Raw genomic sequence first — 233920 nt, forward strand, 5'->3', positions numbered from 1 at the left:
AAAGCGAGATGAGCGCCGCAACCCCAGAGTCGGCCACGACTGGACCTAATGGTCAGGGGTCCCTTTACCTTTACCTCCTGTAAGTACTGTGTTTGGAAGATTTTGGGCGTCCCATGGCAGGGCAGTGTCTCAGAGAAGGATGTGCTCCACATTTCCAGCATATTCACACCCCTCCTGTCTCAGGAGTTTCTACTCTGGCTTGGTCCACAGAATGGAAGATGGAAAGATCGCCAAAGACATGTTCTATGGCAGGGGTCAGCAACCTTTTTCAGCCGTGGGCTGGACTGTATTTTTTTTTGGGGGGGGGAGAACAAATTCCTATGCCCTAGAAATAACCCAGAGATACATTTTAAATACAGTGGTAGCTCGGGTTAAGAACTTAATTCGTTCCGGAGGTCTGTTCTGAACCTGAAACTTTTCTTAACCTGAAGCACCACTTTAGCTAATGGGGCCTCCCACTGCCGCCGCGCAATTTCTATACTCATCCTGAAGCAAAGTTCTTAACCCGAGGTACTATTTCTGGGTTAGCGGAGTCTATAACCTGAAGAGTCTGTAACCTGAAGTGTTTGTAACCCGAGGTACCATTGTAAAACCACACAGTCTTCTCATGTAAAAACACCAGGCAGGCCCTACAAATAACCCAGAGATGCATTTTAAATAAAAGGACACATTCCACTCATGTAAAAAGACGCTGATTCCCAGACCGTCCGTGGGCCAGATTGAAAAGGCGAATGGGCCACATCCGGCCCATGGGCCTTAGGTTGTCTACCCCTGTTCTATGGGGAACTAACTGGCTTCAGGCCTGTTAGCAGACTAACTCTGTTTTACAAAGATGTCCGCCAACATGACATCAAGGCTGGCAACATCAGCCCTGCTATGTGGGAATCCCCTGCAGAGGACCGTAGTGCCTGGAGACAGAGACCAGTGCCGGATTTACATATAAGCAAAACAAGCTATAGCTTAGAGCTCCACTCTCTTGGAAATAACCATTTTATTGAAAGTTATCTTTGTTTTTTCTTCGGCTTGTAAACTGCCTAGTGTAGAGTCATAGAAAGGCAGTACAGTGGCACCTTGGGTTAAGTACTTAATTCGTTCCGGAGGTCCGTTCTTAACCTGAAACTGTTCTTAAACTGAAGCACCACTTTAGCTAATGGGGCCTCCTGCCGCCGCCGCACCGTCGGAGCATGATTTCTATTCTCATCCTGAAGCAAAGTTCTTAACCCGAGGTAATATTTTGGGGTTAGCGGAGTCTGTAACCTGACGCGTATGTAACCTGAGGTACCACTGTATACAAATTAAAATTGAAATGTAACGTAATGAATCCATCAATTTAGACAGGTCTGCAGTGAGCAGGACTCAGGTGGCATTCAGCCCTGTGTACAGAACTGCACCTTCTTTTTCCAAGGCAGGTGCCAAGAGGCAGGGAACTAACTAATGCAGTGTGTTCTCCAGCCATAATTCACCCCATTAGTGCACAGCCAATTCCCTTCCCCTCCACTGCTATATTCCACTGATGCATCGATCCGCTCGGCCCATCTGCTGATGGAGATTCCCCTGCGGCTACGGCGGGGCATGCTTCGGTGCGTAGTACATGGCCGACCTTGGGAAGGGGGCAGTGGGCTGGGAGAAGGGAGGGTTACAGTGGCTAAATGCAGGGAACATTTCGGTCCCCTCTACAAGTTTGTGGCGCACGTCTGCATGCGTGTATGTTGAGGCTGGAGTGTGGGTAGAGTAAAACTCCTGGTCGGTGTAAGGTCTCTGTGGATGAGAAGCTCCAAGATATTCCTGTACTTGCCCAAGGTTCAGTTTCCTTGGCCTGAAGGTCAATGGAGACGGTGGTGTCCTTGGGATCAATGGTTAGCAATGAGTGGTACCTCAGGTTAAGTACTTAATTCATTCCGGAGGTCCGTTCTTAACCTGAAACTGCTCTTAACCTGAAGCACCACTTTAGCTAATGGGGCTTCCTGCTGCCGCCGCGCCACTGGAGCACAATTTCTGTTCTCATCCTAAAGCAAAGTTCTTAACCTGAGGTACTATTTCTGGGTTAGTGGAGTCTGTAACCTGAAGCATATGTAACCTGAAGCGTCTGTCACCCGCGGTACCATTGTACACACACACACACACAACCACACACAACCACACACAAACACATGTAACCTAAGCATAGGATGGAGGGGTTGACACCTCCTTCTCCAGATCCCACTTCTAACACCAGTGTGGCACACAACCCAATCTCCAAGCAGCATGATTCCAGGTGTGTCTGAGATTACCCAGAATTCAGCTTCCTTGGCATGAAGGTCAATGGAGACGGTGGTGTCCTTGGGATCGATGGTTTTATTTACATATATATACAACCTGACATAGGATGGAGGGGCCGACACCTCCTCCTCCAGATCCCACTTCTGACACCAGTGTGGCACACAACCCAACTCCAGGTGTGACTGAGATTACCCAGAGTTCAGTTTCCTTGGCATGAAGGTCAGTGGAGATACAGTTTTAGTCACAGATACATCCAGTACAACCTGAGCAATTGATGTGTCAATGTTAAGGTTACCGTAAGTCTAGAATTTCCCAGACGTAGCCAGGATTCATCCATCAGAAACAGTGCCCAGACAAAAATTGAAATGTCTGAGAAAATCTGGACGTATGGCAACCCGTGTTGGAGGTGTAGATTTGGGTGGATTTCCTTATAAATATGCTCAAAAACTTTTTTTTTTAGTTTTTGAAAAAATAGCTCAGCAACTTTTGCATCCTTTGTCCCCACTACTCACTGTTTCTCCAAATTAAAAAGCCCCAACATTCTTACTGAACAAATATGTGAACCAAACAAGAAAGAAGTTGAGAGGGCACTGTTTACCACTTCCTGTTTCAGCTCTATGTGCTTTCCAAGTCCCAGACTAATTCTAGTGGATCCCACTTTTACCCGGATACTTTGGAAAAGTGTGTAGAGGTGCCCTCTCTTTTTCAGGTTGTGGTGGGTTTATTTGGGGGAGGGGGAGTGAAGGGACTGGAGGGGCTATAGCCCTATCGCTCAAAAATCCAGATGTGTCCCCAAAAGCTAGCGACTCTTGGCATGTAGGATTACAGCCTTCTGAACATGCTCAGAGACCCATTCACCTTGCTTAATACGCTCCCAAGCGTATTAAGCGTATTAGACTTCTCTAGGGTGTGCCTAGATCAACATTTGCCTTCCCAAAACCTTATTTGACTGCTTCTTGGGGCCAGCTCTGGCAGGGGCAAGAATTTGGGGTCTGATCTCCAAGCCTGACGGCCTGATTTGGTGCCAACGCTCTGCCTGCTCCTCGTGCATGGCAGGGCTGATGTGATCCGGGGTGACAGCCTGCGTAATGAGCAGGGGGCCTGCCCCCATTCCGCTCGCCCTTGTCAATATCCAGAACCAGCCCAGGCGCTGATGGGCCCTAGAGCAGAGAAGCATCAAGGTCGGCGGGGTGGGCGATTGGGGAACGGCAGATACAGGGGGTGGGCAGAGCATCTCAGAGGGGAGGGGGGGTCTGCTCTGAAAGACGTGCCATTTCTAATCAGAACAGGGTAAAATGCCATTGCACACACCCTACCAAAGAGACTCCAGAGTTTGGGTTTCTTGGAATCAAGGTCAACAGAGTTTGCGGTGCCTTTATGACATTTTGTTTTATTTGGACGTATGTACAACCAGAGCGTGTGGCGCTGTGGGTTAAACCACAGAGACTAGGACTTGCCGATCAGAAGGTCGGTGGTTCGAATCCCCGCAATGGGGTGAGCTCCCGTTGCTCGGTCCCTGCTCCTGCCAACCTAGCAGTTCAAAAGCATGTCCAAGTGCAAGTAGATAAATAGGTACCACTCTGGTGGGAAGGTATACGCCATTTCCGTGCGCTGCTCTGGTTCGCCAGAAGCGGCTTAGTCATGCTGGCCGCATGACCCGGAAGCTGTACGCCGGCTCCCTCGGCCAATAAAGCGAGATGAGCGCTGCAACCCCAGAGTCGGCCACGACTGGACCTAATGGTCAGGACTCCCTTTACCTTTACAACCAGAGCATAGGACAGCGAGGCTCAGAGCATTAACACTTCAGCAGAGTTTGCCTCCTCCAATAGGTTTCCCAGGAAGCTTCAAACTCCACTTTGGGTCCAACTCGGAGCAGACATTCCTCTGTGTCCCCAGTTTCCAGCATCCGGCACAACTCTGGCTGTTGTTCTTTTACCCTACAAGGTGATGTCGCTTCCAGCTAGGCGAGAGAGCTGTCCCCTCTTCCCTTCATTTGTCTCTATGGCAACAGGGTAACCTCTTTGGCCATGCAAATGGTGGTACTTAACTGGCCAGCAAATGCCATTGGCTGGTTTGGTTGGTTTCTTCATACAGATTCTACCCTCTCTTGCGAAGGATCACAGGAGTGGAAGGGACCACAGGTATCATTCAAACTGACTACTCTCCAAATCCAAAACCATGCGAAACCAAACTAGTGGCATCAAAAGTGGCATTATTTAAGAGGGGAACAAAATATCCCCTTAAACTTTTTTTTAAAAAATAAATAAATTCAAATGCCAAGTTATTCATGAAAATTCCACAAATGAACATGGTGAGCGACTAAATAAAATGAATCAGAAAGTGCAAACATTTATCTCACAAGCACACACAGTCCCCGGTAGTACTGGGCACAATGTATGCCAAATTCTACTAACAAAGCAGTTGTGCTCATCTGAAAACCTGAGGACGTTTGTACAGTGGTACCTTGGTTTTTAAACTTACAACTGTTCTGGGAGTCTGTTCGACTCTCGGAACCGTTTGAAAACCAGGGTGCGGCTTCCGATTGGCTGCAGGAGCTTCCTGAACTCAAGCGGAAGCAGTGCCGGATGTTCAGCTTCCCAAAAATGTCCACAAACTGGAACATTTACTTCCAGGTTTGTGGCATTCGGGAGCCGATTTGTTCAGGAGCCAAGCCATTTGACAACCAAGGTATTGGTTGTATTGGAACCTGGAATCGAGGGCCGTCTCTACCCTTAGGCAAAGTGATGGGCTGCCTCAGACAGGGGAGGCGGTAACTCTCGTCCCCCCCACAGCCCTGTGTCCTTTAATCAAGCCTGATGCCCTTAGGTGTGATGGAAGACACTGTCCCATTGCCAACCTCCACCTCCGGCTGCAAAACGCCTTGGGTTCGGACAAGCAGCAGCTGGCACTCATCGCAACTGATGGCACACAGATGGAAAAACGGGGGTGCCCCTGTGAACCAACATAGGAAGCTGCCTTGTATGGAGTGGGTAAAGGACCCCTGACCATTAGGTCCAGTCGTGGCCGACTCTGGTGTTGCAGCGCTCATCTCGCTTTATTGGCCGAGGGAGCCGGCGTACAGCTTCCGGGTCATGTGGCCAGCATGACTAAGCCGCTTCTGGCGAACCAGAGCAGCGCACGGAAACGCCGTTTACCTTCCCACTGGAGCGGTACCTATTTATCTACTTGCACTTTGACGTGCTTTCGAACTGCTAGGTTGGCAGGAGCAGGGACCGAGCAACGGGCGCTCACCCCATTGCAGGGATTCGAACTGCCAACCTTCTGATCGGCAAGTCCTAGGCTCTGTGGTTTAACCCACAGCGCCACCTGCGTCCCATGGAGTGGGTATCATTTGTCTATCCAGCTCAGCATTGTCTGCACTGACTGGCAGGGACTCTCCAGGGTTTCAGGCAAGAGGTACTCCCAGCCCTAACCTGGAGATGTTGAAGATTGTATCCGGGCCCCTCTGCATTCAAGGCCTGTGCTCTGTCACTGAATCTATAGACTTTCCTCTAGGAATAATGTAAGATTCAAGTCTGCAGCGTGCAAAACAGACGTCTAGTTTAAAGAGGAACCAAGCTCTTTTATGCTGAGTGAGACCTGGGATTTGCCCAATGCAAAGCATGTGTTTTGCCAGAGAGATCCATTCCAAGACTCCTCACTTCCTGAGACTCACTTTGCCTCTTCCACCAGCCTTCTTCAACCTGGGGTTGCCAGCTGCTGCTGAACCACAGCTCCCTTCAAGCAGGCTTGGGATGATGGGAGTCCAACGTCAGTTGGGGGACCGAAGGTTGTGGAGAACTCTGCCCCGGAACAAGACCCTCATGGGTTGGCTGCAATAGGGCTGGAAGCATCCTCCAGCTGCATTTCTCAGAGAAAAGTTGCCATCTGCTGGCCGCAGAAAGGGTAACAAGCCCCAGTGGTCTGTAGCTGATTGCAACAGGAATGAATTAACATAGAGAATCACAGCGTTGGGCCGGATCTGCATGGTTTCATGGCGCTCTCATTGGGGCATTCAGTTAGCCTTTGTGAGAACGGGATGTCAGACAAAATGGGCCTTTGGCCTGATCCTGCAGACTCTTCTGTTGGCTCAGCATTGTCCAATGCACAGGGCAGGACGTGCAGTGTCTGCCTGACTTCGACGGACTGCCACCAAAAGGAGCGAACTCTGGCACAAGGGTGACCCCCTCTTAGACGACCACAGGAAACACGCCGGTAAGGATGGGCAAACATGTCAAATTCGGTTTCTCTTTAGGTTTCTCGTTTTTCCATTTCTACACATTTTTCTTAAAAAGTCATGAAAACTGGCATTTATTCCTCCTAAAATACACACATTTCCATATAACTTTGCAAAGCACACTTTCCCCAAATACAACACACTTGTGTATGTTACCATCGCTAATAGATGGTAATAAAATGGACCCTCCCAGTATATGCAGTTTCATCTAAATTCCTGGGCCAGAGGACACTTCAAAATTTGGGAGCAGTGTGAATTTTGGCTTTGTTGAAATACAATGCAAATTTTCACAGAGTTTTAAATTCAGTTATTGATGTTGAAGAATAAAGGCCCCTGAGCGAACACATTCAGAACTTCATGAGAGTGGAAATCTGGCCTTTATTCCCGATATAGCAGGGATGGAGGGACGACACCCTCCTTCCAGATGATGTTGGACTCAAACTCCCATTAGACTCGGACACAGATGATGGGAGTAGGGAGTCTAGCAACATCTGGAGGAAGGCCATAGGTTCTCCACCCCTGAACTGACACATGTCCCAACCAATCACGGGTCACATATTAAAGCAGGGAAGGGGAGCCTGTGGCCCGCCATTTTGTTGGACTACATCTCCCGCCAGCATGGTTGGGGATGATGGGAGTTGTAGTCTAACAGCATGTAGACGGCCACAGGCGCCTTACCCCCCCCCTTGATATAGCCCAGAGCAACACAAACCATGTGGGCTTAGGATGACGCAGCTCCAAGATCGGGAGTTTGAAGTCCCAGAGAACAAGGAAGAAAGCGTATGTGCTTGTGTGAGGACAACCAAGTCTGTCTCCCACCTTCAAATCTCATGCAGCCATGGGGAAGTCCCTCTCTCTAAGTCCTTAGCTTTCCTGTGCTCTTCTTGCGGGCTTACTCTCTCCTTGAAGTAGGAACCAGTCAACACTTGTGTCTTTTAAAAGCAGAGGCGGGGAATCTTTTTCAACGGCAATGTGGTGGAGGGGACACAATGCGCATCCTAGGAGGCCCTTCCAGGTGTGACTCAAAGTTCCTGGAGATGGAGAAAGTGATGGGCCTGGGAGCCTCATCCAAGTCAGCACTGCTCTTTTGCAGAAGAGATAACCAGTAGTCCATGGCTGTGCAAGTGTCTGCTTTATTAAAGAGACGTTTTCAGAAAGAGACAAGGACAGGCCGGCTCTCTCTCAAGGCTGAAGGGGGGCAAGCAAAGCTTGTTGTGCTGAGACCCAGGTTGGTAGGGGGGAATGGGACACCCCCTCGGTCGTGTGGGGGACACTGACGTTCCAGCGCATCAACGGCAAGTAGACAAAAAGGAAAACAGGGGCCCCGGCCTGACCCACGGCGGCAAGCAGCCGTTTCGTCGCGACACTCCAAAATGGCACTGCAGAGAAACAGCGGTCCCAACGTGGCTGTTTTACAACCTAATTGCCTCTTGCGCTCGTGGCTGCAGACCTTCGCTTCTTCCTCGCTGGTTGGAAGGTAGAGATGGGGAAGATTGCAAGGCAAAGCAATGGGGGAAGAATTGAGAGAGGGAAATGATATTGGGAAAGGGGGGAAAGGACAGAAACAATGTCCCCACGGTGAAAGAGGATGGAGGACGAGGCGCCAGAGTTAATAAAATGGCTAAAAGAAGGTCCTCTGCTCGTTCTTGGTGCCTTCGGCGGGCAGTAGGGAGAGAGAGGCGTGCCTGGGAGGCTGTGTCTTTTTAAATAAATAAAAGAGGTAACTGACTGATATATTTACAAGACCACACAGGGTGGGAGAGGGAAGGGAAAACTCAGGACGCTCCCCACCCCAAAGCAGCAACATGCTTCACACAGGACTGTCCACTGAAACGCCACCTGGCAGCAGCTAATGGCAGCCCAAGTGCGCAGGCAAAATAAGAACGGCAGGGTGAGAAGAGTCTTCTTGGTCCTGGCAGGCCTCTGAGAAGGGAGAAAGCCCTGGCCCCATTGTGCATGGAGGGTGAGGATCACAGGGTGCTCTCCAGCGTGTTGTAGTTGTCCTTAAAGCTCTTGAGCTCCAGAAAGTGCTTGGCTCTCTTGCTCTTCTGGCTGGAAGGTAGGTAGGTGACCTGGATGGTGGTTGGGCCGGAAAGGTCAGGCGAGAGGGTCAGGTCCTTAGCTGCGGACTGGTGCTGCCGCTGGCTGCTGCCTCCTCGGGCCTTGATGCTGCGCCGGAAGAGAGGGGGACAGGGAAATGAGCAGTTGCCGGATTAGAGAGCGGCTGCATAAGCGCTGTATCCAGTGAAGCTCATAGTAAAGGTAAAGGGACCCCTGACCATTAGGTCCAGTCGTGGCCGACTCTGGGGTTGCGGCGCTCATCTCGCTTTATTGGCAGAGGGAGCTGGCGTACAGCTTCCGGGTCATGTGGCCAGCATGACTAAGCCGTTTCTGGCGAACCAGAGCAGCGCACACAAACGCTGTTTACCTTCCCGCTGGAGCGGTACCTATTTATCTACTTGCACTTTGACGTGCTTTCGAACTGCTAGGTTGGCAGGAGCAGGGACCGAGCAACGGGAGCTCACCCCGTCGTGGGGATTCGAACCGCCGACCTTCTGATCGGCAAGCCCCAGGCTCTGTGGTTTAACCCACAGCGCCACCTGCGTCCCTCACTTACAGAAGGTATCGAGGCATAAAAATGCATACAACTGCGAAAACAAAGCATTATGTTACCTGGCAGGAGCAGGCACCAAGCAACAGGAGCTCACCCTGTTGCGAGGATTTGAACCGCCGACCTTCTGATCGGCAAATCCTAGGCTCAGTGGTTTAACCCACAGCGCCACCCGCGTCCCCTAGTGAAGCTCATAGATGCAACTAACTTGGGTTTGTTCATTTTGGGAAGAGGAGATGCCGGGATTTGAACCCACGACCTTCCCTTTGCAAGGCAGATGCTCTACCGCTGAGCTATGCAAAGTGTTGCTGGTTTGTGTGAGGGATTTACAGGTCTCCCAGCACACTGCACAGTTCTCCCAGATGGAAGGCGATTATCAAAAGAACAACCCCAGCCCCAGGACTTACATTGCCGCCAGCTCATACAGAGCTTCCTGGTACTTGAGGAATTCCGTCTTCCCGAAAGTCTGGGAAACAAACAAACACACAAAAGTGGGTCAAGAATATCAGGTGGTTTAGCACTGTGGGTCATGCCTGCCCCGGAACATCTCACTCTCCCTCCCGCCAATGAAGCATAGAGGCAAAAAGACGACATAAAGAATTCAGAGTACAACAGCATCAGCCCGTTTCATAGAGAAATGTAGCTTTCTGGTTCCAAGAGAACAGCTGATTGCGGAGTGTTCCAACCCCGTTTAGCTGGGCATTGGAGAAGGAAGGGACAAAAGATAGAGGCAAAAGGTGGCCTTGTCAGCAGCACACACATCATGGGGATGGGGAGTCAGGGCATCTTTCACTGTGCACCATACAAACACATACACACACACACACGTCCCAAACTGAAGGCAAAGATGATTTGCAAGGAACATGTGGATTCTGTCAGCTGGCTGTTGTGTCTATCAACACTGTTGTCACAGCAAAAGGCTATCCTGGCTGCTACCACAGTCGACACAGATTAAATACGCATACAAACAGAAATGCCACCTCTGATCACGCCAAGGAAGTGAACGCCTGCAACAAAAGCAGGTAGCTGGGGATCCCCCCCCCAATAGCTGCATTCCTTTCTGGGTAACACATGCCAGCGGTGGGCGGGGCCAACGGCAAAAGTGGATGGGGCAACAGATGTAAAATGTTAGGTAAAGGTAAAGGGACCCCTGACCATTAGGTCCAGTCGTTGCCAACTCTGGGGTTGCGGCGCTCATCTCGCTTTATTGGCAGAGGGAGCCGGCGTACAGCTTCCGGGTCATGTGGCCAGCATGACTAAGCCGCTTCTGGCGAACCAGAGCAGCGCACGGAAATGCCGTTTACCTTCCCGCCGGAGTGGTACCTATTTATCTACTTGCACTTTGACGTGCTTTCAAACTGCTAGGTTGGCAGGAGCAGGGACTGAGCAACGGGAGCTCACCCCGTCGCGGGGATTCGAACCGCCGACCTTCTGATTGGCAAGTCCTAGGCTCTGTGGTCTAACCCACAGCGCATAGTTCCTACACATAGCACTCTTGATTCACCACCCAGAGAAGCAAGTTCTAGGACACCGGGCAAAAATATCAAACAAGGGCACAAATCAGGCAGCTGGGGCATATGGATGGAAAAGAGGAGAATCCAGAGGGCCAGATAAAGGTTATATTTGTGTCCCCCCCCCAATGTTCACTACCCCTGATCTAAAGGGGAAAGGGGGCAGGGCCCATTTTAAGGCTGTCCGCCACAGGCGGACAAGGAGAAGCCAATGCTTTCAGTGCTGGTGCATCACTTTCCCCCAGCCCTACGCCCTCAGGGATTAAAGGAGTTGTGGTTTAACAACGTTCTTGGATTCCCATCAACCTCGGCAGTCAGCACGGCCAACGGTCAGAGATGATGGGAGCGCAGTCAGGAGTTCTCAAGATGCTTTTGAAGTCCCAGAGTCCCTAACACTCTGGGCAGAGACTACTCACCCCTGTGCCGTAACGGGCGCTCTCGTACCCATCCAGGAGTATGTCAATCAAAGTCTTGCGGACGCCTTTGAAGGGGGTGCTGGAGTTCCGAAGGTCCACCAGGTAGGCCCGGAAGTTCTTCCCGATCAAGGATCTGGAGTGCCTGCCTTCAGAGGAGAAGGGGATCTCTATGGTGTGTAGGGGGAAACAGAGAGCGTGTGAATAAGAGCAGGAACTGCAGCCACCAAGCCAGCCAGCTTAACATTTGTTTGCTTACCTGAATCCCTGATGGCATCCAAGGCCTTCATCCTGTACATGTAGTTATAGCAAACTGCAATAAAAAAAGACAGCCCAGAGGCCTGAGTCAGTTTGGCATCTCTGTGAACGTTCATGCCCTCTTCTCCCACCCCCTTGGCGTGAATTAGGAAACAGTACATGGGCTTCGAGGCGACTCCAATTGAAGGAGGCGAGTGTCGTCGTGGGACAGCAGCCGGGGCTCATACTTGATGTCCTGAACCCGTGATAGTCGGATGTCAATCTCCTCCTTCAGGCCCTGAGCAGGTAAAGGGGAAGGGTCAGAGGTGAGGGGCACAGCACACGGCACACACACCAAAACATCCCACAGGTATCCATAAGCCTAACAGTTTGCTCCCCTCTAAGTAGCACACAAAGACCAGGCACCCGAGGCTACCTCACGCTGCCTAATGGTAGTGGCAGCCCTGATCTGGAAGGCCATGGTCTTCAGCAAAAGCAGAGCCAAGAAAAGCCCATGGCTGGGACCCCAGTGGGAGAGCACCAATCAAAATCTTTTTAAATGAAGCATCATGAATATTGCAACAGCACTGCCCATCTCCCTTCCTGGGACAACTCTAAGTGCCAACCAGACATCGGTGATTGCTTTGGGTGAAGTTTTAAGATAGCCACTTCCAGGTAGGAATGCGGAAGATCCAACAGACCAATAGCAAAGCTCCTTCTCTGGGCGTTAACCCATAGGCAGGCAAAACAGCACCGTCAGAAAGGGCCATAGCTCAGTGGGTAGAGCACCTGTTTTTCAAGCAGGTTCAATTTCTGGCACCCCCAGGCAGGGCTGAGAGAGAAAGGCTCCCTGCCTGAAGTCCTGGAGAGTTGCTTCCAGTCAGGACAGGCAATACTAAGGTAAATGGACCAATGATCTGACTTGGGACAAGATACTTTCCTATCTTCCTATTGAGGCAAAAGAGGGAGGGGCTAGTCAGCTTATGTCATGCTGTGATAATAAAATGAGGGTGGGGTGGGGAGAACAATGCTTGTTGACTTGAGCAAAACGATATAGTAGAAAGAGATAATAAACAATAATAAATATTGTCAAGCATTCACAGTTTTCCTCTGTCAGTAGTCATTTCATTTTCTAAATGAAACATTCCTAAACACTTATTAGGGCTGGGTGATATATCAGCATATTGCCCAAAACTGGTCTGGAGTCCATATCGTTGTATCAGTTCCATAATTTCTGACCTGGCAATATATTGCGAATCACTGTGTGTGTTTGCTAGGCAAAAAATCACAATGTGGGGAAAACCGTGAAGCCAGGCAATGCTTCTCTTGATTCCTGCAGCCCCTGGTAACTCTGCCGGCTCAGCTCTCCGCTGTCTCCTGCAGGCGCCGGCGAATCGCAAGAGCAGGCGCTGGCAAAAATCACGATGCGGTAAAAGCTGTAAAGCCAGCCAATTTCAGACACTGTAATATATCGTATGGTTTAGCTGATGATATATCACAATGTTGAAAACTAGATATCACCCAGCCCCAATACAGTACTTATTTTTATTCATACAGCTCAATTTCAGGAGCTTATGCTCCCAACCAGGGATTATACATCAATCAGAACCAGGAAGCTTTTTCAGTCAAGAGGGCCACATTCCCTTTCAAGAAAACTGAACACCATATTTTAGCTGCAGTTCATTCATTTTCAACTTTGCATTCTTGTTATCAAAAAAGCATGCCTAGACATTCCATTGTTGCGCCCGTAACCTAGGTTTAAGGTGCCACTGAGCTCCTAGCTTTCATATCTCGGTTTCTAGTGCGGCTCCTGGGGTTTCCAGCAACTGGTATTCAGAAGCATTTCTGTCTCTGACCATGGAGGGAGAACCACCAACAGCTTTATCCTCCATGAATGTGTCTCTTTGAAAGCCAACCAGGTTGGTGGCCCTCCCTGCCTCCTGTGGAGCGAGTGCAATTGTTGATCTATGTGCTGCACAAAGAAGCTCTTTATTTTATCTGGTCTGAGTCTTGTGTAGGAAGAGAATCCCAAGGAGAGAGCCCTGGAGGGTAACATACAGTTCCTAGACCCCGAGGTTCCCCAGCCCTTCTAACCCTAAAACAGGGTTGCCTGCCAACAAACCTTTGGTGCGTGCTGCCCAACTGGCACATGGGGGCCGCGGCGGGACTTCATGGCGAAGCGCATGATCTGCCTCTTGACAAATATGAAGAGTAGCACAAAGACCTGGAAAAAAGGACAGAAAAAATGCTGAAACAGTATCACAGAACTGAAGCAATTTAGACCCCTTCCCACAATCTGCCACAGGGATTTACTTCCTCCACGCTTATAAAGTATCTATAGTGAGAATACATTGTACACGAGCCAGCAAAGCAATGCTGCGGCACAAGAGGCCGATACAATTGGGGGCTGCCGTCAACCTGGGCATCATGCCCGAGACGTGAGAAGGCACCACAGTACTGAGCACTGGAAGAGCTGGTTTCCCCGCAGAGCCGGTTCTAGGCAGTCAAGACCCATTCAAGGAAAAAGAAAGCAAAAATGGAAAGGATTCAGTGAGAGTTTTGAATCTGCAGAAGGATCCCTTTGTGTGGAATGTGAAACTGGAAGAGTTTTGACATTGTAGCTCCAAAAAGCTGGAATTCTGCTGCCCGAAAGAGGTCCACTTCCGTCTTTTTCCGCAGGTGGCATCAACCTAAGAGGGACCTGCAACGCGTCCAACCTGCCCCACAGATGAAATGAAAGACATCAAGGTGTCCGTGTAGCGCTGGAGAGGGCTAACAAAGGTTGCTCCAGTGCAGAATCCTAGAGTTGGAAAGAAACCCGAGGGCCATCTAGTCCAACCCGGTGCAATGCAGGAATCTTTTGCCCAACATGGGGCTCGAACCCACGACCCTGAGATTAAAAGTCTCATGCTCTCTAGTAACTGAGCACAAGCTTTCGTGTTGGTATGTGTGAGGGGGAAACTGATGCCGCTGCAGAATTTGTGAAGCTTTCTCAAAACGCCGCGGCTTCTTTGTAGGCTGTTCCGGCTGCTGCTACCTCGCAGGGTTGTCATGGGGGCAAATCTGGGAGCTCCTACCTCACAGAGTTGTGAGGGCAAATTGGGCGCTCCTACCTCACAGGGTTGTTGTGAGGGGAAATCTGGGATGCGGGTGGTGCTGTGGGTTAAACCACAGTGCCTAGGACTTGCCAATCTTAAGGTCAGCAGTTTGAATCCCCGCAACGGGGTGAGCTCCCGTTGCTCAGTTCCTGCTCCTGCCAACCTAGCAGTTCGAAAGCACTCCAGCGGGAAGGTAAATGGCGTTTCTGTGCGCTGCTCTGGTTCACCAGAAGCGGCATGCTGGCCACATGACTCGGAAGCTGTACGCTGGCTCCCTCGGCCAGTAAAGCGAGATGAGCACTGCAACCCCAGAGTCGGCCACGACTGGACCTAATGGTCAGGGGTCCCTTTACCCTTTACCTCGCAGGATTGTTGTGAGGGCAAATCTGGGAGCTCCTACCTCGCAGGGGCAAATCTGGCAACTCCTACCTCGCAGGGTTTTTGTGAGGGCAAATCTGGGAGCTCCTACCTCACAGGGGCAAATCTGGGAGCCTCTACCTCACAGGGGCAAATCTGGGAGCTCCTACGTCACAGGGGCAAATCTGGGAGCTCCTACCTCACAGGGGCAAATCTGGGAGCTCCTACTTCGCAGGGGCAAATCTGGGAGCTCCTACCTCGCAGGGGCAAATCTGGGAGCTTCTACCTTGCAGGGGCAAATCTGGGAGCTTCTACCTTGCAGGGTTGTTGTGAGGGCGAAACGGGAGAACAGAAAGGCATGAAGGGATAACCGAAATAGCGACGGGGCCAAAGGCGTGAATGGCAAAAAGAGAGACCCGGGGAAAGGAAGGGAGGCGCGTGTTGCCATTGCGACGCTGCGGTCTCCCCCCCCCCCCACGCGCGCCCTTCACGGGACCCCCCCCCAGCGCCTCGCCTCCCTTCAGCGCCCCGAGAGGGGCCGCCCTTCCTTCGCCGCTCTTCTCAGCCGCGTTCGCTCCGGCCGCCTTTCCCGCCCGGCGTTTGTCCTCACCAGGCTCCCGTAGGCCATGATCAGCACCACGTTCACCCCGGAGAGCCAGTTGCTGGACTGGGGAGGGGGGGAGGAGGAGGAGGAGGACGAGGAGGAGGTCGAGGACGCCGCCATCCCCGGCCCTGGCGCCTGGCCTGGCCCGGCCGCCCGAAAGGGCCACACAACATGGCGGGCGCCGAAGCCGGCCTGCGCCCCCGTCACGTGACGCCGTCCCAAACACCTCCCCGCTCGACTGCAGACTCTATGGTTTCCGGAGGGCGGGAGAAGAGGCGCGTCGGGTCAGGTGACCGGAAGGAGGCGATAACATATAGGGGAGGAGACATAAAAGAGAGTGTGTGTTGAGGGGGGCGGAATAACAGCAAATGCTGGACTGCGGGAAGCGGGTTTTGGGGAGGGGGCTGGGAATGTGAGGGTCACGTGGCCCGGCTAGTGGGGAGGTTACAGGGGGCGAGTGAAGGGCTGGGGTTACCCACTGAGTGGAATGTGAGCGGCATTTCCGGTTCCCAATGGGACGTCGCCACGTGCAGGACCAACTCAGAGAGAAAGGGATAGGGTCAGTAGGTACACAGGTAACAGAAAGGGAGATCTGTGCGCGAGATAGGGCCCATTCTCTAATTTACGAGGGGGCAATTGGTGGCCCTCCGGTTGTTGTCAGTCTCACATCCAGCAGGGCCAGTGGTCAGGGATGATGGGAATGCTTTTGAATTATGGTGCTGGAGGAGACTCTTGAGAGTCCCATGGACTGCAAGAAGATCAAACCTCTCCATTCTGAAGGAAATCAGCCCTGAGTGCTCACTGGAAGGACAGATCCTGAAGCTGAGGCTCCAAGACTTTGGCCACCTCATGAGAAGAGAAGACTCCCTGGAAAAGACCCTGATGTTGGGAAAGATGGAGGGCACAAGGAGAAGGGGACGGCAGAGGACGAGATGGTGGGACAGTGTTCTCAAAGCTACCAGCATGAGTTTGACCAAACTGCGGGAGGCAGTGGAAGACAGGAGTGCCTGGCATGCTCTGGTCCAGGGGGTCACGGAGAGCCGGACACGACTAAACAATAACAACAACAACCCACTGTACTGCTAATTTCCCCCTAACCCATGTCTTAATATTCAGTCGCTTTTATTGTTTTATAATTTATAGAAATATGTAAATATGACTTAATCAGAAAACTTTCTTGGTTGTGCAGTTAATAAACTAGGAAGAAAACACAAAAGCAGGAAAACTTAAGAAACAAAGATAGTTAACTAAACTCTACTGCTACGCTACACAAGTTTCCTAGCTGAAGTCCTCTCTCCGCCGCCTCTTCAAAAAAAGGTCTAAAACAACAACAACAGTTTTATTAACAACAACAACAATTTTATTATTTGTACCCCGTCCATCTGATTGTCTGACACTGAATTGCACCCAGTGCTTAGTCCTACTCAAAGCAGACCCACTGGAGTCAATAGACATGACTAATATAATAATACAGTACATTCAATAAATAAATATAATAATAATTTTTTATTTATACCCCGCCCTCCCAGCCAAGACCGGGCTCAGATTAAAATAGAACATTAAAACATTAGGATGTAGCCTCTTCACATAAATAAATAAACAACTTCGGCTCATGAGTTTTAACAAGGGTCTACTCTTGAGTAAAACATAGTTCTACGAAACCCGCCGTGTCCAACGGGACCCGGAAGTGGCCGCTGATGATAACGGCCCCTATCCTACAGCCCCACCTCCCCTTTTGGATCCTTGGCCATGTGAGTTCTGGCAGGGAGGCGTCACGTGGTTCCTTTAAGAAGGCGGGGCCAATGGAAACGTTCGGGGGGTGGGGAGAGGCTGCGAGGGGCGGGGTAAGAGTGCGAAAGAACGCCGGGATAAAGCCGAAGAGCGGGCGGGCGGACTCTTGACGGACAACAGAGAAGGGGGCGTGGCCCGGTCTCCCTCGCCGCCGCCCGTCACGTGACGCGGGCCGAAGCCGCGCCGCGGCCCTCCCTCCAATCCCCGCGCGCGCGCGTCACGTGGTGGGGGCAGAGGGGCGGCCCCGCGGCCGCGTTGGGTTAGTTGTCAGTGTGTGTGGCGGCGGCGGCGGCGGCGGAGGAGGCGGTGGAGACTCAGGTAAAGTTGGCGGCCGCGCCGGGAATTGCGCGCGGGCCCTTTAAGCGGCGGCCCCGCCCCTTCCCCCCCACCCACCATATCATAATAATAAATTCCTTCTTTAATACATACTTATATATGTATATATATATTTTGTGAGGGGATTTTTTCCCCCTTTCCCCTGGGCTTCAAAAAAGGAGCTTTCCGTGGAGGGTGAGTAGAAGGGGGAAAGTCCGGCCGGCAGGAATTGTTCCAGGAGGCGGTGGAGCTGCTGGGCCTTCCGAGGGAGGGAGGGGGCGAGGGCGGGGGAAGGGGGCGTGAGGAGGGGAGAGTTCCGGTCCCGAGCGCCACCGCGGCCTAGTCGGCCAGAGCGAAGCCGGGGACTTGCGTAGCGCGCCAGGCTGGGCCAGGGAGGGGTTGAGTCGGGCTGAACCAGGCGGGACCGATCCCCCCCCCGCTCAAACTTCTTCGAGGTCGATCCTTTCCCCACAACCTCTGGGTAGGTAAACTACCCCCCTTCTTCTTACTATGGTTATTACTCTCATCACTATTTTTAAAACATTCCTCCTCCTCTTCCTCGCCCCACCTTGAGGCCCTCTGGGCTGTTTCCGCTTCCAGAGAGCTCCGTGGACCGGGGAAAAGAGAGAGGAGTCTTTCTTTCCAACTCTCTCCTCCCCCCCCCCAACCACCACTCTAAATCCTTTACCGCAAACACAACCCCACCCTTGACTGCAAGCTGATCCTTCTTCCCGGACAACCAGGCCTGGGGGGAGCTTCCTGCGATCTCGGTGGGGGAGACTTTTCTTTTCCTCTCTAGAAAGCCGGATCCATTGTTCGTTACCCCCCAAGACCGCTTGTTTCTCTCTCCCCCGCTCCCCACAAGGATGTAAAAAGCTGGTAAATCTGGCTGGTGGCGGTGGGGAACTGTGAGAGTTAGACGACTTCTCTTTTCTGTCCCTACCGCCCGCAGATCTGTAAACATTCCCCAAGTAGCCCTTAAAAACCTGCACGTGGAAACGATTTAAAAATAAAAAAGTCAGGGGAGGAGAGAAAGTTCCTCAGTCTCCTCTTTCTTCTTTCTTTTTTTGTGTGTGTGGGGGGGAGAAACAACAGCTTGTGCCAAGTTTGCAGCAGTGTGAGTAACTCTGAAGCTAGGTTGGGCTCCTTCTAGCTGCAGTCCTTTGGGCGCTGAAGTAAAGAGGTAAACTCCATTGTACAAAGCGGGACTACGGCGAATGATTCTTATCAGTGGCTACAAGTCATCATGGTTATATGTTTCGTCCCATATCAAAGGCCTCTGAATGTTGGTTTCCTGAGGACCGGTGCTGCTGGAACTTCAGAAGATGAGTCTCATTGTGGCTACAAATCATCATAGCTCTGTTATGTCCTCCCTTATCAAAGGCCTCTGAATACCAGTTTCCTAAAAATCAATGCTCTTGTGCTGATGCCCATCTTGTGGGCTTCTCAGAAGTGTTTAGTTGCCACTTTGAGAACAAGGACTAGATGGGCCTTTTTCCAGATCTTGCAAGACTCTTCTCACCTTATTACTTTGTAAGTTTGAGCTGCTAGTGCATCCCTTACTATAAAGTTACCTCATGCAAGTGTTACTTAACTTCTGAATAAACTGTTAACTGGCTATAAAACTTCCCCCTTTATTATGCTAAATAATTTTCTGGACTGTTCCTTAAACTCCTGGCTGCGTCCTTGGATTTTAAAAATATTTTTGGATACTGCCCTTCCTTTAAAGAATTCAGGATGTGTTACCTTCCTCTATCTAACCCTCACTGTTTTTGCTTGAGGATGAAACAGCATAACTGGCCTTGGTGAACATTGTGACCGAACGGTGTTTCGAATCCAGGTCTCCGAAGCCTGTGTTGCACTGGTGCTGAACTTCCTTATCAGATTACTCTTGCAACTTTGTCTAGGACACTTTGCGAAGACCTCTGGTGCCAGGCAGACAGATGGAGCACTGAAAGAACCAGTATTCCCTTGGTGCCGGAAGCTTTCAATCCAAAGGGTGTGGTGTTTACGAAAAGAGACTTTCAAATACTGCAGAGCTTCTTCTTGTCCTGCCTTTAAAAGCTAACTACCACCATTCTCCTGAGGATTCGATGTCACTCAGTGGGGTTTGCGTAATGGTGTTTCTGCTTGTATTGCAGGACAGCTAGCTCATTTTTCCTCAAACCTTGGGAGTTTGTGTTGCTCTCCGTCACTCTTCTCTCATCACTGCCCCCTCCGGCCAGGCCATCTGCTCCAAGTGACCAGTACCATTTCTAGGGCCTCCACTTTCCACATGGCCATTTCAGTTGAGATTTGGTGCCTTTGAGAAAGCTGACTGCCTGCAGCTCCATGGCCAGTCCTTGCTTATCATACTGCTTCTGCCTCCCATCCTTCGAAAGGCCCTCTTTTTGTGCCAGAGAACTTGCATCAACACAGCACAAACACACGTGGTTCTGCTGTTCTTGCTATTCAGCATCTTCTCTTCTGCCTGGCTTCTTCTACCTAAGTTCTTTCTTCTCAGAAAGTGATTCTTAATAATGTACATTTCAATCCTAACCATGCCTTGATGAGGTCAATGAGGCTTGCTCCCAGGTAAGTGGGTTTAAGTTTGCAGCTTCTGCGCTTTTAAAAGACAGTAGATGGAACAGTTTAATCCTTGGAGCAATCCCTCTATAACCTAGGCTGCTGTTAATTTTTGTCTCACGGACAAGGAACAGAACCAGTGAGTGACTGCTTTGTTGTTTATTTATTTGTTTCTCCTTTCTGAGGCTTGGGATTTGTGGTAATATTCCTTTCCCCTCCCTTGCTCTTTAGAACAAGTTGTTGGACTTCAGCTCCCATCAGCCTCAGCATGCCCAATGGTTGAGGGATGATGGGAACTGCAGTTTAGCAACCTCTGCAGGGCCAAAGGTTCTCCATCCATGCTTTAGGAGTTTAAGGGCTCAGGCATCACACAATGAAAGTCAACACTTTTTCCATTATGTCTCTCCTAAGGCAGTTCTTGTAACTAACCAAAATAATACTCTAAACTTTCTCATATTGAGAAAATAGAGTCCAGCAGATAAGATCCTTTTTAGGTGTTATTACTACCACTACTACTAATGAATAAATCATATTTACAACTAAATATATATATATACTGCTGTAGACACAAAACAAGTTTCAGGGTTAAGGTGTATAGCTTTTTGTAAAGTGTGTTTTCATTGTGATCTCCTGTGCAGTCCAGTCCTATGACTCCAAACCACATCTCACTGACTTCAGTGGGGCTAAGTCACAGAAAACTGCACTCTTAGGTACAAAAAAATGTTTTGCTAAAGGGAAAGTTGCTTTGGTTTTTGTGTGTACCTGTGTTTTTCTGTCTATAGCTGTGAAGTTTGCCTGCTCAGGTTGCCAGAAGCCTAAACACCCTGTCAGCATCACTGGCCTTTCCCAGTATCTATTGTCTCCAGCAAACAATAACCATCTTTCTTGTTGCTTTGTTCTTAGAATCTTGGAGTCCCAGAAGATGCTTTCTGGGACCAGATCTCCTCTTTAACGTGGGGGTATTCATCACTAAAAGGTCTGTCAGACCCATGGCAGCCTTTCCGTCAAACTTATAAAAAGAAGACTGCATATTGCTCTGGGAGACTTTGTTTGGAACACAGAAAGCTACTCAGTCCATTAGTCCAGCTAGCTCAGTATTGTCTCCACTCTGGGTAGCAGTAGCTCTCTGTAGTTTCCAACAGGGGTCTCCTGGCCCTACCTGGGATTAAACCTGGGGTCTTCTGCAGGAAAAGGATGTGAAGCAGGGCTTTGAGGCATCTGAGGAACTTTTTCTTAGTGTAATGATTAAGCATTCAAGCTATGAGCTGAACATCAGCAGTGCTCTTGATTATCTTTGATATTATCTTTTATATATTATGTCAGATATTTAGGAATAAATTTCCATTGGGAGAGCAACACTGCCTTATCAATTCGTACTGAATAGTAATAATAGGAATCCTAGCACTGACCAATCTTACTAATTATTTTAAAGATAGTTGAAGTAGTGTGGCTGAAAGGCTTTGAGTATTGTATAAATATTGTTTCTAATGTTTAATTATCCTGAGTGAACTGAAACCAACAGCTTTTCATCCTGGCCCAAACTGTGATCTCAGATAATAGTGGCTGTTCTCCTTTAAAGAAACTCATCACATCACATCCTTCATCTCTCTTTATTTTCTTTAGCTCTCTATATCAGTATTTTCAGGCTTTCCCCTGCACACAACTTATCTGGACCTTTCTGTGTTCTTTCTGAGTTTCTTTTCTCTCTCTCTGCAAAATCTTCTCCAGCTTATCAGTGAGTTTCCGTGGTGTCCAATCTGGTGTGATTACGCTGTTTAACTCTTATTCTTGATGGTGCAGTGATCTGTAGGGACTGAGAAATCTAGTTGGATTCTCTCCAAATTCCCAGCTGTGGGTACTGAGGGCACCTGAATAGACCCCTCTAAGCCCCCAGACTTGTGTGGGAATGAAACTTCTTGTATGAAAGCAATTGATAACTATAGATTTCTGTCATTGACTCGAAGGCCTACACACGTATAAACAGGAAGTTTATTCCACCCACGAGATGGAAGCTGCTGGCGTTGTAATACAGGAAGTGCACTGAGGCTCCTTTTTATGCCAACTCAGGGAGGTATTTATGGTCAGGACCTGAGCATAAATAGCCCCACAGTGCTTCCCTTGGAAGGCCTTGTAATTTATAGGGACCGAAAAGGAGTGTAGGGGAAGAGAGCCACCTCAATGTCATCTGAGTATTTTGAAGCTTCATTATACATTAACTAATTGAAACTGCATTAATTTGTAGGATTCAGCACAGTAGAATTTGATGAAGGCTGCTGGTTTGGATAACTTTAGAAGGGGATGAGACAGATTGATGGAAGAGGGAGAGGCCTGTTAGCCATGATGGCTAATTTGGAATCTGTCTGTCTCTGGATCCCTGTTGCGCTCACTTTTCTGTCCTGTTTTTGTGGCCGTCTTGGGACATATCTGTCTGGTTATGTGGAGTAGGCTGCTAGAATGGATGCTAGACATTTGCTGAGATCCATCAGGGCTGCTCTGACTGGCAGCAGCTCCCCAAGGTCTTGGGCAGTGACGTCGTTCCCAACCTTTTTGGAAAGGTCTAAAAATAAAACTCTGTTATGACATATTGCATGCGGAACAGGTTCATGCTAATTGTTCTTAATGTTCTCCCATCTTTGTTTTTTTAAAAAGCAAAATTCAAGTAAAACAGACTCTGAACTACAAAAGCCAGCTTATTTTAACACAAACCATGACTACAGGCTGCTGGGCTTAAGAGGTTTGTCTTCAGCAAGGTTTTCGACTTTGTTGAAGCTGCGAGGATTTGGAGGGGGGCCACTCTGTCCTGAAGCCATCCTGCAGAACAGAGGGTTAAAAGTCTGTGTTCTGTATGCAGAGCTGCTTAGCTCACTGCTGAAAAGCAGTTGTTTAGCTGCAGCCTGACCTCACTTCACTGAGCTATAGCTTTTCCTCCCTGCAAGGGAAGTTGACTTGTTTCGAGTCAGACCATTGGTTCATTTAGTTCAGAATAGTCTGTTCTTGACTGGTAGCAACTCTCCAGGGTCTCGGTCAGAGAGGGGTCTTTACCAAGACATTTTACTGTTCGAGGCAAAGACAGGGTGGTGCAAAACCCTCCCATATGGAGTAATAATAATAATAACAAATTTTATTTATATCCCGCCCTCCCCAGCCGAAGCCGGGCTCAGGGCGGCTAACAACAATAAAACAGTACAAAAGTACAGCATAAACAACATTCTAAAATCATTCATTATAAAATTAATTAATTCAAGCCACTGGCAACCATTGGGCTAGAGTTCTGTGAGGATTACCAAAGGAGGGGGGTCAGGCTGTGACCTGGCCAAAGGCCTGGTGGAACAGCTCTGTCTTGCAGGCCCTGCGGAAAGATGTCAAGTCCCGCAGGGCCCTGGTCTCTTGTGACAGAGTGTTCCACTTTCGTCTGTCTACCACACTTAAGGGCAGCAGGCCTCCAAGGCCTTTCCTGCCTGCTGCCTGACTTCCTCTAATAGACAAGCTCAGTGCTAGAAATTAGCCAGGCGCCAGGTGCGTTTTGCGACTGGTGCCGGTCCGATTGCAACCACATGGAGGTCTCTGGGTGCTGGGCTAGCAACTGACATCTCCATCTGGCTGGCCCTTCCAGTTTTCTTAATCAGGTAAGCAGAAGAGCTTATTTGTGGCATTTAGATCCCACCCTTTTCTCCAAGGAGTCCGTGGTTCACCTCTCCCTCCTCAGTTAATCCCTACAATGGCCCTGTGAGGTAGGTTAAGAGGTTGCAACTGACTCAAGGTCACCCAGTGAGCTTTATGGCTGAGTGGGGATTGAACCCTGATCTCCAAAGTACTAGTCCAATACTCTAACCACTATACCACACTGGCTTACTAGAGTCCTTCTGCTACGGGGCAGCTCTATAAATTAAGTAGGTAAATAAATGTGGGGAAAGCAAAATGTCACTTGCAAAAGGAACGGAAATATTTTCTTTGAAGCTTGAATTTGTTATAATCTGGATTGTTTTATTTGATGTTTTAATGTGCTGTCAAATGTTGCTTTGACTTTTTTCTTAAGGATCTAGAATGGTATAGAAATGAAAATAAAAATATCATCAACAACAACAACAAATCTAGACATGCCATTGTGGTGACCGCAACCTAGGTTTAATCGCCATTTGGCGATTAGCTTATATATCTGAGTTTGGTCAGGCTGGCTCTACCTGCTATCCGGGATCCTTAAACCTTGTTTGCTGGGGACTGAACCAAAGACCTTCTGTGTGTGCAAAGCACGTATGTGCTCTGCAACTTGTCTTGTGTCCAGCAGCAAACAAACAGTTCAGTGGGGCAAGCAGGTCATAATGCTTGGTCCTCAGTTGCCTGTGGCTGTAGTTCATACATGAGATAAGAGTGTACAGGGAGCACTGACCTGCCAATGGGAGTTTTCGTCCATTGTTCCAGACCACTTTGTAACTTTGTCTGCCACTCCTGTGCTCAGGTGCCCCCAGTGTGTGCCACTAAGGATCCCGAGAGCCACGTGAGCCGCTTGCCCACAACTCCCATCGCCTGGGAATAATTGCTGTGTTTTTGTGGTCATTCTGCATGTAGATGCCAGAATTCCCTAAGGAAAAGTAGGTAATTGTTGGAGAAAGCCTATTTTTCAAGCATGCTTTCCTTTCTGGTGGCCCCATAGAACATTGTTCTCACATTGGTGTGAGAGAAATGGTTTCCTTCTCTCTCTCTCCTGCTCTCCAGCAATCTCTGTTGGAAGCACAGCCCCTCTACTGCAGGGATGGAAAACCTCGATCCTGGAGCATGGATGTGGCCCTTGGGACTCTTCCAAGACTGTGCCACTGCTCTGCACCCTGTTCAAGGGATTTTCCCTGATTGGAATGTACCATTTAACTGTGGCAATGCTTCTTGCCTAGCTGAATATAGAACGGTGTGTAGAAATCTTTGGTTCTTGTGTGGCTGGACTGTTGCCTACAGTATAACGCTTTTGGCCCTCCAGAGGTTGTTAGACTTCGGTTCACATCAGCCCTAGTCAGTACACCTGTGGTTAGGGAATTGTAATTCAGTAGCATCTAGGGGTCAAAATGTCTCCCCTTCCCTGATATAATGTTAACAGTTGCATGTGTTGCTCTGCCCATACCTTCCTCTGGCCCTGCACATGTGGCCCCTGGAAGGTTGTTTGTGAGGGAATGTGGCCCTTGAACTGCAAAAGTTTCCTTGCCTTCATCTGTACTGCAAGAAAAAAACACCAATATTTAGTTCTGTTGTTTCTGTTCCCTTGCAATCACCTAGTACAAAATCTGGCCGTGCTTCAGCCCATGGAGTACCAGGGCCTCTTTACTCTCCCAAGCATTTTTTTTGGAAACAGGAGGAAGGGGAGACTGATGAAAAACACTGTCCCCCCACTGGCCACAGTGTCTTGTTAACTCATGGGGGGCAAACCCATCGTTTAGTTGGATTTCTTTGTATCTGATTTGGTTAGCATTGGCCACTGTGAATAACAGCCTACTAATGAACTTAGGAAGTCAGGTCATTAGCTCATCCAGATCCATACTGTCTACACTGACAGGCAGCAGCTCTCCAGGGTTTCAGACAAGGGAGCCTTTTCCCAGCATGACCTGGGGATTGAAGCGGGTGCCTCTGAGCTGTGGTCCTCCTCTCAAACTTATTAGGTGTGGGTTTTATGAAATGTATGCTGTCTCTGATCCCTTGCATTTGTAGGCATTCTTGGTTAAATGCGTCTACCAGGGTGCAAATTTCCAGAGTGTTTGTGCCACTGTTTTTAGGCAGGGCTGCGCAGATTTATGCCACTTTATAAAGCTTGGCTTCATTCTTGTTGAAAACTGGTGTGGTCTTGGGGCCAGAATCTGAGCCCGAGGACGAGGAAAGACCCTGCTTCAACCTCTGATCTTGCGAAGATGACTCCCTGGTTACCAGCTCTGAGGGTTGCTGGATACAGCTCAGCTGGAGAATGTCGCTGCCCTGCTCTGAGATGCCAACTTGTCAAAGTTCCCTTTTTCTTTTCTTTTTTTGTTGCAACACCAACCTGTAACTTTCCATTGGTCATGGAAACTTTCCTTGAGGAGATGGGTTTTATCAAAGGCTTTTTCACCCAAAGCTGAGAACAAGCTTGGAACTCTCCCCTTTGAGAACTGGTGTGAGTCTGAAGGATTTGAGGAGTGGATCTGCACCTGGGACATGCGAGTCCTCACAAGCTGATGGTTTTAAGAAGGCAATTTGTACCGGGACGTGGGGCAGAACTGGGAGAAAGATTCTTGACCCCTTGACTTAAGGCAGGGGTGGCCAACTCCCAAGAGGCTGTGATCTACTCACAGAGTTAAAAACTGGCAATGATCTGGCAGTTCGGGTCAAAGTTGTTGAGCTTCTTTGGGGGGAGCCAGTGATCTGCCACTGGATGTGATCTACCGGTAGATCATGATCTACCTGTTGGACATGCCTGACTTAAGGGATCAGGAGTTGGTTCTTCCATGTTAATCACAAAAGGGGATGTGTTGGCAAAATGTGGCTGGGCCATCTGCTTGCTCGTTTCCTTAAAAAAACCTTTTTTTCTTCTCTCCACTCCACAGAGTTCTACCTTGTAAATACTGTTATTTGTATATACTGTAAATGATGACATCGGTGGGCACTAACCGAGCCCGGGGAAGCTGGGAGCAGACGCAGAACCAGGCACAGCACAAACAGAGGCCACAGGTGAGGGCGGAGCAGGCCAAGGTGTCCATGGAAACCAGTTGGCTTTGGGGGGGGAGGAGTCCTCTTGGCTCCCTCACCTTTTCCTTTTTCCGTTGTGACTAAGAGCACGCTGGCCTAACGTCTTTCCCACGAGACAAAGGAAAACTCCTCCGCACCCTTTCGGGCTGCTCTTAGCTTGCATGCTTAGGAGCTGAGGCAAAGTTCTGGCTTTGTGGGCAAACACAGGAAGACTCGGAAGGAGAAGGGAAGAGCCTTCTTACGCTTCTACCTTTTAAAAGAGAAAACAGTGTTCAAACTTTCTTGATAAGTGTGGCAGGTGAAAGGACTAATTTCCAAGCCGCTGACGCTGAACCTGTTGGGATATCTGGATAAAACATCTGGTTGCCTGGGCAGTGAAAAGCTTTTGAAACCTCCCCCATTGATAAGCCCAACCAGTTGCCTATCATTCATTTTTATTACAGTTTTCAAACATTTGGGTTTTTTTCAAAGAGGGGAAGAGAGATTGCAAAAGGGGACAATATCTTATCCCTTTCTGTTCCAGAACCTCTGCTTTTCCATTAATCTGCATTCCATGGAAGCATGTTGTGCTATTGATATGTATAAGAAATAGAAAATTAATACCAAATTCATAAGAGAGGCAAACATAGAGGAGTTGAGCTCTTACGTTGATAACCACAACAAGCCTTTCTCCTTGTTTAACAGAGATCAGAACACGACTGAATGACATGATGAGAGAGAATTTAAATACATCTCATCCCTACTTTAGACTAAACTCTGGATCCTCACCCTTAACTGAGGACTAAAACCTCTCAGTCTTGGTCCCAGTGTGTTAGTCCCAGTGTATTTGTACTCCGCTTCTTAGCCAAAAAGCAGAGCAGCTTACACAAACCAGTCCCTGCTCCTTGGGTTTACAATCTCTTAAGACAAGGGTTAGGGAGAGAAGAAGCAAGCTCAGGTGCAAATTCTTAAAGTTACAGTTCTAAATAACGTAGTTATATAGTTGTGTCTGTATGAGAAAATTCCTCCCTATCAGCTCTGAGCAGGTGATTAATATCTAAGCCAGTAGGGCAGGGCTTTGCGCAGCTCTTCCCTCGTAACTTGATGGTGGGAGCTTTGTGGCTTTGCCCTCCTCCCTCGCTGATGTCTGTGGTTGCCTGGCCTTGGAAGTACTCAATTCAGATCTGAGGGCAGAGCGAATGGCAGTGTCAAGCTCATTCTTTACTCAGGCAGCTTCCCTGCTCCCGGCCAGACGCCCCACTTACAGGGCTAACTTGTTGTCTCTCTGCCCTGTTTCATTCTAACACTTCCACCTCTGGCCCCTGTCTCCACAGGCCACTGCAGAGCAAATCCGACTTGCACAGATGATATCCGACCACAACGATGCTGACTTTGAGGAGAAAGTGAAACAAGTAAGTTTTTTGGGATGCTGGAGGACGTGAGGAAAGGGGAAAACTCTCCAAGGAGAGTGTGCCTTTTAACTCCTTGCCCTACCAGCTGTCTTTGATGTCTCCTGGGAGAGAGGAACATGATGGACACACTCATGGCTGCTTTGGATAGCTTTAGGGAGGCACTCTGGTTTAGGGGTTTGAAGTCCCGTGACTGGTGACAGGTCCCAGCCGATTCGACGGGTGGCCTTATCCTTTGTTGCTTCTCCCTCGGCAGCTGATCGACATCACGGGCAAGAACCAGGATGAATGTGTCATCGCCTTGCACGACTGCAATGGGGACGTCAACAGAGCCATCAACGTGCTGTTGGAAGGCAACCCAGACACGGTAAATCTGGCTTTGCAGGCTCGGTTAGCAGAGTGGCATTGCGGGTTGCAAAGGCCTTTTTTATTCTGTGTTGGGCAAAGGGAGTAGCATCGGGGAGGGGAGAAGGGCAGCCCATGTATAGACCCCATGTCTCAGAAGATGAGGCAGTTCACAGTCTACTATCTGTGCTAGACTACAATTCCCATCATCCCTCATGACTGGCTGTGTTGGCTGCAGCTGATGGGAGTTTGAAAGGAGAGAGAGACCCAGGAGAAAAGCTGACAGAGTGAGGCAGATCTGCAGAGGGCAGATGTTGAAAAGTCAGGTCATGGGGCACTATGAAATCTGTGTAGGATTCTGTGGTTTAAATTAAAGCTAAGTTGTGGGTCTAAGGCAGGCAGGGAGAACAGCAGCCCAAGGGGCTGCATGCCCCACTCCAGGCCTCTCAGCTTAGCCCAGGGGTCAGCAAACTTTTTCAGCAGGGGAACGGTACACTGTCCCTCAGACCTTGTGGGGGGCTGGAATATTTTTTTTTTGGGGGGGGGTCAACGAATTCCTATGCCCCACAAATAACCCAGAGATGCATTTTAAATAAAAGCACACATTTTACTTATGTAAACACACACTGATTCCCGGACTGTCTGCGGGCCAGATTTAGAAGGCGATTGGGCCGGATCCGGCCCCCGGGCCTTAGTTTCCTTACCCATGGCTTAGCCCTTGGAACACTTCCCAGGCCACACCGCTCCCTAGCCCTGCTTGGCATCCCAAGCATTTGTGGGTGGGTGGAATGTGTCCTTGAGCTCTGATAATGCCTCTCATCTGTATGGGTGACAGAGAGGGGGGTGTTTGTACATTTATTGCACACCCACTTTTGCCTCACTGCTGGCATGTGGCCCTTGGAAGGTTCCCCAGGCGGAAATGCGGCCCTTGGGAAGAAACAGGTTTCCTACCCCCCAACCTGAGAAGACTGAGGATGACTCACCTGTTCATCGGCCCAGACCCAGATCTTGCCCCTCTCCTCTCCTGGCATTCATGGCCCCCTCTGCATACTGCTTCTAGTTGTCAAAATATTCTGCTGTCTTCACTCCAGTGTTGATTCCTTCTATGAATTCTCATTTTAGAAATGCGAAAAAATGAAACCTGGTTGATGCAATTATGCTTTCTGCCCCCCCCCAACCCCCCACCCCTCAAAAAATGTCCAGAACTGAACTGGAATTTTAACTCTAGTCGATATCTAGCAGGTTTTTCTTTCTTTTTTTCAATGAAATTTTTATTTCCCCAAATAAAACTTTATAAACTTTTAAAAGCAACAACCGGTTCTACAATGGTTCTACAATACCATCTTTGCAGCTAATCTAAAATGTATGAACACACCCCGTACACTGTTTTATAGTGGTCAGCACAAGTATATCTGCATCTTTCCTGTTTGAAAAATAATATTTTTTGTAAAGGAATATTTTTTTTAATAAAATGACAGTCACCAACTTCAATGAAACCTGTAGAATGTTTCTTGCATGCATCTGTGAAATTGAACGTGTGTTATGTGCGTGGAGAGTGGGAATAAATCTTGCCTCTCCCTTCGCAGCACTCCTGGGAGATGGTTGGGAAGAAGAAGGGGGTTTCAGGACAGAAAGACAGCGGGCAGACTGAACCCAGCGAAGAAAGCAAAGAGAACCGAGAGAGGGAGCGGGACTTCAGCCGGCGACGAGGTGGATTGCCAAGAAGGGGCCGAGGGACGAGCCGCGGAAGAGAGTGTACGAGTCGCGACTTTGTGCGGAATAGCTGCCGGTGTGGGGTGGGGCAACGAGACGAGAGGAAAGGTAGCAGATGGTTAAAACCTCACGGCCAAAGATGTGCAGCGTGGGGGCAGTTATGTCTTCCCTGTCGTACCTGGCATTGCTGTGTACGGAGCTGGAAAAATAACAGTCACATTTTGAATTCCTGCTCCACACTTCCTTTATTTTTTAATAGTTAGCTCTGCTTGGGAGTCAACAAAATGTTTCAAATATCCAGCTGTTTTGGGTAATCGGGGCCCTTAGGGTTTTTTGTTTTTTAAAATTGAGACCTGTTTTATACAAATGCCGTTTCACAAGCCAACTGTGAAGATGTGTTTTGTTTGGGTGTTTGTATCTTCTTTAAAACAAAAAAGACCACCCAACCCCCTTTACAACATCTGTTTTGCAACCTATGGGTTGTATTTTATTTTCATCTGAAGACCACGTATCTCCATTCCTTTAAAAGCAGATGGTTCGTTCTAAAGACCCTCAAGGGAAATTGAGGACACTGAGTCTGTAAAATTTAGACACGGGCCTATTGCAGGGCAGGGCTGGGAAAACTGGAAGCGTGTGGCGTGGGTTGCTTCTCCTGCAGTAGAGGAAGGGGATCATGTGTGGATTGTCACCGCCCACTTCTCCCCTGGCAAGAGGTTGAACTTCTGAGAGGGTGCACCTGGTGGGCAGGGCAAACCCTTGGCCAGTTCAGCTTCTGCCAGCTTCTCTGCAGGTTGCTCAAGAATCCTTAATTCATTCAGCACAGCACTCAAGCCTTGCGCCCCTGCCCCCAATGCACTCAACACACTGGAAACTTACTAGCGCGGTTTTGTGTCTTCCAGTTCGGGGCCAGGAGAATGGACTGGACAGTGGCAAGACAGCCGGACCCACTGGAAGAGGCACAGAGAGAGGGCGACGAGGCCGCGGGCGAGGCAGAGGTGAGAGAGGCGGCTCAGCAGCCTGGATAGCTTTTATAAAGAGGACTGGAAATTACCATGGAGGATACTGCTGCCAGTGGCTACTTGGCACGGTGGCTGTTTTCTCCCCATACTGTCGGAGGCAGGGTATCTCTTGATAACCAGTTTCTGGGAATCAAGTGTGGAAAGTGAGACTTTCAGGCTTCCCTTACTTAGCTTGTCCGTTTGAGAACAGGATGGATCAGATGCACTTTTTGTAAGACCATAAAAACAGGTGATTGAGTGGTGTATCGAATTAAGTATGGTGTGGAGGAAGTTGATCTAGAGAGGCTTTCCTCTCTTAGCACTAGAATTCAGGCTCATCAAACGAACGTCGCAAGACTCAGGACAGACAAAGAATAAATAAATCCTGATTTAAAGTGCCTTTGAATCCATCCCTCCTGCCGTACGGTGGGCTGCATACCAGTAGACCCTTTCTGGCTCCTTCATAGCTATAAAGGGGGGACAGCGTATGCTACAGCAAGTCTTGGCATCGTTGGCCAACTGAGTCCTGCAGCTGTGATAGCTGACTGGCTGCCTCCGGTGATCAAACAAACAAGGTGTTTGATTCCTAATCTGACTGCACCTGAAACCAGGCAGGGGAAGCTTTTTCAGCCTGGAAGTTTCATTCCCACATAGGGAACCTTCTGGGGGCCACAGTGCCCCTCAACCCTGGCCCTCAGCCATGCCTGCTGCAGATGGTCAGAGTTGGGAGCCCAATAACTGGAGGGTCGCAGGTTCTCCACATCTAGAATAGCCCACATTCTCCCACCTTCGTTGTGGATTTGAACTCTGGCACTAGTCCAGCTCTCAGTCTCAATTTGGTACCTACAAGGTGGGTGGTTGTATCAGTAGGCTCATTTTTGTTTTGCTTTAAGGCAAGGCTGGGGGCCCTCTGTCTCCGCCCCCCCAAGTTGTTGGGGGGCTGACTTACATCATTCCCGACCAATATCAGCGATGCATGATGGAAGTTGTAGTCCCATCCTTAGTTCAAAGGAGTGAAATTGGTGGGGGAAATAAGAGATGGGTGAAGATAGAAGACTTTTTAAAACCTGGTTTAGTTTACCTAGAGGTGCATCCCGAGTCCAGTAAGGTTTAAAGCTGCCTGTTTTTTTTTTTGTTGCAGGTGGATCTGGAAGGCGGGGAGGAAGGTTTTCAGCCCAAGGCATGGGGTAAGCTTTGCAGCCTTCGTCTTAACTCTATTCTTGGGCGGGGTGGGCAGAGCTAGAGAGTTTGTATCTGTGACCAGATGATACATATCTATGGCCTGGATAGGGGGAGGGAAGAGACTAAAGGGTCAAAGCAGGACAGACGTGCCCTTGAGATGTACGCTCAAATTCCCCTTTCCTCACCCACCCTGTCTTCCAGAACTTTCAACCCCGCGGACTATGCCGAGCCCACGAGCACGGAAGAAGGCTACGGGAACAGTAACAGCAATACATGGAACAACACCGGGAGCTTTGAGCCGGACGACGGCACGAGTAAGTGACCTGGGCGCATAGTGCTGCCGCAGTTTGGGGCCAGAGTTCAGCTCCTGTCAGTAAAAAGGCCAGCAAGTGGGTCCCCTTCAATACAGCTTGCCTTTCTTCAACATAAAGGGTTGCATTTTATCAAGTCAGCCTGTTGGTCCAGCCATCCCAGTATTGCCTAGGCTGGTTGGCAACAGCACTCTGGATGCTGCAGGTAGACATCTTCCCCAGAGATCCCTTTATGTCAACACTGCCCAAACCTGTAGTCCAACAACAGCTGGGAACCCAACTCCCATCATCCCTAGCTAGCAGGACCAGTGATCAGGGATGATGGGGGCTGTAGACCAACAACAGCTGGGGACCCAAGTTTGAAAAACACTGTTTTAAATGGAGACTGGGGGTGGGGGGAGAGAACCACCATTCCCAGCACCTGCCCTGCCGCTGAGCGATGACCAGCCATGCCCCTGTGTGATTGAAGTCACCCAATTATGCCACCTAGAGCCACTTAATCATAGGGACACGGGTGGACTGTGGGTTAAACCACAGAGCCTAGGACTTGCCGATCAGAAGGTCGGCGGTTCGAATCCCCATGACGGGGTGAGCTCCCGTTGCTCGGTCCCTGCTCCTGCCAACCTAGCAGTCTGAAAGCACGTCAAAGTGCAAGTAGATAAATAGGTACCGCTCCGGCGGGAAGGTAAACAGCGTTTCCATGCGCTGCTCTGGTTCGCCAGAAGCGGCTTAGTCATGCTGGCCACATGACCCGGAAAAACTGTGGACTCCCTTGACCAGTAAAGCGAGATGAGCGCTGCAACCCCAGAGTCGGCCACAACTGGACGTAATGGTCAGGGGTCCCTTTACCTTTACCTTTAGAGCCACTTAATGCCTATCCAGTTGCCCCATCATGCCTTTAAAACCAGCCATTTTACTTGTGCTTGATGCTGTAAAAAAAAAATAATGGCTGGTTTTATTTCAGTTTAAAACTGCTTTGGGTCACGGTTATAATCCACTTTAAGCGCTTCTGATCCGTTTTTGTATTGCATTGGAGTTTGAGGGTGTCCCTGGCAAGTCCTAGTGTAGGGTTGGAGAGCCTGTGGCACCCTGCAAGCTGCTGGACTCCCAGCTCCCATCTTCCCTGAGCTTTGGCCACACTGGCCGGTGCTGATGGGAGCTGGGAGTCCCAGCATCATCTGAGTGCATCCCATCAGCTACCCCTGGTCTTTAGGGTGTGGTGGTTAACCTTTACTGGGCAGGGGTGAGTTGGGTCCGCCAGCCTATGATTTTAATCAAGGTTTCCCAAGAAAGGGAAGAAAAATAATCTCCACCCACCGCTCCATTGCACACCCTTTTCATCTCTTTCAGCAACAGCATAACTTCAGGGAACTAAAGTGTTGAATGCAGGAAGCTGCCTTGTAATGGCGTAGACCAGAGCTTCTCAAACTTGGGTCTCCAGCTGTTTTTGGACTCCCAGCTTCCCTAGCTAGCAGGATCAGTGGTCAGGGATGATGGGAATTGTGGCTCAAAAACAGTAGGGAGACCCAAGTTTCGGAAATCCTGGTCCATCTAGCTCAGTACTGTCTACACTGACCGGCAGGCACACACCCCCCCCCTGGTTTCAGGCAGAGGGGGGGCCATTCTGCCAGTCCTACCTGGAAATGCCCTTGGGGATTGAACCTGGAACCTTGCCTCTGAGCTCTGGCCTTCCTCCGTAGAAGAAAACAACAATGTCTTTCTGCTTGGGCAAAAAGACCACTTGAGGTTTTTGAGGGAAGGTTCCCTTACCTGGGTGTGCAGTAGAAATGTAGAAGCGGGGAGAGAACTGCAGTGTCTTAACTTTTCTCTTGGAAGTAGATCCCGCCGTTCTTTGTGCCCTGAGCTAAGAAAGGGGGACTGTTAAAAGTTGTGGCTGGAAGGGGACGACCCTTTTCATTGGCCCCCAAGGAGAGTTTACTTGTCCACAGTGTCTACAGAACGCACTCCTCATTTCATACTCCCATGATTAGTTTGTAGTATTAAGTATATTTTTTTAATTTTAACAATATCCACAGGTATGGTGGGCGGCAGAGTAGTCTTGGGGTGGGGAAGGGGGCGGCGGCGGCAGCGGCAGAATCGCCTCGCTTTTCTCATTTCTTAGAACACAAAACCGTTTTCACTGTTTTTACCCCGTTCTTTTTTTTCTTTTTCTTTTTCTTCTGTTTCTTTTCAGGAGTTGATTACATTAGGGGTGAGGGGTCAAATTATCCCCGAAAATTTGACACTGCTCCTGGTACGAGAAATCCAGGTGCACTAATTGCCCGGGATCTCTTTATTTATAAGTTGGAATATATCTGTGGATATGTCATTGTCTCGTTCCTTCCACTCCACAACCCCTGCCCTCCTCCATCTCTTTCCATCTCGGTTTGGTTTCATTTAATGAATATGTGTACGTTCTTGCCTGTGCTTTTACTAACACTGACACCCCACCCCACCCCACCCCGCCTTCCCCACACCTCTGTGTTTTTAAGGGGAGGCGGGATTTGGGCTTCCATGTGTGTGTTTTCCTGTGTTTGGTGGGGTTGGGGAGATGAGTTTGCTTTCCTGGCTGTTTTGATTGCACCCTCCACCGGCTGTGGCTGCCCCTGTTGTGGTTCCCCTCTCCTGGCACTTTAAAGCTCTTGCATCTTGATTCGAAGGCCAAGTATCCTTGGGACATAAGCTCAGAATGGCCTTGTCAGTTCAGACCAAGGAGTCCATCTATATTTCTGGGTTTGGGGGGGGCGGGAACCAGCTAGGTGCCTCTGTTGAGCTCTCACAAGTGGGACTGAAGGTGACAGTCCCCCAGTATCTGGCATCCACAGGTACACTGCCTCTAAACACTCCATCTAATTGGCCTTCCGAGGAGTCAATGATGAGGCAATTTCTGCTGCAACGCCTTAAGATCTACAGATGGTTCGTTTGCGGTTCCAACTGGTGGGTAGTTAACACTGGTGGGTTCTTACAATCTCCTGGTGGATCGCTGGCCAGTCGCTGGCAGGCGGCTGAGATTTCTTTCAGAGAAAGTTGGGCAAGGCCTTGGTCTGATCCTGTGAGGCCATTTCTTATGTTCTTAAGCAAGAGCGCAGACTTGGGATCACTGAAGACAGGTTAGTTGCGCCTTGACCATGAAGAGATCCTGAGTTAATCCCCTTCTGCAGCTTCTAAAAAACTCACTGATAGCCTGACTTGCGGGTGCAGAGTGGGGGGGGGGATGGACTACGAAGGGGAGGCAGTCTTGCTACACAAGTCGGGTTTGCTAGCCAACCAGGGACCAAGTATGTGCAGACTTCTGCAGATTTGGCGAATGCTGACAGGGTGTTGAATCTAGTGAAAGTCAAGTAAAACCGCTTGGCTTGCCCAGCAGAATTTCTCCTGGCACGCCACCTTGTTCTACTTTTGGGGGGGGGGCTGGAAGAAACCCCAGAGCAGATTGGGGAGGTGGGGGGACGTGGGAGGCAGGACTCCCAGCTTGCATCATATCTGGCCTTGGCCTTGCTGGCTGGAGCTGATGGGAGATGGGAGGCTCTGGGGGTTACGCACCTGGATTAGACTGAGAGAAAGAAAGTGTGGGATTGCTCCAAGGTCTCTCGACGAGCTTCATGCCTGAGAAACGTGGCTGGGGGGGCCCTGCTTCAAGTCTCCCCGTTCCAACACCCAGCTGTAGTGCCTTGCAGAGTTTTCTTTTCCCCCCAGTTTCAAGTCTTCTTATCTTTTCCCTTGCACTTTTGGCTAATGGCGCTATGTGCGTTTTTTAAAAAGCAAAAACACACCTTCAGGAACCAGCAGAGTGTATGCAAGTTTTTAAATGCCCACAGTCAATAAATGAAGATTTCAAGGAACAGGGAAGTGACCTGAACAGCAGCAGGGGTGGCAGGGGGCTTTCTTATTTACAAAAAGTAACCTTAAAACATGGGAAAGAAATGTATCTTGGCTTGATTCAGCTTTTTCTTAACCATTTACCCAACCTGCCTCTTTGAGATGGTAAAAGACCTGCCTTCGCTTTCATAGGGCTGAAAGCAAATTTTTGCAGGGGGAGACATCTGAGCGAGTCTCTTGCAGGATGCACGAACATCGTGTAGTATTGAGTTATTTATACACTGCTTAGAGACTGTTGTAATTAAGCAGTTTATAAATGGTCTGAATAAATAAATCTGTGCGAACACACACGTATGCACGAACGAAAGCTTCCGTTGACTTGACCATTTTGCACGGATCCTAACCCGGTGGCGGCGATCTTCTGGGAAAATTGGGCTTTTGCAGGACTTTGGGGAGGGGCAGTGGCAGGAGGCGGGTGGAGAGATGCCACATTTGATTGCAAGAGAGCAGTGGAACTGGGCAGGGGGGCATGTAGAATATCAGTAGGGCTGTCCATCACCGTTTGTTCCTAAGGGAAGAGAGTTTCAGGACAGGGTCAAGGAAGACATCTCTTTTCCCCACAGTGATTCCAGGGTCCAGCCTCTTTGCTTTGGGGTTCAGTGGGTGGGGGAGCTTGCATGGTGTGCCCATATTTTTCCTCCTCTCCCCTCTCCCCCCACCCCAAGCTTGTGTCTGTCTGGCCGAGGGGCACCAACTTGCTTAGCTGCTTGCAATGCTTCTTGAAAATCACCCCCCTTTCCTTGGAAGCACCCAGGATCCGCTTGTACCAAACCCCCTCTCTGTTTTGTTCTTTGCCAGGTGCGTGGAGGACGGCGACGGAGGAATGGGGGACCGAGGACTGGAATGAGGATGTAGGTACACCCCAGCTTCCCTTGCATCGCTTCGCTTTCTGTGTGCGCTTTGCCTTCTCTAACTTGGGATCACCCTAACTTCCTGCCTCTCCTTTCCTTCCACAGCTTTCAGAGACCAAGATCTTCACTGCCTCCAACGTCTCCTCTGTGCCTCTGCCTGCGGAAAATGTGACCATCACGGCTGGACAGAGGTGGTCCATTTGCGCCTGCCACAGTAGCTGGGTTTCAGTTTAGAAATGAGTTTCTTGTTGGCGGCGGGGCTGGGGGAGAGAGCAGGGGAAGAAAGCATACAACCATTGCCCTATCCAGGATGTGGCGGACAGGCCTGTAGTCCTCCAGATGTTGCTGGGCTCTCCAACGCACTTCAGCCCTGGCCATTACAGTGGTACCTCGGGTTAAGTACTTAATTCGTTCCAGAGGTCCGTACTTAACCTGAAAGTGTTCTTAACCTGAAGCACCACTTTAGCTAATGGGGCCTCCTGCTGCTGCCGTGCCGCCAGAGCAGAATTTCTGTTCTCATCCTGAAGCAAAGTTCTTAACCCAAGGTACTATTTCTGGGTTAGTGGAGTCTCTAACATGAAGCGTATGTCACCTGAAGCGTATGTAACCCGAGGTACCACTGTATGACCAGAGGTCAGGCAGGGCTGTGTCAGGCCACCCTGGGAAGAATTCAGAGGCGTGCTATTACAATCCTTCCATCAACGGAAGCAGTTCTGCTTGCCAGATAGATCAATCTTACTGCTTCTCTCACCGCCCCATGTACTCTTCTGGGTTTTCTTGCTCCCGTCCCCCAAGCTGACTCCTACCAATTGTTGCTCTGGCTGCTACCAATGCAGTTCTTGAGTCCTCTCCATCTGGCCCTTGGGACTCTTCCACCCCCCCAGATTGCACAACATCCAGAGGCACATTCCTCACCAACAGTCCTCCTTTGCGCTCTTCTTGGGAGTTTTTTGTCTGGCTGGAATGTGTCCTTGAGCTCTGATAAAGCTTTTTTTGCTTCCCAGGATGGAGGATAGAAAGAGAGGGGGGATGTGTAAAAACTAGGCTGCTGCACATAGGGAAAATTCACATTCCTTGCTCTGTCCACATTTGCCTCTGTGGCCCCCAGAAGAGGCTTCCCTCTGCCTGAAAAAGCAAAAAAAAAAACCACACCCAACACAAAACCCTCAACTTTCTCCCTGAGGTATAAGGTCTTTTGTGCCCTGGTTTCTGTGTGCGTTTGCTTCCCAAGACCATACTGTAGCATAAACTGAACACGAGCAATTTCACCGTGGATGCCAGATCAGAGACTAAAGTAGCCTCCGCCAATGGCTGGGTTAACACAGGCTCCTGGGAAATGTAGTCCAAAACATCTGGAGAGTGTCATGTTGGCACAGGCAGCATCAGATGCATTCAGCCACCTCAGCAGCCTGCTGGTATGCCCAAGATCCTCTGCCAACCCTGCCTGATTCTACACTGGACAGTAATTCTGTACACAAGCAGATCACATAGAATTGTAGAGTTGGGAGTTGTAGATCATACATGACAGGTACCCTCCGGAGCAGGAGAAAACAAGGTTGCTCCATCCTGCATGTGACAGCCCTTGAGATTTTTAAAGAGATAGCTATCGTATCTCCTCCCAGTCTCCTCTTTTCCAGGCATACCTAGTTCCTTCAACTGTTCCTCATAAGGCTTGGTTTCCAGGCCCTTCGTCATCTCGATTGCCCTCCTCTGCACACGTTCCGGCATGTCAGCATCCTTCTTAAACTGTGGTGCCCATAACTGAACACAGAACCCCAGGTGTGGTCTGACCAGGGCAGAATGGAGCAGTACTACTACCCTCCTGGATTTGCACACTATACAGCCATACCTCGTGTTATGTCCGCTTCATGTTACGTTCTTTCAGGTTACGTCCCGTGGCGACCCGGAAGTACCCGAAAGGGTTACTTCCGGGTTTCGCCACTTGCGTAGATGCGCAAAATGACATCACATGCATGCGCAGAAGCGGCGAGTCGCAATCTGCGCATGCATGGACGCACTGCTGCTGTTAACTCATGCTCAGTTTGTGGTCTACTAAGACCCCTAAACCCTTTTCACATGTACTACTGGAAACCCAGGTGTGTCCCCCATCTTACATTCATGCAGCTGGTTCCTCCTGCCCTGACATTTGATCCTATTGAAATTCATTTTGTTAGCTTTAGCCCTGACATGGGGCATCCCTTTTGGTGCAGGAACAGCGGTGGGCCGGCCAGGCCACTCACCCAACCCCTCGCTCACGGTGACGCTTCTGCCTCCTTCCTAGAATTGACCTTGCTGTGCTGCTAGGAAAGACCCCTTCTTCTCTGGAGAACGAGTCGCCCAACCTGGATTCCTCGCAGGCACCTGCCCTCAGCCAGCCGCTGGTGTTCAGCAATTCCAAGCAGGCTCCTATATCCCAGCCCAGTTCGGGGAACACCTTCCCGCACCACGGCATGGTAAGGAAAAGGACAAGCCTCTGAACCCTGCGGTTGTGCACGTATTTAGAAGAGTTCAGCCTCCTGGTCCCCATCTGGGGCAGCTGTGTTGTTTTGCCCGGCCAAAGCCGCCATGCGCCTGCTTCAGCCGGCCTTCCCTTCCTGCCGTTTCAGGTCGGCATGCTGGGAAAGGGGTTCAGCGACGTCGGCGAGGCCAAAAGCGGCGGCGGCGGAGGCACCGCAGTCTCCGCCTCCGCTGCCACCACCACCACCGGCTCGCAGTTCCTGGAGCAGTTCAAGACCGCCCAGGCCTTGGCTCAGCTGGCAGCTCAGCATCCTCAGCCATCCGGGAGCAGCAGTGCGGCCACGTCCTGGGACAGCGGCACCACGAGCCACTCCTCGTCTCTTGTGCAGTACGGTAAGGTGGAAGGGGGCAGCTGGAGGCTGGAGGGGTCTTCTGAATGGGGAGAGTGTTGGAATGCGAAGTTCACTGTTACAGCCCTGGCAGGGCTACACCCAATGCCCCCAAATTCTGAATCTGTTTGAGGATCTTTGGTTGAGTTCATAACTGCTTCTTAGTACAGTGCCAGTGTGGTGTAGTGGTTTAGAGCGGTAGACTCGTAATCTGGTGAACCGGGTTTGCGTCTCCCCCTCCTCCACATGCAGCTGCTGGGTGACCTTGGGCCAGTCACACTTCTCTGAAGTCTCTCCGCCCCACTCACCTCACAGAGTGTTTGTTGTGGGGGAGGAAGGGAAAGGAGAATGTTAGCCGCTTTGAGACTCCTTCGGGTAGTGATAAAGCGGGATATCAAATCCAAACTACTACTATTCTTCTTCTTCTTCTTCTTCTTCTTCTTCTTCTTCTTCTTCTTCTTCTTCTACTACAGTGGTACCTTGTTCTTGAACGGCTTAGTTGTCGAACAAATCAGGTCCCGAACACCGCAAACCCGGAAGTAAGTGTTCCGGTTTGCGGACGTTTTTCAGAAGCCGAACGTCTGACGCAGCTTCCGTTTGGGTGCAGGAAGCTCCTGCAGCCAATCGGAATCCGCACCTTCGTTTTCGAACGGTTTTGGGAGTCGAACAGACTCCCGGAACGTATTATGTTCAGCGTACCATTGTGTACCTAACTCCATATCTGGCCACTCCAGCAGCCAGAATTGAACCTGTGAAGAACACTTATTTATTTCACATTTATATCCCACCTTTCTTTTACCTCCAAGGAGCTGCACGCTGTCGTCCCGTCCCCCCCATTTAATCCCCGCAACAACTCTGTGGGGTTGGTGAGGCCGAGAGGCAGTGACTGGCCCAAGGTCCCAGCCAGCAAGTGTAATGGTTGAGCGGGGATTTGAACCCTCATTTTTCCCAGGTCCTAGTCTGGCCCTCTTAACCACTAAAACACTCTTGCCCTGCACCTCTGGTGGTACGGTTTGTCAGAGCCTTTGAACTGACCTTAAGAGGCCAGGGTGGAATAAAAAAAAAAAAGATTAAAAATATATTTTTTAAGAATTATGAGTGCTAAGTTTTTTGTCCTAAGCAATAATTGGTTCATTTTAAGTAATCTGAATAGAAGCATGTTAGCCCTACTGCTTATCACTAAACTGAACTAGTTCCTCTACCAAATACACTGAGTTTAAGGAGGCTTTTTTCTGTGTAAATGAGCATTTCTCAAATATGAATATTTTTGCAGAAACTGATTTCAACGGTCTCCCAGACCAGAAAGCCATTCCATTTTTCATTTGGTATTTGCACATCTAGGTCCCATTGCCCACGGCACTTTTGTGTACAATAGATTGCCATATTCTAGTGTAAATTGAGGAAGCGCTACGACAAAACAATTGAAATGTCCCCTGCGCTAGCACTGCTTGGGCTTAGGATCCCACCTGCTCATGATTATCCTAAAGAATCACCTCTTAGCCTTTCTGTTGACTGCGGCCCATATGGAGATAGCCAGGTGTTGGAAAGCCAGCGTTGGGTTGAATATTGATTCTTGGTTTGACAGAGTCAGCATTGGCTGAGAAACTAACATGCCAGGTGAGAGCGACAAATGGCAAACGCAATCCACTTTTCTTTTATAACAGATGGCAAATGTTTTTTGAATACATAAATTGTTCAGACTGTGGCAGGAATCTACCTAGCACTCATGGGGGAAATGCAGTGTGATCTCTTAGACTATCAAATGAAACTTTATACCTGGCATGAAAAAAAATTGTAATTTCATCAGGACAAATTATTTGTTGTTTACTGTTGTAACAATTGTTTTCTCAAAATTTAGCTTCTGTACCTTGAAAATAAAAACATTGTGAAAAATTGAGTATTTGCACACTTCCCTACAAACCTAGGATTGCAGCCAACTAAAATCATACGCAGAAGAGGCCAATAGCACACCAATATCTCCATTATTATGCAGTGGGTCTGCTTTGAGTAGGATTAGTGTTGCATACAGCAAACAGCCCATAGACATTTTTTCGGTTAGCAATAGATTCTGTAACATTATTTCGGGTATCTGTACAATTACATAATAGTTCAGAATTTCTAATGGGTGTATGTAAACATTGAAAAGAAAAACCTTACCGAGTATAAGATCAGTTAAAATTCACCATAAAAACTACCTTGAAATGCCTGCTAAAGTATGCTATGAAAGTAGTTTTTTTTTTAAAAAGCCATTTTTTAAATAAAAACAAGTATTCCTGGTAAAAGTAATACCCTAAATCAACATGGGTTGAGTGGTCAGATTCGTACTACTGATGGAGAGCTTTATTTTCTCACTGATTTTTAAATCCTGATTTAAATCTACACATCCCTCCTGCCTTAGTGTGGGCTGCATACCAGTAGACCCTTTCTGGCTCCCTCATAGCTATAAAGGGGGGACAGCGTATGCTATAGCAAGTCTTGGCACCACCAGCAAATTCAGTCCTGCGTCTGTGGTAGCTGACTGACCGCCTGTGGTGATCAAACAAACAAGGTTTTTATTGCAGATCCCGCTGCGTCTAAAACCAGGGTTGGGGGAACTTTTCAGCCTGGGGCTGCATGGTTTCATAGGGAACCATCTGGGGGCCACATGCTAATAACAGGTGCAGCCAGAGGTTGGTGTGGGTGGGGCAAAGCTCATAGGTTAATACACAGATGCTTTGTAAGGAGGAGGAACTAGGAGTTTCCTGTCCCGGGCTTGACCACCCTCCTTCCGTCTCCGGCACACAGATTTGAAGAACCCGTCGGAATCCGCTGTGCACAGCCCGTTTGCCAAGCGCCAGGCCTTCCCGCCCACCTCCACCATGATGGAAGTGTTCCTGCAGGACAAGCAGCCTGTGGTGACAGCGTCCGTCACGGCCCCGCCGCCTCCGTCGTCCCCCCTGGCCAGCAAAACCAACCCCGTCCCCCAGATGTCTCCGGGCTCCTCGGACAACCAGTCCTCCAGCCCCCAGCCAGCCCAGCAGAAGATGAAGCAGCAGAAGAAGAAAGCGTCCTTGACATCAAAGGTACGCAAGAATTTCCCATCCTGCACGGTGCGGGGCTTAGGCTTGAGGCAGCCCCCTAGAGGGCCCAATGAACTTGGCAGGTGAGCGGGAAGGGGCCCGTAGCTCAGGAGTGGAGCGTCAGAGGCTATTCTAATGAGCTTGGTGGACCCAGTGGTCTGAATCTGTAGATGGCCTCATCCCAGTGTACCTGAAGGAGCATCTCCACCCCCATCATTCAGCCCAGACACAGGGCCTTCTGCTGGTTCCCTCCCTGCGAGAAGTGAGGGTACTAGGAACCAGGCAGAGGGCCTTCTCGGTAGTGTCTCTCCCCCCATGGAACGTCCTCCCATCAGATGTCAAGGAGATAAGCAACTATCTGACTTTTAGAAGACATCTGAAGGCAGCCCTGTTTGATGTTTCATCCTGTTTTTAATATTCTGTTGGGAGCTGCCCAGAGTGGCTGGGGAAACCCAGCCAGATGGGCGGGGTATAAATAAATGATGATGATGATGATGATGATGATGATGACTCAAAGATATTGTACTGGGGAAGGGTGGAATCTCAGTTGTAGAGCAGCTGCTTTGTGTGCACAAGGTCTCTGATTCAACCCCCAGCAGCTGCATGAGACTCTTAAGTTTCTTAATCTTCCTACATTGCAGGGGGTTGGGGTCCCTTCTAGCTCCTTGATTCTGTTGTTCAAGACCTCGCGTCTTATGGGGGGGGGGGAAATGCACCATCTGCCATCTTAGAAAGGAAGGAGAAAAATGGGCAGTGGTGAAAATCATTAGATTATTTGTTATTTTATTGATTAAATTTGTATACCACCCTATCCCCGTTTATCTCACAGCGGCTCAATATGATTAGATTAGGAGAATGCAATTGAATCAAAACCCTAATATATCCATGGGAAAACGGGGGGGGGGGTGTTTCTTGATATACTGTACTACTAAGTAGAACGCTGATAATACAGCCGTTCGTTGCTTTTAGTTCTTTGTACACCCTGTTACTTTTAAAACTAGTTTTTTGTTGTTGCAGCTTGGAAGCATGGCACGCTTTTAGCAATTAAGTGATGATGATGATAATAATTTTAAAAGTGCAACAACCCTGAGCCTCTAAAGGCGACGTTGAAACCCAGGCACACCCTCTGCCACAGAAGGAAGTGGATAGCCTTGGCAGCCACCGCTCTTCAGGGTTTGCCAGTTTGAGAGCGGGAACGCCACTTTCAGGTTGCATGTCGGCAGCTCACCAGGCCACCTCTCCTTCCTCAGATTCCTGCTCTGGCAGTGGAGATGCCCGGCTCTGCGGATATCTCGGGGCTCAACTTGCAGTTCGGGGCGTTGCAGTTTGGTTCGGAGCCTGTCCTCTCGGAGTACGAGCCTGCCCCCGTGACAAGCACCTCTGTCAGCCAGCCTCCGAGCAGCCTGTACACGAGTCCTGCAAGGTGAGACGAGCCTGTTGACGTTGTATTTGGGGGAAGGGTCTTAGCTTAAGTGGGAGACAGCTTGGCAAGCAGAAGGTCCCAGGCACAATCCTCAGTGGTGCCTCTATGTTGGGCTGCAAAAAGACCCCTTTAGTGGGGTAAGAGAGATGAAAATAGTGCCAGTAAATTTCACATCTGGCAACCAATGAGCCCCTTTGGTTTCACATAGTACATGGGTAAAAGGTAAAGGTAAAGAGACCCCTGACAATTACCGTATTTTTCGCTCTATAAGACACACCAGACCATAAGGCGTACCTAGTTTTTGGAGGAGGAAAACAAGAAGAAAAGAAAAATCTGAATCCCAGAAGCCAGAACAGTAAGAGGGATCGCTGCGCAGCGATCCCTCTTGCTGTTCTGGCTTCTGGGATAGCTGCACAACCTGCATTCGCTCCACAAGACACACACACATTTCCCCTTACTTTTTAGGAGGGAAAAAGTGTGTCTTATAGAGCGAACAATATGGTAAACCCAGTCGCTTATGACTCTGGGGTTGCGGCGCTCATCTTGCTTTACTGGCCGAGGGAGCCGGCATTTGTCCGCAGAAAGCTTCTGGGTCACGTGGCCAGCATGACTGAGCTGCTTCTGGCGAACCAGAGCAGCGGACGGAAACACCGTTTACCTTCCCGCCGGAGCGGTACCTATTTATCTACTTGCACTTGACGTGCTTTCGAACTGCTAGGTGGCCAGGAGCTGGCCCCAAGCAACAGGAGCTCACCCCATCACGGGGATTCAAACCGCCGACCTTCTGATCGGCAAGTCCTAGGCTCAGTGGTTTAGACCACAGCACCACCCGCGTCCCTAGTACATGGGTAGATGAATCTAAAAAACCCAGGACACAAATTTTCATGGCCCTCTAGCATCTATGCTGGTCCTTTTTCCAGGAGTAATGTGTTTAGTGTTAACTCTGGAAGTGTGGAATTGATTCTGACCAAACTAAGCCTCCTGGTGTATGTTTTGCTCTAGGACAGGGGTCAGCAACCTTTTTCGACAGGGGGCCAGTCCACTGTCCCTCAGACCTTGTGGGGGGCTGGACTATATTTTGAAGGGAAATAAAATCCCCCCATCGACTCCCCCCTCCCTTCTCCACAGCACCAGATGAGCCCCGGTGGCTGCTTAGCTGTGCCTTGTGAGGGGCAGAGGGACGATGAGCAGCGCAAAAGGGCTGCTCTGGAGAGGGGCTGTTTAAAATGGCACTCAGCCAACAGCTCAACAAAGCCCAGCCCTCTTCCTCCTCTAGGCAGGGCGGGGAGAAGCCAGGAGGAGGGAGGGAGGCGCTGACGCAGTTGGGGGGGGATGGTGCAGCCCAAACAATCAGAATCCCCATGCCAATCCATGCAGCAGCTCCCGGACCATCCGCGGGCTGGATCCAGGAGGTAATTGGGCGGGATCCAGCCCCCGGGCCTTAGTTTGCCAACCCATGCTCTAGGAGGCTTAGTTTGGTGAAAGCCTCTTCTTGCAAGCCACTGGCAGGAGCCCATTGGCAGTTTGCGTGCTGAAATCTCCTGACCCTTCTTCACCTGCAGCGAGTCTCTGTCCACGATTTCGTCCAATAAGAGCCAGGAGCCGGGTTACCAGAGCGGCACCATGCCTACAGCAACATATACCTCCCAGAACAGCGCTCAGGGACCACTGTACGAGCAGAGATCCACTCAGACCCGGCGGTACCCAAACTCCATTTCCTCCTCGCCCCAAAAAGACTTGACCCAGGCCAAGGTAAGCTTTGTCCCCGAGTGCCTAGTGTTGAGCGGGTGTGGATCTCATGCCCCATTCCTTCTTGCCGGTCGCCTCTGCGTTTCTCAGAGAACGGGATTGATTGACTTGTGTGTTGTATTAGAAGACCATGTGCTCTGTTAAGATGGGGCCTTACTAACAACACGACAGTGATGATGATCAGAATGGCAGCCTGTGGAAAACTCTGTCGCCAGAGGTGGTCTCTTTTGGACTAGGATAGAACCTTCACAGAATGTGAAATTGCCTCACAAGTTTCGAGAAGTCTGAAAGAAGGTTAAGCGAATTCACAGAGGCGAGGTCTTCCAATGTTTAATGGAAACCCTCCATTTTTACGGACAGTCTATCCCTGATAGTCTTGCCAGTTTGCCTGGGGCAGAGGCAGTAGCCTTCATCTCCCACTTTCTGTCTTCTCAGAGGCATCTGGTTGATGGCAAGAGGATGCTGGACTAGAAGGGGTTAGATCCAGCAGGGCTCTTCAGGGCAAGAAGTAAAGCCCAGGCCACGGCTGGCAAAAAACTGCCATCCTCCCAGATGTTGCTGGGGCTACAACTCCCATCAGGACTGACAGTCAAGGATGATGGGAGTTGTAGTCCAAGCAACATCTGCATGGCTGCAGCTTCCCCACCCCTGGCCTAGAAAGAATATGGGGAATAGTGGATGCCTTTGGGTCTCACATTCAAAGCATCCAGTGACTTCATAGCTTGACCGCTGTCTATGATGAGCATCACTACTAGAAACATTTAACGGATCCTAGTCTTTTAAAATAGGGAGGTGTTTGAGAGCAGGGTACTTGGCTGGGGTGGGGGCGACGCTTGATCTGTGCACCTAATGTGTGTTTTTGTATCAACGGCAGCTGACTTCTCTTTCCCTCTCTCTTTCTCTTCTCAGAACGGCTTCAGCTCGGTGCCGCCCACGCAGCTGCAGACCACGCAGACAGCCGAAGGTCAGTGCCTCTCCAGCATGCCTGCGGTCGGGGAGGGGGGAAGAAACGAGCCGAGCTCGCAAAGAATTTGTGCAGCAAGCAGTGTTGGCGAACCTGCGGCACGCTCTGTTCCCGCTTGCAGGCGCCCCCTAGCAGACATCTGGTTGGCGCCTTTGAGAACAGGGCGCTGGGCTGGACTTGATGTGTATTGTATCTTGAAAAAGAACTCTGGCCAATATAAGTTTCAATAGTGGGAGTGGTCCCTACTAGCAAATCAATACTCAATTGTAACAAAAACTAAGCCATTCAAAAATATGTATTCTGACAAGGATTACAAACTCATAAGGATATGTATAACACAATAATTTGTTACAGAATTAGAGATAAGAGTTTATGAGTAGAGATAAGTTCATGTTAGTCCATAGTCAGATTCAACCTGAAGGTCTGAGTTTCAATCATTGAGCAGAAGTCAGAAGTCAATTATGGATCAGAAACCAGGACAGGGCCCTGTTTCGATGTATTCACCTTCATCAGCTGGAAGTATCAAACGTTACATGAAAACACATTTAAATTCTAAATTATCATAAATTATAAAACAGTCGTTGTGTATTGTATCTTGGTTTTTTGCCCTTTTAACGTTGCTTTCTATGCTGCATCAAATTTTGCAAAGGGAAGTGAGGGAAGAAGTCTTGCTTGGGCGATCTGCCCCATAACTCTGTGTTTCTCTCGTTATTTCAATCCTGCCCCCTATCCAGGTTCTGCAGGCCCCGCTGTGAAATCAGACTCCCCCTCTGCCCCCAGCATCACGACCCCTCTCAACGACACTGTGTCCGCAGCATCCTTGCTCACCACGGCCACCCAGCACTCTTCGGTGCTCAGTAGCCTGAACCACACGGAGGAGCTCCCCAGCACGGCCACCACGCAACACAGCAGGTAGCAGCAGGGGGGCCTCAGAACTGACCCCAATCCCACCCCCAATAGTGTGCTTTCCTTTGAAGTTGAGTCACCTGGTGCCATGGCAGATGTTGGGGGTGGGGAGTGAGGAGAGGAATATCTTCTGTTCCCCACCCCTGGAATTGGGCCCAACAGCTGGACTCTGCCTAAGGCAGTTTTCTCAAGCTCAGTCATGAGGGCTAGCAACTTCCTTTTGCAGTAAAGTTGAGAATCTGTATTTTGCACCTAAGAAAACCACTGCATTGGCTGTCGTGCGTTCAGTTTTATTCCATTTTTCTATCAATTTGATTTAAAAACAAGCTGTTTTTAAAACAACTATGGAAATGAAGTAAACTGCCCCCAGATCTTTGGATGAAGGGCAGCATATGAATTTAATTAATTTTTTTTAAAAAAGGAGGGGAGAACCAATGGAATAGCGCCAAAGATTCTGTAAAGGTCAAGTTAAATAGAAAAGGCCAGGCACAGGGCATTGCCAGCCATTTGGCTGTGGGCTGACCAGCATTCCCTTCCCTCTCTCCCCACAGCACGTTACCCACCCCTCAGAACAGCCTCTCCTCGTCAACCTCTGCTGGCCGCACGTCAACTTCCACTCTCTTGGTGAGTAGAGGGGATGAGAGGGGAGAGTAAGGTTTTGGCGCCGGAGGTGCCTATTAGTGGGCTTGGAGTGCAAGTTCGTGTCTGTCTTCCCAAGACCCAACAGCAATCTGTTTCCAGGTACCCTTGTCTGGGTCATGCATGGTATTGCTTCTGCTTTGGCCGTTCCCTCTTTAAGGGCAAGAGCACATTTATGCACACAGGAGAGCTCCGTTGGTTGAATTTATGCGAGGTTATACTAGAATCCCTCTCTGCTTTCCAAGAGGGAGTTGTTGTGCCTCCCATTGACCAAGTCATCATGCCTCTGAAAACCAGTTCCTGGGAACCGTGTCAGCGGAGTGGGCCTCCCATTGGCGCAACTACTTGGCCACTCTGAGAACAGGATGCTGGACTAGATGGGCCATGGGCCTGATCCTGCAGAACTCTTCTTATTTTGTTGTCATGTCCCAGTGTAAAAAGGTAAAGGGACCTCTGACCATTAGGTCCAGTTGTGGCAGACTCTTGGGTTGCGGCGCTCATCTCGCTTTATTGGCCGAGGGAGCCGGCGTACAGCTTCCGGGTCATGTGGCCAGCAGGACTCTGGAGAAGCAGAGCAGCGCACGGAAACGCCGTTTACCTTCCCGCCGGAGCGGTACCTATTTATCTACTTGCACTTTGATGTGCTTTCAAACTGCTAGGTTGGCAGGAGCAGGGACCAAGCAATGGGAGCTCACCCCATCGTGGGGATTCGAACCACCGACCTTCTGATCGGCAAGTCCTAGGCTCTGTGGTTTAACCCACAGCGCCACCCGCATCCCATGTCCCAGTGTAGATTACAACAAAACAATACCCTTTAAATCAAAGTAAAACCAACCAGCCATACACAGAAGTCATCGGGTAACTTGACAGTTTTTAAGTGGGTCACAAAACATGATTCTGAGCTAGGGTAAAAAGGTGTAGCTTCAGCATAGGACTGAGGCTAAATAATGATAATAGATAAACCTCAGGAAAGTAGGCCAGGGAGTTGCACTGCTTGTCATGTGGCAGACAGAACTGCTTGTGCAAGATTAGTGGTTTATTCCCCAATTGCTCTTTGGCCCCCGGAAATATATGTAGTGGAACTCACCCTTTGTTTCTCTCTGCCCCCCCCCCCCAATTCAGTATGAGCCGTGTGTGATGTATATGGACTACATGCTGTGGGGGGAATGAATATTTTGTCGTCGTCCCCCATATTATTCTCCCTGACATACTAGCCTTGTGTGTCTATGGGGCGTTTTGTGTGGAGGAGGAAATAGTAAAAATAGATGCTCCCATAACTGTATTCTGAAACGAAACAGTCTGTCAACAAGCATATCGCCTCTGCCTTTGTTCCTGTTCTGCTGTGAGAGCTAAAGGGGTTGTAAGGCTTTGTTTTTTAAAACCAGGGATGGGGAACCTGTGACCCTCCAGATACTGGTGAGTTTCAGATCCCATCATCCCTGACTTGGCTATGCAGGAGCAGGAACAGCTGAAGATGCAAGGTTGTCTGCTGGTGTTTGTAGATCTGTACGGTTGTAAATCTCTTTGTCTCTGTTGTGTTTGTCTTCCCATCTAAGTTTGAGGCCTGCAAAGTGCATGCCCCCCAACATCCTGCCTAGCTTGCCCCGTAGCTATCCAGGAGGGCGGTGAGCGTGCAAAAGCAAACCCCTGAGCCGCAACCAGATGCATCCAGCCTAGAACCCGTGGCTGGCTGAACTGCAGTGCTCTGACATGTGCCTTGCTGCTGCGCCATGCGACTTTTCCACACGGACATGTTGGTCTCCGTCTTGCAGATCCTGATTTCCTCCCTTCCCCTGCTTCCCCTCCTGGTTTTTTTGCAGCACACCAGTGTGGAGAGCGACGCCGGGCTCCATTCTTCCGCAAGCACTTTCTCCACCTCCTCCAGCACCGTCTCGGCTGCGCCCCCCGTGGTCAGCGCCTCCTCGAACCTGAGCAGCGTCAGCAGCCTGGGCCTGAGCCTCAGCGGCAACTCGACGGTGACCGCCACGACCCGCAGCTCTGTTGCCACGACGTCAGGTGCTTCCTCAAGGCTCTAGGCCTGGCCAGCGGCTAAAATGCACGTGTGTGCGCATGAGAAAGGAGAGGGCAGGGGTGCTCCTTTTTTAAACATTGCTTTACATTCTGTTCCTGCGGCTGTTGATTCATGTATACATTTCTGCTCTTCCCTCTTTGGACAGTGCCCCTCTCTGTAAGGCAAGGCAAGTGCAATCTCTTTAGCAGCCAGCCAAGTGGTCAGCTTTGAGCTCCCTTCAGCCTCTCTTGCCTGCTTTGAGCAGAGAGAGAGTGTGTGTGTTTGCTGGAGCTGACGTGATTGTCATTCATACAATATTACTATTATTTATAAAATGAGTACACCACCTTTCATCCAAAGAGCCCAAGGCAGTTTACAGCAGAAAAATACAGAATGAGAATACAGTCGTACCTTGGTTCTCAAACTGAATCCGTTCCAGAAGTCCGTTCGACTTCCAAAAATGTTCGAAAACCAAGGCGCTACTTCTGATTGGCTGCAGGAGCTTCCTGCACTCAATCGGAAGCCGCGGCAGCTGTTTGGCTTCCAAAAAAAGTTCGCAGACCAGAACAGTCACTTCCAGGTTTGTGGTGTTCAGGAGCCAAAACGTTTGAATCACAAGGCATTCGAAAACCAAGGTACAACTGTACACAATAAAACAATAACAAATCACACATACATTTTTAGAAAACTGTAGAATAATAATCAGCCTGGTTGAAGAGATGTTTTCACCTGGTGCCGAAAGATACGTAACGAAGGTGTTTGGGTGAGCCTCCCTGGGTAGAACTTTCCACAAACAGGGAGCCACAGCAGAAAAGGCCCGTTCTCATGTTTCCACCCTCCGGATCTCTCATGGAGGAAGCACACATATAAAGGGGGGGGGGGATTTTGACAATGGAGAGTGCCAGCAGAGATGTGCTTATATGGCTAGTTGGTCTCGCATGTCCTCCCCTCTTGTAAGAGTCCAGATGTTGCTGCACTTCAGTTCCTATGAGCCGTTGACCATTGGCCTCCTATGTGGGGCTGATGGGAGTTGTAGTCCAACAACCTCTTGGGGGGGGTGTCACAGGTTTGCCCCAGTCCTGTAATAAAGCAAGAAGTGGGGAGAACACTGTGAGCACCCACTGTGCCACATGTTCTGAAGCATAGGTGTGCCTTCATTGCGCTGGCCCTCCAATCCCTCCTTTTCAGCTATATCTAGTCCCTGTGACTAGTGACTAGTTTAGTTTAGAGCGGGACTGGATAAGGTTGCTGCTGTACTTGCAGGTCCCATCACCCCTGGGCATTGGTCACACTGACGGTGGCTGAGGGGAGCTGGGTCCAGCAATGCTTGGAGGTGCCCCTGGCATAGACTGTAGGATCACAGAGTTGGTACAGACCCCCAAAGTCATGTAGCCCTTCCCTCTACTGATGAAGGAAGTCCAATGCTAACAATACTGAGCTTTATATACCAAAAGCCTCAACTGGCCAAAGTCAGCTTCCTATGTCTCTAAGCCCAGGGATGGGGAACTTTCAGCCCTCCAGGTATTTCCAAACCACAACTCCCATCATCCCATACTGTTGGCTGGGGCCAATGGGAACTGGATTCCAGCAACATCTGGAGGGCCACAGGGTCCCCATCCCTGCTTTGCACCTCTGCAGGTGCACTTATGTGGTCCCTGATTGGTTGGGACATGTGTCTAGGACAGGCGTGGAATACTTGTGGCCAGATGTTGCTGCACTACAACTTCCATTATCCATGCTGGCTGAGGTTTATGGGAGCTGGAGTCCAATAACATCTAGGGACATCAGGCTTTGGACTTGCCATCTTCCGCACACAGACGCTTGTTCCCTCTCATAGATACTCTTCCGTATCTAACATTGCCAGTCATACACTTTTTAAATTTTGGTTTGCGTGCTCTCTCTCTCTCTCTTAATTGTAAGTCTCCCCGCTTCTCGGTGCCTGTGGGAGAGGAGGGGGCAGTGGTCCTGGGGTGTCCGTAGTTAACTCTGCTTTCTCCCCATAGGGAAGGCTCCGCCCAACCTGCCTCCAGGTGTGCCACCATTGCTGCCGAACCCATACATCATGGCTCCAGGGCTGCTGCACGCCTACCCGGTGAGTAGGGGCCGCTTTACAGTTCCATGCCAGTAGATCCTGCTTGGCTCTTGACCATAGCATGGCAGGAGGGACAGAGCATGGGAAATCAACCTGGAGTCGGTACCAGATGCAATCAAAGCAGCCTCCAGCCTGCTTGTGTTGCAACATCTGACTCTGACAAAAAAATAACAACCTTTGAAATAATCCTGGTTTATGGGAAGCGAATCCAAACAAACCAATACAACACAATACAAAAATGAACGTCCCTTGTGAGAGACGCGGGCCTCTCCCTAACCTGCTGCTTCTCTTGCAGCCGCAGGTTTATGGCTACGACGACCTACAGATGCTTCAGACGAGATTCCCCTTGGTGAGTTAAATTCAGCCCTCCCTCTGCCCTCCTAAAATAACATCATCACTGCTGCTTAGAAAACACGCCGCCTCCCGCTGTTCTGCATTGTGTAGCAGGACACCTTTGTTCTTCTCTTGCAATGTTTGTAACACTTTCATAACGGAGCAGACTGGAATAATCTTAAATGCAAAACCCGAAATAAACTGAAAATAAATTGTCTTTGTCAATGACATTTGTATGCCACCCCGTAACATCCGCTAAACCTATGTGACACCTGGGAGTGGTACTTTGCCAGTAACTAATAAACAAGCCCAGTTTTTGAACAAAGGTACAGTGGTGCCTCGCAAGACGAACGCCTCGCAAAACGAAAAACTCGCAAGACGAAAGAGTTTTCCGTTTTTGAGTCGTTTCGCAAGACGAATTTCCCTATGGGCTTGCTTCGCAAGAAGAAAGCCCATAGGGAAATCCCCGGGGACCTATTTTAAATGCTGGCCATCGGGAGCAAAGACTTTCGCCCACCGCCGGCCTTCACAAGAGGTCCTGGACCTCTTCTGAAGGCCGGCGGGGGGCAAAAGTCTTTGCTCCCCCCGCCTGCCTTCCCGGGATAGCGGAGAAGCGCAGCGCGTTTCTCCGCTATCCCGACGGCTTTTGAAGGCAGGCGGGGGGGGAGCAAAGACTTTGGCTCACCGCCGGCCTTCAGAAGAGGTCCTGGACCTCTTCTGAAGGCCGGCGGGGGGCAAAAGTCTTTGCTCCCCCCCGCCTGCCTTCCCGGGACAGCGGAGACTTCTCCGCTGTCCCGGGGCAATCTGAAAATGCTGGCGGGCGGCAGCGAAGGCTTTGCTGCCGCCCGCCAGCATTTTAAAAGCCCCTGGGACAATGGAGACTTCTCCGTTGTCCCAGGGCGATCTGAAAATGCTGGCCTTCGCTGCCGCCCGCCAGAATTTTCAGATCGCCCCGGGACAGCGGAGAAGTCTCCGCTGTCCCGGGAAGGCAGGCGGGGGGGAGCAAAGACTTTTGCCCCCCGCCGGCCTTCAGAAGAGGTTCAGAACAGCCTTCTGAAGGCTGGCGGTGGGAAGAAAAGCCCTTGTCCCCCCCGCAGCCTTCAGAAGAGGTCGGGGGACAGACTGTCCCCGGACCTGGTCTGAAGGCGGTTTCCATAGGAACGCATTGATTGATTTTCAATGCATTCCTATGGGAAACGGTGCTTCGCAAGACGAAAAACTCGCAAGAAGAAAAAACTTGCGGAACGAATTAATTTCGTCTTGCGAGGCATCACTGTACTGCTTTTGGTCTTCTTCTTTGCCTGCCCCTTCAGATGTAGCTCTTGTTTTTCACAAAGACACCAACCTTTTCACTTGGGGCAGATCCACGCTCTGCCCGTTTAAAGCCCAAGGCTACCCCCAAGGAATCCTGGGGACTGTAATTTCCCCCTCCCAGAGCCACAGCCTCCAGCATCCTTAGCAGACAACAGTTCTTTGTCCTGAGTCATGTGCTTCAGATGTGTGCTGGGGTTGCTTTCTGGTCCCTGGAGGCCAGTTCCCTCCTCCTCCTCAGTCGAGATGAGCATCCTTAGCTTCTCCTCCCGTCTCTCTTCCAGGACTACTACAGCATCCCGTTCCCCACACAGACCACCCCGCTTACTGGAAGAGATGCCAGCTTGAGCAGCAATCCTTACTCTGGTAGGAGACGGTTGGGGAAGGGAGTTGGATTTAAGCCACCTGGGAAGGGCAGTTCAGTTGTCGTCCTAATCAGGCTAGTTCTGTAGGTTTCTGTTCAACTAACTGACTTATTTCCAGTATTCATGTCCTATCCATCAGTCAAATAGGCTCTCCAAGGGACAATGCAGTTTCTTTCCTGAGGCTTGCAATCTAAAAGACAAGACACATGAAGGGAAAGGGAATGGGGAAGGGAGCGACGCGAACTGCAAAGCATGACGACATCTTACATTCTTATTTATATAGGAAGATACCTGCTAGAACACTAACTTGTTGGCACCAAGCTAGGACCTTTGGGTGGGTTTTTCTTGTGGGGGTGGGTTGCCACTTACCGTATTTTTCTGTGTATAAGACGACCCCTATTTTTTTGAACCCAAAATTAGGAAATCAGTATTTTAGGGTTTCCATAACTTTAGAAGTGAAAATCCGAGCAATCGGTGGTGGTGAAAAGTTGTTCAGCCTTCTGGGGGCAATCGCCCTCAAAGCCATTGAGCTTTTTTTCAGGCAAACCAACACCCAATCACCCTGCCAAACACCACGTTCTGGCCCACCCAAGGCAAAAACCCAGACATTTGATGGACCCCTGTGCATTCACTATCCGTGTAGAAGACGACCCCCAATTTTGGACTAAAAGGGGTGGGTTTTTTAGCAAAAAAAATCATCTTATACGCTGAAAAATACAGGATATTTATTCTAAGTATTTACAAACATCATTTGTGCAGAAAATGGAGCAAGGTGGTGGACAACACGCAGAGGCAGCTGTATCCTATCAGTAATGTGTCGTAATCTCCCTACGTTGCTGGAGAAGGGTGGTGGCAAACTAGATGCACACTTTTGCCATTGGGACCCTACGCTGAGACAATATAACACCGGTCTTGAAAGACGTACACTGGCTCCCAGTACGTTTCCGAGCACAATTCAAAGTGTTGGTGCTGACCTTTTAAGCCCTAAACGGCCTCGGTCCTGTATACCTGAAGGAGTGTCTCCACCCCCATTGCTCAGCCCGGACACTGAGGTCCAGCGCCAAGGGCCTTCAGGCGGTTCCCTCGCTGCGAGAAGCCAAGTTACAGGGAACCAGGCAGAGGGCCTTCTCAGTGGTGGCGCCCTCCCTGTGGAATGCCCTCCCATCAGATGTCAAAGAGAAAAGCAACTACCAGACTTTTAGAAGACATCTGAAGGCAGCCCTGTTTAGGGAAGCTTTTAATGTTTGATGCATTAGTGTATTTTAATATTTTGTTGGAAGCTGCCCAGAGTGGCTGGGGAAGCCCAGCCAGATGGGCGGGTATAAATAATAAATTATTATTATTATTCTCACTCTGCCCTCCCTCCCCCCCAGGTGACCTTACGAAGTTTGGCCGCGGTGACGCCTCTTCCCCCGCGCCGGCCACCACCCTGGCCCAGCCTCAGCAGAACCAGACCCAGACGCACCACACCACCCAGCAGACGTTCCTGAACCCGGCCCTGCCTCCCGGCTACAGCTACACCAGCCTGCCCTACTACACCGGAGTCCCGGGGCTGCCCAGCACCTTCCAGTACGGGCCAGCTGTCTTCCCCGTGAGTGCCGGCCTGCTGTGGAGCTGTGGGGCTGGGGTGGAGCCAGACCCGGCCGCTTCCTCCCACCCTGCTCACTCCCCAGCCCTTTGCTTTCCCCAGGTGGCTCCCACTTCTTCCAAGCAGCACAGCGTCAACGTCAGCATGAACGCCTCGGCCACCCCCTTCCAGCAGCCCAGCGGCTACGGCTCCCATGGATACAGCACCGGTGAGTAGGTGGGGCGGCCACAAGAGTTGAAGGGAGGGCGTGAGATCGTCTGCAAGGGGCATCATTCGCCGCTGTTCCCTGCCTTGGCGAGGCTCACTGGGCGGTGGCAAGGGGCCAAACCTTTGGTGCCTTCAGTCCAGTCCTGCAGAACGCCCTGCTACTAGAAATCTTCCTTCCATTGCAGCCTTTTAAATGCCTGCTGGGAACTTGGGTTCCGCCAGGCTTAGTATGCAGGCCAACATCTTTCAGCAAGAGTTACCGTGATTTCTGACTTTTAACTTTCATATATGGTTTTTGGGTACAGTTGTTGTAAGCGGTATACAGTGGTACCTCAGGTTAAGAACTTAATTCGTTCCGGAGGTCCGTTCTTAACCTGAAACTGTTCTTAACCTGAAGCACCACTTTAGCTAATAGGGCTTCCTGCCGCCGCCGCACAATTTCTGTTCTCATCCTGAAGCAAAGTTCTTAACCCAAGGTACTATTTCTGGGTTAGCGGAGTCTGTAACCTGAAGCGTATGTAACCTGAAGCGTATGTAACCCGAGGTACCACTGTATAGGTATTTTTATAAATATAATGGAGCGGGTCATTTTTAAAAATAGAGCCAAAAGCCAACATGGTTACTTCCAGGTGTTGCAGGACACCAGCTGGTGATGCCCAGTGGGTATGGATCATAGGATTATAGAGCTGGGCGGGACCAGGGTCATCGGCAATGCGGGAATCTCAACTAAAGCGACCATGACAGGTGGCCATCCAACCTCTGCTTAAAAACCTCCAAGGAAGGAGAACCCACCACCTTCTGAGGAAGACCATTCCACTGTCGAACAGCTCTCACTGTCAGAAAGTTCTTCCTGCTGTTTATCCGGAATCTCCTTTCTTTGTAACTTGAAGCCATTGGTTTGAGTCCTACCCTCCGGAGCAGGAGAAACCAAGCTTGCTCCATCTTCCATGGGACAGCCCTTTAGATATTTGAAGATGGCTATCATAGCTTCTCTTTTCCAGGCTAAACATACCCAGCTCCTTCAACCATTCCTCACAAGGCTTGGTTTCCAGACCCTTGATCATCTTGGTCACCCTTCTCTGCACACGTTGCAGCTTGCCAACATCTTTATTAAATTCTGCTGCCCAGAGCTGGACTCCAGGTGTGGCCTGACCAAGGCAGAATAGAGTGGGACTATTACTTCTCCTGATCCGGGACACTAGACGTCTATTGATGCAGCCTAGAATACCACTAGCCTTTTTTGCTCCTGAGAGTTGCCTTCTCGAGGACCAAAATCATCTGGGGCTGGATGGACCCCGTGGTCTGACTTGAGACAAGGCAGCTTTGCATGCTCATAATATTAGGGTCTGTTATAAATTCCTACAGCCATCCATTGACTTGGGCATAGGCAGACTCCAGTCCTCCAGAAGTTTGGGACTACAATTCCCTGACCACTGGTCCTGTTAGCTAGGGATGATGGGAATTGTAGTTCTAAACATCAGGATGGATGGAGTTTGCCTATGCCTGCTTTGACTCCTCAAAAATAGCTCCATTGGGTTGGTCCTCTGGATGGCCCCACATTTCTCCACAGATTCCATCAGATTCGTTCATTTGTAGTTTCATTTGCATGCCTCTTTCACACCAAAAGAACAGCAAAGAAAACAGGAGCATGTCTCAAAATCAACCAGTGCAAGAGCCATTTCATAACGGCATCCTAGTGGCAAATATAGCAGCATACAAAAAAAAAACCCAGCACTTCATTACTATAACTTAAACAAGATTATGTTAGCATAAGATTATGTTGCCTCCTGGCAACAGCAAAAATAACAAGGGAGCTTCGAAGTCTCGCCTTGGTCCCAGAAACACCCTTTCCATTGTGTTGCTCACAGTCCCTCTCCTGCAGCAACTTGCAAGGCTTCCAAAGGCTGCGGTTGGGGTAGCTGGGAACACCCACCCTGGTCTTGCTCCCAGATACAGACCCTGCACTGCTTAATCAGGAAGGCAGACACAGACACGGCGTTAGGTAGGGCCTAACGCTCTGAGGTGGCGTTGTGGGTTAATCCACAGAGCCTAGGACTTGCTGATCAGAAGGTCGGCGGTTCAAATCCCCGCAACGGGGTGAGCTCCCGTTGCTCGGTCCCAGCTCCTGCCCACCTAGCAGTTCGAAAGCACTTCAAAGTGCGAGTAGATAAATAGGTACCGCTCCGGTGGGAAGGTAAATGGTGTTTCCTTGCACTGCTCTGGTTCGCCAGAAGCGGCTTAGTCATGCTGGCCACATGACCCGGAAGCTGTACGCCGGCTCCCTTGGCCAATAAAGCGAGATGAGCGCTGAAACCCCAGAATCATCTGCGACTGGATCTAATGGTCAGGGGTCCCTTTACCTTTAATGCTCCAAGGAACTTAGTCTGCATCAGTATGGTAAAATGAGCATCTGGCCACCGAGACTACCTGGGCATTCCAGTGACAGAGCAGCACTGCCATATTGTGAGCCTGCTCCTTCCAGAGAAGACATCTGACCAGTTTCTTGGACATGGGAGCCACTCTCCCACAGTGCCTCCCTCTTGCCAGGAGACAAGCTCGGCTTGTTTTGCTTCTTGCATCTCGCCACTGCATCCAAGCTGATGTGTGCACATGTGCACCAAAGTCAGCCTTTGCAACATCATGATATGGCTAGCAGGCTGTTCTCGCCCTCAAATCGCTCTGGGAAGGAGCTACGGGAGCCAGGAGGGGAGGAGTTTGGGCTTTGCATGCGACCGACCAAGCTAACTGCTAACGCCGCTTTGTTTCCCCCCCTTTTCCAGGTGTGTCAGTAACATCCAGTAACACAGGAGTGCCAGACATCTCTGGTTCTGTTTACTCCAAAACGCAGGTTGGTGCTGCAATGTGGGAGGTGGCTCCTGAGTGTGCTGTGTGAGGTTTGGGTGCTTGGCTGCCTTGCAGTAATCCAGTTGGAGTGTAGGAGCAAAGGAACTGCCCCGGTTTCCCCACCAAAATCTCCCCTTCCCCTGCTGAGAAACAAAAATAATGCAATCGCAAAAAACGGGAGGGGGTCGCGCCTAAAATGAGTTGCCTGTATTTTTCAGGACCCCCTCCCCTGCTTTTTGTGATTGTATTATTTTGTGCATGATTGTGAACATGCACATAGCACCGAACCCGGAAGTGACCCAGAAACGTCATAAAAGACATCACTAAAAGTGTGGAGCAGGGGCAGAACGAGGTGTTTCAATTGCACGTGATTTCACGCAAACACGCAGTGACCCAGAACGCAAACCCCACACAAATCAGGGGTTGCCTGTATATATCTTCGTAGTCCTAGGCCCATGGGTAAAGAGATGCATCTTCAGCATTCACCGGAAGCTGTATAACGAAGGTGCCATGCGCTTCTCTGTGCAGAAGGAGTTCCACAATTTTGGGGCTGCCACAGAGAAGGCCCACTCCTTGGCCAGCCCCTCCCCGAGCCTACTGAGGGAGGCAAAACTACCGAGCAGGTCCCATCTAGAGGGTCTGTAGGGCAGGATCTGGTCTTTCATATATTTCATATATTTGGGGCCTGAGTGGTTTAGGGCTTTAAACGCTTAACGTGAGCACCTAGAATTGGGCCCAGAAATGAACTGGCAACCTGTTTTCAAAGAGGGCTTGTGTGTGATCTGAATGGAGCCCCAGTGGGCAATCTGACAGCTGCATTTCGGGCCGTTTCTGAGTCACTTTCAAGGGCAGCCCCATGTGGAGCGAATTGCAGATATTGCTGCACTCCTGACTCTCATAATCCCTGACGGTTGAGCCACTCTGGCTGTTGCAGCGATTGATGGGAGCCCAGCAACATCAGGAACCGGGGTGTGGGGTGGCGACGCAGGTTCCCTGCCAGCGACATAGGCATAGCTGTCAACCGTCCCTTATTTGGCAGGAAACTCCCTTATCCCAGCGCTGTGTCTCGCTGCTGTCCCTTATTGATGATGTCCCTTAAATTTCCCGGGTTTCATGCTCGCCCGGCTCGGGAGGGAAGCAGTGGCTCAGGGTCGTCTGCTGTGAAAGAGAGCGCGCGCTGGCGCCGTCGTCCTGGCGCAAGGAGTTCCATTGGCCCTTCCCCGCCCAAGAGAGAGGGGGGAGGGAGAGAGACACTCGCCCATGCCGCCTGCAAGCCCAGAGGCGGCAGCGGTGGTGGCAGCTGAGGAGGCGGCCTGAGGGAGGAGGAAGAGGGACGCAGAAGGGCGGCGCTTCAGTGGCCGCGCCGCCGCCGCAGCAACCACCTCATGCCAGATTGACAGCATCTGGCAATCTGGCAATCCTACCAATGTATGTAACTCTTCACAACAGCAAAATCCCTTATTTTGGCTGCTGATCACTTATTTTCGAGGCTGCTGGTCCCTTATTTTCAAATCTGCAAGTTGACAGCTATGGACATAGGAGACGCTTGGGGTAGAATTCCTGTCCCTAAACGCCCCTCTGTGTGTATGTGTACCCAGCAGCAGTCCTTTGAGAAGCAGGGATTCCACACCGGAACCCCCACAGCCTCCTTCAACCTGCCGTCAGCGCTGGGCAGTGGCGGCCCCATCAACCCTGCCACCGCCGCAGCATATCCGCCGGCCCCATTCATGCACATCCTGACGCCTCATCAGCAGCCGCACTCCCAGATCTTGCACCACCACCTGCAGCAGGACGGGCAGGTAAGGGCGGGTCCCAATACACCTTCCCTCCTTTGGGCAACCACCACCTGTCTCCAGGTCCCTCCTTCTCCTCTTCCTCCTCCTCCTCCATCATCTTCATCCCCCTCATTGCACAGAGACGTAAAACAACACACCTCATGCACACGCAGTAGGGAAGGCCCTGGGATACTTTTCTAAGAGGTGCCTTGACCGCCCCATCTACTGGTTCGTTACCCAGTCCACTTCTCCCCTCCTGCCACATCCCAGACTCGTCCTCGCACACTTGGGTCCAGGGGGGCTGTCATAATGTCTCCTTGTATTTTCCATATCCTGGGCCTGCCTCCACCTTCCCAAAACAGTCGATTTTGTACTTCCAACGCCAGCAGGAAGACCAGGTAACAAACCTCTTGGAAGGGGGTGATCGCTTGCGCCCATCCTGCTGCGCTCTGGTGGCTGTGGTCAGTCTTTGCTGTAGGCTAGGGAGCTGGAGGGAAGCTTGCATTCCTCCCATGTGTGTGCCGGACTCCAGCCTCCCATCGTTCCTCCCTGCCTGTTGACCGGAGGTTGCTGGGAGTCCAGCAGAACCTGGAAAAGGCTGCCTGTTCCCCCAGCTCTGCCCCAGACAGATGCGGGCATAAAAACACAACCATACACACACAACACGCACAGAGCGACGGACCCACATGCCGTAGAAATCTTCTTTCCCTGCTCCTCCCTCTGTCCTGGGGCTGGTCGATGGTGATCCAGCCTTGCACAGGCTCTCTAGGGAGAACGGAGCAAAGGCAGGACATGTTGGAAGTGAGGCAGCACGTCATGAGCAGAATCAGAGATTTTGAAGGGACTCCAAGGGTCATCTAGTCCAGCCCCCTACCCCCCACAGGAATTCCAGGTAGATGGCCATACAACCTCTGCTTAGAAACCTCCAACAAAAGATCCAAGCTGTTCAACCATCAAACAGCTCTTACCACCAGGAACGAGGCTGAACAACTTGAGTTCCGTCCGGATGACGCTGATTGGCAGCTCCCATCATCCCTGAGGTGCTGGTGGGAATTACAGTCCTGCAGCATTTAAAGGGCACCATGTTGGCTATCCCTGGTGATGAGCTTTAACCTCTACCAAATTGTGTCTTGTGCAGTGTGGATTCCCTGCCACAGAATACCGGGATCCAAGTCAGCTTGATGAATAAAATAAAATTAAAAGTTGTCCAGCTTAGGTCTCCCACCTCAGATCTAAATGGCCAGGCACAGAGATACGCTGCAGGTGCCGTTACGCTCAGCAGGCAGAGCTGTCCAAACTATTGGCTATGCTTTGATAACTAATAGCAGCTGCTAGTGTCCTGCCCCGCCAGGTCGGAAAACTCTCCACGTCAGATTTTGCAACTAGAATTGGAGTACCTTGCTTTCCCAGTCTACCCAACGGCACAGTAGGATTTGGGACATCGCAGGGAGCGTTTGTGGCAGTTTGCTATGGTCCTTGGCCATTGGTGCAACAGTCCAGGCTCTTCCCTCTAGAGTAGAGGGAGGGAGGATCTACTGATAAGTTGCCACTTGCCATGGAATTGGCAAAGGCTTCTGACTTCCCCTTGTGTGGCAGCAGAACGGTCTTTCCAAACCCTGAATTGGCAGTCCTCAGGTGCAGATTTGTACTTGTGTACACAGGTCATCCCCATGTACGTCTCCTGGAGTATGCTTGGCTTCAACCCCCACCCAAAACTTGTCATTTTGTGCATCTCTCCACACCCACCCTGTGCTGCACATGGCTTTGGCTGGTGGACTAACAAAAGCCCTATTAAAAAACCCCAAGCCCTTCCTGGCCTTGCTCCGGAGCCGGGCTGCGAGAAACTTGTGGCGTCCTCCAGATGTCGCTGGACTACAACTCCCATCATCCCTGACTTATTTGCCTTTGCTGGCTGGTGGGAGCTGCAGTCCAGCGTTTAGGTCAGTGTTTTCCAAAGGTGGGTCTGCAGCTGGTTTTTTTCGACTACAACTCCCATCATCCCTAGCTAGCAAGACCAGCGGTCAGGGATGATGGGAACTGTAGTCTGAAAAAGAGCTGAAAACCCAAGTTGGGGAAACATTGATCTAGAGCAGCCTTTCTCAACCTGTGGATCCCCAGATGTTGTTGAACTACAACTCCCACCATCCCTAGCTAGCAAGACCAGCGGTCATGGATGATGGGAATTGTAGTCTGAAAAGAGCTGAAAACCCAAGTTGGGGAAACACTGATCTAGAGGCAAGACAGAGCATTCCTGTTGCTGGCAAGAGAAGCAACCTCTTTTCTTGAGCCGATTTACTCATTTCACATGCTCATGGGTTGCTGGAGCCTGTTTCGTGCCTCCAAATAAGGCCTGGGGAGCTGAGCTAGCCGCTAATCGAGCCTCGCTCACCTTCTTTCTTTTCCCCCCCCTCTCTCTCTCTCTCCCTTCCTCCCCCCTTTTCTTCCTGCACAGAGCGGCACTGGGCAGCGCAGCCAGGGCACCTCCATCCCGCAGAAGTCGCAGGCAAACAAGTCTGCCTACAACAGCTACAACTGGGGCGCCAATTGAGGAGAGGCTCCGAGGCGGCTCCACACACTTCAACCAAGAGACAAACGGAAGGACGACAGCAATCTACCCAAGAAGGAAGGACCCCAGAAGGAAAGAAGAGCTCCCCTGCCCTCAGCACAGCCCTGCAACAGCCCCGGCGGACCCCGGCCAACATGGCTCTGGGCTCACCATCCTCCCTGCCCCGTCCCTCCAGCCACCTTCTCCCCTTCCCCATTGTATGTAATATAGAATTTGTATCTTTTTTCTTTCCTTTCTCTCTCTCTCTTTCTCTGCATTCATTCAGATTACGAGCTGTTCAGCCGTAGGGGCCTTTTGTTTTGTTTTGTTTTTCTACTCCTTTACTCTTCCTCTTCCCGCCCCTCCCCACCCGCCCGCCCAGAAAAAGGAAGGAAAAAAAAAAAAGAAGTACCGCCTGACGGATCCAAAGGAGTCAACATCTGGAATCCTCTCTCTCTTTCTCTCTCTCTCTCTTTCTCTCTCTCTCCCCGCTCCTCCTCCTACAATGCCCCCCTTTATTATTAGGAATAAGATCAGTAATTGATATGAACCGCATTGTAAGATTAATTAGTTGAAGTGTTTTTTTTGTACTGTGTTCTAAATTTAATGGATAAATGTGTCTTGTATATAAAAACGAAAACCCCACTCTCTTCTCTGGGCCTTGCGTTTTCCATCCATAGTTGTGTGTGTGTGTGTGTGTGTGTGTGTGTGTGTGTGTGTGTGCGCACTTAGAGGGTACCTGCCAGGCAGCCCCAGCCCCCCTCCAAGCCTGTTTCATTCCCCACACTGAAGCCATCTCCCCAGGACTGCTGTGTTTGTCTGTTTTCTCTACCCAACCCACAATAGCAGGGGTCAGCAAACTTTTTCGGCAGGGGGCTGGTCCACTGTCCCTCAGACCTTGTTGGGGGCCAGACTAGATTTTGGAAAAGAATATGAACGAATTCCTGTGCCCCGCAAATAACCCAGAGATGCATTTTTAATAAAAGCACACATTCTACTCATGTTGAAAGCACCAGGCAGGCCCCACAAATAACCCAGAGATGCATTTTAAGTAAAAGGACGCATTCTACTCATGTAAAAATGCGCTGATTCCCGGACCGTCTGCGGGCCGGATTTAGAAGGCGATTGGGCTGGATCTGGCTCCTGGGCCTTAGTTTACCTACCCATGCACAATAGGGTTACAATATCTCTCCTCCTCAATGTCTCTCCTCCTTCATCCTTCCACCTTCCTTGTCTCTTGCCTACCAGAGAAAGCCTCTCTCTCACACACACACCCTGGGCAGGTCATGGTGCCTTCTCTCCCTCCCTCTCCCCACGTCACATATTTGGGCTCTGATAACGGATTTCTGCAAGGGCTGGCCATTCATGTGCCTCTTGCACCCCCTGTGATGTCAGGCAAGGTACAAATGTAGTCAAGAGAAGGATGTACAGTGGTACCTCGGGTTAAGTACTTAATTTGTTCCGGAGGTCCGTTCTGAACCTGAAACTGTTCTGAATCTGAAGCACCACTTTAGCTAATGGGGCCTGCTGTGCTGCCGGAGCACGATTTCTGTTCTCATCCTGAAGCAAAGGTCTTAACCCGAAGTACTATTTCTGGGTTAGCGGAGTCTGTAACCTGAAGCATATGTAACCCGAGGTACCACTGTATACACAAGTCCTTGTTCTGTTCAGCTACTTCAAGTGACCTTTGTGGATCAGTAACTAAAAACAAAGCAATACCATAAAGAACTCAGTTTCACAGTCCTCAAAAGCCACCACCATCATTAGATAATTGGCCTTCAAACATTTGGTGTTGGGACTACACTTCCTATTATCCCTGACCATTGGCTAAACACAGTCTGGATTATAGGAGTTAGAGCCCAGCAACACCTGCAGACTCGAGATTGAAGAACTCCAGAATCAATGCTGCATACTAGTTTGGCGTTGCTTGTATGTACCATAATTTTGTGCAATGGAGCGTTGGGATTTATGGGGGCCAAAACCTTGGGGATGGATTTGCATGGACTGGAAGAATTGCAGACTGCAAGACAGTCAAGTCGAGAGCAGCTGCTTTCTTGCACTTGAACTAACCTGTGCTTCACTCAAATTCAAATTCAAATTCAAAATCCTTTATTAGGCATATCACACCTCACATTAACAAACAAACATCATATACAGACTGTATAAAATATGGGCTCAGCGAACACAATTTATCCCAGTCCTATTCTTAACTCCAAAAAATAAATCAATGTACATAAATAATATAATACAACACAGCAACATCACCTACCATTAAAAACCACTAAGTCTCTTTATTATGGCCCATTCTTTCTTCATGGACAGCACTTAAAAATTCAGCCGCTATTAAAGTAATTTGATCATCGCTGTCCGCCAGCAGGTCCTGAACAGTTGGTTGTGTAAAAAACTGTCTATTAAATTTTAGGGCCTCAAATAATTGTCTTCTGGCATAGCTGCCAAAATCACAGGAAAAGAATATATGCTCTAGGGTATCGGGTTCCTGTTTTCTGCATTTACAGAGACGCTCTGATTCTGGGATAGCTAAGTATCTTCCTCTCACTACCGCCGAGGGAAACATGTTAAATCTGGCCAACATAAACAGCCTACACGATTCATGTTTCTTCAGATTTGTCATGTATCCCTTTTGGAAATCTCTACACAAAGGGAGATTTAGGTGGATAGGAGAGCAGGTGCTGTGCTTTGCAACCTCAAGCATGGCGAGAACACTTTTTTCTGTGAGGGTCTTCCTGATAATTTCCCATATATCTTTGGGATCAGAGATTTCAAAATCAGTTAGAGTGAGCCCTATCGAATCCAGTTTTCTCCTACAAATCACTGATAGATTGTAGATTGCACTATCACTTAAAAGATCGTAAAGTATTAGGCGATAGGGCTCTATAATGGAGGAAGATCCAATATTTCAAGGTCCTCAGCCATGCCCTTACTGATAAAGGTAGTATTCCCAGCTCACAACATATTGTTTCATATTTTACAGAGTTTGCAAATCCTAATAATGACCTCAAAAGGGATGCGTGAAATTTATCCAACCTCTTGAGGTCACCTGAAATCCACACTGGTGTGCCGTATAGAAGTTGAGTGTGCTTCACTCATTGGAACCATACAGAACATCCATAAACATAATCAATTTAGCAGATAACTTTGAACTTGAGTGGCTCTGGTAGTTTATTTAATAAATTCCAATGCTGCCTTTCATCTGAGGATCACAGGTTGTTTTGCAATATAAAAACACGAAACAGTAACTAAAGAGCACACACACCCCAAGCCATTAATTGCTTAGTTAGCCAAAGGCCTGGGAGAAGGAATATTTTCTCCTTGGTGCCCAAAGTTATGTAATGAAGGTGCCAGGTGAGCTGTCCTGGGGAGAGCATCCCACAAGCGGGGAGCCACTGCAGAAAAGGCCCCATTGGTTGTCAATGTCCTCCCAACCTCTCATGGAAGAGGCACACAAAGAAGGGCCTCAGATGATGAGCGCAGGGTCCTCCAGCTATGGGGAAAGGCGGTTCTTGGGGTGTTGCAGTGTTGCGCAGTATCTGCAGATCCTGCTTTCCTCACCCCCCAGAAAGACCAAGGATAAGTGGCTATCCAAGAGGGGTGGATTATTCCAGCAGTTTCCACAATACCCCACCCCAAGAGAGCCCTTTCCATGCATCACCACTCACTCCCCAAATATCCCTTCTCTAGTTACAGGTAGATAGTCGTGTTGGTCTGCCATAGTTGAAAGAATATTTTTTTTAAAAATCCTTCTAGTAGCACCATAAAGGTAAAGGGACCCCTGACCATTAGGTCCAGTTGCGGACGACTCTGGGGTTGTGGTGCTTATCTCGCTTTACTGAGGGAGCCGGTGTACAGCTTCCGGGTCATGTGGCCAGCAGGACTAAGCCGCTTCCGGCGAACCAGAGCAGCACACGGAAATGCCATTTACCTTCCCACCAGAGTGGTACCTATTTATCTACTTGCACTTTGATGTGCTTTCGAACTGCTAGGTTGGCAGGAGCAGGGACCGAGCAACGGGAGCTCACCCCGTCGTGGGGATTCAAACCACCAACCTGATAAGCAAGTTCTAGGCTCTGTGGTTTAACCCACAGAGACCAACTAAGTTTGTTATTGGTATGAGGTTTCGTGTGCAAAGCTCATACCAATAACAAACATAGTTGGTCTCTAGGTGCTACTGGAAGGAATTAATTTTTTTATCCCTTCTCTAGAACCATTAGCCTGTACATCTTTGGACTGGAGAAGGAATTCTGGGAGGCATCTGAGTCCAAAGTTGTTCTATGGCAGCCTTGAATATTTGTTGTCCAAGGATGGTAGCAAAACCTTGTGTCCCTTAACTATTGTACAAAACTGAACCTGCATTTAAGTCTTTTAAGTAATTTGGGTGGTGTACAATAGTTAAAAGGAGAGGGCCTGCCAGCCAGCCTGCTTACAATATATAAACCTGAAATAAACTCAAGATTGAATGGAAATTGAGAGATCTCCAGTTATCAGCATTCTTGCAGGCAAGGGAGGCTTTCACATCAACCTCTGTGAGGCTAAAATGTACGATGTAATAATAATACTTGGTGCCCTCTGGCAGCGCCAGTCAACAATCGCTCTTAAGATACTCTAAATTCTCCCTTGATTTACAAGGTCCCTTGGGGGACGTTGGGATTGAACTCGGAAACTTGCGCATTGCATCAGTCTAACTCACGAATAAGTCTATGAGCCGCCGGAGAGGAGAACGTCAGTTCTATCTCTAGAGTGTTGTTTAGAGGTAGTGTCGTGAAGCCTGGCTCGCTTTACGGCCGCCATATAAGGGCAGACGGGGGGAGGAGGAAAGGGGGCGTTTCACAGCAGAGTGGCGGAAGCGCGAAGGGAGGCGTGGCGGTATTGCTTTACGGCTGGCCGCGGAATGAGCCTCTACGACGTATTTCGGGGTTTCTTCGGCTTCCCCGGGGAGCGGAGGTGAGACTCTGGGAGATCAGGGTCCTCATTGCTTCTTATTTTATGCGCAAATCGGTTGCCCCCTCTCCTCCTCTGAGCTTTTCAAAGCTTGGCAGGCGGAAATCCCACTGGGGCAGCTTCTCCCTCCCAACACCTTGTGGCTGCACCGGGCGAGTTTCTGCCTGCCTTGCAGCTGGCAAAGCGATCGCATTATTTACTAAGGCCTCATTCCAAGCAATCCGCCTATTTGGTGACATTTTAACGAAGTGTGGGTATCCTAAGTGTTACGGAAGGGGGGGCATGTCTTCTTCACCTTCTTCTTCGCTACAATATATCCATTTATTCCCAATTGTCAATGTCAAAAGGGACTAAAATCTATAAAATCCATAGAAAATCAACGTGCCAATTTGCTCAATTTCTCTAGGACTCTATGACACCTCCCCTGTCCTCCATAATCCCTCAAGTAAGGTGCTCTGCCAAGCCTTTCCTCCGGGCAATGCCAGGTGGCAGACTATGCATACATGGACCATTGTCTTCCCATCACCAGCACTCAGGAAGCGCTTATCTGCGCATATCTCCAGCTCTGCATATTCCCCCCTCCCTCCTCCATATGTTAATCCGGTGTAACCCAACCTCTCCTTAATGTATTCATGATGTAACTGGGATGTATTTTGCACTGTATTCTGGGACATGGAGGGAGTTTCAAAAGTTCATGTCACCCCTTTCTCGCTGTTCAATCTCGCCTTGAACCTGTTGCGCAATAAACCTTGGATCTCCGCATCTTGCTCCTGTCTCCGGCTGAGCTCATTTTCTTCCGCAGGGACCCACGGACTTAGTCCGATGAGCTGGGTGGCAGAGTAGCCCCGCACCCAGATTTTAGCCGTAACATAAGGTAAAGGGTAAAGGGACCCCTGACCATTAGGTCCAGTTGTGACTGACTCTGGGGTTGTGGCGCTCATCTCGCTTTATTGGCCGAGGGAGCCGGCGTACAGCTTCCGGGTCATGTGGCCAGAATGACTAAGCCGCTTCTGGCAAACCAGAGCAGTGCACGGAAACATCGCTCATCTTCCTACTGGAGTGGTACCTATTTATCTACTCGCACTGGTGTGCTTTCGAACTGCTAGGTGGGCAGGAGGAGGGACCGAGCAATGGGAGCTCACCCCGTCGCAGGGATTCGAACCGCCTACCTTCTGATCGGCAAGTCCTAGGCTCTGTGGTTTAACCCACAGCGCCGCCCGTGTCCCTGTGGGTATCCTGCCCTTCTATCCTGTGGGTATCCTGTGGGTGACCCGCGTCACCGTGGGTATCCTGCCCTTCCCCAAAAGCAGCTGGAGGGTCCCCGACCCCCCCTTGCAACAGCCCTGCGAGGTAGGCTGCGCTGTGGGAGATGGGCTGGCCCAAGCCCCCCCCCCATTTTATCCCCAAGTGGAGATTTAAACCTGGGTCCATCCATGTAATTGTTTTTAGCCATTTTTATGTAGTTACGAGCTGTGGGTTGCAACGTGTGTTACATGCTATTTTGATTTTTGTTTATTTAAACAGAAATCAAGTACCGCCTAACAGTAAATAAACCCCGCTAAGTCTGGCAAGCACATTAACATTTAAAGCAACACCCCCCCATAACACCTCTCCCCTTCTCCCCATTGTTGCTACAGGCCCCGCGACCCCTTCTTTGGGGGAATCACACGGGACGACGATGATGATGATGATGAAGATGGCTTTGGGGCGAGGCACCCCGGGGACTTTGGGTTCGGGTTCACATTCAGCCCAGGCGGGATGCGTTTCCACGACACCTTCGGATTTGACGAGCTGTTCCAGGATTTCAACAACCTCTTCCAGGAGATGGGAGTGAGGAGTTTGCCTTCTGGGCCCTTTGGTAGGCGAGATCTTGGGTGGTTTCAACTGGGTTTGCGTCCTGCTAGGGATGGCCCGGTTTGGAGGGAAATAGGCAAGTGGGAATTAAACCTGGAACCTTCTTCTCTTCCCTTAAAAAGACTGCAAGATTCTAGTCCTCATGGTACTGAATATAGGGGAGCAACTCTCTAGATTTTTCAGACAGCGGTTTCTCTGCAGATTCTATGCCCCTGAGCTACGGATTTAACCCCAGAATAAATAAAATCAAAATGAACTATTGTTGTTTATCTGCCCACAGATTTCCCAGAGCCACCGGCACCATCACCTGAGAAGAGGCAGACTCTGCGGGATTTCATGCTGAAACATCCGGATAGCCAGAGGTCTGGCAGCAGAGCCCTAGAGGACGACTCAGGCCCCACAGCTCCAGAGAGGAGGCCCTGGCAGCCGTTCCAAGGGGTGTGTGGTGCTCTGAACCCAGGACCATCCCTGATACGATGCCTCATCTTTGCCTATTGGTTTAGAGTGTTTGGTACCCCATTCTGCTACAGGAAAGGCTCCCAGATTGGCTTATGTAGTAGTAGTAGTAGTAGTAGTAATAATAATAATAATAATAATAATAATAATAATAATAATAATAATAATAAATTTTATTTATACCCCACCCTCCCCAGCCAATACTGGGCTCAAGGCGGCTAACAAACAATAATAAAAACAAGTTGATTAAAATACAATTTAAAAAAGAAGATTAAAATACAACATTAAAACATTAGGATGTAGCCTCTTCACAGGAGGAGAAAGGAAAAAGAAAGAGGGGGAGGAAATAAAACTGATTCTAAGCCAAAGGCCAGGTGGAACAACTCTGTCTTACAGGCCCTGCGGAAAGAAATCAGATCCTGCAGGGCCCTGGTCTCATGAGACAGAGCGTTCCACCAGGCCAGAGTCAGTGCTGAAAAGGCCCTGGCTCTGGTTGAGGCTAATCTGACTTCCTTAGGGCCCGGGACCTCTAGGGTGTTGCTATATATGGACCTTAAGGTCCTCCGTGGGGCATACCGGGAGAGGCGGTCCCGTAGGTACGAGGGTCCTAGGCCGTGAAGGGCTTTAAAGGTCATTTAATAATTTAAATATAATCATTTAAATCAAAGAATCCCTGCCCACAGGCTTGCATCCTAAGAAAAAAACACAGCACACGAGGGGAAAGGGACAGGGAGGGAAGAGGAAAAAAGCAAACTCAGGTACCAGTAGGAGCTGCCCTGCTTGTCTTCTCTCCCACTGAGGTAGCCAAGTGAAATGGTTGCAATTCTGGCAGAGGAGGCCTGATGTTTGGGGTTGGGCAGGGGCGGTCGCCAGAGAGATGGGGACAGTCTGCTCTTTAAACAAATCCCCAAAGTCAGGTGTCAGGTGCTGGTGTGGTTGCTCAGGAGCAAACAGGCAAGACTCCAGCCTGTCTTTTCCAGGCTTTATTATCTGTACAAAGTATTTACAGTTCAGAGCGTCGCAAGTCCATGTCTGCTCAGTCGCTAGCAGAATCTGGGAGTGACCCCCATCCTTCTGCTCCCCTCTTTGCGTGCAAACCTACTGCGCAAAGTGGGCGTTGGCAAAGGGGGACTTGCCTCCCCTCCGCTTTGCTCAGGCTCTGTGTTGAGGGTCTCCCTACCATCTTCTGATCCCTGCGCCCCTTCCCCACTGGAGGCGGGGCTTCCCTCCTGGCCAGAGGAGGAACTGCTTCGCAAGATCTTCGGAGGCTCCCTGTAACACAACTGCCCTTCCACCTCTCGCCTCTGAGCTGATGGCAGTTCCCTGACATCAGGGATCATTGCAAAGGAATTACCTGGTTTGACCTGTTCTGCCCATAATGCAGAATGAGTTGGAAGACTAAGGTGGTAAAATTTGGGGTGGCACTAGGTCACATGACCGGTAGGAACACATGAAGCTGCCTCGTTCTGAATCAGATTACTGGTCCGTCTAGTTGAGCTCTGCCAACACTGGCTGGCACTGGCTGCCGAGGATTTTTAGACAAGGAGTCTCTCCCAGCCCTGCCTGAAGGTGTCACAAATTGAACCTGGAACCTTCTGCAATCAAGAAGCAGATGCTCAACCACTGAGCTACAGCTCTGCCCCTTAAATTTTGAGGGGCACAGTGATATTTCTGCACATTCTCACGCATGCTTAAAAAAACCAACAAAAAAGAAATGAGCACGCCATAGATAGGGCTGTTGTAGCATTTCCCCCCTGATAGGCTACTTTTCTGCAGGTAGGGAGTTAATTTCAACGGATGGATGGAATTTAGATCCTGCCCTTCCTTTCCAAGGAGTCCAAGGCAGCAAACTATATGTATAGCTATGCCTCCTACTCTGGACGTGGGTGGTACTGTGGTCTAAACCATTGAGCCGCTTGGGCTTGCCGATCAGAAGGTCAGTGGTTCGAATCCCCGCAACGGAGTGAGCTCCTGTTGCGCTGTCCCAGCTCCTGCCGAACTAGCAGTTCAAAAGCACACCACTGCAAGTAGATAAATAGGTACCGCTGCGGCGGGAAGGTAAATGGCATTTCCGTGCGCTCTGGTTTCTGTCACAGTGTCCCGTTGCACCAGAAGCGGTTTAGTCATGCTGGCCACATGACCCGGAAAGATGTCTGTGGACAAACGCCGGCTCCCTCAGCCTGAAAGCGAGATGAGCGTCGCAACCCCTTAGTCGCCTTTGACTGGACTTAACCGTCCACGGGTCCTTTACCTTTACTTTACCTTTATATACAGCTATAACAAAAGCATTCTTAAACCAGTAACAATTTAGAACATTCTAAAAGCAATTACAGTTGAAAACAATACTCCTTGCAGTGATCTCAGGGTTGCTTGGAACAGTTGTCTTTGGCAACCAATTACCTGGGTGAAGAGAAGTGTTTTTACAATTCCTCCCGGAAGTTAACAATGATGGAGAGGGCATTCCGCAACTGGGGAGCCATCACTAAAAAGGCCCTGCCATGGGTGAACGCTGATTGGATGGATAGCCAGTCTTTCAATCAATCTGCCATATCACTCCGCCTTCTCCTTCTGCATTTGTTTTTTCCTTCTCCTGTCGCTCACACACTCTTTCACAGGCCTTACTGACTGCGTTCTCTGTTGTTGTTGTTTTACAGCTGCGAGAGACTGATCCACCTCTCCCAGAACTGAAAGATGCCCCAAAGGAAGACAGAGGTCAGAGGGCAAACGGCAGGGAGGGAACAGTGTTTGGTTTGGGGCAAAACAAAGAGCCACATGTCTGGGTCTTTTGAGACCACCCAGATTATTCATGAGTGTTTTGGAAATGGCTGGGTGTCTGTATATATCCGACTGTATGTACCGTATTTTTCGCTCCATAAGGTGCACCTGACCATAAGGTGCACCCACTTTGGGGGGGGGGAATTCAAGAAAAATGCGGCTCTTGGGGGCTTTTGCGGGAGGTGGGGGAAGTGAGAGAGCCTCGCTCTGTACCTTCCCCCACCTCCCGCAAAAGCCAGGGATAGCCGCGCGAAGCCTCCCCAGGGCAGCGGGATGAAGGCTCCCCGTTGCCCTGCAGAGGCTTTGCAGGCTACCCCAGAGCTGCTCAGGAGCTTGTCGGGACTGACGGGGGAAGCCCAGGTCCGTCCCCCCAAGCGCCAGGGACCACACATTCACTCCATAAGACGCACAGACAATTCTCCTTAGATTTTAAGAGGAAAAAGTGTGTCTTATGGAGCGAAACATACGGTAATTAGCTGTGTGATGCAAGAATCTATCCTTTTGTTTTGGGAAGATAAACCCTCCACGTTCAGGAGCAGTCTATCTCTGAGTATGTGTTCAGGGGCAGGGGGATAGCTAGGGTTGCCATATTTCAAACAGTGAAAATTCGGACAGAAAAGTTGTAGAGCATTTCGGGGGGGGGGGCAAAATTATTGGTTCTTGTTTTTTTAGTTTTGCCCAAGGTTATAGAGCTTTTTGGGCAAAATCGCAAACAAAACTACCGTTTCGGAGCTATTTTTATGGGAAATCGCCAAAAAACGGCACTGCCAACATGAGTTGCCATATGACTCGATTTTCCCAGACATTTCTCTGATTTTCACCAGGACGCTGCTGCTAAATGCAGTATTCAGGAAATTCCAGGCACATGGCAACCCCTAGGTATGGCAACAGGGGGCTGTTCCTTGTGATCTCCCCAGAGGTGTCTGTTTGGCCTCTGTGGGGAACCAAATACTGGACTTAGCCGTATCTGTTTTGCCAGGACAACTCTTGTGCATTCAGGTGCCTAGTCCTTATTGTTGCAGAGGAAAGTATAGAAGCCTCTCTCTCGGTTAAAAATGATTCACACTCTAAGCAAAAGTGTTTTGACATGCTGAATTTGTTTTCTTAAGGGGGGATTGTTGTGGAAACTTGGATGTCTTGCGGGAAGAATGGAGAGGGGTGTGTGAGTGTAAAAACTGGCTCAGCTGATACTCAGTCACATTTCTATTACAGATCTGGACTCACAGGTCACATCCAAAGGGCTCGAAACTATTCTTCCCCCAGCCCAGCCCCGGTCGTATTTCAAAAGCGTCTCGATCACAAAAGTGGTAGCACCAGATGGGGTATGTGGCAAAGCTTCTTTAATCCAGTGCGTGTGTGTGTGTGTGTGCGCGTGCATGATTGGGTGTGTATACCAGGTTAGCCTTATGCAGAGTAAAAAGGTAAAGGGACCCCTGACCATTAGGTCCAGTTGTGACCGACTCTGGGGTTGCGGCGCTCATCTCGCTTTACTGGCCGAGGGAGCCGGCGTACAGCTTCCTGGTCATGTGGCCAGCATGACTAAGCCGCTTCTGGCGAACCAGAGCAGCGAACGGAAACGCCGTTTACCTTCCTGCCGGAGCGGTACCTATTTATCTCCTTGCACTTTGACGTGCTTTCAAACTGCTAGGTTGGCAGGAGCAGGGACCGAGCAACGGGAGCTCACCCCGTTTCGGGGATTCGAACCGCCAACCTTCTGATCAGCAAGTCCTAGGCTCTGTGGTTTAACCCACAGCGCCACCCGCGTCCCACCCTTATGCAGAATAGTCCCATTCAAAATCCATGGACGTGACTCACTTAGGCCCGTTCTCTTTGAAGATCTGCTTTCAGGAGTACTTAGATGGTACTTGTGTCCATTGGATTTTCACTCCTCTGCCAAGGAGAGGTTGAGAAGCAATGGTGATGGATAGGTTTATTTCATTGCGTTGAATATTTTATCTGCATTAATTGGCCTTGGGTGGTGGTTGAAGGGTAACATATCAATATGTAATATTGTTCTGCTTTGTCACTTTGTGGGGCCACCAACAGGTGGCCATACGAACTGCAACGTGATGACAGCCTGACAATTTTATTATATAGTGATATGTATGTACTGATAATTTGGCAATATGTTCTGCATTCAGATGACTTGAAGACAGTGTCAAGCTGCATTGTGAAGTTTACTTTTTAACCTGGCAGCAGGGTGTTCTGCTGATTGACATCTCTCAGGACGTCCTGGCTTTAAACTGAAAAATGGCAAACTACACAATGGGCTCAGTAATTTATTAATCTTCAAAACAGTTTAGGAGGAATTGACTCCTGAGGTCCCTGGCAATGTAAAGGTCTCCTCTGAATGTTGGCATGCCATTCCTCACACTGGATCCTACTGGATCCCCTTCTTAATGAGCAGAGTCTATACTTCTACCCCAGGAATCTTCCCCAAATTTCACCCATCCCTTACATCCTCTTGCTTCAGACGGTGGAAGAGAGGAGGACGGTGCGTGACAGTCAGGGTCACGAGGAGACAGTTGTCACCCGCCAGAGCGGAGGGGAGCCACGTCCGGGGTTTGACGGTGGCCGGCAAGGAGGCTCAGGTGAGTGCAAGGAGGGGGAGCCTGGTTCGAGAGAACTTTCATCTCATGCTGGCTAAACAGTCATGATTCAGCATAGTGTTTGTTCTGCTGTTCCTGAGAAGCACACAGAAGCTTCGTAAGAATCTCAACTTTTGCTTCTCCAGTTTTTCTTTTTCTTTTTAAGTTTCTAGTCCTTATGTGTCAGAAAAGTTAACTCTTCATTCAAAGAAACAAAGCAGTCCAGGCCTAGCGAGCACAGCAACTCTTCCCGGCAGGTCTTGCCCCAGTGAGGCAGTTGTGAGGGCGGAAGGTCCCCCCCTTCTACCGCTCTCTAAGGCTCCTCCCCAGGCCCCTTTCCCAGCAACCTGAGACTCCTTCGTCTCGTCACTCTTTGCTTCGCCCTCTTCATGCCTCTTCTGGTTCTGGGAGACCGGGGAAAGAGGAGCTGGTCACACAGCAGGAGGGGGAGACTCCCTGGCTTCTTCAGCAGCCTGGCCACCCCCTCCTCTCCAGCCTCCGCTTCTCCCTCTGAGTCTGAACTGCTCTCTGCCACTGCATCTTCCTGCTCACTAAACCCTGTTCCCTCTTCATCTCCGGACACTTTCTCCTCCCAGTCTTCTCCCTCTGACCACCCATCGCCTTCCCACCACCCATCCCCTGGCTCTGAAGCCTTCTTCCTTTGGGGGTTTCTCACCTGGTACCTTCCACCGCTCTTTGGCATCCAGCCTATCCATGACACCACCTCTGGCTAACCGGGCTGGTTCCTTCTGCAGGAGACCTGTCACCCTTCCGTTCACGCCCTGGAGAGGACCTAGGCGACTCCGCTTCCATCCTGGACACCTTTTTCCGCCGTTGGTTCTAGAGCTGATAGTTCTGCCTGGTGGGTGGCCTTAGAGGGTAAGATCTGAGGTCTTCCTATGCAGTGGTAGGCTGGCACCCATTGGGACTGGTAGGGTGGAAGGCAAGGAGCCCAACAGCAGATGGCGCTAGAGCCAACGGGAGGCACAGCCTTGACCAATGAGAGGCAGTCCCGCCCCACACATGGATGCAAGTAAGAAGGCAGGCAGGTGGGGGTGGCTGAAGGGGGGCTGAGTTTGGTGAGGCAGTGCCCCCGTTCTCTCCAAATGGAACAGCCTCCACTCTTTCCTGTGGCTGAGTCAGACAGCTTTGGGGGCTCTCGCCTTCAGCCTTAGAGATGGGATGGGGAACCAGCAGCTCTGCAGGACCCTCGGCTCTCCTCAGGCCCAGCCAGCAGCCCCAATGGTCAGGGATGGGATCCCTGATTGGTTGGGACATGGGCCTAGTTCGTAGGCGAGAAGCCTATGGCCTTCCATGACGCTTGAGTTGTTGGCGTAGCATTACAGATCTTGCCCCAGGGACTACGGAAGCCCATGGCGTAATTTATCCAAAGTTTGGGTGCTCAAGGAGCAAGGAGGGCAGTGTGGTGCATAGCTGTCAACTGACCCTTAGTTCGTGGGAAACTCCCTTATCCCAGCGCCGTGTCCCGCTGCTGTCCCTTATTGATGATGTCCCTTAAATTTCCTGGGTTTCAAAGGAAGCAGCTCCTCTCCCACCCTCCCTGCCGGCCAGGGAGGAGGGAGGCTCCAACTGTGTTGCTTGGCTGCGTTGCTCACCCAATAAGGCACTTGTACCAATCAAATCGGCCGCGTTGCCTGGGGACTCGCCTTTGCTCAGTGCTTCCCAGCGAAGAGGTGGCAGTGGTTTTCCTTGCTGCATTCCCTTTGCCGGGTTGCTGCACTGTGGGAACCACCGCTTGAGGCTTCGTTTGGCTGCTGGCTGGGCTTTCTGCCTTTGGCTCGGAGGGGCTCAGAAGGTGAACATACCTGTGCTTTGAAAATCCCTTATTTTGGCTGCTGATCCCTTATTTTCGAGGCCGCTGGTCCCTTATTTTCAAATCTGTAAGTTGACAGCTATGGTGTGGTGTTGTGGGTTGGAGTGTCATACGAGGCCCGGAGAGAGGCCAGCGTTCAAATCCCCACTTGGCCCTAAAAGGTCACTGAGTCAGTCACAAGCTCCCAGCATAAACTTCCTGGCAGGATTATGGTGAGAATGAAAATGGAGATTTGGGGGGAGAAAGAGCAAGGCGGAGAGCGGAGGCACATTGTGTTCTTCTCTGTTTCATTGGGTTTCTGTTCTTTTTTCTTTTCAGATTTGTGCCTCTGCGGACAAGGCCTCCATTTCAGATATTGCTTCCTTCCTGTGTGTTTTCAGTTCCCTGCGGCCTCCTCTTTCTTCGGGGCGGGCTCCATCTCCCGAAATATAACATTAAATAGCCTTTATTTATGCTTAAGTTTTTTCTGTGTGCTTATTTGCCGTTGCCTCTAGCAGGAATGAAAAGGGCAAACCCTCCTGCTCAGTCGTTCCTCTTGAAGACCGAAAAAGAACCCTGTCGCATCCATCGTGTCGTGTCAGATTGCTTATATATTTAGAGCATTTGCACCCTGCTCTCCAGCCAAAAAGGCTCCCAGAGTAGCTTACACGCGGTCAAAGCAAGGCAGTCACTACCTGCAGGCTTACAACCTAGAAGGTACACGGCATGCAAGGGGAAAGGGACAGGGAGGGAAGAGAAAAAAAACAAACTCAGGGCACACATTCTGAAAGAGTTGTTCTTATAAGGGCTGATGGAGCTTGGCCTCAAATCTGAAAAGAAAGAAAAATAACAACCCAATGAACAAAGAGGGTGTAAGCTTCCTGCTTCCTATCCCACTGAGTCAGCCTGATGGAGTGGCAGGCCCAAGCTGGATGGAGCTGGTCTGTTTTGAGGAAGCAGTGCTCTGAGGAGAGAGCCCATCTCTAGGCCTTCTGAGGTAGACTGCCTCAGAAGCTGGAGGTTTTAGGGAAGCTGTTGCGGCTGAGAGGCTCGGCTGAGATAGGGTTGCCAGAGTCCATGATCTCTTTTTGGCAAATGAAGTCTTCAGCCAGAGTTGTTGAGCTATTAGAGCTAGGACTCTCCTGGACATTTCAGTGATTTCCAACCAGACGCTGTTTCTGATGCCTCTGTCAGACGTATGGCAACCCTAGGACCCTCGTACTTACGGGACTTGATTTTTTTCTGTGCCTCCTTCAAAGCCACCTGAGGCTGGCATGATGTGCCATTAAAACCTTGGAAGAGGCCCACCTCGTCCCTCGTCCTGTTCTCACGGTGTTTGATCCAATGCCCCAACGGGCAGCCCGGATTTCCTTCTGAGCAATCTCCTGCATGAACACATATACCTAAACTGTGGAACTCCCTACCACAGGAGAGATGGCCCCCTAGACATAGAATCATAGAGTTGGAAGAGACCACAAGGGCCATCGAGTCCAACCCCCTGCCAAGCAGGAAACACCATCAGAGCACTCCTGACATATGGTTGTCAAGCCTCTGCTTAAAGACCTCCAAAGAAGGAGACTCCACCACACTCCTTGGCAGCAAATTCCGCTGTCGAACAGCTCTTACTGTCAGGAAGTTCTTCCTAATGTTTAGGTGGAATCTTCTTTCCTGCAGTTTGGATCCATTGCTCCGTGTCCGCTTCTCTGGAACAGCAGAAAACAACCTTTCTTCCTCCTCTATATGACATCCTTTTATATATTTAAACATGGCTATCATATCACCCCTTAACCTCCTCTTCTCCAGGCTAAACATGCCCAGCTCCCTTAGCCGTTCCTCATAAGGCATCGTTTCCAGGCCTTTGACCATTTTGGTTGCCCTCCTCTGGACACGTTCCAGTTTGTCAGTGTCCTTCTTGAACTGTGGTGCCCAGAACTGGACACAATACTCCAGGTGAGGTCTGACCAGAGCAGAATACAGTGGCACTATTACTTCCCTTGATCTAGATGCTATACTCCTATTGATGCAGCCCAGAATTGCATTGGCTTTTTTAGCTGCCGCGTCACACTGTTGGCTCATGTCAAGTTTGTGGTCAACCAAGACTCCTAGATCCTTTTCACATGTACTGCTCTCAAGCCAGGTGTCCCCCATCTTGTATTTGTGCCTCTCATTTTTTTTGCCCAAGTGCAATACTTTACATTTCTCCCTGTTAAAGTTCATCTTGTTTGTTTTGGCCCAGTTCTCTAATCTGTCAAGGTCGTTTTGAAGTGTGATCCTGTCCTCTGGGGTGTTACCCACCCCTCTCAGTTTGGTGTCATCTGCAAATTTGATCAGGATGCCCTTGAGTCCATCATCCAAGTCGTTGATAAAGATGTTGAATAAGACCAGGCCCAAGACAGAACCCTGTGGCACCCCACTAGTCACATCTTTCAGAGAGGACTGGAATTTGAGGATGGGAGATGATGTTTGTTTACAGAACGTGACTTTTATAGCATGCTAAACTGAAGTGGCTGAAGTGAATATTGTTTATGTACAGCAGCAGCCAGATAAAGAGTCAGAAGTTCTTTAATTTCTGAACTTTATTTTTTTCTCTCTTTTAAAAAAATCTCTTTCCTATTTCTTCTATATTTCCTCTCTCTCTTTTTCCTGCTTTTCTTTCTTTCTTTCTTTCTTTCTTTCTTTCTTTCTTTCTTTCTACGTTCTTATTTTATTTAGATCAGTATTTTAGTTTTGGACTCTCCCCCCCAAAGAAAGGTATTTGATATTAAGCTTTGTATGTCTATTTATAAATCCTAATAATTTTTTTTTAAAGGAGGGAGGAAGGAAGGAAGGAAGGAAGGAAGGAAGGAAGGAAGGAAGGGAAAGAAAGAAAGAAAGAGAAAGAAAGAAAGAAAGAAAGAAAGAAAGAAAGAAAGAAAGAAAAGAAAAGAAAAGAAAAAGTCTGGACAAATTCATGAAAGGTGAGGCTCTCAGTGACTACCAGCCACAATGATTACACTCTGTCTCCACAGTTCAAGGCAGCAAATTTTCGGACTACCAGTTACTGAAAACCGCAAGAGGGGAGAGTTTTGTTCAGGCCCTGCTTAAGGGTTTTTTACAGTCCACTGGTTGGACTCGATGGGCCATTGGCCGGATCCAGCAAGCTCTTCTCAGGCTCTGTACCTGGGGCAGGAGGAGACACGTACCAGTGGTGGACGAGGCCCGAGGCAAAAGAGGGTGGAGCAAAAATTCAAAGTTCACCTTGGTGCGGTAGGCTGCTTTCGGTACACACTCACTACACCGTTTTCCGATCCTCCACCCGGGGAAGCAAGAGGCATGGTCAGGTTTCAAGGGCAAATTCCAGCCAGCAAGAACACGCGAGGAAGGGCTGAAGAGGGGGCGGGGCCTGAGAAGAGGGGCGGGGCCTGGCAATGGCGGAGGAAACTGCTTGGGCACATGGAGCGGCAAACATGACGTGCACCCGGGGGGGGGCGCCGATCCTCCCGGGGGTGCCATCAGCGGTGTGACAATCCTCCCGGGGGTGCCAGCACTGCCCGCCGATCGTGCAGATATGCCTGGCGTGTGGCGCTGACCACCGTGGGGGTACCGTATGTTCCAGCGTATAAGATGACTTTTTAAGCCAGGAAAATCTTCTCAAAAGTCGGGGGTCATCTTATACACCGGGGATGGTTGTGGTGACGCGGAGCCACCTGTTGGGAAGGAGGAGTGGGGACCAGTGAGCGCAACCCTCCGCTTTGCTGGACAGCCAATTGGGGCTCGCTCACCTCGCCTCAGGCTGCTGCTGCTGCTGCAATGATGGCAGAGGCAGCGGAGGGGTGTGTGCTCTGCCCTTGGCGGCGCATGGTGGGCGGCACTTGGCGGGCTTTAGGTTGGGGGGCTCCAGCCTGTGCCTGCCCCTTGCCTAGTCGAGGGTCTGCCAGCTCTGGGCCTGTCTCCCTCGCTCCAAGGAGCGGCGAGCAAAACGGCGTTGGGAGCCGGTGCTTGGGGCCCGCGCTGTCTGTGGTCTGCGGCGGGGCTCGGGGGCTTGTGGCTTTTCTTGATGCATGGACTTGCCACCTCGTCCCAAACCAGAAACATGACAAGAGGGGCACGGAGTGTGGGACAGTGGCATAGCCTGTTATTTCCTTTCCACCTTAAAAGGGAGCAGGCTTTGTGAGTCACAGAGCCTGCGTATTTCCTGTCTCACAGGATGTTTCTGTTGTGTCGTCGCTTTCGTTTTCCTCTTCTTGCCTGAACATACCGATGCAGGCGGTCATGGTTTCTTTGTTCTGACCAACGCTAAATAAACTGTAAATATGCTCTCCTGCTGTGCATCTTTTGCTGTGTGAATTCTGCTGATAGAGTGTGCACCAGCCTAAGAATGTGGCAATATCTATTCTTGAGGCTTCGTGTCGCTGATTGCTGATACTGCGTGTCTACGGGAGGTCGATGGATCGTCCGGCAGGAGCTTGGGGGCTCAGATGGACTTTGTCTCCCTGGCAGTATCCCAACATAGCCTGCCAGTCCCCGCCCCCTCCTCTCCGCCACCCCACCCCACCCCACCCCACGAGGAGGACCAGAAATGGGAGGTGGGGGGATGGGGGACTTGACTTTCATTTCCCAGCCGACAGACGTCACTCTGCCGGCCACCCTCCTTTCTCTCCCCCACCCCAACTAGCCCTCCCGTCCCGTCTGAAGAGACGCCTGGTGAGTGCCAAAAACACCTTCGCCACCTCCCGCCCTGCATTGCGGGGCGCCGCTCCAAGGAGCTGGCTGCCACTGAGGATGGAGGAGGGATGAGGCAAGCAGGGCTTTGAAGTTCTCCCCTCCGTCCGCCCCTCTCCCCTGATCCTCCTGCGAGAGCTGCGGTGTTCATACAGGGATGAAAAGACTGGCTTACACGTAGTCTTATACGGCGAGAATATCCCAAACTCTATATTTTAACTGGAAAAGTTGGGGGTCGTCTTATACCCCCAGTCGTCTTATATGCCAGAAAATACGGTACATCCCTGGCAGCCAGCACTGCACACCGGGCATATTTGCTTGATCGGCGGGCAGATTTTCCCTACGGCGATTGTGCCAATCACAAAAATCCACCTGCTGGGAGTGCGAGCGCCGCCACACCGATCCGCCCGGGGGATTTTGTCACCCCCCTCCCAGGCATGACACCCAGGGTGGACCGCACCCTCCACACACCTCTTGCGACATCCCCTGGGCCTAGGAAGAGTCAGGCCAGATAGAGATGGAGAGTTGCACCTGACTTCCAGACCTGAGATGTTCCCCACCCCTGGTCTAAAGATACCTGTTCCCTCCCGCAAAACCAGTCTCTCTTGCCGATTGCCAGATCCTCTTCCTTTGCCCTCATTAATCACCCTCTTGGGCTCTTTAATGTCTCTGACCTTGGAAACTTGGTTTTAATTAGTGACTCAGTTTCCCTCCAAGCTCTGCCAGTAGGCGTGGGGAACCTTTCCCAGCCAGTAAAGATGGCTGCCATCTTTGTCCTCGGCCCACACGACTCTGCATACCATCCTACAGAAGTGCCTAGAGGCAAACTGCAAAAATAAAACCTGTATATTCCACCTAGTGTCCGTTTCTTTAAATATAACCTTTACAAAATGTTTGCGATTCCAAAATCATTCCCTTCCCCCCTCCCCGAGATTTCTTTTTTCTTTTATTTCAGAATTCAAAGTTACATTTGATCTCTCAAGGGTTATAATCCTTATTCTACAATACAATTGTCTTTCTGCTCATCCTCAAAGTTTATAATCACAGCTGCATAGCATTGTGTCTTAAAATCCCATCATTTCCAGTTTCATCCTCTTTAACAGGTTTCTCGATATATTCTGCTATTTCCTGCCTTAAACTTCAAATCCTGCTGTGGGCTTTGTGTGTGTGGAAAATTATTTTTTAGAATAGACTAGAAAAAGTTTTCTCTCCTCGTTGAAAGATTCTGGATTTGTATCTCTATCAGAGCTGTCAGTCTTGCCATCTCTGCATATTCCGTGATCTACTCTTAAGCAGAGCTTCGTTGGAGACGATTCCCTGCGTTGCTTAATATAAAGCTTGAGATGAAAGCAAGTGTTCAGTTAGGAAGAAAAAGGCAGGAAGAAACAATCTGTCAACCAACATTCCCCTTGACCAGAGTGCGGCCATTTTGTTTGTACCGCCAAGCCCCTGGCTGAGATGTTCCCATCTTTCTGGCCGGGCCAAGTTATGTTTTCGTGTTCTTTGTGTGTCTGTCTGTTGTGTACACAAAAAGGGAAAATGGGTACATAGGACATAGGACAGTTTGTGCACTACCACACCTGAAGTGACACCCTCAGTGGACCACAAAAAAAGGATATTGTAGAGCGAGGACAGGTTCAGGAAAGCGCAAGCGGAACCATCAAGGGCCTGGGTAGGCAACTAAGGCCCGGGGGCCAGATCCGGCCCAATCACCTTCTAAATCCGACCCTCAGGCGGTCTGGGAATCAGTGTGTTTTTACATGAGTAGAATGTGTCCTTTTATTTAAAATGCATCTCTGGGTTATTTGTGGGGCATAGGAATTCATTACTTTTTTTTCAAAATCTAGTCCAGCCCCCCCCACAAGGTCTGAGAGACAGTGGACCAGCCCCCTGCTGAAAAAAGTTTGCTGGTCAAGGGGATGGAGAGGTGTCCCTGTGAGGAAAAGTTGCAAAGTTTGAGACTTTATAGTTTAGAGAAAGGGCAGGTAAGCGATGACACGATAGAAGTTAACAAAATTACACCATGCATGGAGAAAGTAGATAGAGAGACGTTTTTCTCCCTCTCTTCTCGTAACACTAGAATGTAAAAGAAGAAGAAGTATACTACTATATCATAAAAATTACATCCAAGCGGTTTATTGCAATAAAAGCATAAAACTGTACAATAAAACCATTAAAAGTAAAAAACTGTTGGAAGAGTCAATACAGATAAGAGATAAAATTGTTAAACTGTGGGACTCACTGCCACAAGAGTGATGGCCACTAACCCAGATAGCTTTCAAAGAGGATTGGACAAATTCATGGAAACTGTCTTCATGGCTTCTAGTTACAGCTGCTGTGCTCTTTTTGATGGCCTGGGACTCGGGCTCAGAACCAGAGGAGTCTCAGTCTGCACCGGATCCTGGAGCCCTGGCTCCAGATGCGGGGATTACCTCGTTGCCTTCAGCTGGGCCGTCACTTACAGCTGCTCCACTACCGGTTTGGTCAGGGGAGGCTGAGGCGGCCTCTGGGTCTAGTAACCCACCAACATCCTCCCGAGTTGCACAGACTGAGGTCTGAGAGAAGGAGAGACCTGAGAACTCGCAGGAGGAGTGCTCACCTTCGGGTGAAACAGGGAGGTGCGTCGCCGGGGGATCAGGACCGGCCACTACCCCGACAAAGATAAAAGGCTGTCGGACCCCGCCCCAGGTTGCAGGAGCAACATTGCTGTATGCCAGATCCTGCCTGAGATCCTGTACAGTCATACCTCGGGTTAAAGTTAATTCAGGTTGAGCATTTTCGGGTTGCGCTCCGTGGCAACCCAGAAGTAACAGAACACGTTACTTCCGGGATTCGCCGCTTGTGCATGCACAGACGCTCAAAATGACGTCATGTGCATGTGCAGAAGCGGCAAGTTGCGACCTGCGCACGCGCAGACGCGGGTTGCATTCTGCTCTGGATGCGAACGGGTTTCTGGAACGGATCCCGTTCGCATCCGGAGGAACCACTGTACCTGTCCTTGCCTGGTTTCCTGCCTCGTGTCCCGCCTTGGCCCTGTTGGACTGACTCCTAGCGGAACCTTTGGATTCTGGACCGGTCCTGGACCGTATTTCACGGGTTACCCCCAGGCCTAGCACACTCTTCCTCCACAGTTCGAGGCAGCGATACTTCTGAATACCAGTTGCTGGGAACCATAGGAGGGGAGAGGGCTCTTGGGTTCGAATCCTGATTACAGGTTTCCCACTGGGGCATTTGTCTTTTTTTTTTTTAACTTCTTTTTATTAAGTTTCATGTAAATAACCAAAAAGGAAAACAAATTCACAGTTACAAAGAAAAAAAAATACAAAACAAATATCTAAACATAACATAAAAATATTATCCATTTCCGTTACAGTTCTTTGTCTTCACACTTATCTCTTTATATCTTAGGAACTTAAATCATTATTCTACACTCTGTTGACCTCCATCCCTCCCGCTTTCAGGCTTCTTAATAGACATAATTTATTTTTCCCCGCAGCTAATAATTGTTAATAATTTGCACGTCGTAAGATTTATATCAGATCTGCTATAGTTTTTAGACTTCTGTAATTCCCTTCAATGTATATCATAAATTTGTTCCAGTCATTAATAAACTTTGTATTTTTTTGGTTTCTGATTTTTTGTGTCATTTTTGCAAGTTCAACAAATTCAAATAATTTTGTTTGCCACTCTCTAATTGATGGGGTATCTTGATTTTTCCAATTTTGGGCAATTAATAATCTGGCGGCGGCTGTGGCATACTGAAATAATATCTTATCTTCATTTTTGATTTCATCCCCAATTATCCCTAGTAGGAATGCTTCCGGTCTTTTGGGAAATGTATATTTAAATATTTTTTTTAACTCATTATAAATATGTTCCCAATATTTCTTCATTTCTTCGCATGTCCCTGGGGCATTTGTCTAGCGAGAACAGGGATGCTGGACAAGGAGGGGGCCTGATCCAGCTGGCTCTCTCTCCTTACGTTATTGCACGGGCACATGCAAAACTCCAGCACAGCCTCACCGTGCCAGTAGCGCTGGCATATGGGTCAAGCACGCCTTTTGCTCCTGACAACAGGGGTCATAATTCCAACTCTGGGGAGAGGCTGGTGCCGGAGGGATCCATGCCCTTTTTTCTCGCCTGCACGCTGCCGTTTTCCCTTCTTACATAACTTCCCCGGGCATTTAAGCAACGAGTTCTGAGAATAATTAGTTATTATCACCGGTAGCCCGAGAGCAGCTCCCATGCAGCTACGCACACATCTGTCTTTCTGATCTGCCTTCGGAAAGCTTTCTCTCCCGGCTGGCGATGATTTACGCCCGCTTCTTAGCCAAAGCGCAAGCCTGCCTCCGTCTCCGTAGCCTCCTCCTCCGCCAGTGCCTCGCAGAGCTCCTGGGGGTCTTCATGTTGATTGTAAGTTGCAAATATTTCCTGGTTTTGGGGCGGGGGAAACAGTAGATGGCAAAGCACCTGCAGCTCAGGCGCAGGACATCTGTCTTGCATGCAGAAGGCTCCAGGTTCAGTCCAGTCAGGGCTGGGGAGAGGACCCCCAGCCTGAATAAAGCCCTGGAGAGCCACTGCCAGTCAGTGTCAACAATGCTAAGCTAGAAGAAGAAATCTGAGCTATGCTTACCAGATTTTTTTCAAGGAATCTAGGAGGTACTTTAAAAAAATTTCATGCTTTATTATTTTAGGAAATGGGTTGCCCAGAGTTCTTGACCTTTTTAGTGGGGGAACCCCAAAGTTGTCAGGCATGCACCTCGACAAAAGGCAGGCAGATAAGCCCATCTAAGGTAAAGGTAAAGGGACCCCTGACCATTAGGTCCAGTCGTGGACGACTCTGTGGTTGCGGCCCTCATCTCGCTTTATTGGCAGAGGGAGCCGGTGTACAGCTTCCGGGTCATGTGGCCAGCATGACTAAGCCGCTTCTGGTGAACCAGAGCAGCGCACGGAAACGCCGTTTACCTTCCCGCCGGAGTGGTACCTCTTTATAGACTTGCACTTTGACGTGCTTTCAAACTGCTAGGTTGGCAGGAGCAGGGACCGAGCAACGGGAGCTCACCCCGTCGCGGGGATTCGAACCGCCGACCTTCTGATTGGCAAGTCCTAGGCCCACCTACAAACACACAAATGCCCCCCAAAAAAGAGGTTTGGGGGGGAGAGAGAGATTGAGTAAAGGCGCTCGCTGGTCTTGGGAAAACACGCATTAAAACACACACACAAGGCTCCTTCTCTCTCTCTCTCTCTGTCTCGCAATGCAGAACAGCTCTTTTCTACGCTTCTCCTCCTCTTCTTCACCGCCTGAGCGCCCCCGGGCTCCACGGGCTCTTCTGTGGCGATTTCGGGGCGAGCGTCGATCGAGGAAGCGAGCCAGAAGGGAGCTCTCTGGCTCATGTCTCGGTTTAAATAGCCCCACCAGCCAGCACATTGGCTGGCTGGGACTTTGACGTCGCCAGGACTTCTGGTGCTGCTCGCTGCCATGGCACCCGCCATATTGCCTCACCAGAAGTCCCCAGGCATAAATCCGGGGACATCAATTAAAATCTGGGGACAGATTTTGTCCGGGGACAGATTTGTGAATCCGGGGACGTCTGGTAACCCTAGTCTGAGCTGGTAAGGTAAAGGGACCCCTGACCATTAGGTCCAGTCGTGACCGACTCTGGGGTTGCGGCATTCATCTCGCTTTATTGGCCGAGGGAGCTGGCATACAGCTTCCGGGTCATGTGGCCAGCATGACTAAGGCGCTTCTGGCAAACCAGAGGTGCCGACGGAAACGCCATTTACCTTCCCGCTGGAGCAGTACCTAATTATCTACTTGCACTTTGACATGCTTTCAAACTGCTTGGTGGGCAGGAGCTGGTACACGATCCCTATGTTGCAGAGAAGGGCTGGCGCTTGCTTAGTGGTAGAACACCTGCTTTTTCCAGTTTCAAACCCTGAAAACTCCAGGCAGGGCTGGGAGACGCTCCCTGTCTGAAAACCCTGGAGAGCTGCTGCCTGCCAGTGTAGACTGTACTGAGCTAGATGGGCCCAATCGTCTCACTTGGAAGAAGGTGGCTTGCTATGTTCCTGTTTAAGGTTGACTTCTGTGTAGAGCTATGAGGGCTGGAACCATAGAACGGAAGAATTCGAAGGGACCCTGAGAGTCGTCTAGTCCAGCCCTCTGCAATACAGGAATCTCAGTTAGGTCATACTTGACAGATGGCCATCTGACCTCTGTTTAAAAACCTCCAAGGAAGGAGAGCCCACTGCCAGCTTTAAAGGAAGTCCGCTCCATGGTTGAACAGCTCTTACTGTCAGAAAGTTCCTCCTGATGTCTGTGGCAATCACACACAGGGCCCCCGGACGTTTGACGGTCTGTTGACCCTGTGCCGCCACTGCGATTGCTTTTTCCGCTGCCAGCACCCCGTATCTCACGGGGACACACGGAGTCCAGTCAGTTGTTAACATAAACAAATAATCAAGTTTATTTTTAAATGGAGGAACAAGCTTATGGTTACGGTTAATTTTTCTTGGCAGTTTCTTATTCTTAGTTCCTAACAACTCCAAACTGATTATTCCAACTAACTATCTGACTCCACCTAACAATTCCTCTCACTCTCTCACAATGCAACTCTACCAACCCACACCTAAATCTCCCTCTTCCTTCTTCAACACCCAAACCTCAACTCTCAGCTCAACTCAACTCCCAAACCTCACAATCTCATTTCTTGTAACTTGAAGCCATTGGTTTAGGTCCAAAGAGGAGAAAACAAGCTTGCTCCATCTTCCATGTGACAGTCCTGTAGATATCAGAAGATGGCTATCATATCTCTTCTCAGTCTCTATCAGGCTAAACATACTCAACTCCCTCAACCGTTCCTCATAAGGCCCTTGATCATCTTGGTTGCCCTCCTCTGCAATCTCCTCCTCAAATTATGGCTCCCAGAACTGGGCCCAGGACTCCACGTGTGGCCTGACCAAGGCAGAATAGAGTGGGACTATTACTTCCCTTGATCTGGACACTCGACTTCTGTTGATGCAGCCTAGAATAGCATTAGCTTTTTTTGCTGCTGCATCACACTGTTGACTCATGTTCAGCTTGTGGTCTACTAAAACCCCTAGATCCTTTTCACTTTTACCTGCCCACAGACTGTCTCGCCAGAGTGGTGCATGCTCTAGTTATCTCCCGCTTGGACTACTTCAATGCCCTCTACGTGGGGCTACCTTTGAAGGTGACCCAGAAACTACAACTAATCCAGAATGCGGCAGCTAGACTGGTGACTGGGACTGGCCGCCGGGACCACATAACACCAGTCTTGAAAGACCTACACTGGCTCCCAGTACGTTTCTGAGCACAATTCAAAGTGTTGGTGCTGACCTTTCAAGCCCTAAACAGCCTCGGTCCAGAATACCTGAAGGAGCGTCTCCACCCCCATCGTTCTGCCTGGACACTGAGGTCCAGCGCTGAGGGCCTTCTGGCGGTTCCCTCACTGTGAGAAACCAAGTTACAGGGAACAAGGCAGAGGGCCTTCTCAGTAGTGGCACCCACCCTGTGGAACGCCCTCCCATCAGATGTGAAGGAAATAAGCAGCTATCTTATCTTTAAAAGACATCTGAAGGCAGCCCTGTTTAGGGAAGTTTTTAATATTTAATGCTTTATTGTTTATTGTTTTTAACACTCGAATGGGAGCCGCCCAGAGTGGCTGGGGAAAGTCAGCCAGATGGGCGGGGTATAAATAATAAATTATTATTATTAGTAGTATTAGTAGTGGTATTATTACTATTACTACTACTACTACTACTACTACTACTACTACTACTACTGGCAAGCCAGGTGTCCGCCATCTTATATTTGTGCAGCTGGTTCTTCCTGCCTAAGTGCAGAATCTTAACATTTGTCCCTATTGAAATCCATTTTGTTAGCTTGAGCCCAGTTCTCCAATCTGTCAAGGCCATATCGAAACCCAATTCTGTTTTCAGTGACATTGGCTACCCCTCCCAGTTTGGTACCATCTGCTTAGTTGATGAGCATCCCCTCAGTGCCTTTATCCAAGATGTTTATAAAGACATCAGACAAAGGGCCCAGGACAGACCCCCTGTGGCATGCTGCCACTGTCACTTTTTCCCAGGATGATGGAGAACCATTCGTGAGCAGTCTTTGGGTTCTGTCAGTCAACCAGCTACAAATCCATCTTGCGGTTATCTCGTCCAGTTCACATTTTACCAGCTTCTCTGCAAAAATATTATGGGGGACTTTGTCAAAAGCCTAATTAAAATCAAGGTACACTTATGTCCACAGTATTCCTATGATCCACAAAACCTGTAATTATCAATAACAGAAACGAGAATGATCTGTCATGACTTGTTTTTGAGAAACCCATGCTCCCGGCATCCTTTCCCGATTGCTCACCGACCAATTATCTGTTTAATTATCCGTTCTGGGATCTTCCCTGGTATCTGTGTCAAGGTGACTAGTCAGTGCTGGCATGTCAGCTCCCTATCGCATCTTCCCATCTTCCTACCTGAAACCTGACCTCCTAGAGCTCAGGCATGGGTTGGCCTTTGCTGGGAGTGTAAATGATTTAGATACAGGAGTCCACCATGACAACACACACACAACCAGCTCCCGAAACAGAATCCAAAACTGCAGCCCAGTGGATTCTCTGACTTCCTCCCTGCTAATCCATCACCAAATAAAAAGAAAACTTGAAGACCTTGTTATCACCCAGGAAACAATAGGAGTTCATCAGTTTAATTAAGTATTCATTAGGAAGATTAAGGTGTTTTTTTATGTACGTAAATTTGCTTTTTCTTCTTTCTTTTTTTCTGTATTTTCTTCTTTTCTTGTTTCATAATTGTTTTTTCTTTCATTTTCTTTTTGTAGTATGAGATTGTAAATTCAATGTATAAGTGTGTAATTTAAATTAATAAAGATTATAAAAAAAGGAGTTCGTCGGTTGCCCTGGGTGATATTAATGCTCTTGCTGCCGCATGCCACTGCAGGTTGGCTGTTTGCAACATCTGGATCTGAGTTCTGTCTCTGAAGACATGCTTTTAGGAATGGGGTTCCTATCTGGCTACCTGTCACGCTTTGATGTCTTGCTGTTAATGCTGGACCTGTCTTCATGGGCAATGGGTGCTTAATTGCATTGCACCTGACCCTGGAGCGGGCGAGCCAGAGGGGCAAAGTTCAGGGTCCAAAAGGCTTGTTTTCCACCTCTTCTGGAATGCAAAAAATAGTTCTGGAGTTCAGGTTCCCTTGCTTGGAAGGTGCTTCAGGGAGATAACCTGGGCTCTCCTCTCCTCATTTGAAATGTAGTAGTAGTAGTAGTAGTAGTAGTAGTAATAATAATAATAATAATAATAATAATAATAATAATAATAATAATTAATAGGATCATCGCTAAGCCTCTCCACCCCATGCTCTTTACTCAGAAGTAAGCAGGGGCAGGGATGGGGCAGGATTTGAAGTCGAATTGATCCAATCGGAACGCTCTGAAACGGTGTGGGAACTGGTATCTTTCAAAACCCCAGACAAACCACTGGTCCAAAATTAAAGCTTTAAAAATGCACTTATTAGGAGAAGCAGTGCAAAAAAATGAATCTGAGGAGTGCAGTCGCTGACAAGGAAGTTAAAGGTAAAGGTAAAGGGACCCCTGACCATTAGGTCCAGTTGTGACCGACTCTGGGGTTGCGGTGCTCATCTCGCTTTATTGGAGCCGGTGTACAGCTTCCAGGTCATGTGGCCAGCAGGACTAAGCCGCTTCTGGCAAACCAGAGCAGCGCACGGAAACACCATCTGTGGTTTAACCCACAGCGACACCCGCGTCCTAATAATAATAATAATAATAATAATACCCTGCCCATCTGGATAGGTTTATTTATTTATATTTGTATGTGCACACGCAGACAATCATTATTATCTCATATTAAAAATTGGGAGAGGGAGGCTCTTAGTACAGCCCTCCAGTGTACACTAGTGGCCAAAATTGTGGAACCTTCGGGGGGGGTGGAGTTTGGGAATCCAAAGGGTGTATAATTATAATCTGTTTTGTTTTTACTTTTGCTATCTGTTTGAGAATCGAGGAAATCGTGGAAGGGAATTTAGGCCGACTTTAGTAAAAGGTTTTAAGAATAAGCACTGATGTATTATTATTGATGTTTATAAGGTAAAATTGGTTTTTTAAAATGAACTAAATATAAAAAGGTTAAAAATTAGGGATAAGAACTTGTTGAACCAACAATTTGAATTGGAATACAAGAGGGGGAGGTGTGGGGGAAGTCAGGGAAATATGTTATTGAAAATAAGGATTGTGAATTCTATGTGTTTTTAAACTTTTTTCTTTTTTCTTTTTTGATTTTTTAATGTATTACAATGGAAAATCTTAATAAATATTTTTAAAAAATAAATTGTGGAACCTTCTGGAAAAAATTGTATTTCCGAGGTTTGATGGCTCATTAACACCACTTTGTTTTGGAGTAGTACCTGTGCTTTTTTCCCCCTGTGGGGACACAGGGAGACGCACACCCCAAAACATTTTTTGAATTTAATGGGAGAAGAAATTCACTGTATTTATTTTTCCCAGATGGTGATTTTCTTGAGCCAAAACGAGAGTACCCCTAAACATTTTTTTAAGAAAGAAAGCAATGAGTTATGCCATAAAATTATATACCGATGGAAAGATAATTTAATGAAGAACATAATGCAGTAGCTTTTATGAAGGATTATTTATTACAACAGCAGTCATGAAGAAGAAACGTGAAACACACGGGGGGAAAATGAGATATGCAGGTTAAATTGCCATGTTGGCACTTGGTGATAAATAAGTGGGTTTAGGGCTGCAGTTTGGGCACCCGGTCTCTAAAAGGTTCGCCATCACTGCCATAGCCCATCGCTTCCTTTTTTAATAATAATTTTTATTAATTTTTGAACATATTAATTGTCATACATATCACAAAAATTCACATCTTATACAATCTTTTTGGACTTCCATCAGCCCCTCTGATGATCCCCCTTTTTTTCATTTCTTCTGCATTTCTTAAGTTCATATTGCCTTTAATTATCCTAACTAACATCTTCCTTATTATCCAATTATGCAATAATTCAGATTATTCACCTCACAAAACTTCTTGCAAACCTACAAATGTAATTTGGTCATCACAATTACTTTTCAAATAGTCTGTAAATTTACACCAATCTTCTGTGAATCTCTGGTCCCGCCGCTTTTGAATTCTTCTTGTTAGTTTATCTAGTTCTGCATAGTCCATCAATTTCATCCTCCAGTCTTCTTTCGTCGGCAATTCTTCTTGCTTCCATTTTTGTGCCAATAATATTCTTACTGCTGTTATTGCATATAAAAACTGCTTATAATCGTTTCTTTTTAAATCGTCTCCTACAATTCCCAGTAAAAATGCTTCTGGTTTCTTAATAAATGTATATTTCAACATTTTTTTATCTCATTATATATCATTTCCCAGAAGTTTTTCAGCTTTTTTCATTCCCACCACATATGATAAAACATAGCCCATCGCAAAAGATTGGAAGAAATTTAAGGACTATTTACAGAAATATTGTAAAATTAAAGAATGTTGAATGATGTTGGATTGAAATTAAGGGGTTTCCAGCTGTAATGATTCGAGATAAGGATTTGCTGAGTAAATAATTTGAATTGGAATACAAGAAGGGGAGGTATGAGGAGGTCAGGGAAACATGTCATTTAAAATTAAGTATTGAGAACTGTATGTGTTTTTTCTTTTTTCTTTTTTCTTTTTTCTTTTTGTTGGTATAAAATTGGAAACTTAATAAATATCTTTATATAAAAAAACAAAACCATAGCCCATCGCGTCCACCCCATGACCATCAGAAAATGAAAGGTGATTGGCACCAGGACAAACAGGGTTCCCATCAACACCTGGGAGGGACAACGTGGGCATGATGCAGGAGTGCTGATCTAGGGCAAAGATTCTCCCAAAGGTCCTTCCCCTCATATTTCTCTCTCTCTCTCTTTCCCAGGTGATTACTCTGAGCGCATCTGCGCAGGCCACCACCAGCGAAGGGACGAAGGGTGGCTATTTCAGCTCAGCCCTGGCAAGCGGAATTGCTGTGATGGTTGCCATCCACGTTTCGGGAGGAGTTTCCGGTGAGAAAGGGGAGGTTCTCTAGTGCACGAGCCCCAGGGGTGGGGCAGGCACTTCGTCCAGGCCTCGCTCAAAATTTGGGGCAATTGTGGGGGAGAGCTGCAGCGTTTATCTCCTTATAAAAAGGTAAAGGGACCCCTGACCATTAGGTCCAGTCGTGACCGACTCTGGGGTTGCAGCGCTCATCTCGCTTTATTGGCCGAGGGAGCCGGTGTACAGCTTCCGGGTCATGTGGCCAGCATGACTAAGCCGCTTCTGGCGAACCAGAGCAGCGCACGGAAACGCTGTTTACCTTCCCACCGGAGTGGTGCCTATTTATCTACTTGCGCTTTGACGTGCTTTGGAACTGCTAGGTTGGCAGGAGCAGGGACCGAGCAACGGGCGCTCACCCCGTCGCAGGGATTCGAACCGCTGACCTTCTGATCGGCAAGTCCTAGGCTCTGTGGTTTAACTCACAGCGCCACCCGCGTCCCCACTATCTCCTTATAAATCCTTTTTAAAAAAGCAGCAGCAGCAGCAAATTTTATAGTTTATTTTGTTTTGCAAAGGCCAGGGCACAATTAAGCCTGGTGAAATCTGAGCAGTGCCGGATTTACGTATAAGCTAAACAAGGTATAGCTTAGGGCCCCACTGTCTTGGGGGGCCCCCAAAAAAATTAAAGGAAAAAAACAACTGGATGTACATTTCCAAAATATAGGATAGAAAAAGAAATAAAATAAAACCTACATACAGCAACAGTGGCCAATGGCTTTAGATACCTAGGAGGTCCATAAATTACCATATAGCATATTTTCAGCACAAAAAACAGCGACAATTTGTTGTTGACAAAGGACAGCTGGACATATAAAGGACCCATTGCCTTCAGTAGATTAGGGCCTCATCAAACCTAGAATCTGAGGTGCAGAATACATTGAACTCAGGCTACAGCTTCCTGATCATAGCGGCTTTCTATCTGTTTTGTTTTTGAATATGCAAGTTGCTAGTTCTTAGTGTTGGAACAAAATTTAGGCTTGAAACTGCGTGGGTTAAAAAGATCACAAGCGGAAAACCTACTTTGGTGGCATTTTCTGAAACAATACCATAGCCAAGACATGACCATCCTTCTCTGCCTGTCTCTGAATTTTGTATATGAATTTTGTATATAATTTTGCCTGACAGAGACATCTTTTTCAATATGGATAAATATTTTTATTCAAAGGTTTTCAAAATGTGCAAGTATCCTCCAACACTTCTCCGATGAAAATAGGGATGTCCTATTTCCGTAATGATAATTTCACTATTTATACACATCCTGCTGGTTTGCCTCAGCCACTCTGGGCAGCTTCCAACATGTATAAGAACATAATTAAACATTAAACATAAAAAATCTTCTCTATACAGGATTGCCTTCAGACGACTCGGGGGTCGGATAACTCCATACCCTCCAACATTTCTCCAGTGAAAATAGGGACATCCTAAGGAGAAGTGGGACATTCCAGGATCAAATCAAAATGGCTTCTCTAAATCAGGGACATCCCTGGAAAACAGAGACATTTGGAGGGTGTGTCCATAGTAACAAACACTAAGCAGATTCACAATGCAGCTGTTGCAATAATCAACAATGGAAAGTCAAGCGTATCAACTTTAAAGACTCCCTCCGAAAAGTACCATGGGCTGACGGAGGAGTTATAGTTCGGCTAGATTTATTCACGTAAGAAATTAAAGCAACACTGTATATTGTCAAAGTCATCTTCTTCTTTTTATCCTTTGGAGCCTTTCATATTAACAGAGACATCTTTGCAGAGCCACCTGCCCTAATGTGCTATTATATGCAGTTTTATGCACGTTTTACCCATGTGTATACGGGACGCGGGTGGCGCTGTGGGTTAAACCACAGAGCCTAGGACTTGCCGATCAGAAGGTCAGCAGTTCGAATCCCTGTGACGGGGTGAGCTCCCGTTTCTCAGTCCCTGCTCCAGCCAACCTAGCAGTTCGAAAGCACATCAAAGTTCAAGTAGATAAATAGGTACCGCTCCGGCGGGAAGGTAAACGGCGTTTCCATGCGCTGCTCTGGTTCGCCAGAAGCAGCTTAGTCATGCTGGTCACATGACCCGGAAGCTGTACACCGGCTCCCTCGGCCAATAAAGCGAGAGGAGCGCTGCAACCCAGAGTCGGTCACAACTGGACCTAATGGTCAGGGGTCCCTTTACCTTTACCTTACCCCTGTGTATGTGTTTTTGTACACGCGGCTTGGCTGCATTGCAAAATGTGGGAAGCACAAACTTCAGAGGATGGCCGCCTCCCAGTTTTGTGCATTGTTTCAGAAAATGCACATGAAGTTGTTTAAGACCCGCATCAGATTTCTTCTCTGTCACTTATGGGGATGCTTGCTGGGGATTGGGCCGCTCCTGCTTCCCCTGTCCTTCCTCTGAAAAGACCCCGCTTTCCAGACCTGGGGAAGCCACGTAAAGGTGCTTGCCAAAGATTTATTCTCCGGGGATTGCTTTCTGTCGACTGCAAGCTCCTTATCGCCTCTGGTCCCTCTTATCTCTGCCAACCTTAGCTCCCGGAGCTATGACTCAGCCACCTTATGACCAGCTACCAGCAGTTATTATTAACCCCAATAGCTCAATGGAGCCTCCATGGCCAGTGGCAGTGTACCTGCTGAGGCTCTGGGGCAGGGAACAAACACTTGGGTTTCAAAGGGCTGTTTCCATCAAATCCTGGTAGGGACTTGCAATTGGTTCAGGGAGTGCCCCTGCCTGCCAGCTCCCTCCTCTTGTTCTTTCTTAGTCTCAGTTTTGCCCCTTGTAGAACTCAGAAGGGAGGAGGAGGATGGGGCAAATCTAGAATTAGCTGGCCCTGCCTGTCATTGGCTGTGGCGCCACCTGCTGTTAGGCTCCCTGCCTTCCACCCTACCAGTCTCCAATGGGCACTAGTTTTTGACATGCTTAGTTCTCTCTGCCTGGGGCTGATTTGCACCACTACTCAGAAGAAGAGCTGAGTGTAGTATTATCTATACCATGGGTAGGCAAACTAAGGGCTGGGGGCCGGATCGGGCCCAATTGCCTTCTAAATCCGGACCACGGACAGTCCGGGAATCAGCATGTTTTTACATGAATAGAATGTGTCCTTTTATTTAAAATGCATCTCTGGGTTATTTGTGGGGCGTAGGAATTTGTTCATTCCCCCCCCCGCCCAAAATATAGTCCAGCCCCCCCACAAGGTCTAAGGAACAGGGGACCTGTATAGGCCTGAAACGATGGGTGAACTCTCACAAGCAGAGAGGCGTCTACCCCTCACAGAGCTACAATTCACAGCGCCTTGAACAAACTGTGGTTCCCAGGATTCTTTAGGGGGAATAAAAAGGTAGAAGGTAAAGGGACCCCTGACCATTAGGTCCAGTCGTGGCCGAATCTGGGGTTGTGGCGCTCATCTCGCTTTATGGGCCGAGGGAGCCAGCGTACAGCAGGTCATGTGGCCAGCATGACCAAGCCGCTTCTGGTGAATCAGAGCAGTGCAGTATACGCCGTTTACCTTCCTGCTGGAGCGATACCTATTTATCTACTTGCACTGGTGTGCTTTTGAACTGCTAGGTTGGCAGGAGCAGGGACCGAGCAACGGGAGCTCACCCCATCACAGGTATTCGAACCGCCGACCTTCTGATCGGCAAGTCCTAGGCTCTGTGGTTTAACCCACAGCGCCACCCACGTCCCTTTAGGGGGAATAATATGCTCTAAATATACAGTATGGTGTGTATGTGCAGCCTAAGTTCGTAGTCCTCATTGCTGCAAAGGGCATGTGCAAAGTGCAATTTCAGAAGCGAGAGAACATACGGAACAGGATTTCAAACACAGGGGTCGATAGAGCATGAGACTTGACCTCAGGGTTGTGCATTTGAGCCCCACATTGGGCTAAAAAGATTCTTGCATCACAGGGGGGTGGACTAGATGTCCCACATGGACTTTTCCAACTCTATGATTCTACAATTCTACGATTCTCTCTCTCTCTGTCTTACAGGAGGGCACTTAAATCCAGCCTTTACGCTCACCATGTGTCTGCTCGGCCAATGCCCCTGGTGGAAACTGCCCATCTTCTCTGTCATTCAGACTATGGGAGCCTTTTTGGGCGCAGGCACCGTCTACATGCTTTATTACGGTAACGTTATCTCCCGGAGTTTTCACAATGGGGAAAATAAGAGGTTTCTTGCCAAACTTCACAAGCTCGGCATATTACACATTCCCCTGCCTCGCCGCGTCTGTATTCATTGACTCTGCCCAGCTCATCTTCTGCTGATGTAAAAGCCAATCTTTGGGTTAAAGATATACCAGATATACTAAAAAAGGCATAATCGCGCTGGGAAGTTTGCTATTGACGCCCGAAAGCATTCCTTGGCAGCCGTAGGGTATGAAATGGCAAGTGGTGAGGCTCACTGCATATTTATTCATTTACTTAAAACGCTTCTGCCGTAGGAGCAAGGGTAGGCAAACTAAGGCCCGGGGGCCAGATCCGGCCCAATCGCCTTCTAAATCCAGCCTGCAGGCAGTCCGGGAATCAGTGTGTTTTTACATGAGTAGAATGTGTCCTTTTATTTAAAATGCATCTCTGGGTTAGTTGTAGGGCATAGGAATTTGTTCATATCCCCCCCCCCAATATAGTCCGGCCCCCCACAAGGTCTGAGGGACAGTGGACCCCTGCTGAAAAAGTTTGCTGACCCCTGCGTAAGAATGATGACACGGAGGGGGGGGGGAAATCCCTGCCTGCAGGCTTTCAATCTAAAGAGACACAGCACAAAAGGAAAAAGGGATGAGGAGGGGAGAGGATGAACAAAAATGCAGTGGAATCAGATGCCGAAGTTACATGATAGTCCTTATAATGACCAGTTGGGAATGTAAACTGGGCAGGAATCACATGAAGGTGGATTCTCAGCTGAACTGACGGAGTAGGGCTGCTGCTCTCCTTTCCCCCTTCAGCTTCTCTTCCTATAAAGCGAAGCCTCACGGCCCCTGGCTTTTCTCTCCGCAGATGCCATCCACAGCTACAGCAACGGGACTCTTGCAGTCACCGGACCCCGTGAAACTGCCTCCATCTTTGCCACCTACCCAGCTCCCTACCTGTCGCTTGGCAACGGCTTCTTCGACCAGGTAGGGCCAGCCGTCCCTAGAACTCCCAGCTCTGCCCGGAGATGGAGGCATGCTTTGCTCAGGGCGATGCGTCCCATATGTCCAATTGCTCTGCCGCTGCTCCATTCATTTGCCGTGGCTCAGTGGTTAGAGCACCAGAAGGTTGCATGCAGAAGGTAACAGGTTCATTCCTGGGACATCCAGGTGCGAAGTAATAGTAATAATAATAATAATAATAATAATAATAATAATAATAATAATAATACAGTGGTACCTAGGGTTACAGACTCCACTAACCCAGAAATAGTACCTCGGGTTAAGAACTTTGCTTCAGGATGAGAACATAAATCGCACGGCGGTGGCAGGAGGCCCCATTAGCTAACGTGGTACCTCAGGTTAAGAACGGACCTCCGGAATGAATTAAGTTCTTAACCTGAGGTACCACTGTAATAATAATAATAATAATAATAATAATAATAATAATAATAATAATTTATTACTTATACCCCGCCCATCTGGCTGGGTTTCCCCAGCCACACTGGGCAGCTTCTAGCAAAATATTAAAATACAGTAATGCATCAAACATTAAAAGCTTCCCTAAAGAGGGCTGCCTTCAGATGTCTTCTAAAAGTCAGGTAGTTGTTTATTTCTTTGACATCTGGTGGGAGGGTGTTCCACAGGGATGGGGCCACTACCGAGAAGGCCCTTCTCAGGCTGGTACTTCGTCTCCGGTGCCTGGATAAACGAATAGGCTGGTCTCCGGTGGTTTCCGATGTCCCTGTGCTTTGGCTGATGTCCTGTCCTCCCTCTACCCTCTTCCCCACATCAGGTCTTGGGCACCGGGGTGCTGATATTGAGCATCCTGGCCATTATCGACTCCCGCAACAGGCGCGTCCCACATGGACTGGAGCCCATCGCGGTGGGCTTGTTGGTCACTGCTCTCGGCTTGGCAATGGGAGCCAACTGTATGTGCGCCATCAACCCAGCCCGGGACCTGGGCCCACGACTCTTCACCTACCTTGCCGGATGGGGGCCCCAGGTGTTCAGGTGGGTGCGCGAGGAGGAGGCGCCCAGTTGCATGTGTGTGCGTGTCAGGGACTGGGGAATGGTGGAGACCTTCTCCCCAGCCTGACCTTTCCAGAGAAGAAGGTGACAATTCAGAATTACTGCAGGGGGTTGAGGAAGGTCACAGCTCAGAGGCGGATGAGGGGGAAAGCTGGGAAATAATGGGAGAGGAGGAAGAAGAAGAAGCGCCAGAGGGGCGATAGCTGACGGACACAGTGTCTTTAGAAAGCATTCCAGACCCACTGTCATGGTCTGGTTCATGGGCGATCGAAGTCCCGGCAGGGGACGTCAGGGCCGGGAGCAAGATGGCGGGGTGGGAGCAGGAACGGGGGTCCAGAATCAGGAGTCAGGAAGCCAAGAGTCCGAGGGTCAGAGAGCCAGGAGTCACGAAGTCAGGGGTCCGAGGATCAAGAAGCAAGGAGTCAAGGAGCCAAACGCAGCAAGGCAGGGAGTGTGTTGCTGTGGCAAAGAGCCAAAGGGACATGCTGACCTTATATCCCTTCCTGGCTCTTGCCACCAGGTGCAGTGAGTTACCAAGCTGCCTCACCTGTGCGGCCGCGCCTTGCCTCTTCAGAACAAACTTAGTAAGGCCCCAGTCCTGCAAAGTCCTATTGGTCACAGGGCCTGGCTCCTGCACGCACACCTGACACTAACCTTCTCCTAGAACCTGGCGAGCCTTGAAAGTAGGCAAGCAAAGAGCTCAAAGGCAGAGGGCACCTTTCAGGACCTGTAGTGGTGATGCATGATGGGAGAGAGGGAGGAGTGGAAATTCACTCAGGTCAACACCATTATTCCAAGAGGCCGCCTTTCCAAGCCCCTCTCTGTGAATATTGAATAAAAAGCAGTCGGTAAGGACTTTTCCCTGTCTTGGGGGCTGGATCCTCAGCCACCTGACAACACACAAGGTCTCTTTGTGCTGATGAGCAGGGCAGGTAAAGGTAATGGGACCCCTGACCGTTAGGTCCAGTCGTGGCCGACTCTGGGGTTGCGGCGCTCATCTCGCTTTATTGGCCGAGGGAGCCGGCGTACAGCTTCCGGGTCATGTGGCCAGCATGACTAAGCCTCTTCTGGCGAACCAGAGCAGCGCACGGAAACGCCGTTTACCTTCCCGCCGGAGTGGTACCTATTTATCTACTTGCGCTTTGACGTGTTTTCAAACTGCTAGGTTGGCAGGAGCAGGGACCGAGCAATGGGAGCTCACCCTGTCGCAGGGATTCGAACCACCGACCTTCTGATCGGCAAGTCCTAGGTTCTGTGGTTTAACCCACAGCGCCACCTGCGTCCCTGAGCAGGGTAGAGCAATGGTCGATTTGGAGGGTCCACAGCCATACCCCCTGTAGGGAGGTTTCCATAGAAAGCCACTGCTGGGATAGCTCAGTCGGTAGAGCATTAGGCTCTGAATTTCAGGGTTGTGGGTTCGAAACCCACCTTGGGGGAAAAAATAAAAAAATGAATCCTGCATTGCAGGGGCTTGGACTGACCTGCAGGGTCCCTTCCAACTCTGTGATTCTATGATTCTGTGATACGCTCACCTCCTTTCCAAATTGTCTCCACACGGCTCCATCTCTGCCACCAGTCACCACTCTGCTTTCTCTTTCCAGTGCTGGAAACTACTGGTGCTGGGTTCCGGTCGTGGCTCCGATGGTGGGGGCCACCATTGGGACGGCTCTGTATGAGCTCGGGGTGGAGTTTCACCACCTGCCGTCCCAGGACGAGGAAGAGACCTTGACCGCCAAGAAGCATCACCCAGGGACGGAAAAGGATACGGAGATCTCGATTTATGCCGTGAATAAATACGCAGAGGATTGGAGAGGCGGGAGCACAGGCACCCCCCCAGACGGGGGCCACAACAAATTGGAAACTTCAAGTTCCTTTTAAAATGGGACAGGCGCTGGAAGAGGCGAGAGACTTAATCCTTTTGTATTTATATACTATTGGATGGAGTTGTTGCTGTTGGTTTTATGACTGATGTAGGTCTCTGGGCATGTGAATTCCACACAAAAGGGCGGTGTTTTGGAATTCACAAAGGACCGCTTTCCCCTATAGATTAAGGTTACCAGACGTCCCCGTTTCCCGGGGACAGTCCCCGGATTTACAGATCAGTCACCATACAAAATCCATTGAAGTTCAAAAGTGTCCCCGGATTCATTGAAAAAAAAAATCTGGCAACCTTACCATAGATGAACTTTATCGCTTGCTAAGCTCATCACCTGAGGTCGTGCGCAGAATGACTCCCACCTTTGGGGATTACACAATGGCAGCAACCAGAGACAGGGCCTTTTTTGTGGTGGCACCACTGCGGAACAACCACTCTTGAAGTATTTGCTCAGTGCCGACTCTTTTTATTGTATGGGGGGAAGGAAAGCTCTATCCTACAGGGCAGGGGCTGTCGTGGTTTCACCCTAAAGAATTCTGGGAACTGTAGTTCAATTCCCTTCCCAGAGCAGCACTTGACAGAGAGGTTCAGCAATCCATCCATCTTTGCAGTGAATTCTGGGAATTGTAGCTCCATGAGGGGAGTCTCCGAACAACGCTCAGCAACCAGAGCAAACTACAGCTCCCAGAATTATTTTGGGGAAGCCATGACTGTTTTAAGCGGTATCGTAGTGCTTTAAATGTGTTTTGTGAATATGGCCTTAATATGCAGCGTTGCCTTTGTGGAACGCAACAGGAAGGAGGACGGGGACGGAACTAGAATGAGTTGACTTAGCCACTCCTTGGCTCTGGCGCCACCTGCTGTCGGGCTCCCTGCTTCCCCCCCACTAGCCCCAATGAGCACCAGCCACCATTGGCTGGGGAAAGCTGCCAATCACCATAGACCAAGAGGAAGTTGCCGCCTTCCTCCTATTACCATCAGCCCTAGCCAATAGGACCGATGGTCAGGGATGATGGGAGTTGTAGTCCAGCAGTGTCCGGAGGGACGCAGGTTCCCCCATTCCTGAGGCTAGACAATAGTGAGCTACATGGAGCAATGGTTTGCCTTGGCACAATGCAACTTACTTGACCTAATGCTGCTATGATGACTTGTGTTCTTGTGTGTGTGTGTGTGTTCTGTTAATTTTATTCGATGTTTTCTTGCTGCTGTTCTGATGGATGAATTGTTTAAATGCTTTTTATCAATCGCTGTATTGTAACGAGATGAAAGGATGAAATAAAATGAAAAATGGTTTCTAAAATACGTAGGGTGCTGGGGAAAAGCCCTTTAACACAGAGGTGGGAAACTTGGCCCAACCCTGTGCATCGTTGAACTCCAACTCCCACCTTCCCTGACCACTGGCTCCCAGCCCTGCTTTTTACCTCTGTGGGTACATTTAATATGTGATTCCTGATTGGTTGGGACAGGATTGTTCTAGGACAGCAGCGGAATCTGTTCCTGGGCTCCAACTCCCATCATCCCTGACCATTGGGCCACACTGCCTGGGGCTGATAGGAGTTGGAGTCCAATAGCTCCTGGACGGCCACAAGTTTCCCATCTCTGCTGTGACATAAAAGGCGTCTTAATTCTCTCCACCCCCCTCAGGTTTTGGCTCTCTCAGGCACCACACTCTGTATATGCTCAGAGGTGCTCTGTGGTTATTAAACTGCATCTTTTAGAACCACATTCCAAAGGGGATTCCAAGGCTTAATCTGGGTGCAAGATGGAGACCAGGCTACACCTTGCAGTGTGTCAGGTGGCAGAGACCGAGAGCCTTGCCATGGGAGGGTGAAGAAAAGTACCAACCTTTCTTCCAGAGCTGAATGGATGCGCTCCACAGCTAGGTCGAAAAACTAAATTAACGCAGCGCCAGGCAGCGCCTTGAGAACCTGTCAATCTATTTAACGACATAAGACATCAGGGATTCCCCACCAAAGTCACACCCCAGCGAGGCTGCCGGTTGAGGAATGGCAAATAGCAGCTCCACCCTGTGAGGTAGGCTTAGACTGACAGACAGTGGCTGACCCGAGGTCACTCAGACTGCTTCATGGCTGAGTGGGAGGATTCGAACCCTGCTCTCTCCCAGCTCTGAATCCACTGGGCCACATTTGCTTTCATTTGTATGTGTGTGTGTGTGTGTGTGTGTGTGTGTTTGTGTGTGTGTAATGAAACCCAATGAAGTATCTTCCTATACATATAGGAATGTAAGGCTGTCGTCGCACAGAGTCGCAAACCCAGATTTGCGTTAAGTCAGGGAGGGCAGGGTGGAGGGAAAGAAGAGGCAGCAGAGGGATGGATGAAGCCGGGGTGGAAGGGCACAGAGGGGCTGGGAGGACACTGGAGTATGGCTACTAGACATCCCCGTTTTCTGGGGACAGTCTCCAGATTTACATATCTGTCCCTGGACAAAATCCGTCCCCGGAATGTCCCTGGATTTCATTTAATGTGGAAGCCACCCAGAGTGGCTGGGGAAACCCAGACAGATGGGCGGGGTACAAATAATAAATTATTATTATTATTATTATTATTATTATTATTATTATTATCCCCGGATTTATATTTTTAGTGTTGTAGATTTATTAGTAGGGAATGAATGTTGCATGATTGGTTCAACGGCACAAGACACATCCTATGGGGACAAAATGGCGGGCAAAATGGCGGGCGCCACGGCAGCGAGCAGTTCCTGAAGCCAGCCGGAGCCACTGCCGAGAGGGAACCGGGGATGCCGGCGCGTCGACTGGGGGAACCACTGGCAGCCCCCCCCCATGACCCAAATCGAGCCAGGAGCGAGAGCGCCCGGGCATCTGGCCAACTGCCCAGTGGCGCTCCGGGGCCATAAAACCCCCAGGGCTGACGCAGGGAGAAGAGAGAGAAAGAGGAAGGAGAAAAAAGAGGGGAGCACCGACTTTGCCGCACCGCTTCCGCCGCTTAGGAAAGGTAGGGGAGCACCAGGAGAGCAAGGACACATGGCCGAGCCCAGGCCCGACCCGAGCCTGCTCCATGGTGGCTAGCGCTCCAAGAAAGCAGGCTGCTGCCCAGAGGAAGGCCACGCAACAGAGGAGACCACAGAAGAGAAGTGGTACCTCAGGTTACATACGCTTCAGGTTACAGACACTGCTAACCCAGAAATAGTGCTTCAGGTTAAGAACTTTGCTTCAGGATGAGAACAGAAATCGTGCTCTGACGGCGCGGCGGCAGCAGGAGGCCCCAATTGCTAAAGTGGTGCTTTAAGAACAGTTTCAGGTTAAGTACAGACCTCCGGAACGAATTAAGTACTTAACCTGAGGTACCACTGTACTTCTTAATTTTTTTTAAAAAAATAATTTTTTAAAATAATAATTTTTTCTCTTTAAAAAAGAAAGTGTCCCCGGATTCTTTGAAAAAAATCTGGGAACCTTACACTGGAGGAGGGGGAAAGGTGTAAGGAGAGAGAGTGGAGACCTGGAAAGGCGGGTGGTGGGTTGCTGGGGATGCAATGAGCGACAAGAACAGGGGTAGCAGCCCCCAAGGTGTGTTCTGTGTGTGGCTGGCAATGTTAACTTGGCACGATGGTAGTGTGTTCTTCCACAGAGATGCAGGCTAGTGTGAGGCCAGGCTTGAAGTGTCTCTGTTTTTGCCCTCTTTCTTCCTGCTGGAAGAATCAGCATATGCAGCCTCTCCTGGGAGCCAGGTAAGCGAAAAGAGGTTGCAGGAGGAGAAGGCCCATTTAGCAGAGTGTACAGAAAGGGAACGTTCCAGGCTAGAAACCCAAGAAGCTTCGTTGCAAGATTCTGCCGGCAGCATGTCATTTCTTCGTTTAAAGCGCCTTTCATCGATCAATATGCTCACCCCGCCGGAAGGCATAACGAGCGACAGCGTGTTAAAATTTGCAACCTTCCCAAATGAAAATAATAAGACAACGGAAACAAAACCTTGCGTTTGCAGACCACAAGCAGCCAGGATTTTTTGGAGGGACGGACGCCTTTTAAAAACCCCCAGAAAGGGTAGCTGAGTTTTACTCCGAGTAGACCCTGCTGCAGTTGACAGGTCTAAGTTAGTCATGCTCCTTAGCTCTCAGTGGCTCAAAGAGGTTTTGCTCAAGGAACGGTTTTTTCCGAGAGTCTTGGCTTGTTCCCAAAAGGACTGCCCACCAGGCAGGCGGCCTTTTGCGTTTCTGCCACTAGAGGCTGCCCTCGGATGGGCTTGTGAGCACATGCCAGCCAGTGGGCCCAGGAATGTGGGTTGGCAAGCTCTGGGCAAGGCCTGGCATGCCCTGCTAGCTCCTGAGATCTAGGGCTGGGCCAGTGCTGAAGGGATCCTTCGAGGCACCCCAAGCGGATCTCTGCCTCGCGAGCAGCACTGACCCACTGGCTGAACTTGCAGGTGGATATTTACATAGATCATGGCCACTGGGCCCATCACCTCCTGGCAAATAGAAGGGGAAGAAATGGAGGCAGTGAGAGATTTTACTTTCTTGGGCTCCATGATCACTGCAGATGGAGGGCACAAGGAGAAGGGGACGACAGAGGACGAGATGGTGGGACAGTGTTCTCGAAGCTACCAGCATGAGTTTGACCAAACTGCGGGAGGCAGTGGAAGACAGGAGTGCCTGGCGTGCTCTGGTCCATGGGGTCACGAAGAGTCGGACATGACTAAACGACTAAATAATAATAATAATAATAATAATAATAATAATAATAATAATAATATCTTTATTGTCATTGCCCCCTCTCGGGGACAACGAAATTACTTGACTGCTCCATAAAAACACTAATTAAACAATACAGTATAGTACAGCAAGGAAGATTAGATGACTTTCAAAGTCCAGGCTTCCCATTCAGGGCCGAGATTGCTCTGGAGAAGAAGCTGTTCTTAAGACGGCTCGTTCTTGTCTTCATCGTCCTGTATCTCCGTCCCGACGGCAGGAGCTCGAAGAGACAGTGACCAGGATGCGATGGATCTTTTACTATGTCCAGTGCCTTCCTATGGCACCTTGTGGCATAAATCTGCTCTAAGGTGGAGAGTGGGCAGCCAACAATGCTCTCTGCTGCCTTAACTCTGCACAACCCCATCCTGTCCTGCGAAGCAAGCCCATAGGGAAATTCGTCTTGCGGAACGACTCAAAAACGGAAAACTCTTTCGTCTTGCGAGTTTTTCGTTTTGCGAGGCGTTCGTCTTGCGAGGCACCACTGTACATCATACATACATCACAAAAAGTGTAATCTACAAGAGAAATTTGAGTTCTTTACCTCCTGTCTGGCAGGTTACCTGTTTAATGGTCACTTGATTGGATTGCCTGGGGAGCCTGGCTAGTCTTTTGTAATGATAAATACTTAGTTCCTGAGCCAGGTCAGGCTCACACCCTATTCATATATTAAATGTGCCCTTAAGACAGGATTTGTGAAGGGAAAAGACAATGGGGAGGCTTTTCCATTTTCCTTTGACGTTGCAGAGAAAACATTTGCTCAGTTTGGGAATCAAAATGGTCTTCGGTCTTCCTGTGCTGATCTATGTACGTGTTTGGTTGGTACACTTATGAACATTTAACATATATCTAAGACCTCAAAATTCCTATCACAAGGACAGGGGCAGGAAAGGTTTGGAAGCCCGAGGGCCACGGTCCCTTCTGGATGATCTCCGCAGGGGCCACAAGGCAATGGGGGGTGGGCCAGAGGCAAAATGGAGCAAAGCAATGAATGCAAATTTTCCCTCTGTACCACAGGCTAGTTTCTCCACACACTCACACACACCTCTCCAGGGAAGCAAGAGGCAGGGTCGGAGTTCGAGGACACATTCCAGCCAGGCAAAAGCCCTTGAGGAGGGTGCAAAGAACAAGCAGAGGCAAACTCGGCCCGCTAGATGTTTTGGGACTACAATTCCCATCATCCCTGACCACTAGTCCTGTTAGCTAGGGGTTATAGGAGTTGTAGTCCCAAAACATCTGTAGGGCCAACTTTGCCTATGCCTGTCAAAGAAAATACAAAATGGAATGCAGTGGTACCTCGGGTTACATCCGCTTTGGGTTACATCCGCTTCAGGTTACAGACTCCGCTAACCCAGAAATAGTACCTCAGGTTAAGAACTTTGCTTCAGGATGAGAACAGAAATCACGCGGTGGCAGCGGGAGGCCCCATTAGCTAAAGTGGTGCTCCGCTAACCCAGAAATAGTACCTCAGGTTAAGAACAGTTTCAGGTTAAGAACGGACCTCCGGAACGTATTAAGTACTTAACCCGAGGTACCACTGTACCATATTGGCCTGAATATAAGCCTCACTTTCCCCCCAAATTCCGACCGTGAAAAGTTAAAGTGCGGCTTATATTCGCGAGCTTACAGTTTGCAGCCAGGAGTGGGGGTATTTGTACGGTATTTGTGTTCCTAATAAAGCACGATCTTATATATCTGTGTATTGCCATTTCATCTCAGTCTTCCATCCTCGTACTGAGAATTGGATCCCACCCCCATCTCCCCAGTTCTTCAGCCTCAACCCCCCCCCGAGAAAGCCCACTCTGATCTGTCTCCAACGCTTTTCTAAGCCTATTGGTTTCAATGGATCTGATCTGAGTAGGAGTTGCATGGGACAACCAAGGGGAAAAACGACAGAGCTTTGCGGCAACTAATGGAAACGAGCAAATTTATTACGGCATCAGCTTTTGTGAGAAACAGAGCCGTCCTGAGTTAGGGATATACAGTGGTACCTCGGGTTACATACACTTCAGGTTACATATGCTTCAGGTTACGGACTCCGCTAACCCAGAAATATTACCTCAGGTTAAGAACTTTGCTTCAGGATGAGAACAGAAATCGCACAGCAGCAGTGGGAGGCCCCATTAGCTAAAGTGGTGCTTCAGGTTAAGAACAGTTTCAGGTTAAGAACGGACCTCCGGAACGAATTATGTTCTTAATCCGAGGTACCACTGTACACTCATGGCTGGTAGCAGGGTGGGGTTTTGTAAACAGAGGTCGGTGGGAGATGAGATGCAGAGAATCAGAGATACGATAACTGCGTGATGGACAGCAAGGTTACGCAAAACAGCTCTTGATAAAAAGAGATATCCTGGCATTGGTAAGCCGCTTAGCACGTATGCATTGAAAACCCCTTTGTTTCCGTTCCTTCCTCAAGTGATAGCATTTAACCTATGGATATACTGCAATTTCGCCATTTCACATTGCAGCCTCCCTTCGAAGTTCCTTTGCCTCCAAGACGGCCATTTACAGGGTTGAAAATTTCCTCCATGCAGAACCTCTCCATGGCCCACTGAGCTATACATTTAAGGTAAAAGGTAAAGGACCCTGAACGATTAAGTCCAGTCAAAGGCGACTATGGGGTTGCGGCGCTCATCTCGCTTTCAGGCCGAGGGAGCCGGCGTTTGTCCACAGACAGCTTTCCGGGTCATGTGGCCAGCATGACTAAACCGCTTCTGGCGCAGCAGAACATCGTGACGGAAACCAGAGCGCACAGAAACACCGTTTGCCTTCCCTCCGCAGTGGTACCTATTTATCTACTCCCACTGGTGTGCTTTCGAACTGCTAGGTTGGCAGGAGCTGGGACAGAGCAACAGGAGATCACCCCATCGTGGGGATTCGAACCACCAACCTTCCGATCAGCAAGCCCAAGAGGCTCAGTGGTTTAAACCACAGCGCCACCCGCTGTACATTTAAAGCAGTGCGATACCACTTTTAAGCAGTCGTGGCTTCCCTCAAAGAATTCTGGGAACTGTAGTGAGCTGAGGCTGCTGGGAATTGTTAGGACACGCACCCCCCTACAGTATCACCCTCTCAGCACTACAATTCCCAGAGTTCCCTGGAAGGATTGGTGGTTAAGCCACTCTGAGAATTGCAGCTGTGCGAGAAGAACGGGGGCGGGGTCCTCCTAAGAGCACCCCTAACAAACTACAGTTCCCAAGATTCTTGGGGGGGGGATTCATGAGTATTTAAAGTGGTATGACACTGCTTTAAATTGATAGTGCGGATGGGGCCTCCGGGGACCGTAGTCACAAAAGCAGATCTGTCTGTGTGACTTCCTGCTATAGTTTTCATTACACACACACACACATATTACGGTGGTACCTCAGGTTACATACGCTTCAGGTTACAGACTCCGCTAACCCAGAAATATTGCTTCAGGTTAAGAACTTTGCTTCAGGATGAGAACAGAAATCATGCTCCAGCGGCGCGGCGGCAGCTGGAGGCCCCATTAGCTAAAGTGGTGCTTCAGGTTAAGAACAGTTTCAGGTTAAGTACGGACCTCCGGAACGAATTAAGTACTTAACCTGAGGTACCACTGTACTTGCTGTCACTTGTTTGCAGGGTGTGTTTGTTATTTTAAAAAAGCATATTCACACATTGATGGGTGGTGTGACGCTGCCTAGTCTCTGAGCCTCATCCCTGGGCCTCTCAGCCAAGCCACGCCCACCTGCCAATCACCTGAACTCATATAGGTCAGCACCACCCACCAATCAAATTTGGGAGACGTCCACCTGTCCTCTAGGGCTGTGCCCGGTGATGATATGAGGCGGGGCCTTGTTGGTGGCTGCCCCCAGATTGTGGAATTCCCTTCCATGGGAGACTCCCTCTGCTTTCCTTTCCTTGGCAAGCAGACTTTTTAATTTGTCGTTCAGACAAGCCTTTGGCCACTAACCAGCTGCTGTGGCAAGGTCTCCTGGAGATGTGTGTTGGTGTGTGTGCTTTTAAATAGCTTTAAGCGTTTCTGGCGCTCCTTTTAATAGGGCTATATTCAAATTATTATTATTATTATTAGTAGTAGTAGTAGTATACCACCTTCCATCTGTAGATTTTTATTTACTGGGTTTTTTAGTTGTACAGTACCTGTTTTCATTTTTGCCGTGCTGGTAGAAATGTGGGGTATTAAATAAGAACATAAAAAGAGCCTGGCTTGTCAAAGCATAGGGTTGGAAGCCATCGATAGCCCCTCCACAAATTTGCCCAATCCTTCCTTCCTTCTTTATTTATTTTTAACATTTTATTAATTTTCCAAAAATGACAGAAAAAGGGGAAAAAAGAAAACAGATCAGCAAACGTTTTCAGCAGGGGGCCGGTCCACTGTCCCTCAGACCTTGTGGAGGGCCGGACTATATTTTGGAGAAAAAAAAAATTAACGAATTCCTATGCCCCACAAATAACCCAGAGATGCATTTTAAATAAAAGCACACATTCTACTCTTGTAAAAACACACTGATTCCCAGACCGTCCGCGGGCCAGATTGAGAAGGCGATTGGGCCAAAGTTTGCCTACCCATGCACTAACCACATCATCAGATACCACAGCCTTCTCATCTGGCGGCCTTCCAGATGTTCAACTCCCCTCATGCCCCAAGGAGTCCCAAGGCAACATCTGGAGAGCCCCAGGTTCCCATCCCAAAAGGCTCAGGAGGCCACCGCCCTGCTGAACTTTAGCCGGTCTGGGCAGTGTCCAGATGAGATCCAACTGCATGCTACTCTGTGCACCATGATGTTAGAAAAATGGGGCGAGTAGCTAGAAAATATGGGGAGAAGGCCTGCCCATTTTTAGCCTGGCTGCATATGCAACCATTACAATCAGAGCACATTCTCTGCCCGCCTTCCCAAAATCCTGGGAACTGCAGTTCACCCATGGCGGAGCTACCGTGCCCAGCACCCTGAGTAAAATACTACAATTCCCAGGATTCTTGCAGGGGGGAGGGAGTCAAATGGGCTACTGAAAGCGAACGGGCCAGGCCAACTGCGCTCCATTCACTGCCATGGGTCTACTCGTGAGAAAAGCTGGATCCGGCCCAGGGCCCGACATAAGTCTGGATTTGGGGAGGGCGGGGGGACAATCCAGCGCCTCCTGCAAAGGAAAGCTTGGCTGGAGGAGATGGAGAGGCTGACTCCCGAGGAAACGCGAGGCGGCTTCCTCCCCGTGCGTAAAAGCGCATCCAGCGCTCGGCGGCGCTTTCTCCACCCGGAGCTGCTTCTCGGAGGAGCAGCCCCCGAGATCGGCGGTTCCTTTCATCACTTCCGTCCCCCCAGCCCTCCTCCTTCCCTCCTCCTCCTCCTCTCCATCCATCCCCGCCCGGGAAACGGGGAGGGGGGGAAAGCAGCCCAGCCGCCGCCGCCGCCACCGCCAAGCCAGCCAGGCAATCCGGGGCCGGGCGCGTCGGCGGCAGCGCAACCATGGGCCAGGGCGCACGGCGGGCCGGCGGGCGCGGCCAGGGCGCACGGGCGCGGGCCGCTTCCAGGAGGGCGTAGCGGCCCTGGCCGGGGGATGGAGCGCGGCGGCGGCACCAGCAGCAGCAGCGGAGGCGAGGGGCGCCCGGAGGCGGCTCGTTAAGGTGCGCCACGCGGCGGCGGCGGCGCGGGGGGATCCGGCCGAGTTTTTGGGGACGCCCCGGCGGCCCGGAGCTCGCCTCCCTCCGCCGCTCGGTTGGAAAGGGAGCCGGCCGGGCAAGGGGACCGGAGCGGGGTTGGGGGGAGATGGTGCTCTCAACTGAAGTTATTTCAATTTTTTTACATAAAAAGCAAGATGACATGAAAGTATTTAGGAGAGAAACCTCAAAAAACAACAACAACCCCTCTCCAAATATATATATATTTTGAGGTTTTTCTCCTCCTAAATAATTTATTGTCATACTGCTTTTTTTGTAGTTGTGTGTGGGGGGGTAGGTTTGGGGCATTTTCTCCCCCATGAATGCTTCTGTGTTGTATCTCTGTCTCTTTTTAGTTAATTTGGGAGATTCCTTCCCCCCTTCCCCCGCAATACTGTACTTCTATACTATCTTTTTTGTTGTTGTTATGGGGGGGGATTCCCCACCCCAAATATTTCCATCGTCTTTATTTGTTTTTAAGTTACTGAGAGTGGATATTGTAGATTGCTCCCCTCCATCTTATTATATATTTTTAGCTATTGGGGGTGAATTTTGGGAGATTCCCCCCCCTCCATCCTTCCATGTTATCCATATTTTATTAGTTATTGGGGTGGGGGTGAATTTTGGGAGATCGCCTCTCTAAATACTTCCAATGTTTGCATAATTATTATTTTAGTTTCTGGTGTGTGTGTGGGGGGGTTGAGGTTTGGAGATTCCCCACCCCAGATTATTTCTCTGTTTTTTATAGTTCTTTTAATATCTTAACTGGGGAGAAGGGAATGAATTTTGGAGAATTCCCTTCCCCAATTCGCTTCCCTTAACTTTTGAACACCCTCTTGGATCCCCTCTCTTTTGACCTTTAACCTCCCCCACCCTTGACCCCCATGGAAAGGTTTGTGCCCCCCCAAAAAAACATGGGCTAGGTATCTACAACCTTTTCCCAGCCAGGGCTCCCTTTTAACCCAAACATGCCCATTTCTTAAATTTTTACCATATATTTGCGAGTGCTTCTGTGGCGACCTGCCTTAAATCAGGTTGCAACCCACTAAGGGGTCCAAAAGTAAGCTTTTTCAGATCAGTGGGGCTTACTCTTACCCACTGGGAAGTACCTGAAAGGCTCACAGCTCCATATCTCTCCTGCTTACCTCCTTTCCTTCTTCTAGATATTCGCTCCAGATTCTTCTAGACTCTTACCTAGATCCCTGCTCGAATGCTCACGCCTAGAGCTCTCAGTTGCATAGTAATTTCACTAATGCATGCTCTGGATCCTTCAGTCCCCCCCCTCCAAAAAAATAAGTCATTTATGGGTGCCTCTCTTAGGCTGCTTACGCACCATACAGTACATCTAAAGCATATTCTTCATCCTGCAAAGAATCCTGGGAACTGTAGTTTGTGGAGGGCGCTGGGAATTGCAGTTCTGGGAGGAGTGAACTACAGTTCCCAGGATTCTTTGGGGTGTGTGTGGATCAATGTGCTTTAAATGCAGCCTTAAATAATGAAGTCTTTCTCTCCCCCAGTTTATTGGCAAACCACCCTTCCAGGGGTTCTTTGCTGGTGCGTTCCAAGATCTGACCTCTCCCAGTCCCACCTGAACTCTGGGTCCTTCTCCCCCCACTGCACACACAATTGCTGGGGGTGCCCTGAACCCTTATTCCTCTCTTTGCCCGACGGAGGGCTAACCAACCTGGTGCCCACTTAGTTGCGGTTGCATTCTGCCTCCCATCATTTCTGGGCGTAGGGGGTGCGGTTGATGGGAGCTGGAAACCTCAATTAATGTCTTTAGGGCGCCATGTTGGGGAAGGGCAGTAGTGTGTTCGGCTTGCATGCGGAAGATCCCAACTTCAATCCCTGCCTGAAACCCTGGAGAGCTGCTGCCAGCCAGTGTAGACATTACTGAGCAAGATGGACTCGGTCTCAGGCAGCTCCCTTCTGTTCCTGTGACCAGTGCTATAAAACAGCTCTATGGGTTCCTATTTAAACCAGTTGTTTATTCAAAGCCATGAGGACTGGAGTCTTAGGTTTTTTACTTAGCGGAGGGAGCTAAATAAGGCAGGTTTCTGTGTGCCTCTGGCCTAGTGTGACCCCCCACCCTCCTTCCTTAGCTGCCCCATATCTCTTCCCTGCTCGCCAACCCCTCCTCCCCCCAAACGCTGATGCCTTGATATTCTATCCCCATTCATTGCCTTAGCACAGTAGAAAACAACTACCCCTCCTTCCAGTTCTCTCCCCACACATTCTGGATCCTGCTTTGTCTCACTCCCAGTTTCTTCCCTGGTCCCTCTTCCCCACCCCCACAAAAAAAATCCATTTGCTTGGGTGGCCCCTCTCCCTAGATGCTGATGCTGAGATATCTTATACCGCTCGATTCGGATTTCCAAGCCTGTATCCTTTTCCTAGGCCCAGATTCTCACTCCCTCTGCAACCCCACCGGTTCCCCAACTGCTGATGCTGAGATATCTTACCCTCCACCTCCCTGCTGTCCCATTTCCACGTTCTGGATCCTGCCCCTGTACTCTTCTGCTGCTCCCCCCCCCCCGCCCGCTTGCTGGCTGCCCACAATTCCTCTCTTCCTTGGCATAACGCCCCCCTTCCAGATGTTGCCGGCGGGAGCCAGACCTTGCTTTCGTGTCATCTTCTTGGCATGTCCAGCGATCTCGAAGCAGCAATCTCTTCCTACATCCACGCACCGCTTTCTCTCCCCCCCCCCAAGCCTTAGCCAGATGCCCAAACAAGCCAGCTTGGCACCAAACGGAGGCAGTAGACGGGGTATTCCGGGACAGGGACCGCACTGCTCTCCTCCTCTGGGCAGGAGAGCCTTGGCCGCTTTATCTAAATACACCAGCCTCTTTCCCGCTACCTGTATATGTGGATTGAAGGGTTGTAGCTCAGCGGTAGAGCATTTGAAAGACCCTCCTCTGAAACCCTGGAGAGCTGCTGCCAGTCAGTGCAGGCAATATTAGCTCCATGGAATCTTAAAAGAGTCGCTGTCTAGTCCAACCCGCTGTGCAATGCAGGGATATTTTGCCCGACGTGGGGCTCAAACCCACAACTCTGAGATTAAGTGCCATGTGCTCTTGCCTGCTGAGCTATCCCAGGACTGGCCTCCAGTGTTTGGGAAGGTGAGCTGATCAAAAGCATCTGCAGAAGCTTCTAGGTTTGATCCGCAATGACATCTCCAAGCAGAAAGACCCTGGAGAGCGTGAAAACCCTGGAGAGCTGCTGCCAGCCAGTGTGGACATTACTGAGCTACGTGGCCCATTGTTCTGAGTGGGAATAAGCCAGCTTCTGGCGTTTACTGTTTAAATCAGGGCCTTTATTCAGAACCTTGAGGACTGGAATCTTGCTTTATTTTTGGAGGAAAGGACACAGCGGAACGGTAGAAGAATCTGTGTGCAGAAGGTCCTGGGGTTCAGTCCCAAGCATTTGGGAGAGACTCGCCCTGCAGAGCTGCTGCCAGGCAGTGTGGACCTTACTGGGCTACATGGTTGGATTTGGTAGGAGACAGTGTCCTCTGTGCCTCTGCTTTACCTGTGTGACATCGACCTTCTTAGGCAAAGCTCTGTGCTACTAAACAAGGTGAAGCTGGCCTACCTGGGAAGATGGAGGACAATCCTTCGCTGGAGGTTTTTTAACAGAGGGTGGGTGTCCGTCTGCCAGGGATTCTCGAGCTGTGATTCCTTGCTTTGCAGGGGGTTGGACTAGATGACTCATGGGGTCCCTTCAGACTCTGTGATTCTATGAATTTGCCCCTCTCATTTTTTTGGCATGCCCCAGACATTATAGGGGACCCGGATGATGCTGTGGGTTAAACCACTCAGCCTAGGGCTTGCTGATCAGAAGGTCAGCGGTTCGAATCCCCGCAACGGGGTGAGCTCCTGTTGTTTGGCCCCTACTCCTGCCAACCTATCAGTTCGAAAGCACCTCAAAGTGCAAGTAGATAAATAGGTATGGCTCTGGCGGGAAGTAAACGGTGTTTCCGTGCGCTGCTCTGGTTCGCCAGAAGCGGCTTAGTCCTGCTGGCCACATGACCCGGAAGCTGTACGCCGGCTCCCTTGGCCAGTAAAGCGAGATGAGCGCCGCAACCCCAGAGTCGGCCACAACTGGACCTAATGGTCAGGGGTCCCTTTACCTTTAGCTAGACATTATGGAGGGGGCAACTGCCAAAGGAGAACTCTGTGTTTGCCTCACTCTTCTCCACACCCCCCCCAATCTTTTGCCCTAGATCACAAATTCTTTATTTTGCTCAAAGGGCCCTGGGAAATTTGACTGCTGAGCCCCAAATTCTATTTTCACATCTGGAATGTGCGAAATGACGGGGCGGAGGACAGTTCTCTGGGACTCGCACAGAGTGCTTTTCAAGTTGTTGTCGTGTCTTTTGTGATCTGGGATTAGGCGAGAGGGAGGGGATCTGGGTGGGGCAAAGGGAGTTTGTGGCATCTGTGTCTTTGCCTGCCCGGGAACTTTTGTGTGTGTGTGTCTGTGTGTCTGTGGCTTTGAAAAATAAACATTCCCTGGAGTTTGGGTGGCCTGGGGAGGTGGCAATTGGGATTGGCTGCTCACTCCCTACCCAAAAAGTACCGCCCTTTCCCCAGCAGCAGAGCCCTGAGTCAAAGAAATGGACTGGTTGGGGTTTCCTCTCTGGTTTTTACGCTCTGTGGTTGCCTGAGGCTCATCTCAGCTTCCGGCCTGCACAATGATAATAGCCTAAATAGCACAGCTCAACACCTCATTTCCGTTCCCCATCTTTGCAAGTGTCTCTTCTCTTGTTCCCATGCAGTCAGATCAGATTGGTGCTTCCTTACGGTGCAAATACATCTCATCTCTGTGCCAGAACACCTTGAGGCACAGGTCAATTCTGTGTCCAGGGCAGCTGTTTACCAGCTCCATCTGGTACGCAGGCTGAGACCCTTCCTGCCCGCGAACTGTCTCGCCAGAGTGGTGCATGCTCTAGTTATCTCTCGCTTGGACTACTGCAATGCACTCTACGTGGGGCTACCTTTGAAGGTGACCCGGAAACTACAACTAATCCAGAATGCGGCAGCTAGACTGGTGACTGGGGGCAGCTGCCGAGACCATATAACACCGGTCTTGAAAGACCTACGGTACATTGGCTCCCAGTACGTTTCTGAGCACAATTCAAAGTGTTGGTGCTGACCTTTAAAGCCCTAAACGGCCTCGGTCCAGTATACCTGAAGGAGCATCTCCACCCCCATCGTTCTGCCCGAACACTGAGGTCCAGCGCCGAGGGCCTTCTGGCAGTTCCCTCCCTGAGAGAAGCCAAGTTACAGGGAACCAGGCAGAGGGCCTTCTTGGTAGTGGTACCCACCCTGTGGAACGCCCTCCCACCAGATGTCAAAGAGAAAAATAACTACCAAACTTTTAGAAGACATCTAAAGGCAGCCCTGTTTAGGGAAGCTTTTAATGTTTAATAGGTTATTGTATTTTAGTGTTTTGTTGGAAGCCGCCCAGAGTGGCTGGGGAAACCCAGCCAGATGGGCGGGGTATAAATAACAAATTATTATTATTATTATTATTATTATTATTATTATTATTATTAAATGGGTACCAATCTCAGCCTTGAAAAGCACCATAGAGTTGGAAAAGAGAGTAACCTTTCTGACTTCCACTTTCACCTATCGATGCTTTTGGGTGGGTGTTCAAAGGTTTCCACCAGCCATATTTGCTATTTTCTCCCTCCGCTGTCGGAGGCAGTGATGGACCTCTGAACGCCAGAGAATTGGGAGAGTTGCTCTTGAGTTCGAATCCTGCTTACGGGTTTTTCCATACGGGAATCTGGTCGGTCACTGTGAGAACAGGATGCTGGACTAGTTGGGCCACTGGCCTGATCCAGTCGGACTCTCTTTGTGTTAAGATTTTGGGGTTTTAAAAAGCACTCCTCTCTTGTGTGAACTGTGTCCCCCGAACAGCTCTGCAAGTTGGGAATTGTGGGGGAAACTGGTCACACAGGAACGTATCCCTCGTCATGACTGATACCTTTAAAAATGATTTAGACTCCCATTTAACCTCACAATGACCCTGTGAGGAAGGTTAGGATGAGGACGAGCCACTGGCCAACCCTAAGGTAAAGGTAAAGGGACCCCTGACCATTAGGTCCAGTCGTGGCCGACTCTGGGGTTGCGGCGCTCATCTCACTTTACTGGCCGAGGGAGCTGGCGTACAGCTTCCGGGTCATGTGGCCAGCAGGACTAAGACGCTTCTGGCGAACCAGAGCAGTGCACGGAAACGCTGTTTACCTTCCCGCCAGAGAGGTACCTACTTATCTACTTGCACTGGCGTGCTTTTGAACTGCTAGGTTGGCAGGAGTAGGGACCGAGCAACAGGAGCTCACCCCATCGTGGGGATTTGAACCGCCGTCCTTCTGATCGGCAAGTCCTAGGCTCTGTGGTTTAACCCACAGCTCCACCAGCATCCCTACCAGCCTTTTATTCTCACAACAACCCAACGAAGTGGGCTAGGCTGGGAGAGAAGGCCTTGCTTGACATCACCAAGCGCCTCGAACTCTCTGAAGTGGCAGAAATGTATCAAATAGCTCCATGTTTAAACAACTGCTGTGCCTCTGTTATTTCTTCACATTTCTGTCCTGCTTTCCCCCCATAGTAGAACTCAAGGCAACATTCCTGGGGTTCCATGGTGGCCTCCCATCCGGGAGCTGACCAGGCCTGGACCTGCTTAGCTTCAGGGGGGGGGGTGGCTTCATGTGCCTTCAGACCATGCTCTGGTCTGGAAGAGAGAGGAAATAGCAGTTTCTTTAACAGAGGGGCCACTTCAGACAAGGCCCTGCCTTGATGTCTGAGGACAGAACAGGTTCATATAAAGGCCCTACATACCTACAAATCCCTTCTCAGCTGAAACAGACCTGGACATTCTTCAACCAGCATTTATTTATTTTTTTATATTCTTACATTCACGTCCTACCTTTACTCCAGGGGGCTTGTACATGGTTCTCCGCTTCCTCCTTTAATCCGCATAACAATCCTGTGAGGTTGGTTACACTGACAGGTAGGGACTGGTCCAAGGTCCCACCTAGTGGGCGAGTGGAGATTTGAACCCGGGTCTCCCAGGGCCAGCACGCTGACCACTATTTTACCCTGGCTCTCCCAAGGATTAAAAACAGAGGGCTGACCTCTCTGGAATGACCAAGTTTCCTCATGGCACCAATTTCAAAGCATTGGAAGAGTTTTTGCCTGAGGAAATTGGACGATGTGCTTAACCCATCCCCTTCCAGCAAATTACGTTTTCCAGAGCAGTTTTTCTCACACATACCGTTAAAAACCAGAACCGAGTCCAGATGGGATGGATAGCAGGTGGGAAGGGTGCTTAACCCCTCCACCACCCACCAATTCTGCTTTCCACATCATGCCCTTTCCAGCTATTTTAACACCACCCACAAAGCTTAACTCCTTTAATGGTTTTGAGCCCAGCAAGAATAGTTAGGAGAGTCATTTTCCCCCTGACTTCCTCCTCCCAGACTCTTCCCCCCCCCAAATTTTTTATTCATTTTAAAACACCAATAAACAACACAAACAGAAAAACAAACAATGCAAACAAATTCTTGTCTTATCCTTATTTTTTCTAAACATTGTTAGGTGAGCTTCCCCAAGTCCCCCCATCTGATTTTCATTTTACCTCATCTTTAGCAGTTTACATATATCATAATGTTTAACCATTTTGTCATGCTTACTTTTACTATAATAGTCTTCACATTTTATCCTTTACAAATAATACTATTTTAAAATACACTGTCTTCTACTTCTAACCCTACAGCCTATATCCACTTCCAAAGCTATTCTAAGATTTAAATATTAACATATTTTTTTCAAATATTCTTTAAACTTCTTCCAGTCTTCTTCCACTGTCTCTTCTCTTTGGTCTTGCGGTCTCCCAGACAGTTCGGCAAGTTCCATATAGTCCATCATCTTCATCTGCCATTCTTCGATAGTTGGTAAATCTTGTTTCTTCCAATTCTTTGCTAGTAATATTCTTGCAGCTGTTGTGGCGTACAGAAAAAAAATAACATCCTTTTGGGGATTTCATCCCCTCCTCCTCCCAGACTCTTGCATGATTCTAGCATATATGGAGTTGCGGGGTTGCATGTTCGACAAGCCCCTTCATGGATCACTGTCTTGACAGCAAACTATGGCAAGGTCTTAAAGAAATGGGAGTGCCTGATCACCTCATCTGTCTCCTGAGAAATCTCTACAGAAGCTACAGTTAGAACTGGATATGGAACAACTGATTGGTTCAAAATTGGGAAAGGAGTACGACAAGGCTGTATATTGTCTCCCTGATTATTTAACTTATATGCAGAATTCATTATGCGAAAGGCTGGGCTGGATGAATCCCTAGCCGGAATTAAGATTGCCGGAAGAAATATCAACAACCTCAGATATGCAGATGACACAACCTTGATGGCAGAAAGGGAGGAGGAATTAAAGAACCTTTTAATGAGGGTGAAAGAGGAGAGCGCAAAATATGGTCTGAAGCTCAACATCAAAAAAACGAAGATCATGGCCACTGGTCCCATCACCTCCTGGCAAATAGAAGGGGAAGAAATGGAGGCAGTGAGAGATTTTACTTTCTTGGGCTCCATGATCACTGCAGATGGTGACAGCAGCTACGAAATAAAAGACGCCTGCTCCTTGGGAGAAAAGCAATGACAAACCTAGACAGCATCTTAAAAAGCAGAGACATCACCTTGCCAACAAAGGTCCGTATAGTTAAAGCCACGGTTTTCCCAGTAGTGATGTATGGAAGTGAGAGCTGGACGATAAAGAAGGCTGATCGCTGAAGAATTGATGCTTTTGAATTATGGTGCTGGAGGAGACTCTTGAGAGTCCCATGGACTGCAAGAAGATCAAACGCATCCATTCTTAAGGAAATTATCCCTGAGTGCTCACTGGAAGGACAGATCGTGAAGCTGAGGCTCCAATACTTTGGCCACCTCATGAGAAGAGAAGACTCCCTGGAAAAGACCCTGATGTTGGGAAAGATGGAGGGCACAAGGAGAAGGGGACGACAGAGGACGAGATGGTTGGATAGTGTTCTCAAAGCTACCAGCATGAGTTTGACCAAACTGCGGGAGGCAGTGGAAGACAGGAGTGCTTGGCATGCTCTGGTCCAGGGGGTCATGAAGAGTCGGGGACGACTAAATAACAACAACAACATGTTCGACAAGGAACAGCATCTCTCCTGACACTGATTGGAAGATCTTCTGCTGTCTGCTCTGAAGTGCCCCCGGATGTTAGGTTTCTCTCTGTGCTCCTTGCCACAAATCAGCCACCAGGAGCAAAACAGGAAATGGAGCAGGAAACAGTTAGAAGAGGTGTATTTTGCCGGCGGGGACTCGGGCGTAGCAGCTGTTGGCACCGGTGTAGCTGTCTGGCTGGTCGGTGGTGGGTGTGTCGGCATGCCAGCCCTTTTAGAGAAACCACCACCATCGCTAGAGGAGCCCGCAGGCCTGTCCAGCATTCTAGTCCTCAGCGTGGTTTTGAGCCATCTTGTCTGTTGGACTTGGAGCCAGGTACCGCAGCAGCATTGCGGTCCGTTCTAGAAAGGAAGGGACAATAGCGGACTGGGCTGGAAGGTTCATGTGATTCAGTCTACTGCCTTTTAAATCACTTCCTTTGGGGGTGGGGAACCCTGGCCTAGTGTTAGAAATTAGCCAGGTGCCAGGCGCGTTTTGTGAGTGGCGCGGGTCCAACTGCCACCACGTCTCAGGGTTGCAGAACCTGTAGAACTCAGCAGGGAGGAGTCGGCGGCAGAGGATAGGGACAAAATTAGGATGAGTTGGCTCTGCCTCTCATTGGCTCTGGCGCCCCCTGCTGTCAGGCTCCCTGGCTCCTGCCCCACGAGACGCAATGGGCACTAACCCTGAGGATTTGCAATCGGTAGCTGTTAGCTAATGAGCTCATTTAAACGGAAAATTTCCTGCAGGCGGATTAGGAGATTTTCTAGGCGATGTTCTGTTTCTGGGAAAAATTCCTGCGGGAAACTTTTCCTGTCCTGTTTCCAGATTGCTCTTTGGAGGGCTTTACCCTGGAGAGATCTGGCAACAGATTTTAAAGGGATTTTTTATGTCGCCCTGTTAAATTGGCTCAATGGCTTCTTTGACTCCGTACGCCTATCATAACTGCATCCTTTTCCGTTCTGCTGCTCGTAGGGAAGAGATTTGTGTTGTTTTATTATCACGTATTTTAAAGTTACTGGGCGCTGTTTGGATGAAGGGCAATTTTGGCTTTATAGAGGAGAAGGAAGATTTGCTGGGGGGCTGCAGGAGTAACAGGCAGCAAGGTGGGGGAAATTCTGAACACTCTTCTAACAAGATGATGTTAACCCTTAGTTTGCTTCCAGGGTTAACCCTTTCCTGCCCAGGGGGTGCATTCCCTCTGGCAAGCCCCTTGGGGGAAATGTGCCAATGGAATCAGAAGCAAAAATGTGAGCAGAGCAATGAATGCGACTCTTACGTTTGTATGGTACAATGCATTCCAGCCATGCAAAAGTCTGAGGTTTCTTCTATTTCATCCTCCCCCCCCCCTTGCTTGCAAAATTCCTTGGGGAGGGTATGGAACAGGGTGTTAGAGGGGCTGTGACCTGGGAAGAAGGGTGCAGCTTGCAGAGAGACCCGAGGGCCAGACAGAAGCGTTCCGAGGGCCACATTCCGCCCCCAAAGTTCTCCACCTTTGGTTTGTTTTAGGTGTGTGTGTGCGCGCCCCACCCCAAACCAATTTTTTTTATTTCTTTGCTTTCCCCCCCATCTCCCCGAACCAATACAGCATCTCCCATGGGCCTGATAAACTGCCATCGAATGCCATGGAACTTTGTTCTAAGAAACATCCTCCAGGTAAGATCTTCTGATGGGGCTGGTTTTTTGGGGTGGGGAAGGGAGTGGGACTGACAGGGGCTGGGCCACCCCACCCACCCCAACCAGCCACAAAACCTAGGTGATTTAACTTCTCAGACTCTTTTTCTCACTCAGCCACTGCAAGGTTGCCAACTTCCCAACAGATCTCTGCCCCTGCGTCCCCAGTGTAGCCACTGGTGGGGGAAACTGTGCTTCTGAGAAGCTTTTGCTTAATTCCATTTCATTCGCAACCGCTTCCTCTAAGAAGCATTAAAAAAAAATTAAAAATTAAAAATTAAAAGGTGCCTATGTGGTCAGAGAAGGGATGCGGGTGGCGCTGTGGGTTAAACCACAGAGCCTAGGACTTGCCAATCAGAAGGTTGGTGGTTCGAATCCCCACGACGGGGTGAGCTCCCATTGCTCGGTCCCTGCTCCTGCCAACCTAGCAGTTCGAAAGCACATCCAAGTGCAAGTAGATAAATAGGTACCGCTTCGGTGGGAAGGTAAACAGCGTTTCCGTGCGCTGCTCTGGTTCGCCAGAAGCGGCTTAGTCATTCTGGCCACATGACCCGGAAGCTGTACGCCGGCTCCCTCGGCCAATAAAGCGAGATGAGCGCCGCAACCCCAGAGTCGGCCACGACTGGACCTCATGGTCAGGGGTCCCTTTACCTTTTTAATGGTCAGAGCTGTTCGATGGTGCCCTGGAAGGCGATTGTCTCTTCCTTGCTGGAAGTATTTAAACAGAGGCTGGACAATCGTTTGTCAGGGGTGCGTAGTTGCAAGATTCCTGCGTCCCTCGGGGGGTTGGGGTCAGACTGGATGACCGCACAAGGTGCCTTCCCATTCTAAAGCTCCGTGACAGATTTTCATATCCAGAGTATATGTACCCTTGCCAGCGGCATGAGGAGTTTGAGTTGGGGCCGTACTGCTTTAGAAGGTACAGAAAGGACTGTACCACTTTAGAAAGGAAGGCGGTCTTGTCCCGTTTTTGAATTCAACCCCTTTCCCCAGGTTAAAAGCCAGCCAAATGTTCTGCAAGTAGACAAGTAGCTCCTCAAGGAGATATAGCCCAGCCCTCTCTTTCCCTGCTAAGCTAGCTTTCTACCTGTAAAGTCACTGATGATTCCTGAGCTGAGCAGTGGGCTGGGTTTGGATGGCCTTTGGGGGTCCCTTCCCAATCTACCAGCCTATGACTTTTTCATCTGGGTCAGGCTCCTGTCTAAAGCACAGAAGCAAGTCGCATTGCCTTATTTCCTTCCTGGTCAGTTGGCAACCCAGCAGCCCGGACTACCTTACAGGGTTCTTGTGAGGAGAGAGAGAGTTGGGTTGGGTGGCTGTCTCTTTGGCAGAAGAGGTGGACTGAGGTAAAAACAGATTTAATAGCGAGCAGGAACCTAAGCAAAATGACTTTTTTGGGGGGGGGTCCCATTATAGTGATTTGCATGCCTTTGACTGACTCCGTAAGGTCTTTCTGGGTTGGGGCTGGGGGAAGAGAAGCAAGCAGGAGAGAGGTCACCCCCCCTCGTCCCCCCCATGCCGCGGTTACCTAAGCAACGCCGTCCCGGCCCCTCATTGGCCACCGCATGGCGGTGGGCGGCCCCCGTCTCCCTCAATGTCAGCGTGGAGTTTTCTCCTGCAGCGAGTGGGGAGGGGGGGGCAGCAGCAGCAGCCGCCGAGGCAGGAGGAGAATGGGGGGCACGGACTGGGGAGGCCGATGGGGGGCCGCTGCCTAAGCCCGGGGGGCCTCCTGCAAGGCCCCCCCTCCCCATAAAACACACGCAAATCCGGGCCCGGCGGTAACCATGACGATCCCTAAGGAGATGCCGGAGAAATGGCCCTGGGTCGCCGTGGCGACGGGCAGCCGTGGACAGGCGCCTGGGGGGACAGGTATTTTTTGGGGGGGTTGACAAGTGAAAGTTTGGGGGTTTGGCTAGCAGGGTTTTGGGTTTTTTTTGCTTTTTAGGGGTGGGGGGTTCCTCAAATATCCACGTCCAGCCTTTGTCCTGTCACGACCTCCTTGGAGAAAGCTGTCATTGCAGTTCTCTTCACAAACATTACCTCATACCGCGCCTGCTTCCTTCACCCCCCCAACTCTGGCTCCTTCCCTTTGCACTATATATTTTTTTGTGGTGGTGGGGACACAGGAGACCCCCCCTTTTTACCCAAAGGAATACACCCCTCCTTCCCACCCGTCTCCCCCATCCCCGCGAATGACCTTGCTTCTGAGACTGCCGAGAGTCGCAAGTTTGGAAACGGGGACAGAGTCCGTTCCAGCAATGGATTGGGGGGGGTTGCGAAAAACCGGAGCAGTTTTATTTCAGTATTTGGGACAGGCGGGGGGGGGGGGGAGCTACTCCTGGTGTGCTTTTTTGTGGTGGTGGGGGGCATGCAAAGAATTAAAGAGAGCCAGCCAATTTCATGCAATCGGGAAGCGGGTTATCAAATCCACTACCCTTTGTGTTCAGCTTGGAATGGGTAGCAAGGGGCAACCGCTGGAGGGGTGGTGGTGAGTCTGGGAAAGTGGGGTACGGTGATTTTTTTTGGGGGGGGTGTTGTGTGCCGGCGGCTGATTTTTGGCCTCTGTTTTCAGAGGAGGAAAGGCGGGTGAAAGCAAACGCCCGGGAGTATAACGAAAAGTTCCAGTATGCGGTAAGTACGGAGTTAGGAGTTTGCGGCTGGGGGCTGTAATAAAAGATTTAAGGTCTTATATATATATATATATAATCAATTGTGTGTTTGAGTTTTCTGGGAAGGGAGGGGTGGTGGTGGAACAACCCACTTTTCGTGGCTGGAACGCGAAATCCGTGTTGGCGGGGCAGAGAAGGGGTGTGGGGCTGTGTTTATACCCCACAGAGAGGGATGTGGAAGGGGTGAGCTTGGTTTTGTGGGGAGTTAGGTACAGAAAAGGAAGAACTCAGACCTTTTTTTTGCGGGGTGGGGGGAGAGATCAGAGGTGATGATGGGCTCTAGGGATGTGGGTATAAACATTTAAAAGTGGTTAAGAGGGTAGGACTCGGAGCTGGGAGAGACCTGGGTTCAAATCCATGAAGTTCACTGGGCATGACCTTGAGGCAGTCGCTGCCTCTCAGCTTAATTTGCCTAACGGGGTTGTTACGAGGATTAAATGAGAAGTGGGAGTATTTTGGATTAAAATTTCCTTGGAAAAAATGGGGGATATAAATGTGAGAAGTAAATAGTTTGTTGTTTTGTTGTCGTTATTATTACTACTATTATTATTAATACTACTGCTACTGCTACTACTATTTGCACTTTCTGGAATGATGCACAGAACAAAACACAGCCATCCTTTGAAATCTGCGGTTCCCTGAATTTTGCAACGTCGTTCTCCCAAGCCAAGCGTACGAAAATGCACATGGAGTGTGCCTTGTAAATTTCACTTCAGCAAAAACAGCTTACAAAGATGCATATTCCATTACAGAACATCCTTTTTCAGAACTTCGGCGAAATTGCACACAAACCCCCCCCCCCTTTTGAGTTAGGAGTACTCTGCGTTAAAGCCCGGATGAATTTTCAAGGGAACTTTGAAACAAAACCCACAAACGAATGTGGAAATGTGGAGAATTGGAACTAAGATTGGGAAAAAATGAGAAACCGAGACGGAATCAGATTTGCCCATCCCATACGGGGAGGCGACTGCTGCTCAGTATTTTTTTTTGGGGGGGGGGGTTGCGGGAAATCCCAGGAAACCTTGAGCTGCCGTCCACTTTCTGGAACCTTCTTCCCACACCACTGCCCTGCTTCTGACTGGGCTTGAGCCCTCGTATCTTGGCTAGGGTGTGTCTGTGAATAACTTCCTGTCCGGGGACAGCAGCCCAGCTCAGAGGTTATAAATAGAGCGTTAAGTGTGGAAGGCAGACAAAGAAACTTGGGGATATTTTTTCCTCTTTCTGGAGCGAAGGTGGAGGGAGATTTTGAGTCTTTACCCTCCAACAGTAAGTTGTGCTCCTAGTCCACCCGCACATTATCCCCACAGCCTCGTGCACATCCTAGTGTGTTGAACGGTAACTAATAAAAATGGCAAAGCAGTGCAGCTTTATTCGTCAGGGAATTAACAAGGAGTGCAGGGCGTTTTGCGGGTGGCGCTGTGGGTTAAACCACAGAGCCTAGGACTTGCTGATCAGAAGGTCAGCGGTTCGAATCCCCATGACGGGGTTAGCTCCCGTTGCTCGGTCCCTGCTCCTGCCAACCTAGAAGCTCGAAAGCACGTCAAAGTGCAAGTAGATAAATAGGTACCACTCCGGCGGGAAGGTAAACGCCGTTTCCGTGCGCTGCTCTGGTTTGCCAGAAGCGGCTTAGTCATGCTGGCCACATGACCCGGAAGCTGTACGCTGGCTTCCTCAGCCAATAAAGCGAGATGAGCGCCGCAACCCCAGAGTCGGTCACGACTGGACCTAATGGTCAGGGGTCCCTTTACCTTTAAATTGTTATTGGTTTTAGAATGTTTTTGTTATAACTGTATATAAAGGTAAAGTAAAGGTAAGGGACCCGTGGACGGGTAAGTCCAGTCAAAGGCAACTAAGGCGTTGCGATGCTCATCTCACTTTCAGGCCGAGGGAGCCGGCGTTTGTCCACAGACAGCTTTCCGGGTCATGTGGCCAGCATGACTAAACCGCTTCTGGCGCAACGGGACACCGTGACGGAAACCAGAGCGCACGGAAATGCTGTTTACCTTCCCGCTGCAATGGTACCTATTTATCTACTTGCACTGGTGTGCTTTCGAACTGCTAGTTTGGCAGGAGCTGGGACAGATGGTCAGGGGTCCCTTTACATTTACAGGGCGTTTCTTTGCACTGAGCGAGACGCCTGGTCCGTCTAGTTCAGTACTGTCCACACTGATTGGCAGTAACCAACCTTATTTTTGCATGGCAGGGGCTTGGACCAGATGACCAACTCTACAATGCTATGAATTCTGCGATTCTCCAGGGTTTCAGGAAGGGAGTCCCTCCCAACCTTACCGGGAACGGATTGAACCCGGGGCTTTTTGCACCCAGAAAGCAGGCCCCTGTTCCCACGTCCCTTCCGGCTGCTCCTTACACCAAATAAAAAATGAAGTTGGTAGTCCTCACAGTTCTGGAAAAAAAAGAGGGGCTGATTTAAACAGGAACACAGGAAGGTGCCTTATTCCGAGTCAGATCACCTCTGAGTCCACCTGCCTCCATATTGTCTGCACTGACAGGCAGTGTCTCTTCAGGCTTGCACTTCCTGGAGATTATCGGGGCTTGAACCCGGGTCGTTCTGTGTGCCAAGCAGTCGCTCTGCCAGCTTCGACGGCCCTTCCCCAAGGGTTGAAAACAGAGCGGAGAAGATCTGTTGGAGGAGTTTTGGGGTGGGGGACTGCTGGGAAAGCTGGCCGTGGGGCAGAGCGGAGACGCGCGCTCCCCGCGGGTTTCGCCATCTAATGTTGTTTCCTTTCCTCTCTCCCCGCAGAGTAACTGCATCAAGACGTCCAAGTACAACGTGGTCACATTCCTGCCCATCAACCTCTTTGAGCAGTTCCAGGAAGTGGCTAACACTTACTTCCTCTTCCTCCTTATTCTCCAGGTGCGGCCCGTTCACGGGACTCTCATATTGGGGCAAGAGGGGGATTTGGAAGTATTACGTGGGCGGCATTTTGGTTTTGGTTTTGGAGAGTGGTGGAGGAGACTCCTTAGAAACACCCTGCCGCCTCTTCTTCCCCTGCCTTCACTTACCCTCTCGTCTGTCTTCCTCCACCCAGCTGATTCCACAGATATCCTCCCTTTCGTGGTTCACCACCATAGTGCCTTTGGTTCTTGTGCTTACCATCACGGCGGTCAAGGATGCCACCGACGATTACGTAAGCAAGGGGAAAAGTCTGGGAGAGGGGAGACCTGGGCTGGGGCTGGTGGCGATTAGGACCACTTCTTGGTGCTTTGCTGGTATCCCAGAATTCACATCCTGCCTTTCTTTCACCATGGAACTCGCAGGGTCATACAGGGCAGTTCCTCGGAAGGGGAGGTCAACCACCCAGGCGCTGGCCAAACCCAGACCTGCTTAGCATGAGGCAGCTGTGAGATACGGCAGCAAAAAAGGCTAACGCAATTCTAGGACGCTTTAACAGAAGTCGAGTGTCCAGATCAAGTCATAGTACAGTGGTACCTCGGGTTAAGTGCTTAATTCGTTCCGGAGGTCCGTTCTTAACCTGAAGCTGTTCTTAACCTGAAGCACCACTTTAGCTAATGGGGCCTCTTGCTGCTGCTGCTGCCACGCCACCGGAGCACGATTTCTGTTCTCATCCTGAAGCAAAGTTCTTAACCTGAGATAATATTTCTGAGTTAGCGGAGTCTGTAACCTGAAGCGTATGTAACCCAAGGTACCACTGTACAGTCATACCTCATGTTACGTCCGCTTCATGTTACGTTCTTTCAGGTTACGTCCCGCGGCGACCGGGAAGTACCGGAAAGGGTTACTTCCGGGTTTTGCTGCTCGCGCATGCGCAGAAATGCAAAATGACATCATGCGCAGAAGTGGCGAATCGCAACCCACGCATGTGCAGACGCGCCGCTGCAGGTTGCGTTGTTTTCATGTTGCGAACGGGCCTCCGGAACGGATCCCGTTCTCAACCAGAGGGTCTACTGTTGCGCTCTATTCTGCCTTGGTCAGACCACACCTGGAATATGGTACCCAGTTCTGGGCAACGCAGTTTAAGAAAAATATTGACAGGCTGGAAGGTGTGCAGAGGAGGGCAAGCGAGATGATCAAGGGTCTGGAAACCAAGCCTTATGAGGAACGATTGAAGGAGCTGGGCATGTTTAGCCCGGAAAAGAGACTGAGAGGAGATACGATAGCAATCTTCAGAAGTTGGTTTTCTGCTGCTCAGAGCTTAGGACCCAAACCAATGGATTCAGACGACAAGAAAGGAGACTCCGACTAAACGTTAGAAAGAACTTTCTGACTAGGGTTGGACTAGACGACCACTGGGACACCTTCCAACAAAATTATTCTACCTGGAGATTTAACCCAGGACCTTCTGCACTCAAAGCAGAAGACTATAAAAAGGCATAAGAAGATCCTGGCTGCTGGATGAGGCCCATGGCCCATCTAGTCCAGCATCCTGTTCTCACAGTGGCCTCTGGGAAGCCCGCAAGCAGGACCTGAGTGCGAGAGCAACTCTCTCTACTCTACGATTCCCAGCAAGTGACGTTCAGAGGCATTTTGCCTCCGACAGTGCAGGGAGAACATAGCCATTGTGACTAGCGGCCCCCGATCGCCTGACCCTCCTTGATTATATCGGGGGACCTTCCTTTCATTCTGCATCGCGGGGTTGGGCTAGATGACCCTTGGGTCCCTTCCGATTCTTAAGATTCTGCGATCTTGCTGTCTCTCTGCAGTTTCGCCACAAGAGTGACAACCAGGTGAACAATCGCCAGTCTCAGGTGCTGATCAATGGGATGTGAGTATTGCCATGGCAACTGCGGATCGGTGGTGGTGGTGCATTTCTGGGCGAAGGGTGGGAAATCCGCCAGGCCAGCCATGGGTGATGGGAATCCTGTGGCCCTCTGGATACGCCTGGACTCAAAACACCCCCTTCAGCCCCAGCCAGCGTGGCCAGTGATCAAGGAGGAGGTGAGTTTGAGCCCAGCAAAATTTGGAGGGCTGTGGGGGTCACACCCACCCACCCCAGGGTGGCTGGTGGCCATTGAGAGTGATGGACCAGAAGACAGGGAGCCCAACAGTAGGGGCAGCTGGAGCGTGTGATTGGTGGAGCTGGAGCATGTGATTGGTGGAGCCGGAGCCTGTGATTGGTGGAGCCGGAGCCTGTGATTGGTGGAGCCGGAGCCTGTGATTGTTAGAGCTGGAGCCTGTGATTGGTGGAGCCGGAACATGTGATTGTTAGAGCTGGTGCCTGTGATTGGTGCAGCCGGAGCCTGTGATTGTTAGAGCCGGAGCCTGTGATTGGTGGTTCCCCATCCTTGAGTTAAAACAAGTGTTGGGAATGCTGGACTGCAACGCCCATCATCCCTGGCCCTTGACCGTGTTGGATGGGGCGGAAATTCCAGCTTTAATGGAGTGGCAGACGAAAATGTTTGAATACATAGAATTGGCGAACATGACTTATAAGATTCGAAACCGAAAAGTTCGAAGAGGAATGGAGTAAATTCGTAGAATGTATAAGGAATAATTGTAGAAGCTTAAAGACTGTAGCAGGGTTAATATACCGTATTTTTCGGCCCATAGGGCGCACTTAGGTTTTTTGGGGGGAAATAAAGAAAAAAAAATTATTTCCCCCCCAGGCGCGGGGCTGGGGCGGGGGAAGCCCGAGCTTCTATAGGGCGAAAAATACGGTAAATATCTTTTGATATGGACAGAGTGTAAATAAGAATCTGTAAGAGTGGATGTTAATTATGAAAACCGAAGGAGGGAAGTCTGGGCGTTATAATGCGCGTGGTAAATAAGAAGACACAATAATGTTGAATGTAAGAGTATATATTTTATTCTTGTTTTGGAAAATCAATAAAAAGCATTTTTTTTAAAAAAAAAGAGACTGTGTTGGCTGGGGCTGATAGGAGTTCTAGTTTAGCCACACCTGACGGGCCAGAGGTTCCCCACACCTGATCGAAGTAAATATATCTTAAGTGATGGGGTTGGGCTTGTCTGCCTGTTTTCCTTTGACGCACCTCCTTTTCCTCCACTGCCAACCCCCTCTCCCCAAATCTTCCCCACACCTGGTCCTTTCAGCCTCCGTCAGGAACAATGGATGAACGTTCGCGTGGGTGACATCATAAAGTTGGAGAACAACCAGTTTGTGGCGGTGAGTCCTAGGCCAGCCCCGCAGTGCTGTTTGCCCCACTAAGCTGTGTGAGACCCACAAGTACCTGCAAGTCTGGGAATGAAGGAAAGGTCTGGTGAGCCATGTTGGGGAAGGGCAAGTAGAGCACCTGCCTTGCGTGCAGAAGGCCCCAGGTTCAGTCCCTGGCCTCTCCAGGTAGGTGTGCGAACTCTCCCTGCCTGGAGAGGTGCTGCCAGTCCGTGTAGACAATACTGAGCTGGATGGACTGACTTACACTAAGGCTCTTGCTTAAAGGTGAAGGGTAAAGGGACCCCTGACCATTAGGTCCAGTCGTGACCGACTCTGGGGTTGCGGCGCTCATCTCGCTTTATTGGCCGAGGGAGCCGGTGTACAGCTTCCGGGTCATGTGGCCAGCATGACTAAGCCGCTTCTGGCGAACCAGAGCAGCGCACGGAAGCGCCGTTTACCTTCCTGCCAGAGTGGTACCTATTTATCTACTTGCACTTTGACGTGCTTTCGAACTGCTAGGTTGGCAGGAGCAGGGACCGAGCAACGGGAGCTCACCCCGTCGCGGGGATTCGAACCGCCAACCTAATCGGCAAGTCCTAGGCTCTGTGGTTTAACCCACAGTGCCACCCGCATCCCTTATAAGGCTCATGCTTATATTCCTATTGCTTATGTTCCTCTTAAATCACAGCTTTGCACGGAACCATGAGGACTGGAACCTTAGTTTATTTTCAGGGAAAGGACTATATAGCTCAGCGGGAGAGCACCTGCTTTGCGTGCCAAAGGTTCAGTCCCCAGTGGCATCTCTGAGCAGGGCTGGGAACTGTTCCCTGCCTGAAACCCTAGAGAGCGGCTGCCAGTCAGTGTAGACAATACTGAACTAAATGGACCAATGGTCTGACTCAGTATAAGGCAGCTTTCTGTGTTCTTAAATTATAACATAGCCTATGTGGTCCCTATACAGTGGTACCTCAGGTTAAATACGCTTCAGGTTACAAACGCTTCAGGTTACAGACTCCGCTAACCCAGAAATAGTACCTCAGGTTAAGAACTTTGCTTCAGGATGAGAACAGAAATAGTGCTCCAGCAGTGCGGCGGCAGCAGGAGGCCCCATTTCTTCAGGTTAAGAACAGTTTCAGGTTAAGAACAGACCTCCGGAACGAATTAAGTACTTAACCCGAGGTACCACTGTACTGAGAGATTAGGACAGTGGTTCTCAAACTTTTTCCTCTGGGCCACACTTTCATAGTAAGAATTTGCTCGTGCCACACCATTTTTTAATCAATGAGAAATACATTGTGAAGCAAAGAGCAAAACAAACAACTACTAGCAGTGGTTGATTTGTAACGTGGAACACAACAACTTTATAATATGATCGTAGGACGTCCCGAAAGTATAAAACTACACAGCCACCTAAGAACATGACTCATTCCCAAAATATGATTCTAAATGATCCTCTTACATACGTACCTTAAGTATGTATACAAACTCAATGAGAGTTGTGAGCTTGCTTTTGCCGGGTAATCTCACGTATATTAGGTCTAATTTGAGACAAACAAACACTCATTTCCTCATCCACACAAAGAAACCTTTCTCTTTTCTGATCTTCCCATGGCTGGGGCAGATGGGCGGGGTATAAATAACAAAATTGTTATTTGTCAGAGTTGACAGCAACTGTTCACAGCAACTGTATTTTTTTAAAAATGATATTTATTAGAAGTTTAATAGTTACAGAAAAAAGAAAAAAGAAACAATAAAAAGTTAAACAAAACAAAACAAAACAATACCTTACAATACATCAGAAATAAAAAGAAAAACAAAAAACAATACAGCAAAACAACAAGAAAAACAAAAACGTTTAAAAACACATCCAATATTTCCGTATCTTTACCTTTCATTTACTTGTTTCATCGACCTCCTCACACCTCCCTTTTTTGTATTCTAGTTCAATTAGCTATTTCAGCAAATCCTTTCCATCTTTCTCATTTTTGTTTCTATAATTTATCTTAACACAATCTAACCTTAAATTTTCCACTTTGGCCCATTAACAATCTGTTTTTACTTAATTCTTTATAACATTTCTGCTAAAGCCATATAACTTCATTCCAGCATCCTTCTAACATTCATTAATTTTGCAATATTTCTGTAAATATACTTTAAATTGTTCACAGCAACTGTAGAACAGCCAATGCTCTCGTTTTGAAAATACATTTATCCATAGTCTGCAAAAAAGAGAAATTATTTTTATACTATTAGAAGGCCCAATTGCCTTCTAAATCTGGCCTGTGGACAGTCTGGGAATCAGCGTGTTTTTACATGAGTAGAATGTGTGTTTTTATTTAAAATGCATCTCTGGCTTATTTGTGGAGCATTCATTCATATATTTTTTTCAAAATATAGTCCGGCCCCCCCACAATGTCTGAGGGACAGTGGACCGGCCCCCTGCTGAAAAAGTTTGCTGACCCCTGTACTGTACTGTACTATACTATACTATACTATACTATACTATAGTACCATGGATAGCTCAGTCAGTGGAACATGAGACTCTTAGGTGAAATCTACACATATATAAAAAAATGCTGTGAAAATGCTTTTTTAAAAAAACGTTTTGAAAAATACATTGAATTTGGCATAGCTCGCCGTCGCTGTCTAGTGTCTGGAAAATTGCACTTGACAACATACTTAAATGCATTTGACATCTTCCCCCCACCCTCTTGCCAATACCAGTGTGGTGTGCTATGCTCTTTGAGAACCACTGGACTAGTAATACAGTGGTACCTCGGGTTAAGTACTTAATTCGTTCCGGAGGTCCGTTCTTAACCTGAAACAGTTCTTAACCTGAAGCACCACTTTAGCTAATGGGGCCTCCTGCTGCCGCCACGCTGCCGGAGCACGATTTCTGTTCTCATCCTGAAGCAAAGTTCTTAACCCGAGGTACTATTTCTGGGTTAGCGGAGTCTGTAACCTGAAGTGTATGTAACCTGAAGCGTATGTAACCCGAGGTACCACTGTATAAAGGATGCAATCCGCATGTTTGTGTGAATTCAGGCACAGCCTCTGTGGCTAGTATTTGCTGTGTCAGTCTCGTTCCTCCCTTCTCCCCCCAGGCTGACTTGCTCCTCCTGTCCAGCAGCGAACCTCACGGACTTTGCTACATCGAAACGGCAGAGCTGGACGGGTGAGTGCTGACCCCCTTTTCCATGCTTTTCCCTCAGCAGTTGGGGCAGTTGAGGGGGCTGCCGTCATGCGACTCAGAAAGCGAGCCTTGCGCTATTGGGTTTACGCATTGAAGCAGGTGTCTGCTCATTTGGATGGGGGTCTCCGTCGGGCTGGGACCGCTAGCATGGTATAATGGTTAAGGTGCCAGACTAGGACCTGGAAGAGACCAGGGTTCAAATCCCCGCTGAGCCCCGAAGGTCGCTTGGGCCAGTCGCAGCCTCTCAGCCTAACCCTACCTCACAGGGTTGTCGCGAGGATAAAATTGGGAGGAGGGAAAACCATGTACCGTATTTTTCGCTCTATAAGACGCACCAGACCACAAGACGCACCTAGTTTTTGGAGGAGGAAAGCAAGAAAAAAAATATTCTGAATCTCAGAAGCCAGAACAGCAAGAGGGATCGCTGCGCAGCGAAAGCAGCAATCCCTCTTGCTGTTCTGGCTTCTGGGATAGCTGTGCAGCCTGCATTTGCCCCATAAGACGCACACACATTTCCCCATACTTTTTAGGAGGGAAAAAGTGAGTCTTATAGAGCAAAAAATACGGTATACCATGGAGAGATTGGGTGGCTATCCGTCCTGGATGCTTTAATTATTTTATATTTTATATTGTTTTATATTTTATTTGAATGAATTTTATTATTTCGGTCACAGACCAGTTCCAGCCCACATACAATATCAAGGAAGTCATAAAACACTATAGGGATACGTTTGAATTTGCAATTAGGTATAACAGGGACAATACAAATATAGCAACAGTTTAAAAATATATAAATTAAAACTTGGTATATTTTATTTATACTCTGATTATCTGGCTGAGTTTCCCCAGCCACTTTGGGCAGTTTTACAGCACATATAAAACATAGTAAAACATTTTCTATTTGAGATTCATGTGTTGCGGGGGCGGGGGGGGCGGGTCAGACTAAATTAGGGGTACCTTCCAACTCCACAATTGTATGATTCCTACCACCTTGACTTCCTTGGAAGAAAAGGTGGGATATGCACGAACTAAATGAATAAAATGATACTTTATTATTTCCCCCCCATAAAATCAATATACTGCTTAATTGTAAAAACAAAACCCCAAAGCAGTTTACAAGAGGAATAGAACGACGACATTATCGGTAAGAAAACAGTTAAAAGCAACAATTTGAAACCTCCAAAAAAATAATTTAAACCGATAAGCTGAAAACCAAATTGAAGCACATGTCAGCGTTCCACATGTCTGGATAGACTTGCTTAAATAAAAATGTTTTTAGTGAAGGCGCCTGGCTGTTGTCAAAAGGCAGGGAGTTCCATAGGGTGGCTGTTTTTGGCATGTCAGCTGTTTTTATTCCAAGGCGATCCGAACTGCTTACCTAGTTCATTTCATTCATTATGTACTGCTTACGTTTAAACAAGGCTCTTCACGGTTATAACTCAGGTCCAAATATATATTAGAAAAGAATAGAGAATTTCTACGTTCTACAAAATGCCGTCGACAGCAAAACAGAACCTCAGCCTTTCAATCAAAACATTGTAAAAATTTGCCTGCGAAGCGGTTTTTAAATCGGCAAACAAATGGCAGCGAGCTCGGCGGAGCCTCCCTGTTCACTCACAGTCTATCTGAATGTCAGTTGCTGATGGGGGAGGTTGGTAAACCAGCTGGCACTTGGCTGTAGGCTTTTCTGCCTGCCTTTTGGCCTTTCTGGAGACATCTGTGAATAATAATAATAATAATAATAATAATAATAATAATAATAATTTATTATTTATACCCCGCCCATTTGGCTGGGTTTCCCCAGCCACTCTGGGCGGCTTCCAACAAAACACTAAAATACAATAACCTATTAAACATTAAAAGCTTCCCCTACAGGGCTGCCTTTAGATGTCTTCTAAAAGTTTGGTAGTTATTTTTCTCTTTGACATTTGGTGGGAGGGCGTTCCACAGGGTGGGTACCACTACCAAGAAGGCCCTCTGTCTGGTTCCCTGTAACTTGGCTTCTCGCAGTGAGGGAACTGCCTGAAGGCCCTCGGCGCTGGACCTCGGTGTTCGGGCAGAATGATGGGGGTGGAGACGCTCCTTCAGGTATACTGGACCGAGGCCATTTAGGGCTTTAAAGGTCAGCACCAACACTTTGAATTGTGCTCAGAAACGTACTGGGAGCCAATGTAGGTCTTTCAAGACCGGTGTTATGTGGTCTCGGCGGCCGCTCCCAGTCACCAGTCTAGCTGCCGCATTCTGGATTAGTTGTAGTTCCCGGGTCACCTTCAAAGGTAGCCCCATGTAGAGCGCATTGCAGTAGTCCAAGTGAGAGATAACCAGAGAATGCACCACTCTGGCGAGACAGTCCGCGGGCAGGGAGGGGCTCAGCCTGGGTACCAGATGGAGCTGTTAGACAGCTGCCCTGGACACAGAATTGACCTGCGCCTCCGTGGACAGCTGTGAGTCCAGAATGACTCCCAGGCTGCGCACCTGGTCCTTCAGGGGCACAGTTACCCCATTCAGGACCAGGGAGTCCTCCACACCTGCCCGTCTCCTGTCCCCAAAAACAGTACTTCTGTCTTGTCAGGATTCAACCTCAAATCAGGATTCAACCTGTGAGGAGCAGGATGCTGTGCAACTTGGATCCCTTCAGCCTGATCCGGTTCTTACCCTGCCTCGTTTCATTGGGGGTAGGCTTGAGTGCGAGGACTGCCCCCCCCCCAGGCGGGGATCCAGGACCTAGGCGCCTGGGCCTGCTCCTTTCCTCCCCTCCATGCTTAATGCTGCTTTTGCCTCTAGGGAGACCAACATGAAGGTCCGTCAGGCCATCCCAGTGACGTCGGAGCTGAGTGACACCAGCAAGCTTGCGCACTTTGATGGTGAGTGGGGGGGCGGGCATAGTTTTGCATGGGACACAGAGCCTGCAGGTTTTCCTAACTGGCCCTTGGGACACCCCCTCCCTCCTTGAGTGTGTTTTCCCCTGCCTGGGCCGAGAGTCCTTCGTCTCTTGGGGCTGAGAAACGCTCCCCCCCCCCGGTTTGCCTGGTGCCACCAGTGCTTTGCAGGTTGCAAAGGGCCGGGTCCCTGCCGCAGGTAGCTTACATTAAAAAATGCTGAGGGAACAGGTGGAGGGCAACTCCAACCAGATAAGTCTCTGCCCCGAGGATCTTCCAGATCTGAACTTTGGTTGAATTGGAAAAGAGACTGAGGGCAAGGTGATGTTGATGATAACAATAACAATAACAATAATAAAATGCATTAATTAATTAAGTAACCTCACTTCTCGCAGTCAGGAAACTGCCAGAAGGCCCTCGGAGCTGGACCTGTGTCCAGGCTGAACGCTCCTTCAGGTATACTGGGCCGAGGCCGTTTAGGTGGACCATGAATAGCCAAGATTCCTCTTCTTCATAGTCTCTCATTGGCTCTGGCGCCACCTGCTGTTGGGCTCCCTGCCTGCCACCCAGTGGGCACCTCCAGCCTCTGCTCCCTGCACCCAGCAAAAGTGAGCTTTGCATTTCCTAGCTTGGAGGAAATGCAAGTTACTTCCGACTGGGGATTTTGTTCTGAATTGATGCCTTTTGACTTCAGGGGAGGTGATCTGCGAGCCGCCCAACAATAAGCTGGACAAGTTCAGTGGGACGCTCTACTGGAAGGACAGCAAGCACTCCTTGAGCAACCAGAACATGCTGCTTCGTGGCTGCGTCCTCCGCAATACGGAGTGGTGTTTTGGCCTTGTCATCTTCGCAGGTGCGTGAGCTTATTTCCAGCTTATTTCGGTTTTCCTTAAAGCGGTTGATACCCTGCTCTTCATGCAAGGAGCCTCACCCAGAGCACCTTGTCTTCCCACCCCCAAAACCAGCCTGCCCCTCAGTGCACAATATGGAAAGACCCGACATGCTGTGATGGCCTGGGACTCGCACTCGGAACCAGGGGAGTCTCAGTCTGCACAGGCATCCTTTGCCTCAGGCATCATCTGAACCAAGTCTGGGGCCTGATCCTGAAGAGCCCCAGTCTGCACAGGTTCCCCTGCAACAAGCACCAGCTGGGCCGAGTCAGGGGCCTGCGCCTGCCCTGGCTCCAGATGCGGGGATTCCCTCGTTGCCTTCAGCTGGGCCGTCACTTACAGCTGCTCCACTACCGGTTGGGTCAGGGGAGGCTGAGGCGGCCTCTGGGTCTAGTAACCCACCGACATCTCCCGAGCTGCAGAGGCGGAGGTCTGAGAGAAGGAGAGACCTGAGTACTCGCAGGAGGAGTGCTCACCTTCAGGCGAAACAGGGAGCTGAGTTGCCGGGGGATCAGGACTAGACGTTACCCCGACAAAGATAAAAGGCTGTCGGACCCCGCCCCAGGTTGTGGGAGCAACATTGCTGTATGCTAGATCCTGTCTGAGATCCTGTACCTGTCCTTGCCTGGTTTCCTGCCTTGGCCCTGTCAGACTGACTCCCAGAGGAACCTTCGGATTCTGGTCCAGTCCTGGACCGCATTTCACGGGTTACCCCCAGACCCAGCACACGCGCAAGGAGGAAGGGAGAGGGGTTATTGTCCCTCCCTCACCTGATCTCTCATGGCCTCCTGAAGCTCCGACAGGATAGGTTGAAAAGAGGAAGAATTGTTTCACAAGGTCACAACAATGGGGGAAAGTCAATGCTCCCCAACCTTGACTTATTTGTTACATTTCATTTCATGGAACCATAAAATTGGAGAGTTGAAAAGGAGCCACAAGGGTCATCTAGGCCAGGCAGGTCCAACCGGCCGATCACGATCTACTGGTCGATCGCGGGATGTTCCTGGTGGATCCTAAGCGATTGTTAGCTCCCCCGCCCCCCCCCCCAAAAAAAGGAAAGGAAAGGGGGAGAAAATGCTCAACAACCATGGTCTCTCCCCCTAAAAAAGATAGTTGGATGTGCCTGATCTAGGCCAATGCAGAAAATCTACAAGGACCTGGGGCCTGGCTCAGGAGGAGATGGGCAGCCAGCGCAAATGTTTTAAATGCTGGAGTCACATTACAGTGGTACCTCAGGTTACAAACACCTTGGGGATACAAACACTCCAGGTTACAGGCTCCGCTAGCCCGGAAGTAGTACCTCGGATTAAGAACTTTACCTCAGGATGGGAACAGAAATCACATGGCGATGGCAGCGGGAGGCCCCATTAGCTAAAGCATGCCTCAGGTTAAGAACGGTTTCGGGTTAAAAACGGACCTCTGGAATGAATTAAGTTCTTAACCCGAGGTACCACTGTAAATTACCTCACGTTCCTCCTGTATGTTTATTTCTCTGGCTCCTACAGGCCCAGACACCAAACTAATGCAGAACAGCGGCCGCACAAAATTCAAGAGAACGAGCATTGACCGCTTGATGAACACCTTGGTGCTTTGGGTACGTAAAGCTCCCTGCTTCCTCCCTCCCTTCCTAGAATTTTAGAGTTGGATGTGACCCTCTGAGGATTATCTAGATCAGGGGTCAGCAAGGTTTACTGGCCATGGGCCGGATCTCTCCCATGGAGATCATCCATGGGCCAGACTGGCGCAGCGTGACGCCGCAAATTGTGTCTGCACATATCCGCAGCGCTGGAAATTTCTTCTGCGCATGCCCAGACACCGGAAATCACACCTGTGCAGAAGCGATTTTCAGCGTCTGGACATGCGCAGACGCAATTTCCAGTATCCGGGCATTGCAGACGCAATTTCTGGCGCCGCTTGGTGAGTTGTGCTGATTTAGGGCAGTGCGTGGGGGACCCGCTGAGTGGGCGGCTCAGTTTGGGGGCAGCTCGTGGGTTGGTAAAACGGTCTTTGTGGGCTGCATCCGGCCCATGGGCCACACGTTGCCGATCCCTATCAACCCCCTGTGATGCAGGAATTCTGTCCCTGGGTGGGCTCGAACCACCAACCTTCTAGTTAACGGTTTTTAAGCAAGGAGTCCGCCCTCCTGTTCCACCTGAGCATAGAAGATCCTGCCCTCTCTTTGTGTGTTTTATTTGTCCGCTTTTAATACTCCGTGCACCTCCCCCTGGCAGATCTTTGGCTTTCTCGTGTGCATGGGCGTAATCCTGGCCATTGGCAACTCCATCTGGGAGTACGAGGTGGGCGCCTGCTTCCAGATCTACCTGCCCTGGGACGAGGCGGTCGACAGTGCCTTTTTCTCTGGCTTCCTCTCCTTCTGGTCCTACATCATCATCCTGAACACGGTCGTCCCCATCTCCCTCTACGTCAGGTATTTTGGGGCGCTCTCATCCCCCTCCCACCGTTTTTGTCGCCCTTAATAATTCCTAGCAATTATGGGATATGCCTTTCAATATTCTCAGTAGCTTAGTTCTCCAATAACAGGGTAGCATTGTATTAACGGGGTACAGTCCTGACGTACGGTTGCCTTGGTTTGTTAAAAAGGGCCTGTGGTTAATCTTAACCATGGTTAGTCTACCATGGTTAGTCTTAGCCATGGTTGATCTTAACCATGGTTAGGGAAAACAAGCCAGCTTCATAAACTAGGGTTTGGAGGTAGCTTGCTTCTGCTGCGTGTACTGACGGTAATCTGCCTGGTTTTGGATGTCACGACAAACTGCAAGGCGTCTAAAACGAAAGCGAAATCTCCCATTCTCCTCCTTGCAGAAAGAAAGGGTCAGTGAGACTGATCCTTCTGCAGCTTCGTGCAGGCACAGCCCCTATGTAATACAGGTCAACAATCATTGCATCAACCCCTGTAAGACATGCCAGCATTTATTACACCCCTATTACAGATGGGGAAGGTTGAGGTCGAGTGACTTGCCTACTGCTTCATCTCCAGTGAGTTCACGGCTGAGATTGCAACTGCAGCTTGTGCTTATTGGCTGCTGTCCCTGAATCCTTGATTCCTGATCCCAGGGTCTTTAGACAGGCAGTGTCCAGACCCCTGAGCTCCCTCAAAACCAACCTATAACTTCAGGAGGAGACGGTATTGAGAGTTGGGATCCTCCTAGTGGTGCAGCGATGAAACTGCTTGCACCTTTGCAAAGCTAAGCAGGGTCTGGTATGGTTTCAAGTTGGATGGGGGACTGCGTGTTGAGATTCCTGCATTGCAGGGGGTTGGACTAGATGACCCTCGGGTCCCCTTCCAGCTTTGATTCTAAAAGAGGTGAGCAGGCAGAATTTTAGGAAGCGGGCATCTGATGCTATTATCAGGAATGATCTGACCAGTTTCATCTCTCCCACCTTCTCCTAACAATGCCTCTGTCATCCACGTTTAGTATGTCCTGATGGCTGCACTGCCACATTCCTATTTTTTGGTTTCATCTTATTTTCTCCCTGCCTTTCTGCCTGCAACCCTGCTATCTGTGTCTGTTCTTTTTTTGGTTGGTTTAATTTCTCTTTTTCTTTTGAATTCTTCAGCACGAAATTCTCTTTCTCTCTCACACCCTTAGCCCCCAGGTAAGAGCATGCGCCGCCCCCCGAAATCCTCTTCCAGCTTTGCTTGGGTCCTTGCAGCTTACGGTGAGGTAGGGGGTGAGTGGGATATCCCATTCCATAACATCCTGTGAGCTGCATAAGGGATGTAGCTTAGTGGTTACAGCATGCAGAAGGTTCCAGGTTCAAATCCTGGCATCTCCCAGGTACAGATGAGAGCATCTCCTGCCTTAAAACCTGGAGAGACAGGTCAGTGTTGACAGTTAAGGCAGCTTAGTTCAGTTCCACAAGCAATTATTTTTAAGGGAAGGCCATAGCTCAGTAATAGAGCAACTGCTTTGCTTGCCAAAGGATCCGGGTTCAATCCCAGTGACATCTCCAGCTTGCACAGCTGACACACAGGGAAGTAGCCTCCCTGCCCATCAGCTGAGCTGGTCGAGAAGACCTCCGCTGCCCATCAGCTGAGCTGGTCGAGAAGACCTCCGCTGCCCCTCTGGCTCGCACAAGCCTGGAGGGCAGTGGGGCTTGCTCATGTGTTAAGCAATGAGGCCTCCAGCTCGCAAGAAGACCTTTGGACTCTGCGGAGGGTCTGCTCACAAGCCAGGGCGTGCGGGTGGAGCTGTGGTCCAAACCACTGAGCCTCTTGGGCTGGCCGAGCAGAAGGTTGGCGGTTTGAATCCCTGCGACGGGGTGAGCTCCCATTGCTCCGTCCCAGCTCCTGCTGTTCAAAAGCACACCAGTGCGAGTAGATAAATAGGTATGGCTGCGGTGGGAAGGTAAACGGCGTTTCTGTACGCTCTGGTTTCCGTCACGGTGTTCCGTTGCACCAGAAGCTGTTTAGTCTTGCTGGCCACATGACCTGGTAAGCTGTTTGTGGACAAATGCCGGCTCCCTCGGCCTGAAGCAAGATGAGCGCTGCGATCCCACCTTTGACTGGACTTTACTATTAGGGGGTCCTTTACCTTTCTCGCAAGCCAGTTGGACTCTCCAGGGTGCTTCCCATTTCCAGGTTCCTGGTACTGCAAGTGTGCACAGTTGCATGCAAAAATGTCACTTGTAAATGGGGAGTAGGGACGCGGGTGGCGCTGTGGGTTAAACCCGCGACGGGGTGAGCTCCTGTTGCTCAGTCCCTGCTCCTGCCAACCTAGCAGTTCAAAAGCATGTCAAAGTGCAAGTAGATACATAGGTACCGCTCCGACGGGAAGGTAAACAGTGTTTCCGTGCGCTGCTCTGGTTCGCCAGAAGCGGCTTAGTCATGCTGGCCACATGACCCGGAAGCTGTACGCTGGTTCCCTCGGCCCATAGAGCGAGAGGAGCACCGCAACCCCAGAGTCGGTCACGACTGGACCTAATGGTCAGGGGTCCCTTTACCTTTTAAAAATGGGGAGTTGGCCTCTACTAAGTTAGATGGACCAAATGACCTGACTCAATATATGAGGCAAATTACTATTTTTCTATAAGGTATAGTCTTCTATCTTTCCACCCTTTCCCCAAACCCTGGTAGGGGAGAGCGTTTCAGGCCTGTGACTAGCCGATTCCGAGATCTTCCTCTCATTTCTTGGGGCTCCTGTTTGTTTCTTTGTTCATTCGTCAGATTTCTAGCTCACTGGCTCAGAGCAGCTTTTACACCCGCCTGTCTGTAAATCTGTGGTTTTGGGGAGTCTCCAGGCAGGCTGGGGGGCATTTGGTGGATCTCTTCAGGCCCTGGGCCCAATCCAGAGGCAAGGAACCCTTTCCATCTCGAGGGCCTTTCTGGGCATGTTTTGAGGGCCATGTGCCAGTCGTAGTTTGGGCCAGAGGCAGAAAGAGAGAGCGGGGGAATGAATTTTACCTTGGTGTAGTAGGCTGGTTTCTATCCCCGCGCTAACCTCTTCCTCCTCCCGTGTCTGTGCAGCGTGGAGGTGATTCGCCTTGGGCACAGCTACTTCATCAACTGGGATAAGAAGATGTATTGCGTGAAGAGGTGCACGCCGGCCGAGGCCCGGACCACGACCCTCAACGAGGAGCTGGGGCAGGTGGAGTACATCTTCTCTGACAAGACGGGCACCCTCACCCAGAACATCATGGTCTTCAGCAAGTGCTCAGTGAACGGGCGCAGCTACGGTAAGCCAGGTGGCCCAAAATGCAGACAAAGCCGGGTTTGAAACCAGTTTTGCTGTCATTATGACTAGGGTTTTTTTAAAAAAATTATTAGTTGCTGTTATTGGTTCTTCTTCTTCAAATTACAGTGGTGCCTTGGGTTACATACGCTTCAGGTTACATACGCTTCAGGTTACAGACTCTGCTAACCCAGAAATAGTGCCTCAGGTTAAGAACTTTGCTTCAGGATGAGTACAGAAATAGTGCTCCGGCGGCAGGAGGCCCCATTAGCTAAAGTGGTGCTTCAGGTTAAGAACAGTTTCAGGTTAAGTACAGACCTCCGGAACTAATTAAGTACTTAACCCAAGGTACCACAGTAGTAGTAGTAGTAGTAGTAATTCTTCTTCTTCTTCTTCTTCTTCTTCTTCTTCTTCTTCTTCTTCTTCTTCTTCTTCTTCTTAGTTCTTCTTTCAAATTATTAGTTGCTGTTATTGGTTCTTCTTCTTCTTCTTCTTCTTCTTCTTCTTCACTACAGTGGTACCTTGGTTCTCAAACTTAATCCGTTCCGGGAGTCCGTTCAACTCCCGAAACCATTCGAAAACCAAGGTGCGGCTTTTGATTGGCTGCAAGAGCTTCCTGCGCTCAAGCGGAAGCCGCATCAGACGTTCAGCTTCCAAAAAATGTTCACAAACCAAAACACTCACTTCTGGGTTTGCAGCGTTTGGGAGCCAAGCTGTTTGAGTACCAAAGTACCACTGTACTGTTCAGGTGACTGGCTGCACCAGGCGAGGGTAGCCAGTGGGTCTCAAACCCCAGTGAGTTAGGGACTTCCACTGCATGTGAAGACAGATTCCAGCGGATTGAACGGACAAGACCAAGAATGGGCCCAACGGTCAAGAAAGCAGTTTCTGCACATGCTGTAGAGGGAAGCGAGGGGCAGATGGAGCTCCTTCTAAACGGCCTCAGTCCACGACACCTGAAGGAGCGTCTCCACCCCCATCATTCAGCCCAGACACTGAGTTCCAGTGCCGAGGGCCTTCTGGCAGTTTCCTCCCTGCAAGAAGTGAGGTTACAGGGAACCAGGCAGAGGGCCTTCTCGGTAGTGGCACCCGCCCTGTGGAACGCCCTCCCACCAGATGTCAAGGCAATAAACAGCCACCGTATTTTTTGCTCTATAAGACTCACTTTTCCCCTCCTAAAAAGTAAGGGGAAATGTGTGTGTGTGTCTTAATGGAGCGAATGCAGGCTGCGTGCGCAGCTATCGCTGAAGCCAGAACAGCGATGGTGTTCTACTATGGTAGCATCCTACTATGGTATGTCGATACCTTCTCTCTCTCTCGCCCTCCTGGGTCGTAACCCTCGCTCTTTATTTTTCTCTGTTTCGCAGGTGATGTCCTGGATGTTCTGGGTTACAAGGCTGAGCTTGGAGAGGTAGGAGCTGTGGGAGAATCTCGGCGATGAGATGGATGGCAGAAAGGAGCGGGGAAAGGGGTTTTATTAAGGGGTCTTATTAAGGGGAGGGGGGTGGGGAGGGGGAAGGAAAGTGGTGGCGGAAACAGCCACCCGCAGAGCTGCCACCTGTTAACGGGAATAATAACAGTGATAATGGTCACCTAATTAATTTATATACTCCCATTAGGATGCATGGCATTCCACAGCGCGTAAAAGGACAAAGTCCCTGCCCCGATGAGCTTACAATCTATTTAAAAAAAGAGATTAATTTTAAACTCCCCAATGTCCTGCCTGGAGGATGAAAATCCATTGTTCGAAAGGAGGAGTTTTTGTGTTCCGAGTGGCGTATTTGTCCTGGAAGCAGAAATGTTGTCCCATTGACTTAAAAACGTGGGCTAAATGAAACCTTCGCTGCAGATCCCCCCCCCCCCAAAAAAAAGTTTATGTAGGGTGGCTTTTTATATGCCCTCCATTAGCCCTCGTCAAAACAGGCATTATTATTTTAGAATAATTCTTATTTTATTTTATTTATTTATTTTATTTTTTAGATATTTATACCCCACCCTCCCCAGCCAAGACTGGGCTCAGGGTGGCTAACACCAAATATAAAAACAATTGATTGAAATACAGCTTAGGAAACAAGATTAAAATACAACATTAAAATGCAGCCTCATTTCAGTGGAAACTCAATCAAAAACTTTTTGGGGGATAAGAACGTCAAGTTTTTATTCGTTTTATTAGTTTTCAATTACAATAATCCAATAATGGTAAAGGTAGAGGGACCCCTGACCATTAGGTCCAGTCGCGGACGACTCTGGGGTTGTGGTGCTCATCTCGCTTTATTGGCTGAGGGAGACGCCGTATAGCTTCTGGGTCATGTGGCCAGCATGACTAAGCCTCTTCTGGCGAACCAGAGCAGCGCACGGAAACGGCGTTTACCTTCCCGCCGGAGCGGTACCTATTTATCTACTTGCACTTTGACGTGCTTTCGAACTGCTAGGTTGGCAGGAGCAGGGACCGAGCAACGGGAGCTCACCCCGTCGCGGGGATTCGAACCGCCGACCTTCTGATTGGCAAGTCCTAGGCTCTGTGGTTTAACCCACAGCGCCGCCCGCGTCCCACAACAATCCAATAATAGCCTCAAAAAATAGGCAATTGTTATCTTGGGTGATATTGCTGGCCACTGGAGGCTGCTGTATTTGGGCCAATGGGGGCTGTGCCTCACCAGCTTCACTCGGCTCTCCGCCAGCTCCTCACCTGCCTGCCTTTTTTCTTACATCCGGTCCAGGAGGCTTGTCTGTCTCCCAGCATCTTCCCCCTCCTTCCTCTCAGTTTTGATCATGTCAGAACTCAGCAGGGATCAGGAGCAGGAGAAGGGGGACGAAACTACATTCATTGGCTCCACCTGCCATTGCCTCTGGCGCCCCCTACTGTCGAGCTCCCGGCCTCCCACCCTACCAGTCCCTACGCTCACCCGGCCACCACTGTTCGTAATCCTTTCTTCTTCTCCTCCTCCTCCCGGCCTCCCCCAGAAGACGGAACCAGTGGACTTCTCTTTCAATCCCCTGGCAGACCCCAAGTTCACCTTCTGGGACGCGGCGCTGCTGGAAGCGGTCAAGCTCGGCGACCCTCATGTGCATGAGTTCTTCCGCCTCCTCTCCCTCTGCCACACGGTCATGTCCGAGGAGAAGAGCCCAGGTTGGGATTGAGGTCTTTTAAAAAATCAGGGGGAAGAGGAGGAGGTGTTGGTCTTGCTACAGGGATGGAGAGTCTTCTGAAGTTTACAGCATGTTATTCCTTGAAGGAGAACTACCGTATTTTTCGCTCCATAAGACGCACTTTTTTCTTCCTAAAAAGTAAGGGGAAATGGAGCCAAATTGCCCGGGGGCGAAAAGTAGATCTTGCTTTTTTTTTAAGAAAGAGGGAAGGGGGTGTTGAAACGAAGCCGCTGAGCAGCTAATCGGCAAGCGATCAGGAGGGAGATAAGGGACGCCAGCGAGAAAGGAGGCTGCCTGGGAGGGGGGAGGTAAAAGCACATGGATCCTCAGGATTTCTGCATTGGGTCACCCCAAATTCACCGTCAGATCACATAGCATGTCCATGGCTATAGCCTGCACCAAAAAAATCACGCACCCACTGTTTTGTGGGGCCCCAATGGCGCAAAAACGTGGTTGCAAAGCATGGATCCACATGGATTCTCAGGATTTTTGCATTGGGCTACCCCAAACTCACCGTCAAATCACATATCATGTCTGTGGCCACAGCATGAACCACAGAAATCATACATCCACTGTTTAGTTCAGAATATTTTTTTTCTTGGGAAATGCATCCGTTCTGCAGCGCCAGTTTCAGATTCCCTTCTCTCTCTTTTTCTTCTCCCTCTTTACCCAAACAGGGGAGTTGTTTTACAAAGCCCAGTCCCCAGATGAGGGCGCCCTGGTGACCGCCTCCCGCAACTTTGGCTTTGTTTTCCGCGGACGCACCCCCAAGACCATTGTGATCCAGGAGCTGGGGCGGCCTGTCACCTACCAGCTTCTCGCCATCTTGGACTTCAACAACGTCCGCAAGCGCATGTCAGTCATTGGTGAGAACAGGGGAGGCGCCGGTGGAGATGGGGATGGCATGACAGGGGAGTGGCTACCAAACCCTGGGCTAGTGCAGGGGTCAGCAAGGCTTTCTGGACATGGGCTGGATCACTCCTGCGCAGATCCTCCGTGGGCCAGGCCAGCGTAGTGCAACGCTGGAAATCTCATCTGCACATGTCCGCGGTGCCGGAAATTGCTTCTGCGCAGGCCCAGATGCCAGAAATTGCGTCTGTGCAGGTCCATGGCGCCAGAAATTGCTTCTGCACATGCACAGACACCAGAAATTGCGTTTATGCATGTCTATGTTGCCAGAAATTGTGTCTGTGCATGTCTGCGGCGCCAGAAATTGCTTCTGCGCAGTCCCAGATGCCAGAAATTGCGTCTGCGCATGTCTGCGGTGCCAGAAATTGCTTCTGTACATGCCAAAAATCGCACCTGCGCAGAAGCGATTTTCAGCACCTGGGCATGCGCAGAAGCAATTTTCAGTGTCTCAGCATGCGCAGACACGATTTTTGGAGACGCGGAAGAGAGTCCCTGCGCCGGTGTAGCGGTGTAGAGGACAGGATCACACTTCAAAACGACCTTGACAGATTAGAGAACTGGGCCAAAACAAACAAGATGAACTTTAACAGGGAGAAATGTAAAGTATTGCACTGGGGCAAAAAAAATGAGAGGCACAAAAACAAGATGCGTGACACCTGGCTTGAGAGCAGTACATGTGAAAAGGATCTAGGAGTCTTGGTTGACCACAAACTTGACATGAGCCAACAGTGTGACGCGGCAGCTAAAAAAGCCAATGCAATTCTGGGCTGCATCAATAGGAGTATAGCATCTAGATCAAGGGAAGTAATAGTGCCACTGTATTCTGCTCTGGTCAGACCTCACCTGGAGTACTGTGTCCAGTTCTGGGCGCCACAGTTCAAGAAGGACACTGACAAACTGGAACGTGTCCAGAGGAGGGCAACGAAAATGGTCAAAGGCCTGGAAACGATGCCTTATGAGGAACGGCTAAGGGAGCTGGGCATGTTTAGCCTGGAGAAGAGGAGGTTAAGGGGTGATATGATAGCCATGTTCAAATATATAAAAGGATGCCACATAGAGGAGGGAGAAAGGTTGTTTTCTGCTGCTCCAGAGAAGCGGACACGGAGCAATGGATCCAAATTACAAGAAAGAAGATTCCACCTAAACATTAGGAAGAACTTCCTGACAGTAAGAGCTGTTCGACAGTGGAATTTGCTGCCAAGGAGTGTGGTGGAGTCTCCTTCTTTGGAGAGGCTTGACAACCATATGTCAGGAGTGCTCTGATGGTGTTTCCTGCTTGGCAGGGAGTTGGACTCAATGGCCCTTGTGGTCTCTTCCAGCTCTGTGATTCTATGATTCTGACTCGCCAAGTGGGCGGCTCAGTTTGGGGCCAGCTCATGGGCCAGTTAAGTGACCCTCACGGGCCGCTTCCAGCCCACGGGCCTTCGGTTGCCGACCTCTCCATCTTCTCTCAGCCTATCCTACCTCGCAAGGCTGGCGTGAGTATAAATCGTAGCAGGAGGCACGGGTTAACTTTATTGCCCGCCCTTCTCCAGCAAGTCCGGGTTACCACAATTTGAAATTCAGGATGAAAAACAGTCTACAGCCACAGAGAGAGGGTAGACTCACTGGATAGCTGAACAGGTTAGATCGTGGTGCCGATAACGCCAAGGTTGCAGGTTTGATCCCCGTGTGGGACATACTGCATATTCCTGCATTGCTGGGGGTTGGACTAGATGATCCTTAGGGTCCCTTTCAACTCTACAGTTCTGTGATTCTGTGACTCATTTCAGGTATCTACCTTCGGCCAGTCAATCTCATTTGCTCTTTCCCCCCGCCCCAGCTTGCCCTACCTTACAGGGTGGTTGAGAGGATAAAATACAGCAGGAGGAAGAAACTGCATATATTTCTTTTCTTTTCAGAAATTTATTTATTTGGTGTTTCAGATTGAAATTTTACAGTCACATATACAACATAAAACTGGATTCCAAGGAATCTCCTGGACTTCCACCCTCCCCTTTGTGGGTCTTATTATTAATCATTTCCTCCTGCATCTTTTATGATATTCCAAATCCTTTACCTCTTCCAGTATGTCCAGAATTCAACCTTAAGCTACAAGTGTTACTCCAGTCCTCCTAACGATTTTAACTGTTTACAACTTTAAGATAAGTTGTTAAATTCCCCCCATTCCTTATTAAAATTTTGGTCTTCCTGATTTCTGACACTTCCGGTCATTTTAGCCATTTCATCATAGTCCATTAACATCTTCTCTGGTGGGGATTTTATCTTCTTTCCATCTCTAGGCCAGTAACATCCAGGCAGCCGTGGTTGCATACACAAATAATCTTTTCTGCTCCTTTGGGATTTCAGCACCTAGAATTCCTAAAAGGAAAGCTCCAGGTTTTTGAGAGAAGGTTATTTTAAACATTTTTTTTCAACTCGAAACTACATATATTTCACCTCTTTCCTCCAACGAGCTCGAGGTGAAATATATGTAGTTAAAACAGCTAAAACAGCAATAAATAAATTTCAACCTGCTTGTGCTTGAAATCTGTGGGGTTTTTGTCTCCTCTCCCTTTGCCTCCCCTCCCTGCTCCCCATAAGTACGGAACCACGAGGGGCAGATCCGGCTGTACTGCAAAGGAGCAGACACCATTTTGCTGGAGAGGCTTCACCCGGGACACCAGGAGCTGTATAACGTCACCACTGACCATCTGAATGTAAGTAGTTTTTGGGGGGAGTAAGGGGGGGTGAGTGGAAAGCAAGACTGCCGTTCTGTGGGGCTAGCGATGGTTGCCAATTTGGGCGACTTGAATAGAGGCGTTTTAGATGCCAAACTTTTTTTCTTTTCTTTTTCTTTTTCTTTTTGGCCTGGACAATTGGGCCGTAATTTGAAGAGGGATTGGGAATGTTTGTGTGTGTCCTCTGTTTTTTTGCTCCTGCTTTTAATGGAGTGGGGTGGGGTGTGAGCCGTCCTCTTAACGTATTCTCTGCGGATCAGCATTTTTAGGTTCTTGTTCAAAGGCTGTTCTTACGTTTGGTTTCGTGTTGCTATTCTTGCATTCTAAACCCCTTTCGGATGCTTTCGTGTTTAAAAAAAAGCGACAATTAAATAGAATTGTACAGTAGTACCGCTGGTTGCGAATGGGGATCCGTTCCAGAGCCCCGATTGCAACATGATTGCAACCCGCGTCTGCATGTGCGCAGGTCGCAATTCACCGCTTCTGCGCATGCGCGTGATGTCATTTTGAGCGCTTGCGCGAGTGGCAAAACCTGGAAGTAACCCTTTATGGTACTTCCGGGTCGCCGCAGGACGCAACCTGAAATGATTTAACCTGAAGTAAACGTAACAAGGATGCAGGTGGTGCTGTGGGTTAAACCACAGAGACTAGGGCTTGCAGATCAGAAGGCTGGCGGTTCGAATCCCCGCAACGGGGTGAGCTCCCATTGCTCAGTCCCTGCTCCTGCCAACCTAGCAGTTCGAAAGCACATCAAAGTGCAAGTAGATAAATAGGTACTGCTCCGGCGGGAAGGTAAACGGCATTTCCGTGCGCTGCTCTGGTTCGCCAGAAGCGGCTTAGTCATGCTGGCCACATGACCCGGAAGCTGTATGCCGGCTCCCTCGGCCAATAAAGCGAGATGAGCGCTGCAACCCCAGAGTCGGCCACGACTGGACCTAATGGTCAGGGGTCCCTTTACCTTAAACGTAACAAGAGGTATGACTGTACGGAGTTGGGGGCAAACCACGGTGATCTGCAAAATGTGCTTCCGGCTTTTCCACCTCCTCCTTCTCTTCTCCTCTCCACCTCCAGGAATATGCCGGCGAGGGTCTGCGGACGTTGGTGCTTGCCTATCGCGACCTTGAAGAGAGCTACTACGCGGGCTGGGCTGAGCGCCTGAAGCGAGCCAGTTCCGCCGGCGAGGGTCGCGAGGAGAGATTGGCCCGGCTTTACGAGGAAGTAGAGAACGACATGATGGTTGGTGTTTTTCACCGCTGTGTTGCACGTTCTTGTTCTTTATTTTCCCATATATATTTTTTTGTATTAGTTTTCCGACATATCATTTTTAACAGTAATTAAACATATTTTCATCTCTTATACCATTTTTTTACTTCCATCCATCACATCTGAAAATTTTCCAATCTATTCACTAAATATACATTTCTAGTTGTTCATGTATTACATAAATTGCAACTGTAGGTGTATTGTGTTGGGCCAGGGCGGGTTAAAATCTAAACGCTGTTTGTTTTGGGAAAATAATGAATTTTTATTTTAAACAATTCAAAAAGATACAAAAAAGACAAAAGGAAAAAAACCTAAAGAAAATATAAATAAAATTACATACGTAGTCCCACCACCCGCCCTCGGCTTCCCTCCACCAATACTCAATATCTCTTCTCGATTATATTACATCTTAACGTTGCATTCCTTATTTTAACTTTCTTTCGTATCTCAATTCAAACATCGCTTTTCTTATACACTCTACAGCCTTAGTCTATACATATCAGCGTATTGTTTTGTGAACAGTGTTTATCTAGATATTCTTCAAAGCATTTCCATTGCAGTTTTAACTTTTGATTTGACTGTAACCTTATGGCTGTTGTTATTTTCCCCAGTTGTATACAGTGCTACCTTGGTTTGGATTACAACTATAATGGGAATTGGGGTTGCTTATGCGTAAAACTCCAAACTGCTCCAAGCGGGTTGTATAGCTAAACCTTTCCCTAGTTTGACAGCCCCTTACAACGCGACTGTCTCAATCACTGGCAGAATCCGTCAGTGGGCGTTTCCTGAACTTCTTCCAACATAAAAATTCCTTTACAGCCAGTCTCCGCCTAGCTTCTCTGCGCGGAAGCCTTCTGCGCAGAGTAGGCGTGCCAAGCGGAGGTCCTGCGCTCTCCCCACTGATCTCACTGGAAGAGTCTCGGAGCCTTCCCTCCAAAGTACTCTCAGCCTCCCCTTTCTTCCTGGTGTCACCTTGGTTTCCTTCCCCAGCAGAAGCTCTCTCTCCTTGCTAGTTCCCTCCCCTGCATCATTGGAGCGGCTTCCCTCTCCGCTAATCTCTGATGTCAGTTCCCTGACAACAACCATTTTGGATTACAACCACATCAAACCCGGAAGTGTGTGTCCCTTTTTTTGGATTACAGCCCTTTTCCCCCCCTTCAACCCATTTTTGGGGGCAGGCCCCATTGGCGAAAGCTCGCCTTGGGTTACAACCTGTTTTGATTTACAACCGGGCCTCTGGAACCGATTATGGTTGTAAACCAAGGTACCACTGTATAGTCACTCATTTTACATATCCACTCCTCTTGGGAGGGAATTTTTTTGCTAAAATCTAAAAGCCGTTTTATAAACAAACATGTTTTAGAGAAGCATTATTCCTATTGCATCTCCAACAGTTAGATACCTTAGATAACCCTTTTTTAAACAAACAAACAAAATTTTTAAATTTCGTTTTGGTTTTTCCATTGTATGCCAAAATAAACCTAGACAGCATCTTAAAAAACAGAGACATCACCTTGCCAACAAAGGTCCGTATACTTAAAGCCATGGTTTCCCAGTAGTGATGTATGGAAGTGAGAACTGAACCATAAAGAAGGCTGATCGCCGAACAACTGATGCTTTTGAATTATGGTGCTGGAGGAGACTCTTGAGAGTCCCATGGACTGCAAGAAAATCTAACCGATCCACACTTAAGGAAATCAGCCCTGAGTGCTCACTGGAAGGACAGAGCTTGAAGCTGAGGCTCCAATACTTTGGCTACCTCATGAGAAGAGAAGACTCCCTGGAAAAGACCCTGATGTTGGGAAAGATGGAGGGCACAAGAAGAAGGGGACGACAGAGGGCGAGATGGCTGGACAGTGTTCTTGAAGCTACCAGCATGAGTTTGACCAAACTGCGGGAGGCAGTGGAAGACAGGAGTGCCTGGCATGCTCTAGTCCAGGGGGTCACGAAGAGTCGGACACGACTAAACAACAACATGCCGAAATAACCCTTTGGGAGGCTTAACCCTGAAAACCCACCTACAAATAATTCAGATCGGGGGGTAGCCTGACAGGAATAGCCATCCGGACTCCCATCAGCCTCTGACAGTTTTGCCTAGTGGGTGGGGATGATGGGAGTCGGGAGTCCAGCAATATATCTGTAAGGAACCACATTGACTGCTTTAAATAAATGTGCCCTTTTTTTTAATCGGGAGCTTCCAAAGGAGCCCCTCATTTTAAGCTCCTGATCTTTCCTTCGCCGCTGCGTGTGTTCCTGCCTTTTGCAGGAGGTCGCAAATGCCGACAGGTGGCTGCGGTTTGCGAGGAGCTGCCTCGCGGGCCAAATTTGGACCCGGGAGTCAGAGATCTCCCATTTTGTGGCGTCAGGTAACTTTGCCTTTTGTTTCTGTCTCCCTCCAGCTGCTGGGGGCCACCGCCATCGAAGATAAGCTGCAGCAGGGCGTCCCGGAGACCATTGCTCTCCTCACGCTGGCAAACATCAAGATCTGGGTGTTGACGGGAGACAAGCAAGGTGAGGCGGCCGTTCCAAATGCCAGCGGAACGTGTCACATTTTGCAGCCCGACCCTCGCAACTCTTTATTACGGCACAGCTTCCTAAATCCACTTTCACACTGTACATTCAAAGCGCTGTGATACCACCGCAAACCGTCATGGCTTCCCCCAAAGGATTCTGGGAGCTGCCATTTTGTGAAGGCTGCTGACGGTTGTTAGGAGACCCCCCTGCCTATTTCCCTCACAGAGCTGCAGAGTTCCCAGAGTGGTTTCACCACCGGTCCCCCTTTCCAGGGAATTCTGGGAACTGTGGCTCTGCCGTTCGAGATAGGTTCTCAGGGCCCCGTTTTGAAAATTTTGACTCCTGGAGGGTTTGGGTTTTGATTCAGGCCTGTCCCCTCTCTCTCCTCCCTCAGAGACGGCCGTGAACATCGGCTACTCCTGCAAGATGCTGACGGACGAGATGACGGAGGTCTTCATCATCACGGGGCACACAGTTTTGGAGGTGCGGCAGGAGTTGCGGTGAGTGGAGGCCCGTGGGCGTGGCCCACTTGGTGGTGGCTCCTCCTTTGGGGAGCTTTCTCTGCTTTTCCATTTCTCTGGCACCAAACATTGAGTGCAAGCAGAAAGTGCTGCTCTGTTGGCTAGTCAAGGTGCGTTTCCTGCTACTGGTGTTGTTCCAGCAGTGGGGCCGGATTCGTGAAATGGACAGGTCTAAAGACAGCAGTGGGTGGGGCAAAAACCAAAAATGGTCAGGGGCAACACTTCTCCTTCTCTATCCCTCTCTCTCTCTCTCTCTCTCTCTCTCTTTCTTTCTTTCTTTCTTTCTCTCTCTCTCTCTCTCTCTCTCTCTCTCTTTTAGATGACATCTGAAGGCAGCCTTCTTTAGGGAAGCTTTTAATCTTTAACAGACTACTGTATTTTAATACTTTGTTGGAAGCTGCCCAGAGTGGCTGGGGAAACCCAGTCAGATGGGTGGGGTATAAATAATAAATTCTATTCTATTCTATTCTACCGTATTTTTCGCTCCAAAAGATGCACCAGACCATAAGGCGCACCTAGTTTTGGGAGGAGGAAAACAAGAAAAAATTATTCTGAATCCCAGAAGCCAGAACAGCAAGAGGGATCTGGCTTCTGGGATACCGTGTGGCTGTTCTGGCTTCTGGGATAACCGTGCCAAGCCTCTTCAGGGCAGCAGGATGAAGGCTCCCCCTGCCCGAAGAGGCTGCGCACGGCTAAGGCAGAAGCCAGGAAGGCGCGTCGCTGAAGGGGCGCTGCGCAGTTCTCCCTCTCTGAGAGGGAGAACTGCACAGCGCCCCTTCAGCGAAGCTGGAGAAGGAACAGAAGGAGTCCCTTCTGTTCCTCCTCCAGCTTCCAGGACAGGCGTGTCACTGAAGGGGCGCTGCACAGTTCTCTCTCTGCGCAGCGCCTCTCCTTCACAGGAGGGGCGCTGCCCAGAGAGGGAGAAGGCGCAGTGCCCCTTCAGCAAAGCTGGAGAAGGAACAGAAGGAGACCCTTCTGTTCCTCCTCCGGCTTCTCAGGACAGGCGCTGCGCAGCTCTACCTCTATGCACTCATATTTCCCCTTACTTTTTAGGAGGAAAAAAGTGTGTCTAATGGAGCAAAAAGTACGGTATTCTAGTCTCTCTCTCTCTCTCTCTCTCTCTCTCTCTCTCAATCACTCTCTCATTTCCACACTTCTCTCTGCTACTCCTTCTCTCTCCTTTTCTTTCTTTCTTTCTTTCTTTCTTTCTTTCTTTCTTTCTTTCTTTCTTCTCTCTCTCTCTCTCTCTCTCTCTCTCTCTCTCATCTCTGTGCTACCCGTTGCCCCTTTCCAAGCCACACAAACGGAAAGGTAACCAGGAATGGTTTGCTGCAGCTCTTTCTGACCTTCTGAATCTGTCCCTAGAGGGTTTGGGAAGAAGGCAGTTGAGTCCTTGGCTGGTTTTCCGTGGCCGCTTCTCAAATCCTTTCCCCCGCCCGCTTTCCTCCCCACCTTCTCCGGCAGGAAGGCTCGAGAGAAATTGGTGGACTCTTCCCGGTCCGTGGGCAATGGGTTCACCTACCAGGAGAAGCTCTCTGCCTCGAAGCTGACGTCCGTGCTGGAGGCTGTGGCTGGGGAGTACGCCCTGGTGATCAATGGGCACAGCCTGGTAAGTGGGCGCCGGGGGGGGGTACCTAGGCCGCATTCACACCATACATTTAAAGTACTTTAATAGGGACGCGGGTGGTGCTGTGGGTTAAACCACAGAGCTTAGGATTTGCCAATCAGAAGGTCGGCGGTTCGAATCCCCGCAATGGGTGAGCTCCCGTTGCTCTGTCCCAGCTCCTGCCAACCTAGCAGTTCGAAAGCACGTCCAAGTGCAAGTAGATAAATAGGTACCGCCCCAGCGGGAAGGTAAACGGCATTTCCGTGCGCTGCTCTGGTTCGCCAGAAGCGGCTTAGTCATGCTGGCCACATGACCCGGAAGCTGTACGCCGGCTCCCTCGGCCAATAAAGCGAGATGAGCACCGCAACCCCAGAGTCGGCCACAACTGGACCTAATGGTCAGGGGTCCCTTTATCTTTACCTTTAATACCTCTTTAAACAAAGAATCCTGAGAGCTGTAGTTTAAGTGTCCGAAGAGTCCTTGAGAGACACTATTGCCCCTCGCAGCTACAGTTACACATTCTACATATGGTCTTGTGGGAGGCAGATTGATGGTTTGTTTTTGTTTTATTATGCATTTTTTGTTCTCATTTTGTGTGTGTGTGTGTGTCTGTATTTGTTACTAAATTTTCTGCTTTAAAATTCAGAACATTCATTTAACCAACCGTAAAATATCAGTGACTTCCCTTCTCCTCCTTCCATGGTTCATTTTGCCTAACGTAAATCCCTGCATATTTTAAATAAATCGAGCCTTTCAGTATTCCATTATTACATCCGTCAAAAGTTATTTACACTGTTGAATTGATCTTAATGCTTAGTTTTGTGTTTTCATGTTGTGAGCCACCCTGTGATCTTTGGATGAAGGGCTGTATATAATATTAATAATAATTATTTTCCTGGAGGGGTTATTTGCTTCTTTATCTGGATGATAGCTATGTGGGATAGACGCCTGCTGGATAACATCCTGCTCTCCCAGGTGCCCGTGGAAAGCCTGCATGCTGGATTTGACCGCAGCAGCAGCAGCAGCAGCAGCAGCTGCGATCCCCAGGACCTGGTATTCAGAGGCATAATGTCTCTAGCAGTGGAGGTAGAACATAGCCATTGCGCCTTGGCTTCTCCTCCGTGTATTTGCCCAATCCTCTTTTAAAGCCTTCCAAGTTGGCGGCCATCACTGCCCCTGTGGCGGTGAGTTCCACAGTTTAACTTTAAAATCCTTTTAGTTGCCCTGGACCTTCCAGCACTTGACTCGGGTGCTTGTAAGTTATAAGAGTAACGAGAGAGGGAAGGGGAAAAAAAACAATTCTCTATCCTCCATGTAATACAGTGGTGCCCCGTGTCAGAGGCTCAGGAGCAGAAGAGCAGGGGAGAGAGCAAATAGAGAGCGGAGGAGAGGAATCAGAGGGGAGCGTAGGGGAATATGACAGTGGACCGAGAGATTCCATGAGCTTCTCCAGCGAATCAGAAGATTCCCAGGAGGGGGCGCCTATGGTAAGGGCGAGGCGAATCCCAGGGGGGACGATCCATAAACAAGGAACCAGAGGGGAGTCCCAAAGGAGTAGCGGAGGAGTAGGGCCAGTTCCCCCACCAGAGCACAGTGGGGGGGAAGAGTCACGTGAGTCAGGACCAGTTTCTCCTCCATTGGGGAGTGGGGAGACGGAGGGAAGGCCAGGTCCAGCTAGCCTCCCCGAAAGGGGGAGCAGTGACACAAGTGTAACGGTCAGAAGGAAAGTGGGAGGCTGCGCGCGCGCGCCAAGTTCAAATGTGGAGGAGCGCGGGACAGCAGAAAACCCGGATTGGGAGCCAGGTCCTAAAGCCCGAAAGAGGGGGGGGGGAGGAGTCGGGAGAATCAGCGTCAGAAGAATCTCGGAGGGCTGAGACTCCGACTAGCAGAAGGACCCAGAGAAAGAAGGAACAGAGGAAGAGGTGGAGTAAGGCTAGAATCTTAAGCTGGTGTCAGGGGGGAGGAGATTCAGATGGGACTTCTACGGTCTGATGGATAGATGTAGCGTTGCGCGCTGCGCGTCTGGAAATGAGACTGAACTTCAATAAAGACTTTTTAACTTGAGCAAGAAGCAGCGTTGGTCTTGTGTGAGCTGGGACCTTGGGCAGCGCTGACACCCCGCAAGACGAATGCCTCGCAAGACGGAAAACCCGCTAGACGAAAGGGTTTTCCGTTTTGGAGGTGCTTCGCAAGACGAATTTCCTATGGGCTTGCTTCGCAAGACGAAAATGTCTTGCGAGTTCCTGCAGGGTTTTTTTCCTCCCCCCCCCTTTCCCCAAGCCGCTAAGCCGCTTGTCAGCTGATCCGCTTAACAGCTGATCCGCCAAGCCGCTTAACAGCTGATCGCTAAGCCGCTTAGTAGCTGATCCGCTAAGCCGCTTAACAGCTGATCGCTAAGCCACTTAGCAGCTGATCCGCTAAGCCGCTTAACAGCTGATCCGCTAAGCCGCTTAACAGCTGATCGCTTAGCCGCTTATCAGCTGATCCGCTAAGCCGCTTAACAGCTGATCCGCTAAGCCGCTTAACAGCTGATCGCTAAGCCGCTTAACAGCTGATCCGCTAAGCCCGCTAAGCCGCTAATAGCGCTAATCCGCTAAGCCGCTAATGGGCTTGCTTCGCAAGACGAAGAGACTCGCGGAACGGATTCTTTTCGTCTTGCGAGGCACCACTGTACTTTCATTTTATAAGCTTCCATCATGTCACCTCTTAAACACATACGACTTGCCCCCCCCAAAAGGAATTTTGGGAACTGTAGTTCCCCCCTGGAGATACCATCCCCATCACCTTTTTGTCTGCAGGGAATCTGCCCAGGGCCTAATCCAGTTATTCATAATATTTTTATTAATTTTAACATATAAATTATAAAATGTACCACAGAACTTATCACTTATACAATCTTTTTGGACTTCCATCTGCACCTCTGGTGATCCACCGTTTTAACCACTTCTTATGCATTTCTTAACTTTATATTGCCTTTACATCTCTTAACAAATCATCCTCCCCCTTGTCCAATTTTACAATACTTCTAATATTACTCCTCACAAAACTTCTTGCAACCCTACAAACGTCGTCTGTTCTTCACAATTACTTTTCAAATAGTCCGTAAATTTACTCCAGTCTTCCGTGAATTTCTGGTCCCACCGGTTTCAAATCCTTCCTGTTAGTTTATCTAGTTCTGCCTAGTCCATTAACTTCATCCTCCATTCTTCAATCGACGGTAACTCTTCTTGCTTCCATTTTTGGGCCAATAATACTCTTGCTGCTGTTATTGCATATAAAAAGAGCTTACATTCCTTTCTATCACTCCCCACAATGCCCAATAGAAATGCTTCTGGTATCTTTATAAATGTATATTTCAACATTTTTTTCAACTCATTATATATCATCTCCCAGAAGCATTTCAGCTTTTTACATTCCCACCACATGTGATAAAATGTTCCCTCTTTTTCTTTACATTTCCAACATTTATTACTGACTTTATATATTTTCGCTAACGTAACAGGTGTAATATACCATCTATACATCATTTTCATCACATTTTCTTTTAGGGCATTGCATGCTAATCCAGTTATTCAGCAAGTCGCACTGAGCGTCCCTCACTCTCCTCTCTTTCCCCGTAGGCGCACGCCCTGGAGGCCGACATGGAGCTGGAGTTCCTGGAGACGGCCTGCGCCTGCAAAGCCGTTATCTGCTGCCGCGTCACCCCCTTACAGAAGGCCCAGGTGGTGGAGCTGGTGAAAAAGTACAAGAAGGCCGTCACGCTGGCCATCGGCGATGGGGCCAATGACGTCAGCATGATCAAGAGTGAGTCCCAGGGCGGCACTTGCGTGAGCTTTTGTCTTTTTAGTTCTGCGGATGCGTTTGTTTTTTTAAAAATGCCACAGCACAAAAGGAAAACGCGCTGGGAGGGAGGAGGAAATAAGCAGACTTTCGTGACGAAGGCCTTTGCAGGGTGGGAAAGTTCCAAAGAGAGGCAGAGCCAATTGGCTGCCCTGATGAATTGAGGCACTGCCTACCACTGGATTGTGGCCTCTTGGAAGGAAATGTGGTCCTCTATATGGGAAAAAGAGGGGCGCGGGTGGCGCTGTGGGTTAAACCACAGAGCCTAGGACTTGCCGATCAGAAGGTTGGCGGTTCGAATCCCCGCAACGGGGTGAGCTCCCGTTGCTCGGTCCCTGCTCCTGCCAACCTAGCAGTTCAAAAGAACGTCAAAGTGCAAGTAGATACATAGATACATAGGTACCTCCGGCGGGAAGGTAAAAGGCGTTTCCGTGCGCTGCTCTGGTTTGCCAGAAGCGGCTTAGTCATGCTGGCCACATGACCCGGAAGCTGTACGCCGGCTCCCTTGGCCAATAAAGCGGGATGAGCGCCGCAACCCCAGAGCCGCCCACGACTGGACCTAATGGTCAGGGGTCCCTTTACCTATATGGAAAAAAGACTCCTCTCTCCTGTTTTAGAAACAGAGAGAACCACATGTGCTTTGTCCTTCCTAAGATGGAAGGTGGGGGATCTGAGCTTGGGATGCCTTAGTAGCCTGACTTCCCCTTACCCCTCTTTCCGTTTCCTGCGTTCCCGCCAGCCGCCCATATCGGTGTTGGAATCAGCGGCCAGGAGGGCATACAGGCAGTGCTGGCCTCAGACTACTCCTTCTCGCAGTTCAAGTTCCTGCAGCGCCTCCTGCTGGTCCACGGGCGCTGGTCCTACCTGCGCATGTGCAAATTCCTTTGCTATTTCTTCTACAAGAACTTTGCCTTCACCATGGTGCACTTCTGGTTCGGCTTCTTCTGTGGCTTCTCTGCCCAGGTGACTTGGCTGGCGAATTGGAGGGGTGGGTGGGGCGGGGGTCCGCGGTGGCGGCTTCCTCCAGGCTCATGTTTCCTAGATTAGCCGCACGTTGAGTGAGCGTAGCCTATCAGGGTCACAGAAAGCAGGGGATGGTGTCACGAAGGCTTTCCAGCACAGTTAATTTGGCTCCCTGATTGCCATAGCCCAGGGGTGGCCAACTCTCAAGAGACTGCGATCTAATTTCAGAGTTAAAAGCTGGCAGTGATCTACCCCCATTTTGGGGGGAGTTCAGCTGAAAATTGTTGAGCTTTCTTTTGGGAAGCAAAACTCCATTTTTGGGGGGTGAAAACAGCAACACAGAGAAAGCTCCGTCTTCCCTTCCAGAGATAAAACAATAATGGGGTGGCGCAGGAGTCAGTTTTAGCGACGCTAAGGAAAGGGAGCCAGAGATCATATTCGATCTACCAAAACCTCGCGGGGATCGACCAGTAGATCGCGATCGACCTGTTGGACGTCCCTGCCATAGCCAAATGAATTAAGATTGGGTTGTTGTGGGGATTAAACGGGGGGGGGGGACGACTCATCCTACCCTGAGCTCCTCGGAGGAAGAAGGTGGGGTGTAGATTTAGTAAGTCGCTAAATGCATCGCTGAAGGCAGCAATTTCACCCCGAGAGAAGGAGAGTTGTCGTGGATTGGCCACACCGGTGATCCCAGCCTATCAGGGATCACGCAGTGAAGGGGATCATGCCACCCTGCTAAGTAGCCAGTCTTCTTTGTGATGACAATCATTATACAGTGGTGCCCCGCAAGACGAACGCCTCGCAAGACGAAAAACCCGCTAGACGAAAGGGTTTTCCATTTTGGAGGCGCTTCGCAAAACGAATTTCCCTATGGGCTTCCTTCGCAAGACGAAAGCCCATAGGGAAATCTCCGGGACAGCAGGGAAGCGCAGCGCGTCTTCCCCACTGTCCTCGGACCTCCTCCGAAGGCTGGCGGTGGGGCGGAGAGACCTCCTCCCGCCGCCAGCCTTCGGAAGGCTCCTCCGAAGGCTGGCGGTGGGGCGGAGAGACCTTCTCCCCGCGCCAGCCTTCGGATGGCTGTCCTGAAGACTTGCGGTGGGAGGAGGGTTTTCCTTCCCACCGCCAACATTCAGAATGCTGTTCTGAATGTTGGCGGTGGGGAGGAAAAACCCTCCTCCCACCGCAAGCCCCGGGAACAGAGGAGAAGCGCTGCGCGCCTTCCCCTCTGTTCCCGTACCTGTCCTGAAGGCTTGCGGTGGGGAGAAAAGCCCTTCTCCGCACCGCCAGCCTGGCAAGCGGTCTCCATAGGAACGCATTAATTGATTTTCAATGCATTCCTATGTGAAACCGTGCTTCGCAAGACGAAAAACTCGCAAGAAGAAAAAACTTGCGGAACGAATTAATTTCGTCTTGCGAGGCACCACTGTAATTTACTATCTGCCCTTCACAGTAAGGTCGCAGAGCATTTTACAACAACTGAAACACAGTTAAACAACTTGCAATCAGGGTAAATAATAACAACAATAACAACAGTAATAATAGTAATAATAGCAATAATAGCAATAAAGCAGTGCATCTTCAGAATTCTCCAAAAGCTGGGTAATAAAGTTGTCCGACACACCTCTGTGGAGAGGAAGGCCCATAGCCTAGGGGCTGCCTCAGAGAAAGCCCTCTCCTGCCACCCCTCAACCATCTAAGGCAGGGGTCAGCAAACTTTTTTAGCAGGGGGCCGGTCCACTGTCCCTCAGACCTTGTGGTGGGCCAGACTATTTTTGGGGGGGGTGCGGGTGAAATGAACGAATTCCTGTGCCCCAAAAATAACCCAGAGATGCATTTTAAAGAAAAGCACACATTCTACTCATGTAAAAACACGCCCTCCCATCAGATGTCAAAGAGATAAATAATTACCTGACATTCAGAAGACATCTTAAGGCAGCCCTGTTCAGGGAAGTTTTTAATATGTAACGCTGTACTGTTTTTAACACTGATTGGGAGCCGCCCAGAGTGGCTGGGGAAACTCAGGCAGATGGGCGGGGTATAAATAATAAATTATTATTATTATTATTATTATTATTATTATTATTATTATTATTATTATTGGACTGTCCGCGGGCCGGATTGAGAAGGGGATTGGGCTGGATCTGGCCCCCGGGCCTTAGGTTGTCTACCCATGATCTAAGGGCAATGAAATAACTAGGAGGGCCTGGTTTTCAGCTATTTGGGTCCTGAGTCGATTAGGGACTTGATGTTGTTGAGGGCTGATGAAGTTGGAGGTTTGAAAATCCTACTCCTCGTCCCCCCAAAAAGCTACTGTAAAATGTTTTGGAAATGCAGCAAACCCAGCTGAGTGACTGGGTTTTGTTTTACACCAGCGGGCCTGCAGGGGGCAGCAAAGACTCCTTTTGTTCTCCTCTCCCTGGTCTCTCAATTTCTCCCTCTCTCTTTTCAAAGACTGTCTACGATCAATATTTCATCACGCTGTACAACATTGTCTACACCTCGCTGCCAGTGCTCGCCATGGGTGTCTTTGACCAGGTCAGTCATGTTAATTCCGCAGTGTGATACAGCGGTTAGAGGGCATCAGATTGGCAAAGGCTGCTGTGAGCGAGATGGACCAGTGGCAGGGGCGGCGAACCCATGGCTTTCTCAGGTGTGGGCACCACAAGTTTTCCCCACCTGTCATGTCCCAACCAATCAGGGATCCTAGAATTATAGAGTTGGAAGGGACCACGAAGATCATCTTCTTGTCCAACATAATCTTTTGCCCATTGTGGGGCTCAAACCCACAACTCTGACATTAAAAGTCTCATGCTCTTCCTATTGAACTATCAAATTCAAACATAATTACAGGGGGGTAAAGTGGTTGGGTGTGGCGCTGTGGGTTAAACCACAGAGCCTAGGACTTGCCAATCAGAAGGTCGGCGGTTCGAATCCCCGCGACGGGGTGAGCTCCCGTTGCTCGGTCCCTGCTCCTTCCAACCTAGCAGTTCGAAAGCACGTCAGAGTGCAAGTAGGTAAATAGGTACCGCTCCGGCTGGAAGGTAAATGGCGTTTCCATGCACTGCTCTGGTTCGCCAGAAGCGGCTTAGTCCTGCTGGCCACATGACCCGGAAGCTGTACGCCGGCTCCCTCGGCCAATAAAGCAAGATGAGCGCCGCAACCCCAGAGTTGGCCACGACTGGACCTAATGGTCAGGGGTCCCTTTACCTTTAATGTGGTGGTGGGGAACCCCACGGGCATTTAGATGTTGTCGGACTCCAACTCCCGCCGGCCCCAATGGTCAGTGACACTGCAAGTCCAGCAAGGGCCACAGGGTTAGATCAGTGGATTAGATCCTTAGCTTAGGTCAGTGGTTCCCAAACTGTTCGAGCGACTGCCCCCTGGTTCCATAGACCAATTCCCCAGTGCTCCCTAACCTATAAAAAGCATCACTCAGAACAGCAGTTTGCACGACCCACCGGGGAAGATAAAAGTTGCATTATGGCACTTTTATCCAAAATCCAGTTAGAACTATTTCGTTTAATTCAACACAATGAATGGGCTTGATCCAGCGATACCAGCTTTTCAAAGTCCTTTACACCTCCAGCGTCCCCACGCACCCCCCTTGCCTCCTAACATAGGGTTTCCAGACGTCCCCAGTTCCCGGGGACAGTCCCCGGATTTGCAAATCTGTCCCTGGGAAACGTGACAATGGCAGCCTCAGCAGCCTGGAGCCAGCCTCGTAGCGCAGTTGGCTGTGGCTGGCTTCAGGAGCTGCTCGCTGCCGTGGCGCCTGCGATTTTTCCTCGCCAGAAGTCCCCATACGATGTCTCTTGTGTGCTGTACTGGGGACGTCCGGTGGTACAGATCTCCTGCCCCCTGCCCCCTTTGTTTTGACTGATCGGGGGAGGCTCAGGAGTTGTGGGCGGGTGGCAGTTGCCCAGTCTTTTAAAAACTCTGCTCATTTATGTTTCACAGGGTGCAATAGAAGGGCTTTGCACCTTTATACAATATGCATGTGTGCTTGGGCCCAGGGTCTTTTGCCTTGCCATCCCCACTACTGACTCCCTGTAGCTACTCAGCTTCAAAAAAAATAAAATAAGTGTCCCCAGATTCATTGAAAAAAATCTGGTAACCATATACTAACACCCTCCCCCAGGTAATCCCAACATCCCCTGGGGGGGCAGTGCTGCCCACTCTGGGAACCTCTTGAGTTAGATATTGACAGAGCAGTGCCTCCTTTTCCAGAATGGCCAACTTCTTCTGGTTTGTGTCTCTCTGTGCGTGTGTGTCTATCCCCTCTGGCGAGTCTGCGTTGAGTGTGCCACACCAGATTTTTGTCCCTGTCCGTCCCTGGCCTGCGTGCCCCACTCGGGGTGGTCCTGCCCTCAGGCCTAAAGGCTTAGCCCTATCCCATTCCCTTTTCTTAGGATGTGCCTGAGCATCGCAGTTTGGAGTACCCCAAGCTGTACGAACCGGGGCAGCTGAACCTGCTCTTCAACAAGCGGGAGTTCTTCATCTGCATTGCTCAAGGGATCTACACCTCCGTCTTCATGTTCTTCATCCCCTACGGGGTCTTCAGCGACAACTCCCACCTGGCCGACTACCAGTCCTTTGCCGTCACCGTGGCGACCTCCCTCGTCATCGTCGTCAGCGTTCAGGTAGGACAACAAACCCACCCAGCCCAACAGCAACATATACATCCATATATCTACATATCTATATATATAGATATATTTATATATATACATATCTCCCACAAGTCCTGGCTTTTTACTCCTTCTTATCTGCTGTGAATAAAACAGCTGTTCTACCCAAGGTGTATTTGCATCTGCATGAGCCCAGGGGGCCAAGGGTGGTGCATTCTGGGAGATATTTTGCTAGGGGGCTAAAGGCAGTGCATTCTGGGAGATTTCTGTTTGGTGGCCAAGGGCAGTGCATTCTGGGAGATTTTCTACTAGCCCTTGGCATTGGTGAAAGGGGATCATTGCAATGCATCCCCAATTATAATTACAGTGGTACCTCTGGTTGCTAACGGGATCCGTTCCGGAGGCCCGTTCACAACATGAAAAGAACACAACCCACAGCAGCGCGTCTGCGCACGCGTGGGTTGCGATTCGCCGCTTCTGCGTATGCACGTGACGTCATTTTGTGCGTCTGCGCATGAGCGAGTGGCGAAACCCGGATGTAAACCTTTCTGGTACTTCCGGGTCGCCGGGGGACACAACCTGAAAAAACGTAGCATGAAGCAAACGTAACATGAGGTATGACTGTATTGCGTTATTATGAGTTTACAGTGGTACCTCGGGTTACATACGCTTCAGGTTACATACGCTTATGGTTACATATGCTTCAGGTTCCACACTACACTAAGCCAGAAATAGTGTTTCAGGTTAAGAACTTTGCTTCAGAATAAGAACAGAAATCGGGCTCCGGTGGCGCAGCGGCAGCAGGAGGCCCCATTAGCTAAAGTGGTGCTTCAGGTTAAGAACAGTTTCAGGTTAAGTACGGACCTCCGGAATGAATTAAGTACTTAACCCGAGGTACCACTATACTGTATAATCTTGAAAGGAGGCTTGGCTGCGAGGGGGTGTCACTGTGAAAATCAGGAAGGGACCCTGCGTTTCTGAATTTGCCACTGCACCACTGGTTGTGAGGGGAAAGCACTCCACATATGCTCAGTGGAACCTTTCTCCAAGATCGGTGGCTCACACTGTGGGGCAGCAGGAAGGGCCTGTGCCGTCCCTCGCCCCCATGATGCTCTGCTTGACCTTCTCTCCCCCCCCCCAACAGATTGGCCTGGATACAGGATTCTGGACGGCTATCAACCATTTCTTCATCTGGGGCAGCCTGGCTGTTTACTTCGCCATCCTCTTTGCCATGCACAGCGACGGCCTCTTCCAGCTCTTCCCCAACCAGTTCCGTTTTGTGGGTGAGTCTGGAGACTGCTTCTCTGTTTGGGTCTACAACTTCCTCTCTCTCCGCCCTGCCCTCTCTCACAGATACCTCATTTTCTTGCCTCGTTGCAGAACTATTATTGACAAAGGTGGTGCATTCTGGGAGATTTCTACTGGGGCCCAAGGGCTGTGCATTCTGGGAGATTTCTGCTGCATGGCCAGCGGCCGTGCATTAATAATAACAATAATAATAATTTTTTATTTATACCCTGCCCTTCCCGGTTCAAAAACCGGGCTCAGGGCAGCTAACAACAAATTTAAAACACTTAACTGATGCAAGAAAAAACAGCATAAAATACAGTATAAAACGTAAATAACAATAAATTCAGAATTCAAAAATCAATTTAGGGGGAAAATCCATCCAATAAACATTAGATGATCACCAGGGCTAGCTGGCTAAATTAGTCCTATTTGGGCCAGCAAGGAGGCCAGGGGAGAATTAGCTGTGGGATCCCAGAGCGGGTAATCTTCATAAAAAGGGGGAGGGGGTGGGAAGGAAGGGGAATAAAAGATCAGGCTAAGTTGAAAGCCAGGCGGAATAGCTCAGGCCCTGCGGAAGGAAGTTAAATCCTGCAGGGCCCTGGTCTCATGAGACAGAGCATTCCACCAGGTCGGAGCCATCACTGAGAAGGCCCTGGCCCTGGTGCAGGATAATCGAACTTCCTTAGGGCCCGGGACCTCTAAACTATGATTATTCATGGACCTTAAGGTCCTCTGCGGGGCATAGCAGGAGAGGCGGTCCCGTAAATACGAGGGCCCAAAGCCACAAAGGGGACATTTCTGCGAGGTGGCCAAGGTGCATAGTGGGAAAGTTCCTTTACGCTTTTGTACAGGGGAGGGGACGGCAGGGGGACCTGGTGTCCAGGCTGTCGTGAGCTCCCCTGTTTCCCAGATCAGAGGTGCCTCTGAATCTCTCCCTCGCTCCCTGACCTCTTGCTTTCCTTCCTCTGCCCAGGCAATGCCCAGAACACACTAGCCCAGCCTGCCGTGTGGCTGACCATTGGCCTCACCACCATAGTCTGCATCATGCCAGTGGTCGCCTTCAGGTTCCTCAAGCTGGACCTGAAGCCTGAGCTCTCAGATACGGTGAGTTTAGGTGCAGAGGGATCCCAAATGGAAGATGGGGGAGAGGCCCTTCCCTCCTTCCCTCCTTCCTTCCTTCCTTCCTTCCTTCCTTCCTTCCCTCCTTCCTTCCTTCCTTCCTTCCTTCCTTCCTTCCTTCCTTCCTTCCCTCCTTCCTTCCTTCCTTCCTTCCTTCCCTCCTTCCTTCCCTCCTTCCTTCCTTCCTTCCTTCCCTCCTTCCTTCCTTCCTTCCCTCCTTCCTTCCCTCCTTCCTTCCTTCCTTCCTTCCTTCCTTCCTTCCTTCCCTCCCTCCTTCCCTCCTTCCCTCCTTCCTTCCTTCCTTCCTTCCTTCCTCCCTTCCTTCCTTCCTTCCTTCCTTCCTTCCCTCCCTCCTTCCCTCCTTCCTTCCTTCCCTCCTTCCTTCCTTCCTTCCTTCCTTCCTTCCTTCCTTCCCTCCTTCCCTCCTTCCTTCCTTCCTTCCTTCCTTCCCTCCTTCCTTCCTTCCTTCCTTCCTTCCTTCCTTCCCTCCCTCCTTCCCTCCTTCCTTCCTTCCCTCCTTCCTTCCTTCCTTCCTCCCTTCCTTTTCCCTGCAAGGTAGACACCTTGTCCGTCTGCCAGTCCCCACTCTCCCTGGCAAACTCAGGTTCTAAATTTTCTTCTCTTTTTAATTGCCGTATTTTTCACTCCATAAGACGCACCAAACCATAAGACGCACCTAGTTTTTGGAGGAGGAAAACAGGAAAAAAAATACTCTGAATCTGAGAAGCCAGAACAGCAAGAGGGATCACTGCGCAGCGATTCCTCTCGCTGTTCTGGCTTCTGGGATAGCTGCGCAGACTGCATTCGCTCCATAAGACACACACACATTTCCCCTTACTTTTTAGGAGGGAAAAAGTGTGTCTTACAGAGCAAAAAATACGGTATATATATTTTTAAATAAATATGTTTTGATGCAAGCAAAAAAAAAAGAATGAGATGGTTCAGCAGGTAGAGCATGAGACTCTTAAATCTCAAGGTTGTGGGTTCGAGACCCACATTGGGCAAAATATCCTGCATTGCAGGGTGGGGTGGCCTGGATGACCCTCGTGGTGCCCTTCCAACTCAATATGATTCTCAACACCTGTCGAGCATAACCAGAGCGCAGAGAGATTGGAATAAAACCATTTCTGTATTCGTTGTTATCTATTATGTCAACAGTGGATATTCAGGGTTTGTTTTGTACAAAATCTCTCTGCGTATTGGATGCAACTCTTTTAGTGACCCGCCCTTGCCACTCCGTCGTGGCACGTCAAGGGTTCTGACGGCACTCTTGTCCAGGTAGCTACATGCAGAAAATGCCCAAAGGCTCCTCCATCCACCGCCAACCAGAGCATAAAGCATTCTATAAGGTAAAGGTAAAGGTACCCCTGCCCGTACGGGCCAGTCGTGTCCGACTCTAGGGTTGTGTGCCCATCTCACTTAAGAGGCCGGGGGCCAGCGCTGTCCACAGACACTTCCGGGTCACGTGGCCAGCGTGACAAGCTGCATCTGGCGAGCCAGAGCAGTACACGGAACGCCGTTTACCTTCCCGCTATAAAGCGGTCCCTATTTATCTACTTGCACCCGGGGGTGCTTTCGAACTGCTAGGTTGGCAGGCGCTGGGACCGAGCAACGGGAGCGCACCCCGCCGCGGGGATTCGAACCGCCGACCTGACGATCGGCAAGTCCTAGGTGCTGAGGTTTTACCCACAGCGCCACCCGCGTCCCTAAAGCATTCTATAATCCCACATTAAAACTTCTGCTTCGTATAACTGATAGCAGGCCTCATCTGTCTGCCCTCTCTGAGAGGTGCCAGTTCACTTAAGTCCGCAGCCCAAATCCTTGGGATATTGCCAGCAGCCATATTGGGCAAGGCCAGCCTTGGCCAACCAGATGCCCTCCATAAGTTTTGGACTACATCTCCCATCACCCTCCCTGATTGGCGTGGCTATTTTGGACTACAACTCCCATCAGCCCCAGCCGGCACGATCATTTCTGGACTACAACTCCCATGAGTTTCTAGCCGGCATGGCCATAGGGTTACAGACACAATGGCCGCGCTGCCTGGGGCTGATGGGAGATGTAGTCCGAAACAGTAAGTGGCGTAACTCAGTTGATGGAGCAGGAGACTCTGAATCTCAATCATCTAGCACTCTTCAGATCGCTGAATCGTTGAACTGCAGATTTGGAGGGGAGCACGGTGGTCATCTAGTCCAACCCCAGCAATGCAGGAATCTTTTTGTCCGACGTGGGGTTCAAACTCATAACCCCTGGGCAGTTGCCTCCTACTTCTTAAAAGAGTACAGACCGCCCCAGCCTAGGCCTTTAACCTGGCGTAGTGGTTAAAAGTCTCAGACTAGAACCTGGGAGATCTGGGTTTGAATCCCCACTCCTCCCCAGGTGTGAAGTTGGGGCCAGTCACTTTCTCTCGACCTGACGTGCCTCACAGGGTTGTCGTGAGGAACATGGGGACGGGGAGATTGATGGGTGCTCCCACGAAGGAGGGGGGGGAACCAGATTTCCTTGCTGCCTCTGACTCTCCCCTCCTCCCCGCTTTCTCATTCCCCCCCCCTCAGGTGCGCTACACCCAGCTGGTGAGGAAGAAGCAGAAAGCCCAGCACCGCTGCATGGGGAGGGTGGGCCGGGCGGGCTCTCGCCGCTCCGGCTACGCCTTCTCCCACCAGGAGGGCTTCGGAGAGCTCATCATGTCCGGCAAGAACATGCGCCTCAGTTCCCTTGCCCTCTCCAGCTTCAGCGGCCGCCCCAGCGCTAGCTGGATCGAGACTTTGCGCAAGAAGAAGGGCAGCGGTGGCGGCGGCGACAGCAGCGTGGCCAGCAGCCCTAGTGGGGGTGGGCCAGACAAGACGCTGAAGGTGTGAGGAGGAAGGTCCCCGGACAGACAGACGGACACATGCAACGGATGGAACTCCCTGCCTCAGGAGGGGCGGGGAGGGCTGCCCCACGGGCCAAAAATGGGCCCCCCCGGTAGCCGCAGAGATGCGGATCTTACCGGATGGATCGAGGAGGCCTAGGAGGCTTGCGGCCGTATAACCAAAAAGTTGATGATAATAATAATCATAAGAATAACTGACTGCTGGCTTACAGTGGCAAACAGGTCACTGGCTGGGGTACGGGGTGCACAGGTGTAACCCCCAAACACACACATACACACACACACACACACAACCCTCAGACTGATGTTACCCTGAACTGTTGTGCAAAAGGGAGTCTTTTTTCTTCTTCCAAGAATGAAAAACCCAGTGACATCTCCCTGAACCGCACATGAATGTATCTGGCTTGGAGGCGCAAGAAGGTTGGGGGCGCTTAAAGGTGCGTCGGAGGCTGCAGCCTCACATCAAGAGGCGGCGGGCGAAAGATTGGGGGGGCGGGGGCCCTGCACCCCACTTTCGACCCGCCCTCCATGCCTTGTCCTCCTATCATCTAATCGTGTCTTTTTAAAATATATATATATACAGATCTATATGAAAGAAAACGATCCACGTTTACAAAAAAAGAAAAGAAAAAAAAGATTATTATTTTTTTCTATTCCACATTGGCATTGGAAGTTCTCTAGGGGTGCCTCCCTCGGGCACTGGGCAGCGGTGTTTAAAGGACAAGGTTGGACTGGCACGGCTTGGGAGGTCCTTGGTGCCCGCTTCCGCAGGAGCTGTGCCACCCCAAGTGCGAGGGAGAAGAATTCGGGGACAAGAGGTTGCTAGCCTCCAGCAAGATGCCTGGAGCATGGATTGCCTTTTTTCTTTCGGGGAAAGAGATTGCGGGGGGAAAGCTTTGAAACACATCGGCTATTTTCTCCCCCCCCCCCTCGAAGAACCCGCTTGGTTTGCCCTCTTGTCTGCACCCCAGAGAGTCTACACCCTTGGGTCTGCTATTCCCAAGGCAGGAAATAGTTTAAGAAAAAGAAAAAAAATATTTTTATATAACGTAGGACCTCGGCTTGCAAGCAGCTCCCTCCTGTTAAACACCCATCCAACCAACCACCTCTGCCGGTTCTCTGGTTTCCACCAACAGAAGCCCACCCATCACAGCAGAGCTAACTGGGTTGGGCAAATGTTGGGCTGAGAGCAGGAAGACAAGGGGCTTCACCTGTTGTGCTGCTGGCCAAGGATGAGGAATCGGCTGGGCTCAGGCCACAGCTTCCCCCATCCTTGAGCTCAGCTCGGGGCTTTGCTACTGCAGACCGCAGAGGATGTGAGAGGGCGTCGAGCCCTTGGCACCCAGTTTCCTCACCACCCTCCCACAAAGCAACATTTATTCTGGCAAACGTCCCGATGGCTTACTTGTCCTGCAAAAGTTCATTTTTAAAATAAATCAGGCACTTGTGGCGAGGCGCTGTGTGAGGACGCGCCTCGTGGAATTGTTCCAGAAATATGCTAGGAACTGGGGTGTTGTATGTAAGGATAGCCCTACTCAGAGTAGACCTACTGAAGCGAATGTTTGTGACCAACTTAGGCACATTTCGTTTCAGTCAGTCTGACTCTGGAGTGGATACGAAGAGGATCACCAGCCTCGTACGCAGATGAGCAGGGCCTGAAAGTCAGGATTTGATAGCCTCAAATTCTGCTTCGAGCATGTAATTCTCTCACTGGCTTGCACTTCAATCCTAAATGGCAAATTTTAAAATGCATACACCTCTGTTGTGTCTATATAGACGCACACATACACAGTCTTGAGTTTGACCGAAACAACAGTCTCAACAGCCTCATAGGCCAAAATGTTGGGGCCTATGAGGCCTCAAGTTTCCTTGCCACTGTCGGAATAAGGAAAAGCCAGTAAATTTAAGATTTATCTGTGGGTGGGTTCCTCCCTTACTCTGCTGTGTGACTTTGGGCCACCCCCTACTCAGTTTTTGAAGTTTCCTGGTATATCCCCCAAATTTTATTTCCCCCCCCATCTTAGAGGCACAGGCAGGGGGCTTTTTTTTTGCAGCGGCAACATTTTAGCTCTGCCTCTCACCCGTCCCCCTTCTTGCCTAAAACCCGACTTCGATACCAAAGAGAAAAGTTCATTAGGAATGGGGGTGGGGCGGATTGCCATGGACTACCTTATTTTTATTGTGTGTTTTTTTTGGGGGGTGCAGGGTGAGAGGGGCTTTATAAGCAGGGCAGCCGTGCCGTGCAAGGACCGAGGGACATTCCATATAATTTATTACATATTTCTATACTTGGCAGAATTGTATCATTTTATGGGTATAAAGAGAAATTGCATTTTCTTAAAAAAGACCAAAAAAAGCTGCCGTCGTGTCTTTTTGTGTTTGTTGCTTAAATGACAGGAAGTCCAGAAAAGGGGGCGAAAGGCACATCCGCCCCAAATCCCAGGAGGTCACTCCTTCGACTGGCTGTTGGCATAAACTGGTGGGGGGTTAAGTCATTTGGCAGTCATTGGTTTTTGCTAAATGCTGTCAAGGGCACATTTCAGCCAGAATCCCAGAAGGAAAGTAAGATATTGGGTGGTGGAGGCCTCAGGAGAGTCCTGAGGGCCAGGTGGGGAGCTTTGGGGGGCCGGAGGTTCTCCAGGCCTGCTCTGGGTGCCATGCGATGTGTTTGGCCCTGGCACCAAATTTTGTGGGTGCCAGGCACCTTCGTGGGGAATTTCGTGGGTGCTTGGGTCACCCAGGGAGCTGGCACCTATGTCCCAAGCAGACCCACACACTGATGGCAACCAGCGAATCTGGACGTTGTGGTGTCAAGATTTCAACTGTGGGTAGGCTTCTTTGCCGGCTCTGTCGCCCACCCTCCCATCTCGTGGCTGCAAAGTAGGTTGGAGATTTATTACCGCACTGTTCCTGCATGTTGGGCTACTCGAGAGTAGGAGGAAGAAGAAGCGCAAGGGAAACCCCCGCCAGGATCATGCCAAGGAAAGGAGTGATGTTTATATCTCCATCTTTCCTCCAAGGAGGTCAAGCAGGTGTACAGTGGTACCTCAGGTTACATACGCTTCAGGTTACAGACTCCGCTAACCCAGAAATAGTACCTTGGGTTAAGAACTTTGCTTCAGGATGAGAACAGAAATTGCGTGGCAGCGGCGGTGGGAGGCCTCATTAGCTAAAGTGGAAGCCTCAGGTTAAGAACAGTTTCAGGTTAAGAACGGACCTCCGGAACGAATTAAGTTCTTAACCCAAGGTACCACTGTAATGCTTCTGAACCTCTGTTGCTGCAAACTGCAGGAGTAATAGTAATAGTAGTAATAATAATAATTATTATTTATTTATTTATTTGCATACGCTTCAGGTTACATACGCTTCAGGTTACAGACTCTGCTAACCCAGAAATAGTACCTTGGGTTAAGAACTTTGCCTCAGGATGAGAACAGAAATCGTGCAGCGGCAGCAGGAGACCCCATTAGCTAAAGTGGTGCTTCAGGTTAAGAACAGTTTCAGGTTAAGAACGGACCTCCGGAACGAGTTAAGTACTTAACCCGAGGTACCACTGTACTTAGTTCTCCCTCTCCATTTTACCTGCCCTGCCCAATATTTTATCCAAGTTGGCACCCCTGCTTGCTTCTGGGAATTGTAGCTCTGTGAGGGGGAATAGGGGTCTCCTAACAACTCTCAGCACCCTTAATAAACTACAATTCCCAGAATTCTCTGGGGAGGGGGAGCCGCGACTGTTTCCACGGCATCACCTCTTGCACTCCCGCTCCCAGCCAATAAACCTGTGTGGAGGTACATTGCCACTGCCCAAGGAGGCTTCACATAGGGCAAACCTGTGCCTTTGGAAAGCAGGCAGCTCAGTTTTATTGTATGCAGCTGCCCTCTTATAGGGGGGTCGAGTTCAGTTAATAGAGCAGGAAGCTCTTAAAGTCTCCGGGTTTGAGCACCCTATATTGAGTGAAAGATTCTCTGCCTTGCAGGGGTTTGGACTAAACCATGGGTAGGCAAACTAAGGCCCGAGTGCCGGATCCGGCCCAATCGCCTTCTAAATATGGCCCGTGGACGGTCTGGCTATTGGCGTGTTTTTACAAGAGTAGAATATGTCCTTTTATTTAAAATACATCTCTGGGTTATTTGTGGGGCCTGCCTGGTGTTTTCACGTGAGTAGAATGTGTGCTTTTATTTAAAATGCATCTCTGGGTTATTTGTAAAGGTAAAGGGACCCCTGACCATTAGGTCCAGTCGTGGCCGACTCTGGGGTTGCGGCGCTCATCTCGCTTTACTGGCCAAGGGAGCCGGCGTACAGCTTCCGGGTCATGTGGCCAGCATAACTAAGCTGCTTCTGGCGAACCAGAGCAGCGCTCGGAAACGCCGTTTACCTTCCCGCTGGAGCGGTACCTATTTATCTACTTGCACTTTGACGTGCTTTCGAACTGCTAGATTGGCAGGAGCAGGGACCGAGCAACGGGAGCTCACTTCGTCGCGGGGATTCGAACCGCCGACCTTCTGATCGATAAGTCCTAGGCTCTGTGGTTTAACCCATAGCGCCACCCGCGTCCCTATGGGTTATTTGTGGGGCATAGGAATTCGTTCATTTATTTATTTATTTCAAAATATAGTCCGGCCCCCCACAAGGTCTGAGGGACAGTGGACCGGCTCCCTGCTGAAAAAGTTTGCTGACCCCTGGACTAGACGGCCCTTCTTTCAAACTCTGCAATTCTATGGTTCTGGGCGGCAGGGCCTTTCCCAGATTTCCTCCATGAGATCTAGCACCTCTCCTTTCAAATATAGTCCGGCCCCCCACAAAGTCTGAGGGACAGTGGACCGGCCCCCTGCTGGAAAAGTTTGCTGACCCCTGGACTCGACGGCCCTTCTTTCAAACTCTGCAATTCTATTGTTCTGGGCGGCAAGAAATCTTTCTCAGATTTCCTCCATGAGATCTAGCGCCTCTCCTTTCAAATTTAAAAACAGAAGTTAAAATTAAAATGCTGAGCCAAGGTCTTTGGGGCGGCCTCTCTTGCGGAGGGTTCTTCCCCACCCCATCGCTGTCACTCTGCCCCCTAGCCCTGCTTCCCCTTTCAGCTCCACCCCATTGCACAACCCCCCTCCCCGCCCCGGCTTGCACAACCAACCAGAGCAACCGTGCCAGGCAGGCAGCAGCAGCAGCAGCCTCCCCTCGGGACAGTTCCTCAAACGCTTCGCTGCTTGAGCGAGGATGGTGCCAAGGCGAAGGTGGCACGGCAGCCCGGGGGGTCTGGCTGGAAGAAGCCTGGGGGGCGGCGGCCGCAGCTGGCACCTGCCTGGCACCATGTGGCTGCTCGGGGTCTCCTGGGTGGCGCAGCTGGTCGCGGCTGCAAGCGGCTTGGTGGACCAGGAGCAGCTGTGCCCGAAGCCGGGTGAGAAAAAGAGACTTGTTTCGCCCATTGCATGGCTGGGTTGGCACGGCTTAAATATTTGCGCGATCCTGTGGAAACGAGCCAATCCCCCAGTTCTTTTGCCCTGCAAAAATGCGCTTTTTTCAACGATTGCGCCCTGCGACCTGTCCCCTTTGAGCCTCACAGGGTAGGTTAGGCTGAGATAGAATAGGAAAAAATAAAGGGAAATCTCCTTTAAAAATAAATCGTGGAGGCGTGTTTCGAACGAGAGGTGCCTGCCCTGTAAGGATGAATTTTTAAAGCTTTTTTCTGTGTTTTCCTTCGTTTGATCCTATCAACAACCCTGTGAGGTAGGATAGCCTGAGAGAATGAAAAATTAGGGGGGGGGTTCCTTTTTTTATCCTGGGGGCACGTTTCAAACAATTCTTCCTGTAAGGAGGAAATATATTAAATTTATTTATTAGATTTATTTTTCCTTTCATTTAATCCTCACAACAAGCCTGTAGGTAGGTTAGGCTGAGAGAATGAAAAATTAGGGGGGGGGTCTCCCTTTTTTTTTTTACCCGAGGGGCATGTTTTGAACAAGAGGTGCCTGCCTTATAAGGAGGAAATGTATTAAATTTATTTATTAGATTTATTCCTCCTTTCATTTAATCCTCACAAAAGCCCTGTAGGTCGGTTAGGCTGAGAGAAAATGGCATGTTAGGGAAATGCTAACTGGGGGTATGTTTCTTCTTAAGAGCAAGAGATTGTCTGCCCTGTCAGGATGAACTTAATTAAATTTATTATGATCAATCTCTCTGTTGCTTCTCCCATCGTTTGACCCTCACAGCAAGGAAGTACGCAGGCTAAGCTGACAGAATGAAATTTTTAAGGAAGTGCCTCAGGACACTTTTACCCTGGGGTCAAGTTTCGTCTTAAGAACAGCCAGTTAAAAAGAGCCAAAAATCCAGAAATATTCAACAAATTGTTAAAACCAACCATAAGCTAAAAACCGGATTCGAACTCGTGCATCAGTGTTCCGCGTTTCAATAGACAGGCTTGACTAAAACAAAAATGTTCATAACAGGTGGAGAAAAGAGTAAAACAAAAGGGTAACATCAATAGGCAGGGAGTTTCAAAGTTCAGATGCTGCGATGCTCAAATATTGATTTCTTACATATGAGTTGAGTTGCAGCCTGGGTATATATGGAAGGTGCCCCCAGGTCCCCCCCCCATCGCTGCTCTAACCACTGTACCACGCTCCTTCAAAGGGCTTTCTGTCGGTGGGGATTTATTGGGATAATAAGGCAGTGAATGGAAAGGCGAAGCCTCCGCAATTTCAGTTTGGCACATTTAATCTGGCAAATTGTGCGCGCGCAAATTGTGTGTGCACCCACCCCTCAAAAGTTTGGAGAAACTGAATTGTTGGTTCTCTATTTTCTTTTTGTGGAAGGGGCTGGCGTTTAGGGGTCTGGATGGAGGAGACGGCACAGATGTGGCGCCTAGTGGTTAGTGCTTGAGAGCGGCAGGAAGTGGCAGAGGGAGAGTGGAATGCAGTGGGTCAGGAATCCTGGCTCCCCTTCCCAGTTGTGGGAATGGAGTCTGGGTCTCACCTTTGGGAAGACCGCACACCTCTGAGTTTTCGGTCTGTGAGAATAGGCTGGAGGGGGAGAAGTGGTTTGAGATTCTTGAATGATCGCGCCGCCGGCTCCGAATGGTGGTTGCAGCAGGATAGAGGAAGATAAGGGCTATCTTATCTGTGGTTGCGGGCGCACCAAATATCTAAACCACATAGCATCCCCTGCAGAACCCCGGGAACCGTAGATTGCCTCTGACAATCCTACAATTCCCAGCGCCTTAAAACTACAGTTCTCCAGGTTCTTTTCTTGGGGGAGATGTGTGTTGTACGCCGCCTTGCCTGCCTTATCTATAGAACAATGAAACTACATTAAGGACAGGCGGAAACTGGTGGATCTCGGGCAATTTTCTGACTCCTAAGCCGTTCAGACAGCTGAACAACTTTCTCCAGCACTAATTACATTTGCCAGTTTAACTGACTCATCCATATTCCAGTCGTCAATGGAAAGTGACCTTCTCTGCTTCCAGAGATCACATGTGTTCAGACCTGCTGCTCTTGAGAATTATTTATTATTATTTATTCTCATTATTATATTGATATGAACCATTTTTTTTAAAAAATGATCAAATCATAGGTCCATCTCTCTCTGTCTACATTGATTGGCAGCAGATCTCTAGGGTTTTAGAGGTCTTTACCTAGTCCTACCTGGAGGTGTCGGAATTCGAACCTGAGTCCCCCTTTTAAGTTCTGAAGAAAGAAAACCAATAGCAGGAAGAAGGCAGGAGGCTCGATTTAGAAACCTTAAAAAAAATATCTTTCTGTGTGGCTCCTCTTCCTCCTAAGTCGATAACGAAACCGCAGTTGTGTTGTCTTTCTGTAGCTAATATGCCATTCGGTATGCCAGGATCAAGCCCCAAATCATACTGTGAAAACCGTGCAGCTTCTGCTTCTGCTGCTGTTATATTTATTCACATCCTTCCCAGTCCCGGGACTCAAGGCCGCTTACACAAATTAAAAACAACACGGAAAAAAACATGTAGAAGAGGTTCGTTTAAAAAGAATTAAGCCATAACAGAATTAAAACGAAATAAAACTAAATCTATTAAAATAAGAAGAGGTGTCCAAACAGTTCAGCACAACTTTAAAACCTTTTTCTTTTTTTAAAAAAAGGCCTTTGCTTTAAAAGAAGGCCAACATTGTTAATAGCAGGGGATGATGGGAGTCGTAGTTTAGGCACATGTGGAGGGCCAGAGCCTCCCCACACCTGTTTGATATTGATCATCATAGAATCATAAAGTTGGAAGGGACACTGAGGGTCATCTAGTCCAACCCCTTGCAAGGCAGTTGTCCCTTACGGGGATTGAACCTGCAACCTTGGCATTATCCGCGCCACTCTCTAGATATTTATTTATACACCGCCTTTCCCCCAGACTGGGACTCAAGGTGGCTTAAGCAAATTAAAAACAACACAGGTCAAAAACGAAAAAGCTACAAACATATAAAAGATCATCATCAAAGCGTAATAATAAAATTAAAGCAATTTTTTTTTTAAAAAAACACCCAAATCTTATTAATATGTGGGCAGTGAAAACGGGACAGCACTGTTAAAAGCACATTCACGGGTCCTAGTGGAATAAAACAACATTTGCTTGCTGGCAGGGAGACAGCAAGGAGGGAGCCAGTCTAGCTTCCTGAGGAAAGGAGTTCCACAGTTTGGGGGCAGCCACTGAGAAGGCCCTGTCCTACGTCCTCACCATTTGGGACTGTGGGGGTGATGGAACTGAGAGATCTCAGAGCCCTGGCAGATCTGTATGAGAGGATACGATCTTTCAGATAGTCTGGGCCTAAGCCTGGTTGTGGGCACCATGTCCCTCTTCCCTGAATCCATGCGATGAAAGCTCCCGGATTAGCAGAGCGCCGTGATCTTTCCGTGGCCGAGTACCGACTGTTCTTGGCAGAAGACCAGGAAGGGCCAAGAGGCCAGCCCAGGGAGGTGAACGGACTGTTTGCTTTGGGCTGTTGACATTTCGTTGCGTCCCGGGTTTCGGCAACGCAGCAGGGAGAGGCGGAGGGGGTGCGGGCCGTGTTGCCCACTCAGCGATAGATACACCCCCCCAAAATGACCTTTTCCCCAAGAAGCTAATCACTCCCCCCCCCCAGCCCAGCTGGGTTCCCAAAAGCAGATTAATTCAGCTCAAGAGCAACGGGAGGAGAGACAGCAAGAAAGGGCAAGGAACCCGCAGGCCTCCGACCGAGAGGAGAGGCCTGTCCGCACTATACATTTAAAGCAGTATCATACCACTTTAAGTAGGCATGGTTCTCCACCCCCACCCTCCTGGCCGTCCCCGAAGAATCCGGAGAGCTGTCATTTGGTTAAGGGAGTTGTTAGGGTCCTTCCATTCCCTTCACAGAGCGGCAATTGAATGCTGGAAGGGTCAGGACAAATGGAAGTGCAACACATTGTTAAACTGTGGAACTCACTTCCACAAGGATGCTGGGACGGCCACCAAATTGGATGGCTTCAAAAAGGAAGATGAAGAACAGGTTCTGCTTACCAAACAATGATTCCCCAAAACGGTCCATAGATGATTGATTGATTGATTGATTGATAGATAGATTATCTATCTGGTGACTGGGAGCGGCCGCCGAGACCACATAACACCGGTCTTGAAAGACCTACACTGGCTCCCAGTACGTTTCCGAGCACAATTCAAAGTGTTGGTGTTGACCTTGAAAGCCCTAAACGGCCTCGGTCCAGTATACCTGAAGGAGCGTCTCCACCCCCATCGTTCTGCCCAGACACTGAGGTCCAGCGCGAGGGCCTTCTGGCGGTTCCCTCGCTGTGAGAAACGAAGCTACAGGGAACCAGGCAGAGGGCCTTCTCAGTAGTGGCGCCAGCCCTGTGGAACGCCCTCCCATCAGATGTCAAAGAGATAAACAACTACCTGACATTTAAAAGACATCTGAAGGCAGCCCTGTTTAGGGAAGCTTTTAATGTTTAATAGACTATTGTATTTTAATATTCTGCTGAAAGCCGCCCAGAGTGGCTGGGGAGACCCAGCCAGATGGGCGGGGTACAAATTATTATTATTATTATTATTATTATTCTTCTTCTTCTTCTTCTTCTTCTTCTTCTTCTTCTTCCAGGCCGCTCTTTCTCTCACATAACTGCCTTTAGTGATTCAGTCACATATGGCAACAACAACAACATGAGACAATATTTCAGGTATCCTTGTTCTGAGCTTCATAGGGCTTCATCTGTCAAGACTGGCACCTACTGTAGAACTTACCTCGATAGCTGATTGGCAGCTGCTGCAATTCTTCCAGCGATAGTCTGTTGTTTGTTAATGGGCTGGGAAGTGTAGCTCTGTGCAGAGTAAACTTTGATGTTGTTTAGTCATTTAGTGGTGTCCAACTCTTCGTGACCCCCTGGACCAGAGCACGCCAGGCACTCCTGTCTTCCACTGCCTCCCGCAGTTTGGTCAAACTCGTGTTCGTAGCTTTGAGAACACTGTCCCACCATCTCATCCTCTGTCATCCCCTTCTCCTTGTGCCCTCCATCTTCCCCAACATCAGGGTCTTTTCCAGGGAGTCTTCTCTTCTCATGAGGTGGCCAAAGTCTTGGCGCCTCAGCTTCAGGATCTGTCCTTCCAGTGAGCACTCAGGGCTGATTTCCTTCAGAATGGAGAGGTTTGATCTTCTTGCAGTCCATGGGACTCTCAAGAGTCTCCTCCAGCACCAGAATTCAAAAGCATCAATTCTTCAGCAATCAGCCTTCTTTATGGTCCAGCTCTCACTTCCCTACATCAGTTACAGATAGGTAGCCATGTTGGTCTGCCATAGTCAAAACAAAAATTTTTTTTTCCTTCCAGTAGCACCTTAAAGACCAACTAAGTTAGTTCTTGGTATGAGCTTTCGTGTGCATGCACACTTCTTCAGATACACTGAAACAGAAGTTGCCAGATCCTTCTATATAGTGAGAAGGTGGGGAGGGGTATTACTCAGAAGGGTGGTGGGAATGGGTGATTGGCTGTTTTACTACAAAGGAATTTCAGAAATAGACTGGAAAGAGAAGCTGCTGAATTGCAACTCATTACCAAACTTAAAACCATGGAGAGACCTGGTCTGAACAAAGACATTGGATTCTTATCTCATTATACATGACAAAGCCATTTTTCACCTTCTCACCCCTTGCTTTTTCCTGTAAGACCTATTGCAGTCGTTAAGAGTCGTCAACAGGCTCATCACAGCTATCTGCCAATCACCCATTCCCACCACCCTTCTGAGTAATACCCCTCCCCACCTTCTCACTATATAGAAGGATCTGGCAACTTCTGTTTCAGTGTATCTGAAGAAGTGTGCATGCACACGAAAGCTCATACCAAGAACTAACTTAGTTGGTCTTTAAGGTGATGTAGTTCCCTACATCACTACTGGGAAAACCATAGCTTTAGCTATACGGAGTACATGCAGAGTTAACTACATTTCCCAAAATCCCTTTGGGGAAGCTATGTGCGTGAAATATGCTTGGACTGTATGCTGTGGATGAGGGCCTCTGATGTAACCTGGGTACCACTCATCCTAAGTGGTGGATTTCGCCACTGGAGGGGCTCCATAGAGGAAGGTGGGGGGTGCTTTCCCCCTGCACAGCGTGTCCTTTCCTGTTGCTAGGATACCACTCCTGGAAAGGTGAAGGTAGCTTTTGTCAATATTTACTGGGTGGGCAAAGCAGTGCAGAGGTGACTGTGCCCCCCTCCCCCCCCCCCCCGACACACAAACAGGTTACCAACCAGCCAGAATGAATTAATCTGCCTGGCTTGTTTATGTAACTGTGTGGGAAAGGGGTGTTTGCAACAAAATGTTGCAGCATATCCTCCTGGGAGACCTTCTGCTTTAGGACGCCAGCTGGCTGCTAGCCTTGCCCCTTTCTCCAGCTTAGAAATAGGAAGAAGAGCTTGCAGGATCAGGCCAGCCGCCCATCCGAGGCCCGCATCCTTTTCTCACGGTGGCCAATCTGATGTCTACAGATGTAAACAGGAAACGAGCGCAACAACACTTTCCCTACTCGTTTTTTTTTCTAATATAATTTTTTATTAGTTTTTTAACATACCATTTTCAACAGTAATTAAACATACTTTTACATCTTATTCAATTTTTTGACTTCCATCAGTCCTGTCTGAAAATTTTCTAATCTAATCTCTTAGTATGCATTTCTTATTTTCCCTATGACATTTCAAACTCATAACCAATATCTCTATCTTTTTCTACTTTGTAACACTTCATATATTTCTCCTTACAAAACTTCTTGTAGTCCTGCTAGCGTAATTTGTTGATTACAGTTGCTCTTCAAGTAATTCATATACTTCTTCCAATCTTCTGTAAATCTCCAGCAGGTTTCGAATCCTTCCTGTCGTTTTGTCCAATTCTGCATAGTCCATTAATTTCGTCTGCCATTCTTCTTTTGTCGGAATTTCTTCTTGCTTCCATTTCTGGGCTAACAATATTCTTGCCGCTATTGTTGCATATAAGAACAATTTAACATCTTGCCTATTAACATCTTGCCTATTAATATCAATATCAATATCATATTGCCTATTAATATCCTATTTCCTATTAATATCTTGCCTATTAATATCCTGGCCTATAGCACTTTTAATGCTGTACTGTTTTTAACACTTGATTGGGAGCCGCCCAGAGTGGCTGGGGAAACTCAGCCAGATGGGTGGGGTATAAATAATAAATTATTATTATTATAATATTATTATTTCCCCACTCGTGATTCCAAGGAGCTGAGGTTCAGAGCCCTGATGGGTTGGACTTAATAAAGGCCCAATCAGTCCAGCATCTTTCTCTCACAGAGGCCAGCTGGATGCCTCAACAGGGAACCTTCAAACAGGACCTGAGCACACTGGCAACTCTCCATCAGTGGCTTTTGTGGCAGAGAGTTCCATAGTTCAGCCATGCGCTGTGAGCAGTCATCCCTTCTCTCTGCCCTGACTGTCCCAACCTTCAGCTTCGCTGAATGACCCTTCTTGGTTCCACTATTAGGGGGAAATGGTCTCTCTCTGTCCACTTTCACTACACCACACAGAATCTGATACAACTCTACTTTTTTGAAACTTTTATTATTTCTACAAAATGCAGCATGTGCTCTGTAAAGCTCAAATAATGTAGATCCAAATAGATATATAATGTTTTTAATGTTGTATTTTAAATTGTTGGGACCTGCCCCTGACCTTATGGGGAAGGACAGGTTAAATAATAATAATAATAATAATAATAATAATAATAATAATACTACAGTGGAGCCTCGGTTGTCGAACATAATCCGTTCTGGAAGATGGTTCGACTTCTGAAACATTCAGCAACCGAGGCACCACGGGCAGTTGGAAAATTCAAGTGAGAAAATTGATAAACGCGGACTTCCGGGTTGGCGCCAGTGTTTAATGGCGGATTCCCTCCGAGCTCCGGAGGGAATCGGCTCCGTAGCGTCTGGGTCTGGCCGCTGCGGCGAAGCGGAGACCCTTAAAATCACAGGCGCGGATGCCTGTGAACATAGAGACTCGGCGGGCACCATTTGCGCCCCCCAATCCGCGACGGAGCCTTTTTAAAGGCTTCGGAACGGAGGCAGGGTGAGGCGTGGTGCTGAGAGTACTCCCTCGCCTACGGAGTGAAGCCGCAAGCCATTGACAGAGAGCGCCAACTTCTTCCAAGACCGACTGGACTCTAAAACATAAACCCGTGAGTAATACAGAGATTGGAACTTTTAAAAATTTAATTTTGGATTTGGAACGAGCGGGAAGGGGCTAAAAAGGAAGTCACCCCCCCTCTTTGTAAACAATTTAAAGCAAAGGACTGGGCAGCTAAGGTCGAGAGAATCTGCTTTTTGTTTTTTAATGAAAAGATCTTGATTTCACGGTTTTGACACTATAAGAAGACTTACTGGAGGATAAAAAGAATTTGGGGACTGAAATTTCACCCCCCCCCCGAGACCCGGGAACGTCCTATGAGAAAGCCTGTTGTATGGAAGATTTTGACAGCTGTCAAGTGAGCTGTTAGTCAGCTAGTTGTCAGCTGGAAAAAGAGAACATTGTTTCTGCTGTTTCTGCTGGTTTATTTGGTACAACTTTGTTGAAAACAAGGAGGGCTGATACAAAATAACTGGACTTTTGGTTTTGAGCTGAAAGGAACATCAAGGAACTAAAATCCCCCTAGAGGGGTAATAGGGACACTACATTACAAAAATGACTGGAGTATGTAAATTCCAAGCAGAATTGGACAGAGCACTCGTTCTCTTGGGAAACTTGAAAGATGAATACAATGCTTTGTCTACAAAGGCATCACTACTATACTGGACAGTAAACAACAGTTTTGAGCCCGATAAGGACTTGAAACAGGAAGCCTATTCAACTGAACAAATAAATGAAACTGAAAGTGTAGAAACGATGGAGCAATGTGTTGTTTTTGAAGAAAATGAAGGAGGAGCAGGAGATTTGCAGGAGTTAAAGGAGAGTTACAATATGAGGCCTGACATGATGATAAAAAAGAACAATAAAAATTGGATGTGGAAAGCCTGGTCTGAATGGGAGTTTGGAGAACGGAGAGATCTCCTCTGGAGGAGATCTGAAGACCTGAGGATTACAAATTTGTTGAAGGTGAAAGCTGGAGCTTTGGGGACATTTGGATCTGTAAGAAATTTGAAACAAGAGTTGGAGCTCCCCATAGGCTTTGCTTTTAAGTATGGAGGACTGGCTGGAAGCAACATGGATTCTGTTGGGCCGGAGCCCCTCCGAGACTTGGGGCTTAACATCAAGGACCATCAAAGAGACCGGCAGAAAGGAACTGAGAGAGACATAAGGGCCTCAGACGTGAGATCTCCAGGCTAAATAAATAACATAAAGACTGATGGATATTGGTTGGGGACTGGAACCGGGAAAAGGGTGGGTGGAGGTTGGGAATCCAAAGGGCACATAAGGATAATTTGTTTTTTATATTTAGTTAGTGGTAAGGAAATTGGGTAAATCGTGGAAGGGAAACTTCGGTCGACTTTAGGAAAAAGGTTTAAGAATAATTAATGAGGTATAAGTATTGATGTGTGTTTTTAATAAGGTAAAATTGATTTCTTCTATTTTAAATTAATTGAAAATAAGACTGTTAAAAATAAATTGAGGAAATGGAAAAAAGAAGCAAAGTAAAACAATAGTACGTTAGAACAAATGTATAAGTTAAGGTAAAGAAATAAGTTAAGGACTTGCTGAACTGACAATTTAAATTGGAATACAAGAAGGGGAGGTGTGAGGAGGTCTGAGAAATAAGGTTAAGAATAATAAGTATTAGAAACTTTAAGTGTTTTTTCCTATTTTCTTTTGTTGTTTAGTTTTGTTATGTATTTTTGTGTTTTTTTTGTTTTCTTTATTTCTTGTTCTTGTTTGTTGTGTGTTTCTTGAAAATGCTAATAAATATATAAAAAAAAGGGGGGGGAAAGAAAATTGATAAACGCACCTCGGAAGCCATTCGACTTCTGAGGCATGTTTGAAAACGGAAGCGATTACTGGGGAAGGTATAAAGGCAATACTAAAATTTGGAAATGTGTATTTGAAAAAATCAGAATTTGAATGATTGGCAGAGAAGCCGAAGGAAGTCAAAAAACCGAAAAGTTTAATGCAAACTGTTAATGTGGTATAAATGTATGGAAAATTAATAAAATATTATTTTAAAAAAAGAAAGAAAACGGAAGCGATTGCATCTGGGTTTTCGACGTCCGAAAACCAAAACATTTGGCTTTTGAGACGCTCGAAAACCGAAGTTCCGCTGTACATTTGTACACACGTGACATCCTTAATCTCTTACTCTACTAACCATAACTACTTGCCATAATGCAAATCCTTCATCATACTAAATATCTAATATATCGTATTTTATATATATTGTATTCTTAAATTTTATCTCTCTCCCTGTATCTTTCCTAAGATTTCGACCCTGTCCTCCAAGCTTAGAAGCCTCCAAGCCCCGCAACCCAGGAATGGAGTTGTGGCCCCCCAGACTTTTCCCTCTGGCCCTTGACACTGTCCCCAAGCCACAGCCCCTCTCCCCAAGCCTGGCCTCGCCTTGCCTGCTGAACATTTCCTTCCTGACTGGGATGGCATCCTTGAACTCTGATCGTGCCTCTGCCTCGCTCCGATGGAGGACAGACAGAAGGGGACCTGCGAGGGAGGGTGTTGAAACTAATCTACTGTACAAAGGGGGAAATGTACATTTGCTGCTCCACAAACTTTCCCCTCCGGCCCCCAGAACTGCTGGCATGCGGCCCTCGGATGCTGGCTCAGAGGGGACTGAAAAAGATTCTCCACCAGGGAATTTCCTACATGTGGGAGTTGCTCCAGGGCCGCTTGATCGTTTTGTTCCCGCCCTCCCACATCGTTTATTTAATTTCTAATCTATCCATCCATCCATCCATCTATCTTAATGTGTTGAAGTCAGCCTGGATAACTCAGTTGGTTACAGTGTGGTTCTGATAACACCAAGGTTGCAGGTTCATAGAATCATAGAGTCTTAGGGTTGGGACCCCGAGGGTCATCCAGTCTAACCCCCTGCAATGCAGGAATCTCAGCTAAAGCGCCCATGACTACTGCAATGCACTCTACGTGGGGCTACCTTTGAAGGTGACCTGGAAACTGCAATTAATCCAGAATGTGGCAGCTAAACTGGTGACTAGGACTGGCCTCCGGGACCACATAACACCAGTCCTGAGAGATCTGCATTGGCTCCCAGTACGTTTCCAAGCACAATTCAAAGTGTTGGTGCTGACCTTGAAAGCCCTAAACGGCCTTGGTCCAGTATACCTGAAGGAGCGTCTCCACCCCCATCGTTCAGCCCGGACACTGAGATCCAGCGCCGAGAGCCTTCTGGCTGTTCCTTTGCTGTGAGAAGTGAGGTTACAGGGAACCAGGCAGAGGGCCTTCTTGGTAGCGGCGCCCACCCTGTGGAACACCCTCCCTTCAGATGTGAAGGAAATAAGCAGCTATCCTATCTTTAAAAGACATCTGAAGGCAGCCCTGTTCAGGGAAGTTTTTAATATTTAATGCTGTACATTTGATTGGGAGCTGCCCAGAGTGGCTGGGGAAACTCAGCCAGATGGGTGGGATAAAAATAATAAATGATTATATTATTATTATGACAAGGAAGGAGAGTCCACCACCTCTTGTGGGAACCTGTTCCACTGCCGAAAAGCTCTTGCTGTCAGAAAGTTTTTCCAAATGTTTAGTCAGAATCTCCTTTCTTGAAACTTGAAGCCAAGGGTTCGAGTCCTACCCTCCAGAGCAGGAGAAAACAAGCATGCTCCCTCCTCCATGGGACAGCCCTTGAGATATTTGAAGAAGGCTATCATATCTCCTCTCAGTCTCCTCTTTTCCAGGCTAAACATACCCAGCTGCTTCAAGCGCTCCTCATAAGGCTTAGTTTCCAGACCTTGATCATCTTGGTTGCCCTCCTTTGTGCACCTTCCAGCTTGTCAACATCCATCTTAAATTGTGGTGCCCAGAATTGGACACAGGACTCCAGGTGTGGTCTGACCAAGGCAGAATAGAGTAGTACTATGAGTCCCATGGGACGCAGGTGGCGCTGTGGGTAAAACCTCAGCTCCTAGGACTTGCCGATCGCATGGTCGGTGGTTCGAATCCCCGCGGCGGGGTGCGCTCCCGTTGCTCGGTCCCAGCGCCTGCCAACCTAGCAGTTCGAAAGCACCCCCGGGTTCAAGTAGATAAATAGGGACCGCGTACTAGCGGGAAGGTAAACGGCGTTTCCGTGTGCGGCTCTGCCTCGCCAGGGTGGCTTCGTTACGCTGGCCACGTGACCCGGAAGTGTCTGCGGACAGCGCTGGCTCCCGGCCTATAGAGTGAGATGAGCGCACAACCCTAGAGTCTGTCAAGACTGGCCCGTACGGGCAGGGGTACCTTTACCTTTACCTTTATGAGTCCCATGGACTGCAAGAAGATCAAACCTCTCCATTCTGATGGAAATCAGCCCTGAGTGCTCACTGGAAGGACAGATCATGAAGCTGAGACTCCAATACTTTGGCCACCTCATGAGAAGAGAAGACTCTCTGGAAAAGACCCTGATGTTGGGAAAGATGGAGGGCACAAGGAGAAGGGGACGACAGAGGACGAGATGGTTGGACAGTGTTCTTGAAGCTACTAACATGAGTTTGACCAAACTGCAGGAGGCAGTGGAAGACAGGAGTGCCTGGCATGCTCTGGTCCAGGGGGTCACGAAGAGTCAGACACGACTAAACGACTAAACAACAACAACATGACTTCCCTTGATCTGGACACTTGACTTCTGTTGATGCAGCCTAGAATAGCATTAGCCTTTTTGGGGGCTGCTGTTGACTCATGCTAAGCTTGTGGCCCACCAAGAACCCAAGATCCTGTTCACATTTACAGCTAGTAATCCAGGTGTTCCCCCATCCTATATTTGTGCACATGGTTCTTCCTGCTGAAGTGCAGAATCTGAACATTTGTCCCTATTGAAATTCATTTTGCTAGCTTGCGCCCGGTTCTCCATCCCTGTGTGTGACAGCTGCATATTCATGAACTAGACCATCGTCAGGGTACCTTCTAGTCCTACGATTCTATGATTTCTGTATACAGTGGACGCTTGGGTTGAGAACGTGATTCGTGTGGGATGCACGTTCGCAACCCGCAGCGTTCGCAACCCACAGCAGTTCGTCTGTGCACGCACTGCTTGCGATTCGGCACTTCTGCACATGCGCAAAGTGCGGTTTAGTGCTTCTGCACATGCGCGGCTGCCGAAACCCAGAAGTAACCTGTTCCAGTACCTCCAGGTTTCGGCGGCCCGTAACCCGAAAACACGCAACCTGAAGCGTCTGTAACCCGAGGTATTACTCTATTTGGTTCACCTCAGGGAAGAGAGGATAAACGACTCTGGGGAAATAACCTGACGACCATTTTTTCTCTCTTCTTTCCTCATTATTTCCACCCCCAGCTGCGTCTCCCAATACGATTCTGGTTCAGCCAGGGATGAACGTCACCCTGCCCTGCCTGGAGGGGGAGCTAGAGAACATCACTCAGGTGCACTGGGTGTTCAACGGAAGGAACCTGAGCGCATCCACCGGCAGGCAGGTGATCCCCGGACCCAGCCTCTTCCTGCCGTCGGTGTATTTCAGTGACTCCGGCCGCTACACTTGCTACACCGACAGCTGCCGACTCCTTTGCTCCCTGCGCCTGATGGTGGAAGGTGAGGGAGGCGCTTTGAGAGGGTTAGGGACCTTTCTGCTCAGCTGCACCTCTGCCTGGGTTTTGTTGTCGCCCGGTTGGATCATTTACTGCCCTCCCTCTTCCTTGGAGTTGATTTCCCAGGGCCTGAGACAGGACAGGGGGATCTCAGGCCCAATGTGGCCCACCAAGCCTCTCCACCTGGCCCTCGGGATTCCTCATGACCACGCCCCCTCTCCTCAGGACACACCTCCTCCTCCGTCTCCCATTGCACCCTCCTCGGGCAACGGTATAATCACTTGTTATTCGTGTTCTGTTCGCCTGGGAAGGATGGGAGATGCTTCTTGGTGTGGCTCGGATGTTTTAGGGGATATATGATTTGTTAACTAATAATAATGATAACGATAATAATAAATAGCGCAACAACATAGCAAAGAGAAATAAAATAAGAACCAGGCATTTAAACTGTAAAACGCCACAGCCTGGAAAGAGAATTACAGAGATACCAGCATAGCTCCAAAGGGATAAGAAAGTGTGTGTGTGTGTGTGTGTGTGTGTGTGTGTGTGTGTGATTTACAGATAAATTGCAAACAGAAAGAAACATTGGCAGGTTTATTGTAATAACCTGCAGTTTCATAAGAGTAGATCATTTAATTTAAAGTAGGTAATTAAACGAGCAAATTAAATGAATTTGGATATGCAGAAGATATTTTAAAAATAAATTTAAGGAACTGCAGAAAGAGGGGGAAGGAAGTCAAACACGGTAATGTTAAAATGATTGTAAAATTAATGAAATGTATAAATTTGAAAAGTATAAATAAAAGCTTTTTTTAAAAAAAAGCATGGACTCTTCCAAAGATTCCATTTCCATATAATAAATATATATTATATTATATATAAACAAATAAGAAAATATGTATTATGCTTTTATATTTGTTGGAAGCTGTCCAGAGTGGCTGGGGCAACCCAGTTGGATGGGCAGGATATTATTATTATTATTATTATTATTAATAATAATAGTGTTCTCTACCTGTGAGTTTCATCATTATAGAGAATAAAGCTTCTATATAGACAAATTGGGACCCCAGCTGCAGAAGCTGAGGCTGCTGAACACACTCTTGGGCTGGGGTATTATAGAATCATAAAATTGCAGAATCGAAAGGGACCCTGAGGGTCATCTAGACCCACCCCGTGCGACTAAAGCATCCCTGACGGGTGGCCATCCAACCTCTGCTTAAAAAATCTCTGATGAAGGAGAATCTGCAGCCGTTTTTGACCGGTTTTTTCCCCTTTTATTGATACACTTTATTCCATGTCTTTATCTTGGATCTTACTGTAATTCATGTGCAAATTGTTGGGTTGCAGACTTTTTGATGGTTGGTTTGTTCTTTAGGAATGCTTTTGTAATTTTGTAAAAATAAAAAATAAATCCCATAGAGTAAGCAGCCTTGCGCACGGTTTTAGCTTTGAGAAGGTGGCGCATGCAAGTGAAATGAGGAACGAAACAAGCCAGGCCTTTGCATATACAGAGGGAATCCGGTGAACTTTGTTAAACTGAACTAACTAGCCAGCACTGGAGTTCCTGAGCATATGCGGAAGGCTGCGTATCCTGACCCCATGTAACAGTCTCTTCCCCCTTTTCAGAACCGCCAGAGGCGCCAAACTTCACCTGCTTCCGAAAGAGCTTAGCCAAGGACATTTTCTGCGAGTGGAAGACGCCTCGTGGGATGTCCACCCACACCAAAGCCAGGATGTGGGTGCAGAAAAAGTGAGTGGAGGCTGGGGAAACATTTAAACCGTGGGAGCGGATATGATATGAGGGATGTCGGGGTTGTTGGGTTAGCAATGGGCAACCCTGTGATTCCCATCCCGATCTTGAGTTCACTTTTCTATATTTCCACATCAGTTTGCGCTGATAAAGTAAATCCTGATGGGAATTCTTCGGTATTCCAATGCTAATTTACCCTACTAGATATCAGCAGAGAGACTGTGTGATATTAACATATGAGAGTGCTGGAGGTGAAATAGTTAAACAGGTTACCCAATCAGAACCCGGGGGGTGGAGTCAGAGCGACTATAAAACCAGCTCAGGGAGGCGTTTGCTGGGAGTTGGGTGGTTGGTTGGAGTGGGAGTGCATTGGGATAGAGTCTGTGGGTAGGTTGAGTTAGTGTAGCGAAATAAGCTGAGTCAGGAACAGTTAGGGGCTAGGAAGACAAGCAAATATCTGAGAGGTGGTTTAGTGAGTGAGAGCAGGTAGCGGAAGTTATAGGTCTGGATAGGCACCCCATGATTGTAATGGACCGATACCGTTTATGAAACCACACGCTTGTTAAACTGCAATAAATAAACAGAAGTTTATGTTCCATTTTAACCCTGACTGGACTCAGTATTGTCCCAGGTAGGGCCTGGATGGTGGCAGCGAGAAATAAAGTGGTGGCACAGGGATCAATAGACGGTGAAACGTCCAGGGACCCTGTGTGATCGCCACAGACTGCCTCATCTATCACCTAGAAGATAGAATCATAGAATTTGTTAAAAGAAAAAACTGCTCCTTTTTCCTTATGAGGTATCCAAGAGCCCGTATAGAGTCTTTAAGTGGGTTCCCTATCGGTAGGAGAAAATAACAGAGGCTGACCAGAGTATACTGAGAAGCAAAGCGGCTAGTAAGCCTGATCTTTATTCAACTGTTGCAACAGGGTCCCCACTCACCAAACTCAGGAGGGAGGAGAACCCTGAACAATGGTGCACAAGCTCTTATACAGACTTATGAAATTGCCCACCCTGTAGCTGAAGACCACCCCCCCCAAAAAATCATACATACATCACAGAAGGAGGCGGTCTACAGCAGAAATCCTATTTGCGAGGATACCTAATAATGGTCACTGACTGCATTACCTGGGCAGCCTGGCCATTCTTTTGTGATGGTTAATTCTTTAGTTCCTGAATCCAGGTCACAGGCTCACTCTATTCATATACAGTGGTGCCTCGCAAGACGAATGCCTCGCAAAACGAAAAACTCGCAAGACGAAAGAGTTTTCCGTTTTTGAGTCGTTCCGCAAGACGAATTTCCCTATGGGCTTGCTTCGCAAGAAGAAAGCCCATAGGGAAATCTCCGGGGACCTCTTTTAAATGCTGGCGGTGGGGAGCAAAGCCTTTCGCCCCCCCGCCAGCTTTCAGAAGAGGTCCAGGAAGGTCGGCTGGGGCCGAAAGGCTTTGCTCCCCACCGCCAGCATTTTAAAAGCGGTCCAGGATAGTAGGGCTTTCCCGCTATCCCGGACCGCTTTTAAAATGCTGGCCATCGGGAGCAAAGACTTTCGCCCACCGCCGGCCTTCAGAAGAGGTCCTGGACCTCTTCTGAAGGCCGGCGGGGGGCAAAAGTCTTTGCTCCCCCCCCGCCTGCCTTCCCGGCCTTCGTTGCCGCCCGCCAGCATTTTAAGAACGCCCCGGGACAGCAGAGAAGTCTCCGCTGTCCCGGGGGCTTTTAAAATGCTGGCGGTCGGTAGGAAAGCCCTCCTGTCCCTGGAGCTTGCGGGGTGGGAGGTGGGGAGAAGGGCTTTTCTTCCCACCGCCAGCCTTCAGAACAGCCTTCTGAAGGCTGGCGGTGGGAAGAAAAGCCCTTGTCCCCCCCCCAGCCTTCAGAAGAGGTCGGGGGACAGACTGTCCCCGGACCTGGTCTGAAGGCGGTTTCCCTAGGAACGCATTGATTGATTTTCAATGCATTCCTATGGGAAACGGTGCTTCGCAAGACGAAAAACTCGCAAGAAGAAAAAACTTGCGGAACGAATTAATTTCGTCTTGCGAGGCACCACTGTACAAATGCGTCCTTAAGACAGGATTTGCAAGCAAAAAGACCGTGGGAAGGCTTTCCCCATTTGCCACCCTTACTGCATATGAGGTCATTGGGAGAGTTAAAATGGCTCCAGGATTGCTCTCTTATACTATTTCAGACACATGGTTAATATACTTATGTATATGTTTGCATTGTACATTTATGAACATTTAATTTATATTTGAGACCTTTGCATTCTTATAACAATTTGGAAGAGACCGCAAGGATCATCTGGGCTTGAACCCACAATCCTGAAATTAAAAGTCTCATGCTCTACTGACTAAGTTATTGATTGCTGTGAATCCTCAGGGAAGGAGAGTCAGAACATTTTTGTTCTGTTAGGCTTTCCCTGCTAGACCAATGGATCTTGAATCACAAGGGCCCGTTTATTAGGGTTTCCGTCTTGTTTGAAATGTATCCGTTTGAAATGCATCAGTTGTTTTGTGCTTTTAACTATTTTTAATTTATCTGATGTGTGAATCGCCTTGAGACGGTAGCTTAGAAGGCGATTAATATGCACAGTACTGTATAGTGAAATTACACAGTATGTAATTTTCCTTAATAGGCACATTTTATTTTATTTTTGAGCGCACAAAGGAACCAATGCATGACGATTTCGCCAGTGTGTGCATTTTTTTACCCACGCCTTATTGAAGTACAGTATATGTGTTTTTTTGTTCCCGTTGCAAAATATGGAGACGTGCAAATTTCAAAAGCATGGCTGTGTTTCAATTGGCACATTGTTTGGGGAAGTGCAGATTAGGTGGGTCTGCTGTTAAGTGCAAGATGAATAGAAAACACACACACGCACATGTGCTTTAAATGCACAGTGCATACCAGCCTTGATTACCCACAGAGAAGATCCGTTGAAATCAACCGGCCTTCCGCCAGCTGCGCCCATTAATTTCAAGGCAGGGTCTGCTCATTGGCCGCTGTCATGCGCTGTAGCTGGCGAGGCATGGCATTTCCATGCCAGTTATGCTCAATCGCGGCGAGATCCAGTGTCTTCCCTTCCTCTGGCTGAGCATTCCATGTGCTTTTGTTGTAAATAAAAATTGCCCCTTTTCCCTTATGGGGTATCCAAGAGCCCATATAGAGTCCTTACGTAGGTTCCCTATTGGTAGGAGAGAATAACAGAGGCCAACCAGAGAATATTGAGAAGCAAAGCAGCTAGTAAGCTTGATCTTTATTGATCTGTTGCAACAGGGTGCTCCCCTCACCCACAGGACAGGAGGAGGAACCCAGAAAAATGCTGTGCAAGGCCTTATAAAGACTTTTGAAATTGCCACCTTGTAGATCAAGACCACCCCCAGAAACATCATACATACATCACAGAAGGGGTGTAACCTAAAACCACCCCTCAGATAAATCACACCTACATCACAGAAAAGGCGGTCTTAAAACAAAAATTTGAATGTTGTTTTTCTCCTGTCCTTGTTCATCTCCTGTCTGGAAGGTTACTTGATTGGATTGCCTGGGGAGCCTGGCCAGTCTTTTGTAGTGATAAATACTTAGTTCCTGGGCCAGGTCACAGGCTCACACCCTATTCAAACACAGACATACCCTTAAGACAGGATTTGTGAAGGAAAAGACAATGGGGAGGCTTTTCTAGTTTGACCATGCATAGAAAACATTTGCTCAGTTTAGGAATCAAAACGGCTTCAGGTCGGTCTTCCTGTGCTGATCTATGTATGTGCGGTTATGAAGATTGCCATATATCTAAGACCTCAAAATTCCTATCACACTTTCCCCCCGTGTCCCCTAGTTTCGTCGGGGTGAACCGCGTCGAGCAGCCCTGCCGCTATTACACCAAGTCCCGGAAGTTCTCTTGCCGCATCGAAGGAATCGCTGACGACGTGCACATCCTGAAGGTGTCCGTCTGCATCTTCAACCTGGCGGGAGCCCTGAGCAGCCACAGTTTCATCAGCACCGAAAATCTGTGTGAGTAGCAGCACCTTTACTCTGAATCGGGGCCAGTACACCATGTGTCAGGGCGCATGTTGTGCTGGAGCTGGAGCGAATCTGCCCATGCCCGACTTTCGTCCCTGCACATTTTTGATGTTTGCAAAGTCTCCCAAATATTCCTGGGCGCATGAGACTCTTAATCTCAGGGCTGTGCTTTAGAGCCCCATATGGGGCAAAAATGGGTGCTTTCCAACTCCACCAATTCTATAATTCTATAAAGTGTAGAATCAGGACTGGGGGAGCATCAGTCTGCGCCCCCCCAGATCTTTCCATTTGGCCCTCGGAATCCTTCCCGAGCCCCTGGTCATTCCCCTCATGTGCTGTGAATGGTTTGACACGGCTAGGAAGCGACCGTGAACTCTTATCACCTTCCTTCCCGGGATGGTCGACAGAGAGAGGTTTTTCTCACTCTCTCATAACATCTGAATTTGTGAGCATCTAATGAAGCTGAGGGACGCGGGTGGCGCTGTGGGTTAAACCACAGAGCCTAGGGCTTGCCGATCAGAAGGTGGGCGGTTCGAATCCCCGCAATGGGTGAGCTCCCGTTGCTCGGTCCCTGCTCCTGCCAACCTAGCAGTTCGAAAGCACATCAAAGTGCAAGTAGATAAATAGGTACCACTCCGGGGGGAAGGTAAACGGCGTTTCCGTGCACTGCTCTGGTTTGCTTAGTCATGCTGGCCACATGACCCGGAAGCTGTACGCCGGCTCCCTCGGCCAGTAAAGCGAGATGAGCGCCGCAACCCCAGAGTCGGTCACGACTGGACCTAATGGTCAGGGGTCCCTTTACCTTTTTAATGAAGCTGAAGGTCGGGAGATTCGGGAAAGGTAAAAGAGAGTCCTTCTTCACACAGTGCATAGTTACACTGTGGAACTCCCTGCTGCAGGAGACAGCGATAGCCACCAACCCGGATGGTTTTAAAAAAGGATGAGACAAAGTCGTGCAGGAGGGGGCTGTCTTGCGCCTGAGTGTGTGTAGAGTCTAGCCTACAGGACAGAAGTAAAATGTACATATCGCTCCTTCCATTTTGCTTCTGGCCCTGTGCATCACAGGCATGCGGCCCTTGGAAGCTTGCCAGGAGGGACTGTGGCCCTCAGAATTCGAAGAAACCACTGCTAAAAATGCTTGCTGAAAGATCCCTTCGGCTTGTAAGGTTTTTTTGTTTTGTTTTTATTTTAAACGACTTTATTTAAGTTTATTTAAACAACAAGACACTTTACTTGAAGGGAAAACTATCCAAGATCAAATTTTTGTTTAGAGTAATTTACCCCTACAGTGGTACCTCAGGTTACATACGCTTCAGGTTACAGACTCCGCTAACCCAGAAATAGTGCTTCAGGTTAAGAACTTTGCTTCAGGATGAGAACAGAAATCAGGCTCCGGCGGCGCGGTAGCGGAAGGAGGCCCCATTAGCTAAAGTGGTGCTTCAGGTTAAGAACAGTTTCAGGTTAAGTACGGACCTCCGGAATGAATTAAGTACTTAACCTGAGGTACCACTGTACTTAAAGAAAGATTGCTCTGCATATAACAGCTACGTACAAAAAAGTTATAAAATCGTCCTTGTTTGTACAACGATAAAAGAAAACCATTGAAATTATCCAATCAAATAAGGTATGCAAGGTTTTTGTTTTTCAACAATGAGAGCAAAATAACTTACTGGAATATAAAGATAAAAGTTAGAGGAGAATGCCATGGAGGAATGGGGCATTTTCACAGACCAGTTTGTTTTTACCACCTCATCTCCATATGCTGTTGATCAAAACATACCGTTGGCCATTTAGTTAAAAATATATATGCATGTCTGTGCACATACACCAGTTATGTTATGTACCACAGAAGAAATGGGGGGGGGGAATCAAAGAGAGAAAGCTATACTGCAGTAGTCAAGATGTGAATGAACTAAGTCTCTTTTTTCTAATTGTGAATGTGTTGTCTGTGGGAAAGGGAGTTTGGTTCTCTTTTGATACTCTGGTCCAGCATGAATCCAGCACAAATGCTCCATTATTGCATCGATGATATGTTGCAGAAAACAGTCGAGAGAGTGAGTGTGTGTGTGTGTGAGAGAGAGAGAGAGAGACTTTCCTTTCTCCTTTTTTAAACCTGATTATCATCATCAATCTTTATTAGGGTCCAGAGACCCAACAAATCATTACAAAGCAATATAAAATTCATACAGTCTACCTCCAGGTTAAACAAGCATTTTGTTCAGAATATAGGGATTATTTGTTCTTGCAACCACCGATAAAAACTTTGCTACTGCTAATGTTCTAGCATTTGTCCGGTCTTCCAATAGGAACCTGACATAGTGAGCCTCTGATTTTCCTGGGAAAGGTACCAGCAAGGGTAGTATCAGGTTTTTTAAACCTTTCTGGCTTATCTTTCTCCCCCCCCCCCCCCCCAGTGAAGCCAGACCCACCAGTCGACGTGGAGGTGAGGAACGTGGAGCTGCACCCCCGCAAACTGTTTGTGACCTGGCGCAAACCCCCCTCTTGGGGTTCCTCCTTCTTCCGCCTGCAGTTCGAGATCCGCTACCGGGTGGAAGCCTCAACAGCGTACAACAAGGTCTGCCCTTACTTTTGATTTTGGGATTAGGAGAGGGCAGGCATTCTCTGATCCTGTACAAGTTGCAGTCCTCGATTTCAGGACGCAGAAATAATTGGCGTCTCCACCTTACTTCCTGTGTGCCTCTTGGCTGAATCTTTCGTTAGACCAGAGGCGGGGAAACCTCTGGTCCGCTGGGCGTTGTTGGGACTACAGTTCCCATCATCCCCAGCCAGCATGGCCAATGATCAAGATGATTGGATTTGTAGTCCAGCGACATCTGGAGGGTCGCGGGCTCCCCATCCCTGTCCTGGACACATATCCCAACCAATCAGGGACCACATATTTAATACACTTTAATGGAGCGACGCTGGGGAGCCTGTGGTCCTTCAGATGTTGTCAGACTACAACTCCCATCAGCCCCAGCCAACCAGGCCACTGGTTAGAGATGATGGGAGTTGTGGCATCTGGAAGGCCACAGGTTCTCCACTAGGCTATGCTGATTTGCAGTGGCAAACCCCCGGGGTTTGAAGAACCATCCGCAGCTCTCCCTCGAGAGCCTGTTGCATGCAGCACACCTGCTGTACAACTGAGCTCTGGTCCTTCCCCTACATATCAAGTTTCCAGTCCTCATGGTACCATATTGAAGATCTGGCTTTCGCAGACTCTGGGTCCGCCTAGCTCAGCATTGCCTACACGGACTGGCAGCAGCTCTCCAGGGTTTTAGGAAAGACGTCTCTCCCAGACTCACCTGGCGGTGCTGCCGCAGATTAAACCTGGCACTTTTTGCATGCCAGGCCACTGAGCTGTGCCCCTTTCCCTTTCTCTTGGCTACAGATTCACCTTCAGGATGAATATACTACCTACACCATCTCTGACGTGATGCCAGGTGTCCGCCATGTCGTCCAGGTGCGGGCCCGGGAAGAATTCAACCAAGGAATCTGGAGCGAATGGAGCCGGGAGAGCTTTGGAGTGCCCTGGACAGGTTGGCAGTGCCCTTTCCGTTGCCCCTCCTGTGCCCTTTCTTATATGGCAGGTTTGTGGGAATGTTGTGGATAGTAGGAGAGGATATACAGTCATACCTCATGTTACGTTTGCTTCAGGTTGCGCGTTTTCAGGTTGTGTCCCGCAGCGACCCAGAAGTACCAGAAAGGATTACTTCTGGGATTCACCGCTCGCACATGCGCAGACGCGCAAAACGACGTCACATGCATGTGCAGAAGCGGCAAATCGCCACCCGCACATGCACAGACGCAGGTTGCATTCTTTTCAGGTTACGAACGGGCCTCCGGAACAGATCCCATTCGCAACCAGAGATACCACTGTATTGATTGAGTATTGTTCTTCCTCACTCACGCTAGTGAGCTGGTAGCAGAGTATATTCCCCTGTATATTGCAGGAAGCTAGTTGGTAGATTCGTTTGAATCTCTTTAGCTAAGCAATCCAGTCTGGCTGGTCCAGATTGGATTTGTTCCTGGTAAATCCCCTTTGTTCTCTCTTAAAAGAATAAAGGTGCAACAGTCTTCTGTTAAGAAAAACAGGAAGTTTACTTACATTCAGTTCACAGTATGATCCTGCTTTAGCTTGTACTTGCAGAAGAGAGTGTGGATTCATCCCGATATGATACGATATCTTTATTGTCATTGTCCCATACAGAACAATGAAATTGAAAAATCTACATAAGACATTCAAAAACTCCTAAAAACTCTGAAACCCCATTTTAAAATACAATATACTATAGAGACTCCTTATACTGCGTTTAGAACCAGAATTGCATTTGGGTAGAAACTGTTTCTCAGGCGGCTAGTCCTGGTCTTTATAACCCTGTACCTTCTTCCAGAAGGCAGAAGCTGAAAGAGATATTTCCAGGGTGCATACTATCCTGCAGCTTTCTTATGGCACCTGACAGCATAGTTTTGATCTAAAGTGGGGAGAGTGCACCCAATTATTCTCTCCGCAGTCTTTACAACCCTGGACAGCGTTGTTTTTCTCCTGACCGTGCAGCTCCCAAACCACACACACAGACCAGAAGTTAATACACTCTCCACAGTACAATGGTAAAATGCCATCAACCGTATGGGACTGAGCCCATGTACTGCTGGCTAAGAGCTAGCAGACAACAAAAACATCAAGATGGAACGAGGCGAAAAGGCAAAAGGAGAAGGGAAGGTGGCTGCGTGACTAGGCCTTTACAGGGTCTCCCAGGGTCATGCCCATCTACCTGGTCACACGCAGGGGGAGGATGCTTCAAACAGGTGTCACAGGAAGTCCTCCTGGCTGGAGTAACATTGCCCTGTGTGTCCACTCTGGGCAAACAGGAAATGTTGTACTTGACTGCTTTCTGTGATGTTGCATGCCACAAGGGTCGCCATTTTGCAACCTGCCAAGGAGCAGAACGAGGGGTTAGCTAGGTCAGGGCTGGCTCGGCTGTAGCCTGTAGGCCTCCTAACAGTCCTCTAACTCAGCCGCAGAACATCAGCTTTGCATGCCAAAGCTCCAAAGAGCCACTGCGGGTCAGTGTAAACAATACTAAGCTAGAAGAAACAATGGTCTAATGGAAGTTGGAGTCTGTTTGGAGGGTCACGGGCTCCCTTTCCCTGCTTTACGCCTCTGTAAGTGCATTTAACATGTGATCCCTGATTGGTTGGGACATGCATCGAGGACAGGGCTGGGGAACCTGCGGCCCTCCAGATATTGCTGGGACTCCGGCTCCCATCATCCCTGAAGCATTGGCTGTTCTGGGAGGCTGTTCTGGTGGGAGTTGGAGTCCAGGGATATCTAGGGGGCAGCGCACAGGCTCCCCAGCTTTGCTTTTTGGCATGAAAACCACCCAACCCCTAATATCAGTTGTGTGGAAGCTGGCTGTAGTTCCTGAGGAGTTGAGGGAAATGTATTTTGGACCTGCAAAGTGGTACTCTTGTAAAATACCGTATTTTTCGCTCTATAAGACGCACCAGACCACAAGATGCACCTAGTTTTTGGAGGAGGAAAACAAGAAAAAAAAATATTCTGAATCTCAGAAGCCAGAACAGCAAGAGGGATCGCTGCACAGTGAACGCAGCAATCCCTCTTGCTGTTCTGGCTTCTGGGATAGCTGCACAGCCTGCATTCGCTCCATAAGACGCACACACATTTCCCCTTACTTTTTAGGAGGGAGAAAGTGAGTCTTATAGAGCAAAAAATATGGTGTGTATATATATATATATATATATATATATATATATATATATATATATGGGGTGAGCAAAACACATACACGAGCCTGAGTCACTGATGCCTAGGCTCTTAAGAGATGGACTTGTGGGTCTAGCTTCAAGATAGATTTTTGTCCCAGCAGCCCAACAAAGCACCTCTCTCTCTCTCTCTCTCTCTCTCTCTCTCTCTCTCTCTCTCTCCGTGCCTCGCCCCCAGATATATTTTTTATTCAATCCCTTCTTTTTCTCCTTCACATTTCAGAAACCAAGGACCGCGACCCAGAAACCACGCTGGTCCCCTCAGAGGTAAGCAATTCCCACGAGAAGCAGGGCCTTTTGGGTTGTGGCTCCAGAGCGCTGGGACGCCCTCCCTGCAAGCGGTCCATATATACCCCGCTCCAGTCTCCGATGTAGTTTCAAAAACAAGCGAAGAGTTCCTGCGCTTCCAATGTCTGTTGGGGGCGGCTCGTAAAATCCTAACATTGGAGGGAGGGGACTTATAGATCACTTACCATCAATGTGTTTTCCCTACAATTCAACCCAAATCTACCCACCTGTCACTAAAGTTCAGGTGTGGCCCTCCAGATGTGGGTGGACCAGGAGCTCTCGCCAACCTCAGTCAGTGGGGTCAGGGTTGGGGGGAGAATGGATAATCTGTTCATTTTGGTTTCTCAGTTTTCCAAAGTTAGGCCCTGTAGCAGTACCACACCAGTTGAAGCAGTTATGGCTTCCACCCAAAGAATTCTGGGAGCTGTAGTTCATTAGGGGTGCAGAGAGTTGTTAGGAAGCCCCCACACTATTCCCCTCCTAGGAATACAATTTATTTTATTTATTCTATACCCCACCTTTTCCTCAAAGGAGCAGCTCAAGGGGGCCTACTGACCCAAGGTCTCCCAGTGAGCTTCGTGGCGCAAGGGGCAGGACTTGAACCCTGGCCTCTCCCAGGTCCTAGTCTGACCCTGCTTCCACTAACACCCCACTGGCTTTCAACAGGCTTTCCCAGTTGGATGAATGGGTCTTGGCCACAAGTGTCCGCTTGTTAGATTTTTGGTGCTGTTTTAAATATCTTGGTTGTTTTCGTGTTTTTAACTCTTTCTTATTTTCTTATGTGCAAATCTCCTTGAGACGGAGCTTTGGAAGGTGGTGAATAATAATAATAATAATAATAATAATAATAATAATAATAATAATAATAATGCAGCCAGAACCCAATCCTCTTCATGAAGACACCCTTCTGACCGTAATAAACAAAAATCTGGCCAGGCTCCCCAGGGTATACAATCAAGTGACCATTAACAGGTCTGCCAGACAGGAGATAAACAACACACTCAGATTTCTGTTGTAGACCGCCCCTTCTGTGATGTATGTATGATGTTTCTGGGGGTGCAATTTAAAATGTCTTTATAAGGGCAGGCACGCCTTTGTTCTGGGTCCTCCTCCTTTCCTGCATGCGATGGGAACACCCTGTTGCAACAGATCAATAAAGATCAGGCTTACTAGCTGCTTTGCTTCTCAGTATTCTCTGGTTGGCCTCTGTTCTTTTCTCCGACCGATGGAGAACCTACAAAGGACTCTATAAGGGCTCTTGTGTCCCCCATAAGGGAATAAGGGCAGCTTTTTGTTTATTACATGACTCAGGAAATCTGTAGCCTCCACACCAGCTAAAATAATATGATTTTTTAAAAGGTCTAAAACCCATCCAAGCCAGCCACAAGCATTCAAACAGCTCCGCTAGCAAAAGGCATAGGCTCCGGCTGCTCCTCTCAGCAGGCACAGCCCCTGTTTCTGAGACGCTGGCCCCTAATAAACCCTTCTTCCTCTTTTTGACCACTGAGGGTGCCTTGTCTAAATGGAGAGGTGCAGCTATTCAGAGTTGGCTGCACTCAGCCTGTTATGTACTGAGTTGAATAGGATCCAAAAGGCAGCAGTCTGGTTGGTCCTAGAACAATAGGGTCCAGAATGCAGCAGTCTGATTGGTCCTAGAACAATAGGATCCAAAAGGCAGCAGTCTGATTGGTCCTAGAACAATAGGGTCCAGAATGCAGCAGTCTGATTGGTCCTAGAACAATAGGATCCAGAATGCAGCAGTCTGATTGGTCCTAGAACAATAGGATCCAAAAGGCAGCAGTCTGATTGGTCCTGGTCCTAGAACAATAGGATTCAGAATGCAGCAGTCTGATTGGTCCTAGAACAATAGGATCCAAAAGGCAGCAGTCTGATTGGTCCTGGTCCTAGAAAAATAGGATTCAGAAAACAGCAGTCTGGTTGGTCCTAGAACAATAGGGTTCAGAATGCAGCAGTCTGATTGGTCCACAGGAGCCACCCAATCCAGCTCCAGGTGGAAGTAAATCCACAACCTGATTGGCCTACAGGTGAATCCCGGAATTAGCCAATCACGTGGGACCCATTGTGTAAATAATGTATATAAAGCAGACATTCTGGGGGAACTTCCATTCTTCCTCACCACTATGAGCTGAATAAAGAGCATGAAATCCAAGTATATTTCACATCCCTTTTCTTTTTTGCTTTCTCTTGCAGGTTGATCCTTTTGCCAGCACCGTTAAGCCCAAGTGCACTTCTGAGCTCCCTGTCGTCATGATTAAGCCAACAGGTAAGTGCGCCACCTTTCGTGGCCTCAGTTGTACAAAGGTGGCTTTTTGTACATGCCAAGGGCTGCAAAAAATACGGGGACATCGCCCGGGCGAAAGGCTGGGGGTGGTGGGAGCAAGGATCTTTGGCAGGTAGGCTTCCCTAGTGGTGATGGCAGGCGATAGCCGTGCTCCCTATTTGTGGGTCACCTTGGGCCAGACACTGTCTCTCAGCTTAGCCTAACTCACAGGGTTGTTGTGATGATTAAAGGAAGAGGGGGAGAGTCATGGATGCCACCTTGAACTCCTTAGAGAAAAAGATGGGGCACAGATGCAAATTCGATTCCATTTTGATTTCCCATAATGCCCCACAGCAGGCTCTTTTGGACTGAGGGCCGAATTCCCTGCTAGGCAACCTGGCCAAGGGCCAGATGGGAGAGCCGCATTTGGACCCTGGACTTGAGGGTCCCTGCCTTTGCCCAGAGAGGCGCAAAGCTGGAGGCATTGTGGGAAATGAAGAGGGTGGCCTGACCTAACTGTGTTCCCTGATTGTCTGTCCCTTCTAGTGGAAAATGCTGCCTCTACGCCTCTGTACTTGTTCCTCATCATGGCTGTAAGCGTGACCGGGATTGTTGGCATCTTGGTCGTTGGAGTCATTCTCCGGTGAGGAAGACCACCTAATTTTCGGGAGTTGGGGGGGGGGTTGATTACTGGGAGCGGTGAATCCACGAAACCTTGGAAGATGTTTAGTAGGGCCAGTTCTGGGGTGATTTCTAATACCTGCTTAGTTATTTTACATATTTCTCGTATGGCTGTTGTCCAGAATAGTTGGATTTTGGGGCATTCCCACCACATGTGGAGGTATGTGCCTATGGAGGTGCACCCTCTCCAGCATTTTGGTGAGGTTCCTGGGTGTATTAGCGCTAATTTCCTTGGTGTTAGGTACCACCTGTAGGTGAGTTTCAGAGTGAGTACTTTCCTTTTCATTGATATGGATTTAAAGGGGGGGGTTAGACCACATTCTGGTCTACTGAGTGGGGTTAATCTCGTAGCCTATGTGAGCCCGGTCTTGGCCGGGGAGGGCGGGGTATAAATAAATTATTATTATTATTATTATTATTATTATTATTATTATTATTACTACTACTACTACTACTCCCCCCCAAAAAAACCCCCCACCAATGTCCTTTCTGTTGGGGATAATTCAGACTGAAATTCCCAGGTGTCAAAAACGGTTGTTTATGTCTGCCACTACTGCAGCCCGTGTTTTGTTAGCCCCAAAATGGAAAACGAGCGAGGCAACTTAAACTGATGGAATATGCGCTGCTTGTGGACTTAACATATAGAATAAGAGAGCAAGAAGAACATAGGTTTAAAGAAGATTGGAAAACGTTTATTGAATATATGGGGCGGGGAATTGTGTAGACTTGAAAACGTTGGCAGCATTAAGATAAATTCAACAGTGTAAATGAGGTTTGATGGATGCCATAATCAATGGAATACTGAATGCTTTAGTTTATGTAAAAGATGCCGGGATTTATGATACACAAAAATGAACCATGGAAAGAGAAGAAGGGAAGTCATTGATATCTTAAGGGTGTAAAGGACCCCTGACCATTAGATCCAGTCATGGCCGACTCTGGGGTTGCGGCGCTCATCTCGCTTTATTGGCCAAGAAAGCCGGCGTACAGCTTCCGGGTCATGTGGCCAGCATGTGGCGAACCAGAGCAGCGCACAGAAACGCCATTTACCTTCCCGCCGGAGCGGTACCTATTTATCTACTTGCACTTTGACGTGCTTTCGAACTGCTAGGTTGGCAGGAGCAGGGACCGAGCAACGGGAGCTCACCCCATTGCGGGATTCGAACCGCCGACCTTCTGATCGGCAAGTCCTAGGCTCTGTGGTTTAACCCACAGCGCCACCCGCGTCCCTTCTTAAGGGTGCATAAATGCATTTAAAGCCATCCAAGTGGGCGGTCCTCACTGCTTCCCGTGGATGTGATGGTAGAAACGTGATCTCAAAACCTGCCATTTTTTGTTGTTTCAGGTACAAGAAAAAATGGGGGGTGTCGCCTTGTGGAGAAGAGAAATCCAGCACCGCCCCACCACACTCCCTGACCCTCATGGCTCCTGAGCCTCCTCTGAGTTCCTCTCCTCTCCTTTCTCCTCCGGCCTCCCCCTTCAGCGAGAGCTCTGTCGACACCCCAAGCATCCCGGAGAACAGCCCCTACGATGTTTCAAACGCGGACTATTTCCTGATGCCATAGTAGCCGACAGACATCGGATTTAGGGAGGTTATTGGGTGCCGCAGCGTCCCCGCATGTGGGCACCGTACGTACCCTGAAGGATGTGGAGCGTCAGGAACACAGCCAAGGCGCCTGGGACATCGTTGAGAGTCCCTTGGGTCGTACCAGCATCAAGTAGCGCTGACGTCAAGGCCCACGCTACTGAGATCTAGGAAAGGTGTCTGCTCTTCCGCCCGGAGTCAGGCTGCTCAGAAGATGCTCCACGTTCAGGATTTTGTTCGTCACTCATCAGGAAGAGCTCAAGTGTCCTTGAAACCGAAGATGGTGGTTGCAGATTTGCCAAGTCCCTGCCCGGGTTCTGTGATGGGGATGCGCACGGCCGCAAGGTTTCTTCCAGCCCAGCGTGGCTGCTGGAGAAAACTGTTGGAGGCAGCAACAACAAATAGTCCGTACATTTTGGAAGTTCTTTCCAAGATGCATCTTTCCTTCTGGATTCATGAAGTCAGGGAGGTAACTGTCTGCCGTCGGAGGAGCTGTCACCTCCGAAGCGGCAGATGATGCAGGAAGTGGTTTTGGGTACCACTTTGAGCAATCGTTGGCCCTTTTCTACATGCCAAGGAAGGGCATCCGGGCCAGATTCCAGGGCTGGCCCAGGACATTTTGCGACCTGGTTCAAAGGAACGGTGCCTTCTGGCGAGCCAGACTGTGGCTCCACCTAGTTCAGTATTGTCTACACTGACTGGCAGCAGCTCTCCAGGGTTTCAGACACGGAGTCTCTCCCAGCCTAGGGAAGCAAAGGACTGGGCCAGGGGGCTTTTGTACACAAAGCTGAGCCACGGGACAAGGTACCGTTTCGTGTCTTCCCTGATTTCACGCAAAGGAACTGATCTGTCTGGCAACTCTTTCCCGGTTGAAGGGGGCAGAAGACAGGTAGTCCTCTGGGGATTTGGTGCTGCTTCCTGCCCCCCAGGAAACTCACCCCCAAGGCAGCCAGCTAACCCTACCTTATGGCTGGGCTGGTGCAGTCAGAGTCCTGTATTGGAACGAGCGGGTGCAAAACTGCCTTTTAGCTGAGCCGGACTGTCGGTCCCAGAATTGTCCTCCTTACCGCCCTACCTTGGGAAAGGCTTCGGACTGAACAACAGGAGCTCCCCCAAGGCCGAGTCCAGCATCCTGTTCTGTCAAAGGTCAGCCAACTGTGCCAATGGGAAGCCCGCAAAAGGACCTGGGCACAACAGCAAACTTCCTCCATCACAGAAAGCATGTGTGCGGTCCCCGAGTCGTGGGTGCGACGCACAAGGCTGTGCCGCTGTTCTTGCGCAGGAATAAACATGGCCCCAATCTGGCTGGGGGCAACAGAGATTTGGCCTTTCGAAAGCGAGGGGCTTTGTTACCCACAGTCCTTGCTGTGCATCAAAAGAGGAAAGGGAGGACTCTTTCTGCAATGTAAACAAGTCTCCAACTCGTTGCCTCCAACGGGGAACTTTGCTGCTCTGGGATGTTACGAAACCCACCATTACTCTGTCTTTTTTTTTTCCTGCCGCAGAACAACAGAACTGATATTTACTTTTTTCTTCTAAAGTTCACAGCGTCAGACTATTTTTTTGGCTATTAGCTGCTTTCTCTGCTTGCTTGGGTGAAAGGTGTCACTGTGTCTCAGATGTCGCCCACGTAGGAGACGGTGATGAATCTGGAGGTTATGGGGAGGCAAAACGCCGGAGGTGATTCTGGCCAAGGAAGCCTCTGCGAAAGAGCCGTTGAGATTCGTTCATGTTCGTTTCCCCAACATCCCGCCCCCCAGGCAGATTTTTCGGCCTGAGGAGAGAGGGAATGGTTTGCAAAACAGCAATCTTACCCCCTTCCCGCCCAGGGAAAAAAGAAAAGATATCCAGGTAGCCCCACAAGTTTAAATTTATTGCATTTCTCCTCCGTGAGTATATGCTGCCTGGACACATTTTCCTTATATATTTCCGCAAACAAAAGGGACTAGCAACTTTGGGTTTTTTGCTTAAATTAAAGCTGCCAATTCAGAAGAGGGCCTAATGGAGCTTAAGAGGTTGTTTTGAGTATGCCTGGCATAACTTCTTCTTTCGTTTCTCTTTTTGGTGTACCCTGGGCAGATGGCATTGTGGCTGCTTAACTCTCCCACCCCACCCTGAAATTATGTTTTGCAATAAGGAGCAATCCCTCCCTTTCTTTTTCTGCCTGCTCCCTGCAAACAATGCCTTGCTTGTTTTCCGAACCCGAACCTTCCCTGGGCAAACAGCCCGGAAATCACTGCTCTTTAAGCAATCGGCGTGACGTTCAGGTACCAGCTCAGCAAAGTGTCTGGTCCAATGCCACCAAGGTAAACAGATTTCTCATAACCCTGTGCCTAGCAAAAAACTTCAAAGGCCAGTGAGTGCCAGCCCTAGGAAACTGCTGCCCTCAGCAAGTTCGATGCTACTCATTTTGGACTCTGTCTGAATCAAGGTTTTCTTTCCACATAAATGCACTACATGCGTTAAATCAGCAGGGCAAAGGTAGGACGATGGCACGGCTGCCAATTTGTTCCTGTCTTAACCACTGCTGTGCGTAGCTTGTGTACATTTGTGTAGACACATTGGAGTATTGTACCACCTGGGCCTTTGGACCCCACACTTGTCTACAAATTCTCTCTACTTCTGGTGCATGAGGAGCTGTATCCAGTATATGAAAATAGCAAGCTCCTTCTCTTAAGTGTGGGTCTGTAAATAGGCACTCAGAAGTGCAAAGCATTCGCAAGCTTGCAGGAGCCCCAGGGTTTGTAGAAATCTGAAAATTATTTGGGGGGACTGACCCCAAGGGGGTGAAATCCCCAAATACAAAGGCTTGGTATATTCAGTAGGCATGGCATGCTGACTGTTGAGAGAGTCAGGTGGAGGGGGGGGAAACAAGGTGAAGGAACGTAATGGAGTATTTGTAAAAGAGCATGGCCGGCACACACTGAACACGAGCCCACTCCACCTTGCAACATTGCTTTTGCATGTTCCTGCCGTTTGCATCATCTGCCAATAGGGCATCTGCTGATGTTAAGTTTTAATCCAGAAAAGCTTGTGCCACCATAAAACTGTTTATACTTTTAAAGGGCTGCAAAAGTCTCCATTTTGAAGGTTAATTTTATTCCCGTCTGCTGCTTTGGTAGCCCCTTAGGCCGCGAAGACATTTATAAATGTGTTAAATGGATTCCATGAATAAAATTAACAGGCCTCCCAGGGGAAAATGAAAGGAAAGACATTTTTTTACGGCTTAGCTTATTGATTTTCAGAACGAGTGGCTTTTTGAGACACTCCAGGAATATTTGAGCTGCACCCTTGCCGTTGCATGTTGATTTCTTGATGCCCCGCTCCCTGCACAGAAGTGGTACGGTCACCCTTCTAAATCAGGACTCTGCCAATTCATCCTGCCACCGCAGGAAGAGAGCGAGGCCGCAGTGCAGAAGGGAAAGGGGTGTTTGGTGACGATAACGCTTGCAGTCTAGGAGCGTTTCCGGGTAGTCTAAGAAACCAAAAACTCTCTGCAGTTTTGAAACCGGCGGTGAAAATCAGGGCCATTTTGAAGTCGGTGGCTAAAACCAGGGTCCATTCGAATGGCTCAGTCGGCCATCAAACTGGTGTCCAGAATTCTACCCAAACATGGGGGATTGCTCCTTGGTTTCGGGAACCGTTGTGCCAAATGCGGTTATGATATCTTGGGTGGTGTCTCATAAAGAAGCCACGTTCCAAAATTATATAGGTAAAGGTAAAGGGACCCCTGACCATTAGGTCCAGTCGCGAACAACTCTGGGGTTGTGGCGCTCATCTTGCTTTATTGGCCGAGGGTGCCGGGGTACAGCTTCCGGGTCATGTGGCCAGCATGACTAAGCCACTTCTGGCAAACCAGAGCAGCACACAGAAATGCTGTTTACCTTCCCGCCGGAGTGGTACCTATTTATCTACTTGCATTTTGACATGCTTTCGAACTACTAGCGGACTAATAATTGCATCCCCTGGTAAAATATGGCCTTTTCAAATGTGTGCGTTGTTTGGGGCCCAGCTTTCCTTTTGTCTCTCTCTTCCTGGGGTAGCCTGGCTGTGCTGGCCCGTGAGAAAGAAAGAGAGGAAGAAAAAAGTTGAGCAATCTTGAGGGAAGAGGGGGGCCTGCGGCAGGTTCGCAGCGCAGGAGAAGGAGGGCTGGTGGTGAAACCCCCGGTCCAGGCAGCTGCTTCCCTCCATCTTCCAGTTCTCCTTTTCGGTCCCTCCTCACCGATAAACAGCTCCAGAGGAAGTTCGTGCCCCGCTAAGGGACAGAGGAAGTGAAATCCCATGGGGCGTTTGAATGCCCCCTTTTCTGTTCTCGGGGCCAACTGCCTCGTCTCATGTTACACCTGCCCCATGAATTTGCAGACCCTCCAAGTGTCCCTATTTTCCAGGGTTGTCCCTGATTTGGAGACGCCATCCCAGTTTCTGACTTGATCCCAGAATGTCCTGCTTTTCCTTAGGACATCCCTATTTCCTTTGGAGAAATGTTGGAGGATAGGGCGTTATCTGACCCCCGAGCCATCTAAAGGCAATCCTGTATAGGGAAGTTTTTAAAAATGTTTAATGTTTTATTATGTTTTTATAGACAGTGGTAAGGGACGCGGGTGGCGCTGTGGGTTAAACCACAGAGCTTAGGACTTGCTGATCAGAAGGTCAGCGGTTCGAATCCCTGCAATGGGGTGAGCTCCCATTGCTCGGTCCCTGCTCCTGCCAACCTAGCAATTTGAAAGCGCGTCAAAGTGCAAGTAGATAAATAGGTACCGCTCTGGCGGGAAAGTAAACGGCGTTTCCGTGTGCTGCTCTGGTTCGCAAGAAGCGGCTTAGTCATGCTGGCCACATGACCCAGAAGCTGTACGCCGGCTCCCTTGGCCTATAGAGTGAGATGAGCGCAGCAACCCCAGAGTCGGCCACGACTGACCTAATGGTCAGGGGTCCCTTTACCTTTATAGACAGTGGTACCACTGGTTGCAAATGGGATCCGTTCCGGAGCCCTGTTCGCAACCTGAGCAGAACGCAACCCGCGTCTGCGCATGCGCGGGTCGTGATTCGCCGCTTCTGCGCATGTGCGTGACATCATTTTGAGCGTCTGCGCATGCTTGAGTGGCGAAACCCGGAAGTAGCCTGTTCCATTAGTTCCGGGTCACTGTGGGACGCAACCTGAAAAGATTTAACCTGAAGCAAACTTAACAAGAGGTATGACTGTACAGTGGTGCCTTGGTTTTCGAATGTAATCCATTCCAGAAGACGGTTCAACTTCCGAAACGTTTGGAAACCGAGGGGCAAAGGGCGGTCTGCAAATTCAATACATAAAATTAAACTCAGCGGAAGACGTGCGACTTCTGAGGCGCGTTCGAAAACGGAAGCATTTACTTCCAGGTTTTTGGTGTTCGAGTTCCGAAACGTTCGTCAACAGAGACGTTCGAAAATCAAGGTACCACTGTATGTAGGAAGCCTGCGCAGAGTGGCTGGGGCGACCCAGTAAACAGTAAAATTATCATTATGGAACGGGGCGTCCCTATTTTCATCGGAAAAATGTTGGAGGGCATGCATTTGAAGCACTCTTATACCACTCTGAACAGCCATAGTTGCTTCCCCCGCAATAACCCCCCAAACTGTAGTTTCCGAAGGGTGCTGGGAACTATAGCACCACAAGGAGCTTTAATATATATTTTTCAGAAGTCATGTGCTTTAAATGTGCTTTTAATGTATGGCATTGATAAACAGGGTTAGGAACTGAGCTTTAAAAATCACTCAGCACATGGAAGAGAGGCGTTTATACAATTTACAATGCAGATTGGTAGGCAGGAAACCCCTTTTTTATTGTTTGCTTTTATTCCTCCTCTTTTTCTGTATTTTTGCCTTATTTTGAAAAAGTAAGTGCTTTGGACACGACACAAAAGCGCACAAACCTGTTTTAAGTTATTAGTGAAAGTGCAAATCAAAACCTATCTACCTAGTCCAATGTAAGATTGCATCATTATGTATTGCTAAAACAGTTTACTTGTATCATACCCACCGAAGACCCAGTTTTTTATATAAAAAAAGAATATGTATTTTGTCTAATGCTTAAAAGTTTTGCAAATGTTTTATGACTGATTTTGTAATAGAAAACCAATAAAAATTGAATTAAAAAAACAAAGCAAACACCTTTGCATTTTTGTTTAGACCTGTGTTTTCATCTGTTTCAAGTGTGTAGTTGGTTTAATTTTTTTTTAATGTTCTTAAGAGCTGCTTGCATTGATAATTGTTCTATTATTTTTGTAAACCGCTTTGAGGTTTGTTTTCCCCCTGTGAGAACAGGATGCTGGACTTGAATAAACCGTTGGCCTGATCCTGCAACCTCTTCTTGTATTATTATGATCCATAAGCATGAGCACTGGCTTGCACCCGATGTCACTTGATGTCGCCGCCAGATATGGAAGTGCCTCAGTCCCCAGCTTAAAAGCTTTGCGGGGGCCAGAGAGTGCCTCCACCCCATGAGCTGGTACATAAGATTATTTTGGTACATAAGATTATTTTCTTTTTTGTTAAATATTTTTTATTAATTTTCAATAACAAAAATCCAATATGTGCCATATTATCTTAATACCAAATAGCTGTACCAATTCAAATACAAATCAATTACATAGCCAATTACAGTGGTGCCTTTGGATTAGAAACCCCCTTTTTTTTGGATTACGGACAAATTTTTTTTTGGGGAGGCCCCATTGGCGAAAGCACGTCTTGGGTTATAACCTGTTTGGTGCAGTAATTTCAAATATCTTTAATACGGTCAATGACCAGAAAGCAACCTGTTTGGTGTACAAATGGACCTCCAGAATGGATTATGGTTGTAAAACAAGGTAAAGGTAAAGGGACCCCTGACCATTAGGTCCAGTCGTGGCCGACTCTGGGGTTGCGGTGCTCATCTCGCTTTATTGGCCAAGGGAGCCGGCGTACAGCTTCTGGGTCATGTGGCCAGCATGACTAAGCCGCTTCTGGCGAACCAGAGCAGCGCACGGAAACACCGTTTACCTTCCCGCCGAAGTGGTACCTATTTATCTACTGGCACTTTCCCGTGCTTTCAAACTGCTAGGTTGGCAGGAGCAGGGACCGAGCAACGGGAGCTCACCCTGTCGCGGGGATTCGAACCGCCAACCTTCTGATCGGCAAGTCCTAGGCTCTGTGGTTTAACCCACAGCGCCACCTGCGTCCCAAGGTACCACTGTATAAATTTTGTGTGGCTTCCCACGTGCTGTACTTCAAGGTCCGATTCCCTTTAATTCTGCCTCCAGACCGTTGCTGAAACCAAATACAATCCATTCTTGATAAAATCCCTTATACCACAGCTACAAAAATTAACTTCAGTTTGCATTAACACATATCATAATTTGTAAATTCGCAAGGTTATTTTCACTGTGCTTTGGCTGTGCCCCCTTCCTTTGAGGTTGTTTTTCATACAATCAAGGGGTGTGGGTGCATACTTTTACGATGTATTTTTAGAAAGAAAGAAAGAAAGAAAGAAAGAAAGAAAGAAAGAAAGAAAGAAAGAAAGAAAGAAAGAAAGAAAGAAAGAAAGAACAGTTTGACAGACAACACCCAAGGCAGGTTTGCACCTCTAAAATCTCATATTCTCCATGGGTTTTCATCCAGGTGCAACTTCCTGGCAAAAAGACATAGGGGATCCCTTGCTAAAATCTGGTACCACCTGGCTGAGGTTTTCCTGTGACAGAATCACCCTCTGAGGCAGGGAAAGCCCCAGAGCCCTTGTTTCAACCTGACTGACTCATTTTTCGAGTTGAGCGAGATAAGCAGGGACTTTTTTTCTGCCTCTCTGCGAAGCTACATGGCCGGCCATCTATTAATAGGTGGAACTACCCGAAGCGCCATCGCAGGTGCGTAAATTCTTCCTACTGATTTCGACGCTGGCCCACTCTTCTGCAAGCGAGGGAGCGGAAATGTCAAACCGCGGAACCCGCCACCAAAAGCGGAATGGAAAAGCAGCAGTGGAGAATGAAATACGTGGAAAAAAACAATCTCTGCAGGAGAGGAAACCAGAGGCGATGTTGATATTGGTACAGAACCTGCCTTGATGACGGTTGGTCCAAAATATGAAGAGGGCCTCGCTGGCTGATCTGTTTCTGGAGCGGCCTCCCCGGTTTGCTCGCATAATTCAAAACTCACACGGCGGAAGGTTAAGTCATGTCCGCAGCAGACATTCAAAGCTTGTGGCCTCCCACAAAGAATTGGGGAGCTGCTTTATACTGAGTCAGACCTACTGGTATTTCTGCACACTGACTGGCAGAGGCTCTCCAGAGTTTCAGAGAGAGGGTCTCTCGCAGCCCCTACCTGGGGACTTTACATGCATAGGTAAAAGGGTGGCACTGTGGGTTAAACCACAGAGCCTAGGGCTTGCCGATCAGAAGGTCGGCGGTTTGAATCCCCGCGACGGGGTGAGCTCCCGTTGCTTGGTCCCTGCTCCTGCCAACCTAGTAGTTTGAAAGCATGCCAGTGCAAGTAGATAAATAGGTACCGCTCTGGCGGGAAGGTAAAAGGTGTTCCCATGCGCTGCTCTGGTTCGCCAGAAGCGGCTTAGTCATGCTGGCCACATGACCCGGAAGCTGTACGCCGGTTCCCTTGGCCAATAAAGTGAGATGAGTGCCGCAACCCCAGAGTCATTGGCAACTGGACCTAATGGTCAGGGGTCCCTTTACCTTTATGCCCTTGTAATTCCCAGCAGCTGGCATTCAGAAGCATTGCCACCTCTGACTGTAGCCTTTGGTAACCTGATCTTTCACGCATTTGTCTAAACCTACTGTACATAAGAAGAGAGCCCCGCCGATTCAAGCCAATGGCCTGTCTAGTCCAACATCCTCTTCTCACAGTGGCTCAGTGGGAAGCCCGAAAGGTAGCGCATGAGACTCTTAATGTCAGGGTCATGGGTTCAAATCCCACACTGGGCAGAAAGATTCCTGCCTTGCCGGGGGTTGGACTAGATGATCCTCCTGGTCCCTTCCAACTCTGTGATTCTGTGAGCTGAGCACAACAGCAACACTTGCAGTTCCCTGTAACTAGTATTCTGCCTCTGATAGGGGAGGGAGAACTAGCCATGATGACCCATAGCCATTGTGGACAGCCTTTTTTACGATACGATACAATACGATACGATAATCTTTACTATCATTGTCCCATACAGAACAACAAAATTGAAAAAATCTACTTCAGACATTCAAAAACCAACAAGCCTGCTATCCCAGTTATCCCAGCCTGGTTAGCCCCCTAAAAACTCTGATACCCCATAATTAAATACAATATACTCCCATAGAGACTACCTTAAAGGTAAAGGGACCCCTGACCATTAGGTCCAGTCATGGCCGACTCTGGGGTTGCGGTGCTCATCTCATTTTATTGGCCGAGGGAGCCGGCGTACAGCTTCCGGGTCATGTGGCTAGCATGACTAAGCCGCTTCTGGCGAACCAGAGCAGCGCACGGAAATGTCGTTTACCTTCCCTCCGGAGCAGTACCTATTTATCTACTTGCACTTTGACATGCTTTCGAACTGCTAGGTTGGCAGGAGCAGGGACTGAGCAATGGGAGCTCACCCCGTCGTGGGATTCGAACCGCTGACCTTCTGATCAGCAAGCCCTAGGCTCTGTGGTTTAACCCACAGCGCCACCCGAGTCCCAGTAGAGACTACCTTACACTGAGTTTAAAACCAAAATCGCATTTGGATAGAAACTGTTTCTCCAGGAAAGCAGGGCGAGAGGCACAAGCAAGTATGCTTTGGGGACATGCCGTGGTTGAATCGTTCCCACCCTCAGACCGTTGCAGCAATTTTTTGATTTACTTTTTTTAAAAGAGGGTTTGTTTCGTTGCCTGTTCCGTTCCGAAACCAGCCTTTGAAAATGTGCACTCATCCTTCCTATCTCGGGCCTCATGTGTCCGCCAGCTTCTCCTAAACCAGACCGTGTGTTGCAATAGGGCTGCTTCCCCAAAAGCACCTTGGGAAGAGAGAACTGGATCTCTGGTTTTTTGATGTTTCTTAAAGACACACGCGAAACCGGGGCAAGGGAGGTGGAGGCGCCGGGCTGGTGGTTCCGTGCACAAATGTTGCGAAGAAGAAGAAGAAGAAGAAGAAGAAGAAGAAGAAGAAGAAGAAGAAGAAGAAGACACATTCAAGCATTTGTGAACCAACGAAGGGGAAACAAACGCATGCAAATTTCGGAGACTTGAGTGGAACCAAAAAAAGACAGAAGCCGATCTGCCCACAGTGTTTAGCAGGAGGAAGTCTGTGCTGATGGAGTGGAGGCTAGCAAGTTTTCTGGCTCTGGGGGTGCAAGACTTTTTGTTTTGTTTTTGGAGAACATTCTTGGTGCAAGTTTAGATTTCCATGCTCAGAACTTGAAATATACTTGGAGTCGAGAGTGGATTTCATGCTCTTCATTCCGCTCATAGTAGTGAGGAATGAAGTTTCCCAAAAATATCTGCTTTATATACATTATTTACACAATGGGCTGCACATGATTGGCTAATTCTGGGATTCTCCTGTACGCCAATCAGGTTGCGGATTCACTTCCACCTGGAGCTGGATTGGGTGGCTCCTGCGGACCAATCATACTGCTGCATTGTTCTAGGACCAATCAGACTGCTGCATTCTGAATCCTATTGTTCTAGGACCAATCAGACTGCTGCCTTTTGGATCCTATTCAACTCAGTACGTAACAGAACTGTAAAAGAAATCAGGCTGAATGGACATAGGTCTTGGAGCTTTGCAGCCCTTTTATACAGATATATTTTTAAGAAATAATAGTGCCATGAATTGAACCTGGGACTTCCAGCAAGTGCCTTACCACTGAGCTCTAGACCTACACTTTGAAATAAGATCCTAGTCCTCATGGTTCTCTGAATACACACAACGGAACACAAGAAGCTGCCTTATATCCCAAGTTGAACCATCAGTCCATTTGGTTCAATGTCAGCAGCCTGGGCCCATGTACTCCAACATCCCATTCTCACAATGGCCAACCGGCTACAAGCAGGACCCGAGTGCGGTTTCCGGCGACTGGTATTCGGAAGCATGACTGCCTCTGAATGTGGAAGCATAGCACAGCCATTGTGGCTGGCAGCCATCCCTAGCCGCCTCCTCACAATGAACTGATCTAATTCTCTTTTAAAACCATCCAAGTTCGTGGCCACCCCTGTCTCCTGTGGGAGGAAGTTCCACAGCTGTAACTCTGCGCTGTGTGAAGAAGTCCTTTCTCCCACCTGTCCTGAAATTATGTCTAGTGCAGCAGTCCCCAGCTTTCTGGTGTCATGGGGCACATTTGGAAACCAGGAGGCTGTTGTGGACACTGAAATTTGTTGTTGTTGTTGTTTAGTCATTTAGTCCGACTCTTCGTGACCCCATGGACCAGAGAACGCCAGGCACCTCTGTCCTCCACTGCCTCCCGCAGTTTGGTCAAACTCATGCTGGTAACCTCGAAAACACTATCCAACCATCTCATCCTCTGTCGCCCCCTTCTCCTTGTGCCCTCCATCTTTCCCAACATCAGGGTCTTCTCTAGGGAGTCTTCTCTTCTCATGAGGTGGCCAAAGTACTGGAGCCTCAGCTTCACAATCTGTCCTTCCAGTGAGCACTCAGGGCTGATTTCCTTCAGAATGGAGAGGTTTGATCTTCTTACAGTCCATGGGACTCTCAAGAGTCTCCTCCAGCACCAGAATTCAAAAGCATCAATTCTTCGGCGATCAGCCTTCTTTATGGTCCAGCTCTCACTTCCATACATCACTACTGGGAAAACCATAGCTTTAACTATACGAACCTTTGTTGGCAAGGTGATGTCTCTACTTCTCAAGATGCTGGCTAGGCCTGTCATTGCCCTTCTCCCAAGAAGCAGGCGTCTTTTAATTTCGTGACTGCTGTCACCATCTGCAGTGATCATGGAGCCCAAGAAAGTAAAATCTCTCACTGCCTCCATTTCTTCCCCTTCTATTTGCTAGGAGGTGATGGGACCAGTGGCCATGATCTTCGTTTTTTTGATGTTGAGCTTCAGACCATATTTTGCGCTCTCCTCTTTCACCCTCATTAAAAGGTTCTTTAATTCCTCCTCACTTTCTGCCATCAAGGTTGTGTCATCTGCATATCTGAGGTTGTTGATATTTCTTCCGGCAATCTTAATTCCGGCTAGGGATTCATCCAGCCTAGCCTTTCGCATGATGAATTCTGCATATAAGTTAAATAAGTAGGGAGACAAAATACAGCCTTGTCGTACTCCTTTTCCAATTTTGAACCAATCAGTTGTTCCATATCCAGTTCTAACTGTAGCTTCTTGTCCCACATAGAGATTTCTCAGGAGACAGATGAGGTGATCAGGCACTCCCATTTCTTTAAGAACTTGCCATAGTTTGCCGCGGTCGACACAGTCAAAGGCTTTTGCATAGTCAATGAAGCAGAAGTAGATGTCTTTCTGGAACTCTCTAGCTTTCTCCATAATCCAGCGCATGTTTGCAATTTGGTCTCTGGTTCCTCTGCCTCTTCTAAATCCAGCTTGCACTTCTGGGAGTTCTTGGTCCACATACTGCTTGAGCCTTCCTTGTAGAATTTTAAGCATAACCTTGCTAGCGTGTGAAATGAGTGCAATTGTGCGGTAGTTGGAGCACTCTTTGGCACTGCCCTTCTTTGGGACTGGGATGTAGACTGATCTTCTCCAATCTTCTGGCCACTGCTGAGTTTTCCAAACTTCCTGGCATACTGAGTGTAGCACCTTAACAGCATCATCTTTTAAAATTTTAAATAGTTCAGCTGGAATACCATCACTTCCACTGGCCTTGTTATTTGCAGTACTTTCTAAGGCCCATTTGACTTCACTCTCCAGGATGTCTGGCTCAAGGTCAGCAACTACACTACCTGGGGTATACGAGACATCCATTTCTTTCTGGTATAATTCCTCTGTGTATTCTTGCCACATTTCACAGGATAAAACAGGCAAAGTACCTACAATTCTCAGAGTGGTTTAACAAACAGCCCTTCTTCTTCCCAGGGAACTCTGGGAATTGTAGTTCCGGGAGGGGAAATGGAGGTCTCCTAACAACTCCCAGCACTCTTAACACACTACAGCTCCCAGAATTCTCTGGGAGAAGCCATGGCGACTTAAAAGTGGGATCGTAGCACTTTAAATGCATGGTACAGATGGAGGTCTTGGATAACATTAAAGCTCACTCAGGTCTTGAGTTGAGAAGGCCCTATCTGCACTGCATGTTAAAGAAGCTCACATATTCCCACTTTAAACAGCCACAGCTTCCCTCCAATAATCCTGGGAACTGTAGCTTGTCTCCTAACCATTTTCAGCACCCTCAACTGCAGTTCCCACGATTCTCCAGGGGAAGCCATGACAGGTTAAAGTAGCATGATGCAGCTTTAAATGAATAATGCAGAAAATGCAAATGATGTCCCCTAGTGGTAAACATCCAAGTTCTTTTAAAAAGACATCATCTTGCCAACAAAGGTCCGTATAGTTCAAGCTATGGTTTTCCCAGTAGTGATGTGTGGAAGTGAGAGCTGGACCATAAAGAAGGCTGATCGCCGAAGAATTGATGCTTTTGAATTCTGGTGCTGGAGAAGACTCTTGAGAGTCCCATGGACTGCAAGAAGATCAAACCTCTCCATTCTGAAGGAAATCAGCCCTGAGTGCTCACTGGAAGGACAGATCCTGAAGCTGAGGCTCCAATACTTTGGCCACCTCATGAGAAGAGAAGACTCTCTGGAAAAGACCCTGATGTTGGGAAAGATGGAGGGCACAAGGAGAAGGGGACGACAGAGGATGAGATGGTTGGACAGTGGGACTTCCGGGTTGGCGCCATTGTTTAATGGCGGATTCCCTCCGAGCTCCGGAGGGAATCGGCTCCGTAGCGTCTGGGTCTGGCCGCTGCGGCGAAGCGGGGACCCTTAAAATCACAGGCGCGGATGCCTGTGAACACAGAGACTCGGCGGGCACCATTTGCGCCCCCCCAATCTGCGACGGAGCCTTTTTAAAGGCTTCGGAACGGAGGCAGGGTGAGGCGTGGTGCTGAGAGTACTCCCTCGCCTACGGAGTGAAGCCGCAAGCCATTGACAGAGAGCGCCAACTTCTTCTAAGATCGATTGGATTCTAAAACATCAACCCGTGAGTAATACGGAGATTGGAACTTTAAAAAACTTTTCATTTTGGATTTGGAACGAGCGGGAAGGGGCTAAAAAGGAAGTCCACCCCCCCCCTTTGTAAACAATTTAAAGCAAAGGACTGGGCAGCTAAGGTCGAGAGAATCTGTTTCTTTTTTTTTTTTTTTAACAAAAGATCCTGACCTCACGGTATTGACATTAAAAGAAGATATTCTGGAGGATAAAAAGAATTTTGGGAGCTGAAATTACACCCCCCCCCTAGACCCGGGAACGTCCTATGAGAAAGCCTGTTGCATGGAAGATTTTGACAGCTGTCAAGTGAGCTGCTAGTCAGCTAGTTGTCAGCTGGAAAAAGAGAACATTGTTTCTGCTGTTTTTGCTGGTTTATTCGGTACAACTTGTTGAAAATAAGGAGGGTTGATACAAAATAACTGGACTTTTGGTTTTGAGCTGAAAGGAATATCAAGGAAGTAAAATCCCCCTAGAGGGGTAACAAGGATACTACATTACAAAAATGGCTGGAGTGTGTAAAATCCAAGCAGAATTGGACAGAGCACTTGTTCTCTTGGGAAACTTACAAGATGAATACGATGCTTTGTCTACAGAGGTATCGCTACTACACTGGACAGTAAACAACAGTTTGGAGTCCGATAAGGACTTGAAACAGGAAGCCTATCCAACTGAACAAATAAATGAAACTGAAAGCGTAGATACGATGGAGCAATATGTTGTTTTTGAAGAAAATGAAGGAGGAGCTGGAGGTTTGCAGGAGTCAAAGGAGAGCTACAATATGAGGCCTGACATGATGATAAAAAAGGACAATAAAAATTGGATGCGGAAAGCCTGGTCTGATTGGGAGTCTGGAAAATGGAGAGATCCCCTTTGGAGGAGATCTGAAGACCTGAGGATTACAAATTTGTTGAAGGTGAAAGCTGGAGCTGTGGGGACATTTGGATTTGAAAGAAATTTGAAACAAGAGTTGGAGTACCCCATAGGCTTTGCTTTTAAGTACGGAGGACTGGCTAGAAGCAACATGGATTCTGTTGGGCCGGAGCCCCTCCGAGACTTGGGGCTTAACATCAAGGACTATCAAAGAGACCGGCAGAAAGGAACTGAGAGAGATATAAGGGCCTCGGACGTGAGATCTCCAGGCTAAATAAATAACATAAAGAATGATGGATACGGGTTGGGGACTGGAACCGGGAAAAGGGTGGGTGGAGGTTGGGAATCCAAAGGGTACATAAGGATAATTTGCTTTGTTTTGTTTGTTTTATATTTTGTTAGTGGTAAGGAAATTGGGTAAACCGTGGAAGGGAAACTGTGGTCGACTTTAGGAAAAAGGTTTAAGAATAATCAATGAGGTATAAGTATTGATGTGTAATTTTAATAAGGTGAAATTGGTTTTTTCTTTTTTAAATTAATTGAAAATAAGGCTGTTAAAAATAAATTGAGGAAATGGAAAAAAGAAGTAAGGTAAAATAATAATATGTTAGAATAAATGTTTAAGTTAAGGTGAAGAAATAAGTTAAGGACTTGCTGAATTGACAATTTAAATTGGAATACAAGAAGGGGAGGTGTGAGGAGGTCTGAGAAATAAGGTTGAGGAAAATAAGTATCAGAAACTTTGTGTTTTTTCTATTTTTCTGTTTAGTTTTGAATATTATGTATTTTTGTGTTGTTTTTACTTTGTTTATTTTTTTTTGTTTTTGTTTGTTGTGTGTTTCTTGAAAATACCAATAAATATTTAATAAAAAAAAAAAAAGAGATGGTGGGACAGTGTTCTCGAAGCTACCAGCATGAGTTTGACCAAACTGCGGGAGGCAGTGGAAGACAGGAGTGCCTGGCGTGCTCTGGTCCATGGGGTCACGAAGAGTCGGACACGACTAAACAACAACAACAAAAGGCAAGAGAAAATTGTGACGCGGCTGAAAGCTTGCCTTGAGAGGGCCTAAGGGAAGCATGGCAGGATGCCCAGAATGTGATTTTGAGTTGCTTGGACTATTAATCAAATGAAATGAAATGGGATTTGGTTTTAAAACAAGGGGCCTTATCCATCATTCCCCAGTGTCCTTTTGCTTTCTTCGGCTGAAAGGAATGAGCAAGTTTATCCCTCAGTGCAGAAGTAGGAAAGCTTTTTGGGATCGAGGGCCACTTTCCCTTCTGGGCAACTTTCCGGGGACCACATGTTCGTAAATATTACCTTTGTGTCAGTTTTGCATTTTCTGGCACAGAAAGTATTGATTTAAAGTGTAGATATCTTTCCTATTCTAGCTGGTGCAAGTTTCTAGCTAACCAGCAAACTTCTGTTCTGCCCAGAAGCAGGCAGGACGCTCCTGATATTTGGGTTATTCCTTCAGAGAAGCTGAGCCACTGGTTTAAACTGGTTCTGTTAACTCTTTTCACTGAAGGTTATTCTGGCTATAATAATGAGGCCAGAAGGAGCCTGATTCTAGATTCAGGTAGGTAGCCGTGTTGTAGCACCCTGATTGTGGTTAACACTTAGCTGGAATGAAATATTCAACGCAGCAATAGAGAAATTAAGGTAATAATTTATTTGTCAGACAAATAAATGAGAGACACAGTGGTATATGGTTACCAAAGCTCTGCCCACTCCAGCCCTGATGGCCAGCACTTATATTCCCTCAGCCCAGCCCCCTTGCTCCTCCTTTGGCTGCCTCTGTCCAATCAGCCTGGTTGAAATTCCTATTGGCTGTTTGCTAGAACCAATCATAAAAGATACACCCACTTCCTATTACCTTTTATGGGAGACAAAGAGCTGTATTTCCTTCCATCCATAAATGGCAGACAAGTAGCCATATATCTTACATTTGCCTCAACAAGGCACCTTAATTACCAGATCACCTTTTGCCCTGTTGCCCCTGCACTCCAAAACAAATGGCTAAAACAGATGGCTCATGGTTTTAAATTCTATCTAAACAGAGATCTTGGGTTCACATTCTCACACACCATCAATGAAATAAGAATCTAACATTTCTTATTTCCTAAATCCTTTGCATAATTACATTAAGCCAATAAATTTCATACATAACATAGATAGCTTTTTAGAAGAAAAGGAACTCAGTAAAAACAGCTTCAAAAGCAGCCTCTTCAATTTACACCCCCCTTTCAAGCCAGCTGCTTTTCCCATTAACTCTTGCCCTTTAACCTTAGGAAAATATGGCTCGAGTCTGATAGGAGGCGCATGGTATTATTTTCTGTTAAACAATAAATCTTACTATTTACCAACTCTTAATTAGTGTTTTTGCAGCTTGATTGTATTCTGTAATATGTAGGATCAATATAACCTTTGCTCCCAGCCTGTAATTCCCTTTTACAACTTTGAGGTACTGCTATAAATCGGGGGGGGGGGCTTTTCAGGAGAGCAGAAAGATAAACAACTGCCAAAGTACTTAGCCAGCTGCTTTATGCCTGGCATGAAACATACAAACATTTGCAAATATATCTTGAAGCTCATTTTAAAATACAGGCCTTGATCAGATGCCTCAGTGTTGGTCTGACGCAGTCAAAATAAATTTAAAAATTGTCCAGTAGCACCTTAGAGACCAACAAGTTTGTTCTGGGTATAAGCTTTCGTGAAGTGTGCATACACACGAAAGCTTATACCCAGAACAAACTTAGTTGGTCTCTAAGGTGCTACTGGACAATTTTTTTAATTTAGAAGGAGCCTGGGTTTCACTTTCTGTCTCCCTTTCCTTCTGGTGTGGTGTTCTGTATATAGTATGCTTAGTGTTAAGGTTTTAGTCTTATTGTAAGTTAAGTCTGCTGTGATATAGAAAAATAAGGGTGGTTGGCTTTTGCTGCCCAACTCCCCAAGTGACTGAGTCCCCTAAGTCCATGATCTGGTCAGAGATGGATGGATGGAGGCAGGATGCAGTGGAAAGCAAGGCAGATCTTTATTTTTCTGTTGCAACAGAGTTCCCTCTCCTCCTGGCAAAACCAAGAAACATCTCTTTTAAGGGTTTGCATTTTAGCCCGGAGAAGAAGGACACCCCCTCTACAAAGGATAATTGTGCAATTATCAACATTTATTCTATATCTGAGACTTTAGAATTCCTATAATAGCTGCAACTGGATTTCTTATATACTGTGCCGATCCTGAAGATGTATGGATTTGTGACTGTTACGCTCATTTGCCTTCAGCAGTAAACTCTGCTGGATGAAGTTAATTGCCTCCAAGTTATTATTGGAAATCCTGCAACATGTTTTTAAGTTTTTACTCTGCTAACAATACATTGGGATGTGCTCTGGATCAATGGGGAGCAGAATCAATGACAGTAAGGTAGGCTTTAGTCATTCTAGAAGTCCACCTCCATACTGTTCTCTCTCTGAGGGGGCCAAGACAGGTGTTCTGCTTTCAAGGCTGCTGCTCTTTTCAATCCTGGTTTGCATCAAACAGCCTTGCATTTCAGAGGAAAAAATGACACTGGGTGCCTCCCCTGCTAGCAAGAGGAGCCACAGGCAAGTGGAGGCTGGTGGGACTTTGTTGACATTGGTGCCAACCTGCCCTTTCTTGCAATGCTGATGGGTCTTGAACTTGTTCTGCCTGGACACTGAGGTCCAGCGCCAAGGGCCTTCTGGAGGTCCCCTCACTGCGAGAAGCAAAGCTACAGGATAAATACTTAGTTCCTGAGCCAGGTCACAGGCTCACCCTATTCATACACAGACATACCCTTAAAACAGGATTTGTGAAGGAAAAGAAAATGGGGAGGCTTTTCCATTTTCCTTTGACTTTGCAGAGAAAACATTTGGTCAGTTTGGGAGCCAAAATGGCTTCACGGCTGTTTTCCTGTGCTGCTTCAGACATGTGGTTTATATATTTATATACATGTTTGCTTGGTACAGCACATTTATGTTTGCTTGGTACAGTTACGTTTATGAACGTTTATTATATATGTTGTTTAGTCGTTTAGTCGTGTCTGACTCTTCGTGACCCCCTGGACCAGAGGATGCCAGGCACTCCTGTCTTCCACTGCCTCCTGCAGTTTGGTCTAACTCATGTTTGTAGCTTCAAGAACACTGTCCAACCATCTCTGTCGTCCCCTTCTCCTTGTGCCCTCCATCTTTCCCAACATCAGGGTCTTTTCCAGGGAGTCTTCTCTTCTCATGAGGTGGCCAAAGTCTTGGAGCCTCAGCTTCAGGATCTGTATAAGACCTTATTTTTTTTTAATTTCAGAAGCAAGAGGCACGGTCAGAATTCAAGGGCAAGTTCCAGGCAGGCAAAAAACATGAGGAGGAAGTGAATCAGAGAAGCCATAGAGGGTATGAACTGGGGAGTGGGGGGGGGTGGCCTGTGGAGAATCCCTTGAGTAAGACAGAGAGACCTCAAACATACTTGGCCCCAGGGCCTGAGGTTCCCCATTTTTGGTGTAAACAGGAAGCTGCCTCAGAATGAGTCAGGCCACTGGTCATCCAGAGCAGTATTGTTTGTTTTGACTGGCAACCCTGGAGGCTGGTACATTGGGGCAACGGAGGCACTGCCCCACCAGCCTCAGCCACCTGCCTCCCTGCCTTCTTGATTACAACCAGTCCAAGCCCCGCCAGCTAGCTTCTTCTGCATCAATATCAAAAGGATGGGAAGAAAGCTAGTCTAAGCTGACTCCGCCCATCATTGGCTGTGCTCCACTTGCCCTTGCCTCTGGCGCCACCTGCTGTTGAGCTCCCTGCCTTCTGCCCTACCAGTCTCTTTCACCCCCCTTATTAATAGTCTTACAATGTTGTTGTTGTTGTTGTTTAGTCGTTTAGTCGTGTCCGACTCTTCGTGACCCCATGGACCAGAGCACGCCAGGCACTTCTGTCTTCAGTCTTACAATACATTACATAAATATATGATACATCTCATAAAGTAAATTGAAGTTTCAATCATATACACACAAAAAAGAAAAACATATACTTTATCTTTTCTTACCTATATATTCTTACCTTGGTGCAGATTTGACGTTTTCATCCCCCAAAAAGTTTTTGATTTGAGTTTCTACTGAAATGAGGCTGCATTTTAATGTTGTACTGTATTTTAATCTTGTTTTTAAGTTGTATTTTAATCAATTGTTTTTATACCTGGTGTTAGCCACCCTGAGCCCGGTCTTGGCTGGGAAAGGCGGGGTATAAATAAAATTTGTTGTTGTTGTTGTTGTTGTTGTTGTTGTTGTTGTTGTTGTTGTTGTTGTTATATAAACCTTGAACTTCTGTATTTATATTACCTTTTATGTGATTATTAACAAAAATTCTTATCAAAAAATATTAACAAAAAATATCCGAAGGACTTTGGACTTCCTGTCAATTTCTGTTGTATAATTTTATTTTGATAGTGAATGTACTGACCATTATTACCCTATTCTTTATATATTCTCTAATACATTCTTACAACAATTTGTACCGTTGATCTTATTTCTCATATGTTTCTTTATCCAAGGTCAATCAAGTGTTGCCATAGACAATAAACCACTGGCATATTTTTGCACATATCTCTTATATTTGTCCCATTTCCCCCCCCCAAATTCTTGTCTTGAATTACCCCTTAAACCCGTTGGTCCATTGCACCATTTCCACATATTTTTGTACCTTATTCTGCCACCCCATTCAAGTTGGAACATTTTCCCCTTTCCAATTTTTTGCTACTAGTGTTTGGGCCGCCGCCATCGTGGTGTATAAAAATATTTCTCTTAAGTTTTTCAGGATATCTTTACCAACAATACTTAGCAGAAACGCTTCTGGTTTTTTTTAAAAAATGTTATTTCAAAGATTTTTTTCCCTACTCTACGTATTGTTGTTTAGTCGTTTAGTCGTGTCCGACTCTTCATGACCCCCTGGACCAGAGCAGGCCAGGCACTCCTGTCTTCCACTGCCTTCCGCAGTTTGGTCAAACTCATGTTCGTAGCTTCAAGAACAGTATCCAACCATCTCGTCCTCTGTCGTCCCCTTCTCCTTGTGCCCTCCATCCTTCCCAACATCAGGGTCTTTTCCAGGGAGTCTTCTCTTCTCATGAGGTGGCCAAAGTCTTGGAGCCTCAGCTTCAGGATCTGTCCTTCCCGTGAGCACTCAGGGCTGATTTCCGTCAGAATGGAGAGGTTTGATCTTCTTGCAGTCCATGGGCCTCTCAAGAGTCTCCTCCAGTACCAGAATTCAAAAGCATCAATTCTTTGGCGATCAGCCTTCTTTATGGTCCAGCTCTCACTTCCATACATCACTACTGGGATACCAGGCCCCAAAATTCTCTTATTTTTCTACACGTCCACCACATGTGGTACATGTCTCCCTTGCTTTCCCCACACCTCCAGCAATTGCTCACAATATTTTTATAAATATTGGAGAGCCTTGACTGTGTGATAAGAATTTTAAGGTCTTAGATATGTAATAAATGTTCCTAAATGTACCAAGCAAACACGTACATAAATATATAAACCACATGTCTGAAAACCCCACAGAAAAAATGTCCTGAACAAATTGACCTCAATTGTTTCTCTGCAAGGTCAAAGTGGGAAACCTCCCCATTGTCTTTTCCCTTCACAAATCCTTCTTAAGGGCACATTTAAGATATGAATAGGGTGTGAGCCTGTGACCTGGCTCAGGAACTAAGTATTTATCATTACAAAAGACTAGCCAGGCTCCCCAGGCAATCCAGTCAAGTGACCATCAAACAGGTAACCTGGCAGACGAGATAAACAAGTCACTCAGATTTCTGCTGTAGACCGCCTTTTCTGTGATGTAGGTATGATGTATCTGGGGGGTGGTCTTAGGTTACACCCCTTCTGTGATGTATGTATGGTGTATGGAGGGGTGGCCTTGAGCTCCAGGGCAGGGAATTTAAAATGTCTATATAAGGCCTTGCACGCCATCTTTCTTGGTTTCTCCTCCCTCCTGCGTGTGGTGAGTGAGGACCCTGTTGCAACAGATCAATAAAGATCAGGCTTACTTGCTGCTTTGCTTCTCAATATTCTCTGGTTGGCCTCTGTTATTTTCTCCTACCAATAGGGAACCCACGTAAGGGCTCTGTATGGGCTCTTGGATACCCCATAAGGGGAAAAAGGGCAGATTTTTGTTTACAGCAACTGTCCTACCAGTCTTAATGAACAGGCTGTGGCTGCCTGCAGAGTCCTGAGCAGGGAGAGGTCTTGGCCAGGCCAGCTCCCGGGAGATCTCCTTACCCAGAAATGGATTGTCTCCCTGCTGAATTCACGAGCTTCTCCACAGAAGCATGCATGCAAACTGAACTGATAAATTGACACAGGAATGTCAGGCTGTGTATATCAGGCCAAGATGCAAAGAGCTGCATGCTTAGCTCTGCCAACACCCAAAGGGTGCTTTGGGGACTCCAGTTCTTGAACCCCCGGCAATGCATGCCGTGTTGCTGAATTGCTCTGGAAATGGCGTGGCAGGGGTGCTCAAAAACTGTTCTGCCACAGGGCAAAATGGTTAGGAGCAGAACCTCCACAGTAAAGAGCATTCTATCTTTTTTTAAAGGGCAACTGACAAAGTAGGACCCGCTCTTTCTCCATCCCTGAAAACACACGCAAACAATTCCATGGGATGTGTCACAACGTAGCTTGCCGAATCCCATCCTTGATTTTCAGAAATCTGTAATTAACTCAGGGTGGAGAACGACTATCCTGCAAGTCAGACGCAGACCTGATTCCTCTCTACTTGGCGACACCTCCTTCTTGTCCCTCCTTTCTACTCCTGCTCGGCAATGAAGATTGGCTGGGGGAAGGCTTCTACGGAGGCTTTTCTAAAAGCCAAATTGTGGGATGGGCGGAGGGGGCTCCCATTTCAGCCTCTGAACTGCAATACACAGTTGAGCCATGCGGCGGCAGCGTTGCCCCAGTTTCAAGGCACTAGGAGTGAAGTTTTCCAGTTTGGAAGATTATCAAAATAAATAAAAAATTCCTTCCAGTAGTACCTTAGAGACCAACTAAGTTTGTTATTGGTATGAGCTTTCGTGTGCATGCACACTTCTTCAGCTACCAATAACAAACTTAGTTGGTCTCTAAGGTGCTACTGGAAGGAATCTTTAAATTTTGTTTCGACTACGGCAGACCAACTCGGCTACCTACCTGTAATTAAAGCTATTCTCAATGACAAATACTGATGTGAATGCAGCAACCCAAATGTGCACCTTATTTTGGTACGTTTAATTTTAATTTAACTGTATCTTTTTTGCTATTTCTGATATGTTCTTGAATTATGTGTTTTTCATCAACATATATATATATATAAGCAAAATAAGGACAGACTTTGCTTGTGTGCTCAAGACATCAATTCTATAAAACATATTTTGCTGCACTGTGCGAAATATGAGCAAGCCAGGGCTGAACCGATATTACCGTTGCTGGTATATTTCCCGGGAAAATCAGAGGCTCACTATGTCAGGTTCCTATTGGAAAACCGGGCAAACACTAGAACATTAGCAGTGGTGAAGTTTTTATCGGTGGTTGCAAGAACCAACGATCCCTATCTTTAAGTCTGAACAAAATGCTTGTTTAACCTGGAGGTAGGCTGTCTGAATTGTGCATTGCTTTGTAACGATTTGTTGGGTCTCTGGACCGTAATAAAGATTGATGATGAGCAAAATATAAAATAGGTAGGTGTATGAACAGCAGAGGAGCCTTGCTGGATCAGACCAGAGGTAGACTGCTCCTGGAGATGCAGGTTCCATTCCTATCATGACTATTAGCACAAGGGAAGCTGAGGTGGGCCTAACCAAAGGGCCATCTAGTCCCAGAATCCTATTTCCCACAGTGAATGAAGCCCACAAGCAGTGGCTAAGAGGCGCAGCCATCTCGTGCCTGTTGCTTCCCCCGAATGTTACTCAAGAGGTCTGATGCCCCTGTCCATGCAGGTTCTACTTAACATAAGGTTACCAGATTTTTTTCAATGAATCCAGGGACACTTTTCAACTTCAATGGATTTTGAATGGGGACTGATTTGTAAATCCGGGGACTGTCCCCGGGAAACGGGGACGTCTGGTAACCTTAACAATCATGATAGCATAGCTTTGAGTGTGTGTATAGGAGCAGTTTTTGAATTCTGGTGCTGGAGGAGACTCTTGAGAGTCCCATGGACTGCAAGAAGATCAAACCTCTCCATTCTGAAGGAAATCAGCCCTGAGTGCTCACTGGAAGGACAGATCCTGAAGCTGAGGCTCCAAGACTTTGGCCACCTCAGGAGAAGAGAAGACTCCCTGGAAAAGACCCTGATGTTGGGAAAGATGGAGGGCACAAGGAGAAGGGGAGGACAGAGGACGAGATGGTTGGATAGTGTTCTCGAAGCTACCAGCATGAGTTTGATCAAACTGCGGGAGGCAGTGGAAGACAGGAGTGCCTGGCGTACTCTGGTCCATGGGGTCATGAAGAGTCGGACACAACTAAACGACTAAACAACAACAACAAATAGGTGCAGCAGGTGGCTTCTTATTTACAACAACCAGGCCGGGGGGGTGTTGACTGTCAAGATTCCTCTTCCTTCCTCTTGGTGGTGCCCTTGTAGAACTCAGCAAGGAGTACAGCTAATCGGTCTGCTCTGCCTCTCATTGCCTCTGGCGCCCCCTAGTGCCAGTCTCCCTGCCTTCCACCCTACCAGTGTCTAATGGCCGCCAACCACTGCTGATGTAAAAGGTAAAGGTAAAGGACCCCTGGAACTGTTACGTCCAGCCAAAGGTGACTATGGGGTTGCAGCGCTCATCTCGTTTTCCGGGTCATGTGGCCAGCATGACTAAAACACTTCTGGCGCAACGGGACACCGTGACGGAAACCAGAGCACACAGGAATGCCGTTTACCTTCCCACTGCAGCGGTACCTATTTATCTACTTGCTCTGGTGTGCTTTCA

The 233920-nt window shown here is 48.9% G+C and overlaps 6 protein-coding genes and 1 long non-coding RNA gene across 22 annotated transcripts; 5 read left to right on the forward strand and 2 right to left on the reverse strand.

Annotated features, from left to right (window-relative positions):
• Positions 1 to 8420: 8420 nt before the first annotated feature.
• On the reverse strand, positions 8421 to 15515 carry C16H1orf43 (chromosome 16 C1orf43 homolog). The gene is made up of 7 exons (XM_053368729.1): positions 15334 to 15515; positions 13391 to 13492; positions 11449 to 11566; positions 11291 to 11344; positions 11035 to 11201; positions 9515 to 9573; positions 8421 to 8665 (listed from the first exon to the last, which is right to left on the reverse strand). Exons 1-7 carry the CDS (start codon positions 15445 to 15447, stop codon positions 8467 to 8469), a joined length of 813 nt encoding a protein of 270 aa, XP_053224704.1. The 5' UTR covers positions 15448 to 15515; the 3' UTR covers positions 8421 to 8466.
• Positions 13499 to 15032, reverse strand: LOC128403732 (uncharacterized). The gene is made up of 3 exons (XR_008327997.1): positions 14836 to 15032; positions 14727 to 14795; positions 13499 to 14345 (listed from the first exon to the last, which is right to left on the reverse strand). It is a non-coding gene; the product is annotated as an uncharacterized LOC128403732 (long non-coding RNA).
• Positions 15516 to 17316: 1801 nt separating the features above from the next.
• UBAP2L (ubiquitin associated protein 2 like) lies at positions 17317 to 64666 on the forward strand. Of its 15 annotated transcripts, none has more exons than XM_053368665.1 (29): positions 17317 to 17436; positions 26556 to 26679; positions 28011 to 28088; positions 28342 to 28452; positions 30017 to 30185; positions 31043 to 31138; positions 32283 to 32328; positions 32525 to 32637; positions 34829 to 34903; positions 37312 to 37364; positions 37470 to 37555; positions 39646 to 39817; positions 39971 to 40214; positions 42995 to 43272; positions 44520 to 44692; positions 46255 to 46444; positions 47351 to 47405; positions 48140 to 48317; positions 48863 to 48935; positions 50771 to 50966; positions 52965 to 53053; positions 53349 to 53402; positions 54982 to 55063; positions 56436 to 56653; positions 56753 to 56858; positions 59638 to 59705; positions 61300 to 61500; positions 61839 to 61874; positions 63929 to 64666. In XM_053368665.1, exons 2-29 carry the CDS (start codon positions 26596 to 26598, stop codon positions 64022 to 64024), a joined length of 3420 nt encoding a protein of 1139 aa, XP_053224640.1. In that variant the 5' UTR covers positions 17317 to 17436; positions 26556 to 26595; the 3' UTR covers positions 64025 to 64666. The 15 variants fall into 15 exon arrangements, with proteins under 15 accessions (XP_053224640.1, XP_053224645.1, XP_053224646.1 ...); XM_053368670.1 differs by having other exon boundaries at positions 61303 to 61500; XM_053368671.1 differs by having other exon boundaries at positions 53355 to 53402.
• Positions 64667 to 68862: 4196 nt separating this feature from the next.
• Positions 68863 to 78943, forward strand: HAX1 (HCLS1 associated protein X-1). Its single transcript, XM_053368730.1, has 7 exons — positions 68863 to 68980; positions 70615 to 70835; positions 71112 to 71269; positions 73942 to 73999; positions 75275 to 75384; positions 76536 to 76653; positions 77406 to 78943. Exons 1-7 carry the CDS (start codon positions 68928 to 68930, stop codon positions 77492 to 77494), a joined length of 807 nt encoding a protein of 268 aa, XP_053224705.1. The 5' UTR covers positions 68863 to 68927; the 3' UTR covers positions 77495 to 78943.
• An 8180-nt stretch (positions 78944 to 87123) lies between these two features.
• Positions 87124 to 105630, forward strand: AQP10 (aquaporin 10). The gene is made up of 6 exons (XM_053368713.1): positions 87124 to 87577; positions 95160 to 95286; positions 99284 to 99421; positions 100289 to 100407; positions 101216 to 101433; positions 103053 to 105630. The coding sequence occupies exons 1-6, from the start codon at positions 87473 to 87475 to the stop codon at positions 103327 to 103329; spliced, it is 984 nt and encodes a 327-aa protein (XP_053224688.1). The 5' UTR covers positions 87124 to 87472; the 3' UTR covers positions 103330 to 105630.
• A 7938-nt stretch (positions 105631 to 113568) lies between these two features.
• Positions 113569 to 175186, forward strand: ATP8B2 (ATPase phospholipid transporting 8B2). Of its 2 annotated transcripts, XM_053368664.1 has the most exons (28): positions 113569 to 113655; positions 124482 to 124549; positions 127140 to 127198; positions 129998 to 130111; positions 130287 to 130385; positions 131920 to 131981; positions 133268 to 133340; positions 136433 to 136503; positions 139306 to 139385; positions 140095 to 140253; positions 141796 to 141884; positions 142522 to 142718; positions 145779 to 145987; positions 147351 to 147394; positions 148948 to 149113; positions 149811 to 149999; positions 152626 to 152741; positions 153834 to 153998; positions 156425 to 156536; positions 156934 to 157039; positions 158525 to 158669; positions 162287 to 162470; positions 163246 to 163469; positions 165924 to 166007; positions 167882 to 168112; positions 169245 to 169383; positions 170364 to 170494; positions 173065 to 175186. In XM_053368664.1, exons 2-28 carry the CDS (start codon positions 124519 to 124521, stop codon positions 173365 to 173367), a joined length of 3582 nt encoding a protein of 1193 aa, XP_053224639.1. In that variant the 5' UTR covers positions 113569 to 113655; positions 124482 to 124518; the 3' UTR covers positions 173368 to 175186. The 2 variants fall into 2 exon arrangements, with proteins under 2 accessions (XP_053224639.1, XP_053224638.1); XM_053368663.1 differs by lacking the exons at positions 113569 to 113655; positions 124482 to 124549 and adding an exon at positions 126225 to 126436.
• Positions 175187 to 175296: 110 nt separating this feature from the next.
• On the forward strand, positions 175297 to 211536 carry IL6R (interleukin 6 receptor). Its single transcript, XM_053368774.1, is given in 13 exon segments — positions 175297 to 175943; positions 175946 to 176029; positions 176031 to 176163; positions 176166 to 176261; positions 192318 to 192569; positions 194192 to 194315; positions 198143 to 198318; positions 200742 to 200902; positions 201719 to 201866; positions 204338 to 204381; positions 206614 to 206686; positions 207230 to 207326; positions 208710 to 211536. Coding segments are annotated over 13 exon segments (1650 nt in total). The 5' UTR covers positions 175297 to 175901; the 3' UTR covers positions 208930 to 211536.
• The last annotated feature ends 22384 nt before the right edge of the window (positions 211537 to 233920 follow it).

Source organism: Podarcis raffonei, chromosome 16, assembly GCF_027172205.1.
Source record: "Podarcis raffonei isolate rPodRaf1 chromosome 16, rPodRaf1.pri, whole genome shotgun sequence".
Classification (NCBI taxonomy): domain Eukaryota; kingdom Metazoa; phylum Chordata; class Lepidosauria; order Squamata; family Lacertidae; genus Podarcis; species Podarcis raffonei.

Coding starts and splice junctions, on each gene's coding strand:
- C16H1orf43 (XM_053368729.1), bottom strand. CDS start 15,447: ATGGCGGCGTCCTCGACCTCCTCCTCGTCCTCCTCCTCCTCCTCCCCC. Junction 13,493..15,333: donor TCATGGCCTACGGGAGCCTG/GTGAGGACAAAC, acceptor CCTTTTTTCCAG/GTCTTTGTGCTACTCTTCAT. Junction 11,345..11,448: donor GGAGTCGCCTCGAAGCCCAT/GTACTGTTTCCT, acceptor TTTTTATTGCAG/TTTGCTATAACTACATGTAC.
- UBAP2L (XM_053368665.1), top strand. CDS start 26,596: ATGATGACATCGGTGGGCACTAACCGAGCCCGGGGAAGCTGGGAGCAG. Junction 55,064..56,435: donor GAGCAGCAATCCTTACTCTG/GTAGGAGACGGT, acceptor CCTCCCCCCCAG/GTGACCTTACGAAGTTTGGC. Junction 61,875..63,928: donor AACGCCAGCAGGAAGACCAG/GTAACAAACCTC, acceptor CTTCCTGCACAG/AGCGGCACTGGGCAGCGCAG.
- HAX1 (XM_053368730.1), top strand. CDS start 68,928: ATGAGCCTCTACGACGTATTTCGGGGTTTCTTCGGCTTCCCCGGGGAG. Junction 68,981..70,614: donor GGCTTCCCCGGGGAGCGGAG/GTGAGACTCTGG, acceptor TTGTTGCTACAG/GCCCCGCGACCCCTTCTTTG. Junction 76,654..77,405: donor TGGCCGGCAAGGAGGCTCAG/GTGAGTGCAAGG, acceptor TTCCTTCTGCAG/GAGACCTGTCACCCTTCCGT.
- AQP10 (XM_053368713.1), top strand. CDS start 87,473: ATGATTTACGCCCGCTTCTTAGCCAAAGCGCAAGCCTGCCTCCGTCTC. Junction 87,578..95,159: donor TGGGGGTCTTCATGTTGATT/GTAAGTTGCAAA, acceptor TCTCTTTCCCAG/GTGATTACTCTGAGCGCATC. Junction 101,434..103,052: donor TGGGGGCCCCAGGTGTTCAG/GTGGGTGCGCGA, acceptor TTCTCTTTCCAG/TGCTGGAAACTACTGGTGCT.
- ATP8B2 (XM_053368663.1), top strand. CDS start 126,352: ATGACGATCCCTAAGGAGATGCCGGAGAAATGGCCCTGGGTCGCCGTG. Junction 127,199..129,997: donor ACGAAAAGTTCCAGTATGCG/GTAAGTACGGAG, acceptor CTCTCCCCGCAG/AGTAACTGCATCAAGACGTC. Junction 169,384..170,363: donor CAACCAGTTCCGTTTTGTGG/GTGAGTCTGGAG, acceptor TCCTCTGCCCAG/GCAATGCCCAGAACACACTA.